General features: G+C 41.9%; 12 protein-coding genes and 1 long non-coding RNA gene across 36 annotated transcripts in view; 5 read left to right on the top strand and 8 right to left on the bottom strand.

Moving 5' to 3' along the window:
• bag6l (BCL2 associated athanogene 6, like) overlaps positions 1-383 on the bottom strand; it is a 17,672-nt gene extending 17,289 nt beyond the window's left edge. Inside the window, exon 1 of one of the 4 annotated variants that reach the window (XM_034705318.1) lies at positions 24-383. The gene's annotated coding sequence lies outside the window, so the exon portion shown is untranslated. The remainder of the gene's footprint in view (positions 1-23) is intronic. The other 3 variants (XM_034705321.1, XM_034705319.1, XM_034705320.1) reach the window with 3 other exon arrangements.
• A 237-nt stretch (positions 384-620) lies between these two features.
• si:ch211-152p11.4 (regulator of G-protein signaling 8) lies at positions 621-11,849 on the top strand. Of its 2 annotated transcripts, none has more exons than XM_034704774.1 (6): positions 621-1,156; positions 2,628-3,122; positions 4,685-4,734; positions 6,278-6,411; positions 10,115-10,281; positions 11,127-11,849. In XM_034704774.1, the coding sequence occupies exons 2-6, from the start codon at positions 2,637-2,639 to the stop codon at positions 11,295-11,297; spliced, it is 1,008 nt and encodes a 335-aa protein (XP_034560665.1). In that variant the 5' UTR covers positions 621-1,156; positions 2,628-2,636; the 3' UTR covers positions 11,298-11,849. The 2 variants fall into 2 exon arrangements, with proteins under 2 accessions (XP_034560665.1, XP_034560664.1); XM_034704773.1 differs by having other exon boundaries at positions 624-1,156; positions 2,587-3,122.
• Positions 11,850-13,562: 1,713 nt separating this feature from the next.
• On the bottom strand, positions 13,563-29,998 carry atat1 (alpha tubulin acetyltransferase 1). Of its 15 annotated transcripts, XM_034704763.1 has the most exons (15): positions 29,440-29,988; positions 28,871-28,903; positions 27,836-27,896; positions 23,623-23,714; positions 23,299-23,356; positions 23,082-23,195; positions 22,625-22,726; positions 20,713-20,758; positions 20,327-20,372; positions 18,827-18,901; positions 17,068-17,266; positions 15,069-15,154; positions 14,929-14,983; positions 14,147-14,193; positions 13,917-14,033 (listed from the first exon to the last, which is right to left on the bottom strand). In XM_034704763.1, exons 1-14 carry the CDS (start codon positions 29,529-29,531, stop codon positions 14,170-14,172), a joined length of 1,083 nt encoding a protein of 360 aa, XP_034560654.1. In that variant the 5' UTR covers positions 29,532-29,988; the 3' UTR covers positions 13,917-14,033; positions 14,147-14,169. The 15 variants fall into 15 exon arrangements, 14 of the variants coding, with proteins under 14 accessions (XP_034560649.1, XP_034560650.1, XP_034560651.1 ...); XM_034704760.1 differs by lacking the exon at positions 14,147-14,193 and having other exon boundaries at positions 13,840-14,033; positions 29,440-29,982; XM_034704764.1 differs by lacking the exon at positions 20,327-20,372 and having other exon boundaries at positions 29,440-29,980.
• Positions 29,999-47,450: 17,452 nt separating this feature from the next.
• On the top strand, positions 47,451-49,656 carry tnfa (tumor necrosis factor a (TNF superfamily, member 2)). Its single transcript, XM_034705149.1, has 4 exons — positions 47,451-47,687; positions 47,804-47,831; positions 47,954-48,010; positions 48,818-49,656. Exons 1-4 carry the CDS (start codon positions 47,538-47,540, stop codon positions 49,291-49,293), a joined length of 711 nt encoding a protein of 236 aa, XP_034561040.1. The 5' UTR covers positions 47,451-47,537; the 3' UTR covers positions 49,294-49,656.
• Positions 49,657-56,310: 6,654 nt separating this feature from the next.
• gabbr1b (gamma-aminobutyric acid (GABA) B receptor, 1b) lies at positions 56,311-178,304 on the bottom strand. Its single transcript, XM_034704070.1, is given in 25 exon segments — positions 56,311-57,408; positions 58,683-58,826; positions 59,303-59,431; positions 62,424-62,551; positions 63,165-63,258; positions 64,683-64,790; positions 65,948-66,064; positions 66,860-66,992; positions 67,530-67,680; positions 73,554-73,631; positions 76,918-76,981; positions 77,073-77,254; positions 77,257-77,317; positions 80,856-81,047; positions 83,921-83,986; positions 86,620-86,721; positions 92,732-92,902; positions 94,470-94,604; positions 104,627-104,787; positions 134,883-134,900; positions 135,109-135,294; positions 135,534-135,672; positions 137,436-137,500; positions 146,051-146,134; positions 177,992-178,304. Coding segments are annotated over 24 exon segments (2,988 nt in total). The 5' UTR covers positions 146,127-146,134; positions 177,992-178,304; the 3' UTR covers positions 56,311-57,120.
• Positions 178,305-185,869: 7,565 nt separating this feature from the next.
• Positions 185,870-201,732, bottom strand: sh3bp5lb (SH3-binding domain protein 5-like, b). The gene is made up of 6 exons (XM_034705766.1): positions 200,952-201,732; positions 200,592-200,654; positions 200,274-200,402; positions 192,636-192,797; positions 191,533-191,706; positions 185,870-190,063 (listed from the first exon to the last, which is right to left on the bottom strand). The coding sequence occupies exons 1-6, from the start codon at positions 201,216-201,218 to the stop codon at positions 189,416-189,418; spliced, it is 1,443 nt and encodes a 480-aa protein (XP_034561657.1). The 5' UTR covers positions 201,219-201,732; the 3' UTR covers positions 185,870-189,415.
• On the top strand, positions 200,780-202,015 carry LOC117828559. The gene is made up of 3 exons (XR_004634432.1): positions 200,780-200,868; positions 201,011-201,750; positions 201,923-202,015. It is a non-coding gene; the product is annotated as an uncharacterized LOC117828559 (long non-coding RNA).
• Positions 202,016-202,728: 713 nt separating this feature from the next.
• Positions 202,729-210,408, bottom strand: gtf2h4 (general transcription factor IIH, polypeptide 4). Its single transcript, XM_034705609.1, has 14 exons — positions 210,273-210,408; positions 209,941-210,059; positions 208,798-208,902; positions 207,472-207,603; positions 207,009-207,194; positions 206,563-206,671; positions 206,137-206,205; positions 205,867-205,950; positions 205,515-205,689; positions 205,253-205,383; positions 204,741-204,788; positions 204,548-204,626; positions 203,499-203,560; positions 202,729-203,008 (listed from the first exon to the last, which is right to left on the bottom strand). Exons 2-14 carry the CDS (start codon positions 210,054-210,056, stop codon positions 202,898-202,900), a joined length of 1,407 nt encoding a protein of 468 aa, XP_034561500.1. The 5' UTR covers positions 210,057-210,059; positions 210,273-210,408; the 3' UTR covers positions 202,729-202,897.
• Positions 210,409-211,111: 703 nt separating this feature from the next.
• polr1h (RNA polymerase I subunit H) lies at positions 211,112-214,151 on the bottom strand. Its single transcript, XM_034704797.1, has 5 exons — positions 213,998-214,151; positions 212,862-212,981; positions 212,171-212,271; positions 211,864-211,973; positions 211,112-211,696 (listed from the first exon to the last, which is right to left on the bottom strand). The coding sequence occupies exons 2-5, from the start codon at positions 212,977-212,979 to the stop codon at positions 211,672-211,674; spliced, it is 354 nt and encodes a 117-aa protein (XP_034560688.1). The 5' UTR covers positions 212,980-212,981; positions 213,998-214,151; the 3' UTR covers positions 211,112-211,671.
• A 5,721-nt stretch (positions 214,152-219,872) lies between these two features.
• mgat1b (alpha-1,3-mannosyl-glycoprotein 2-beta-N-acetylglucosaminyltransferase b) lies at positions 219,873-239,233 on the bottom strand. 3 transcript variants are annotated; one of them, XM_034705104.1, is made up of 4 exons: positions 238,806-239,168; positions 231,852-231,955; positions 228,567-229,777; positions 223,038-224,323 (listed from the first exon to the last, which is right to left on the bottom strand). In XM_034705104.1, the coding sequence occupies exons 3-4, from the start codon at positions 229,422-229,424 to the stop codon at positions 223,622-223,624; spliced, it is 1,560 nt and encodes a 519-aa protein (XP_034560995.1). In that variant the 5' UTR covers positions 229,425-229,777; positions 231,852-231,955; positions 238,806-239,168; the 3' UTR covers positions 223,038-223,621. The 3 variants fall into 3 exon arrangements, with proteins under 3 accessions (XP_034560993.1, XP_034560994.1, XP_034560995.1); XM_034705102.1 differs by lacking the exon at positions 231,852-231,955 and having other exon boundaries at positions 219,873-224,323; positions 238,806-239,233; XM_034705103.1 differs by lacking the exons at positions 231,852-231,955; positions 238,806-239,168 and adding an exon at positions 236,442-236,509 and having other exon boundaries at positions 219,873-224,323.
• Positions 239,234-240,603: 1,370 nt separating this feature from the next.
• On the bottom strand, positions 240,604-261,544 carry vars2 (valyl-tRNA synthetase 2, mitochondrial). 2 transcript variants are annotated; one of them, XM_034705713.1, is made up of 30 exons: positions 261,309-261,544; positions 260,967-261,168; positions 260,806-260,887; positions 260,309-260,409; positions 257,662-257,783; positions 257,500-257,566; positions 257,207-257,304; positions 257,037-257,118; positions 255,639-255,758; positions 254,349-254,457; positions 254,160-254,248; positions 252,720-252,810; positions 252,492-252,619; positions 252,099-252,202; positions 250,472-250,553; positions 250,001-250,077; positions 249,100-249,187; positions 248,272-248,368; positions 247,956-248,026; positions 247,361-247,486; positions 247,173-247,277; positions 246,755-246,823; positions 246,520-246,598; positions 246,214-246,344; positions 245,128-245,280; positions 244,806-245,045; positions 243,858-243,969; positions 243,537-243,739; positions 241,216-241,332; positions 240,604-241,051 (listed from the first exon to the last, which is right to left on the bottom strand). In XM_034705713.1, exons 2-30 carry the CDS (start codon positions 261,153-261,155, stop codon positions 240,974-240,976), a joined length of 3,210 nt encoding a protein of 1,069 aa, XP_034561604.1. In that variant the 5' UTR covers positions 261,156-261,168; positions 261,309-261,544; the 3' UTR covers positions 240,604-240,973. The 2 variants fall into 2 exon arrangements, with proteins under 2 accessions (XP_034561604.1, XP_034561603.1); XM_034705712.1 differs by having other exon boundaries at positions 241,216-241,365; positions 261,309-261,542.
• A 1,639-nt stretch (positions 261,545-263,183) lies between these two features.
• ppp1r11 (protein phosphatase 1, regulatory (inhibitor) subunit 11) lies at positions 263,184-270,417 on the top strand. Of its 3 annotated transcripts, none has more exons than XM_034705711.1 (4): positions 263,184-263,208; positions 263,612-263,718; positions 265,030-265,138; positions 268,229-270,417. In XM_034705711.1, the coding sequence occupies exons 2-4, from the start codon at positions 263,641-263,643 to the stop codon at positions 268,411-268,413; spliced, it is 372 nt and encodes a 123-aa protein (XP_034561602.1). In that variant the 5' UTR covers positions 263,184-263,208; positions 263,612-263,640; the 3' UTR covers positions 268,414-270,417. The 3 variants fall into 3 exon arrangements, with proteins under 3 accessions (XP_034561602.1, XP_034561600.1, XP_034561601.1); XM_034705710.1 differs by lacking the exon at positions 263,184-263,208 and adding an exon at positions 263,220-263,444; XM_034705709.1 differs by having other exon boundaries at positions 263,206-263,718.
• A 4,967-nt stretch (positions 270,418-275,384) lies between these two features.
• LOC117827654 (carbohydrate sulfotransferase 8-like) lies at positions 275,385-284,987 on the top strand. The gene is made up of 3 exons (XM_034704285.1): positions 275,385-275,527; positions 280,085-280,122; positions 282,970-284,987. Exons 1-3 carry the CDS (start codon positions 275,410-275,412, stop codon positions 283,891-283,893), a joined length of 1,080 nt encoding a protein of 359 aa, XP_034560176.1. The 5' UTR covers positions 275,385-275,409; the 3' UTR covers positions 283,894-284,987.
• Positions 284,988-288,358: the final 3,371 nt, after the last annotated feature.

Genomic DNA, 288,358 nt, shown 5'->3' with positions numbered 1-288,358 from the left:
ATTATTGCAGCAGCACTGCTAACCTGCTAACTCACAGCTGACTGCTCTGTTGTTGTTATTAGCTTGTTAGCCAGCTAACGTTAGCTAATCCCAAGTACCGGGGGCTAACAGTGCTCAATATTAAATCTGCCCGGGATATATCGGTGCTAACGTTCAGCGGAGAGCCGGTAAGATTTCCTTTAGAGTCCGTCAGTGAGTCCCACAGCCCAGGCAGGTTAAATGAAAAGGTTAACCCTGGTTAAATGAATGAGCGCATCAGCTAGCATACTAACTAGCTTCATTGACCCAAACACGGCTGAGTGCGACGTCATGAGGTCCAGTGACGTCATGACAGGCGTCTGCTCCGCGCCTGAGCGCTTTTCTGTTTTCATAGCTCTAGAAATCTGTTTTAAAAGTCTTACTTTGACAATAGGAGATTATCATTATTGCAACAATACATATAATATGTACTCTGACCGCACTTTGTAAACAAGTAAACAGAAAAGCACGCAAACAAATCAAATATAGTTGTCTGTATCGATAATAATAATAAACAGTATCAGCAAAATGTTTCATATTATCAGTTGTTGTCAGCAACAGGCGTAGTGTATGTCCCCTTTTTTTCTCCTCACACACACTGAGCGCTTTGTGGACTGAGGCATGTGTCAGTGGGTTGTCGTGTTTTCCAAGACACACCTCAGATTCTGCCCCGGTGTTCTTGTGCGTGTGTGTGTGTGTGTGTGTGTGTGTGTGTGTGTGAGAGAGAGAGAGAGAGAGAGAGAGAGAGAGAGAGAGAGAGAGAGAGAGAGAGAGAGAGCGTGTGTGTGTGTGTGTGTGTGTGTGTGTGTCACTGACATGTTGAGACAAGGTGAAGGTGCGGCAGTTGCAGTCAGTGTGTTTCATGTGACAGGAGCAGAAAGTTTCCCTGCGGCCAGTCAGAGTGTGTTACTGAGAGTGGGCTTTGTGGCTGTTGTTGGATCTGCAGCTGGAGGAAGTTTAAAATAGGAACACTCTGAACTCCGGCAGACTGCAGCAGCAGACCCTCAGGTGGGATTGACCGTCCTTTCTGTGGGATCTGAGTCTTCACTGATTTCAGCACGTCCACATGTCGCTCATGAGCCCCGCAGGAAGTTACCGAGGCGACATGGAGAGGGATTAAAACCTGCAGGAACAACAGGTAAACACAAACTGGCATTAACAATCTCAGCAGAGAGCGTGAGGAGTACTTTTTTTTTTTTTACAGAGTGGTGTTAGTTAAAGTTGAATTCATGAACTCTGTGTCAGCAGGTTTTTAACAGGACACAGCTCCTCGGGAGCTACGCAGACATAGCTTGACCGTCGCTTAGAAAAGTTATGGAAAAACTTTAGGAGTTAGGAGTAGAGATCAGACACTAAACTTTAGAGACTGACTGTCACAGTTATCCTTATCCTAATCTTAGTCTAAAAAAGTTATTAAATTAAACTAACAGGGCTGTGATCAGGACAAAGATGTCAAAACATATGAAAATATTCTAATATTTAAGCTATCCTTTGGTTCAAATAGACCTAACGGGCTTTCTTGGCTGATAAAGTTAAGTTAAATATTCAGGACTAGATTTAACATCTAGATCTGTCTTTGAGATGTCTCTATGTTGTTATATAAAAATATAAAATCCAGATACACACTGATTAGAAATACAAGTTTAATATTGATAATAAACTGTGTTTGTTTAGCATCTGTAGTTACTCAGGGTGTTTTAAAGTGAGGAACACCTGTACCAGGCCCTTTACATGAACATAGAAAGGCCATTACAGTAGTGAAGCAGAGTCAGGGCTATGATAACATATTAGGTTAACCACTCTTCATTAAAACAGGAAAACTTTCACGATGAAGATAAAGTCCCACATGAGTCAGATAAACCTCTCTGAGTAACAACACAACGATCAAAGAGTACACAGGGCGGGTAAATCAAGTTAAATGTGTTTAGAATGTACATAAAGTTAGAAAGAGATAGGATCAATCAGAGTTAGCTGAAGGTTAAAGTGAAGATAAAAGTATTTTTATCGTATGAATCCAACATGATACTCTCAGTTAGTCTGATACATGTGTAACCACCACAGACTGAATCCACCTTTTGTGGACCTGAGGTAAACCAGCAGCAGCCTTTTGTGTGTTTGGTGCTCTGAATCTGTAACTCCTCACACATCTTAAGATGGAGGTCAAACTGTTCCAGGAAATTTCTGAGTCAGGGCAGCTGAATGTGACACCTCAGTTAATGATTTAACCTTTATGTGTGTAAGTGTGTGTGAGTGAGTGTGAGTGAGTGTGAGTGAGTGTGTGTGCATGAATAAATAGAGGTTAAAGGGCATGCCATTATTTTGAAGGTCCTCCTCCTCCTCATCCAGTGGCCATGTGAAGGTTCAGCTCTGACCTGTTCTAAACTTTCACTGATGATTACCTAGATTTGTCTTTCTTCCCAGCAGCACCTTCATCTCTGATCTCTTCCTTTTTCCTCCATCCCTGATCATCTCCTCTCCTCCTCCTCCTCAAACGTGTGCTGCTTCTGGTCCTTTTTCAGTCTCCTCTTTATTACTCACCTTTTCATTTGTCTTATGTCTTTTCTACAGGATCTTAATCTCCTACTCCTCCTCATCTTCTTCCTACTCAGACAGCCATCATGCGCAGGTTTAGCTCTGAGGGATCCCTCCTGGATCTGGACTTTCTCCCCTGGAGGAAGATGGCCCTGAGGGATCAGGATCATAAGAGGAAGCGGGAGTCCTACACGCCTCACCTGGAGGAGGACGAGCTGAATGGGAGGGTGGGCAGGGTGACCCCAACCATCCTGGAGCCCGGAGCCAATGGAGGTGAGGAGGTGAAGAGGGAGCTGAAGAAGGAGCTCAGTATGAGCGTGGAGGAGCTGAGCGAGCTCCGAAAGATGGACCAGAACCACCTGAGGGTGAGCGGGATCAGCGAGGGCTGTAGGGCCTATAGCGATGGGCAGCTGGCCCCTGACCCCAAGGGCAGCACAGAGAGCATGGGGAGGGACGACCTGCCTCCACCCTCCCCCTCCTCCTCCTTCTCAAACCCCTTTAAGTCCCAGCAACGGCACCACCGACCCAAACTGTCTGCTGCCAAACTACACCTGAAGAGTCTGTTTGGACAGGTGAGACACAGAGACAGACTCCGGTCCTAACAGAGTCAGACACTTCATCAGGGCAGTGACTACACATTCTTTATTAGTGACTAGTGTTAATACAGGCACCATATCAGAAAATGATACATCTGACAAAGATCTCACAAAGACAAACTGATTGAATATGTCTCCTACTTAAAGCTCTCTTTCTCTGTAGGGATCCTTTCTGTAATGCTGTCAGACACTTAGAATAACAACCTGAGCCTGTCAGGGAAAAAAACTAGAACCATTAGTGGACACACTTTGATCCATCAGGGATTATGTTGCAGACATTACAGCCTGTTTCCCTGCTACAGGGTGAAGAGGTCTACTGCAGACACTCAGAGAGTTTCTGTCCCTTTGAGTCATTACGAGCCAGAATACATTTAAAAATCATTCAAACAAAACAGAGTGAGTGATATAATATTGTGCCGGTCGCTGCGTCATAAAGATAAGTTAATGTGTGAGGCAGTTTATGCTGAAGAAAGGGGTGAAATACATCTAAAAATCTCAGTCTTACTTTAGTATGACAGATGTTATTTTACTTTAAATAAAAACGTTTCATTCAAACATACTAATACATGATGAAAATAATGTGAGCAAACAACGTACGACCATAGACTGTATAAAATATGGACGTAGTATCCGTGACGTCACCCATCTGTTTCTGAAGAGCTGTTTTGAGGCAAATCGGCGGCGGCAGCCATATTGCTGCTGTGGAGCCAGTGTGACGTAAATAGGCGGAGTTTGAGCCTCCTAGCCAACAGCTGCAGTGTTCCCACAGGCAACTGTGCCTCTCATTGGAAGACTCATAATCTCAATATCTTCGAAATTACCGTGTTAGAAAAAAATTCACCCCCCTCACAGTGTGTGCCGATCGAGAAATGAGCTATCCAGACTACACTCGTCTTTTGTACCAGGCTGTAAACATTTTTATTTCTGCTGTAAAGATCGTCTTTTTCCCATGTGTATGTGACCTCCGGTACTTCTGGAGCCAGCCTCAAGCGGATTCTCGATGAACTGCAGCTTTTAACACTTCCGCAATGGACTCATATTTTTAGACCGGAGGTTGCCGCTTGCATGCGACAGAGGGACAGCTGCAGTACCAGTTGTTAGTTTATTGTGTTAAATAGGGGACGCTGTTCTCTGATTGAATTTTAGTGTATTTAGTGTTTGCTGTGTATTGAAATCGTTTTGTAGTAATAGCAAAGTCATGCTGTTTTGGCATACTTTACATGTAGTGATAATGAATGGTGACAGTTTTGATGATTGGTCATTTGACTAGGGGTGTTTATCACAGCTGTGAATGCTTGTTGATAATGATGGGCAAACCTGAGGAAGCGCCTAGCGTAACCCGTCATTTCAGTGTGCAGCGGTCAAGTTATTATTTTCTGTTTGTTTCTGCAACCAACAGGCACCTGAGTACACCCGTTTTTTGTGCATGGAGAGCCCTGTTTATCATAGATTCTGGATGGCTTTATATAGTTACTATGATATCAATATGTCTCCATGACAAAAGGGACATTCTAGTTAACTCTGCGTTTCTGTTTCAGAGTCCTCACTCCTCAAATTCCAACCTGTTCAACCCAGAACACAAAGACAGGTGAGCAACACTCACCTGCTGTCAGTAACACATTTGTTTTTGTTTGTGTGAAAAGTCTTTGTTTTAGTTTTCATGTGTTTTAGTTTTCATGTGTTTTAGTCCTCATGTGTTTTTAATCTCGTGTTTTAGTCCTCATGTGTTTTAGTCCTCATGTGTTTTAGTCCTCATGTGTTTTTAATCTCGTGTTTTAGTCCTCATGTGTTTTAGTCCTCATGTGTTTTAGTCCTCATGTGTTTTAATCCTCGTGTGTTTTAGTCCTCATGTGTTTTAGTACTCATGTCTTTTACTAATCATGTGTCTTTATTCTTCATGTGTTTCAGTCCTCATGTCTTTTAGTGCTCATGTCTTTTCGTATTTATGTGTCTTTATTCCTCATGTGTTAGTCCTCATGTGTTTTAGTCCTCGTGTTTTAGTCCCCATGTGTTTTAAAACTCATGTGTTTTAGTCCTCATGTGTTTTAGTCCTACTGTGTTTTAGTCCTCATGTGTTTTAGTACTCGTGTGTTTTAGTACTCATGTGTTTTTATTCTACATGTTTTATTTTTCATGAATTTTAGTTTTCATGTGTTTAAGTCCTCGTGTTTTAGTCCTCCTGTGTTTTAGTCCACATGTGTTTTAATCCTTGTGTGTTTTAGTCCTCATGTGTTTTAGTACACATGTCTTTTAGTACTCATGTCTTTTCATATTTATGTGTCTTTATTCTTCATGTGTATTAGTCCTCATGTGTATTAGTCCTCATGTGTTTTAGTCCTCGTGTTTTAGTCCCCATGTGTTTTAAACCTCATGTGTTTTAAAACTCATGTGTTTTAGTCTTCATGTGTTCAGTCTTCATGTGTTTAGTCTTCATGTGTTTAGTCTTCATGTGTTTAAGTCCTCATGTGTTTGAGCCCCCATGTGTTTTTAGTCCTCATGTGTTTTAGTACTCATGTTATTTAGTCCATGTGTTTTTGTATTCACTTATTCTGTTCTCATTTGTCCTGTCCATCTGTGGTTCTGGTCATCACTTGTTCTCCTCTAATGCACTTGTGTCTTCATGTGTCCTGTTACCTACAGTATGTATTTCTGTCCTCATGCATCTCAACCCTATGTGTTATGTACTCATGCAGTTCTTACCTCATTTGATCCTTATGTTTTCCTGGTTCTTATCTGCCTCCAATTATCTTTGCTGGTTCTTATTTGTCCTGTAAGTCTTTGTTTTTGCTCTAGTCTGTCCTTGTCCTCATGTGGTCTGAGTCTTTATCATTTTGATCCAAAGTGTTTTTTATCCCCTTACACTCTGTCCCTCATGTGTACCTTTTACTCGTGAGTTTCTGTCTGTCCTCGTACAACTATTGCTCTATCAAATTCTGTCCTACTACGGTCCTCATGTGTGCACAGCTGATGTGGCCCTGTGTCCTATCCTCATGTGATCTTATGCATCCGGATCCAGTATTTTTCAGTTCAAATGGAGCCCTGTCTTCATGTGTTTTTGTCCTCATGGTTCTCCTGTCCTCCCCCTCTGTCCTCATGCTGTCCTAACTACCTGTGTCCTGTTGTCTCCTCAGTCCTGTGGAGCGTAGGTCCAGGCTGCTCTTCATGCGTCAGTGGAGTCAGGTGGGACACGGTAAGAAGAGGAAGATCAGCACGGAGGAGCTGGAGAAGTGGGCGGAGTCTCTGAACGCCCTGCTGGCCTGTCAGAGTGAGTGTGTCTTTTAGTTCATTCACAGATTGATGATACATTGATCGCACGTGAAAGGGATCCAGGCAGCATGGGAAAACAGGTGAGGGAGGTGTGTAAATATAGCATCAATTCTCTGTAGGAGGAAGTGAGAATATTCAAAGCCTAAGAGGAGAAGCTCTAAGACCATCAGGTCAAATACACTGAAAAGAAAAGCTGAGGTATACTGTAGGTTCAATTAAAGGACAAGTACAGAGAATCTGTTGTATTTAATCACCACATAAAGCAGGTCATGATCTGAGCTGTGAGCTGAAACAAAGCTCTGTTGGAGTGCGTGCGTGCGTGCGTGCGTGCGTGCGTGCGTGCGTGCGTGCGTGCGTGCGTGCGTGCGTGCGTGCGTGCGTGCGTGCGTGCGTGCGTGCGTGCGTGCGTGCGTGCGTGCGTGCGTGCGTCTGTCTGTCTGTCTGTCTGTCTGAGCTCACCTGTGCCTGCAGACATGTTTACCTGTGAGCAGACTTCACTGTTACTGTGTGCTGAGTCATAAAGAGCACAATTCCTTTTGACTGCTGCTGCTATCTATAGAACAGGCAGGCAGGCAGGCAGGCAGGCAGGCAGGCAGGCAGGCAGGCAGGCAGGCAGGCAGGCAGGCAGGCAGGCAGGCAGGCACAGTGTGTATAAAGTCCCTGCTGGTTCAGGTTCAGTGGTTTTTACAGTTGAACCTGTGTGTGTGTGTGTGTGTGTGTGTGTGTGTGTGTGTGTGTGTGTGTGTGTGTGTGTGTGTCTGTGTGTGTGGTTCAGTGTGTGTGGTTCAGTGTGTGTGTGTGTGTGTGTGTGTGTGTGTGTGTGTGTGTGGTTCAGTGTGTGTGTGTGTCGTTCAGTGTGTGTGTCGTTCAGTGTGTGTGTGTGTGTGTGTGTGTGTGTGTGTGTGTGTGTGGTTCAGTGTGTGTGTGTGTGTGTGTGTTTCAGTGTGTGTGTGTGTGTGTGATGACGTCCTAGTGTTGTCTCTGATGTAAACAGCTCAGTCCTGATCATACTCTTTGATATGATGTTCAGGATGTTTCTCATATCACACACTGCTTTGCCACACACACACACACACACACACACACACACACACACACACACACACACACACACACACACACACACACACACACACACACACACACACACACGTTGGAGCATGTTTAAACCCTGCTTTAATAGCATCATTAGGCTGTGTAATTACACAGCTGCTTCTGCTTATCTCACACAGGATGAGAGTTCACGTCTGTAAAGCTATGAAAAATGTGAAAACAAGGCTGTTTCCTCAGCGGGCTGTGAATCATTTCATCCACTGGCCCTGCTGCAGCAGTTTTAGGAATAATTCCTCACGGTTAATTCCAGTCAGTTTAATAACCACATAAAAACTCCTCACCGCAGCTTTGCATTAAACATGCAATGTTGATGTTTAAAATAAAAAGTTATTGTAGTTTAACCCCCTGGTGGCTCTTACACAAACTGCAGTCAGTGTTGTATGATTCTCAGAGTAAATGGATATGAACAGAGATGTGTCAAACACCAGACAGAACACCTCTATTTGGAAGTGTTAGCTTTATCAGTTATCGATGCTAAAATCAGCACTGTTCGTCAGAGTATTAATAACAACATATAACACATTGATTTGCAGGAGAGGGCTTGTGATCTGGATCTCTGATAATCTCTGATCTGGAAATGGTTTTAAATCACAGAGTTCAAAGTAATCAGTGACAGTCATCATGTCTGCTCCGACTGTGAAATACCAAACACACACAACGCCGCTCACAGGAAGTGGGTCCCGCCCTCAGCTGATATGGAAATAAATGAGTACATAGACTCAGAGGGACTCAAGAGGCTGCGTGAAGTGAAATGAAGAGTTAGATTTCTTATATCAAATATTGATTATTGTTATATTTACACACAGAGTCAAACACAAGGCTGAGTGAAGAGCTGTTGATTTGATCCAGCTCCTCTAATGACTGTGTGGTTAGAAGCCAAGTTGTTTTTGCTTATCACAGAAAAATCATTCATATTTAATCCTGTTAAACATGAGTGCAGTCTGAGTGATCATTTGATTAAAATCCATAAAACTTAAACTTTCAGACAGTGAGAAACTAAACTGAGAGATCTGCTTCAAATTAAACATGTTAGATGTAAAAGTATTATTTGTAAAGTCACATGTTAAATTTTTATTTGTAAAGTCACATGTTAAAGTTTTATTTGTAAAGTCACATGTTAAAGTTTTATTTGTAAAGTCACATGTTAAAGTTTTATTTGTAAAGTCACATGTCAAAGTTTAATTTTTAAAAGTTAAATGTTAAAGTTATGATTATAAGGTTAGATATTTACTGGGGATAATTATTAATTTATTTAACAACTCCTACACTCTACTTCATTCACTCTGAAGACATTCCACAATTCAAGCGCTAAATGTTAAATATGATCGTTATCAATGTAGAAACTTTGTTTTGTTTGATCAGTGTAAAGGTTTATAATATTTTGTTCCTGTAATCCAGCCTAATCCAGCCTTCTGCTGGGATCTGAGGGGTACACAACGAAGCCGGATTTGCGGCTATTTACTTAGGTAGTTAACCATGGTTGCTTATGCTGACCTCCTAAGGTCCTAGGCAGGTTATGTTCTCGATCAGAGATCAGTTTGTTGAAAACTCTGCACCCTGACCAATCAGCTTGCTCGATCACAGATCTATGTGAGCTGATCATGAGGGGAGAGAGACGGGCAGGACACTTTGTCTACCTGTATGATTTTATATATAAAATACTGATGACAGTTATTGATTATGTTTCCTGACATCATACTTAAACAGAGTCTAAAACAGGTTAGTCAGGAGAAGTTGTTGTAGGACTACTGCATTAAATATATTAAACTATTAAACTATATTAAACATTAAACTGTGCATGCTTATCACTTTGAATCATGTTCTCATTTTGATTATTCCTTTAACCACAGCTCTCAGTTTGATACCGTCAGGGCTGCAGCTGAAATATTAAGTCTAAAACTGACACACACGACACAAGATTCAATCAGAGAGATGACTGTCAGGGAACAAACAGTTATTATAAAGACCTATTCACTCTGTGCTTTTATCTTATCTCTAAATTCTTCCTTCATGTTTCAAACACAGATGTGTGGATTTAAGTCTGGATTATGTGTTCATCTTCATATTTTTCTAATATCAGAGCTCTGAGTTTGAAAAATATGTCAATGTGTTGACGGCAGATTGTCCATGTCTGAGATTGGTCATATGATGCCTTCTCTGCCCCGTTCATGTGAACGTGCTCAAGGTAACTCTAGATTGACTCGTCATGTTGATGACCAGCTTCGTGTGACAGTTTAGCGTGATCTCCTTTGTCAGGTTCAGTGAAGCCGGATCAGGAAAAGATATCTGGAATATATTCAACTTGCTTCGTAGTATACCCCTCTGGTTGATTGTTCACAGTAGAAGCAATGTAAGTCTCAGACATAAATATCACATACAAGTTACCTACTGTCTGACTCTGATATTCTGTCCGTCTCATTTATCAAACAACACATGTTCATGTATAACGCACATTTACTACCTTCATCCTCCTCTTCTTCATGCTCCTCTGTAGGGGGCGTGTCAGTGTGCTGTTGGTTACAACCTGTAATCAGATGAAAAACAGTAAACACTAACAGCATCCCTCTCTCCCTCTCTCTCCTCTGTAGCGGGCGTGTCGGTGTTTGGAGCGTTCCTGCGCTCAGAGTTCAGCGAGGAGAACCTTCAGTTCTACCTGGCCTGTGAACAATACAAACATTCCTCCAATAACTTCAGTCTGCAGAGGAGAGCAAAAGACATCAGCAGCACCTACATCCAACCAGGAGCTCCCAGAGAGGTAAACACACACACCTGAGTCTTTATATCACCTGTACCGGTTTCATTTATAAAAACAGAGACATCAGCAGCACCTACATCCAACCAGGAGCTCCCTGAGAGGAAAACACACTCGAGGGGGAGATTCACAAAAAATAGATTGCAGCTGTTAAAAGCACCAAGAGTTGTGTGTTATTTTCTCCGCCCCCTGCTCCGTCTCACGTTGTAAATTACAAAGCATATTGCTCGGATGATTTTCAAAAACAGAAACGCCCACAGAGTTCTGCCGCTCTCAGGTGGCTCTTGTTTTGTGTCTGATTGTGGAGGTTAGCAGTCAGCATCTTCATTTTGTGCAGTTCAGAGCTGCTCTCATCCTGACGGAGCTAAATTCTATCCACATATATGATGAGCTGGATGGAGAGGAAGTCCTTACCAGATTATCGTGAAGTCGATTTATAACGGCTGTGACAGTTTACATCGAGCTCACTTACTGTAGCCAACTCATTCAGATTTAAAAACACTCCAACATGCGTAACGGCTCCAGAGTGTATGTGCCGGGTCGAGCTACAGACAGTCCCAGGCTAATGTAACACCTGATTATTATAATTACAGTAATGTCACAGTATTATTAACATACTTTATGTACAGATATGTTATCTCTAGGTCATCCAGAGGGGGAATGGATGTTTTGATCACTGAAAAGTTGAAAGAGTGTGTCGTTTTCACTTCTCTCCTGCTGTACCTCCTTTCTAAATTAATGTACACATTCACGTCCAGCTCATACAACAAACTCGTTCTCTTAGTGAATCTGATTAATGTCAGTATGTTTCAGGTAAACATTTACCTCTCTGTGTGTCTGTGTATCAGGTGAACCTGGACAGTAAGACTCGGGATCTGACCCTGCAGCTGCTGAAGGCCCCCTCCCACACCTCCCTGAACCACGCCCAGAAACGCATCTACTCTCTGCTGGACACTGACTGTTACCCCCGCTTCCTCCAGTCAACCATCTACCTGTCCCTGCTGCACCAGGAGGACTAGATACAGCTGTCTCTGCTGCACCAGGAGGACTAGACACACACCTGTCCCTGCTGAATCAGGACTAGACACACACCTGTCCCTGCTGAATTGGGACTAGACACACACCTGTCCCTGCTGAATCAGGACTAGACACAGACATTTTCCTGATGCAACAGGAGGACTAGACACAGAAGTGTTGCTGCACCAGGAGGACTAGACACAGATCTGTTCCTGCTGCACCAGGAGGACTAGACACACACCTGCCATTGCTACACCAGGAGGACTAGAAACAGACTTGATCCTGCTGAATGAGGAAGAGACAGACCTGTCCCTGCTGTACCAGGACTAGACACAGATCTGTTCCTGCTGCACCAGGAGGAGTAGATACACGCCTGTCCCTGCTACATCAGAAGAGCTAGACACATACCTGATTCTGCTGGATGAGGACTAGACACACCTGTCCCTGCTGTACCAGGACTAGACACAGATCTGTTCTTAGTGCACCAGGAAGACTAGATACACAACTGTCCCTGTTTCACTAGGAGGACTGGATAAAGCTGTCCCTGCTAAATCAGCACTAGACACACCTGTCTCTGCTGCACCAGGAGGACTAGACACAGATCTGTTCTTGCTGCACCAGAAGGAATAGACACACACCTGCCCCTGCTAAACCAGGAGGACTAGCCACAGACCTGTTCCTGCTGCACCAGAAGGAATAGACACACACCTGCCCCTGCTAAACCAGGAGGACTAGCCACAGATCTGTTCTTGCTGCACCAGAAGGAATAGACACACACCTGCCCCTGCTAAACCAGGAGGACTAGACACAGATCTGTTCTTGCTGCACCAGAAGGAATAGACACACACCTGCCCCTGCTAAACCAGGAGGACTCACGCCTGGACTATGCCGGACTTGTTTAAAGATTAACATGAAGTCTGGATTGAGAGAGCTTCAGAACATGACTCCAGATTAATCTAAGATCTCTCACGTCTGTGTCCGGTGTTTCAGTCTCTATGCTAATCTAGCGCTAATGCTAAATTAATCTGACATAGAAGTTGAAGTGAAACTGGTTTCTCTCTGTGATTTATTTATAGCTTCCTCTGAAGGAGCAGAGCTGAACACCGTAGAACTGTCAGTCAGGTTTCTACCTCTCTGAGTGTCAAACTCTGCTGCTCTTATTTAATCATTAACCCTCCTCCTCCTCCTCCTCCTCCTCCTCCTCCTCCTCCTCTTCTTCTTCTTCCTCCTCTGTCAGCTTTAACGCTCCAATAATCCTGGTCTGAATTTCTCTGCTGACAAAAAGAAAAACAGGTTGATCCTGAAGGAGCTCTTAGCCGAAAGGTCAAAGTTCATGGTGATGACGAAGGGGAAACCTGAGCTCAGTGAACTTTCCATCACAGTCTGAGTGAGTCTCATAAACCTGATCAAACAAAGACTGACTGTGTGTCTGAGTATGAACTAAACACTCTGAAACACTCTGTGGTGGAGTGATAATGTGTGTAATAATGCTCTCCTTCAGTGTTTGATGATTGAACTAACAGAGTAAGTCTGTGGTGGAGTGATGATGTGTGTGTCAGCCCTGTCTCTTCTCACTCTCTGTGAATCAGAGCACCTCTGTGGAGTTAAAAGAGGAATAATAAAAAGTGTTTTTGTATCTGATGAGTCTGATTCAGTGTTTCTGTGAAGATTAAGGTATATTAACCTGCTCATGCAAAGGATGCTGGGATACTGCTGGAGATCAGGGCCCTGGCATAAAGAGAACAGGAGCTAAGAGACAATAAAGCTGCATTAAAGCTGAGCAGAAACAATTAGAGAAACCCTGAAGGCAGCAGCACATACATTTAACCCTTTAATGCATGATCAGACCACAGGGTTATACTTATTATATTTTATTAGTGAAGTCAGACAGCCTCTCTTCAGGGTGGCTGGTTTAAAGCAGAAATTCTTTCCTTCCACATGATTTCCTTGTGTAAACATTTGAATCACTTCATGACGATAAAACTCTGAGTCATTTGTAAATGTTGGGCCTCAAACTTTTTATAAAAAGGAACATGAACTCCCTCCCTCCAAACATCCGCAACTCTGACTCTTCACTCATTTAAAAGTCAACTTAACACTGACCTCTTCAAAAAAAGCCTCCAACAAGTGACATCTTCTCCCTCCCCATTTCTGTTTTTTTGTATTTTATTAATTTGATTTACATTTTTCGCACTTCAGATCCATGACAGATTTCAAATCAATCCAGTGTCAGTGTGTGAAAGATAATCAGCTCTGTGAAGCATAAAAACTCTGCATCAGCGATGTGACGTCATGTTTTTATTTCAGTTCTAAATACAATCCTAAACTTTAAATTAAAAAATAAGCAGGCTGAGCAGCTAACAGCAGCTCAGGGTCTGTCTTAGCAGCCCATCAGTGCAGGTAGACCGGTGTTCAGGTAGTGAGTCTCTGAGTCTGGTCCTCCTCTGAGTCTGGGTTCTGTCCTTCGTCACCACGGCCTAGTGTTCCTCAGCTCGTGCTTCTGTTTGACCCACTGAGCGTTAAAACTCGTCTCTACTACAGTAAATGACAACAGCCCTCTGTCTCTGTCCTCCAATGGACATGCGTGAGTGGACAACATAACTCCACCTTGTCCTCCTGCTGGGAGCTGAGGTCTGTCCTTCATCCTGTCCTCTTCCTCAACTGGACCCTGCTGTGTCTCTGTGACGTCCTCTGTGTCGGGCATAGACTGAGGAGGAGGAGGAGAGAGGAGCTGGGACCTGATGAAGGACAGAACAGAGTCAATGTGAGGATGAGGAGGACAAACATTAAGATTATGTCATTAAGCGTCTTGAGTCTGTGTGCTGATTAGACGAGTACTGAAGCCACTGACCTCCTCATTGCTTGAATGGACGTTTAATTCCAGACTAACCAACCGGTCTGACGAAAGAAAACACTCAGGATACTGAGCGCAGTTCAGTTAACACGACTAAACAGGATCTCACAGTCTGGAGGTAAACAAGGTCAAATCAGTTTGCAGAGTGTAGCTAACACTTTACTAGATCAACCTACTGACGAACCACGTCGCACTACGAAATGACATCTGTCACTGTGCTTGTTTACATCCAGGTAGTAGATAATTACAGCATTATGGCAGCAGACATTAACCAGAGCTAAGGCAACAGCTAGTGGAGAGAGGCTTTACTGCAGCTTAGACACAACATGTGGCCTACATCCGGCCTACAATAATAAAAAATATACGTCTGCTCTTCATGCAGAGATCTGTTCAGAGACATAAATCGTCCTCAGATTACCGCTGATGGGAGCCGGGATGTCATTATGCTGGATTGTGTTCCTCCTGCTTTTGCTCTCCATACACAGTTTTTCCTGCAGATACCAAAGTCTGCTGGCACTTGATATGATCGTTTCTACTCAGATTTCTAACAGAAACCAGAACACTCCTTAGAATCTGTGACAGAGACAGTGCGTTCATTCAGATGAAATCAGAGCCTGAATGATCACAGTCATTAAAGCTGTCACAGAAACAGGCTAAGCTCTTCCTAGTAACATGACTTCCTGTCATTCAGTCTGCACACAGAGTCAGACACCCTATTCTCAATAATAGAACTGATGCAGTAGTGTTACCTAGTTATTGGTGTGTGAGCACTGTCTAACCTGCGTGTGTCCGTGTGTCCGGGCGCATGTGCCAGCTCCTCCACAGCTCTCACACCTGAAGAGGCAGAAGGTGCAAACATGTGAGGAAGGAGAGAACACCTGACTGTGCTGTAAGGTGACATATGACATCATCAGCTTACCTGTTAGGTGTGTGTCCTGCTGTCCTACAGGTCTGACGTCCAGGTATCGACTGTACAGGCTGCGTCTCGCTACCAGACCCTGATCGCTACCAGAGAGAGGAGGAGGAGGAGAGGGCAGGAGCAGGGGGAGAAAAAATAGGAGGAAGACAAGTAGGAGGAGGGGGATGTGGGGATGAAGTAACATAAAAGACAGAAAAGAAAAAAAACACAAAAGAAAAATGGTAAAATCATAAGACTCTTAAAAACTGGAGATTAAAAAAAAACTGAGATAAAAATGATAAAACGATGAACTGATGAAGTCAAATATGACTGATGAAGTCATAATATATGTAAACATTGAATTAAAAAACTGACTGTAAATACTGAATGTAAAGTATGAGTGTAAACACTGACTGTAAACACTGACTGTCAACACTGAATGTAAACTATGACTGTAAACACTGAATGTAAACAAAACACTGACTTTAAACTATGACTGTAAACACTGACTTTATACTATGACTGTAAACACTGAATGTAAACACTGAATGTAAACTATGACTGTAAACACTGACTGTAAACACTGACTGTAAACACTGACTTTAAACTATGACTGTAAACACTGAATGTAAACTATGACTGTAAACACTGACTGTAAACACTGACTGTAAACACTGACTGTAAACACTGAATATAAACACTAACTAAACACTAACTGTAAACACCAACTGTAAACGCTAAGTGATAGGTATAGAGCTTTTGTCCGCCTGTTTGGTTCAGAGTGAACCATCTTAAAGAAAAACTCTCTCCCAGGAAACGTTGAACAAACTGACTTTAATGGTTTCTATAAAATCATCAGACAGATGCGTGGTGTTCCTGCTGACCAGATTTAAATTCTCAGCTGCAGTCTGATAATCTAACAGCAGATAATAATCTGTCTCTAATACACTGACATCCTGTGAAGGGATGGGGCTGGAGAAGGACGGCGTCAATGTGAACCCATTTCTGATCTGTTAAGAGAACTGATATCACAGAGAGTTTGAGGACGGAACACAAATAGTCAACCGCACAGGCACATACACATACACACACACACACACACACACACACACACACACACACACACACACACACACACACACACACACACACACACACAGATAATAAAAAGAAGGGATAGGTGATACAAAATGAAGAGAGGGAGGGGAGAAAGAGAGAAAGAGAGTTTATAAACAGAACAAACAGCAGCAAGAGAGGGGGGGGGGGGGGGGCTTTGATAGAAATGTAACCCCCCCACTCCACACACACACACACACACACACACACACACACACACACACAAACACACACACCTTAAAAACAACTTCATTCTTTACACTGTAACTGATAAATACTGCTGTAATAAACTCTGTACACACACATCACAAACACACCCACTCAAACAAATGCTCACACGGGGGTGAAGTCAAGTTTTCTCAGAAGGGGCAGGGTTATGCAAGCTCAGAGGGGTGGGGCGTGTAAGCTTAGAGGGGTTCTGGGAGGCGGAGTCAATCTGTAATGACCATAAACATGTTCAGGGCACGGGGTCATAAACATTTAGAGCGGGTAGAGTTTTGAGCTGTATTGAATTGGCCTTACTATTGATTGTCCTACTCTAAGGATCGTACACAGGTAGGGGGTTATTTTTGAAACTGTTTAATTCTCTGTGTTCTGACCTCCCATTCACATGTAAACAGAGTTTCAGGTCATTGAAAACGGAGGTGTACGAAAACGGCTCAGAAGGTGCAGATTTAAAAACCCTGTTTTATCTGAATTTGAAAACAAAATCTACATTTGTGTGAGTTCTTATCATCAGTAGTGTATTTGAGCTTGTTAGCTTCTCATCTACATCATGAATAGTAGGTTGTTGATGAACATTTATGGTCATAATTTACCCTCTCACTGCTTTGATCAGTGGGTGCAAGGTTATTTGGTTACCTGCTGTAACTTGTTAGAGGGGGCAGAGTCACACTGTTCTTACCTGGTGCGTCTTGCCCTGCAGCGTTCGATGAGGGGGGACTGGGGGCTCTGATTGGCTGACAGCGAGGCGGCTCGAGGAGCGGCCCTGCTGGGGGAGGAGCCCACGCTGAGGGGAGGGGAGTACCGGGAGGATACCGATCGCAGGGGGGAGTGAGGAGGAGCAAACGGCCATGGAGGAACCCTCTGCTCCTGACGCACAGCTGGAGGGTGACACAGGTAAGAATGGACAATGACTACATTCATATAATCATCTAGACTGTCCAGGACAATAATATCATCCAATACAATGACTTCATCTAGATAACCCTGTGCTGCAGGAGAACATTATCTTATAGAATTAGTTTTATTGAAACAGTTAGAAACACTGCAGTGGAGAATATATAAAGTTATTTATATTACATAAACTGTCCAACACTGTACAGTGACTTCATTTATAACATGAGATATACATGATGCTTATGGAAATTCTGCACACTGGATCATATCATGGTAAAAAGCTGCTACGTAAACGTCAGATTTTTTATACAATTTTACAGAAGGAGAAGAAAAAGAAGAAGGGACGACGACTGAGGAAAAGGAGATAAAGAGGAAGAGGAAAAATATACGCAAGAGCAGAGCTGTGTGACTTCTCATAAATGTATACCACACAGTTTGTTTAAGTTTGTGTTCATTAGAAGAACAACCCCAAATCTGTAAGAGTCTGGACATTGTGTAAAAGGTAATGATACAGAGTTTGATAGTTTACATATTATTTACAGTCTTGATTTAATGCAAAATAGAGCAAAGACATCATATCAGAAGTTAAACGGAAAAATGTTGCTTTATGAAAATGATATGCTTATTTGAAATGTGATGCTAGCAACACGTTTCAAACAGTCGGGACAGAGACAACAAAACAGTGAATAAGTTGTGTAATGCTAAAAAACAGCTGGAGGAACATCAACCAACGAGGTTCATGATCAACAGGTTAGTCACATGACTGGGACTAAAAAGGACACTCCAGAGATGCTGAGTCTCTCAGAAGGGAAGATGGGAAGAGGTTCACCACTCTGTGAGAGACTGCGTGAGCAAATAGTTCAACAGTTTGAGAATAATGTTCCTCAGAGTAACATGACAAAGAATGAGTGGATTTCATCATCTACAGTACATAATATCATTAAAAGATTCAATCTGGAGACTTCTCTGTGCAAAAGGGACAAGGACCAAAACCAAGACCTGACCTGATCTTCAGGCACTTCAGCACTGCATTAAAAACAGACTCTGTAGTGGAAATCACAGCATTGGCTCAAAATCACTTCAAAAACCAATGTCTATGAACGTTTGCAGAGTGTTGTTAAAAGAAGAGCTGATGCAAAACAACGGTAAACATGTCCCTGTACAAACTGTTTAAAACGTGTTGCTGACATCAAATTAACAATGGGCATATATTTTATATAAAACCATAAAATGTTTTAGTTTAACATCTGATATGTTGTCATTGCTCTCTTTTCTTCTAAATTAAGACTTTTACTGATTTACAGAACATCAAACTCTGTTTTTATCAGTATTTTACACAACCTCCAGACTCTTATGGGATTGGGGTTGTGTATGTCAGACTGTAAAATGTTAATCTGAACTTAATCCTTCCAGTGTGTTTATCACATTGAGTGTGAATAAGGCAGCTCTCTGCTGCAGGCTTTACTCTCTGAAGTCTCTGTAGATACTGTGTAATGAAGTATTACATAAATAAAACATATAGTATGATCAGACAGACAGTTTACCTTCTCTCTCCATCATAGAATATGGCTTGATCTCTCCTTCCGGCTTTCTGAGGGGAACCTTTCTCAACTGGGCCGCTGTGGAAGAGGACACATTTAGAGACGGAACAGAAACAACATGACAGACCAACATGTTTTTAAATATACTACACTATCAGTTTTTTTTTCCTGCATACTTCATCAGAAAATAAACTGATGAGTTTGGGTCAGAAAATCAACTGATGAACTCAGTTTGATGTATGTAATGATCAAATCATGTTTTTTGTTCAGTAATTTTCTCAGACTGAAGATGGTGTTTTAAAAAATGTTTTTTATTTAACTGTGCTTTTTTAAATGGTTGTTTTTTTAGCTTTGTTTTTGGTTGAATATTTCTGATGCATCATCAGGAGAATCTCAGCGCTGATTGACTACACAGTGTTATACATGCAACTTAAATCCATGTCTGTGCACTGAGTTAAATGTATATGTGCCTCTCTATTGATGCCTCTCTTCTGACACATACTCACCTTCAGCCCCAACTTAAATTTAACGTCACATTTAAACACACCTTCATTCATGTTACCATGTCATTTCTTCTAGCCAACGGGTATCTCCTTTATTTCCATCAGAGACAGGATTTAAAAATAGACACAGGTGACCGTGACAGATACGTGGACAGATTTTAAGAACACAGTCTTGAGTTCATGCTCAGTGACATGTTCCTCTAAAGGATGGAGGTAAATCACTCTACAGTAACTTTCCTGAACTTTCTATACCTTTTTTTCAGATCTGGTGTTAGTCAAGTTTGTGTTTCACAGTTACCTGAAGTGCATCGGAAACTTTTATGTTACAGATTAAGAGTGAATCATTCAAACAGTTTACAGAAAGAGTCAACATGCTTAATTTAAGTTTAGACCCTCAGATAGTTTACTCTGTAAACACAGGTCAAATGTCTCTGCAGAAGTGTTCACTCTCTCTGGTAATAAATAAAGAGGATAACATGCTGACTGTAGAAATGAGAGATGACATGAAACTGTGGAGGGACGTTTGGATGTCAGTTTATGTAGATACCTGGCTTGAGTTGCACATTAAGCATCATGTAGAGGCCACATATTGGCACAGACAGGCTGTCAGTGTTACAGTCACACAGTACCTTTACCTGCTCTCACACACATTCAGAGAGTCTGAGGGCAGGTCAGCTAATAGGCAGGTGTTCTCCTGTCAGTCAGGTGATCTGAGGGAGTCTGTGGGGGTGTGTGGGTGTCTGAGGGGGTCTGAGGGGTCTACAGGGTGTGGTATACTGTCATACTGTGAAACCTGGGATAATCAGTTCGATATATTAACTTAAATATGACATAAATGGTACCGTGCAGGTAGAAGGTGCAGGGGATGGGATGAGGAGATGAGGATAAAATAACAGTTTAATATGGAGCTACTTATGGAAACATTGAGCGTATCTTTATGGGATAAAGGAAGGGTCAGGTGGCCGGGGTGTGTGTGAAAATAAAATAAAGAAGTTCTTACAAATATCCGATCATCCCCTGATCCGTCAGAGGAACGCAGACAGAGCCTGAGAGATTGTGTGAGCACACGTGGAATAAAAAGATGTCAGGATCTGTGAGGGTCTGAATCTTACATCTCTACTGCGGGAGGCCAGCTCAGGAGCAAAATAAAGAATGACTCTGCTTTTTATGGCTACAGCGTTAACATGCTGAATATGTTTCATGACTGAACCAAACTAAAGAATGCAGACAGTGTGGGATTATGAAGCGGCTTTCACCAAAACAAAAGAGTCAGAGCTGATATAGAAATACCATGAATACCAAACACAGCCCACGTTCATACCTCCACCCGGAGAGAGAGGAGCTGACACTAAAACAACAACATAGAGGACAGAGAGGAAGAGTCACCTGATCGGTTCAGGAAGAATCCTTCAAACACCACAAAGTTATTCACCTGTGTACACACACACACAGACACACACACACACAAACACACACAGCAGAAACAGATGAAACGTAAGTGAGATTAAACCAAGACAAAGTTCTCTGGATTATTCATTTTTCAGTACCTGCTCTCTCACTGATCACCCAGCTGTGTTAAATACTTGATTCTGATTGGTCAAAACCTTGTGACAATGATGATTAATGACTTTAGCTGTGAAGATAAATCATTTTCAATAAAGTCCGGCTCCCTGTCTGTAGCTGGTAGCTGGGTCAGGAGCGGGATGATGTGCAGAGAGTAAATGTTAAATGAGAATCTCTTCAGGGTGAGCTGGGTCAGTGTGTTGCACTAGCTTCAAAGAAACACCTGCTCACTATACATTATTACAGGTCAGAGGAGTTCAATCAGCTCAGGTGTCTCATGGTCATTCTGGAGAGACAGTGATCAGACACTCTGTGACCTTTAGGGGTGGGAATGGAAAACCGGATCCAACTTAGAACTGGATCCAATTGATAAATTCCATCGGAACTGTACACCTCAAATGTTATTGATTCTGCTTAACAATTCATTTCTCAGCACAACGTCACGTCACGTCACGTCACGTCACGTCACGTCACGTCACGTCACGTCACGTCACGTCACGTCACGTCACGTCACGTCACGTCACGTCGCGGTACGGTACGTTGCATTACGTTACACACTCTGCGACGCAGAACTCCTTCAACAACGAGGAAACATGGAGAGGAAAAACGTTTTTCCCCTCCAAATATTTTCCTCTAGGCTCCAGGACGTCCAGGGTGCACTCATGTGGCTGAAAATAAACCTATTATTCAGTATGTTCAAGTTGAATATGTTCATGTTCAGTCTTGTGCAGAAATAATTTTGGAAAAATTTAAATGGTTACTTTTGGTGCGGAAGACCGTGTAGAACTACTTTTTTTCCCCTCAAAAAAATGCTCAGGAATCGTTGAGAATTGATAAGGAAGTGGGTTGGTCAGCAAAATCGACAATGGCGTTGACATTGATAAACTCTTAGGAATTCCCACGCCGAGTGACCTTACACCTTAAGTTTATATCTAAGTCTTTGTTTCTGATTTTCTGACATTATTACGGTGGCCCTGAAGGACAAAACTAATTTACAAAAGATGAAACACTTTTACAAAGTTGGAGAAAAACTAAAAATTTTTGGAAACAAACTTACATTTTAGAAAACAAATTTAAAAATCAAAGAACACTTTTACAAGCGGTGAGACAATATTACAAACGGCAGAACACTTTTACCATTTCTGAAACAAATTTACATTTATTTTTAACAGAAAGGGAATGTACCAGATAATGAAAGTGATCCGAGAGTGATTGAGTAAGTTTAGTTTGTTTGGATGGAGAGAAACCAAACAGAGCGACGTTTGGTACTGGTACTCCATTTGGTACTGGTACTCCGTTTGGTTCCGTTTTTGATTTTGTAAATTTTGTTTTTCTTAAATGTAAATTTGTTTTGGCATTGGTGAAAGTGTTTTGCTGATGTAATTTTGTTTTCCAAAATGTAAAAATCTTTTCCAAAATGTAAAAATGTCTTCAACTTTGAAAGTGTTTCATCTTTTGTAAATTTGTTTTGTCCTTCAGAGCCACCATACATTATGCCTAATAAACACTTCAATCATGATCTGATCACCATCCCTTTCATGCACCTTCATCACATCTAAGTCATGCAGAGTCACCAGATAAGATCTTCAAAGCAGTCAAACAAGTAGAGACAGAGTCTAAATATAACCAGAATAAGTGGAGCAATCAGAGGAAGAGATGTTCACATTAAAGCAGACATACAGTTTTCATCACCAGAGAGGACTGTGATGAAGATGATGAAGAGTTCAGACTGTACCTGAGGAACACTCTGAGTCAGACAGTATTGCTTCGCCAGGAAGGACAGGAACTTAGGCGAGGGACGGTCGAACGCCATCAGGATGGGCTCCAAACTCTTATGCTACAAAAGACAGAAAAACATAATCAGAGAAGAGGACAGCTCATAAGTGACAGAAAACAGCCTTCATTTTGTGTTCCTGTCTTCTGTCTTCATGGAGGCCAAGGGGATGAGTAGTTTTATCATTCAGGTATGTTTGCTGGTTTTTGTCTCTAAAACTTGTTAAAGAAGAAAAACAAGCAGAAACAAAGAGGAGGCAATCCCACACACTGATGAGATCTACTTTAACAATCAACCTTTCAGACCCAGGTTACCATCAGACTACCTTACAAACACCCAGCTGCTGAACCATAAACTTCACCTGGCTACATCAGAAGGATTGTCACGCCTCAGAGGGTTCACTTTAGCTGTACTTCACCTGCAGCATGAAATCAAAGAGCTCCAGCCCGTAGCCGTGTCGCTGCAGGTTCTCTGATATGTAGAAATCCAACACACAGAGCGGCTCCGCCTCTATGTGCAGCCCCTGTCTGTCCTGAGAGGTATTACAACAAGCAAAGCATTTAATAAATCAGAGCTATAGGATGACTTAGGGCTGATTCAAAAGATAATAACTCTGAAGGTAAAAGGTGACTCACCAGCAGGAATAACTTCTTATAGCCAACTTTGAGAAATCCAACCACCACTCCTCGTCCTCTGTGTGTGTTGGTGTGTGTGTGTGTGAGGGGAGGGGTAAAGTAAAGTAAAGTTAGTGCGTCAGGCTCTGAACATAGTTTCCATAGTTTCATCATGATCTGAGTGATGTGAGGTGAGCTGTTGTCATGAGCATTAAACACACGTCTGTACTTGTCAGCTGTACAGTACATGCATTATGAGCACAGTGTGACTCAGTGTGTGTGTGTGTGTGTGTGTGTGTGTGTGTGTGTGTGTGTGTGTGTGCGTGTGTGTATGTGTGTGTGTACCCATTGCTCTCTCCGTCTTTGAGCAGGTAGAGCTGATGCCTCTGAGTCTGCAGCTTTGAAGCACTCGTGATTGGAGATGTGAGCTGCTGAGCCTGCAGAGAGAAAGAGAGAGAGGAGGGAGAGAAGGATCACTGTTACACAGAGCTCTTGAAGTCTCAAAACCTGTCCACTAGAGTCTGTCTCCTGCAGTGAGTCAGTCCCCATAGAGTCCCATGTTAAAATGTTACAGCAGAAATAAACATGTTTACAGCCTGGTACAAAAACAGTTTGAGTCTCTACAGCTCATTTCTCTCTTCATGACAACTGTGCAGGCTGAGGTAGGTATAAGGCAAGCGCCAACCTCCGATCTCAAACCATGAAGCCCATACTAAGTGTTATAAACTGCAATACATCGAGAATCCGCTTGAAGCTGGCTGCAGAAACACCGGAAACCACATAGACATGAATGGGAAAAAGACGATCTTTGCAGCATTAATAAACATGTTTACAGCCTGGTTCAAAAAATGGTTTGGCCCTACGTAGCTTATCTCTCTATCGGCACACACTGTACGGGGGTGAATTTTTTTCTAGCACGACGGTTCAGAAGATATTAAGATTACAAGGTTTTACCCAAATAAGGACATGACTGACTGGACTCCCGGTTGGGAACACATAACTTTTGGCTGAGAGGCTCAAACTCAGCTCCTCACTTCACACTATGCCTGGTTGAGTTCCGCATTTCCAATATGGCTGCCGCCGTCGATTGGCTTCAAAACAGCGCTCAGGAACAGATGGGTGACGTCACGGATGATACGTCCATATTTAATACAGTCTATGGTATAAGGGAGGTAGATCTAATTCAGTCCCTGAACTTAACCTCTGGGTCATGTTTGTGGTGCTGAAGCCTTTTGGGGATTTGTGTTTGTGCTCTATTGGACTAACAGAACGACCAAGAAGGCTGAACCCACAGTTTTTACTTTCAGTTATATGCTAACATTATTTACACGTTAGCACTGATTAGCAGTGGGGGGTGTACTGGGGTGTCCTTTTAAGTTACCTGGTTAGTTTTATACACCTGTTTCACAACAGATTCTCTGAGTTTCTTCAGTGACTGAAGAAGTGACTGATACATAGGGCGAGTCTGTTTCTACCTCAAATAACACCTTCGTGTGTGGATGAAAGGCTGGTTATGATCTCCCAGCAGCTCCTCTTGTCCACACCTGGTCCCTCCTGGCTGTCCCTCTCTAATTTTATCTGACTTTAGACAGTTAGTTAAAACAACCCCAGCTTTGTCCCCATCAGATACATGAAGTTAGCTCAGTTTGTATCCATTAAACACACTTTTATCTCAAGCTAAAGCTAACTGTCATCTACAGCAGAGATTCTCCAGTGTACCTCAGTTAGATTCCTCTAAGAGTAAGTCATGAGCCTCCGATCTCAAACCATGAAGCCCATACTAAGTGTTATAAACTGCAATACATCGAGAATCCGCTTGAAGCTGGCTGCAGAAACACCGGAAACCACATAGACATGAATGGGAAAAAGACGATCTTTGCAGCATTAATAAACATGTTTACAGCCTGGTTCAAAAAATGGTTTGGCCCTACGTAGCTTATCTCTCTATCGGCACACACTGTACGGGGGTGAATTTTTTTCTAGCACGACGGTTCAGAAGATATTAAGATTACAAGGTTTTACCCAAATAAGGACATGACTGACTGGACTCCCGGTTGGGAACACATAACTTTTGGCTGAGAGGCTCAAACTCAGCTCCTCACTTCACACTATGCCTGGTTGAGTTCCGCATTTCCAATATGGCTGCCGCCGTCGATTGGCTTCAAAACAGCGCTCAGGAACAGATGGGTGACGTCACGGATGATACGTCCATATTTAATACAGTCTATGGTATAAGGGAGGTAGATCTAATTCAGTCCCTGAACTTAACCTCTGGGTCATGTTTGTGGTGCTGAAGCCTTTTGGGGATTTGTGTTTGTGCTCTATTGGACTAACAGAACGACCAAGAAGGCTGAACCCACAGTTTTTACTTTCAGTTATATGCTAACATTATTTACACGTTAGCACTGATTAGCAGTGGGGGGTGTACTGGGGTGTCCTTTTAAGTTACCTGGTTAGTTTTATACACCTGTTTCACAACAGATTCTCTGAGTTTCTTCAGTGACTGAAGAAGTGACTGATACATAGGGCGAGTCTGTTTCTACCTCAAATAACACCTTCGTGTGTGGATGAAAGGCTGGTTATGATCTCCCAGCAGCTCCTCTTGTCCACACCTGGTCCCTCCTGGCTGTCCCTCTCTAATTTTATCTGACTTTAGACAGTTAGTTAAAACAACCCCAGCTTTGTCCCCATCAGATACATGAAGTTAGCTCAGTTTGTATCCATTAAACACACTTTTATCTCAAGCTAAAGCTAACTGTCATCTACAGCAGAGATTCTCCAGTGTACCTCAGTTAGATTCCTCTAAGAGTAAGTCATGAGCCATGTTCACCTGATCAGGTAGAAAACAGTCTACAGAGAAAGAGTCAGGACTGATCCATCAAGCTCAGAAAGCATAAACCCTGTAACCTTCTCACGGTGTTGTTGACGTTCTCATCTAGACTGTGAGTTCACATGTCAAGCTAAATATGATGACACAGAGTTTCCAGACAGAATGAGCTTGTATTTAATGCACCTACACACACACACACACACACACACACACACACATACACACACAAACACACACGCACACGCACGCACACGCACACGCACACACATACATACACACACACTTTGATGACTCTGCATATTCACAGTTTACCCACAGCCGTCATAGCGCTCCTGTGCTGCCTTTTTCATGAGAATACCTCTCTGTCAAACTCTCTGTTTGTAATTTATGACAGGATGTTAAACTGGTGCTGTGATGGCTCAGGAACACTCAGATGAATTTATGTGAGTCTTCATGGTGACCTAAATCCTTAAATCCAGAGTCAGTCCCACAGGGAGGAGGATTTAGTCCGTAACATTGGAGGAGGCTGAGGGTCGGGCTGCTTAAGGAGCTGATGGAAATCTTTGAAACACAAACCTGATTTATCCAGTGTGAGGTTTACTAAGAAACTCTGAATGTTGGTAAAGAAATAAAGATGGGGGGAGGATGTGTGAGTCAGGAGTAAGTGGCAACCTCTGGTCTAAAAATATGAGTCCAATGCAGAAGTTCTGCAGTTTATCGAGGATCCGCTTGAGGCCGGCTCCGGAAGTAACGGAAACCACATACACACCAATTCAAAAAGACGATCTTTACAGCAGAAATAAACATGTTTACAGCCTGGTACAAAAGACGAGTGTAGTCTGGATAGCTCATTTCTTGATCGGCACACACTGTACGGGTGGGGAATCTTTTTCTGAAGCAGCATTTTCGAAGATATTGAGATTACGAGTCTTCAAATGAGAGGCACAGCTGACTTGACTGACAGGCGGGAGCGCTGTAGCTGTTTGAGCATAATTGCTCAACAGCAGCAATATGGCTCCCGCCAGGTGACGCCACGGATACTACTTCCATATTCTATACAGTCTATGGTCAGGAGCTGATCGGTGACGTTGATTGGAGAACAGCCTGTAAATTATGTGCTGCAAGGTTTGTGCAGAGTTAAAGCTTAAAGAGCCATTGTCAACATGAGAAATGTTCATATTCATACATTTAATCAGAAATGTTGTCTGTAAAACCCTAGTTAAAAACATGTTTAAAGTGTGCTTTATCTCTGCATGTTGTCTTTTTTTATATCGCTTGGACATATTGAATGTATTTATAAAGGAAAAGTGAAGACAGAGTGGGAGTAGGGCAGTGGAGAGAGAGATGGGATAACAGGCAACAAAGGACCTTAGCTGAACTCAAAACCCCAGCAGCTGTGGTTATGGATTAGTCTCAGTCTAAATGGTATTATCTACCACTGTACAACAGAGACGCCCTTTTCCTGTATGACTTGTTAACAATAAAAAAAGAATGATTAGATTTGATATGACTGTTACATCTCAATTTTTTTTAGATGAATTGATATGCAGCAGCACCCAACAAACAGACACAATCTGTACGGATGCATACAGGACAGACATCTGGATGATCAGTAGCAACTAAAACCCCAGTTTTAATGAGACACAGATTAGATCAGTTCCCAACAGAAGTTCCAACAAGAAGAAAAAACAAAGTTTTTAACACACCCCTACAGGTCTGGAGACTCACCTTAGCCGAGGCTCTCCCCAGTTCATCAATGACAGTGGCGATGTGGGCCTGTAGATCTGGACTACAGAGACAAACACAGAGTATGAACAGATCAGATATGACTGACTAAAGCAGAGACAGAGACAGCAGAAAAGACTGTTTCCTGCTTATCTCCCTGCAAAGTCTTCAAGCAGTCTGCGAAAAGTCTGCTTACAGCCTGCAAAGAGTCTGCATACAGTCTGCAAAGAGTCTGCATCCACTCTGCAAAGAGTCTGCATACAGCCTGCAAAGAGTCTGCATACACTCTGCAAAGAGTGCATAAAGGCTGCAAAGAGTCTGCAAAGAGTCTGCAAAGAGTATGCATAGTCTGCACAAAGTGCGCGGTCTGCTTACAGTCTGCATACAGTCTGCTGCATACAGTCTACAAAGAGTCTGAAACAGTCTGCTTACAGTCTACAAAGGTTCTGAATGCAGTCAGCTTACAGTCTGAAACCATCTGAAACCGTCTGCAAACAGTCTGCATACAGTCAACACAGTCTGCATACAGTCTGCACACAATCTGCAAAGAGTCTTCTCTCACCCTATTGGGATTCTAGCCTGCATAGCGTTTATTCCCTCACGTGGTTTAACTCCTTAATGCTGCTTTTTGAACTGTTGACTGAAAAGCATCCTATCACCTGAGGTTGTTGATACTGTGTATCAGCACACCGTGATTATCTCTGTTATTTCACCTGCAGCCCAGAGCCTACGACTGAATCACAACAGTGCTGATACTCAGTATAACACAACTCTCTCTCTCCTGTGATGTTACTTAGAACATGCTTTAGTACTGATGTTACATTTCTATTCACTTCTTATGTAAAAAGGCTACACAACAGTGGAAACATGTAAACCTTCTGAGCATAATTCCACAGCAACCTTTCTGACAAATGTAATGTGTTAATATGTTACAAATACGTTTATTGTTGTCACAATCCATACTCAGACTTTCAGTAAATGTATTTTCCATGGTTACAGAGTGCAGATGTTACAATGTAATATTCTGATTCTTCTCACCTGTCTGATGAAACAGATGTGTGAAGTATTGTTCTATGGAAGGAAATGTTGTTATACTGTTATATTAATGTTATATACATAAACGTTATCTTTTAATTATTACCCAGCTTTCTGACTGATCTTCCGGTTGTGTAAGAAGCTTGATTCTGATTGGTGAAAACCCCTTGACTACGGTTATTAACATTCACTAACATCAGCAACACCAGAGTCTAACTGATCGCATGCATTCATGTCAAAACCATCCACTAAAAAAAGTTCAGACACATTTAACAGGCAGATAAGAATCCATCACCATGGAATGCTAACTAACGTGGAATCACTGGGATTATTTTTTAAACTGTAAACATAAATCATTTTAAATCAATAAAATCCTATTTTAAGCTATGTTTTTGACATAACAACCTGCTAACCCTACATTATCCCTTACATATTAATGTTATATACATACATTTTATCTTTTAAATAATGAATACAGCTACTCTGCATGCCATACCCCTGCCCCCCTTGACACGCCCCTGATGGCAGGTTCAGTGTAACATACAGACAGAAGAATATGATCAGTAACTCACCGTCCTGCTGATTTCCGACCTGCTATAAGGCTCTGATCCAGCACTGAGACCCTCTCAGAGAATAACTGGTTAATATCAAAGGGAAACTCCATAATCTCGCTCACAGATCAGCCAAACACTTCAATATGAGGCTAGCACAGGAGATGCCCTCACAACCAAACACAGAGGCAGGTGCTTAGCTAGGCTAACTTAGCTAGCTAGCAGATCGTTGGCTAAATATCTAAGTAACGCTAAAACCACAGTTAGCATACTGCTATCCCTTCACCATTACACTGTCAAAGATAAATAAGGCTGTGTGTGAAAACAGTGATACAGTATTTACTCTGTCACTGCAGGTCCATTGTGTCTCTGTGCTGGAGTCACTCCCCGGCAACACACACCGTAATGACTCTAAAAGACCGGACCGTCAATCTGAGACACCACCGCTGAGCTACTGTCACGATCAAGAACATATCTCAACATGTTTATTAGTAAAACTATAAAGGTGGACAAATGCTGGACTGGGATTTGTTTTAGGTTTTCATTCATTTCCTAATTTTGAATGAATTGAATTGTCAGTTTCACATTTTGTACGAGGTTTATGGTAAAATAATGAACACTGGAGGCTTTGTCAGAGCGTCTGCTAATGAAGCTGCAGTACCATCAGTACTACTGTTAGTCACCACTACTACTACTACTACTACTGTTACTGTCACCACTACTACTACTACTACTACTGTTACTGTCACTACTACTACTACTACTACTGTTACTGTCACTACTACTACTACTGCTACTACTGTTACTGTCACTACTACTACTACTACTACTGTTACTGTTACTGTCACCACTACTACCACTACTACTACTACTACTACTACTACTACTGTTACTGTCACTACTACTACTACTACTACTACTACTGTTACTGTCACCACTACTACTACTACTACTACTACTACTACTACTATTACTGTCACTACTACTACTACTACTACTACTGTTACTGTCTCTAGTACTACTACTACAACTGTTACTGTCACTACTACTACTACTGTTACTGTCTCTACTACTACTACTACTACTGTTACTGTCACCACTACTACTACTACTACTACTACTGTTACTGTCACCACTACTACTACTACTACTACTGTTACTGTCACCACTACTACTACTACTACTACTGTTACTGTCACCACTACTACTACTATTACTACTACTGTTACTGTCACTACTACTACTACTACTACTAGTAGTACTACTACTACTACTGTTACTGTCACTACTACCACTATTACTATTTCTATTACTACTACTGCTACTGTCACAACTACTACGTCTACTACTACTACTACTACAACTTCTACTACTACTACTATTACTACTACTGTTACTGTCACTAGCACTAATCCTACTATTATTAATAATAATATTAATAATAATAATGTGAAAACCAAAACAGCATTTTCAAGTGTAAACAGATTGATTATTTATTAGTAGATATTTTAATGATTTGCGCTCATTTTATTTTAAATTGTTTTATGTGTTAATTGATTTTCAATCACTTTCACTTAATCACATTACGTTACAGATGTGTTGTTGAAGATGTCTCGCTGGGGAAAACGGAGAGGACCCAAGTGTAGATTTAAATAAAAGGTTTTTATAAACAAATGAAAAAATGGTACAAACGAAACTTACTGAAATATTTAAGAAACTCAATCCAAAAAGTCCAAAATAAAACACAGAGAGCACAAGGAACTAAAAACACAGAGTAATCAACACAGGTGTGGAACACAGGAGTCAGGACACAGGTGAAACTAGTCAAGTTAATCAAAAAGGAGGGGAACACACAAGGGTAAGAAGTAGGCCTAAAACTTAACTGTAAACACAGGAGTCAAGAAGTAAAAAATAAAACAGGAAACACAAGACAAGACTAAGAAACAGTAGAAAATACACAAAGGATTACAACACGAGACATGGATCACTAATAACACAAGGAAGACATAGGATAAGTTATAACTAACACAGAATACACACAGGAAGGAAACAGATGTTAAATCTACAAATTAAAACAGCAAACAAAGATGGATATAACACAAGGAAAAAAAAATCCAACACTAAACAATGTCAACTCACGACACTGAGAGGGTTTGGGACAAACCTGTGACAGCCGGGTGATGTGAAACGTCCAAGAAACACATCAGAGTAGGTCAGTCTAAATGACTGTATATGCCTGTAATTGAATGTGGGTGTGATTAAGTTAGTGAAAGCAACCCAAGAAAAACCTTATCCTGCTATCCATATACAGGTAATACTGGTTCAGGTTCACTGAAATCATTAACACATGAGTGAGTACAATGTGATTAAAGTGTTTGTCAAAAACAACATGAAACACATTTCTAGAATATAAATACAGTGTGTTACATTTCAATGACCAATGTCTATTTGTTTGCATAGATAGATAAATAAAGTGACAACACTGCACGACACCATCAAACATCTCTATCAATAACCCCTCTGTGATGTTCATGAGAATACTGTTCATTGTTTCAGCATGAAGTGCCCTAAAACAGCTCCAGAGTAAATCCTGCACGTACAGCTGTGCACAAATATCTGAAAGCAGCAGAAGGTGAACATCCAGGTGAGTCTGTTCTTGTCTGTCAGAGTCAGCAGGTGTTAAATTATTTCATCTTTTCATTGTGACGTTTTCAGCTCCACCTGCTCTATCTGTAGACAGACTGTGTGATCATTAGGTGGCGCTGTAGGTCTACAATCAGACCTGCAGTGATTTTATACAAACATGACTTCCTTACGCCGGAGATATTCACTTTGCTGATTGAAGTTTATTCAGTATTCATTGTTATCTCTTAATGTGGATTTATGATTACCTTTGATATCTTTATTGTTAAGAACATTTGAGCTGTGTGTTTAGTTTCTGGACGGTTTGGACACCAGGTGAATGTAGATATGTGTGTTGGTAGTGATAGGATGTGCAGACCTATCATGGGGAAGAATAATGTTGTTTAGTTTTTTTAAAGGAGCTAGACATACAGAGTGACATGGCTATTTTTCATCTATGTGGAGTCTTAGGCTGTTTCCAAAACCGCCTACTATACTAGCAGTGTATCTGTCCCCTCCGCCCGTCTCACCACTATGGGGAGCCGAGCGTTCAGACGCTCTGCTCCCCGTCTCTGGAACTCATTGCCACCTCAACTCAGAAACACAGATTCTTTCCCCCATTTCAAATCACAACTCAAAACATATCTGTTCAAAACCACTTACTCCGTCTGACTCCAATTGCACTGTCATTTTGTTATTGTTTCTATTTTTTTTCTTACCCCTTGTTAGTTTATATTGTTTTCATTTCTGACTCTGATTTTGTTTCCTTTAATGTGAATTCGTGTATGTATATATTTCTATCTGTGCGGTGTCCTTGAGTGCCGAGAAAGGCGCCTTTAAATAAAATGTATTATTATTATTATTATTATTAAGTACTGATTTGGCCAAAATTCAGTATGTAGTAAGTAGTATGTGAACAAGAGCAAAATCTGCAGTATGCCAAAACTCCCTGGATGGATTCGGGAAAATTTCACAGCATGCATCGGACCAGTCTGCCTCGCGTACTGTTTCCCACAATGCACAGCGTTTGTTCCGCTTTTTCTTTTTCCTTCTTTCTTGACGGGAGGAAATCCGTTTTCAGTTGCTTTGGAAGTTATCAAATTAATTATAAACCACTTCCTAACTTTTTAAATCATAAGTGATGCTAAAGAAGCAGTTTCTCTATCGGCTTCGCCATTGTTTACTTCCGCATTCCGAAACCGGAAATCCAGTGATGTCTGACCCAGCATACTGCAACACAGATCGAACAGAACAGCCATACTACATACTAAATTCAAAAGCAGTATGTAGTAGGCAATACCTACTGCCTACTACATTAGTAAGTAGTATCTAGCAGGCCGTTTCGGAAACAGCCTTAGTCCTTCAAGGTGACTTCATGCTGTGGGACATGTTGTTTCTCTTGGGCCAAGCTTCAGTAAATGTTCCAGCTTTGTAAATCATCCTCTTTTGGTTGTCCTCCTTCCACTGATGAATGGAGTTTAGAAATTCAACAACAGCCAAAAAATATCAAATTAACCTCAAAGAAACTTCACTCCTTCCTGGAATTTTTTTATCCCTTCAGTTCCTGTGCGCCTCAGAAGTCACTCTGATTTGAAGCTTAATTTTAAAGGTAATACTATCCATCCTGAAGGGCAAAACACAACATTTCAGAAAACACGACATTACAGAAGACACAACAACATTATAGAAAACACGACAATTTTACAGAAAACACAACAACAAATCACAAAACACAATGACATTACAAAAAAACACATCATCAATTCACAAAACATAATAACATGTTGCTTATCCTCAAAACCACATGGCTTCTTCTGGAAGTCAGCTCAGGGTCTGATACTAACATGAACTCTGCTATCTCTCACACAGATCAGGATGGACCTCCACACTGCAGACCCCTGCTATTTAGGTCTTTTTTCATGAGAAATGTCTCTCTGCTACCACCTGCAGGCTGGTGGGTCATCTGTCAGTCAGATGGTCCGAAGTTGATCCCAGGTCCTACTGTTAACATGTTGAAGTGTCCTTTGGTAAGACACTTAATGCTGAACTGCCTCGGTAGCTGTGCCAGCAGCCTCTGCCATCAGTGTATGACTGGGGTGTGAATGGGTGAATGTGACATGAAATTCAAAAGTGCTTTTGGTGTTCAGAGAACTAGAGACAGAGCTGAAAAGACACAGTCCATTTGCCATTTTTAACTGACACAGACAGCAGGGAAGACTGTTTCCTGCATATCTCCCTGCAAAGTCTGCATACGGCCTGTATACAGCCTACAAAGAGTCTGCATACAGCCTGTATACAGCCTGCAAAGAGTCTGCATACAGCCTGCAAAGAGTCTGCATACAATCTGCAAAGAGTCTGCATAAAGTCTGCAAAGAGTCTGCATACAGCCTGCAAATAGTCTGAATAGTCTGCATAAAGCCTGCAAACAGTCTGCATACAGCCTGCAAAGAGTCTGTGACAGTCTGTATAGAGCCTGCAAAGAGTCTGCATACAGCCTGCAAAGAGTCTGAATAAAGTCTGCATACAGCCTGCAAAGAGTCTGAATACAGTCTGCATACAGCCTGCAAAGAGTATGAATACAGTCTGCATACAGCCTGCAAAGAGTCTGAATACAGTCTGCATACATCCTGCAAAGAGTCTGAATGCAGTCTGTATACAGCCTGCAAAGAGGCTTCATACAGCGTGCAAAGAGTCTGCATACAGTCTGCAAAGAGTCTGCATACAGTCTGCAAAGAGTCTGCATACAGCCTGCATACAGCCTGCATACAGGCTACAAAGAGTCTGCACAGTCTTCCAAGAGTCTGCGAAGAGTCTGAAACAGTCTGCTTACAGTCTGCAAAGGTTTTGAATGCAGACAGCTTATAGTCTGAAACTGTCTTCCTAAGTCTGCATACAGTCAACACACAGTCAGCAAAGTCATAATGTCGTTGTGTTCTGTGAATTGTTGTTGTGTTTTTTGTAATGTCGTCATGTTTTCTGAAATATTACTGTGTTTTGCCCTTCAGGATGGATAGTATAAACTTTAAAATAAATCTTCAACTCAGAGTGACTTCAAGACACTTAACCCTGAACTGCCTAGGTAGCTGTGCCAGCAGCCTGTGCCATCAGTGTGTGACTGTGGTGTGAGTGTGACATGAAATGTAAAAGTGCTTTTGTGTGGTCAGAGGACTAGAGACAGAGCTGGATAAACACAGTACATTTACCTTTTATAACTGAAAAACAGGGATGATAGAGGAGCCACACGACCAGTCGTTGACTTAGACACTGTTTATCTTGATGGTTTACAATTATTTTTTTATTTAAAATACATTCTTCAGAATTCAGAGAAGGTCTATTTGCTTGTAGGGCGACACTTAGCTAAACCTACTGCACCAGGTGAGCCTCAGTGTGAGAATTTGTATCAACATGTAAACAGGTCCATCCTACCTCATCACCAATAAATAAATCAATACAATAAAGTAAAGCTGTTAATCTCTCAGCAGAGTTTCTCAAAGTTAAAAACTCAGTGACAGGAAAGCTTAACGTGTTCGAAGGCTCATAATGAAACAGTGTTTAACTGTGTCAGTGGTCTGTGGCTTTAACAGGTTAGGATGACAAACAGTTAGGCTAAAGGGCAGACGCAACACCTCTGGTTTCAGAAAAGGCATCTTTACTTTATATAAATTTATGAACTGCTTGCATTATGTGCTTGATTCTGATTGGTGAAAACACCATGAAACTAGTTGTTGTGTTCCTGCTGTTATGTGGTCCTGCATAACCACACTAAACTCTATTGTCTGAACCTGTGATCCTGATGAAGTCCTGTGGCCTGACCCAGCACGTAGACATGATGCTGTGGCTGACTGATTGTAGATACTGCAAGAACTTCAGTTTGATTTTGTAGATTACACTATAATGTTCTTCTCATTTATATTGGTGTTTACTTTATTTTTTACTGTATACAGTTGCTAAATTCAAAGAGCATTTTTTTCCCTGCAAAATTAATGTAGCCTACTGTGAACAATAATCATTATTTCTACAGCTTCATGTCCTGAGCATTGTGTTATTAATTTTGTTATGCAGTGTGTTATGACTGCTCAGCATTGTTATTAATTTTGATTGACTTGGAGTATGATCTGACAACATTGTTTGGTTTTGCAGGAAGAGTCAGAGGTTTGGTGAACGTAATTTGAAAATTGGGTTTTGTGCTTATAGTGTTGAGAGAACCATGGTGGATGTCAAGAAATGTGTTTTAGAAATTGAGAAATAGTGTAATTGGTTCATTCAGATTGTTTTGCATTAGACACAGACTAAGCAACAAAACTAGAAGAAAAACAGCAAATGAACCGTGAACAAATAAAGAAAGTAGGGCCTAAGAGAGTATCAGAGGTAAATAACAGATTTTTTTGTATTGATTCAAATTTTCAGACTTTAGGTCTGATTTACTGACTGTTTCATAAGTGAGGTAACATATTGCAGTCTAAGCCTATAAAAGTCTAAGCCTATAAAAGTCTAAGCCTATAAAAGTCTAAGCCTAACAGCAGTCTGAGCCAATAGCAGTGTAAGCCTATAGCAGTCTAAGCTTACAGCAGTCTAAGCCTATAACAGCATACCTTAGGGCTGGTCCAAGCCTCAGCCAGCCCTAACTCTAAGCTTTATCAAAAAAGGAAAGTTTGAAGTCTACTCTTAAAAGCAGAGAGGGTCAGTGGCGGAGCCACACAGTTTTGACTTGGGTGGCCAAACTGGGGCACTGACTGTTGAAGGGTAGCCAGGCGTGGAAAACATTAGTGGCTTACCCCAAACCTAGGGGGGTTACTTCCAATAATCACATCTACTTTAACTTCTTTTTATAAAATATTTAAAAAATGTTAAATTTTTGTAGATTTCTAACGTTAACATTAAAAATGTAACTTGACAGAGTATTAACATTTAAATCTGCTGAACTGAACTCTTTAAGGACTCAAAATGAAGGTGATTTTCCAAAGTCAAAGCCTCAACAAAAATAATATTCAAATCCACAGAAACTACTGTCTCTGCAGCTTGCTGAAACGCAATAGCTGATTTGAATGTAAGTAATGCCTCTGACATGGCAAATAGCCAATCATGCTATCCATATACAGGTAATACTGGTTCAGGTTCACTGAAATCATTAACACATGAGTGAGTACAATGCCAATCATGTTTAAGAATTTCAGGGTAGCCACAGGAGAATCAATCTATCTATCTATCTATCTATCTATCTATCTATCTATCTATCTATCTATCTATCTATCTATCTATCTATCTATCTATCTATCTATCTATCTATCTATCTATCTATCTATCTATCTACTGCAAAATGGAATCAAAATAGAAATAATTCCACGTATGTGTGCACTTGTTACAACATGACTGTGAGATTATGATGTTATGTTTTTGTGAATAAAGGAAACACCAGAATTATGAAACCATTGCTGAATTAGGCAACTTAGGATTCCTAAGAACTTTCTATCCTACCTGTCCAGACACGAGCCGGAGGGTCAGGGGAAAAAGGGAGGTGGCAGAGTTTTGTCAAGGCGGTGAACAAGGTATGCTGTGTACGAAACTTGTGGTTTCCTGCCTACCTTTTACAAATGTGTGATTGTGTGTGTATGTGTATGTGTGTGATTACAACACAAAAAATGTCCATATTCATGCAGAAAAATCTTCACACATCAGTCTGACCCACTTTAATGAATCACAGGACTTTAGTTTAATCCATCATGATGTTTTAGTTTAATCTGTCTGGATGTGGACCAATATGTCCAAACAAGTAGAAAATCTTCAGTGAAATACAACCTGTCATGAGACTGAACTCTCCCTGGATTTTCACACTGACTTCTTCCATTATGACTAAAATAGAGCTTCTTATGAAACATCCTCTTACATCTGTCTGTGAACATTGGACTTATTTTTAGATATGACCCAGGAGTTTACGTCGCTAGAGGTGTGAAAATTCCTCAGAGTTTAACAGAAACAAAACTACTGTAACCGCTTTATTTTACCAACCTCAGACTGTAGAGGAAAACATTTTTTTTTTCACTCCTGTTGAAGAATCTTACTGTAAATGCTCTCAGAGGACAGAAGTTTGAGTGTCCCTGTGTCACTGTGTCACTGTGTAAACCCTAACTCTGTTTAAAACATGTCGTCACTTTTAGAGAGACCTCATTCTTTCAAGTTTTCTGTTTTTTGGTTAGATCCAAACATCAACCGTCATAAGAGTTTCTTCAGTCCAATGTACTTTTAACACTATTGAGTAAAGCAAATGTGTTTAACCAATGGATAAACATGACTGTGCTTTGTTTTACCTCAGCTGGGGGTATTTCAGAATTCAGGGACTAACCCTATCCTATCACATCGAATTGTTTTGTTTTATTGTGTTACATTCATTACATTAGAGCTGTATCGTATCATTTCGTATTGTCTCGTTTTGTTTCCTTTTATATCGTATCATATTGTATTGTATCGTATAATTGCGTATCACATCATTTATTTCATACATTTCCTATCGTAACATAAAATTTCATATTGTATCGTATTGTATTGCATCCTATCCTGTTATTTTATATGGTAACATATCGTTTCGTATCATATCATTGCGTAATGCATCATATCGTATCATATCATATCATACCATACCATACCATATCATATCATATCATATCATATCATATCATACCATACCATACCATATCATATCATATCATATCACATCACATCACATCACATCACATCATATCATATCATATCATATCATATCATATCATATCATATCATATCATATCATACCATACCATACCATATCATATCATATCATATCATATCATATCATATCATATCATATCATATCATATCACATCATATCATATCACATCATATCATATCATATCATATCATATCATATCATATAACATATCATATCATATCATATCATATCATATAACATATCATATCATATCATATCATATCATATCATATCATATCATATCATTGCATCGTATCGTATCGTATCATATCCTATTATATCGTATTGTATCTCATCTTATCATATCATTGCGTGATGCATCATATCGTATCGTATCATATCATATCGTATTGTATCACATCTTTCGTATGGTGTCGTTTTACATCGTATCCTAAAGTAATGTATCTTATGGTATGCCATTGTTTCCTATTGTATCTCATCATTTTGCATCGTTTAGTTCTGTATCATATTTAACCATACCTTGTATGGTATCACATGTATTTATGTCTGCTATATATCTATGTTATAAAGGGAATCAATCCATGAAGGGGAGATGTGGGGTTTTCCCCTCTGCCGTCCTCAAACTACCTCTAATCTCTCTGAATCACCAGCTTCCTCCTCCTCACCTCCATCATCAGAATCATCTTCACCATCATCGCCTCTTCATGTGGTTTAGCTGCTGTTTAGTGATGCACAGCTTTTTTCCACTTAAAGGAAAGCAAAGCTGCAGGAAGATGAATGATCACGTAAAAACTGTAGACCGAGTGTAGGCGTGGTTAGTGTTGCTCAGGAAAAGAACACATAGTCAGGAAACAGGTAGTCAACCACACACAGGAAACACAAATTTGTGAGTGAGTAAAAAAGTTAACCTTAAAAAAGTTAAGGTTGATGCAATCTGACAGAGTCAAAGGTGTGAATATATAGGAGTAACTTGAAATTGATCAGACTGAGACAGTAAGCAAACAAGAAGATGTTCTGAAAGTCTTTTTTGTTGTTGTTGTGAATGAACACAACAGGTCTAAATGTTGTGAAATGTTAATCAGTATTAATGATTTGGAAACCTATGAGCTGACCGTAGAGTTAAAATCTTGAACAGGATGTAATCAGTGAGTCAGCAGACTGTCCATATAAGATAAACTCCACATTTAGTCTTTTCTTCTAAATTTAAATTAAAGGGTTTGATGACATATGGTGTCATAATTGGCAACTCTATATAAAGCTTTATAAAACTTTACCGTCATCTCTGCTAGAAAAAACAGAATCCTCACAAATGAAAATCTACATATGGCAGTGTGTTCTTCTTTAACAGTTATTTACATCTGTCTTTTAACACAGAGGGTAGGTCTATCTGGTCTGAGATCAGTCTTAAAGCACTGAGCAGGTTACTGAACTTTGACTTTATCTGCTTTTTGCTGAAACTAAGACACAGACTGTTTTTAGTGTAAGCCAACAGTAAAAAGGGCAGAGAGCATCTAGAAACCTTATTTTACAAACTTTTTTACTCATTAGTGTCTCCACCTCAACTCTCTGCTGTCTGCACCTTACCTCTGCACTGTCTACACCTCCACTCTCTCCTGTCTGCACCTTACCTCTGCACTGTCTACACCTCCACTCTCTCTGCTGTCTGCACCTTACCTCTGCACTGTCTACATCTCCACTCTCTGCACCTTACCTCTGCAGGGTCTACACCTTCACTCTCTACTGTCTGCACCTTTACTCTGCACTGTCTACACCTCCACTCTCTGCTGTCTGCACCTTACCTCTGCACTGTCTACACCTCCACTCTCTACTGTCTACACCCTACTGTCTTCACCTCCACTCTCTGCTGTATGCACCTTTACTCTGTTAATACCCTCTCATTCATGTCACATCTTTATTTTCTGATGGAGAGGGACGTCATGTTTTCTTGTAAGGGGCGCTGTTTGTAAAGCTGAGCACACTGAAAATAACAGTAACAATTTTCTACACTTGACTCTAAAATGTCTTAAAAATGAAGTGAGAATTTTAAAAAGTAACCTTTTTTTCATCACATTTAGAGGAATATATGTGATCATTTTGTAGTGACACATGTTTACAGTTAGTTAAAATCCCTGTATCCCAACATATTAGGTAAATATTTAGCATCACATAGCAACATTTAAAAGTTAGATTTAACATTCAACATTTAGATTTAACATTTAACATTTAGATATATATTTAGCATTTAAAATGAACAGTGATTTTAACCTAAATATATTGTCACAACAAAAATAAAGTGGAAATAGATCTCAAATATTGATCTAAATGTGATAGAAAAGTGACTTTTAAAAATTCACACTTCATTTTTTATGATGTTTTGGAGCTAAATGTGGAGAAATGTTGCTGCTATTTTCAGTGTACACAACTTTACAAACAGTGCCCCATATTCTTGGACTTTTTCTGACACTGAGTTTCGCTGCGTGTTAGAGGAATGTGTGTGATTGTGTACATACATTTCTATAGCAGCTATAAAGAGGAAGCAGATCAGTGGTCTGTTTCAGTCGCACTCTTGGAGAGTTCCTGTGTTGCTGTGAGGATATGTTTGACATTAACACTCTTTGACATTGTAACAGATGTAGAAACAGAGGAAATGTGAAAGCAGGCTGTGGTACTTCAGGGACTTTTTACCAACTTTTATTTTTGAATAAAAATACTCAAATTTCAGTGTGAAAGTGTGTGAGGGGGGTGTAGAGTACAGGGGACAGTTGGTGGAAATGCTGTCTTTTTCACATCCCCCCCGTCGTGATGTTTTCAGGTTCATCCCCCTCCTACTGTTCCCCTACCCCTCACTGGAAAAGCAGATGTAGTCATTCTGATAGGATAATAATATACAGAGTGTTTGTGGCTATCCTCACTTACTTCAAAAGCTTCAGTACAGACCATGACACAACTTCCTCTGACAATACACTGCAAAAACTGTTATTTCTCTGTGTGTGTGTGTGTGTGTGTCTGTCTGTCTGTGTGTGTGTCTGTGTGTGTGTGTGTGTGTGTGTTGGCATTATATACTCTCTCTCTCTCTCTCTCTCTCTCTCTCTCTCTCTCTGTCTCTCTCGCTCTCTCTCTCTCTCTCTCTCTCTCTCTGTCTCTCTCACACTCTCACTCTATTCAATTCAATTCTATTAAATTTTATTCAATTCAATTCAGAAATGCTTTATTGTCATGAAAGTCAGGACAATATTGCCTAAGCATAAACAACATAACACATCAGACAACATTATATACACCAATAATTTACAGGCAAACAGTCGCTTGTATAATCAGCAAATCATAACTGTAAAAAAAATTAATTAACCCTCCTGTTATGTTGCGTGTCAAATTGACCCTTTTTAAAGTCTATTTTAGGCAATATATGCCTTCCAAACCAGCTAAACGCAGCATAAAAATCTGGGCAGCATGTGACAGAAGAGGCGTCGTGTTGATTTATCAACATCACTTCAAAATTGAAAATAAAATAAACAAAAATCTATGCCATGTAAACCTATTGTATATATATTAAGGGTTTTCCAAAGTACATTAAACAAGTTTTAACATAACTCTTAATGAAAACGAGTGAGTGACCCTCATTGAACCATAATCTGTGAGAATCAAAAAACAACAATGGACCAAATCTTGATTTAAATGGTTAGTAATGGAGTAAAACATTTGATTAAAACAAATGTGTATTGGGATTTTTTGGGGTTCTGACACTTTTGGGTAATTGAATATGCCCCAGGATCATTATTGCTGTTCCAGAGAAATGAACATAACAGGAGGGTTAATAAGAAAGAGAAAAAAAATTAAAACCAGTAAACCTTTGTGTGTGTATTTGTGTGAGTGCACGTGTGTGTGTTTGTGTGCGTGCATGCGTGTGTGTGTATGTTTGTTTGTGTGTTTGTGTGTGTGTGTGTGTGTCTGTCCGAAGATAATTCAAATTTCAGAAAACGGCAACATAAATCAACAGTTAATAACATATGTCAGACAGTAATGATGTGATAGATGAATCAGGAGGTAGAGTGTGGGCTGTGAGGAGAACACCTGTAAGGTGGTGCGATGGCTGTCCGTCAGGCTGTGACAGAGATGGACATATTTCACTGCGTCTCTGCAGCTGACTCACATTTCTCCCAGCACATGTTGCATTTTAGTTTGTTCAAAGAGAGAATCAAAGTTACACGTTTTATTTTTTATCTTTGAGAAGTACTCTTCTCTGATACCTTCATACCTGCTGAAGTGTAGCAGGAAGTATGTATCTGTCTCCACCTGTCTGTGTGGACAGAGCTGTCACTGTCTCTGTCTACCTGTGTCTGTAGCCAGGCTGGGTTGGCTGAGTCTGTACATGGGTAAAGTCTTTCTCAGTGTGTGATCAGTCACAGTGCTCAGGTAGTCGGCCACCGTCTACTTTTGTTTAGAGCTGGATAACACTGCAGTCTGCTCTGAGATTCTGTGGGACACGTCCAATCATAACTCTCTCTCTCTCTCTCTCTCTCTCTCTCTCTCTCTCTCTCTCTCTCTCTCTCTCTCTCTCCCTCTTTCTTTCTCCTTTGTTGTTTTATTAACTCGGCCCCTTACACTCTTCTTATATGTACAGCTAGATGTTTTAGATTTTAACCTGTAGTGTCTCAGATTAGATTGATCGATCCTCATTGATCCGAGTCAATCTGTGACTAACACACACACTCACATACACACTAACTCCCGTCTAATCATCCTTGTTATTCAGCAGAGATGTTACTGTGGTGTTTGTGTAGGTGGTTATCATGGTTACTGTGTGTAAAGCTGTGATGATATTCAGTCTCAGCCCCACCCCCCCACACACACGCACACACACACACATACACACACACACACACACACACACACACACACCTAAACACACACACACACACACACACACACCTAAACACACACACACACACACACACACACACACACACACACACACACACACACACACACGTCATCTTTAGCTTTGATAAGGTCATTTTTCAGGCAACTAAAAAAAAGCCCTTCTGCTCTCTCTCTCTGTCCATCTCTCTCTCAGCTCTTTATTTCACACATAAGTTTATCACCTTTCTGTTTATATTGTTTCCACACTGACGCTGATCCAGACTCTGAGATATACCATTCATGGTTGTTGTAAAGCAGAACTGTATGAGCTGCTCTAACTTCTATTTTTAACTAAAGAGAAGTGACATCTACAGTGACTCGTCAGAAACTCCTTTGTTCACCGAGTATCACAGTGTTACATCAAACTGTGTGTGTATGTTTGTATGTGTATATGTGTGTGTGAATGTATGAATAAGTGAATGAGGTGTATTGCCCACCTGTTTCCATCAGACTGACCCACATAGAGACAGCCGCTCACCACAACACACAAACATACACGCAAACACATAACCTGTGATGTCAAAGAGCCAAAGTGTGAAACTTTAGGTTTAAATGACACAAATGGTTGCATGCGGGTAGAAAGGCTGTATGCTTGTATGTGATTCTGTATAATGAACTGTGAGGATAAACAAAGGTTGCGTTCAGAGACACAAACAGCCTCAGAGAGAATCATTATAATCATCAGGACAGACAAACTCACAGCCTAAAACTGACACATCCTGCAGAAACTACAGCAGGTCAACTCAGTCTTTATTGAAGGGAGAGCATAGTCAAGGGGTACAGTGGCTCATCTCTCAAGCACAAGGTTGGAGGTTTGATCCGAGCTCCTGCAGTCATACATCATACAAGTGTCCCTGAATTGCTCCCAATGGCGTATCCAGCCATGTGTGAGTGTATGTGAATGGGGTTCAGGTTCAGGTTACTGTATTTGTACCCGTAGGAAATGTTGTTTTGCAACCAGTGAGCTGTTAGGTCAATACAGAATTACAAGACAGACCAAACTACTTAATGTGCTAAACATACTAAAAAATCCTAAAACTAATACAACAATGAAAATTATAAAATCGATAGACATGATGAAATGATAAAAGTGCTAAAGGTTCCATTTAGAAGGCATATCAGAAAACAATCAACCAACCAAAACTTTAAAATGACATGAATAAATAAGAAAATCTGGACATAAGTCTCAAAATTGGAGTTTGAGTCTGTGTGAGAAAGGAAATGCTATGGCTTGTTCAGCTCAGTAACAGCAACAGGAACAAAGCTTGTTTTGGTACCTCTTTTTCCTGCACCTTGGGACTTAAAACCGTTATCCAGAGTGAAGAAGCTGGAAATCACTGTGCAGAGGTTGTGAGGCATCATTTAAAATAGAGGTCGCTATCTGCTGTACCTGTTTAGTGTACAGGGATGCTTCATATGCCTGTGGCTCACCAGTCAACTTGCTTGACCATTTAACAATCTGGTTTATTGAATTTCTTTCCTTTAGAGAGATTTGGCAAAACCATGACACTAGAGAAAAGGACAGAATAGACTTAACAACCGCAGGATAAAACATGGTCATAATAGTTCTATCAGTGTGAAAGAATGCTAGTTTCCTCAAACAATGCAAACGCTGGTGAGCCTGTTTACACGGTTTGCCTCAAAGTTGAATTTCATGTCAATGACGGTCCCAGGGTATTTATAGGTTTGCACAGACTCGATAGGCTGACCCTTGATTAGAGTCACTTCACTCATGTAATAATTCCTTCTAAAATCAATGAGCATATTTTGGTTTTAGATACATTGGTCAATGACAGGACTGTGGCTGGTTTCATTATCATAGAGCAGACTAACAATGACAGAATCATCAGCATACTTTATAATGGATCTGTTTTCATGTCTGCTCTGACATATATTAGTGTAGAGGATGAACAGTAGAGGTGACAGCATACACTCTTGTGAAGAAACTGTAGAGGAGAGGTTAGTTAGTATTGATGGGCGCTTTACAAAGATGGACCCTTATATGGAAATGTGTTGTCACAGTCCGCACAGAGCATTCATAGAAAGCATAAATACACAACATCTACACCACCTGACTGTGCACATCTACCCACACATCCCGCAAGAACCAACACATATAAGCACAACAGCTGTCGGGGTGTTCGCTCAGGAGTGGGGCGGCATGATGCCAGAAAATGAGGACAACCTCATCGTGTTCTCGTCACACACCTGCTTCACCTCAGCCCTGCATGAGCCAAAAAACTACAGCCTCAGATGATGCCTGCCAGCAGGTGTAGCAGCACTCAGATGCAGTTCACTGCCGCTGGCTGGTTCATTAAACCTTTTGACTGCGGTGTGTAGAATGATGAAATGGAGGCTTGTTTGTCTGTTTATGCTGCCATTTAATATCCGAACAGGAACAGAATAAGTACTGGTCAGTCTTACAGTTTGCATGTTATGGTAGCTCATGCAGCACATTACAAAGAGACGGCAAGCAATATTAGCACCAAAGCTAGCTAGCTCGATAATGAATGTACAGCGTTGTTATCAGATTATTATAAATTAGCATTTACAAATTAGAGTTAACCCAGCTGAGACTTATTTCAACAACAGCTACATGAATCGCAGAGCATTCAGAGTACATGATGTGTGAATACAGATATTAATACACTCATTTTGTACATAGTGTCGTGCTCTGCAACTCTACTAGTGTATTTACTAGTATGTTTCTCATATACTGGCAAAGCATAAAAGCTGCCCGTCGAGTATATAATGCATCTGAGAGGGGCCAGAATTTAAGTAAAAACATAATCCCACTCTAGAGCAAGTGGAATAGTTTATATAGATTATAAAACCTGTTCCACTGGCACACCTGACTCTCACGGGGAAAGAGAACAAACACTCTGATAATTTGCCCAAAACACCCACGAACAATGAAATGAACACCCTTTTTGGGCCCTGTGCCTCACTTAGCGCTCAGACTGTGCGCCAGACAACCAGCAACATATGATCAGATACACCCTAATTCAGTTTGAAACATGCACTTCAGGCTATTTACAGTTTAAAATCTGATATTCTCTGTGATAGGCTCAGATGGTGGAAAGAAATCTACATTTCACATTAAGCAATTTAATTATTATGCTTTGTTCATTTATATGATTTAGTTAAAAGACATCGATTCACAAAGAAATGTAAGCAGGAGTCAGCTGAGGTGCTGTAAAACTATAATGAAAACACAAATCTCAGATAGCAATGAGTGAAAGTGCTCTTTCAGTTTCCGCTCTTTAAAAATCATCAGGCTGTTTGGGGGAATTTCTCACCATGGGTTTAAGCTCAGAAATAAAACTAGCTTTGAACTGAGAGACAGAGTGAAAATACAACTTTATTTATTTGCTTGTTTGTTTATTTTTGTTAAAATGATGATCATTGAAAAGCAGGACAGAGGAGAGAACAGTCATGATAAGCTGTTTGTTGCTGGTTTCATTATTTCATCTGAGCTGTTCAGGGTGGAAATACTCTCTGTTGTTAGTAATTATGATAAATAAACAATGTCATATTAAAGTATTTATTAGCCATGATCAGTGTCCAGGTAGATCAAACTTTAAAAAGAGTTTAGCATGTGTTTAATTGATTGATGTGTATGTGTGTGTGTATGTGTGTGTGTGTGTGTGTGTGTGTGTGTGTGTGTGTGGGTAGGAGTGTGTGGTCGGGGGCTCCATCACTCACTGAGTGACATCAGCGGAGTTTCCCTCCACAGAGAGTTTTAAAAGAGCCGTTAGCTGAGAGAGTGTCAGACAGATAGAAGGAACACACGCTCTCACACACACTCTCACACACTCCCTCACACACCCTCAGTTTGATCTATCAGGAGGAAGTTTTTTGTGTTTGAACAGTCATGGACAGTGAGTGTAAGGTTCAGATGGACTCAGACTCAGACAGCAGGAAACACAGAGCGAGCTGCTCCGTCACCTCGGCTCTGCTCGCCTTCACGCTCTGCCTCGCTGTTGCTGCTGCTGCCCTCCTCCTGTTCTCCACACACCAACAGGTGAGAACACAGATCTCTGACAGCTCAGTCTGTGCATTATTCTAATAACTCCTCAGAGGGCTCACCTGACCTGACCATCCTCTCACTGTGTCTTTATTCTGCTCCTCTTCAAACAGAAACCAGGACGAGATGAGGACAGTTTTGGTGAGAATCTTTTTTGACTCCGCTCCTTAACACTCTCTAGAGTCTAAAGACTCATATTAAGACCCCCATTATAGACTTTAGACTGTTACTGACTTAATAACTCTGTGTTTTCTTCTCTGCAGACCTTCGTCACACGCTGAGGCAGATTTCAAACGTGAGAGCAGCCATTCATTTAGAAGGTAAGAGTCAGAGCATGCTAAGAATCACTGTGGTGCAGACGATCAAAATATGTATGAGGATGGAGGACAGATTGTAGACTGAAACTCAGTGTAGATTCTGAACTTTGCGTTTCTTAATGACTTTGATATTCCTGGTCTTGGATCCAGTTTCTCAGAGTTATAGGTCTGGACTAGAGTAAGGGTTCTTGATCCTTTAAAAGTTCTGCAGCTTCTTGATTCAGCTCCAGCTTCTTAAGAGCTTCTTTAGAGAGTTATACTGTTTAAAAACCATCAGTGCAGTCCTAGCTTCTTATGTTGGCACTCTGGATACCAGAACAGGTCTAGGACCTCATGCAGGTCAGGATTCAGTCAGGACATGTCATAAAGCTTCTTGAAGCTCTGACAGAGAGCTGAAGTTTCGAGGTAAACTTGTGGACGGCCTTGCTGACGTTCTTCGGGGAGTCCTTTTGTCTCTTGAGTAGTTTGAAGTTGTCCTGAAGGAGTATTCAATCTCTCTGGGTTCTGGAGGGAGTCTGTGGTTTTAAAAAAAAAAAAATCTCTAAGCCCGCTGAATCTCTTTTAGAGACTCAAGAATGTTTGCATATTCTTAAGGGTTAGACCTGAGTATTAGATATTTGAGACAGCTCTGGATGAAATCAGCAGCATCAAAACCACAAACAGCTGTTTTTATCTGAAATGATAAAACACAGAGACTAAAGTTTCACTCTGAGAATATGTGTCACACCATAACCTGTAAACAAATCTGTATTTCACTCAAAGTGTCAATGATTTCTGATCTTCATCTCCTCTCTTCATTTTCTTCATCAGGACACCACAACCCTAAAAGGAAGACCTCAGTGGAGTGGAGTACTAATGTGGACCAGTCACACTCTCAGGGAGATTTTCAACTTGACAAAAACGAGATTGTGATTCCTCACAGCGGGCTCTACTTCGTGTACAGTCAGGCGTCTTTCAGGGTCAGCTGCAGTATCTCAGATGATGAAGACCCCTCTCAGAGGCCTCTGGTCCACCTGAGCCACACCGTGAGGCGCTGGAGCAGCTCCTACAGCAATGACGACAACAAGAAGACTTACGAGACCATCCTGCACTCGGTCCGCACTGCCTGCCAGAAGACCAACAGCAGCGACCCAGATCAGGAAGGCAGCTGGTTCTCAGCGGTCTACATGGGTGCAGTGTTTAACCTGAACCAGGGGGACAGACTGAAGACGGTGATGGAGGAGAGGATGCTGCAAGACCTTGAGGACAGCCCAGGGAAAACCTTCTTCGGAGTGTTTGCTCTGTGAGGAGGATAGGATAGGATGGATGTGAATTGACCTGGGTCAGGACTGGGTCAAGACTGATCCACTGTGAGACCTGATGAATGTTAAAGAAGTTTATTCTGCACTAGAATCTTAAACCTGACTTTATTACAGAGTCATTAACAGTTAGCCTGCAGCGCAGAGCTCCATGTCTCCATGAAGACCTCTATGGGTCCGTATGTTACAGTACTGTGTACTGTGTACTGTGTACTGTGTACTGTCTACTGTCTACTGTCTACTGTGTGCCATGTACTGTGTTCTACTACTGCCAGTGCCTTCTGCTGTACTGTATGAATGTATTAATGTACTTGGCCTGAAGCCTGTTTACTGTGAGCCACAAGATTTATCTATTACTAAGATCATACATATTTAAAACATTATTTATTACTTTATTTATTCATTATTATTTTTATATTTATGAGTGTGTGTTTTCCTAATATTTGTCTTATTTATGTATTTATGTATGTATTTATTTATTTATTTATAATTTATTGAAGTATTCAGCCAGCTGTTGTTTTATCTTATTGACACCTGCAGGTGATGTTATGGTGTCGGTGCTGCTGTGAACATGTTTGAATAAAGACAGTTTGAAAGTATTCCTGTGGGAGACACTGTTGATAATAATGATGAACCACTCCAACATAATGACAGTGACTGTATGCTGTATGCTACACAAAAGCATCCATATCTAAAAATATTAAATCTATTCATTACAAATTTTTGCTGGTGTGGTTTATGAATTCAGCAGTGTTGTTTTGTCTGGAGCAGTATGTCAGGTATGCACAAAAAGAAAGATCTGATGGGGATCAGGTGTTAGGAACAGGTGAAGGCTGGATGGAGAGGGTGGGAGGATTTGTGCACTCAGGTGAGATGGGAACACCTTCAGGACAACTAGACATGGAAAGAATAACAGCGACTGACACACTCACACTGCACAACAAAAACAGACATGCTGTGACAGCAGAATGGTTGGCAGGCGTCTCAGCCAATCAGGAAGCTGTGTCAGTTTCTGCGTACTCACTTTTTCCTCTGACTCTCCAATCATCTGCTCTGTCAGAGGCTCTTTGACCAAATATGGATATCCTTTGGTGTTGTGCCATAAAGTAAGACTTGATATGAGTTGTTTTAAATTCCTGCTGATTCATGGAGCTGTGTTTATTCTGATCAGGTGGGCGGATTGTAAAATATAATAAACTCATGCTGCTTTATTGGTGACGGCTTTCCTCCATGAAACATTAAATATGCTGACTCTGACAGTTTGTTACAGCTGCTGGTTATTTAATGGTGGATATGCAGCGCTTCCATTTGGATTGTTTCCATGATCCAGGAGATAATTATAGCATTTGTGTTGCATCACAAACCATGACCTGTGTTTGTTGGCTCTGTTCTCATTTTTGGTTTTATAGAATTTAGAGGAAGTTTCCACTAGAGCAACACTTCCTCTTCAGATACTCTCAGAGAGAGAAAGGGTGAGGGTGAGGGTGAAGGAGGAGGAGGAGAAGGGGAACACCCCTGTCCTCTGGGACTCCCCCTGGTTCCTCCTTTGGCCACCCACTGAGCTCCACGTGCCCTCAGAGGAAGATCAGGGAATAAACCAGCCTTTCAGTTTCAGCTCTCCTGATCACTACCTCAGTTTCTGTTCTTGAGTTAAAATAATCTCTTTAGTGTTACAACTCTCTTCTGACGGAAATGTTTTGATTTTCATAAACGTCAAAAACATGAACAATAAACAAGTGATAAAAAGAGGAGCAATGAGCCCTTACATGCTCTGCATGTCAGATTAGGAAGTGAGTATTTAATCTGTCCACGTGTGAGGACGTGTTTATCTATTTCAGGTGAGACTTTTAGTGTTCTGAAGATATTTATTAAGAACTACAACAGCTGTTTGAGAACTCACCTCCATCATTTTATTATCAAAGAAATTAATATGACTCTTACCATGCTGTCAGATTAACCACTAATCTCATATTAGCTCTTTTAATCATGTATTATCTTATTTTATCTAATCTCTTCTGATCAAACATCAACTTGCCTCACTTCACCTCACATCATCTTCTCTCATTCAAACATGTATTACCCAATCTCATCTTATCTTATCGAACATTTTCCATCTCATCCTGTCTTTTCTGATCTTATCCTATCATATATGAAAATGCCTAATCTCATCTAGCTTCATTTTATAATACATTATCTCTCCATAATTAATCTCAGATAAAATTGATTATTCACCTTATGTTATTTTTCCTCATCTCATCCTGTGAAACATTTACTGATCCTGTTTCACCTAATTTAATCTCATTTTATTTTATTCATTCTTATCTTATCTTATCTTATCTGACTTCATCACAATCCATTTTATTTCAATATGAAATATTCTTTAACTTATTGATTCGTAGTTTCTCATATTTTCCTATCTAGTCCTTTCACACATTATTAAACCTGAGCTCATCTAATTTTTTAGTAATAGCTTATCTCACCTTAATTAATGATTTCTTATTTCATACTACTTTACATGATCTTATCTAATATATTCTCATCTCACCTTTGCTATCAAACATGATCTTATTCCATCTTATCTGAGATAAAAAATATTTATTTCAGCTTATTTATTTGATCTTTCCTCAACCTATCAAACACTATCTCATTTCATTTTAAACTTATCTTATGTAATCTTATTTTATTTTATCTTATCACATCTGGTTTTATCTGAATATCATTTTTACTCATTTAATCTTATATGATATCACATTGCCAAATTTTTCCTCTCATCCTAACATACTTTAGCTCATGTCATTTACCCTTTTTAATTAATATATTCTCTATCACTCTATTCATGTATCATGCATGTTTAAATGAAACAGTAAGATGCTATAGAGGATGTTCTTGCAGGTTTCCTTTCACAAGTGATCACAACTCCTGAAATGAAAAAGATGTATGTTTCGTTTTCACACGAGATGAGATGATATACTGTATGAAGAAGAAGACTGAGTTCTGTCCCTCATCAACACCAAACAACAGCCTGGTTCCTAAACTACATGTCTTTGCACTTTATTACAGTAGAGCTGGGTCAGCTGGTTGAGGTCAACATACTTTATAACATATAAACATGTATTTCCTAATGCCACTGTACTTTATACCATAACATGTTCGAAGCAGCGATACCGACCACATTATGAATGATTCAGAACGGGGTTAACCAGTGTGACTTGTTAGTATGAAAACTATAACCATGGTGTCGCAGCACTGTGTTAACTGCAGTGCAAACATGCAGCACCTCCTGACCACAGCCTGAGGAAACACAGCGAGGCCGACACTCATCTGCTCCTTCCCTCATAGAAAGACTCATTCCATAATGTTACAGTTAGTCAGTGATTTTACCTTTCCATTAGCTTATAAGTGCGAACAATGATCGTATTCACTCAATAAAGCTGAAAGCCTATAAAGCACACAGGTCTGAAGGCAGTGCTGCCTGCTAACATTAGCAGCACGCTCACAAAGACTTTGTATCATTGGAGTTTAGCTGACACTGATGAGAACACGTTAAAAAAGTTGACATGATGGTGGCGCTACATAAAGACTCAGAGAGACTCACTCTCTCTCTCTCTCTATCACTGTCTCTCACTCTCTCTCTCTCTTTCTCACTCTCTCTCTCTCTCTCTCTCTCTCTCTCTCTCACACACACACACACACACACACACACACACACACACTACATACAAGGACTCTACCTCAGCTGCTTTTCGCACATTATTATTTGCATATTATCTTGAATACTGTCTGCACCTCAATATCATTTGCACTATCTATTTTCATTTTCATTGTCTATTTTTAAACTGTCACTGCACTACCTGCACTGTGTACATAGGATGTTTTTATAGAACTGTATTTCATTTTATTGTATTTTATATTTAAATTTTAGATATTTAAAAGCTGGAAGAGAGAAACAGCATCTCTTTTTCCTGTATGTCTCGTATATACAGTGAAAATTGACAATAAAAACCTTTGAATCTTGAATCTGCATTCTCTCTAATGTCCAGTAGGGGCGAGAACCAGGTGAGTTCATGGTCTCAATCTCTAATTTCATGTCTTCTTAGACATAGCATGATGTTCATGTAGTAGATGATGGTCTCATTTAGAGTCACACAGACCAGGAAACAGGGGAGGAGTTAGACAGGGGACACCTGGGACTGACAGGTCACTTTCATGCACCTTGAAGATGCGTAACTTGTTTAGTATTTGGTTGGACTCACGGACTCTCTAAGGTGAAAGCTGTTCACCTGTCAGTGATTGCATTTTAAAGCCTTCAAATCAGCATCTAAGCTGATATCAGTGTGAAGAACTATGCACCATGCTAACTAAGCAGGCGCTGGTGACTTGAGGCTTGTCACTCCTGTCCTCCTATAGTGTTTGACAGTCAGGCAGGTTAGAGTTAGAGAAACTTTCATTCACATTAAAGATGAACAAAACCAACAGGTTAAGAAAACATGTAGTTTTATTATCACTCTGATGTTACAGCATATAGAAATATATATTAATACTGTACCACATGAAATACAGCCTGTTAAAGAAACGTCAATGCCTGGTTATTTACACGCTCATTATGTACATTCAGATTCATGTCAGCATCACCTGCACCTGAACACACCTCACAGATTATTACATTATCATTATCATTATCATTATCACAGACACAGACACACAGACACAGACAAACACACACACACACACACACACACACACACACACACACACACACACACACACACACACACACACACACACACACACAGAGACAGATATTTACACTCAGGGTTTCTACATTTATCCCCATGCTATTCTTGTTGATCCATTCAGAGTGACTGAACAGAACCAGGCAGATAAAACCAACCACGCTACAACACAGACTGAGTTAAGACCAGTTCAAGAACGTATCTCATTTGTCAGTCAGTGACAGCGAAGCAGTGTCTGTGAGTGTGTATTTAACATGTAAAGCACATGTAACATGAGAATCAAATCTTGCATCGTGACTGACAGTAAGGTTTCCACAGAGGAGCAGGGATGGTTATCTCTCAGAAGTCAAGCACGTGCTGTCATTTCACCTCCTGCATCAAAAATGTGTCACTGTAACTAACTCAGGAAGTTTTCCTGTTTGTCAGACCGAAAAGCAGAAGAGTGAACACGAGACCAGCAGAGACATGCTGAGGAGGGGAAATGTGATGTTTGTTGGCTTTGTTCTGAAGAAAGGAACAAGGGAAACAGAAACCCTGTATTTATTGAATCACAGAAAGTAGCTGGGTCTCTGTTAGACCAAACACTTTCAGAGGGAAAATCCAAAAGAATGCCCAGGTGAAATTGCTGTGCATGTTCTGAATACTTCACATCCTATCTTCATTTATATGCTCAGAGGTTGAGTGGTTGGAAATTTTACATCCACCTGGGTTAGTTTGAGCTGTGGAGTACCCCCGGGATCAATACATAGCCCCCTTTAAAACACATATGATATTGTTTGACCAGATTTTAAATGACCATGTATCACTATGCTGATGATACTCAGATCTACTGTAACATATTATGGTGCATACTGGTAAATCAGTCAAACTGTCATCCTGCCTGATGATTTCCACTGTGTTAAGTCCATAACACGGTCTCTGCGCAGCTATGTAGCACTGTACATAACCATCTATTTCACCATGAGGAGTTAGCAACCCTGCTAGCTAACAAAACAGTAGCTGATCCAGCTCATGGTAACTCTGAGAGCTGTGAGGTACAAACCCACTGCTCATGACCAATCCACACAAACTCACCACAACACACCGCTGCCCTCTGCTGGCCACTTATCCTACACTGAAAAGTGTTTTCAATCACACCAGCACTCTGCAGGGTTTCTTTATTTCACTGTATACCACTGTTTACTGTCAGTGCAGGACTATGACCCGCTGAGGGGGACCAGTATCCAATGGCACCACCAGCCTGTATCAAGCATATATTAGGTAAGTATCAAACAAGTGAATACTGTCAAACAGTAGAACACCTCACTCTGCATTCTATACAGGCGTCTTACGGTACTCCTGCTTTTCAGAGGTTGTATTCCGTCTATGGGGTGAGTGGGATAATGACTGTTTATAAAAGAGTTATCCTCTGATAAAGAGAACACTGATGTGACTGCATGTCCAAACTAAAGTCAGAAATGTTGTGATTATTCAGCAGAAAAAAAGTTATATTGGTCTATTGTTAAACGGTTCATTTCATGTAGTTAAACTAAAAGACACTTTTGGCACATTTTAAATCAGACACTTCTATAAGGATGTATAACATGATATCTTGTAGGTTAATCAGGTTAACTGGCTGTTTTTCCCATCACTTGAGTCTTGCCCTCTACCCAGTTGATTCTCTTGTCATCAGGTGATGGAGGCCTTCAGAGAGGAGGCTGCCTCTCAGATGATGATGTTTCTGTCTCTTTGTGTTGGTTTATCTTTCAGTCACTCTTTGTGTAATCACTCACAGTAGTTTTTTGTGTCCCTTATTGAAACCCCATGGCTGAAACTCATCACAGTTGATCTCTGTGTTTCAGTTGGCTCAGTTTGTAGTTGGTGTTGACAGTACATATCAATACCTTTAAATTCATGTATTTTTATTATTTACTGACATTCCAGTCTCTAAACCTTTGATACAAAATCACGGACAAATCCACACTACTGCTGCAGATCTCAGCTACCACTAATGTTTCCAGTGTTTTTATCTAAACATCTGAAACATGCAGAAACGTAGTTTAACGTTTTACGTAGTTCAACTTTAATGCACAAAACTTCTTCTCACATCTACTTCAGAAGACAGGAGCGGAACTGGCCCATCAAAACCTGTCAAACGCACATGTATGAGCCCTGTTTCTGCACACACACACACACACACACACACACACACACACACACACAAACACACACACACACACACACACACCACACACACACACACACACACACACACACAAACATACTCACAAACATAAACACACACACACATAGTACAATGAGTCAGCAGTCTCTTTGAACAGAGACGGTGTAAAATCAAACATTAGAGGAGCTAACATGACTCAGCATATTATTCATTTGTAGTGATTTTGAGCAGGTGTGTCCAGGTGTGTCCTCCTGTTTTCTTCACAGCACAGATTCTAACATCTATCTAACACATGTGGAGGTGTGAGTTACAGAGAGATGAACCACACACAACCTGCTAGAGGAGCTACCTGTCCTCAGACTACATGGCACACAACACCTGATGACTGCAGCTCACTCGGAGGGGTCCCATGAAGTCTTATTAACAACATGTGTGATCATGACTGTCTCTGAGGACACACACTGATCAGCTCAGAAAAAATCCACACAGGAGGACAGGTCAAGTCCTCACTCAAGGTCTCCTGTCTTCTGGTCTATGCTGAGCTACAGAGACAGGTCTGCAGTCAGAAGACACTCTTTCCTTCTGACTGTAGTCCTGAAGACTGTCCTCCTGTCTGCACTGTCCTCCTGAAGACTGTCATCCTGAGGACCATCATCCTGAGGACCATCATCCAGAGGACCGTCATCCTGAAGACCGTCACCCTGAAGACCTGAAGACTATCATCCTATCTCCACTGTACCCTTGTCTGCACCATCAACCTGCAGACCACCCTCCTGTCTGTGCCCCCCATCCCCCTTCTTTTTATTCTTCTCCCCCCCTTCCCATCTCCCCCCCCTTCCTATTTCTCCTTCTTTTCCTCCTCCATGCCCCTCTTCCTCTTCTTCCTCCTCCACCTCCTACTCCTCCTACTCCTCCTCCTCACTTGTAGAGCAGCTGCAGCCGGCTTGTGTGGCAGTTGTTCCTGCTGATCTTGCTGTCGGGCTGGTAGAGACTGGATGAGTTGGCAAAGGACGCAGAGACCGGGTGTGGGTCTAGAGTAGGGGCGGGGTAGCCTGGGGGTGGGGCCAGTGAGCGTGGGTCGCTGTGGATAACACTTAGGGGGGGCGTGCTGTGGTTCTGGTTGGAGACAGTGGAGGCTCGTCTCCTGGACCTGAGGGCCTGTCGCTCTGACAGCTGGTTCCTCAGCTCTGAAACTCGCTCCTCTTTCTGAGGGGACGGACAGAGATACAGACTCATCATCATCACATCCTCTGAATTCAGAACTACAGCACAGGCTATTTTTTACTTCATGCTAACATTTGTTTTACAATGAGATCACATGACCCAGACATGAAGGTTTGGTCTCTGACGTATCTCCCTGATCCTCAGAAAACTAAACCCGGTGTAATGTCATAAGAATCTATAATCTATAATAATGCTTGATTGTTTGAAACATTCCTATTTGTAAACCCACAAAGTCTTATTGCATATGTCTTGATTGATTTGTATTTAATGCAGAGAACATTTGCATGCTGAGATGATGCTGAAATATCCACATCAGGATGCAGGTTTATACAAAGTTCAGGATTATTCAGGTCTGTCTGCAGGACAACAAGAACACAACTTTGAATGGAGTTTGGTTTGGTTATATGTAACTTGTAAGGCATTGTAGAGAATCTCAGAACAGACTAATGAGGAATAAAACCTGCATGATAATGGACTTGACATGAATTTGCATATTTGATGTCTAACTGAAAGTGATGCACAGAGCCCACAGGCCCTCAAACGTCAGAGAGACTCCGTGCTGCTTGTCTGAAAAGCTGCATGTCCTGGCCTCAGTTTGCAAAGTTTTACTTTCCTTCACTTCATTTCACAGTGAGAGGAATCAACAGTAGCAAACCAAATCCTCCCCTCCTCCGAAATACTCCTGTATGGTTATCAGGTTACTGTTCACCATCCATCTCCTTTAGTTTTAGTCTGTGAACTAGTTTCTCTGGCTGTTTTTTAAAACCATCTTCTACATATTATCTACAAATGTACAGCATACTGTATACTGCGTTTGAAGGTAGTATGTAGTATGACTGTTCTGTTGGATCTGGTCTGTAGTATGCTGGGTCAGGCGTCGCTGCATTTCAAGCTTCAGAAAGCGGAAGTAAAGCTGAGAGCGAAAACTGCCTCTCTAGTATCCACTTATAATTTAAAAAGTTAAGATGTGTTTCATATGGAATTTAATAATTTTTACAGCACCTAAAAACTGAGTGCCCCCTGTCATATACAGAAAAAAAGAAGAAGCTGATCGTTAGTGCTGTGCGGAGAGTGGTCCGATGCATACTGAGAAATTTTCCAGAACCAGTACGACATCCGGGTAGTTTTGGCATACTGCAGATTTTTCTCTTGTTCATATACTGCATACTATATACTGTGAGATGAGGCTGTCAGCTCTGAGCTGGTCCCAGGCTACACATGCGAGGAAACAGAGCAGGTAGAGTATCCAGGCGTACCTCCTGTATGATCTTCTGCAGCTCCTTGTTCTCTCTCTCCAGCTGTCTGGACTTCTCTTCATCGTTGTTGTTGGTGGACGAGCCGGTCTTCATCGTCTCCTGAGCGTCAGACTGCCACTCGCCCCGCGTGATCAGACGCCTCATCTACAGATAACACACATGATGGCATCACTGCATGTCAGGAATATTACCCCTCACCTGTAAAATATCACCTCCAATCATACACATGTTCACGGGTTAGTGAGCTCAGCAGGACTCCTCTTCCTGCTGTTGACTCTGTCCTCACACTGACAGCTGCAGGGCTTACTCTGTACTGTTATTAAAGATATTTATGTACTACACTGAGACAGGACCAAATACATCATCATATATCATGTACAGGTGCATACAGGAAGATTAAATACAAAGATATATTTGACTTTTTAAATCTGAGCCATGCTTTTAATATTTTGGGCTCTAAGTGATGAACAGGTATAAAAACTCTCTGGAGGTTTGACCTCATGTAGTGATGGACCTTCTCTGATTTATGACAGCGGCTCACACACTGTTGATGTGAGTTTAACTACTGCTGTAATCTACAGGAAGGAGACCATGACGATGATGAAGAGCTCTGTTTTTACCTTGGGGACGAACAGGACCACCAGCGTGATGTAGACGGAAAAGACGATAGCGAGGGAGGCGAAGGCGAAAGAGGCATCCTGCTGCGAGGATAAGATCATGGTGACGGGGGCTGTGATCATACACAGAACCTGAGAGGTGAGACACACACACACAAACAGACAATCAGTCCAGTGTAAGGAAGCCTCAGCTGAGTGACAACAACGCCCTCTGGTGTCCTTCCTTTGTAATGCATGGATATCTTTCAAACTCTACTCTTTGGGTGAACAGCACCTTCTTCAGTAAATCTATCGCTCTATTTTAACAAGAGCACAGTTTTCTCTCAGAGCTACTGCTCCAATAAACAGAAAACAGATGACTCTGTTATCAGATAACTCTGGATCAAAGGAGAGTTTCAGCCTTAATCATGCTGTGTTTAATCTGGCTTTAATCTGGGGTTTTAATCCAGGGTTATTCCTGCAAGTCTGTGAGAAGCCACAGACTCATCGATTCCAGTGTGTGTTCGAATGGTTCCACAGCACAGGTTTCCTTTCTGTCACATCCTCATATTTTATTTACACAGAGTGAGAGAGAGAGAGAGAGAGAGAGAGAGAGAGAGAGAGAGAGAGAGAGAGAGAGAGAGAGAGAGAGAGAGAGAGAGAGAGAGAGAGAGAGAGAGAGAGAGAGAGGTACATGGGTATCGATCAGCTGTCAGTCATCTCTGAGCTCAGACAGAAAATCTCATCACACTGTTGATGGAAACAGTAGGAGCTGTGTTATAAGGCACACACACACACACACACACACACACACACACACACTCTGAGGCGATCAGTGTTATTGATCTGTGTGGGTCTGTTTACTGTCAGTCTGATCTGAAGGATGCGTCATGAACTCAAACACAGAGGTCAGTCCTCCGTCCTCAGGTTTCTAATCTGTCGGTTGATTCAGACGCTCTGATGCTGCAGAGCTACCTGAAACACATGAAGCCATCAGACGGATTTAAGAGTGCAAACACATGGGAGTCAGGTGTTAAGAAAATGATCTTACAATCAGTGACCTGCTCTACCAGCCGAGCTTAAGCAGCCTAACTTCTGCAGTTTAACCCTTTATCTGAAACAACTTCTGTAAAGAACAGATGTGTCTGTAATTACCGATGTAACACCACAGAATGTGCCAACATTTCTGATTTAATATCTGTAAGAGGTCATCTTGAAGTTGGTAAAGCTTGGGCTGTAGCGCTGGCCACACTTGTGACAATGCGGATTCTGAGTCAGTCATCACACACAAGCTGGTTCAGCTAGTATTCATCCACAGGTTACACAGGTGTGTTTCTGAGTGTTCTGATGACCATCTGAGTGCTAAGGGGGGAAACCTATCTACATGTGTGGCTCACTACAGTACAAACTAAACAGCAGAAAGTCTGCCTAGGTGAGATCATCAAAGCTGAGGTCCTGCCTGTAACATAAACATGATGATGAACACAGTTTGATGGAGAAACAGCGTCTCTGTTCAAACGCTGTGTTCACATCTACTGCTGCAACCAGAATACCACTCTGTATCCACAACATGAGGACAAGAGCTAACAGTGTTAGCATGAGCAACACACAGGGTCAGCTCATCACACACACACACACACACACACACACACACACGCACATTGATCAGAGGATGGTGGATTATCCTTAGAAATAAATTAAAATGGCAACGAAAATCACAAAAATCAGCTGAGAGGACATTCTCCTGATTAAAAAGACCCTCTGTGTGTGTGTGTGTGTGTGTGTGTGTGTGTGTGTGTGTGTGTGTGTGTGCGTGTATGTGTGTGTGCATTAGAGACTCTCTTGCCTTTAAATTGCAGAGAGGAATATTTAGGATTATAGTCTGAGATTTGGTTGCTGTTCTGACTGTGAGGCTGTCATACACACACACACACACACACACACACACACACACACACACACACACACACACACACACACACACACACACACACACACACAGCCAGCTGATCTGATGACAGGTCATATAAAGAGTGGGCTGTTGGAGCAGGTGGTTTATATTTGTTGCACTCAAAACAGTCTCACAGTTTGAGCTGTTTCCATAGTAGCAGTAAACCCTGTAGTCTGCTAAATGTACGCTTGTTTCTCTGATGCTCAGGTGAAACAAGGTGAGAAGGTTATCCTGAGTCAGAGCGGGCACCTGGCTGTCTCTGTGTCGTCTCTGTCAGAGCCTGAGACATTTTCTCCTCCATGGGTCAGTCCTTAAAATCTGCCCTGTCCCCTCAACTCTGTCAGAGCCCAAAGCTCATCTCTGTAACCTCTCCTGACTTTAATCTGCTGTTTTTATCTCTTTACGTTTCCGCGTCTGGAAATAAACCAACATCAAATTAACCAAAAGTCTTTCAGAGGGTTGAGCAGATCCCACAGTGTAACGATGACAGCAGAGTGACAGAGAGTTATAAAGTTACTTTGGGTTTCTAAAGTCAGTCTGATGATTGAGGAGTTTTTTTTCAGCTGGAGAAAGGAACGAAGAGGAAAATCCCCATAGTGATAAGAGGGTCTAAATAAACTGAGAGTACGCCTGTGAGGAGCAGGAATGAGCCTGATGGTATGTCTCTGCTCACAAACTTTACAGGACGACTGGTGGTAAAACATGAGCAGCTCCTCTGTTACTCAAAATCACTGCAGCTCTGTATGTATGTGTAAGAGAGTTTGTGTGTGTGCGTGTGTGCGTGTGTGTGTGTGTGTGTGTGTGTGTGTGTGTGTGTGTGTGTGTGTGTGTGTGTGTGTGCGTGTGTGTGTGTGTGTGTGTGTGTGTGTGTGTGTGTGTGTGTGTGTGTAAGAGAGAGAGAGAGAGCATGTGCCTCCATCATTAGTCAGGTTAGGAGTCAGTCTGCAGAGTCAGAGCCAGCTGTGTCCTCGTTACAACATACACAACGTCTGAAGGTGAGTGACGCTAACAAGGGGCCGGGCTTCTTCAGAGAGCTAAGGTGGAGGAGGAGGAGGAGGAGAAGGAGGAAGAGAGATAGAGGTCAGACAGTCCTGCAGGATTCGAGGTAAAAGATTGAAAGCACACACACACACACACACACACACACACACACACACACACACACAGACACACAGATGAGGATGATGGACTCACAGCCACGTTGTAGATGGCCATGCCCACCGCTCGGTGGTCGTTGATCTTCTCAGTGGAGATGGATTTGGTCTCGTAGGCGAGGAAGATCCCAAGTAGCAGCAGCAAACCTTTATAACCATAAACCACACCTGAGGGGACAAGATGGCTGCTGTGAGGACAGGTACAGGTGTTTGTATGAAGCTCAGCCTGCAGTGTCTCCTGATGTCCTTTGTCATGTCCTTATGATTACTGACATGAAACTGTTTCCAGCTGCTGGACTGATCAGTATCTGAAACTGACCTTATTGGACACATTTCTGATTCTGTTGTTGGTATCAGCCTGAGGAGTAAACTGTCCCCCTGACACTGCAGGAGGCGCTTATACACACTCTGTGTGATTGTTCATGGGAAAACGTCCCTTTGTATCGAAGGTTGAGCAGACGGACTGTGAACATATCAGTGACCTGAGCAAACGTCTGTGCAGTAAAGTCATTGGCGAACAGCTGAAAGTTTGTTTCTGACCTCTGCAACAGCAGCTTACTGAATGACATCAGCTCAGTCACTTCAGTTAGAGATTTAAAAAAAAGGTTATCAGCCCAAGAAGAGACGTCTAACGTGCACCTTTTTGTTAAGTGTATCTGTAAGATTCAGACGTCCAGAGAGATTTCTCTGTTGCATGCAAACATAGAGATCTGACACTGCTGGAGCCGGCTGGAACAGGTGTTCTACACAGGTGATATCAGAGCAGATGTGTGTGACTCACCCAGCCAGGTGTTCATCTTCTGGGAGCTGCAGTGTTCGAGCAGAGGCTGAATCAGGACGTCTAGGTCTCCTTTAGGGGCCTCTCTGGTGAACTTCTGCTCCAGACACACACAGACACACAAACACACACGGGTGAAGAACAGGAAACAGTTTAATAAGCTGACATCTTTAGTTAATATGATGTGTATTTTCTTAATTTCTTCTTAAAGGTCAATATGATGATATTTTATCTGTTAACATGTCCTTGTCGTCTTTTCATGTTCTAGGTTTTGAACTCAGTTGTAGAAATGTCACATATTCAGCCTTACCCATGCAGTGATCTGAGAGGGCAGGACTGTTGTGATAATGAAGTGTGCTCTTATTGGCTGCCTGAATGTTGTCTGAGGGGGGAGGGTATAGAGCTGTGTTGGTGGATGCAGAAGCGGAAAAACACCAAAGAAAACATGGCAAGCGCTCCAGAAGAACCTGTGCTATAGTACACTGCACAAATGATCCAGACTCTGACCTGAATAGGAGGAGACTTTGAAAAGTAGCAGCTGCATTTACATCAGCACTTCTCTGGGTGGTATGTTAAAGTTTGCGAGCTGTTCCTACTTTCTTGCCTTTCGGGTGTAACTTTTTGAGGAAGGTCCTCGTTGTTGAGGCAGTCTGAGGTGAAGTGGTCGGCTCAAATAGACAAATTATCACCAGCTGTAGCCGCATGTTGTTGAAAATAAAAAGCAGCCATTTTTTTCTTTGGTCTTCCAGTGCTGGGACAGAATGTAGACACTCAAAGCTGTTTGGCTCTAACCTTTGACCTCTTAACTCGGCAACACCAAAAAAAAACCCCACCACAATAGCAAAGAAGGAAGAGGGATCGCTATAAGATTGGGGAGGGTTTTGAATGCATACCTATGCAGATTACTTCTGTCATTACACTATCACAGGAGCCAATCAAACCTGTATCCCATTATATGGACCATTTAAACATGGTGGAGGTTAAGTTGGTAACTGTTTAGTCCTTCTTTTTTTAGAGTTGAGTGGCACTTTGTGTGGTATTTTAATAGTTTAATCAATAGTGGGCCGGAAATATAACCAGTATGAAACTAAAAATTAAATTTATTTAGAAACAAATAAACTGCTCCTCTACAAGGCTTTTCTCATACCCAGAGACCTCATATCCCACTTTTGAGACAGATTTATAAACAAATGAGGACTGAGTCCAGTTTAGAAGTATAATATACTAAAGAATACAGCATTAAATGTCCTTATAGTAATCCCATTTTGTTCATGTATCCATGTATCATGAAAATGTGTATCAGAGGTTTATAAAATAAAAATAAATAAACCACTCTAATTACAAGACTTGATTTTGATACTGTCACTAAAATCTTCCATCGTTTTTACTAAAACTTGAATAATTACCTGTTAATTAAGTTACTTTTTTAGTTTTTACAGACTCACACTGACTCACTGATCATATCACCAGAGAAAAGATACATTTATCAACAGTATCTAACTTTCACTTAAAAACACAGACCTCCACGGTGATGTGCAGAGGATCCACGATCTGCCAGATCATCAGAGACACAACATCGATCCCCAGCAGGACTCCCACTGTGGCGTACAGTTTCCAAGGCTCCAGGTGCTGGGAGACAGGTAAGAAGTTAACAAGATCAGCAAACATGAAACAATAAAAACTACAGTAATAATGCTGTCTCTGTCTGTGACTGTGTAAGACTGTGAGAGCTTCTCTGTTCAGAGACCCTTCAATGTACATCTGAGGATAACACACAGGGAGGAGGGGATGATGAGAAAGAGACAAGTTCACTCTCTGAGGATTGTTTCTGTGACTAAAGCAGTGATCACTTCACCCTTAGCAAAGTCTGACCATCTCACCTGAGTTTGACCATCTCACCTGAGTCCGACTGTCTCACCTGAGTCCTAGTGTCTCACCTGAGTTTGACCATCTCACCTGAGTCCGACTGTCTCACCTGAGTTTGACCATCTCACCTGAGTCCGACTGTCTCACCTGAGTTTGACCATCTCACCTGAGTCTGGCCATCTCACCTGAGTCTGACCATTTAACCTAAGTCTGACTGTCTCACCTGAGTCCGACCATCTCACCTGAGTCTGACCATCTCACCTGAGTCTGACCATCTTACCTGAATTTGACCATCTCACCTGACTGTCACATTGAGTTAAACTGACCACGTGACAGACACACCAGGAGTCTGATTTCTGTTTAACTCTATAAGTATATACAGTAGAATGAACAGGGGGTCACACAGGCATTAAAACAAGTCTCACACGGCTACCAGAAAACCTACAGACATGTGATGGTACCACATAGAGTCCAGAGTTGGTGTTTATATAAGGTTACATATCAGACTGGTATACATACAACAGGTGGAAGTGCTACCATGTTTACATTTTTCACAGGAGTCAGGTAAAAATAAACAACATTAATAAATGTAGTCTGTAGAGGGGATCTTTTCTCCCTAGAGAACAAATATCAAAATATAATCTGAATCTCTGCATCTCTGCAGGAGGGAAGACTGACGGACTCCTAACATCCAGGACTGACACAGGAAAGGCTGGGGAGCCAGGAGACTCCAGGGACAGTTAAAAAGTTCAAGGTGGTCGATGATATAACAAGTTAAAGAGAGAAAGCAACAGAGGAGAAGTGAAGCAGCGTTTGGGGAATAGATGCTGTCTGCTTTTAAAGAAGACGATCTTTAAACTGAGCCTGAAACCTTCAAGCACTGATGGACTTGACTATCCTCTAACTCCCCGTCCCCTTACCTTCCTCCTGTCCTTCTTTTCCTCCTTCTTGGTGAAGACGGTGTGAACCCACCAGATCTTCGTGAACATGCTGCCGTACGCCAGACTGAAGCCCAGCCCAAGCAGCCACAGACGAAACTGATCAAGAGAGAGAGATAGAGAGAGAGAGAGAGAGAGAGAGAGAGAGAGAGAGAGAGAGAGAGAGAGAGAGAGAGGGGGGGTTTCTAACTATCATTCATCATCACAGGGGTTAGGGAATGTAAAACGGACACAGTATCATAGATGTTTCTGCAGCAGGAACATTCAACAGGGAGCAGGATACCTTTGGGGGAACCCTGATTTCACAGAGAGGGTGTGTTTGAACCCTGAGTGAGTGTCTGCTCAGAGGAAACAGCAAATTATATTTAACACACTTAATAATCTGAGGAGGAAACGTGCTGCAGAGTTTATCTTCTGATGTTGTGCACCATCACCTGTTAAACAGACTCATCACTGTGAACTGGGTTTGGTTATTTTAGGTCTCACATGACTATTTTGTACTCTCTCTGAACCTGCAGACAACATGAAACTGCGTCTTCTTTTGATTTCTAATCCCAAGATTAAACTGTGTTTCAGGCACAATTTACAGTAAACACAGACTGATTGTGTACCTTAGATCTGTGTCTGTCTCAGATTTTATAAGTTTTAAATGAAGTTTTAGTGTTTGAAACAGTCTTTCTGAGTTTACCCGACAGATGACAGAAAACTGGATCTGATCTGAAGTTTTATAAGTTTCACATGAAACCTTTGTAGAGTATTTTTGTGACAGGGCTGCACAGTGAGACGGTTCCTGGTTCAATCCCCAGCTGAGCCTCTGGCAGACGGCAGGGGAACTAAGTTTGGTTTGAGTCTTTACAGATTTTAAATAAAACAGTTGCGTTTTCACTTTCGTACCTGGCAGACGACAGGGAACTGCGTTTTGTGGACATGCAGGCCGTCGATGCCCAGAGGAAAGACAGCAGCTAAAGCCATCATACAGCCCACTGCTGTCATGTTGTTCAGGTACGGCTGAGAGTTCTGGATGTACCTGCAGCACAAACAACAGCAACACATTTATACCTCCAGAGATTAACATCGGGAGAGGACTTGTAGCCCTAAGTTCACAGAGTGGTTTAAACTCAGGACAGAAGGATTCAGACTACTGATGGACAGGACTTGTAAGCCTTAAACACTTAGACTATATGTGCAGATAAATCTGTAATGTGAGAGATGTTAGAGTGGTGAGTTCATTTTTCACCACGCTGCATTTAGTGTGTCTTTAAACCCTATGGGGGTTTTCATCATTTCTCCTCTCTGTCCTGTTACCATCAGAGTTTGAATCAGGATCATCTGTACCACCTTTTCTAGTCAGCATGCTCCACACAAGAATCTGTTCTGCTGTGGACTGAATGTGTGCATTTGTTAGCAGAAAGGATGTGACGTCAGTCCTGTGGCGCTAACAGCCAGGTCTCTTTTGTACATACCTTGGCTGTACCAGCACAACATATCAGCACCCATTAAGGTGGACTTTTGTCCTTGAATCTCACAGTAGGCTGAGATGAAGGCCTGTTGTCGGTGGTGTTACCTGACGTTGCTGTTGTAGATGTTGAAGGTGAGGCAGATGATCCCCAGTAGGATCCCAAACCCAGCAAACACTGACACCGTCACAAAGAGCTTCTGAGACAGATACCGAAACTCCTCGATGACCACCGTCTGGTCTGCAGGGGGGCCGGAGCCTGAACACACACCAACACACACACACGCAGGAGGAGGATTAAAAACACTCGGGAGATGATTGAGAAACTTTGAAAATGATCAACAGTCAGTGTTTCCTCTGACTGCTCGTTCAACCGTGTCAGTCCTCAGGTCTGTGTTTTCTCTCTCTCTCTCTCTCTCTCTCTCTCTCTCTCTCTCTCTCTCTCTCTCTCTGCATCAGCCATTGAACTTCCTCTTAATTTCTTTATAAATCACAGTCTGTCAGTGTTAAACCAGGTACACCGAACACCTGAGCTCCAGCACTGACAGAGGCTTAGGCTCCGGATGGAGATGAACAACAGACATGATTCATGGTCCTCTCTGATATTATGAAGCACGAGGTGTTTCAGAGAGGACTCGCCTGAGGAGACAGACTGATGTATGGTTATAATACCTGCAACTCCAACTTTCTCTATGACCACATCTCCAGCAGGTCGATGGTTACAGAGAGGGATCCATTACAGAACAAATATCCTCCTCCAAACACACTTAGACTGTGTGTGCAGGCTGTCACCTCACACACTCAGCTGCTAAAGTGATGCAACCTCACTCACATTTACAACGAGTATGTGTGTGTTTGAATGTTGAATGTCGAGAGCAGCGTGTTGCCATGGAGTCTGCAGGTCAGAATAGAAACAGGAGCAGTTTTTGGTGTGTGTGTGTGTGTGTGTGTGTGTGTGTGTGTGTGTATACTTGTGTGTGTGTGATGCTCAGGAAGACTTTGAGGATGTTGTTTCTCAGGCTTATTGTCACAGCAGCTATTTTTATTCATGTCAGTTTCAGAGAGAACAAACAGAGAGCAGACAGCAGGAGGAGAAGAGACGTTAAAACAGTGCTTCAGGAACATCAAGTGTTTGTGTGTGCATGCGTGCGTGCATGCGTTTGAGTGTGTGTGTGTGTGTGTGTGTGTGTGTGTGTGTGTGTGTGTGTGTGTGTGTGTGTGTGTGAGAGAGAGTCACTGCTGTTAATGCATAAAACAAGGCTGCACAGTTAAATGGTTCCTGTTTCGATCCACGGCTGAGCAGAGCTGTGTGTGTATTGAGGTGTAACCTGGAGTCCATAGCCTGTAGAGTCCAGGAAGTGACCAACACCTTTACCTCCAAACTTTATAACCTCATTTCAGCCTTCCTGCTGGCAGACCTTTAATTTAACATCAATCAGCATCCTTTCACTGCTTCTGATGTTACCACCACTAACAACAACAGTGACAACAGTAAACAGGAAGCATAAAGTCAGAGTGACGGCAGACATAGAGGACAAACTTGTTGATTTGTGGCCACGACACAAGTGTTTCTACATAGACCACAATCACACTGACAAGGAGAGGAGCTGAGCAGAAGTCACTACAGTAATGAATGAACCAGGAAGCTAAGCAGCTAGCAACACCTGGCCTCCAGCTCGTCGTCCACCATGTTTGCTTCCTCTGACTGTGAGAGATGTCAGATCTCCAGCTCAGACAGTTTTGACCGTGAATGAATCTGTTAGTTTGTGCTGTGCTCTGTTGCTCTCCACACTATGAAACTAAACTGTTCTGTCAGTACCTGCTGTCGTGATGCTCTCTCACATGTTAACACCTGTTAGGACGGGTCTTTGTTGTGTCTGATGCTCACTCCTTCTTTTGTTCAGTATACAGCAACAGCAGCCCAACATTCAGGATGTCATGTGATATGCATGTAATGTAATATGTGTGATGAGCGATGAACACACCTGTGCTGTGTGCTTCTGAACATACACGTTATGTCTGAATGAGCCAGATCTGTGAGTGTTTGAGGACCAGGTCCCTGCTGTCACAGTTTGTCCTACAGAGCCACACTGACGTGAGGTCACAGGATTACAGGTGTGTGTATCTCACTGCTGAGTGGCAGGTTCACAGGTACATCACAGACTTCACCTGACATGTCTTTCACCTGTTCTCAGCAGCAGCTTTGTTCAGCAGCACAGCCACAGGTTCATAACTCACAGAGATTACACACCGAGTGGAGAGGAGGTGTGAATATCTGCTGCAGGCTGTGTGTGTGTGTGTGTGTGTGTGTGTGTGTGTGTGTGTGTGTGTGTGTGTGTGTGTGTGTGTGTTAGCCAGGTGTGTGTGTGAGCGCCTATCCTTCGGGAGATGTGTTCTCTAACACTAACACCTTCCCTGCCCTTGATGGTGGAATCGGGACAGCATGTTACCATGGCGACTGGCTCCAAAATGGTTACCACGGCAATGTGAGAGAGAGAGAGGGGGGCTGCGATGCAGCAGTGGTTGTCATGGAGATGGAGGAGGAGAGAATGGGTGAAGATGAGAAATAAGAAGGTGAGAGAGAAGAGAACTCGTCTCAGGTCAATGAGGTGAGGACCAGCAGGGGGCGCTCTGCAGAACATCCTGAGACAAAACAACAAACAAACAAGTGCAGACAGACACGCTCAGACCAGACAGGCTGCACACTGAGACGTACAACTGAGAGTGTGACAGGCACACTGCAGATCACCATAAACTCTGAAGTAATTATTTTAAACCTCAGAAACAAACAAAAAAACAAGCAAACTGAGGTTTAATATTTAATATTAATAATATTAATATAAAAACAACAATAGGTCTGTTTTTATGAAGGTCTGAGATTTATTAAGAGAGCATGAGAATAAGCTGTTCACAGTGATTGAAGCACTGTGGGCTCTGATTGGGATGGATCTAATATGGTTTATTAAGGACAGTCTGAAGATCACATATAGAAAGTTTAGTTTCCATTAAAAGAATGAAAAATGGGAGGAGTCTGGATTAGTTATTTTAAATAAAGAAGAAATTAAGGACTTTATCGAATTGTTAATCAAATTGTGTGATTATTTCTGCTATGATAGGAAACATTTTGGAGATGTAAAGCTGTATCACTGGTTTGCAGTGGTGGACAAAGTACACAGCTTCATTACTTTAGTCAAGGTATAGATATTCCAGGTCAAATATTACTTCAATACAAGTGGAAGTTGCTCTGTCAAATTATTACTTTAGTTAAAGTACTGAAGTAGCTCCTTTTAAAATTGTCAAAAAGTATTCAAAGTACTTTTTAAAATTTCTCTGAACGACAAAACATAAATGCTGTCAAGACTACACAGGAGTTCATTCTGTTACAGCATGTTTATTTAGAAACCATTACTTCAAATCTTTTAAAAACTATACCATTGAATAAAAACAGACACTAAGTTACTCCAAGCACAGACAACTTAGTTTGAAATGTTCATCTGGAATAAAAAACAAATGTTATGTAGCTCAACACGCTTTCTCAGGTTGGACAGTGAATGTTTGTTTGTTTGGGCAGAGTGGGAAACAAAGAGAACATTTCAAAAGATACGTATCATTCTTCATTTCACAAAGCTCTAACACGGGCTGAAGATATGGACATGAGTGCTCAGGTGGAGAATTATAGCCATCATTACCACCTCTAAATGAACTGCCTGATCTGAGTGAAATTCACTCTGTGTTTGCTCCACGTTCAACCGTGTAGACGCACGATATACAGGTACGACTAAACCACTGAGACAAACAGAACTACACAAACACATTTTACTGTCTAAGGGGTCAGATTTCAAAAAAGAGAAGGAAATTCATGAGCTGACTTCAAAGCTAAAGTAGTGAGTAACTAGAGCACTGATAGAAATGTACTGGAGTCAAAAGTACAATAATTGTCTTCTGAATGTAGTGGAGTAAAAGTAATAAGTTCCCCAAAAAATAATACTCAAGAAAAGTAAAGATACTTAAAAAATGTACTTAAGTACTGTACTCAAGTAAATTTACTTTTTTACTGTCCACCACTGCTTGTTGTAAATGTAAGGTTGTTTTTACTTTAATGCCAGCATCAAGACAAGCAACCCACAGAGTTAGTCAGAGACTCCTTTCATGGGACTGGACTGACATGTTTATTGTTTTTATCAAATTAGATTATTATTAAAATAAATCAGAAGAAAAGGGACTATCAGTTTAAAAAACCCTTCATCTTGCCCGTCTTAAAGCAAACACTCCTCTCTTCCAGCCAGCAAGCCCAAGCCCCCCTGGGTCTCTGTGACAGACATAATGTCAGTTAAACATGTGTTGAACTGGACCCAGAGCTGTGACACGCCAACACGCTGCAGACAAACTGTCCTCATAACCTTCAGATTCAGAGTCTGTCGGGGCACAGTCCTAGATATTTTTGGTGTCCACTGCTGGGGAGGACAAATGTGTACAGAGCTCACAGGGAGGGACGGGGCGGACAACCTGAGTCCATCTGTGACAGGGAGGGGGGACTGACTTCTTCTGCAGGGTCACTCTTTAACTGTCTGACAGAGGGGACAGGGACACTCACGCTACTTTTCCTGCAGCAGTACAGATAGTGCTGTCCTGTGTCCTATGTCCTAAAGGATACACCAAGGAGTCAGCTTTTCTGTCAGTTATTCCTCAAACATTAAAGCTGAAACCAGCCCAGATGTAAAATAAATGCACTTAAAGGGACAGTTAATTTTTTAAAGTGTAGCTGTATGAGGTTCTTGTCAATAAAATTTGATTGGTTAGGATTCAGCTTTCCTGGTTTTCTGATTAAACTTTTGAAAATTGAAGAAAGTGGTTAGTAGTGTCGATCAGTGAGGCAGCAATTCTGATTCAGAAAGGTCCTGAAGTTCTGTTGTTATCAAGTCCCACTCCTGACAGCAGGAGCTCTCTGGGTACATGGGCTCACAGTTTACGTTTAGGTGTCCTCTTGTGTCCACAGCAAACGGCATGTCTTTTTTGGGTTGGTTGGATTTCTGTAGTATTTGTACTTTATCCTGTCCTGCTCTGCAGTGCGTCGCTGACTTTCAAACTGAGTCCAGCTGGTCTGCAGTCAAACTGACCGCGGGGTGGAAATCAAAAATGGAGGTCAGCACTTCCTGCTCCTCTCTGTGCTCCTGTCATGGCAGAGGGGGGGGGGGGGGGGGGATTTGGACGACCTTGCTGCATGTTCAGTCTGCTATAAAATCTATTTTGTGTCACAGCTGGCAGATTTTCAGCTCACAGCGTTTCAGATCAGCCTGACGTCAAACTCAGCCAGGAGAAAACACGAATCGACTGAGTCCAGCTGAGAGGTTAGAAACAGCTAGTTCACACAGGAGCTCTGTGGAGGGAGAGTATCTTCCAGCAGTGTGCAAGACGCTTTCACTGTGATGAAATTAAAGCAATGAGACAGAAACTATACCTAAAGGTTCTTTAAAAACCAGCATCCAAACACTGAATGTAACCAGTCAATGGTTCACAGAAGGATAGAGTGATTTCTAATTTCTTCTCATTTTAAAGCTAACACTGATTCCTCTCTGTGATGGAGTCTGTGAGAAAGAGTAGGGATGTGTACTCTCAGCTGCCTGCAGGCTTCTTCTGTTGAGCACATCAGTGCTGCAGGCCAGATTAACGGATGTGTATGCTAAATAGTGATGGTAAGGCTAACATGAGAGGGAAACAACATGAGCTTTAAACAGCTTGCACACACACACACACACACACACACACACACACACACACACACACACACACACACACACACACACACACACACACACACACACACACACACACACATACACTTATACACTTTACTGAATTCAATCATCAGAGTGAAGGTGATGAGGACCAATCTACCCGTTCACCTGTGCTGTTTTCTACCTGCTCTGCTCTGATGTTTTTAATCAGAGAGAGAGGCTGTGTCACTGTGAGCAGTTAGCTCTGCATGCTAATCACACCTGACACAATGACTGATGAACACTTACAGAGGGGAAGGAGGAGGAGGAGGAGAGGGGGATAGAGAGATGAGAGGGGGAAAGAGGAGAGGAACAGACACTGATGATGAAGAGTAAACCAAAGAGGAGGAGGACTCACCAATCCACTTGTCGTTTCCGTACCAGGACAGGTTTCCTTTGCTGCTGTCGTAGTACCCGATCTTCTTATAGCTCCCCCCTGTGGCACACACGCACGCACACAAACACACATACAGAGGGGGGGAGGATGCAAATCATCTCATTTTAATCCTGTTTCATTTTTTCACACAGACATATTTATTGTCAAAGTGTTTCATACTAAACATGCTCAAAGTTTCAGAGTAAGCATATTTCTGAGTAATCACTGTCTTCAGAGCTCAGTCTGCATTTGACAGACACACAGACACACACACAGAAAATCAGTTTGTTTCAGATATTTTGAGCCTTTCTTTTGAGCACTGTCAGATCTCCTTGCCCTGTGTAGGGTTTGAAATAAAGTCTTCTCTCTGCACAGACACAGCTCTCAGTTCCGCCTGCTCTTAATGAGCATTCAGCTTTGGTCCACTTTAAATATAAATGTTATTTTCTGACATTCATGTCTTTTTTTGTCCTTTGGGACGTCCTGACAGTCTGATGCCCTGCTAGCCTGTCCTCTCGCTCTGAGCACCAATTCACTTTATGAGACATTTCATTAATGAAATCCAGCCCGGGGCGTCCCTGCAGGCTGCTTTTATGAAAAAAAAAACCTATCCATCTGAGAGAGAGAGTTAGCTGCAGCACACCCTGAGGGTTCTGTGATAACGTTTTAATACCAGCGAGCAGCAGCACACAGGCTGAGCCAAAGGGCATCGAACAACAAGACTCTGAATCCACTTTGCACAATCGTCCAATGGTTAATAAGAATCCTGCAGCCACAGAGCAGGAGAGACCGCTTACTCTGCTCTGAAGACCAGGACCAGGGAGAGGATGATCCAGTGAGAGTCTATCAGCCCTGGTGGAGGGTTTGAACACAATAATAATCATCAAACTAATACGAGCTCTCTCATGTTTACAGAAAAGGTCAAATAAATAATATATTGATTATCAGTGTATATTAGATGAGGGGGCGGAGCCTTTGCAGAGCATGCATGAGTGTTGATGTCTCCTGAGGATGAATCAGAGAAACTCTGTTCAATGTGAACAAGATTTTCACAAGGTCTACAAAATTAATTGGGATGAATTTTCAGCACCACACACATCCAAAGACTCTCCTGAAGGTGAACTGGATTTTACAGGATCAGAGAAAGCCATGTCTGTTCTTGAGGTCAGAGAAAACGTTTAAAGTGTTTGTCCTGGCTGAACTGTGATACACCTGCTATGCTTGAGGTGAAAATTTGACATACTATTATTCGTGTGTGTGTTTGTGTGTGTGTATTTTGTGTATTATGCTACTGCAGAGCAGAGTTAAGGCTGGGTTTGGGAGCTGTTTGAGTGGCGTTACTGTTAACAGTATCAGCCTTGGTGAGGTTTAAATTAGTCTGTCTTATATGTCTATTTCTGAGCTTGGACTCAGCCACAGGCTTGTCCAGGTTCAGCATGGCTCCAATTATCATCAGACACACTGCAGATCATCACTGACCACAAAGACAACCAGAAACACAGTAAATGTTTAATCAGAGCGCAGACAGGCAGAGATCTGAGACACAGACTGAGGGGAGACAGGCTCAGAGATTAAAGGAAGGGGAACACACAAAGACTCACACCTGTGCTCATACCACACACTCTTTGTGATACTGTATGATAACACAGTGATGCAACCAAACATGAAAACGCTCCATTCTGCATGTTCATTCAGAGTAAAGCTTTGTTTGGAGCCAAAGAGGAGAGGTTTTCAGCTCTCACCACTCACAGAGTTTGACCACAGCATCCTCTGAGTTTAATCATGTTGGTTTATCACAACCTAAGAACATCAGTAAACCAACCCCCATCCTGTCTGTGTCCATCTCATCACCTGAAATCTCCCTCAGCTTGGTAAATTTCCACTCCTCCTCTATGAACTGTGTCTGGATGAACTCTCCTGCTGCATCCAGCTACTTGAGGCTGACCAGAGTCCAGTTTTATGACCTGTTAGCTAGAATCAGTGCCAGGATTTCTCTGATGGACACCCACTACCAGAGTTCTGTACCAGCTGAATGGGACCTGTCCACTAGTCTCCACTGAGTCTTAGTGTCACTGTATCTACAAGTCAGACTAAAGTAAGCTGACATCTGTCTGACTACAGCACTGCAAATACAAAATAAACAGGTGTTACTGTGATTTAATGACAACAAACATGTTACTGTGATTTAATGACAATAAACAGATGTTAGTGTGATTTAATGACAATAAACATGTTAGTATGATTTAATGAGAATAAAAATGTTACTGTTATTTAATAACAATAAACATGTTACTATGATTTAATGAGAATAAACATGTTACTGTGATTTCATTACAATAAACATGTTTCTGTGATTTAATGACAATAAATATGTCTCTGTTATTTAATGAGAATAAACATGTTAGTGTTATTTAATGAGAATAAACATGTTAGTGTTATTTAATGACAATAAACATGCCACTGTTATTTAATAACAATAAACATGTTACTATGATTTAATGACAATAAACAAGTCACTGTGATTTAATGACAATAAACATGTTAGTGTTATTTAATGACAATAAACATGTTAGTGTTATTTAATGACAATAAACATGTTAGTGTTATTTAATGACAATAAAAATGTTAGTGTTATTTAATGACAATAAACATGTTAGTGTTATTTTATGACAATAAACATGTTAGTGTTATTTAATGACAATAAACATGTTAGTGTTATTTTATGACAATAAACATGTTAGTGTTATTTAATGACAATAAACATGTTAGTGTTATTTAATGACAATAAACATGTTAGTGTTATTTAATAACAATAAACATGTTACTGTGATTTAATGACAGTAAACATGTTTCTGTTATTTAATGACAATAAACATGTCTCTGTTATTTAATGACAATAAACTGAGGTTACTATGATTTAATGACAATAAACATGTCTCTGTTATTTAATGACAATAAACTGAGGTTACTATGATTTAATGACAATAAACATGTTAGTGATTTAATGACAGGTAACAGATGTTACTGTGATTAAATGACAGTAAAACATGTGACTGTGTTGTCATTTAACAGGCTGAAAGGATGCAGAAATAATCACATCAGGATGCTGATTTTAATAATGTCTCATATTATAATTTATCAGTTATTACTCTTGGATGAGAAGAGAAGAGTTTTTGGTTCTTTGGTTCAATAGGTTCTGATGCAGCCTAAAGGAGAATCTCTACACTGAAAGGCTTCATGGATAGAGTCTCAACACTTCCACCTCAGACTTAACTTTCAGCTCATTCAAACACCCTGGTTATTAAATTACTGTTTTGCAGTAATATGAACGTGTTCTGCTGTGTACCTTGGAGCTGTTCAATCAGAGTCCAAGCCATCCTTGACCCCTGAGCGTCAAACACAACGTGACCCTGAAAGAAAGAGGGACAGTTTTAATATTTAAACATCTCGATCTCTGATATTACCATAAAGAACTCCTGCGCCTTCTCCTTCTGGACTCACCGAGACCCCCTCGAAGGAGCTTGTGTTGAGTGCTCTGTAGATCTCTGCTGTGATTCCTCGGTTGTTATAGTTGAAGTCTTCCAGCCGGAGGCCCTTGGCCCTCAGGGGCCCCACTGTCTTATTGAGGGCCAGAGCCAGAGCCCACACAGCGTCATAGGCGAGAGGGGCCTCCTGGAAGCCCCGGTCTCCTCCGCATTCTTCCCCCCAAGTTTAGACATCAGCTGGCCCAGAAACTCCTGAGCGGTCTGAGAGGAGAGATGAGGAGGTTTAAAGACTACAAAACTTTACTCCTCTCACACAGACTGTCTGGGGTTTAAAGGGTTACAAACACTTCCTCTCTGCTGGATCAGTTTGTTCTCACTCTGGGAACAGAAAATGGCTAAAATTGACTCTTATGTGATCAAAGAGTAGAAAATGTAGGAGTCACCTGTCTGTGTTACTGACCCTCTTCATTTGCATCTTTGGTTTTGTTATTAGTTTGATCCCTGGATCAGGTGTGATCAAGTGTTTTCAGTCACAGCTCCTCCTCTCTCTCCTCATGTTCATCCCTCCTAAATCAAACCTCCCAATGCAGCTTTATTTCTTGGATTTTGACTCAGCATGAGTGCTCCCTCTTTAAATCTTTCCTGCTGGTCCTTACACTTTTTCTTGTTGAGTTGGTTGGAACTGGATCAGAGAAAGGGACTTCCTTTGGGACCTGCAGCTTATAAAAAGATCCTGCACAGTTTGGCTTTGTATTCTACACCCAGACTGTGTTGACACAATGAGAAGCTGCCTGTTTCAGTCTCATGGTGCGCACACCCTGTATGAAGTTCCTCCAGGCTGTTACCTACATGATGGAGTAGAGTGCAACTTGACAGTGTAACCTGTTGCATTCATTTAAAAGGCTTCATCTGTAAAAAAACAAAACAATTTATCCATATTGGCTGTATTCAGAATGATGTTTAAAGTTTACTTTTGATCTTTTATACAGAGGGCAGAACAACGAATGGCACAGGAAACAGGGACAGAGAGAGAGTGGAGAATGAAACCAAAGGGCTGCAGGTTGGGAGGGAACCTAAGCCACCTGGTTTGAGGACTCCAGCCTCTGTACATGGGGCACACCATTCAACCAGTAGACCAAAGCAGTGCCCCCTCTGATGATGATTTTAACCGGGCTGAAGAAATGTAGAAAAGTAAGATGAATGTAAGTGACCATAGAGGGTCGGAATAACAGCTCTGATGGAAACACGAACACAGCCTAATTTACTGTTATCAGCTGCATCAGGGGAACATGTTCAACCTGAAAACTGGAGCACACCGTCTGCAGAACAAACCCTGATCTGATACTGGCATCAGTTATGTCACTACGGTCACATGACCAATGAAACCAGTCAGACTGATGAGACTGATGGACAGAGACCTCATAGATATCACTCAGGCTCATGTGAAATCATTTTAGTAACACTAATGTCCATGCTGGACATTATTTTTCCACTTTGGCCTTCTGCCTGCAGGCTGACGTGATCCCTCTGTCAGCTGAGAGTGACGTGCACGCTGCAGTCAGCTGAGAGTGACGTGCATGCTGCAGTAAGCTGACAGTTCACACTCCCTTTGAACTGTTTCCTGTTGTAGCTGTTACATTACAAACAGTGGAGATCTGACAGTAGATATGACCTGTGCTCAGCTTACAGGAGTGATATCAGAGAACCTGCAGGAAGACACAACACTATTTTAGAACTGCAGGACCTTATTCACCTGTCTGAAGGGTTATTGATTTAATACTACCATATCACCCAAAAATAAGAGAGGGTGGATCTTATGAGAGTAATAATAACTGCCTCATCACACCAGCTGAGGCCAGCATTAGTGCTGAAACAGAAAAGTGTGTGTTAGTATTCAGGGATCAGATGAGAGTTTGTTCCTCACTCCATCAGATATCAGAGACAGTGAGACTGTTGAATAGTGAGCAGGCTGAAGATGAACACAGTCAGAGAGACTTGATCACACTCTGATAATAAACTCTCTCTGCACAGCCCAGTGTTTCTCAGTGTTTGGACAAAGACTAAATCTAAGCTGGGCTGTCTTGCTTTTTAACTAATCCTCTGCTATGTACTTTACTTCAGAAGAACAGCCTCCATATCTGTGAACACTGAGGGCCTCATTTACAAATGGACTGCACTTTTGCACCTGCCAAACGTGGGTGAATGAGACAAAAGACTGTCTAACTCAAAGGATTAAATGCTCCGCAACTGCTCTGCAGTGCAAACAGTATCACTGGTGCCGTATGCACACATTTAAATTATCTGTTATGTGTTGATTGGGGGCAAAATAGGCCTCCGCTGTGCAAATGGGCCTCTTCCCTAAAAACATCTCATACACTGACACAAACGCTAACAGCCACACACAGGTTTACCGTCTGCTGAGAGCTGGTGGGAACTGTGCTAGAATGCTTATAAAGGGGCGTCAAGATGAAACTCTCCAGTGATCAAAACGACAGTTCACCTCTGGCTGACCTAAAATAATATACTTGAGCGTGTAATCTGTTAGTATCACTGTGATTTATCTATTTTTGTTATAATCAGGAGTTCAATCAGCCTGGAACTGTCTGACCCCTGCTCATAGGCACACTTTCCAATGTGTGGAGACAGTGTCACAGAGGAAGCTTTGTTGTTATGAATGAGTGTATCACATCTTTCATGACTCATCGCAGTAAACAGGTAAGAAACGCCTCCTCTCCTTCGAGGGGATCATCTGATGTGAGCTCTGTCAGAATAAGAGGGAGAGGAGAGGGGAGATGCTGACGGCTCATCTCCACAATAGGACCCAAAACAAGATCAAACAGCACAGAGCTGCAGGACTTTATGTTTGGGTTTGAATATCATCAGTACAGTATGCTTTGTGAACAGGACCTGGAGGCGGAGCAGGTGGTGGGGGCAAATGAGGCTCAATTGTTGTTGCTATCAGCTTCTGCTTAGTGAATTCAACTTTCAGTGTCCAGCAGAATTACACGCTCATGATGGAAATAATAAGCTGGTAAGAATACACAGAACCTAGGACTATTATATTCAGGTGACTAGGAGTTACTTGTTTCATGATATCTGGTCTCCTGATGCATATTTGTTAACTCTGAATCTATCATGCTGTGTGAAAAACTGTCTCTGCTTTGGGTTTGATCACATCATGATGGGTTTTGAGTCAGACACACTGAAGGTAGTACACATGCTTGATTCCAAGAGACCACCTCAGAGTATCTTAAAGGTAAAATACTGACTCCTTTTGTAGTCCTCAAACCCAGAAGCACGTCCCCTGGAGCAGACTCATGTCTCAGTTCTGAGGGTTAAACACTGTTTTATATGAAGTCAGCCTGGGTTACTGTTAGATTTCATGAAAACAAACAAGGCACAAACAGTTTTGTGATAAGAGATAATATATTGTGAGAGATCCTGTGCTACAGTGAGGATCATAACAAAGAAGCAGAGGTGGATCTAAGACGATCTGCATTCAGTAAAATTATCCTAACTGGAGGAGGCTGAGAGTAAATCTCTTCACAGGTTATAACAGCATGCACACAGCCACAGAAGATCCTGACTCAGCAAAATGTTGTATAATCTCAGTAAACACAGCAGCACTTGAATGCAGATATTCTGCAGCTTTAGCTAAATATAAAACCTGCATCCAGGCCTTCATCGTAAACTCCCAGCAGCCTTTGCAGCTGCAGATTATTCTGTGCAGCACTGATAAGACAGGTTGTTATAGCCCACATAATAATACAATCATCAGAATAAGACACCGCTGACTCACCAGGTTGGAGGCTCCTCGCACCGTCTCTGGGTTGAGCATGACGATCTCAGTGGTCACATGACCCTCCACGGCCTCTGTCATCTGCTCCACCGTGCAGTTAATGGATGGGTCTTTGATCTTAAACCAGTTATCTGAGTACCAGCCAATCAGGAACCACACAAACTTCTTCCCATACAGCTTCTCCTTATACACCTGCAGAGAGACAGCAAGAGTAATCTGACACGTGCAGGGCTTTTATTTTGAAATTATATAGTTATTTGGGTTTAAATAGACAGAAACTCAAAGCTGTAAGTTGTGTCTTTATGGGACACCAACTTTAGGACACAGCTCAGATTTATAATGTGTTTCTGTGTACAATGTGTGTCCATAGCATTGAAACTGGCCCTCTTTCAAATCTGATTTGCCACCCCAGGTGCCACCCTGAAATCCTAAGCTTTGACTGGCTATTTTCCTTGTCAGAGGCGGGACTTATGTAAGTATAGACTGTTTGGGATGTGTTAGCTTGTTGGCAGTAGCTTTCTTTGTATTTAACTGCAGCACATTTTCTTTGCTAGTGCTTTCAGTTGTGACTTTGGACAAATATCTTCTTTTTTATTCCTTAAAGAATCTGGCTTAGAAGATTTATGTCACTACTCTGTTGTGTTTCTTTATAAAGTCCAAAAAATATTCAAAGGAATATGACAGCTGTATGATACTGTAAAGATAGTTCAACCAGGACCGCTTCTGTCAAAGAGAATTAATTATTTCAATGCAATTAGTTATGTTTGGTTGCATGGCTCTGTTCTGGGAGCTCCCTGTCCTTCCACATGCATATGTGGAATGCCTAAGCCGGTGAGGAGAGCACACCACCCCTCTCTTTCATGTGTATACATGAACAGCCAAGGCAGGAAGAGCAGCAGCAAAGACCCAAGGGTATAGAACAGAGCGGGCATCAGTGACAATATACAGTATATCAAACTGGTAAAACCAGACACAGCAGAAAGGAGGAGCTGGGATGGAGGTGGGTTAAAAAATTGGTTTGCAGGGGAAGCAGCAAATGTAGGCAGGCTAAAGACGTAGAATGCCTATTTTGTTGTTTGCCCATTGGATGCGTAGATGTAATCAGCTGACATGTAAGCTGATAGGGGCTGACCTTAAGAGCAGCTGATGGAGCTGTGAGCCGAGCTTGACTTTGTGGCCTGCCTGAAAAAAAGCTTAACTTAATTTGTTTAAGTAGATAGTAAAGACAGAGAGGGTAAATTGTATAATTTGTTGTGCACACACAAACCCCGGCCAATCCTGCCTATGTTAGTGCCACAGCTGTACAACCACAGTCACAAAAAGTCTGGACACGCCCCTGGTTAGGTGTCAGACCAGACAACTGGTATCAAACTGAAGAAAAAGCCTTGTTGACATTTTCCACAGCAGAGACTCACAGAGAACCACTGTTTCAGACAGCGGTAGGAGAGAGCTTGTCATAAAACACGCCTTACATGAGTACAGGAAAGACTGGTAAAGAAAGAAGGGGTATCACTTTGTCAACAGGAGGTGCCAAAACCAACACAAACACAAAGTTCATCTTAGGAGCATGAACGTTAAACACACATTTGACCCGTGTAGACATCCAAACAAGAAACCAACACAAACTTAAGTGTTGGACCTCTCCTGATGTGTGAGCCAAGTTTTGTGTTTTCAAGCACATTCAGACCGTCAAAAAATTAAATCCACAATGATATGAAGGAGCAATATTTTAGTTAAATCCAAGTAGCTCTGCTCTGGTACTAAGGCCGAAAATCCTTCCCCCCATCCACTGGTCAGAGAAGTGTCCCTGATTACAACACATTCAATACCAAGAAGGCTAACGTTTGTGTTGTGTGATGAAGACATTAAAGCTAGGGTTGGTAGTCTTGGAAAACCAGCATGAATTTGAATGTAGCATTTCCTCAGAACTCCATCTAACCCCTGCCCCCCTCCCTCGGAGCTCCTCCAAAACAACGCCCCCCCCCCCGCTCACATGCACGAGCGCCGCTGACTTGCGACCATATGATGGTGACTGATTCAAAACCGGTCCTCACCAAAACATTATCATAGTGAAAGTTAAAAACACCAACAAACATGGCTGCTGTTAGTACTCACAACTCTCATGTAGCATTATCCAGTTGTACCAGTGACACGATATCAGGAGAAAAGTTCTAACACATATAAAACTGTAACAGCTCTACTGTTTGTTAAACGTGTTCAGTGTAGATGTTCTTAATTCCTACAGTGTTGACAGTTAGTGAAGGCATCAGGAGAGGTGTAGAGTGTGCAAGCGGGAGAGAGGAGAGACAAGAGAAGTTCTTCATTCATTCAAACATTGATTGTTGCTTTGTTGGTTGGCGTGATCACGGCCGACAGTGACCGGTAAGTAAAGCTCAACATGTTCACGAATCGGCTCGTCATCCCTACAGCGTCCGGACGGACGCTACAGTACATCTATATTTTCTGTAGGACTTACTGAATGTCATTAGTTCTTTTGCTTGTCAGAGCCCCTGTGGTGAGAGCTTTTTAGACTCTGATCCGGACTACAGTCCTGAGCAAAGCACCTCATCGGGTCAGAGGGGACAGGCCCGAGGTCGAGCGAGAGGGGCAGTCAGTAGAGTCAGGGGAAGCAGAGGCAGGGGACGGGGAGTGCACACCAGGGAAATGTACACGCAGGAGGCGGGCAGAACGGCAGGATGGGATTTGAATGGTTTAAAATTTTGGCACCCAAAAAACGGTGATTGGTTGGTGTTTTCCCAGGTTTACTCTGGCTGTAGATAGCAGCTTTTGTTCACTCTTTTTTAAGAACACATTATGTATTGATTGCCATCAGGACATAAAGATCATTTTAACCAATATAACAAAAAGTGTATCTAAATCTGATTACCAACCCCAGCTTTAACAGCAGAGCAGACCGCTTACCTCACAGCTTAATGTCTGGATTAAACCTGAGTTTCGACTAAAGCTCAGCTTTGAAACCTAACTTAAGACTGTATTTAATCTCTTTGTGAAGTGTCTTTGGTATTTAAATAGATATCTTTCATGGAGGAATTGGGTCACGTTACCTCACAGAAGACTTTGCGGGCCTCGGTCTCGTAGAACAGACCCACAATGATCCTGGCGTCTTGGCGCTGAGGAATGGAAAGAAAAATGGAGTCAGTCACAGTGTGAGGATGAAAAGAGCGAGTTGAAGCCCCCCCGGTGAGGAGAGTGAACCAAAGACTTCCTCTGCTCGGGGGTACATTCAGACTGTTACCATGGTTTCCCCCCGCTACCGCCAATTAATCCTGAACAGCAGAACTAGGCCATGATGGAGGAGCGGGTCATTATACAGCAGGAGGGAAGAAGGTCAGGCTGATACAGGTGGAGAAAGGAGAGTGTTCAGTATCTCAGTGCTCTCATTAAAACTGCAGGCTGACATTTATACTATAAAACAAACCACAGACACCAGATCACACTCGGGTCTGCAGAAACAAATCCTCAGTGTGCAAACGCACAGATCTGTGTTTTAAAGCAGCGATACAGGTACAGGCCAAACTGTCTCCTGATGCTTCAACCAATCACAGTACAGAGATATGTGATGTAACAGAAGGCTGCTAAGCTAGGCTACTATTTCAAACACTCTGTTCACATGGCTTCTAGTTTCACATAAAACATAATTCTGTACAAAAAAAATATCTCGAAGTGTCTGGACTGATTTTCACAGGTACTGACGAGATCCAGGAAAAGAGAGCACACTCTCCTGTATGTGCTTCAGGTGTGTGGAGGATGACAGGACATTAGTTTGACTAACTTCACAGTTTAAAGCATAATGTTAGGGCTATTTTCGGCACTGAGACCAAAAAAGCATGAACCAAAAATAGTTCAAGTCCACCTGTCTGTGTGTAGATAAATAGTATTCCCTGATGTAGGTAAAAAAGGTCAGATATTTCACAAATGTTCTCAGAAACTGAAATATACCACACAGCCTCAGCAACACAACACAACACAACACAACACAACAAACTAAGCTTCAACTGGAAGGGTGTCTCAGGCCTGTATGATGATAAACTTGACACTCAGGGAAGATTTTTACTGTAAATACTGACACACCAGAGCTTTTCGGGTTGTTCATTGCTTTAGTGTTTGTATCAACAGAGCTTATAACATTCCTAAATATGCTAATATATTTTATTTATATTAAAATCCTTCTTCTGACCTACAAAGCTCATAATGGTCAGACACCTTTATATCTTAAAGAACTCATAGTGCTCTATTTCCCCTCTAGAACACTACGCTTCCAGCATGCAGGCCAGCTCGTCACACCTAAGGTCTCTCAAAGTAGTATGGGAAGTAGAGCCTTCAGTTATCAGACTCCCCTCCTTTGGAATCATTTACCAGTCAGGGTCCACGAGGCAGACACCCTCTCTACTTTTAAGAGTAGGCTTCAAACTTTCCTTTTTAATAAATCTTACATTGAGGGCTGGCTTAGGCTTGGACTAGCTCTTAGTTACAATGCCAGAGGCTTAGACTGCTAGGGGCTTAGGCTGCTATAGGCTTAGACTACAATAGGCTAAGATTGCTATAGGCTTAGACTACCTTAGGCTCAGACTGCTATAAGCTCATACTGCTGTAGGCTCAGACTGTTATATGCTTAGACTGATATAGGCTCCGACTGCTGTAGGTTTAGACTGATACAGCTTTGAAACTGCTTTAGGCTTAGACTTAGACTGCTATAGGTATACAGTCAGGGTCCGGGAGAAAGACACCCTCTCCACTTTTAAGAGTAGGCTTAAAACTTTCCTTTTTGATAAAGCTTATAGTTAGAGCTGGCTCAGGCTTGGACCAGCTTTTGTTATGCTGCTATAGGCCTAGACTGCCGGGGGAACTGGCGCACTGACACACTGGGATCCTAGCTCACCCCCTTCCCCCCAACCCCTTCATCACTTACTTTAACTCTGCCTGTCCCATTAAAGTTACTAACCATAGACCTTTCTGGAGTCCCTGAGCTCCATTGTCTTGTAGATTCTTCTGAGCTGCCGTCGACGTCCTCCTGCTGCGGACGTTCTGGACTCCAGCTGATACGGACGTGCTGGACTCCAGCGGCAACAGCTTCTACTACTCGTCTCATCACTATCACCTCTCTCTTACTCCCCTCTATCTGTCTTTCCAGACCCAACTCGGTCGAGGCATGATGGCTGTCTAACATGAGTCTGGTTCTGCCTGAGGTTTCTGCCTGTTAAAAGGAAGCTTTTCCTCGCCACTGTAACTAGCTAAATACTGATGTGCAATGCTCATGATGGATTAAGGTGGGGTCAGACTGAGTCTTACCCTGTCTTGAAGTTGGGTCTCTGTTCATAATTTGACATAGAGTGGTCTAGACCTCCTATGTTGGTAAAAGCGTCTTGAGATAATGTTTGTTGTGATTTGGCGCTATACAAATAAAGATTGATTGATTGATAGGAATAGTCTACTTAAGGCTTGGAATGTTACAGGCTTACACTACTGGGTCTCTATAGATATCTGTAACTAGTGAGTCTGGCTCTGTTGGAGGTTTCTGCCTGTCAAAGGAAGTGTTTCCTTCTCATGGTGGATCAATGTTTGCTCTCTATAAATAAAGAGCACGCTCTGTACTTGCTGTTAATTCATTTTTTCATCAGATGATTCTTCTCTGATTTGGAGCTTTGTAAATATAAACTGATGGGTTGTAGTATTTGTTTTTGGGTCCCGTCTGATCAGTGTTTTTCTTCTTACTGTGTGTAAGAACAGTCTGGGTATCAAGTACCTTGAGGTTTTTGACAGCTACAGCAGGGTCTGTGAGGAAACTCTGACGAACGCTGATCTCAATCCCCGCCTCCTTCACCCTCTCCTCCAGATCATCCAGAGTCTGTCAGACAGACAAAACACACATTTATGAGGTACAGAAGTTAGAGACACGGATACCAAAATGGAAACAATAAAGAAATAGTAAGGAGGAAGATGAGTTAGAGGTTCAGATAAATTTCAATATATGTAGGTGATGATGCCAACAAACTTGAGAGAAAGACCTGAAACTGTGGTACTGAGATTCTGTGAGTAGTTTAGGTCTTGGAAACTTAACAGCAGGCTGATAACTGTGTTTAACCAGGGTTCCCACTCTTTTCCAGAGATCATTTTCCAGGACATTTCCAGGACATTTCCAGTGATGATCAAGCTGGTATGACAGTCTAAATCTAGTTCCTAATTTAGTTCCTAAATAGTCTAATATGTTCCTCTCAGTGGAAGTCTACATTGAAAGACATGTAGTCTATGGCTATCAATGAAATCATCTCTTACATACTTAAAAAGCACTTACAGCACTTCACTTTATTAGTGCAACCAAGTAACAATGATGGCAACATCTCAGCTTTCTCTTTTCTCAAAAAATATAAAATGAGCTAAATAAAAAACAAAAGAGCCTGCAAAGGAATCAGGAAGCTGCCTTACTGAAATAATTAAATAATAATAATGATCAGAGGATCAGTGCTTTAATGACCTAAATAGAACTGAATGACAAAAATGGCCACAAATGTTTCTCAACTCAACTCAGACTCAAAATATACCTGCTTAATCCTGATATTCATCCTGCTAAGTGGTCGATATAAAACAAAGCAAATGTCACGTTTTTTTGTTTGAGTTACCGTAAACTCTGAAAAAATCGCACCGCTGTAAAGACACACTCTGTCTTCTGCATGGCGATGTCTATTATGATCAGTGATGTCTACAACGTGGAGTTTCTGTGCAGCTGTGTCGCTCTTTTTGTTCCGTTTGTTTTAACTATCGGGAGTTTGCACTCCTGCTAGCTAGAGCAGGGGTTCTCAAACTTTTTGCAGCCAGGGACCCCTTACAGGTGAGAAAATTGTCCAAGGCCCCCTCATAATTGTAACACAGATTAAGCACATTAGTGATGTGTCATGATCAAAAGCTGCGGCTCTGAGAGCCGATGCTTTATAGTGAATCAAAAGAGCCGGCTCGCATCGAGAGAGAGACGGCTCACAGTTTTTTCCTTTCGCTGCTTAGCTCTCAAAGTGCTCAGCCCCAGCTCTGCTCACAGCAGAACTTTGTTTTGATTGGTCAGCATGGTGGCCATGTGGCCAATCACGGCTGTGTGTCCTGGCTACATCTGTTCCTTCAGAGAGAGTCTTCTTGAAGACAGGGCAAATACTAACTGAGAGGAGAAATCTGATCAGCCCATCCAAGCTGAGGCATCTGATTTTTCTCAATGCCAACCTGAGGAAATTAATAATGTTTGCTTGAGTTTGGTTCTGTTACTTTTTGCTTGAGTTTGGTTCTGGTTCTGTTTGCTTTAGTTTGGTTCTGGTTCTGTTTGCTCCAGTTTGGTTCTGGTTCTGTTTGCTTGAGTTTGGTTCTGGTTCTGGTTCTGTTTGCTTGGGTTCGGTTTTGGTTCGGTTCGGTTCTGGTACGGTTCTGGTGCGGTTCTAGAACAGTCCTGGTTCGGTTAGGTTCCGGTTCGGTTCTGGTTCGGTTTTGGTAAGGTTCTGGTACGGTTCTGGTACAGTTCTAGTACGGTTCTGGTACGTCCCTGGTTCGGTTCTGTTCGGGTTCGGTTCTGGTTCGGTTCTGGTAGGGTTCTGGTAAGGTTCTGGTACGGTTCTGGTTCGGTTCAGTTTGGTTCTGGTTCAGGTCTGGTTCGGTTCTGGTTGGGTTTGCTTGAGTTTGGTTCTGGTTCTGTTTGCTTGAGTTTGGTTCTGGTTCTGTTTGCTCCAGTTTGGTTCTGGTTCTGTTTGCTTGAGTTGGTTCTGGTTCTGTTTGCTTGAGTTTGGTTCTGGTTCTGGTTCTGTTTGCTTGGGTTCGGTTTTGGTTCGGTTCGGTTCTGGTACGGTTCTGGTGCGGTTCTAGAACAGTCATGGTTCGGTTCGGTTCCGGTCCGGTTCTGGTTCGGTTTTGGTAAGGTTCTGGTACGGTTCTGGTACAGTTCTAGTACGGTTCTGGTACGGCCCTGGTTCGGTTCTGTTCGGGTTCGGTTCTGGTTCGGTTCTGGTAGGGTTCTGGTAAGGTTCTGGTACGGTTCTGGTTCGGTTCTGGTTCGGTTCTGGTTCGGTTCAGTTTGGTTCTGGTTCAGGTCTGGTTCGGTTCTGGTTGGGTTTGCTTGAGTTTGGTTCTGGTTCTGTTTGCTTGAGTTTGGTTCTGGTTCTGTTTGCTCCAGTTTGGTTCTGGTTCTGTTTGCTTGAGTTGGTTCTGGTTCTGTTTGCTTGAGTTTGGTTCTGGTTCTGGTTCTGTTTGCTTGGGTTCGGTTTTGGTTCGGTTCGGTTCTGGTGCGGTTCTGGTACGGTTCTAGTACGATCCTGGTTGTGTTCGGTTCTGGTTCGGTTCTGGTTCGGTTTTGGTAAGGTTTTGGTAAGGTTCCGGTACGGTTCTGTTCGGGTTTGGTTCTGGTTGGGTTCTGGTAGGGTTTTGGTAAGGTTCGGGTTTGGTTCTGGTTGGGTTCAGTTTGGTTCTGGTTCAGTTCTTGTATGGTTCTGAGTCGGTTCTGGTTCAGGTCTGGTTCGGTTCTGGTTGGGTTTGCTTGAGTTTGGTTCTGGTTCTGTTTGCTTAAGTTAAGTTCTGGTTCTAACCCTAACCCTAATCACAACCCTAACCTTAACCCTAATCACAACCCTAACCCTAATCCTAATCACAACCCTAACCCTAATCACAACCCTAACCCTAATCACAACCCTAACCCTAACCCTAATCCTAACCCTAACCCTAACCCTAATCCTAACCCTAACCCTAACCCTAACCCTAACCCTAATCCTAACCCTAACCCTAATCACAACCCTAACCGTAATCACAACCCTAACCCTAATCACAACCCTTACCCTAACCCTAATCACAACCCTCACCCTAATCACAACCCTAACCCTAACCCTAATCACAACCCTAACCCTAATCACAACCTTAACCCTAATCACAACCCTAACCCTAACCCTAACCCTAAATACAACCCTAACCCTAACCCTAATCACAACCCTAACCTTAACCCTAATCCTAACCCTAACCCTATCCCTAACCCTAACCCTAATCCTAACCCTAACCCTAACCCTAATCCTAACCCTAACCCTAATCACAACCCTAACCCTAATCACAACCCTAACCCTAACCCTAATCCTAACCCTAACCCTATCCCTAACCCTAACCCTAATCCTAACCCTAACCCTAACCCTAATCCTAACCCTAACCCTAATCACAACCCTAACCCTAATCACAACCCTAACCCTAATCACAACCCTAACCCTAATCACAACCCTCACCCTAATCACAACCCTAACCCTAACCCTAACCCTAACCCTAATCACAACCCTAACCCTAACCCTAATCACAACCCTAACCCCAATCACAACCCTAACCCTAACCCTAATCACAACCCTTACCCTAACCCTAATCACAACCCTAACCCTAATCACAACCTTAACCCTAATCACAACCTTAACCCTAATCACAACCTTAACCCTAATCACAACCCTAACCCTAACCCTAACCCTAATCACAACCCTAACCTTAACCCTAATCACAACCCTAACCCTAACCCTAACCCCAACCCTAACCCTAATCACAACCCTAAACCTAATCACAACCCTAACCCTAAGCCTAATCACAACCCTAACCCTAATCCTAACCCTAACCCTAATCCTAACCTTAACCCTAATCACAACCCTAACCCTAATCACAACCCTAACCTTAACCCTAATCACAACCCTAACCCTAATCACAACCCTCACCCTAATCACAACCCTAACCCTAACCCTAATCACACCCCTAACCCTAATCACAACCCTAACCCTAATCACAACCTTAACCCTAATCACAACCCTAACCCTAACCCTAACCCTAATCACAACCCTAACCCTAACCCTAATCACAACCCTAACCTTAACCCTAATCACAACCCTAACCCTAACCCTAACCCCAACCCTAACCCTAATCACAACCCTAACCCTAATCACAACCCTAACCCTAAGCCTAATCACAACCCTAACCCTAATCCTAACCCTAACCCTAACCCTAATCCTAACCTTAACCCTAATCACAACCCTAACCCTAATCACAACCCTAACCTTAACCCTAATCACAACCCTAACCCTAATCACAACCCTAACCCTAATCACAACCCTCACCCTAATCACAACCCTAACCCTAACCCTAATCACAACCCTAACCCTAATCACAACCCTAACCCTAATCACAACCTTAACCCTAATCACAACCCTAACCCTAACCCTAACCCTAATCACAACCCTAACCCTAACCCTAATCACAACCCTAACCCTAACCCTAACCCTAACCCTAAGCCTAATCACAACCCTAACCCTAACCCTAATCATATTCCTAACCCTAGGATCAGGGTGAGGATGGTTTTGTAACAGAATAAATGCACAAAATTGGGCGAGTATAAAGCTTCTCATAAAAACACTGTACCTAAAAGGGTTTTCAACACAAAAACCATCAGTTTTTGCAAAGTTAAGGTTAAATATACGGCTACAAAAGATCCTAAATTAAGAGCCGTTCAGGAGTCGAAAGAGCCGGCTCTTCTTTGGGAGTCAAGTTAAAAGAGCCGGCTCTCTGAAAGGAGCTGAACTTCCCATCACTAAAGCACATGCTTACTACCATTTGCACTCTTAGTTTCCCTTGGAACTATTTATATTGTAAAACGTATCAATGTAAATACTTCAGACCTGTACCATAGTGATAAACAGATAACACTTCAATTTGAATCAAGTATATACCACTTGTATACTTTAAAAAGTAATTGATCTTAAACGCTTTCAGAAAATTAACAGTAGCAAGACTCACATATCCCTTGGAGCCACCAAATGGTATCATAACAATGGTGTATGCTGTTTTGTAATGACACAGCACAATTTTATAATTTATTAGAAATGTATTCAAATTATTTCACGGACCCCCACGCTATGGTTCGCGGACCCCCAGGGGTCCCAGGACCCCACTTTGAGAACAATTGAGCTAGAGTACGGTAATTGAGCTCTCAGCCTGCAGAGAAAGTTGTGAGGCACAGACCCCCAAGCTCTCTGCCCGACTCCACTGGACACACTATAACTTAACTATAAGACTCTTTGAATCAAAAGAGCACTCTACAAGGTTCGTGTACCATAAAACTAGACAATATACCCCCGTTTTCTGTGAATGCATGATTATGAAGTGAAGGAGAAAAGATGTGAAAAAAAGTTGTGCAGTGTTGCTGTCTTTTCCAGCACAGCGTGCACTCAGCTTTCAATGAATGGGGATGTGTTTTGTTAATAGGGTCAGGTCGTACGCAGCCATGTTGGAATAATTTTCCAGGACTATATGTGATTTTCCAGGACATTTAACTTTTTCTCCCATTTTCCAGGTGTTTTCCAGTACTGGAAAACTGGTCAACTGTTTTCCAGGTTTTCCAGGTTTTCCAGGATGCGTGGGAACCCTGTTAACCCTCACTTAGTGTCTTTGTATGTTTAGCATACAGGTGTGATGTGGGCGTGGCTCTCCTTTGCTCTACCCTCTGCTCAGTTTCTCTAGTTTTCCATGTAAGCATTAGTCTGTAGATTTAACTGTTGTAGATTAAAAACCAGAGATGCATTTATTTCTACGTAGGAACACTCTGAATACCAGAGTCAGGTTGTCAACAACAGTGTCTTATCTCTGCTGTGAACGTTTTTAGCACAGTGTCAACAGGCAGAGTGGAAATGTTTCTGTGCATTAATTTGATATGACGTGTGATCAGGCTGTCCCTGGCATTGCTCCTGTCGTTCAGCGTTAGTAACCATTGTTATGGTGTTTTGACCAATCAGAATCAAGTATTTAACACAGCCAGGTAACTAAACCTGTTAATGTACCTTTAAAATGACAGTAGATTGTATGTGGCTTAAACCATGACTCACAGATATAAAGACCTCAGTGGTCTGCTGGATGGTAGCGATCTTGGTCCATTTCCACTTCTGGAAGAGCTGGACTCGTGTCGGGTTGTGCAGAGTGGCCGACGGGTGCGTTCTGAAGAAGGTGGGAAACCGCTGACGGTTTGACAGAGCAGGAGAGCTGGAGCCGTACGACAACTGAGACGACGGAGAGGAACAGAGACGTACAGTTAGAGGTTTGCAGGATAACTTAGACCATCAAGAGTTTTATTTTACAACATCAAACTTCTGACTCTCCGAAAGTAAGAAAATGAAAGAGCACGAAGGAAATTCAACATTCAGCAGAACCCCTGCTGCTTTCTTTATTAAACTACACACTGTATTCACATTCCACAGTCCCATCTCAATAAAATATACTCCATATAATCTGAACCTGTAGTTTTATTGATTATAGTTCATTGATAATCATATTATTATTCTCAGAACAACATTTCTATGCTCCATAACAGATACTTCCTTTCATTAAAAACACATGTTTTTACTTTACAGACTTTTTGTTATTAATTAATTGAATGTAATATCGAAGCTGCTTTTTTCTTATTTTACTTTTATGCTCTTCACTCACGTCTGACTGAGTTTTAGATGGAGCTGTTGAGCCCATTTAAACACCTATTAGCATTGTTTAACATCTATTTGTCCAGAGTTTTATGTTATCCAAGGCCTTAATCAAGACTTTACAAAGTTATCAAGTCTTTCCTCTGACTGGATCAGACAGGTTTATAAAGAGAAGCTGCAGGGCTCTGTGAGGACAGGTTAGAGATTAATCTGTTATAATAAAGCTGAAACTCATGCATGAGCAGCTGAATGAATCTGACTCTCACAGAGTATTCTGAGTTTGAAACTCTCACAGTAACACTCTCAGCTCTGTATCTTAAAGCGTGGACTGTTGTCTTTGTGTCTCTGTTTGTGTTAGCTGCTCTCTGCATGTCTCATAGAGGTTTAACCATACTCTGTAACCTGTCTGCAGTTCCAGTGTCATCACCTGTTGGTTCATGAAGAGGTGTTATGAAGCTCAAAGATGGAAGTCGCCATGTTGGAAATGCTGACTCAAACTACTTCTAATTTAGAAAAATACAAAGAGTTGGAGCTGAGGACATAATCTAGCCACCTAGCTAACAGCTGCAACACACCCACCTGTCAGTCAAAGAGGCCACGCCCCTAATTCTACCTCCCTTTAACCCTTAATCTAATGTAAACAGGTGAGTTGTATAAATTCAGCCCGTACAGTTGTCATGAATAGAGAAATGAGCTAAATAGACCAAACTGTTTTTGTTTTTGGCTGTAAACATGTTTAATTCTGCTGTAACATTTTAACATGGGGCTCTATGGGGACTGACTCACTGCTGGAGACAGACTCTAGTAGACACTCAGGGAACTGCAGATTTTGGATTAATTTTTTGACTATAGAGGTTTCTGCTTGGTGCCTCTGTGAACCTGATCAGGACCACACACTTGTTCACAGTCCCTACACTTAGTTTGCTTTGTAGTGTTAGTATAACCAAACTGCCATCATTACATGAGTTTGTGATGAGCTTGAAATCTGATCGTGTGGCTTACTCTCTTTAGGTTAGCTGAAAGCAGGGAGATATCTCTGAAACATTGACAGGCAGAGGAACCTTTGATCACTGTGTCTTCTTCTCTCAGTAAATGAAAGTACATTTTAGCATGATATCTTTGTTGTTTAAGATCCAAGAAGTTTTCTCACCACAATAAGGTTCCACATGCGAGCAGCTTCAGCGACCAGTGTGGACACAGAGCTGCAGCCCGGCATCAACACAATCTTTATGGGCTCCGTGTACAGAAGGTCATACAGCAGCTTGGTGGCCTCGCCAGGATCACACTGAAGATACAGGGAGAGAGAAAACACTGTGAGACACACACACACCAAGGACAGAGACAAGACTAGGAACAACCTGAGGACACGGACAAAGAATAAAACCATTGGGATCAGACTGAAGAAAGTGAGAGAGAGAGATGGATCAGATGCTCACTGAGTGCAGAGAGGACAGATAATTTGCAGCAGGGGAGCAGCCATCAATGAGGGACAGTTTGATCTCTTTTTTATCAGGTTAAAGAGGTGTGTTTGTGCACTGTGGTCAGAGGCTGCTCAATAGATACTCATCCATCATGCTGGGGTTACCTTTAATGTGTTTAGCACCCTCTGCAGGTACGGAGTCCTTCCACTGAGAAGGTTGGATATGCAGTTTTTATTCTCCAGGTCTGAGTTTTCTATAACGTTGACTTTGGCCTGTTTTGCAGCATGTATCAGTTGTACTTATTCTGGATTATACAGGTGAATCTCAATAAATTAAAATGTCTCTAAAAAGTTTATTTTCATAATTCAATTAAAAAATGTAAACATTATTCTATTCTGTTTTCAAAATTGGAGGGTGTCCATGATTGTCTTCTGGACCACTGTCAGGTAAGCCGTCTTCCCCATGATTGTGGTTACATGCTCTGAACTAGACTTAGAGATACACGTTGCTGTAACTGTTTGAATAGTGATTAACTCAAACTTGAAATGAAATATCAAACATTTTATTTTGTATGTAATAAGTCAAGAACAAATGAGATTTCCACTTCAATACCTGATGGAAGATATCGAACTATTTGATGATATTCTAATGTTAGAGATGCATTTGTATGTAAATGTATTTTTCATTTATGTTGTTTCTGAATTTTCAATCCTTTTCTCTAAGAGGGAATACTTTGTCTAGTTGCAGTATATGTGGCCTTATCGGCCACCCAGGCTACAAGTGGCAGCTATAAATCAATAGTTCATAAATTAAAAAAAACAAATAAACAAAGTATAAATAAGTGCTTGCATGACAAGTAGAAACAAACACGGCTCACAGGAAGATAGAGGCAAACAGATAGTTAAAACATCCTCATCTACATAAAAGTGTTTACTGATCCAATGAACACCTGCTCTCTGTTTTTACCTGTGACTAATAAAACAACTTAACCACAAACCCATTTGAGCACGTGTCACATACGAGCACACAGAGCTGAGGCTCAGCCAGCAGACAGAGGTGTGTGTGTGTGGGGGTGTGTGTGTGTGTGTGTGGGGGGGGGGGGCAGGTGAGTCACGTTCCAAGGTCACCTGTGTGTCTGCTGTTTGAGGCAGAGACACATTTATCAGAGAGAGAGGAGGGAGAAACATTTACCCAGCAGTCACACTCATTTATCCTGATCCACAGTTTACACACACACACACACACACACACACACACACACACACACACACACACGCACGCACGCACGCACGCACACAAAGACACGACACAAACAAACACACACACATAGACACACACACAAAAGTGTCTTTACAGATGATAGTCAATGAGAAATCAATAAGCTCTTTAAATGATAATGTGTGTGTGTGTGGGGGGGGGGGGGGGCTTTAATCATGGATGGAGTGGGACTTTGTGTTCATTCTAATCATGTAAGTGACATTAGTCTCTGTGTCATGTAACTGCACACGCACACACACACCAACACACACACACACACACACACACACACACACACACACACACACACACACACACACACACACACAGTCAGAACATGTATTGTTCTATGCTGTTCTCCTCATGTCTTTTCAGGTTTCAGAAGCATGAGTCATGATGCAGAGCTTCAACCAACATGGATTCAAGCTGATAAACCTTGTAACCTGCACAGGTGGTTCCAAATGACACACACTGAGAGCACTGGGTCCCAAAGACTACCAGCTCAAAGTGTGTCTAGTAACACAGCAGTCTCTCAAACAGTCCAACAATCCCGGCGTACACATCTCTGCCTGGACAGCAGCTCAGAAAACAGCTTCTTTCTTTAGTGAGTGCCGTGATCTGCCAGGGCCCAACACTATAGAGCCCATCCATCCTTGTTCTAGTCAACGCTGCATCGAACTCACGCCAAGATGAGCAAATCAGATCGACCTGGACAGGAAGTCAAACACAAGTGCAGCATATACCATCCTGTCAATACAAAAACAAAGTAGTATATCAGATGGTATAGATAGAAATACCTGCAGATGAAGATATTTTGTTAACCACTACAAAACCACATATCTGTGATCCATATGGAACACCGCTGGACTTTAGCTGTAAGCTTCGTCTGCAGGTCACATCAAACAAAGTAGAACTTATTTATAAATATTAAACACATTTGAAACTCTAATAAAATGAGAGGGAGATGCTGCAGCACGTTTCACATTAAACCTCAGATTCTCACACAGCCTCAGTTTCCTGATGAAGAACGCGTCTAGCATCTTCTCTGTTAGGATGTAAACTTGGAACCAAAATGTCTCCTAGCAACCAGCTCCTCCATCTCTCTCAGCTTCCTGTGTGTGAGGAAGAAACCTGCTCATCCTCCTCTTCCTCAGTCACACATAGTTACTGTTTGTAAAGGGAGGGGACGCTGTGGTCCTGATCTATTGATTAACCTCTGCACTCAGGGGAAATCACACAAACATTCAAATAAGACCCTGTAGCTGCTTCATCGGACCCTCCTCCTCCTCTCCAACTGTCTGAGACTAGCCTTCATCATCACCCTCACTGCAGCAGGACAAACATGTGACTCTGTTTCAGCTGAGCTCTTCACAGACTGACATCACAGCCCCTAATTATACACAACTTTAAGGCACAACATATGTCTGATAAATCATCACGTGATAATGGGAATATTCTAAAACAACAATAACAATTGTTTTATGTACTTATTAACGAGCTGACACATTCACAGTAGGTGGTGTGTGATTCATCATTAGAAACAGAGAATAAGAACTAGTACAGCAACAAGCTGATGAGAGGGTGAAAATGGACCCACCTGTGTGGATGTTTTTCACTGTTTCAGAGATAAACATGATTAAACTTGAAAAACATGCTGCAAGTATTCAGAGAGGAGGAAAGAAATCCTAAAGTTTCACGCAACAAATCATTTAGTCACCTAAAAAGTCGTCATCATAATCATTTCAGCAGCTAATGGTGTAATCGGGACAGTATCCTGAGTCTCTGCTGCTCTGCAGACATATCCCTACCTGTCCTGTATGAGGTGATCTCTACACACTCACAACACAGATCCACAACATGTCAGGGACATAAGTTTGATCAAGGGCAGTTGGACCTCTGAAGTTAATCCAGTGAGTATGCTGAGTCTGACTGCCCAGTGCCTGGATGAAGACTTTAACATGAAGAAGACATTAAAGCAGCACAGGAGGGCTCGGGCTCACAGTCACACAATAAATGACAACTGAAGAGTAAGAGCTGACAAATCGTTTGTGTGTGGTAACAACAGTGACTTCAGTTAGAGCTGGTGAGTATACAATATTAATTTATATGCATCTGTGATCCCCAAACCTCAGCCTGTCTCACCCTCAGTGTGCAAAAACTACACCTGAGGCTTTTACGTGACCTATGTTGGCAGCGCTCTCTCTCTCTCTCTCTCTCTCTCTCTCTCTCTCTCTCTCTCTCTCTATTGATCAGCTGTCAGTGTGTCCATCCCCTCACTCCAACATAACCAGGTTACAGGTTGACAACGGTCAACATCCTTGTTTGGTGCCTCATGTGGTGGGAGGGGCTTTGCAGAGTAATGAGTGAGGCAGCAGAGGGAGAAGCAGAAGGCTTTGTCTGTAATATTCATATAGTTAACTGTTACTATAACCAGGAGAGTTGCATATAAACTCAGCCTGTACAGATGTCATGAAAAGAGAAATGAGCTATAGAGACCAAACAGTTTTTGTACCAGGCTGTAAACATGTTAATTTATGCTGTAAAGTTGGACACTTTAACATGGGGATCTATGGGGACTGACTCACTGCAGGCGACAGACTCTAGTGGACACACAGGGAACTGCAGTCCAGTCTGTCAACTCACGGTGTATTGATCAAAACTTTATTTCAACAAGAAAACATTGAGTTTGGCATCCAGGCTCTGACCTCATCCATCCCTGCTGATTTAATTTACATGCAGAAATAAAGGAGAACCCCTTTTAATTGCAGCCTTTAGCTTAAATAGACCACCTGATTGGGAGGATATACTTTGTGAGGTGATCGTGAGAACGCTGCATGGCGTATGTGAAGTCAGTGTTTGAGTTGCCTGCCTCAATGAGCTTGGAAGCCTCACTCCCTTTTTTGGATGTTCACCATTTTCCTTTTTATTTAACACCAGAGGTAGCTGCTTGTTTTTGTTCCTGATAAAGCAGTCTTAATATTAGCTTCAGCAGCACAGCCTGTGATTTTGCTGGCCTGAGATAAGCTGGAGATGATCTGAGCATGCTCAGTGTGACCAGCTGGTCTGAGATCAGAGCTCTGCAGAACGTTGAGGTCTGTGATCAATGAGTCTTCATCCTTTGTCTCTCTGAGCTCACGCTGACTCTGTGATCATCCATCTGCCCTGTGTGTATGAGAGTGAGTGTGTGTTTGGTTATGACTGTGTGTGTGTGTGTGTGTGTGTGTGTGTGTGTGTGTGTGTGTGTGTGTGTGTGTGTGTGTAAGAGAATGTGCGTGTGTGTATGTGTGTGTGTTTGTGTGTGAGAGTGTGAAACATACAAGCTGAACCATCTCTCCTTCTCCAGAGCCAGTTTTTGTTTGAACTGTTGTAGTCTTGGTAACTGTTGTCATGCCAACCTCTATCCCCCCCCCCCCAAATCTGCATGCATGCACGCATGCACACGCAAACACAAACACAAATACACACACACACACACACACACACACACACCCACCAGAGTTGGCTTGTTAAGAGAGGATCCAGGGAAGCTTAAACCAATCAGAGCAATTCTTCTAAAAAGCAACTGCCTGTCACTGTGTGTGTGTGTGTGTGTGTGTGTGTGTGTGTGTGTGTGTGTGTGTGTGTGTGTGTGCGTGTGTGCACTTGCGCACGCGCGCGCGTGTGTGTGTGTATCAGGTGAGAGGAGATAAATAAAGACACAAACATCTCTGACGCAGTGTTTAGAGACAATAATCTCAGATAGAAAAACAAAATCCCAGTGTCGTGTTACTAGTTATAAATAAAGTTTTTACAGTTTGACGGTTTGTAGGTGAGGACATACATACATCCGACCACTCTAACTTTCTGTGATCCCTGTGCTATGTAATAACCCCTAGATCAGGTGACACTGAGCGTAAACTTTAAAGGACTTGTTTTAAGGAGTCTCAGACAGATGGCTCAGATGAAACGTGTCTGCTCTGTATGTTGGACTCGCACTGCGTCTCTGTCCTCTCTGTTTGTCTACAGTCTGGTGTCCTGTCTCGTGTTTCGTCTTGTAATCACAGACTGATTATGAGGTCCATGTAACAGCTGATGGGGATAATGAGTCTTTAATCAGAGTCTGTGAAGTGTTCACTGTGTCTCAGCTCCAGCTGTGATCCAAGTGCTTCCCTGTGTCTCTGTTCATTTGTCTCCTCCCTATCTGTCTTTGTGTTAGTGTACCTGTGACTATGTAGAGTGTGGCAGCAGCAATCAGACACCTGCAAAATTAAAGGACAGCCTTCTCTCACCTTCACAGCTTCAGAAAAAATAGACACATCCTGTCTCACAGTGATGCAGAAAACCAGTCCATGCATTTGTTTCCTCTAGGTTGGATAATTGTGATCACAGCTCTTAATGGTCAGGAGCCTTTGTATCTTAAAGAATTCAAAGTGCCCTATTGCACCTCTAGAAAGCTACGCTCACAGTATGTGGGCCGGCTCATCGTACCTAAGATCTCTAAAAGTAATATGGGTGGTAGAGCCTTCAGTTATGAGGCACCTCTCCTTTGGAGAGACCTGTTTCAGTGTTTACAGCTCTGTGAGGATTCAAACCAGGATATTGGTGTAAACAGTGGATCTGGATTCAAAATGTGAGGCTCAAATATTAAACAAGAAACACTGACAGGATCTAGATCTGGTTCCTTTTCTTAGAAAATTAGTAAAGTGAGTCTTCTGTCATTTTCCCCTGTGCTAAATAAAAAACATACAGTGATATTAAGTCTTTGTGTGTGTGTGTGTGTGTGTGTGTGTGTGTGTGTGTGTGTGTGTGTGTGTGTGTGTGTGTGTGTGTGTGTGTGTGTGTGTGTGTGTGTGTGTGTGTGTGTGTGAAAATCAAAGTTTTTTTCACAGTAACAGCATAGATATGTTCAGATATGATGTAACAGATATGTTCAGAGCTGTTTCTGCACTCAGGTTTGTGAAGCAGCTCTGGTTCGTACAGAGAACAACTCAAAGAGAATAATCTGAAGAGCTAACTCATAAAACCTGATCAAAGTGACTCTAAGAATGAAAAAGCCTGAGTCTGACTGATTTCCCTCAAGATCACTTTTAAAAGGACAAAATAAGACAATTTAAAGAACCAAAAGTGGTTGTGATTTTCCATGAGCAGCAGCATAAAATGAAGGAACATAATCACATGTTAATATTTTCATTGTTACTAAAGAGACTATGTTTTAGCTTGATATAAAACAGGCTCAGAGGGCATGTTGTTGATCTTTGGCTGTTTGTTCTGCCATTTACAAACTGAAACATCAGACAGAACACTACAGAGGCTGATTAGGCTAACCTGTGAGCAACAGTCCAAACGATCTCCATGAGGTTAACATGTGCTGCTAACTCAAACACATGTTAACATCCTAAACAAACAGCAATGGAAACGCACTTCAAATAAAAAAAAGGAAACAACATGCTGCAGAAAGCCAGACAGCTGCAGGAACGGCAAACAAGCTGCAGATATTTAAACGATGCAGATCCAGACTCTCACACAAATCAAGATTTGCAGTCTTTAGCACTTCCTCAGTGGCTTCATTTTTTAATGGAGAAAATCACTTTACTAATAAACTGTCCCACTGAGTGCCTTCTGTGTGTGTGTATGTGTGTATGTGTGTGTGTGTGTGTGTGTGTGTGTGTGTGTGTGTGTGTGTGTGTGTGTGTGTGTGTGTGTGTGTGTGCGTGCGTGCGTGCGTGCATGTATGCGTATGTGTGTGTGTGTGTGTGTGTGATTGCATCTCTTATGTATATTCAGTGTGTCTTCATTCTTCAGTTTGTTTTGGACTCTGCATGTGTTTATGAATGAGCTTTATTTCTGAATTTGCAGCATGTTTCTCAAGATGAAGATCATTCTGGAGATCAGCTAGCCTTGTAAGTCAACGTAGTTCATCACAGTGGACTGAAACACATGCTAATTTTGTTATCATTCATCTGAGTGTCAACCTGCGTTCTGTCTCTGGTCATATTTGTTCATTTCTGCTGCTCTGTTCCACCTGAGCACACCTCAGGTTCAGGTGATGTGCTGCTTTCATAACATTTACACACAGAAAGAGGAAAAGCAGTCAAACCCCTAAGGTTAGCGGGCCAGCAGAGAGCTATTATCAGCTGTTCTTATGCAAACAAACACACACACACACACACACACACACACACACACACACACACACACACACACACACACACACACACACACACACACACACACACACACACACACACACACATGTACAGCAGGTAGAACATTTCTCTCAAGCGACGACTCATTTTATGACCCCACCACTGCTGTTAGAGCAACACACGGAGGACACACTGTGCGTGTATGTGTGTGTGCGTGTATGTGTGTGTGCGTGTATGTGTGTACGTGTGTGTGTGTGTGTGTGTGTGTACCACAGATAAAGTCAAACAGGACAGATATGTGAATATGATTTACTGAGGTGAATCTAAAAAAGGAAATGGTTATCATGTATTTTTTAAAGTAGTCCTCAGTTTTAGCTTCGTTGCTGTAACTTGTGCCTTTGTCGTTTACTGATGAATCAGTCCTCACGTCTTAAAGATCAGCGGAGAGTCTGTGAAGTGAACACTGCATAGCTTCTTTTAATGTGTTTGTTGTTTGTTGTTTGTTATGAGTCATAATGTGATGACCGTAAAATGTGGTGTCGTCCGCTGAGAGTCCAGGTCAGACCAGCTTCAAACCTTTTAACCGCTGTAACTCTCACGTCACTCCCTTCTGTCAAACTGAAGCACTTTGCCATCTGATCGATACATTCACTGCCCGGTCCACCTCACTCTCTCCTGTCAATAATGATGAACGGTTCCTCTGACGTGTTGATACACACTGTCTTTTGTCATTTGTTTTCTGGGTTTGTGTGATGTCGACTTTGCATCATTGATGTATTTGCGGCAGGTTTGCTGATTCAGCTTTTAGCAGCACATCTGTGTTTTGGACTTTAGTATTGGTTTATGATTCTGCATTGTTTTATGTAGCACAGTGTAAGGAAGACTGCTTCCTCTTCATTCATTCATTAGTCATTATTTATTCACGTATGGCTCTGTCCCTCTCTGTCACCTCCTGCTCTGGAGATCAGCTAATTACAGGCATGAAGTCTTTCAAGCATTAAACCAACCGGATTTAGCCCAAGCTTCAGTCGACCAATCATCCTGCTGCTGCCTAAAATTGAAATCTGTCTCCTCTGCTCTGCTTTCAGTCTCTTCAATCTTTGCAGCCCTCCTTTACCTCAGTCACCTTCAACCCATCTCATCAGTGTCCAGCTCCTCAGCTCAACTTGCATCCTTCCTTCTCCTCCCCCACCACCACCACCACCAGGGTCTAGACTCCACAGGGATGGATCATATTCTGCTCTCACTCACACCACCTCTTTGAGTACATGAGGACGACACGACAGAGTCATACTGCCAAAGACATTACACACTTCAAATATTTTCTGAACTAACTGTTCTCTCATGAAGAAGTCTCTCCTGATTGAACTGGATTTGTGTTCTGACTTTGAATTGTTTATTGCACTTGCAGCAAACATTAGCTGTTTCAGCTTTTGGCATCCATTGTTCTCTTTGCGTGCTGTTGCATTTATTTTGTACATTTGCATGTGTTATTGTATGTTGAAATGTTTCTGTGTTTGCAGCACACTCCTCCTCATGAAAACTGTCTCAGGTCTGCTTCAGAAATAGATCTCATCAGCCAACTTCCAAACACACTCAGAGTCAAGGGTGAAACATGTTTAGCATTCTTACAAATGAGGTACGAAGGTTGACCTGTAATCTGCTGTTGACTTAGACTTCAACATGCACGCTAAAGTTTGATATGTAAAAAAACAGAACATGTAAAACACATGTACATAAACACCTGCTCGTTGTTCACATGTGTAGTTTTTTAAATGTAAACTAAAATGTGAAAAAAAGATTATATCACATAAATTGATTTAATATTTTTCACATGAAAAAATATTTCCTCAGAATAAATTTCACATTTTTAATGTGAAAAACAAACTTCATGTGAATCCAGATCTAAAAACGTGGAAACAGAATGTAAAAGTTTGACTCTGCACATGAGAATTTCACACTTTCACACTTTAACACATAAACACATATGAAGTGCTCTTTGAACTTATTGTCTAACATATTAAATGAAATGACCCTGACTGGATCTTTAACCTCAGCAGTGTTACATGTGAAAAATGCTCGTTGGTGAGGTGTGTGAATGTGTTATTTGTATTTCACGTGTGTCCTCTTCACATGGTTTGCACAGGTGACAGTTTCATTGGGGAACTCAAGGGCTCATTACAGCCTGATCGCTGAAGCATTATTTATAGAGGTCAGAGACACAGCTCTTCTTAAAGACTTCCTTTACTTCATCGCACCAAACCAACATGACTCTGGTTTTTATTTGCCTTCATTATTCATCACATTAAGTGGCTTGGCAGTGATGTAACTGATGCTAATAAACTGTTTGATGAATGTTTCATTGCATGTTGGTGTCATATTTAAGAGTGGTTCAGATTCATGATGCTGCACGCGGAGTCTCAGGAGACGAATCAAAGTAGTCCTGACCAGCATGAACAAAGTGAGTGTTGGAGCTGTAATGAGTCTGTCTGTTAGTCACTCACCATGCTGTCATAGTGGATCAGCTCCAGCTCGTAGTCCGGCAGGATGTCGCTCCTCTTGTTGACCAGGTCCAGAGCCATCTGAGCGGCGGGGAGGCAGGCCTGTCCCCCCGGCCAGCCCCCGCTCATGGGGAACAGAGCTCCGATGTAGAGCTTCTTCTTTCCTAGAGCGGGGCAGGAGCAGAGGAAGAGGAGGACAGAGAGGGTCAGAGAGCAGCGCAGGAGTCCGGGCATCGCTGCTGGAGGATCAGATACGGTCTGCTACTTCCTCAAACCAGGACGGTTTAGATCTGAGTCTGTGGAGGTCTCTGTGTGAGGTCAGGAGCTTTCAGTTCCCATGGGATGCAGAAGCAGATTTACCTCACAGATGGGAACACGTTTACAAAACGGGTTTACATTTAAAGTAATCAGTTTGTCCGTCTGTGTAGCATAAAAACATCTAAGAGTCCAATTAAACCAGCCTGCTGCTCCGCTTGGACTGAATGAATATTCAGAACAACTTCATAAACCTTCAACTTGCATTTTAATCAGCAAGAAGCTCCTTCAGAGAAATCAATCAGCAGCAGAGAGGTGATAAAATAGATCCTTCACAGCAGCCGGCTGCAGCTCAAATTAAATAATAAGTCAGGTTTAAAGCTCTGTGCGCTGTCCAAGGTCCTGAAACTACACTCACAGATCCATCAGCTTCAGCCTGAGAGATAACAACACCTCCTCTCTTCTTCTCTGCATGAAACATGAAGAAAAATCCACAGTGAGCTCATGAGGAGACACACAGAGCTTTATTCTGCCCTGATCCTCTCTTCTTTATCTATCCGCCTACACACAACACAGAACACAACATGCTGTCCACAAACACTGCAGCTAACTGCATATATCTGTCTCCAATAATCCAATAAATTCAAACAGGAGAGCGCTTCATTTAAGAGCAAGGTCGATCTGCGTGTTGCTGGAATGCGGTGAAGCCCCTCCGGAGGGGAGACGGAGACTGAGGCAGACTGCAGCAGAGAGAGAGAGAGAGAGAGAGAGAGAGACAGGAGGAGGAGGAGGAGGAGGAGGGAGGGAGGTTCAGTCTCTCTCTTTCACAAACCACTTTGAATTTGCGATCCCTTAACACAGCCCCGCTCATTTATCTTTCCCCCGCCTGCTCCATCGACAACAAGCTCCCCCCACCCCCCTCCATTGTTCATCCTCCCCCAGCCAGCACAGAGAAATGTTGATTAACCGTCAAACTAACTTCACCTTGTGGTCCGGTCGTCTCTCTCGTCCTCTCACCTTCACATTTTCAATTATAATTCTTCTGAACAGAGAGAGAGGACTCCTCATTAAACCTTACTGGAAACTGTCCACTGACAGTCATCCATTCCTGTCCAATCAGAGCAGAGCGGGATTAACTCAGAACCAACCAGTCAGGAACTTCTGCTGCAGAAGAACAAAATCTAATGTTCCCTACCTTCAGTATCGAAAATGAAGCCAGTGTGGAAATGCAAGGACTGCAGTTCGCTGGGTGTCCACTAGAGTATGTGTCCTGCAGTGAGTCAGTCTCCATAGAGCCCATGTTAAAATGTTACAGCAGAATTAAACATGTTTACAGCCTGGTACAAAAACTGTTTGAGTCTCTATAGCTCATTTCTCGATTCATGACTTCTGTAAGGGCTACATTTATTTACAACTCACCTGTTTACATTACATCGAGAATTAAAGTGAGGTGAAGTTAGGGGTGTGGCCTCTGTGACTGACAGATGGGAGTTGCCTCATGTTTGCTAGGTGTGGCCTGAGCTAATTCAGTCCCTGAACTTAAAGGCTGAGTCATATTTGTCAGGTTTGAAGCATGTGCGAAGCCTGGTGTTGAAGCCACATATGTGATTCTCTACGATAAAGATGGACAGAGGGGTGAACACTCCATTAGGGTCCTCTCACAGCTTTCGGCAGTCGGGCCCTAATATTAAAGCAGTCTAAACCAGGCCAGACTGAAATCAGAACACCCATCAAAAGACAGAGCTTCAGGGCAAAAGAAAAGAACCACCTTTAAGACATAATATCCAGAGTTTGAGCTGTGTGTATTACCTGAGAAATAACTGCCCACAGTTCATCAAGTTACCTTCAGTTTATCACCTTTGGGCGGTCTGAGAGGTGATGACATGTTCAAAACTTCCTCTGGTATATATTCAATACAGATATCATGGTGCTGGGGTCCTGGATGTTTGGTGCCTGATATTTAACCGTTGTGTGTGTGTGTGTGTGTGTGTGTGTGTGTGTGTGTGTGTGTGTGTGTGTGTGATTGTGTGTGTGTGTGTGGGGGGGAGGGTGTTCTGTCTGTCTGTCTGTCTGTCTGTCTGAGGACCTGAGGGAGCTCAGTGTTCCTTTGTGAAGTCGATCGGATGAATGGATATCCAGAGCTCTGCAGGCAGTTCCTTAGGGGAGGAGAAGTTGGTATTCTTATAATTTATGCCCCAGATCCTCTGACGTCCAGAGATAGAAACATCCAGAGTTATGGGCAGTGGCATTTAAGATACTCTGTAAGATTACGTTCCTCATTAAATGGACCGAAAGCAACTCTGCTGACTTCACCTAGAAACCATCATCAAAGTCACATTACTCTCAGGACCCTCTGCACTGAGAGAAAACTACACACCTCTGCATTCTGAATGGTGTCTTCTTAAAGCTGTGGTCAACCCACGTCTGAAACTTATCAACTGTTCTGTTAGAAAGTCCATGAGTGAGGGATTTCTTCTGTTTGCTGTCCCTTAGATTGAGAGGCTGGTTTGAGTCAGAGCTCAGATGTTTTTAAATTATGAGATCAATCTGTAAATATCATCAACCCTGAACACTGAGACTGCCAAACAGTCTCCACGGCATGTGTTTACACCATGTACCTAGCCTCAACTTAAGCTGGAGGTATACTTATTTAACATTATTACCCAGGTTTCTTACTGATCTTCCAGTTGTGTATAATGCTTGATTCTGATTGGTCAAAACCCCTTTACAAAGGTTATTAACTTTCACTCACATGAGCAATGCCAGAGGCAAACTGATCACACGTCATGTCAAATCAATCTGCAGAAAAGAGTTCCGGCACATTTTGCTTCTGCTTGTTGACACCACAGACCATAAGGTTAGGTAAAACTATTCGCTTCAAAACAATGTGGCTAAAACGTTAGTTTCGCTCAGCATGCTAAATCATCAGGCTACGGACATTTTCATATTTGATCCTGTCCAGCAATATTCGCAACGAGCGGAGCAGGTGAGAGCAAATTTAAGTTACTCTACAAAGAAACTTAAACAATGAGCGGTGGCGATGCTAGCACCAGGGTTAAAAGTAGTGACATTTGCCTCGTTTATTTTTAGAGGTGCGTCAACTGCAGAGCTCAGAGAAGAAGGAGAGCTGAATGAGGACAGTTTAATATTAAATCGAAATTTGTATCTTAAGTTATTAGCCAGGTAATAAGCAGGTTATGTATGATCTCACCCTGTCTGGATTCTATTTCCTATTCATCCCTGCTAACCATACATAATCCCTTACTTGTGCGCTATGCATCTTACTGGAGGATACCTCTAGAGGACTCACCAGAGAGCTCAGGCCGTAAGCAACTATCATATAGGATGTAAACAGGAGACATGGTGGAGGTTCCTGTTATGTTGATTCTGTCTCTCAGGGGCCCAGTAAACATTAAATAGCCAGTTCAGGTGTCTGAAGACCGATCCACACTCAGTTTCTCTTGTTCCTATTTCATTTTGAAGGTTTCAACATGTTGACTTCTAAAATTACATTCTTCTGTATCCAGATATTTCAACAGCCATGTCTGTTTCTGTGCAGAGACAAAGACACATCACATTGATGTGGATAACATGGTTGATCAGCTTGTCTTTAAATCTTTCTGTCATTGTTGTCCCTGCTGCTGTGTGACCGTCATCCCCCCCGGGCTCTACACTGCCCCCTACTGTAGAGGCTGCATTTTGTGTCTGCATCTTGCACAGCGGACACACCAATCAGACACAGAAAATGCAGGGTGGCCATCATGTGCAGGCATAAGAGGTTATTTTATTATTTGGTTGAAAGCAAGTGTGTTTCACGCCTCACCCTGTACCTGTGGCCACGCCCCTAAAACAAGCTGTGCAGAGGTCGTCCAACACACTGCTCTGTGTGCAGGACTCTGCTGCTGGATTTAAACAAGCAGAGAGCATGAAGACGTCTCCCTCCTCTGACTCCCTGATGGCTTTAGAAGACATGTTAAAATATTTTTAGTGTACCGCATGGATGAGCTCAGACCTCCTGACCTCTGACAGAGAGGAGAAACCACCTCACCTCTCTGTGAGGATTGCATTAAATACAGAATATTTTAAAATGAGCCCCAGCATCCTGAACAGGTGGAGGTTACACTTGTAAAGTAAACAGGCTGCAGCTACCTGTAAAGGTTGTTTTTCTGTCCCGCTTATATTTGAGCTCAAACTTTGACTCTGTTTTTGTTCCTTTTCATAACGAGCAGCTACAGCCGTTTAATTTAGCGAACAACACTCAGAGATGTCATTAAGCTGTAATGAATCATTCTGTCTCTCCCCCTCATCCTCCCACATCCACACGTTCCTCTCAGCCTTCCATTTTATCTGTGTGTGTGTGTGTGTGTGTGTGTGTGTGTGTATGTGTGTGTGTGTGTGTGTGTGTGTGCGTGTGTGTGTGTCTGTGTGTGTCTGTGTGTGTGTCTCTGTGTGTGAGAGAGAGTTAAATGTGTATGTATCAGTGAGTATATCTTTAATAATGTATCAGCACAGTGATGAGCTGACACCAATCCTTCTCTCGTCTTGCTCATTATTTTCACGTTGCTGATTTTTCTTTATCTCATGCATCCCTTTCTCTCTTTCCCTCTCACTCTGCTCCCTCGTCTCCTTTGTCTCCCTCCCTCCCTCCCTCCCTCCCCTCTCCTCCTGACCGGCTCTCTCGGTGGGTTGATGTGGATCTATATCTGTTTCTCCATCTCTGTGGGATTATCCGTGCAGAGAGAACAGAGGCGTGTTTCTGAGCCTCCCACGTCCCTGCAGCTTTCTGTTTTTATCACCAAACTGTGCCGTCATCCTCGGCTTGTTAGACCAGTCTTTATTTATATGGTTCCTCCTGATCTGTGTGGAGCGTTTCCTCTGAGTAAATGTGAAAAACAGTGTGAGCAGAGCTGATAACTGACTCTGACTTGATAAATAATGAGCTCATTCTGTGAAAGAGACCTCTCAGGATGCAGAGTGTGAAACCGAGCTGAGTATAATTAAAGATTGTACAGAGTCCACTCATCTAATCCTGTTCATGTTTGACTGCCATGCACGAGTCAAGGTCATGTATGTCCTTTAAAGTGTAGAACATATGAACAAGACATGACGTCAAGAACATGAGAGCATGCTCATACTGAGAGCCAAATTATCATGTTAAAGAGAACCCTCTGATACACAACCTCGTCACCATGAGGGCTGAGGGTTGAGGCAACAATATGTATACAATCATTCATCCAATATTATATTTATCATGAAAGGAAAAAAACTGTCAACTTGAAAAAGATAAAACTGAGAGGTATTTTTTAGGTTACTAAAAATAATTACTAACAAGCCCTTTATTTGTCTACCTCATGTGTCAGAGTCCTTTACTTTCATTGTAAATATCACTAAAGGCTGAAGAACACTTAATAAAGTAGCTTCATGCAGGAAAAAAAACAGCTTTTAACTCACGACAGCATGAAAGGCTGTGAGTTGAGCAGCCTGTGAAAACATCAGCTCTGTTGTTACCTTGCACCAACCCTCAGCGTTGAAAATGAAACCAGTGCAGAAATGCAAATGACTGCAGTTCCCTGAGTGTCCACTAGAGTCTGTCTTCAGCAGTGAGTCTGTCCCCATAGAGCCCCATGTTAAAATGTCCAACTTTACAGCAGAAACAAACATGTTTACAGCCTGGTGCAAAAACAGTTGGGTTGGAGAAATGAGCTATAGAGAGCTTATTCCTCTACTCATGACAAATGTACTAGCTGAATTTATATACAACTCATCTGTTATGATATTATTATAGGTAAGGGTTGGGAGGGTTGTAGCTGTTAGCCGGGGTGCTAAAAATCTGTTTTAGCTTCACCTCTTTACCTGTATCTAGGTTGACCAGCAGTTAGTTGGATTCAGCATTTCCAACATGGTGACCTCCATCTTTGTGCTTCATAACACCTCTTCATAGAACAACAGGTGAGGACACCGACTGCAGATAGGTTCATACAAACTTTTTTTGTGTGTCTGAGTTTATCCTGTTACATGCTTTTAAACAACATTCTTCACATACCATCTCCAGGGTGACTATAGTTCATCAAGTAATGAACAGAGCAGTTTCACATTTAAACTACTGAGCTAGCACAGCATTACTTCAGTTTTTAAGTCAGGATTCCTTCCCTGCGTATTTTGTAATTTTGTACTAAATTCTTCTCATCTTGTTTCTGTTTTAACCCCTAACATCTGACGGCCACAACTCTTCAACAGTTCACAGTTACAGTTCAAATGAACCAGGATCTTAACAGTGCCTGTGATACGACGTCAGCAGTAAGAGAGCAGCTGCCTGAAGTTTTAAAGTTCAGTGTGAGAGTTAAAGCTGCAGACTGTGACTGTGATTTAATATTGAGGCAGAAGAAGCTCAGTCTGTAAGGACTTGGCTTTCAGACTGGAGGGTTGTTGTTTCAAGCACTGATACGGGATATGGAATTTGGGCCAGTAGCTGGAGAGGTGCTAGTTCCCTTCCTGGACCCCGCTGAGGTGCTCTTGAGCAAGGAACCAAACCCCCAACTGCTCAGGGCATTCATCTGTGTGCAGCCCCCTAACTCCAGCTTTTCTCCATCTGTGCATGTCCACAGGATCCTGTTAGTGCATGCTCATAGGATGCTGTTAGTGCATGCTCATAGGATCCTGTTAGTGCATGCTCACAGGATCCTGTTACTGCATGTGCGTGTGTTTCAGCCTGTGCATGTGCATAAAATGTTTAATAACAGAGTGTAGAAAGTGAGTTCCCTTGAAACACAGCTTGAATCTTTTTCTTTTCACTCTTTACTCTTGATATAAAACCAAAACAAATACCCAAACTGAAGCAGTCTTATTCTTAAGGCACCAAAGCTGCTCGGCTGAGTTCAAGAACAGACCGCGGTTTGTGTTGGAAACATCAATATTGACATCTAGAGTCACATGGGACACGGACAGCTGGTTCAAAGAGGGAGAGAGAGCTCTCCGACAGAAAGCCCTAAAGACTGCTCATACCCACTCCCTCCACACAGTGCAGACTGACATGAAAAGACACTTGCAGCACAAAATAAATCATCAAAATTCTGAGGTTTGATGGAGCGAACCGACATGAGGTAAAAAGAAAAAACACACCATGAAACTATACAGAACTTTTGTAAACAGCTAAAGCTAACTGAGACGGATCCACGATGTCAGTAAAGGTGATCTTGACTCATTAAAACAAAGAGTGAACAGTTTTTGACTCTTCACCTCCTCATTAGTGTGGATCTGATGGTGATCCTCCTGCTCTGCTTCATCTTCTGACACTGTGAATAATGTTGAGTTATAATAAGGTATCTACCTGTCTCAGATCTATGAGACAGAGAGGCAGACTCTTCACCTTCTCTGTGTGTTCCTCCTCTTCCTCAGTGTCTTCCTCTCTGTTTCTCTCTTTTTTCCTCCACTTCCTCAGTCTCTTCCCCTATGTCTCTTTCTGTGTCCCTCCTCTTCATGAGTCTCTTCCTCTCTGTCCCTCCTCTTCCTCAATGTCTTCCTCTCTGTCTCTCTCTCCCTCCTCTTCCACAGTCTCTTCCTTTCTCTCTCCTTCCCTCCTCTTCCTCAGTCTCTTCCTCTCTTTCTTTGTCCCTCCTCTTCATTAGTCTCTTCCTCTCTGTCCCTCCTCTTCCTGAATGTCTTCCTCTCTTTCTCTCTCCCTCCTCTTCTTCAGTCTCTTCCTCTCTTTCTTTGTCCCTCCTCTTCCTCAGTGTCTTCCTCTCTGTTACTCTTCTCTTACTTGTATGTTTCTATATTTGCCCAAGTACTAAAGCCCTGCGGGGAGGCTTCAGAGCAGAACTACATGTGACATGTTAGAATTATTTACGCTGCTGCTGCTGCTCCAGATTCCCTCTCTGCAGCTGCTCTCCTCTAACATGTTCTCTAACATACACTGAGAGCAGGTATGGAAACACTCAGAACTGCACAGGTCCAGCTCTAATCTATGACTGGACAGCTGAATGAGTCAAGACCAGGTCTAAAGAATCCAAGTCAAGAGCAGGACTATGAGCTGAACTGAGTCCAGACCAGGGAGCCTGCGATGACCTGATGGGAGGCTGAAGGGTCAAAAACTGACCCATGAGCTGCTTTTCACTCCCAACATTCACATCAGATTTCTGTTCCCTGTTTGCCTCTTTCTCAAATCCTCTTCTTCAATTTCCTACAAACTCTCAGGAGCTCGGCTCCCCGTCATTTTCTAAAGTTTCTTGCTCACACACATCCCTCACAGCGTGAAGTCTTCCCTGTCAGATGAGGAGGTGATGGGCTGGGCGAGAGCCTCAGGAGACAGGATGTAATATCAAAAATAGCAGTGAAAGCCTCAGTGTAGTGTTTACTACATGATGGAGGACGAACAGCAGAGACCTTCACTCTGATGGCAGTTTAAATTTATGACAGTAATAATGGAAACAGACGATGTGCAGACATCTTCCCTGTTCTCCTTAAAATTATTCTCCTCCTTCAGCCTTCTGCCCAGTCTAGCCAGCTAGCTGTAGCTCAGCTATGCTCCATGGGGCTGCTATTGTTTGCTATGAATAATTATGTATAAGCTATAGCTGCTAAGTTCACCCACCTCTCCACAGGTGAACAGTGCACCAGTATGAACAGGAACTCTGCACCAGTCTGCTGGATGTTTTTCAGTTCACACTCGACATATTTTGAAGCATTGAGTTCATGTTTACAAAAGTAATCGAGCTACACCACAGTGTTTGCTTCATGTTGTCATCCTTTGTTCTCCTCCTAACTGCACTGTTCCCTTACTGTGTGTTAGGACCGGGACATAGAGAGCCTTATAAAGCTCATTGTCAGTAACACCAACAGCCAGTAACACAGATGACTCTTTACCCTGTTTACAGACCTACAGACCTGTATGAGGTTAGTAAAAGTGGACAGCCTCATAGTCTGTTTCAGAGTGTTTGTATTCCTCACACAGAGGAAATCTCTCCCTGCTGTCTTTCAGAGCGTCAGCCCGTCATGGTCGGCTGACTGAGGACACATTGGCATTCATTCATGGCCCTGCAGAGCTCAGAGCTCAGAGAGCAGTGACAGAAAAGATGACAGACAGAACAAAAAGAAGAAGCTTCACTGGTCGGAGGCTCAGGCTGGACTTCACTCTGGTTACTACATCAGGGGGACTCTTAAACTTTACTGCATTTCACATATGTTTATGTATGTTACCAGCTCTTAAAATTCAGCTTCTTTGTCCCCCTGTGGACAAAGAAGAACAATCCATTTCTTTGCTGTTTCTGTTAATTTGTGAGTAGGGTCTGTGTCCTGGTCTAGCTTGTGTCCTGGTTCTGTTGTGGACTGTGAGAGCTGAATGCTGTCTCTGATATCTATGGGCCGTGTGTGGTGCTCAGTGTGAGCCTGTAGGCCAGCTCTAAAATAAAGCAGCGGCTCACAGGGATGAGGAGAGGAAGAGATGAGATAGGAAGATCCGGAGGCTCCAGATTCAGTCCCACTCTGATACCAGATCTGACTTTAGAGCTAATCTCAGTCAGTGTTCGCCTTCAGCGGGAGAAGACCACCTGCTGCGTACACAGAGTAAAATCTCATTCTATTCAAACACTGTGTTCATAAAAATATCCAGCACTAAACAATTGATCTAAATAAATGTGACTCTAACCGACAGGACGTCTCACAGCTTAGAATGCGATTTTTTTTGTCCTCTTCAGAGCTCAGAGTGTCTCTCCTCTGGCAGCACAGCCCCCTTTTTAACATTTCACACCATCTGCATCATATCAGATAAAAAATGATCTGATCTGTACTCAAACCTCCTTCCTCTCCTTCTGCATGTGACTGCAGGCATCTTGGAGAGCAGATCTTTACCCTAGGCCTGAATCGATTCTTCCCGCACTGTGATTGGTCACACAGATCAGCATGTTTGGCAGCGCCATTCGCTCCATCACTGCAGGGCAACACATTTGGCTCAACAGGCTGCCAAGATCTCTGCAGGCGGAGGGAAGGCTCTAAAAACGACCTCGGAGCTGAACACAACAGAGACCGATCCTCTCCACCAACAACAACAACAACATGTCACTAGAGGAGGACAGAGGAACAGATTAACAACATGAAAACTGATCCTTTGTCAGAGGAGGAGATTAAATAGTCCTGTACATCTACAATACATTGTGATGGATATTAAGTTTGTAAAAATCTAACAATCTGTAAATAAAAATTATGCATGTGGACCGTACAGTCCCGGCATTTTTCACTTGGCTCCCTTTTAGGTACACTGTTTTTGTGAATTTATTATGTTACAAAACCATTCTTACTTCTGTTTAGTATTTTAATCAAACTTTTTTTATTGCACAAATTAAAAACAAAACTGCAACCATATCCACAGAACGGAACCAGAACCAAATCAAGTAAACAGAACCAGAACCAAACTCAAGCAAACAGAACCAGAACCAAACTCAAGCAAACAGAACCAGAACCCACTCAAGTGAACATAAACAGAACCAGAACCAAACTAAAGCAAACAGAACCAGAACCAAACTCAAGAAAACAGAACCAGAACCAGAACCAAACTCAAGCAAACAGAACCAGAACCAAATCAAGTAAACAGAACCAAATCAAGTAAACAGAACCAGAACCAAACACAAACAAACAGAACCAGAACCAAACTAAAGCAAACAGAACCAGAACCAACTCAAGTAAACAGAACCAGAACCGAAACCAAACTCAAGCAAACAGAACCAGAACCAACTCAAGTAAACAGAACCAGAACCAACTCAGGCAAACAGAACCAGAACCAAACTCAAGCAAACAGAACCAGAACCAAACTCGAGCAAACAGAATCAGAACCAAACTCAAGCAAACATTTTTAATGTCCTCAGGTTGGCATTGAGAAAAATCAGATGCCTCAGCTTGGATGGGCTGATCTGATTTCTCCTCTAAATTAATAATTTGCCATGTATTCAAGAAGACTCTTGGAAGGAACAGATGAAGCCACGATACACATCCTCCCCTCTTAAAACCTATATCCTATATCCTCACATGTGATTGGCCGCATGGCCGCCATGCTGACCAATCAAAACAAAGTTCTGCTGTGAGCAGAGCTTGGGCTGTGCACTGTGAGAGCTAAGCAGCGAAAGGAAAAAACTGTTTCACTATAAAGCATCGGCTCTCAAAGCCGCAGCTTTTGATCATGACACATCTCTACAGTGAATGCAGCACGAGATGACGCGACATCTCACCAAAGACAGGTGAACAAAAATATTTTATCTGAACATTTAAGGAAAAATATTTAAAGTCTTATGTTTTATTTATATATCTTATACTTCAAACATTTTTTACCCATATCACATATATATGTTTTGGCATTTCTTAAAACTGAATTGTCTGTTAACTAGATTTTTAAGGAGGGGGGGTTATCCTGTTGAGGGGGATGGGCGCCCCCTTATCAAAGCAGGAATACACCCTCATTTTATATGTGCACAATTCAACTCAAAAAGACATCCAGAAAACAGAACAATCATTATAACAAAAATATCAAGCTTTGACCAAAGTATATGTTTTTAACGTTTTTAATGCAAGCCACCAGCACAAAAAAAAAGATATACTAGTTACAATCCTGACGGGGCGACAGTGTCAGAGTTTGAATGGGTACGAGTGACCCAGGGAGACAATTTTTCTGCCACATGCGTTTTATGTCCGGCGAAAGTCTCCGTGAAATATGAAGGGAATAAAGCATTGGAAATCCACGCAAAAACATAAAGCATAAAGCTGTGGTATCAAACAAACAAAAACAGGCAGCCATTGCAACTTTTTTGACCAAAAATGGTTCACCAGAAGAAGACAAGATTGCAGGGGCAGAGCTTACCAGTGTCCTATGTCCGAATTTTATGTTAATTTGGTCAGTCTGAATCATAGACTGTATAAAATATGGACATAGTATCCTTGACGTCACCCATCTGTTCCTGAGCACTGTTTTGAAGCCAATCGACGGTGGCAGCCATATTGGAAATGCGGAACTCAACCAGGCAGAGTGTGACGTAGTGTGAGCCACATAGCCAAAAGCTATGTGTTCCCGACCGGGAGTCACGTCAGTCATGTCCTTATTTGGGCAAAAACTCGTAATATTAATATCTTCTGATCCGTCACATTAGAAAAAAATTCACCCCCCGTACAGTGTGTGCTGATAGAGGGATTAGCTTCGTAGGGCAAAGCCGTTTTTTGAACCGGGCTGTAAACATGTTAATTAATGCCAGTGTTTCTGCAGCCAGCCTCAAGCAGATTCTCGATGTATTGCAGTTTATAACACTTCCCCATGGGCTTCATGGTTTGAGACCGGAGGTTCCTGCTTGGTCTGAACTGGTTAATAGCGGCCGAGCTCTCCGCCCCAAACAATTGGTTGAGTGTCCCTTTTTTTCACATATCCCAGGTGGCAACCCTATACATGATGCACAGCCTTCCTTAACAGGTGATGCTGTGTTACCTTATGAGCTTGCCATGCTAATGTTTAGGTTCAGCGACCAGAAGTGAGGAGTTAGGCCTCTTGTAGAGCGAGGTTATGCTTGTTGTTTAAATGAACTGTTTTGTTCTGTTTCTGTGAGATACTTTTGTGTCTCTGCAGATGTTGAACTATTAAACACTGAGCTTTATTATGTGTGGAAGCTCATTTAGGCTTTATTTACCTCTTAGTTTCACAGTGCAGGACGTAAGAGGAACAAATTATTGCACACATCAGAGTTCGTCTGTGTTTTAATGATGCTAACAACTGCTACAGTGACAAACAAAGAAAGAGTGATAGCTGCAGAGGTGTCTGTGCCTGCTTCTGTCACCCTTGGATTACAGATGCTGCACAAGTAATAAAGCTCCAATGAAAGCTATGATGATGTTTCAAAGTCAATGATGAGGCTCCACAGCTGTTTGACACATGCAGATGTTTTGTTTCTGACTTTGCAATGTTCATGTTTTTGCAGCATGTTTCTTTCATAAATGAAATATGTTGGCCCTAGCTCTAATCTATGACTGGACAGCTGAATGTGAGTCAAGACCAGGTCTAAAGAATCCAAGTCAAGAGCAGGACAGTGAGCTGAACTGAGTCCAGACCAGGGAGCCTGTGATGACCCCTGATGGGAGGCTGAAGGGTCAAAAACGGACCCATGAGCTGCTTTTCACTCCCAACATTCACATCAGATTTCTGTTCCCTGTTTGCCTCTTTCTCAAATCCTCTTCTTCAATTTCCTACAAACTCTCAGGAACTCGGTTCCCCGTCATTTTCTAAAGTTTCTTGCTCACACACATAAATGAAATATGTTGGCCTTCCTTTAACCCATTCAACATGAGCACTGGATGAACCCCCCTCCTTACCCTGTCCTCTGCTCCACATGTCCTGCTCTGATCATTCCTGAACGTATATTCCAAGCCTGTCATCTCTCTACTCTGAACAAGCTTCATCATTTCATATTCATCTTTCTCATTTCATCAGAGCACAAATCGATTTATCAGCTCACCGTGGAGCGCTGTCTCCACACATTTCCCAATCTGACTCTAAATTACATTCATTCAGTATCTCAGGACACAGGAGAAATCAGCAGCAGCTCTCAGAGGAGAGAAGAGCATGTGATAGAGGAGAATAGGAGCCTGAGCTGCTGTGTGATGTCATCAGTCAGCTGATTATCACTGAGGTCTTAAACAGTAACTCAGACTCTACAGAATCACCTCAACACCCCACACCTGCTGTTCAAACCGTCTGTCCCTCCAAACCCTGATTAGCTCCCTCTGTTTCTCCTCTCCCTTCATCCTCATCTCCTCCTCCCTCCTGCTCTAATCAGCTCACACATTCATAATTAAAGACATTCCAACACAGCTCCCCCAGGAGTCAGATCCATTTTAAAAAGCAGGAGCTGATTCAATAAATCCAGACATTAAAGACCTGAGATCCGGCTGGGAGTTCATTGACTGTTTCTTCATAACACCAGATATACCAGCCAGAAATGGATCCACATGATGACATAGATGTTGTAGAAGGTGCTGTTCAAAATAATCAAATTATAAAAGGGTGGAAACAATTTGGGCTGACATGACTGTAAGAAAGGTAAGGGAGGGATGAGAGTGGAAAACAGACACAGATTCAAAGAAAGAGAGAAGATCAAGAGATCATGTGAGAGTGATTTCAAACTGGTAAATCCACAGTATGATGTTCACAACACCATGGAGGACTGAGCAGCAGAGACACCATGATGACAGTTTTTAGAACTGAGCACTTGGTCCTTCTTTCTGTCATGGCTTGTCCTGCGCTATTTGTTTGTTATTGTTAGAGGAGGCGGACTCACTCACTGCTGACCAGGTCTTTCTACAGGTACAGGTAAAGTCACCTTGAACCTTGAGCTGTTACATTTCAATGCTGCATGTAAACTGACGGATGTGCAGACATCTTCTCTGTTCTCGTCTTTAAAATGATTCTCCTTCTTCAACCTCACATGTTTTTATTCTTCAGGGTTCACAGATTCTTCAGAGTTCACAATTCCAGGGAATTTCCTATCAATGTTATGCTGATGACATTCAATTGTATATCTCTTTTAAGCCTGTTGACACTGGATAGCTGTCCACTTTGCTCAGCTGTCTGTCTGCCATACAGGACTGGATGAGTGACAACTTCTTGCAGTTAAACACAAAACAAACTGAGGTCCTCATTATTGCCTCAGACAGCAATGCAGCTAGGGTCACCAATTACTTGGGCTCTCTCTCTACCACTGTAAAAAAAAGTCTTTTAGAAATCTCTGTGTTACTTTTGATCATCAAATGCTCTTCGACCAACACATTAAATCAATAACCCGGTCATGCTTCTTTCACCTTAGACACTTGGCTAAAATTAAATCCATCATCTCACTCACAGAATTAGAAATGCTTGTTCATGTCTGTATTTCCTCACAGCTTGACTACTGCAATTCTCTCTTCACCAGCCTCAATAAATCCTCTCTTCACCAACTACAATTAATTCAAAACGCTGCTGCAAGACTGTTAACCAGGTCCATTAAAGCATCCCACATTCTCCTTACACTGGCTGCCAATCAAATTCAGAATACAGTTTAAGATCTTCATATTAACACACAAAGCAATCCATCATCAAGCTCCCTCTTATACCTCAGACCTACCTCAGACCTACTCCACCCTTACATCCCCAGTAGACCCCTCAGATCCTCAGACCAGGGTCTGCTTGCTGTGCCTCCTGTCAGGCTTAAAACTAAGGGTGACCATGCCTTTGAGCATGTGGCTCCAACTCTTTGGAACAGTCTTCTGCCCCAAGTGCACTGTGCTGATTCAACTGAGACTCTTAAAAAACAGCTTAAAACACATTTGTTTCTTATGGCTTTCTACCTTCTGTCGTAATTTGATGTCATTTTGTCTGCTTTCTTTATTATCTTATTTATTGCTCATTGAATTGTATTGTCTTGTCTACATTGATTCTCTGTAAAGCACTTTGTGACTATGTCTATGAAAGGTGCTATACTAAATAAAGTTTACTTACTTACAGAGTCATATGACATAAACATCGTCATCCTGTCCCCTCGCTCATAGTGAATTTTCCTGAATACTTCCTGCAGTATTCTCACATCGGCTCGCTCTGAATCGGCGGAGACATTATTTTAGAGAGAATGAAAGGAGAATGCCCGGTCCAGGTGAAATTCAAATGTTTACACCCGGCATATTTTACATGTGTGAAAACATCTGTGAGGTAAACTTGCTGTGATTGTTCTGTATAAATGCTGTTTGCAGAACAAAAAACCCTGCATCTATCCCAGCAACCACAGTTAGGTTGAAATATAGCTGGAACATTTTAGGCTGAGAGGTCTGATGGGAATGTTTTCAAGGTCTTTCTTTCAGTCTGGCCTCTTTCAACCCTGATAACAGTCTGACTTCAGCTCATGCCTTCTATCGTTCAGTCCAAACACTCCAGAGCTGAACCTTTAACTTGTTTTCAGCCTCCACTGCTCTGACACTCACATAGTTCAGTGAAATCAAAGTCAGGAGTTCATCCATGCGATTCATTGTGAGCTAGGGGAGGAGGGGTCAGGCAGCAGGAGTGGAACTCAATCTGACTCCTCTATATGACAGTCCCTGTCTCAGGTTTGTCTCTCTGCAGTTTGTGTCTTTGAGGGTTTGTCTCTCTGCAGATTTGCCTTTCTGCAGTTTGTCTAACTGAGGGTTTGTCTCTCTGCAGTTTGTCTCTCTGAGGGTTTGTCTCTCTGCAGATTTGCCTTTCTGCAGTTTGTCTCACTGAGGGTTTGTCTCTCTGCAGTTTGTCTCTGCAGATTTCTCTCTGAGGGTTTGTCTCTCTGCAGATTTTTCTTTCTTTAGTTTGTCTCACTGAGGGTTTGTCTCTCTGCAGATTGTCTCTCTGAGGGTTTGTCTCTCTGCAGATTTGCCTTTCTTTAGTTTGTCTCACTGAGGGTTTGTCTCTCTGAGGGTTTGTCTCTCTGCAGATTTGTCTTTCTTTAGTTTGTCTCACTGAGGGTTTGTCTCTCTGCAGATTGTCTCACTGAGGGTTTGTCTCTCTGCAGTTTGTCTCTCTGAGGGTTTGTCTCTCTGCAGATTTGCCTTTCTGCAGTTTGTCTAACTGAGGGTTTGTATCTCTGAGGGTTTGTCTCTCTGCAGATTTGCCTTTCTGCAGTTTGTCTCACTGAGGGTTTGTCTCTCTGCAGTTTGTCTCTGCAGATTTCTCTCTGAGGGGTTATCTCTCTGCAGATTTGTCTTTCTTCAGTTTGTCTCTCTGAGGGTTTGTCACTCTGCAGTTTGTTTCTCTGAGGGTTTGTCACTCTGCAGTTTGTTTCTCTGAGGGTTTGTCACTCTGCAGTTTGTTTCTCTGAGGGTTTGTCACTCTGCAGTTTGTTTCTCTGAGGGTTTGTCTCTCTACAGTTTGTCTCCCTGAGGGTTTGTCTTTCTGCAGATTTGTCTTTCTTCAGTTTGTATCTCTGAGGGTTTGTTTCTCTGCAGGATTGTCTCACTGAGGGTTTGTTTCTCTGCAGGATTGTCTCACTGAGAGTTTGTATCTGCAGTTTGTCTCACTGATGGTTTGTTTCTCTGCCGTTTGTCTCACTGAGGGTTTGTCTCTGTAGTTTGTCTCACTGAGGGTTTGTCTCTGCAGTATGTCACTCTGCAGTTGGTCTCTCTGCATTCTTGACTGCATTCTTGACTCTGCAGTTTTGTCTTTCTGCAGTTTTTTCTCACTGAAGGTTTGTCTCTCTGCAGTTTGTCTCTCTGAGGGTTTGTCTCTGCGCAGTTTGTCTCTTTGCAGGCTTTACCCTCTGTGGTTCATCTCTCTGTGGGTTTGTCTCTGCAGTTTAATGTCTTCCTAACCTTGTGTCTCCATCATTGTTTCTCTGCAGGTTGTTTGCAGCCTTGTCTCTTTGTAGCTTGATATGTTTTTGTTGCCTTGACTCTTTAGATTGACATCTGTTAAAAGCCCTGTGTCTTTGCAGCCTAATTCTCCTGTAGCTTTGTCTCTGCATTCTGCCTTCTTTCAGTTTCTCCATCCATCATTTGTTTTCCTCTCTGTAGCTTTGTCCCTTTATAGCCATTCTTTTTGTAACCTTGTCTCTTAAACATATGTTTGTTTTTGTAGCTTTTCCTCTCCTCAGTTGTGTCTCTTTGCAGCTGATCTCTGGTCAATAAGCATCAACAAAGATTTTGAATAACTCTTTATCAACAGTTCATCTCAGTCTCAATACGTGTCTCCTTTTCAAACCCATGTGTTGCTCATTCTGCTCCTCTTTCTGTTTCTATCCATCCCTCATCCCTCATCTCTCTCTTTCACCCTCTCACCCTTTCCCATTTCCTCCTGCTCCTAGCCTGTCTCCTCTCTCTGGTTTTCCCTCCCTCTTCAGTGTAATAACATTAATGTGATGTGCTGCCCGTCCATAAAACACTCTCTAATCTCTCTGGCTGTCTGTGGGTACGCGGCTCAACCTGTTCAGCTATTTCTGGCTCTTCTATTTCCCCTGGTTACACACACTGTGACTGATATCTCTGCTCCACTGCAGCAGCTTCAGAGATTCCATTCAGATACCAAAGAAACGGCACCAGTGGCTCCTTAAACAGAGAATAACTTAACATTTCAGCTTCTGGCTTTATTTTGGTAATGCTGTTAAAATGTAAATTCAGAAACATGATCTGGCTGCTGGCTACAGACACCTTGATCTCTGGTGATCTTCCTCTACACACTATGCACACTCTTCTCTTATAAATGTCTGGATGGCCTGTCTGAAGTTTTTTCTGTAGTTGGTGTTCAGGTCTCTTCAGATGAGTCTGCTTTGCTTCTATTAAGCCAGCTTTCCCTTTCACTGTGGCCATGATGTCGGAATGTGTTTTCCAGGTAACTACAATCTGGCTGATTAAAGTGAGGATGATTTAACTCCTTTTAGAGGCTGGAAATGTTCCTGTAAATATGACCTGAGGTAATGTTGGATGTGCTCTGAGGGATAGAATCACAAAATGATTGTGCAGCTTTTATGCTGCTAAACCTGTACACGAGACAAAGAGACAACATCTTATCCACAAAGCACGAACTGCACCAAACAAACAGAGTCTCTGAACTCCAGTGCTGTTTGTATTTAAATGTGTTGTAGTGGATTTATTTGGGGCTAAATGTATCCTTAGATGCCAACAAACCTCACTGCAAAAGAACGCCTAATTCAGTATCACTGGTGTTAACAGCCACAGACAGAGTGACATTTTTACTGTCAGCTGAGAGCTGGCGGTAGCTGTAGCACAGTGTTTATAAAGGATGTCATGATGATAAAAACTTCCAGAGATCAGGACACTAATTATACTCTGATGATTGAAAAATAATACCTGTAAATAAAGTGTTAGTCATACTTTTACATTACTGTAACTTTCATAACCAAGAGTTAAATCTGTCTTGTGGCTGTCCCAGACTCAGCCCCAGCACATAAAGGCACACTTCCACCTGTGCAGAGACGTCTCGAGAGGGTCAGGCCATGGCATATTTTTTTCACTTGATCAAGCTGCAGATGAACTCCAGGGAGAAGACTTTGTTATGGACAGAGACACCAGGATCACATCTCTCATGAATCAACTTCACAGTAGACTGGTAAGAAGTGTCCCCTCCCCATCCAGTCCATCATCTATGGTTCAGCTCAGTGAGAACGCACTTTTCAGCTCTGTGCAGCTGAGAGTGGAGAGGCTGACGGCTCATCTGCACAATCAGACGCAAAACAAGAGCAAACTGAGAAACTTTATGGGCCTTCACTCTTTAAACTTTAATGCATTCATTCTTTCATTCATGCTTTGTGAATCAGAATGAGCAGAGAGGAGGTAAACAATGCACAATTATTGGTGCTATGTGTGGTCGTAACCCATTCTTAGTGAATTCAGCTCTGTAAATTAGCAATGAACTCTTAAATTGACTCGTGGAAAATATTGTACATTGACCAGTCATCTCTGATTATCGTCAAGCACCTTCCCTGCTCTTTGTCTCTCTCAGCATTGAAAACACTCATCCTGAAACAGCTTGATCAGGGTCATTAGCCCAACGCCGAGAGGCCTCCTTCCTGGGATGGTTGTGCTGCTCTCACTGGTGTCTGTGTTGGCTGGTCTGACCGGTGATGCTGTGGGCACTGATCATCTCAAGGTCGACTGCATCATCTTATCTAATCGAATCGAATCTGATGTAATTCAGCAGTGGAGACAGAAAATATGTTAAAGGTTAATCTAACCCCTCTGCCTTTTTTACCTGATGCTGATGTTGGGGTGAGTATTTTGAGATTCAGCTCTTCTTCTGATACCAAATGTTGTTTTCATGTATTTCCTCATCTTTTCCTCTAAACTGAATTTATCAGTTTCTTTGGTTCCGCAGCTTCTATGAGTCAGTTTTTGAAAGGGTTAAATTTTTTTTTCTCTTGTAGTCACTGGATCCAAAATAACAGTTAAACATCCACTAACAAAGTGTATGACGTTCCATACAGATGACGTTTTAAATCAAAAAGACAAACACCTCTTTTGTCAGTGTGATGAAGAGTATATTTGGAAGCACTTAAATCTCTCACACACAAAAAAACAGCTGTCTGCGGCACATACTGTGTGTGGATTGTACAACAAAGGCTGTAGTCAAATTAGCATCAGAGAGAAAAACATGCTCTTTGTTCAAACTGACAGAATCTGAACAGCTCTGCTGTAAATATTCACACACACAGTCATTTCTCCCTCACACCAGCTTCCACATTAACGCCTGATTTAACTCACTAAACACCAGCCCATTATGTCTTCCTTCAGGGCCGAGTTAACCTGCAGTCTGTTCATACTGTTCACAGCGAGGGCAGGACCTGGACCTTTGGATTCAGCTCACATCTCAGCTCTGTGCCCTCAGGCGAAGCACTTAACCCTCCTGACCCCCCAGGCCTCAGGTAGTGGAGGAGAGAGACGACTGACAGGCTGATAAATCACAGCTTTAATAACAGCATAGTAAGGGACAGCATAGAGACACAGAGCTGCGTGAGACCGGATGCTCAGGTCAGTCTGAACATGAGGACTCTACGTGATAATGAGACTCTGAGGTAGGAGGCTGTCACAGGCTGTGTTGTACAAGCAGGATGTGGTCATTTTACTCAAAGTTTTCAAATCTAACTGTACAGATAAAAGACAGAGAGTTAAACTGCTCTCTCTTTCCTCAGCACTGTGTAGATAACAGGAGTGTTCTATCAGGGAGCTCTGTAAATATTGTGATTAGTCTCATACAGTAATTATTAAAGCTGGGGTTGGTAGTCTCGGAAAACTAGCATGAATTTGAATGTAGCATTTCCCCATGACTCCGTCTAACCCCTCCCCTCCTCCCTCGGAGCTCCTTCAAAACGACACCCCCCTCCCACTCACATGCACGAGCGCCGCTGACTTGCGACCATATGATCGTGACTGATTCAAAAACGGTCCTCACCAAAACATTATCATAGTGAAAGTTAAAAACACAAACAAACATGGCTGCTGTTAGTACTCACAACTGTCATGCTAGCATTATCCAGTTGTACCAGTGACACGATATCAGGAGAAAAGTTATAATACGTATAAAACTGTAACAGCTCTACTGTTTGTTAAACGTGTTCAGTGAAGATGTTCTTAATTCCTACAGTGTTGACAGTTAGTGAAGGCATCAGGTAGGGTGTGCGAGCGGGAGAGAGGAGAGACAAGAAGGGAAGTTCTTCATTCATTCAAACATGGATTGTTGCTTTGTTGGTTGACGTGGTCACTGCCGACAGTGACCGGTTATTAAAGCTTAACGTGCTCACGAATCGGCTCGTCATCCCTACAGCGTCCGGACGGACGCTACAGTACATATACATTTTCTGTAGGACTTACTGAATGTCATTAATTTTTCTGCTTGTCAGAGCCCCTGTGGTAAGAGCTTTTTAGACTCTGATCCGGACTACAGTCCTGAGCAAAGCACCTCATCGGGTCAGACGGGACAGGACCGAGGTCGAGCAGAGGGGCAGTCAGTAGAGTCAGGGGAAGCAGAGGCAGGAGACGGGGACGGGGAGTTCACGCCAGGGAAATGAACGCGCAGGAGGATGGCAGAACGCCAGGACGGAATTTGAATGGTTTAAAATTTTGGCACCCAAAAAAGGCTGATTGGTTGGTGTTTTCCCAGGTTTACTCCGGCTGTAGATAGCAGCTTTTCTTTGCTCGTTTTTAAGAACACATTATGTATTGATTGCCATCAGGACATAAAGATCATTTTAACCAGTATAACCAAAAGTGTATCTAAATCTGACTACCAACCCCAGCTTTAAGTCAATTAAGTTATATCATCATAGTAATAAATCTGGTGGTTGGGTTAGCTTCAGATATCTGAGGATGTTCTTCGACAGTTCTCATGTCACTGTAAAAATGTTCTTTAAACTTTGTGAAGACTTGGTGAAACTTTGATAAACACATTATATCACTCTCTAAAACCACCAAGCTGCAGGTTTCTCTCTGGACACTCATTTCAGGTAGTAAGTACACCTGAGGGTCTAAGCCAAGGTGAAGACAGTGGCCTACTGTGTGTCCTATTAGCATCCAAGGTACATGCAGCAGATGGCTGCTGATGTCATCATAGAGGGACGAGCCCTCTGATTGGACAGCAGCAGATGTTCAGAGGACACAGAGTGTTTCAGTTCGGTGATGGAGGATGTTTTTACGGTGCAACACTGTGAGCTCACACACTCAGACTCACATTATTTAAGTGTGTATCAGTGTACTGTTGAAAGCTGTGGTGACCTCTGACCTCTGCTGTCATTAGCAAGGTGTTACAGCTTCATGAATAATTCACAGAGTTTTAATAAGATGGCAGTAACCACCAGAGCCTCCTGTCATCTGTTCTAACTCTCCTGTATCTAACACCCTGTATGGACACACAACATGAGTGGATCTTCATCACTTCACTGCTCTGAGATAACAGCCTCTCAGTCTGTCTGTGTAAATACAGTCAGAATCAGCCTCATCACATGTACCCTGTTTACAGCAACAAACAGAGAAAGAGCTAACAAAGAGCTAACCAGGCTAAGACCAAGCAAAGACACATGTGAGTCTGCTGATAACTGCATGATGCTAAAACGGACACATGCATGTAAACTCACATCACCAATCACTGGAGCTTCACGTGTTACCAGACTGTTAAATGTCCTGTTATAAGCTGTAATGGAAGAAGAGCCAGCACAGTGTTAACAACCTCACATTTAAAGGCTGTCATTGAAAGTTAAGATAATACAAACCAGTAACAACACAACGTTTTACTCTATGACTTACAGAAGACTTCAGTGAAGTTAAACATTCACACATGAGTCTCATGATTTTAAATGTCTGGCCACACCTTCTTGATGTGACAGAGATTGTTTGGTACATTTCCGTGGAACAGCTTTTGCAACATAGCCTTTCTCTGGAGACCAAGAGAAACCTCAACCTCAGGTCTCAAACGATGAAGCCCATGTAGAAGTGTTATAAACTGCAATTCATCGAGAATCCGCTCTAGGCTGGCTGCAGAAACACTGGAAACCACATAGACGTGAATGGGAAAAAGACGATCTTTGCAGCATTAAAAAACATGTTTACAGCCTGGTACAAAAAACGGCTTGGCCCTACGAAGCTAATCTCTCTAATGGCACATACTGTACGGGGTGAATTTTTTTCTAATGTGACGGATCAGAAGATATTAAGATTCCGAGTTTTTGCCCAAATAAGGACATGACTGACGTGACTCCCGGTCGGGAACACATAGCTATTGGCTATTTTGGTCAGTCTGCTTGATGTTTCCTGTTCACCTCATTTCTTAGTGTTTGGGTTGTTCTTAGTGAAGGACCCCTCAGCTGTTATTGTGTATAGCAAACACACACGATGAGTACAAAAACCATGACTGCTTAAAGTAAAGCAGTTTCATCATTTTCAAAAGCCTGTTCGACTGACTGTAAAACCAGAAAATAAAGCAGCAGGATCTGTGTGTTTATTTTTACAAAGACTTTTAATGGATACAGACCAAAAAACAATGAACACTGTTAGAATAAAAAGATAATATGTCAAGTTTCTCTGGATTTTATTCCACATAACCTCCCGCTCACTATACATTCTTGGACACTCAGTCTGTAGTTCAATATTTTACTTCTCACAGTGTATAATGACAGTAAATATGCATCAGCTTATTACTGTTAGATACATTTATCCAAACATTTAGTAAAACATTAGTTTTAATTGTTTCATAGCTTCATAGAGTCCAGTATTTAACGAACCCTAAATCAAAATAAATTAAACCAAAATCAAATAGTGATCCCACACAGCACAGATTCCAGCACATATGTTCGCTCTTTAAGGAGAAAGGACAGAAAAACCAAGGAGGATGATAAAATTGATTTTTAAAGGTGAGGGCACCATATGTCCCTCCTCCCATCCTCCTCCAATCCCCTGAGGAAGTGACCCCTCGTTAATGATATATGTGTAGTAAGGTAAATCTGGGTGAAATAGCTGCAGTTTGGCTTTAATTAAGTGTCATGACATTTCATCTGCAAGTGGTTAAAGAAAATCTATCCAAAGAAACATTTTTCATCCTACAGTCATTAAAGAGGCATGTATCTATAATCTGACATATAATCTGACATATAATCTGAAATAAAAGCTGAAATAAAAACTGAAACATAAACTGAAATATGATCTGAAATATAATCTGACATTTAATCTGGAATATTCTTTATATATAACAGTCTAACTCTGTCTCAGTATCCCTAATTGTATGTTCTATACTTGAATGTTGTAAGAGGTCGTTGTTCAGATAAAGGTGTTAATTGAAAACTATATAATTGCCTATTCTTTTATTTCTGCAAAGCACAGACACACACACACACACACACACACACACACACACACACACACATATACACACACACACACACACACACACACACACACACACACACACACACACACACACACACACACACACACACACACACACACACACAGACATGCTGACCTTTGTCAGTATGTGTCAGGTAGGAGGTGGAGGCATTCAGAGACAGAGTAATTCTTAATTAAAAGATGCTAATGTGCTCAGCTTCCTACAGGTCTGAACATCAGAGTTAAACCCTGGATTAAAAGCACACACACACACACACACACACACACACACACACACACACACACACACACACACACACACACACACACACACACACACACACACACACACACCTATCAATACCTGAGAACTGTTGCCCGATCAGCTGACGGCTAGTCCACTCTGACCTTTGTGTCAAGCATTCACTGAGCTGTCTATCTTCATCATCACCTCTGTAGCGACAACAAGTTGATTCACCTGCAGCACACCTGAGCAGCATGATTACTGACTGACTGGGAAGGCACCATGAAGAGCAACACAACAACCAATTATGCAGACTGTATGTTTTTGAACAAACTACTTGTCTGCTTTTTATTCCTGATGAGCACTGTGAGGTCAATTATTATTTCATATAAAGTATTTAAATAAAGGAGTGACCGTACCTCACAGAGCACAGGTTGGTTTATCAGCCAGCTAGTTATTGAGTTACTGTGGCATTATTAATGTTACGTTTAGATCTATACACAAACAAAAGTACCTCTGTTCCTATTTAAAGTGACCCAGTCCTCAGAACAATCACATCTCTGTAGACTGCTGTTTCCCCATCTAACACCGCTGCAGGTTGGATCGTTTAGATACAGCCAGATATTTGACCACCAGGCAAAAGCTGTAGTTTAATGGTCACTATAATGACTCAGGATTGAGGGTTAAGTCTGCTCTGAGGCTCGTCTCCAGCCTTTTCCTTCACTTCCTCCTCTCCAGCTGTATCAACACATGCACTGACCTCCTGAAAACTTCCAGAGTACGCAGACAACCAAACTTTCACCCAGACTTCATCCAGCCTGCTCCTACTAAAATGACCACAAAAGTCAGGATGAGCTGATGATGCAGGTCATCTTTAGGAAACGTGAGGGTGATGACATAGAGCAACACGTAACAGGAAGAATTAAAACGTGAGGCTGAAGAAGGAGAATCATTATATAGATGAGAACAGTGAAGATGCCTGAACATCATCTGTTTGCATGTAACGTAGATAAAAATGAAAACTGTCATCACAGTGTAGCTCTCTGATGCATCATTGTGTTGTAAACATTACACTGTGGATTTACCAGACTGGTTTGAATGTCATGGCCTGACTCCTCAGACTCATCTCCCCTTCACCCCTTCATCTGACAGGAAGACTTAAAGATGTGAGGATATGTGTTTACAATAAACTCTGGAAAACGATGGGGGCAGAGCTCCGGAAAGATTTAAGATGTGTTCATGCAAGTCTGTCTGAGGACAGAGACAGATGGTTAGAGAGAGGAGGAGAGAAACAGACTGATAGAAAGAGGAAGACAGAGACAAAGAAATAGAAAGAGGAGATGAGGATGGAGAGATAGAAAAGAGGAGGACAGAGGCAGAGAAATAGAAAGAGAAGGACAGACAGATAGAAAGAGGAGCTCGGAGACAAAGAAATAAAAAGAGGAGCAGAGAGTTAGAAAGTGGAGGAAAAAAATACAGAAATAGAGACAGAGAAAAAGAAATTCAGAGAGGAGGACAGAGATGTATCGATAGAAAGAGGAGGACGGTACAGGAGGACAGAGATGGAGAAACAGAAAGGGGAGGACAGAGATAGAGAAGTATAGAGAGGACAGAGACAAATAAATTCAGAGAGGAGAACACAGACGGAGAGATAGAAAAGAGGAGGATGGAGGCGGAGAAATAGAAAGAGAGGAACTAAAAGATAGAAAGAGGAGATTGGAGACAAAGAAATAGAAAGAGGAGGACAGAGATGGAGAGATAGACTGTTGAGGAAAGAAATGGAGAAATAGAGAGAGGACAGAGAAAAATAAATTGAGAGAGGAGGACAGAGACAGATGGATAGAAAGAAGAGGACTGAGAAAGAAATAGAAAAAGAGGATAGAGATGGAGAGATAGAAAGAGGAGGACAGAGACAGAGAAATAGAAAAAGGAGGACAAAAATGGAGAGATAGAAAGTGGAGAACAGAAACGGAGAAATAGAGAGAGGACAGAGAAAAATAATTTGAGAGAGGGGGACAGAGACAGATCGATAGAAAGAACAGGACAGAGACAAAGAAATAGAAAAAAGAGGAAGGAGACACAGAGATAGAAAGAGGAGGACAGCGACAAAGAAATAACAGGAGAAATAGAGAGAGGAGGACAGAGACAAGGAAAGACAGAGGAGGACGGAGAAGGAGCAAACATCATCTCTGGGAGCCTGGCAGTAGAGAGGACTCAGCTGGGTGTGTTTTTCTTTAATGAAAGCTCACACAGTCTGTCCTTCCTCATTCAAACATCCACTAAACACAACACTATGAGATAGCAGGAACATAAACCTCCTCCTCCTCCTTCCCTCCCTCCCCCCTTACCTCCTCTCCACTCTTGTCTCCCCCTCCCTCCCTCCCTCCCTGTTTAATCAGACTCCACCTGTGTACCTGCAGCTCTCAGACAGCCCGTCCTCTGACAGCTCATCCATCACAGCCCAGAGCCAGGACTATGACGTCAGAGAGGAGACGCTCACGTCCTTAGGCATCCGCAGCTCACAGAGACACGGAGACACGAAGACTCCACGAAAGGTAATGTGTGTGAGAGAAATCACACCTGACTGGAGCTTCTGTTATACATCATGATCATATCACACTCTAATACTGAGGCTGTCTTAGGACAGGGCCACACTGCCACCTAGTGTCCTCTGGATCACTGACTATAATCTCTGCCACACACCCTAACATCGGGGTTAGTAGTTTTAGTGATTTGAAGGATCCAAAGAGGTATAATCTCACCTTCACTTTAACACCTGTCTGATTTATAACAGGTGACACCTGTCTCTATCATCTTAAGTGCTGGCTGCACTCAGAAAGCTTATGTACGGCACAGTTAACATGACTGGATTATCTGGTTTCATTCTGTGCCATAACAAGAAAGAAACTTTGAACCCGCTCAAACATCAGACTGTGATTTGTTCCTTTTCTCACACTGTCAGGCAACATTGCCCCCGCAGTCAGGAATCAGACTGGATATTTTTTGATACTTTGGGGTCTTGAGAAAGTTTCCGGGACAGACACCTGTAGAACATCAGAAAATGCCCTCTCTGGTGACCATAAGTACTGCCACATCAGTGCTTTAACCTTATCACATATGTTTGGTTGGTATGCAAGGTTTGAGAATTCTCTTCAATTCTTAATCTTTCTTTAAATTGAAATACCAGGGTGTTAAAACACTGTTTCAATCCTGTTACATCCAGGCTATTTTCTGCCCAGGTTGCCCACCTTGAATTAGTTTACAGCCCTCCTTTATTTTAGAACCAGGCCTGTGCAGATACCTCATGACCGCAGAGACCTGGAGAGAGACTGAAAACAAAGGAGCTCACACAATGCTGGTAGAGGAAGACCTTCACTAGTCAAAGGCTCCTTTCAAAATTGCCTGCTACATACTACCCATAAATGCAGTATACAGTAGATACTGCATACTGCGTTTGAATGTAATATGTGGTATGACTGTTCTGTTGGATCTGTTCTGCAGGATGCTGGGCCAGGTGCCGCTGGATTCCCGGTTTCGGAAAGCGGAAGTAAACAACGGCCAATTGTCTTAATTCAAAAAGTGAAGAAGTGGTTTATGTGGAACTCAATAACTTTCACATCACCTAAAACTGAGTGCCCCTCATCATATAGAATAAAGTAGAAGTAGAACGTTAGAGCTGTGCATTGTGGGAAACATTAGGCGTGGGAGACTGGAGACTGAATAAGCACGACATCCGGATAGTTTTGGCGTACTGCAGATTTTGCTGATTTTCACATGCTGCATACTATATACTGAATTTTGGCCAAATAAGTACGTACTGCTAGTATAGTAGGCGGTTTGGAAAACAGCAATAGTGTTCTGGTGCCTCATCAATAAGTTGGCCCTACCCCTCACACAGCCTGAGCACACCCCTGCTGCTGATGCACTCTGGATGGGTGAGATAAAGCTCCTGAGATCTGGACCTGAGTGACATCAGAGACAGTTACAGCTGCTTCTACAGAGACACTCTGACTCTATCAGCTGTGCTGTTAGCTTGTGGCTAACTTCACACTGTATTTTAAAGTGTATCAGAGCCTTTAAATAAACACAAACAGCTAACATGGCTCATTGCTGCCAGAGTTCAAGCTCCACCAAACATCAGCATGGGTACTTAAAATTAAAAATGTCATCTCACATGTTGTCCTGTAGATGTCATGAAATGGTCTGTATCTCACTAAGCTCATAACCCCCTTCATTAGAATATGTTTATAACAATGTCCGGGAGTCACCTGGGTCACCTCTGCAGGTGAGAAAACCTTGAGTCTGGATAAATCCAGGAGATTCAGGAAAATCCCTGTTTCATGTCTCAGTGCAATGTGTCTTTGTTTATGATATTAATATCGTAAATAATAATACATCTACAACAAGGTGACATACAGGAACTCTGAGTCGGTATTTAAAGGCAGGAAAGAAAAAGTCAAGCACAAAGATACATGTTATAATGTGAAATGTTTGACACTGAGATGTGATCTGGTATCTTAACTATATGATCATATCTGTCTGTAAACAGAGGATCTTCACAAGATAATATAATATCTTCTATTCAAAGAGTTAATGATGATCCAAGCCCTGGATGATCTTTAATCAAAGCTCTGTCATCACAGGTTTAAACCTGCCTCCCTGTCTTCACCTGTCTGTACAAACCTCTGTGAAGTGATGTCATAAATTGAACAACATCGCCCCCATGAGATCACTCAGAGGTACTGTCACTGTACCAGTGTCAGGATGTTTATTTTGAGGGGTCTTGCCTAACATGTCAGATCTCTTTACTCTCTAAAATCATGTTTTATAGTCAGCACAGCTCAAACATTCAGACATTCATCCTCTCTGATCCATGACACTGTATAAAGTTATGACTCTCCACAGACACCTGTGAAGCAGCAGCAGTAATGTTATAGACCTACATGATGTTCAGACTGAAGCCCCACATGATGCACAGGGTCAACAGGAGCTCTACTGCCGACTCATGTGACACGCTTTGTTTCCATCTAACCTCCAACGTCTGATTCATCCAGAGACAGAAAGACCTCAGCACGCATCAGGAGCAACATTCATGACCACAGCATATAGAGTGTTATACTTCTCATCCTGTTTGTGATAAACACTTTGAGACAACCACAGAAAGTTCATGTTTCTAGTGACCCTGTTTGCAGCAGCGTATAGTTTAGCTTCAGTGTTCCAACTCAAACCAAAGCATGAATCAGGGTTTACATGCTGGCCCTGCAGGCACACAGCAGAGAGAACAACCTGCTTGTTCCTCTGACATACTGAGAAAACTTATATCACATCAGCCAGCTGCTGAATTAAAGACATGACAAACAGGTTTCAGATGCAGTCGCAGCAGTTTACTGTTCTGTGCATGATAAACAGAAAAGTTCTTACCTCTGTAGAGCCGATCGTCTGTGTGCACAAAGAGGAGAAAACAGAGTCAGATATGTGCTCACATTTATTCTCTGATACTACATAGACAGAAACATCACTCTCTCCTCTCTCTGAATAAAGACATACAACTCCAAAATAAACTAAACATATGACTGTGGTGTTTAAATGTGTCATCATCAGTTTAAAATGACGTCATGCTTCATGCAACAGCAGTCATGAGACTTACAGTGACACACAGGTTTAGGCCTGTCCCACTTCCCCATCTTGTTGCACTGAGAGGAGTTTCGTCCCATCAGGATGAAACCGGGCAGACAGCTGTAGCGCAGCACCGTGCCCTCCACAGGGGGCCCCGGGGGCCTTGGGGATACCCGGCCGTTCTCTAAAGACGTCCACATACGAGGACACAACAACACTGAGACAGAGAGACAGAGAGACAGAGAGACAGAGAGACAGAGACAGAGAGACAGAGAGAGAGGGACAGAGACAGAGAGTCTAGTTATTTAGTTAAGGACAACCCTAACCCTACCCCTGGCCTCCCTAACCCTATAATTTTCTCTTTTCAATAAAAAAGTCATACAAAATCAAGGAGACTAATTAAGTGGGAGAAATTGTGTGTGTGTGTGTGTGTGTGTGTGTGTGTATCTCCCTCACAGCATCTGCTCCTCTGGCTCAGGTCAGTCCACGTGCCGTTGGGCAAACACTTTCTGACCTTCGGACCCACGATCATCCTGTGTCCTCTACAGATATACTCGATCTCATAATCCACAGGGAGCACCTGAACACTGCGGATCTACACACACACGCACACACACACGCACACACACACACACACACACACACACGCACACACACACACACACACACACACACACACACACACACACACACACACACACACGCACACACACACACACACATGCTATATAAGGGAAGTAGAAGCAGTTGTGATCAGGCAACAGTTTTTGCATGTGAACATTTACAGGATGTGTTCGTCTGTCAGTTAGAAATAAAACCATCATTTAAAAATGAAACGTGTGTCAATTAAATTAAAGATTGAAATTAACATCCGAACATTTTTGAAGAGAGTTTATCTCAAATATCTACTTTGCTTTAGGGGAGACCGGGGGCAACCATAAACATTTTTAAATTTTCCCTTGTAACTCACAGATTACTTGAAACAAACCTGTTGTCTTTTATAGAAGAAACAAGCATACGTGCACTAACTAATGAACAGGCCTCTGAATTTTAGAAAGCAGAGGGAAAATACTGCACAACCAAAAAATATCTTACAACCTAATATCTTTACACCTAAACCCACGTTTCTGCTTCAGACCTCTGTTGTGTGAAGTGATCCCGCTCTCTTTCAGCAGAGAGAGAACTCAACTGAGCATGTGCAGAGTCAGTGTCATAACTATAAATTGTTTAGATTAGATTAGATTAGATTAGATTAGATTAGATTAGATTAGATTAGATTAGATTAGATTAGAACTTGTATTTGTTCACAATGTGGAATATTGCCTTCGGGCTTCACAGACAAACAGACAATACAACATTTTTAGACAAGAACAGAAAAAGCGCTTTGGATTCTTCCTGGTGATGGCAAGCAGAATTCCTTTAAGGAGCTAGTATAAAATATGAAGAATAAAAAAACCCTGGACAGGGGACAGGCGGATCCCACAGTTTTCTATATATTTGTTTGAGTTTGCTAAAATTGAAATTCAAAAGTTAGGTTGATTTTGCAATCTGAGAATTTAATAATTGAACTGGAACAAAAGGGTTCTTGTAAATATTCTTTGTGGCTCGTGGCAGTCTGAATTGCCGACCTCTCACTTAATGGAACCTGTCGTTGCCCAATAATTTTGCTGGCTGTATTAACCACTCTTGTAAATTTACCTTTTGACATCCAAGTGCCCATACCATGAAACCACCTTAGAAAATAAAATACTTTCTTCAAGATTCTTATACACCATTTCAAGAATCTTTTGACTGACACCAAAGTCATTTAGCTTCCTGAGCAGGTGTAGCCTCTGCATCGCTGTTTTAAAAACATAATCTGTGTTGTCTGTGAATTTCAGGTAGCTGTCAATGTCAGTGCATAAATATTTAAAACAACTGACCTTTTCCACAGGTTGTCCCATGATTGTAAGGGGTTAGAGAAACTGAGTGCCTTATAATTGCCCCCGTCTCCCCTACACTGGATCATGTTGTAGAGACGTTGGCTGGCTCTGACCTCAGTCCTCCAGGTTTACCTGCTGTCCTGATAAAAGTCAGTCTGATCTTTTAATCATGTCAGACTCCTCAACAGAGCTGACTGTGCTATCATCCAAACCATTACACTCCTTCTCACTGTGAACTACAATAACTGACCAACCATGGCTGACACAGCTGACTATTTAATCCACAATAATCTGAGAATATGGCTCTGATGTTTTATTTCACCCAAAGCTCCACTGGTACACGTTTTATTTGTCCTGAGGTTGAGCGTTTCTGTATAGAGTCTGTATATATCCTTCTGTGTGCAAATGTAAACGCTGTGTTAACAGGTGTTCTCACCTGTTCCTGTGTCAGTCCCCTGTACCTGATCCCTCCATCTCTAGGAGGACGGATGATCACACAACCTGAAACAATACACAGACAACATCAGGGAGGGCAGATACATTAAAGTCAACACATTCAAAATTAACCTCTAGTGTTGAAGAGGTGAAGGCAACCCTGATAACATGCTCGAAATGCCCCTGATTGGGGGGTAGTACTTTTCAAAGGTCCCAGGACTTTGGGGGGCAGGGCCTGCAATGCTGAACGTGTCTGATTGGTAGATTACCTGCAGTGTTTTATTGCACTCGCCATCCACAATAAAATCACACAAATCTGTGATTCACTTGATTTCTCTCTTTCATTTGTTTTTATTTGTTCTCTTTTTTTGTATGTGTGTGAACTTCAGAAAATAAGAAGCTGTGATTCACTTGATTTAATAGTTTTGTTGCAGTAGTCTTCTCTCAGCCCACCGTGAATGCACCTCTCCTGGTGCTATGGTTTTAAAAGTGACCCTGTAAACTAGAGACCTTCAGCTGAACGTGTCAGTGTTTGTGGAGTTTACACAGCTGTTGAAAGACAGAGGGAGTTCCTGGGTTCAGTTTAGTTTTTATTAATATTTCAAAATATCTTCATCAGATATTTAATGATCATCTAAAGACGTTTATGAGGGATCCATCTGGCTGAAAGTCTGCAGTTAACTTTTAAAATAATTTAGAAAAAAATTTAAAGCTGTGTTGAAACATCTTTGCTACTCGCGCTTATCTCCTCTCACGTGTTGATTCAGTGATTCCATCTGTGATGAAATATAGCACCATCTAAAACAGCGCCAGCTGAGTCTCTTCATGCTAACATGCTAACTGTTGTGTTGCTCATAATGATACCTGCCTGTCCGTCTGCTTCTATGATGTCATCTGTGATGAATGGCATTTGTCTTTGTTTTACTGCCCTCTACTGTTCCGGTGGTGTAGTGCAATTACTTTTTTTTTCTCAATACGCCACTGGCCTGATTTGCACAATCTAACAATCTTTATTTATACAGTCTATGAATCTACCCGGGACTTCAGTCAAAACGCAGACAACAATGGGGGCACAGGAACCTTTTAGTTCTGGGAAAAGTAAGGTTGAAATGCACCTTTTAACTCATTCCCTGTTCATGACAACTGTATGGGATGAATTGATTTACAACTCACATGTCTTAACTCTAGAACACTAATGTATCAGTTAGTAACACCATCACGAACATTGGGTATATTTTACCAGATATAATATACTGGATAAAAAGTACTTCACATCAAAATAGATCATAGTACAACAATACATTGCAAATTGAAGTACTCCTCTTTTATTTCCCAGTATAAAACATCTCATAAAATGCAAAAAAGTATCATGGTGGGACCAAGCGAGCCGGATGCGACCCTGCTGGTGAGGCTTTCAGCAGTGTGACTGCCCCCTGGTGGCTGGCTGCAATATAGGTCAAAAAATCCGTCAGTCAAACATAAAAAATAAATACACGTCGTACGAATGTTTCTCACATCCGTATGCTGTGGTGATATGTAGTTAGTATTTGACTGTTTTACTTCCATGTTTCCTTTGGTTCACAGCCACCGTGGAGTGAAACTTCAAAGGACACACAGCGTCTTGTGACGTTACGCTGTAGGGCGGAGCTTATTACAGTGGCTTCGCAGGCTCTGGCTGCACAATGGCGGCGCCCAGGAGGGGGATTTTTTGGCTTCAGAACCGTACAACGGGAAGAGGCGGAGCAATGCTGTCCATTTTTATTTACAGTCAATGGGTGGGACCCTATAAAAATGCTCAAAAATTAGTAAAAAATTAGGGAGTCTTTTTTCTTTTTAATCCAGGGACAGTAGAAGGGAAACAGGCCTACTTTGGGTGGCATCAGATAGCAGCGCAAAGCTACCCAGGGACCCATGCAACTCAGACAGCAGCAACATAATGAAAATCACATACCCACATAATGAAAATCACATACCCACAATTGCATGGGTGAAAATCACCCAACATTAGTGTTCTAGGACTAATTAGATTAAGGATTAAAATGAAGTAGAATTAGGGGCATAGCCTCTTTGAGGGACAGGTAATTGTCTTGTAGCTGTTATCCAGGTGGCTAGGCTCCTCAGCTCCACCTCTTTGTCTGTTTCTAGATTAGCAGTAGTTTGAGTCAGTATTTCCAACATGGTGACCTCCATCTTTGGGCTTCATGACACCTCTTTAGTGACAATGGGTGATCACATTGAGGGCCTTTTTAAAACTGCCCCCTACACTCTCTCACTGCACACTGCCCCTGTGTTTGCATGTTTGCGTGTAGGATCCGCCTCCTTTCTAAACCTCTGAGTGGAGTGAGAGGGAGCTATCAGACCCTCAAACACTGATGCTGACTCACTGACCAGGTGTAACACTGCTTATTGTGCTCTGTTAATAAAAGACCTGTGTTGTAACCTGAGCAGAGAAAAGCTGCTTTTATCTAGATAAAAATAACACAATCACACTGATGTTAACTAAACACTTGCAGTATATATTCAGGATCTGATGGCATAATGTGCTCATCAGACTGAAAACAACAGGATGTCTAAAAGATGCCCCTATAGAAGATGAGGAGTATTTCTCATGCTGTGGAGGAATTGTTTTAAGCATATTAAATGGTTATTTGTGCAAACTGTTTTTTATCAGTGTGACATGTAACCATGGTTACACAAAGGTCCTGTTACGTGAGTGAGGAGAGTCTGTCCTAAAGTTTGTACCTGATCCCTCCACTTTGATAGAGGAGCATGTATGAGACAGGGTATGAAGGTGGACATGTATGACAGGGTTTTTAAGTGTTCAGGCCATCAGTGTGTCACAGGCTTTTTTTTCTAACGCAACGGTTCAGAAGATATTAAGATTCTGAGTTTTTGCCCAAATAAGGACATGACTGACATGACTCCCGGTCGGGAATACATAGCTGTTGGCTAGGAGGCTCAAACTCCACCCCTTTACATCACACTCTGCCTGGTTGAGTTCCGCGTTTCCAATATGGCTGCCGCCGTCGATTGGCTTCCAAACAGCTCTCAGGAGCAGATGGGCGACGCCACGGATACTATGTCCATATTTTATACAGTCCATGTGAACAACGTGAGCTTGGACTGAAGGATGACCTGATTGGAATATGCAAGATAAAGGTCAAAGCTCATTGTGTACTCCCAGAAAAGTTTGACTTTAACTTCGGAAGAGATAAGCTAACTTTTACAAGGTTCAATACAAACATCTGGATATAAAACATGAAAGGATATAGCTTTTTTCTTAACTTCAGTAATGACCTTTAAGGATGACTCAGGATAAACATGTCTATATCTACTGAGTTACAGTATTTAAGTGATTAAAAATGATGAAAAGCAAGCATCCACTCATAGACCATAATCAGCTGATCTTTGTTTCAGGAAGTGTAGAGGCTCTCCTCGTGGTTGTTTCAGGTCTCCACCACTCGAGGGCGCCATCTGCTCTGTAATCAGCTCAGCCTGCAGGACCAGCATCCTTGCTCTTGCTCCACCTCAGTGGTTTTGCTCCTGCAGACAGCGTCTCAGTGAGTTTGTGCTGCTGCTGCTGCCAACAGAGCTCATTTGTCGTCTGAGCGAGTGTTTCACACGAACAGATTCAGTCTTCACGGGACGAGAGGGGCGTTAATGGAGCCAGCTGAGCCTGACCGGCGGGACAGACACATTTACATGAAGAGGGTGTGTGATGCTCTCAGAGAATAAAGATCTGATGTTTGGAAAACGGCTAAGGGACAGGAATTTAAACCCTTGTCTCGATGATTTCTGTTTCTGAGGTTGTGTTTGTATTTATCCAGGGAAGTTTGAAGCCGTGCAGGATGAAAGGTGTTCACTTCGTCTGAGGTGACATATACATTCAGTGATGACAATAAACCATAAAAGGTCAACTTTCAATCAACCTATCTTTAAATCTGTGAGAATAAGAGCAGCTGGTTATAAGTAACAGTTATTTATTTTATAAAAGCAGGACCTTATCTTAAATACTCTGATGATACTTTAATGTCCTTTCATTCTTTCTCTTAATAGAAATGTGACACTTCAAGACTTCACATCCTCAGATTCTTCTCCAGATTCTGCTTTAGATGGGGACTTTTCTAAATGTATGAAGAATAAATGAGTTTTAATTTGAGTTATCATACTCAGATATCCACTCAGCTACATTAATTAATTAATTAATTAATTATTTCATTCATTCATTCATTCATTCATTCATTCATTCATTCATTCATTCATTCATTCATTCAGTGACTCATTCCCCCATGATGCACTGCAGTACGTCACAGGAAGTCATTCCTGCCTGTAGCTATCAAACTATGACTCTTGTAAGAGTGTCACACACTCTGTCACCTTCGTCTCATTTCCACCCTCACACATATAATTTATTTTCAAAAGTGCAGTCTGATTCCAAATGGTCCAACACGAAGAACAAACAAAGAACTGGACTGTTGCTCAGTGGTTCAGTGTCCTTTTTTCAGATTTAAGTACATGTAGCATTTCATTTGTAAATCAAGGTCCTGGAGTCTGGATGAAGAGGGGAGAGCTACAGATTCAGTCCAGTGTGAAGTTTCTGCAGTCTGTGATGGTTTGGGGTGCCATGTCATCTGCTGGCGTTGGTCCACTGTGTTTTATCAAGTCCAAAGTCAACACAGCGTCTACCAGGAGATCTGCTGACAAGCTTCATGGTGATGCTGATTTCCTTTCCCCGTAGGACTTAGCACCTGCCCACAGCGCCAAAACTGCCACCAGATGGTGTATTGGCCATGATGTAACTGTGCTCAATCGGCCACCTCACCTGACCTGAGCCCTGTAGAGACTCTGTGGGATATTTGTCAAGAAAACACCTGACCCACAAATACAGACCAGCTGAAGGCCGCTATCAAAGTAACCTGAGCTTCAATAACACCTCAGCAGAGCTACAGGCTGATCAACTCCATGACACAACACACTGCTGTAATTCACGGCAAAGGAGCCCCAACCAAGTACGGAGTGCATACATGAACATACTATCAGAAGTCAGAAATGTCTGTATTTTTTATTTCTTTTTGAATGATCTGAGGAAATATTCTAATAATCTGAGATGACAGGTTTCTGAATTGAGTGAGCTAAAAGCCCAAATCGTCCAAATTCAAACAAAGAAATGGCTTCAAAGAATTCACTTTCACTATGTCGCTAACATAAGAATATATGAAAGTTTACCTTTTTAATTAAATTATGGAAACATTTTCAAGATATTCAGATTTATTAAGATGATTTATTTAGCAACTCTGAAAATAATTTAAAGAAGAGAGAATCCTTTAATGAAGGGACTACAGAATGACAGGAAGTCTGAAGTGTTTTCTTTCACTGCTCCTTTATTTTTAGCTCCTGTGTGGACCTTTATATCATTTCAACATGGGGATCTATGGGTATGGACTCACTTCTGGCGACAGCCTCTAGTGGACACTGGAGGAACTGCAGTTTGTGGGACCTCAGTGTTGGCTTTATTTCTCAGTCTGGGAGGTCTCTGCTGGGTCTGCCTCTTTCATGCTCTATAAGACGATTCCTGCATACAAGTAGAGCGTGCTCAAACCTGATTGGTCAACAGACCTCAGACTTCAAACCAAAACACTGCTGACAACCAACACCCAGACCCTGTGATACACACTCTGTATTCCCCTGCAGTACAGGGTCTGTAGGACTTATACTGACACACACGTGCACACACGCACACATCTGTAAACCTGAGCAGCCTTTAATAACGACAGACCACACGCACACACACACACACACACACACACACACACACACACACACACACGAACAGAGGCAGGAGAATGTAACAAAGTCTTTGATGAAGATGTCAGCTCAGCTTTGATGTAGATGGAGAGTGGCCTCACAAACACACGTGCACACACACACACACACACACACATACTACACACTACAACTGCGCTGTAGTCCATTGCACACATGAGGTGATGGAGTCCTCCTCTGTGTGGGTATTTCACAGTGAAAGCTTCATTTGGTGGACAAACATCACAGGTGTGAGTCTCACTCTATACCCCCCCACACACACACACACACACACACACACACACACACACACACACACACACACATATACACACGCACAGAAGAATATATCTGCAGCGCTGAGTCCTCCCAGGTTCACTCTGAGTGTAAAACCCTAATTACTAAACAGGCAGCACATCTCTCAGCAGAGTCCAGGAAAGACCAGCAGACGTGACTCCACTACCAAACAACCCCCCTCCTCTGCCCCCCCACCGCGCAGCACAAAGAGGAAATGACAGCTGTGTAATCTGTGGACAGGTTTATGTCTGTGTTTCAGAGATGTGACATCTGCCTGGGAGCATTAGTGTCAGAGCGTGAGCACCGTATAAAAGCTTGGTAATAATCATGCCGAGTTTACAGCAAACATTCATCAGAGCTCTCCGCTCCCCTGGCTCTTTAGATGTGCAGATCAGTCTGACTGCCAAAGACACTGTTAGAGAAGGAAATGGAGCCTGTCTGCTCTGAGCAGCAGCTTCATGTTGGAGCTGACTGATAAGACTGAGGGGAGAGACAGAGGACACACAGACCTGCAGAGCCTGAACCCAACACACCTCCATGCAAAGGTTCCTGTGTATCACCTGGACGAACTGTGGACTTAGGAGGTATGACTGACTGTCAACAGTGTTTCAAACACAAACCATGAGTTAGCAGATGCAGTACTGAGTCCAGGACTCAGATCAAGTCCAACTCCACTTGGACACGCACTGATGACTTGGACTTGGAATCAGGCTCAGGAAGTCAGACTCTGAGGATGGAGAGGAGCACTCAGACTTTTTTATTGATATGGACTACTTTCTCCTGTTTGTTATTTGTTTAATATAAAATGAATTTTTCTTCCCTGATTGGTCAGGCACTCATCATGTGACCCTTTATAGGAGAAGAGTTTTAACCCTTTGAGCTCCCAGCAGAGCTTGTGACAGTGCTCTGCTGGGAGCTCTGCCTTTTTACTCTCACATTTTAGCATCCAGACATTGCTTAGCTAACATTTAAAGGGACAGTTCAGGTTTTTAAAGTTATATTTGTTGGGCTTCTAGATCTTTATTTGGAGAGGACAGGATAGTAGATAGAGGAGGAAACTGAGAGAGAGCAGGGAATGAATTGCGGGAAAGGGGATGCAGGCTGGAATTGAACCCATGACACCCGCTATATGGACGCATGACTTAACCATTAAACCAAGCCCGCGCCCAGTTCAGGTTTATAAAGTGTGGTGGTATGAGGTTCTTGTCAATAGAAGGTGTCTTACCCACAGGAGATCCAAGTCAGCTCGGTCCCTTTGTTGAGAAACAAGCAGGAAAAACAAGAACAGAAGCTAGACTATCAGACAGGGTCAGCTCCGCCACGTACTGTATCTCATTAGAGGTTGAATTGCAGACCCCACGTACACAGACAGTAGTATTGATGTTGGTGGCCCTGTGCCATGCCCAGCTCTCTCTTCACAGCTTCCTGTCATTCCACTGTTCCTCCATCTAAATGTTCACACCAGGAGCTCGGATGATCATCTTCAAGAAACTCTGACCCAAACACTAGCGTAGGTGTAAGTGGGGTTATATTTCATCATCTCCCAGATCTTCACTTCACTGTCAGGAAGCCTCGTTGTTTTGGTGTTCACAGAAGAATCACATACATGTTGTGAGATGTCTGAGCACATATGTGTTCTCCTGATCAGCTGCTCAGAGATGTAGGCTTCAAAGAGACAGGAACACAACCAAACTGCATACTCAGGGCATCAAAGCTCATGTTAAACATGTTTCTGTGAGCCTGAGGCTACACTCACCGACATTATGAAGCTGTGTGGCTCTCTCTTTAAGCTCCTCTCTTATTCCACCTTAGTGTATTATCAATCCAGGTATTTTGCAGGTAAGTGCACATACACATTGATCATTTCAACAGCTGTTACTTTAGTCCCTCTAACATTCATGTTCATCTGTTTCAGGTTAGCTTGCCCAAAAACATGATGCTTAGAGTCCAGATTAATCCTTAATCCATCTGATCTAGACTCATTTTAATCCCTCTGAGACACTGGCAAATTCATCAGCCCACCTGTGGATTTGTTTTTAGGACAACTCAGGTACAAGAGTAACATCCACACAGACGTTCTCACACACTGTTCACACTTCAAACCCTGAGCCTGATGTCACAGGTGAACTGCGGCCATGTGAGTGTGGTCTATCAGGTCAAATATTTCAAAGGACCCTTCTTCTCTCTGATTGGCTCTTCCTTACACACCTCTGAAGCAGACACACATCTGAGCAAGAGCCAATCAGAGTTCTGCGTAAGGTCCCTGAGACATTTCTGTGCGTGTCTGTGCGCATGTGTGCGCATGTGTGTGTGTGTGCTTGCGTGCGTACATGCGTAGGTGCGTGTGTGTGTGTGTATGTGACAGTATGAACCTCTGACAGTATCCTCCTACATGCCACTGTACATGTAGAAAGATTACACTGAGAAAACAAACATGCACACTGAGCTCATTATTATCTGTTTACAATGTAAAAAACAACACACACACACACACACACACACACACAGGGTCATTACCAGCTGATGTATTATACGCTGACACGCTGAGGAAAGGCACCACAGCGAGGAAGAGGAGGAGAACAGAGAGCTCCATCACTGTACCTGAAAAACAAAAGAGAGAACAAACATCAGAGGAGGAGAGAGACGAGGGGCAGAGAGAGGGAGAGACAGGAGAAACATTAGAGGAGGAGAAGGAGAAGGAGAGAGAGAGGAGCTGCAGAGACACAGCATGGAAGCGCAAACAGACCATCCTCCATGCTGCAACTTGGTTCCCAGGTGTTTGAAGTCTTTCAGTATGTTCACATCACCTGAGAATCAGCCACATGTGGATGAAATGAAGGTCTTTGTTCTTTGTCCCATACCATTACTTATGCTGAACTCTTTAAGGACTCAAACTGAATATGTTTGTCCATAGTCACCATTTACAGCACCAACAGAAGAAGGTTCCACATTGAAAATTAAAGACGCTTCAAGCTTTTAAACACAATCCAAATACAAGTCCTGCCTCTGACAAGACAATAGCCAATCGTGGTTTAGGATTTCAGGATGGCCACTGGGGTGTCCAACCAGATTTCAGAGATGGTCATGGCCACCTCTCGTCTCAGCAATTGTATCAAACCCACTCATAAGACTAATCTCAGTCCTCCCTGAAACCTAAACCCTAAGACCTGAGACCTGACCCCTTCTTGACTTAACTGACATCACCTGTGAAGTGATGGAGGGCATGAGGCTGTAGGAGCTCAAAACTGGATAACTAGCAATGGGACAGCACTTAGCAACTTCTCACGTAACCTGCATGATGTCACGTAGCTCACCTTAGAGGCATAAGGAAATTTTATTGCACAATTTTTACTTTCCTCAAAACTTAGGGACGGACTGACATAGACAAGTGATCCAGGCTCTTACCGTACTGACTACTTAACCACACAATTTAAAATAAATAAATATATAACTATGAATAAATAAATTATACTGTATATACACATATGTGTGAAGATACTTATTAAGGCTGTTTCTATATTATCACTTACAGGCAAACTTTCTTGAAACGCCTCATTGGTTGCACCTTCCATGATTCTTGTGTACCATCTTTCTTTGCAGTGTTCATTTACCCTTCCACGCTCCCATGTTTCCACTGGGAATCCCGTGTTTCATGTCACAATGCTATGAACTATAAGTAATTCCTTCAAGCTTAGTCTGCAAAAATGCCCACTTATTCAAAGGGGGCAAAAAGGACTCAAAATGTCTGTGAGAAATTCCACACAATTGAAGATTTGACAGCGAGACAGCCCTAAGGCCTCAAAGTCAGTGAGTGTGTTAGTGTGGACATTGAGATTGGGCTTCACTGTCCATCATCATCTCTGTCGATCACTCATCAACATGCAATAGTTTGTTCGTATGGGTTATCATCACATTTATACAAGTACTGAATCATCCACAGCGTGATAAAAATGGCCACATTGAAACAAACGAGCTGAACATATTGTTTCATGTGCCAGTGATTTTCTTATAAATGGGAACATTTTTCAGAAAGAAAGTCTGTCCTGAATACACATACTGGATGTTTAGAGGACAACAGAATAAAGACCTTTAAACTAGATTGTTAACATGGTAGCTTGTTGTCAAAACATTTCAAAGACATCCACTGCAGCAGGACAGCCCAGTTAGTCTGGGTCAGGCTCATCACCCAGCCTGTACAGAACCTGTGAGCTTTCTTCAGTGGGACACGTTAATAAAACTGCTCCATGATAAATCCAAAGATTACCTTTAATCAGCTCATGAATCCTGTTATAGCTCGTTATTACACACAGGCTTGGAGCATTAAGAATACGTTAATTGAGGATTGTGGAGCCCGCTGCCCCAAACTGCAGTGTGGCTGTGAGAGAACAGGCACATCAGTTTATTGGAAAACCATCAGCCTCCACAGAGGTGCATTAGCCCGCAACGCTCACAGGGACTCAAAGGTCCCACTTCATCCTGCTGTTTGAGGAGGCGTAATCGCTGCACAATTGAAAAGGGACGTTCATTTATTCTGACCGACTGTAGAGGCCTGATAGAGCTGAAGCTTTTTCTGCTCTCTACATCTTTTATATTAAAACACAAACGTTGGACATGCTCAGAGCAGATAGCAGCAGCAGAGACAGACGGATGAGTGTGATATCAGGCTGCTGAAACCTGCATGTTAATGATCCAAACACTCTGCAACACTGCTGCTGCTCTGACTGCAGAAACACTGAGGCTACAAGCTTCACTCATTCACGCATTTAATGCTCCGTTTCTGCCTCAGTCTAATGTGAAACAACGACATTTATATTCCACTTCCTCTCACTGGAAACTAGAGAATATGGAGCTACATTCTGGTGCATGCAGCAGCAAAATAACACAACATGTAGCTCCGACTAACTGACTATGACCAGAGTCAAACAGCTGCCTTTGTGTCTGCATGTCCTGAGGGAGAGTGAAATGTCTGTTAGAGAGCGAGGAGCTCTGATTCTCAGCTCAGCTGCAGAGAACAAACCTCAGACAGAGAGGTTCACTGCAGCCTCTCTGCTGTCATCAAAAACAGGATTCAAGCCATCAGGACTTAAAATAAATGAATAAACTAATACAGGCTTCAATACTGCTTGACCAACTGTTTCATTAAGTAATAAAACAATCATTCCTGAGGCCTCTGTAGTACCCTCTACTGGTTGTGATGTACAGTACATGTGATAACATGAAGTCCTGGACGAAACAAGTAACATGAATTTGCACATCTAGACCACTAGGAGTTCGGAATCGAAAACACAATGGGCTAGCCAAGACTAAGTTGCTTGTAGCACATGGCTCCTAACACTACTGGGAGTAGAAGTAATGTAGTACTGTAGTAGTAGTTATAATTATACTGGACCAGAATCAGAGGATATCAGGCTTGAATAGGAGGCAGAAGAGACTGTTTGCAAGATTCAATGACCACACGAGACCAGAGATTATGAACTGGTACCTTGCATTTTTAGTTGAAAATGATCAAAATCAAACAAATAAACAAAAGTTCTCTATTCAGTTCAATTAAAAAACAAATGATTTATTTTGTCACTCTTTTTCTTGGTTATAAACCACTGAGTTATTTTAACTGCTTTCTATCTGAGTGGGTGCACCCTTATAGTTCTGACTAACTCTCAATATTTTTATCCAACAGTATGGTAAGTAACAACATTCAACAGAATACCTTCTTTAATATTATCACTCCACAGATCGTTCCAACCTTTCAACAGTTCACTATTTCAGCATTAAAAAAAATCCCCATAAACATAATAGTACACCATGTGAATAATATCACTATTCAGTCCATGCACTTAAATCAGTGACGGTAATGACTCAGTCCTTCCAAAGGCACGGGGAATGTGTTCGAAGAAGAAAGAAGGGGGTAAAGTGTCTTTTCCAAGTCAAGTCAAAAAAAGGTAAAGTCAAAATCTGGGGTTCAGGCTGTGCAAGTGGGCAGGGGCTGAGTGCTAGAGTGGTGCTGGTTATGATGTTTACCCTACCGCTGTGGCAGGAGAGAGGAAAGGCTCACAGTTTTTGCTCCTCGACTCAGGGATCTTCAATCCAGGGATCTAGAGGTCTCTTCTGGGTTAGCTCGCCATCAATTTTAAATCATCTCAGAAAACCTGACCTGCATGCATTGACATGGCCAGAAATGTTAATTAATCATTTGCCTTTCTGATTTATCAGGAATTATTAATCCCTTTAACTTCCATAAAAATATATACATACATTAGTATAATGAAAACTGTTGATAAACATATTTTAAATGAATTTCTGTGTGAAGGGAAACCAAATTTCTATTTTCTTTATGTTATCCACTTTAAATTAAAGCAAAACACTGTTACATGAATAATAACCCATACAGCATTAACTGAAAACAATATTTGCATGTCTTCTGTTCTTTTTAAATCAGATTTACTATATCATGAAAAGAAATACTTGACAAAACAAACGTATGTGGCTTCAATATCAAACTGTTCAGTAGCTATACCAGCCAGTGAAAACATTGAGCAATTAAACACTCTTTATGACACGTTTTTTTTATATCATATTATTTCCAAATGAGTTGTCAAACAGCGTTACTTTAGTGAGCTATACAATTGTAGCTAGCTTAACCTCGTGTTGCAGAATTTAGCTTTTTACTTTTAACATTTAGGTTTAGTTTTAATATTAAGATTTAGATATAACATTTATATTTATATTTAGCATTTGGATTTAACAATTATTTTAACTTAATATATTTTTCACAACAACATTGAATGTGAAGAAGATCACAAATATTCCTCTAAATGTTGTAAAAAGTTACTTAAAAATTCACTCTACATTTTTATGACGTTTTGGAGCTAAATTAGTGCTGTTAGTGTTTTACAAACAGAGCAGGTCTAGACCGCACTCTGTTATATGATTAACAAAGACCCAACATCAAGACAGGATAAGATCCAGTCCCATCTTACAGACAGGACTCAGTCTGATCTCATCTTAATCCACCATGAGCATTGCACCTTGCAGTGTTTCAGAAGTTACAGCGGTGAGGAAAACCTCCTTTAACATGCAGAAACATCAAACAGAACCAGACTCATGTTAGAGAGACATCTGTTGAGATCATGTTGGGGTTGGAAAGAGGGATAGAGGAGATGAAAAGAGAGAGAAAGATAATAGTGATGGGACGAATAGTAGTAGCTGTTGCAGCAGGAGTCGAGCACTTTCGCATCAGCTGGAGTCTGGAACATCCACAGAAGCAGGACGTCTAGAGCAGCAGGACGTCTACAGCAGCGACTCAGAGGAACCTACGAGACAAGGGAGCTTAGGGACTCAGCTGTCCTCTCTAACGAAGGCAAAGATACTTAGAAAGGAAACCACTAACAGTCTGCTGCAACACGGTCCAATCAGATGATTTTACATAAGTCTCATTTTTGGGTGAGACCAGTGATGGACTGTAAGATTTCAAGGGAGGGCTATGTCACTGCTGGCCACCCCTCTGGATATGCCCCTGATAAATTAATCATGTTTATCTGCACTATGATGTTTAAAAAATAAGACTTGATTTACATTAAGAAACAGCTGCACTGATGCCAATATTAACCCAGATAACATGACCAGTACATTTCTGCAGCCCTGACCTGTGTTCATCCTCACATTCAGTGAGACATTGAAAACCAGCACCAGAGATGATCCTGATTTATCAAATTTAAACTAATCTGGTCAGATTATTATTAAACTGGATTAATAATCAGACCAGATTATAGTCCAGTTTAATTTAATCGCTAAAAAAAATTCAGTCAGACATCTCACGTTTACTTCAGATAGAGTTTATAGCAGCATACAGTATTGTGTTTGGCGTGTGGGCTCCGAACTTCATTACTCCATGTACATTATTTAAATGCAGACATTTAGGAGTAATGAGATAGGACCTAACCCCTCAGGGCCCGCAGGTGGATGCTAGGGAGGAGGTGGGTATGAAACTTTCACACAGCACTGAGCAGGACAGCAGGGGCACTGGCAAAACAGAGGCAGAGACAGGGAGACTTGCAGCTTAAATAGGCCGCCGAATGAGGATGTTGAGATCAGCTGATAGAGAGGTGATGACTTGTCAGTATGAATGAGCGCAGCTCGAGTTGTCTGCCTGAACTAGCTTGCAGGCGGCGCTCCATTAATCGCACTCTGCTCCTGCATTTAGTAATAGTTAAACACACATCAGGTCCAGGTGACACAGAGCAGAAGGGTCCTCACCCTCACCCTCTCTCTCTCTCTCTCTCTCTCTCTCTCTCTCTCTCTCTCTCTCTCTCTGAGAAAAGGAAGCTGGATGCTGGCTAATTCTGTTACCTAGCAACCATTCACACACTCTGGGCTGTGTGTAGATGCTCGTCCACGTTTAACCGCTGATGATGGTTTGTCTCCTCTGGTTACCATCACAGCACTATGCGTGCGTGTGCATCTGTACTGGACACACACGCTGATGATCACAGGGTTATAATCCATCACACACTCACAAACACACACACTCGTCCCCCACTTCAGACAGTCTGAAGTGATGTCTTCTGTTTTCCTCCTCTTAGGAGAAATTCAGTCAAAAAGAAAAGCAGTCGTCAGTACAGAGGCCGACGACAGAGAGAGAGAGAGAGAGAGAGAGAGAGAGACAGAGAGAGAGAGAGAGAGAGAAAGAGAGAGAGAGAGAGAGAGAGACGAGCTGCAACTTCAGAAACATATAAAACATGTAAAATACCACAACAACAGAAACTCACTGCTACTAAAATCATGCTGCACGCGAAGATCAATAACACAAAATCAAAAACACACAACACCAGGAACAACAGATAAGAAAAATGCTGAATATCCAGGAGTCACAAGGGAAGTGCTCCAGACCTGCAGGGTGCACTCAAAGGAACACTTTATTCTAAACATGAAAGAGTGATGGAAAAGGTGCACACTATGACAACAGGGAGTAACGTTAGGATGAAGAACAGCCAGTAGCTGTCTTCTGCTGTCGTTTGTTTTTGTTTGTTTGTCCTTGTTGTTGTGGCATTGTTTATGTTCCAGTTGTTTGCTGTTAATGCAGTAATATAACCTTCATTCATCACATTCTGCTGTTTGCAGCAGGTCTCTGATGTTATTTATTATTTATTTATTCTTCTGCATGTGTTTTGAATTTTCATCATTACTGAATGCGCAGTATGTACCTCTCAATGTGTGGATATGGGACTCCACACCTCACTCTTATATACTCACAATTGTCACTATTTACTCAATCACATTCATTTACTTAATCATATTATATCATATTAATTTTACTCATATAGCCAAATATACTAATCATCACGAGTGTTTAGATACAAATATAGCGTGTACTGAAACCATGCAGCTTGGCACCACGGAGAACTGAGACCTGTACAGTATTGAGGCCTCGGTCACCCTGAACATCTGAGAGAGTGGAAAAGTACTGAGAACCAAAGAACGCCATGACTGCATGTCTGGATAGCGGAAAACCATAACAACAAGAAGGACCTGAAGGTCGTAGTCACAACGACATATCAAAAGTAAGACGTAATGTAGCCAAAAACAGGTACCAGGGCCTTGGGAGAATTCCATGCATCAGCAGACATAGGTTCAGTATCCCAGAAATTAAGGGGGGCATTAGGCAGACCACACGTAGCTGATGTGCATTGGTGAATGATGAGAGAACGTTATCCTTGAGGGCAGACAGGAATGTGTGTGCGCTAACTTTCACGTTTCAGGACAACTTCTCAGGCCTTGAGGAGTATGATGGGAGTCAGAACGAGGAGGACGTGGACGCGCCTCGGGCCAATGAGGGGGAGGCAACGCCCTCAAATTATGCACAATTCAAATTCATCCTATGTGTTAATAAATACTGGGTCAGGGAAAAAGTAGTCAGTTCAGACTTCGCGAACTGAACAGCACTGTTGTTGATCAGGGACACGATAGTCAGACCCAGAGCTCTGTACACTTTGCAATTTCTACTGGTGTTTAGAATAAAGCTGATTTTTGAAACTTCAATACCTCCTCCTATTTTCTTCATCAAACGAACACGCGAGGACCAGGCATTCAGAGAGGTCCTCCAACAAATGTTAACTGTATGGGCTGTTGCAGGCAGAATGCTCCTGCTGGCCACCGTACATCAGAGAAAATGTGCAGCTGACAAGTCAGGATAAATGTCAGAGTCCTTCATACCTCCATCACAGTGACCAAACCTGTCACCATGTCTACTTTAGTCTACATGAGGTTTACCTCACTGCGGACTGACTCAGACAGATCTGTCAAAGTTTCACCCTGTAAAAAGTTTATCTGCTAAATTAAGACAAACTCTAAGACAGTCTTGATGGAGTTTAGCTCTCAGTGAGGACTGTCCAGCTTTGTTTTACAGGGTGGTTAACAAACTGGCAGCTTGCTGAAGGACCAAAAAACAGTTTCTGAGGGTTTCCACATCTGTGGTTGGAGTGGGTATTTTCTGCCTTTCAGCCACAAGGGGGCAGTACTGAGAAAAATAAAAGTAATAGCCTTCACTCCACACACACATCAGTGTGCCTTTGCCACACCCTGTCACTGGTTCACTGATTGTCCCCTCCGTGGATCTCTTTTGGTAGTTACTGACCAAGCAGAAATCTCCAGCCTTAAAATATGAAGCCAATGCGGAAGTGTTAAAAACTGCAGTTCCTCAAGTATCCACTTGAGGCTGGCTGCAGAAGCCCTGGAGGCCACATACACACAAATTCAAAAAGGTCAATCTTTACAGCAGAAATGGTCACAACCTGTATGGTCACAAACTGGTTCAAAAAACGCTTAAGGTCGGAATAGTTCATTACTCTATCGGCACACACCGTACAGGGGTGACTTTTTTATAAATCAGTAGTTTTGAAGATATAAAACTCTTAAGTTTTGCCTGACTTGACTGACAGGCAAGCACCCAATAGCTTTTAGCAAAGAGGCTAAAGTCCGACTCTGCCTCTTGAAGTCACTCTGCATCACACTAGATCAACCAAAGTTAGGATGTGTCAGCATTTCCATTATTGCGACCGCCAACGATAAAGGCTTCATGGTCCCCGTCAAAGTCGCTAACAACCTTGCACCCGCACATTTTTCTGCTCCAACATAACAACTCCAAGGATGACACGTTCATCTGCTGCCTGACATATCACACCCACTGACAGGTGACACTGTATACAGAGCTCTTGGAACAACTGTTACCAATTGAGCTAAACCAATAGCCTTTATTTTTTTCTTAGGGCCAGGTACATAACATAGAACTCAAAGTGTTTGGGGGAAAAAGTTGTTAGAACAAAAAACAAATGTTCTTAAAGTTTGATAATCCCAGGTCAAACCAGACAGACGCTCTGCTTCATGTGAGACATGTGCATGACTGCAGGCTGGAAAACTGTTTCATGCAGGAAGAACTTCGATCCTTCCTTCTTTAATGTTGATTCATTTGCTTATGACTATTTTCAAAGTAAAACACCTCATGCACAAGTTTGTCAAAGTAAAACATCTGCATCAGGTGTACAGAGAGTTTTGATAGTAAATGACACTTCCTCCAAAGAAGAGGAAGAAAGGTGTGTTTTTGTCTTCCACTCATGGAGCTGATGCTGAGGAAACAATGCTGAATGTACAATGTAAGTTATTAATAACGCTTGTAATTTGACTCCCCCTCAGAGTTTCAAAGTGACCAAGCGTCATGTGCTGGCTAATCTCTAATTTAAGTCAAACAGCTTTCATTTGAAAATTCAAAGTATCCTGGAACCTGCAGAACTGTCATTTCTGTGAGGTTAGACTGAACAGTCAGAGAGTGTTCAGTGAGAGGAGTGGAGCGTTGTCTGTTCTCTCCATCAGCAGCCTCTCTGATGGACACACACAGTCTTTAAATATTCAGAGACGGAAACAGCTCTCCTTCTTCCTTATCACCACACTTTTATCTGCAGCCTGTTGAAACAGCTCCATCCTCTCTCTGCAGATAAATCCCTGGATTCTCAGAATAAAAACACTGAACGTCTATCCTCATTATCCCAGAACCATCAGGGACGTCTGAGTTCAGGCTGCTGGACGTGACCAGACACGAGGAAACTGAGAGAATCGGCCTCTGTGTGAATCAGAGTCTGCACATTAACCCAACCGTATCGTGCTTTCTCACCGTCCTCCCACGGCAGAGACCAGAAACTCAAATCCTGCAAAAAACCATCTTCATCACAGTGCATTATATGACCAAATAAGTTATCTCAACCTTTGACCTCCCTGCAGCTCGCTCTCTTCCTTTGAACAGTTTGAAATCCCCTGACTGAGCTGATCCTCTGAACCGGCAGACAGAGCGCTTTGTAACTCGACAGGAGAGCTAATGTAATTTTCTCTGCTTCAATCTGATAGTGAGGAGATGAAAGAAACCTCCTGCAACCACCGTATGCAAAAAAGAGAGAGAGAGGGGAGGATGAGGAGGAGGTGAAGATGTAAGATGATGGAATAATAACTCTGAGCTGTACTGAGAATAAATGAGAGGGTGTCCCACTGCAGGGGAGGACGAGGAAGTGGAGGAGGAAGACTAAGAGAAGGAGGAGGATAATGAGTGTTTGTTGTAGTTTGGTGAAGGTAAGACAACACTTCTGACATCCTCCATTCATCTGTTTCTGCTGCAGCCACACCACTCTCTTGTGATTGGTTAACCTCCTCTGGAGTGTGGTGTAGACGTGTTTGTGTGGCTGACTAGCTGGGACACGTGCAGTGGAATCATGGGGATATCAGGGCCCAACTGGCAATGACACACCAATCAGAAGAGAGTACCTGCTAACCAACCCTTCAGATTCTTGGCCAGCCATGGATCAGTGTGCAGCTCTGACTAAATAAGCTCACCTCTTTGCCTCTGCTTTTAACATTTTAAATATTGAAGATTGCTGCCCAGCATGTGTGAACCTCCGGTTGAGGAGGTGGGCTTTATGACCTATACTGCAGCTCAGGTGAGCACATGTGAGCTACTATCTTCCATTTTTTTAAACAGTAAATGGTCGTAACATCATCAAAGAGAGAGAGGACGCCAAATGGGAATGGGATGGGATGGGAATGCAAACACAAACAACTGTGTGCGTGTGTGTGTGTGTGTGTGTGTGTGTGTGTGTGTGTGTGTGTGTGTGTGTGTGTGTGTGTGTGTGTGTACTCAGGTTTTATAATCAAAACTGCTCTGCTTAAAGTTGCCAATGACATCCTGCTCTTCTTCGACTCTTGCTCCCTTAACATCCTCCTCCTCCTCAACCTAAGTGCAATTTTGACGTGTAAATCTGACGTCATGACGGCCCGAGTGACTGGAAAAACAAAAGGATGCTTTGTTGGTTCGCGAGTTGAACCAGCTCTGAACCAGCGCGAGCACCAGCCTGGTCGAAAAGCGGCAAGACAGACTACATTACATCTCCATCAATAACTGCAAATCCTATACCACCCCCGTCACACATGGCGTCCCCCAAGGGTCGTGCTTAGTCCCCTCCTGTTCATCCTCAACAATGTACACCGCCATGGACTACACTTCCACTGCTTGGCTGATGATACCCAGCTTTACATCTCCACCAAAACCATCACTCCTGCCTTCTTTCCAGCCTCACAAACTGCCTCATTGATATAAAAAACATGATGAACAATAAATCCATCAAACGTAACTGCAACAAATCTGAAATAATTCTCATCTGCCCCAAATCCCCCCTGGAGACTCCGGACTTCTTGCTAAACATTGATAACCACACAGTCCCACCCTCCCCAGTACATGTTCCTGTTTTATATTATTTCATTCCAGTTATCTTACTGTCTTACGTTAAATCTTTTTGTTTCTTTCTCTCTCTAACTCTTCTCTTACACACACCTGATACCAAATACAACCCTCTACCTGCAACACCAAACATTCCAACATGAGAATCAACACGTGAAAAACGTGACTTTGTTAAACTGAACCTCTATTCACTTCCTGTTTTTACAGCCGTTTTAGACAAAGCCTTACAGTTTTTCTCAGTCGCTTTGGTACATTTCTCGAATCATCCTCGACATTTGCAAAACAGTGAGTGCATTTCTCAAAACAATTCGTGCAAATAGCAAAACACCATGGATTACATGCAAAAGCCAGAATCTTGCTCAAAATCCTTAGTTCATCTCTCAAAAGTAAATATCTGTGTCAATGAACATGTCAGTGCCATCAGAATGACAAGTCCTCGTGTCATTGTGTATGGATAAGACAGTCAAATTACTTAGTCATGTTGTCAATATAACAGTGTACTCTGGAGGGACGTTCTGATGTAAACTATGGCTAAAGTTTTGATGACAGTTATTGTAAATTGTAAGTTACACCTTAGTGTATTGTGGCTCTTATCTCATCAGGAACGCGCATATATCCTCTGCCTCTTCCTCTGTTTTGCCTCCCAACTCCTCCACCATGCAGCCTCACTCCTCTTCTTCTTCTTCTTCTTCTTCTCTCTGGCTGTTGACCCAGTCAAATTCCTTGTCCTTCCATTGTCAGACATTGTAACATTGTTTTGTGCTCCAGCTATATATATACTTGCCAGTTCATGGTTCATGAAATGCACCTTTGAGCTATTTCAGAAAACTGGTTGATCATTGGTTGATCTAATGCTTCACACATTTCCCTTCATTAGAGAAAGTCAAGAGTCACCTGGGAGCAATTTACCAATTCAGGACATATTTAGAAAAAAAAAAGTCTGATTGAAATGTACAGAAATATGACCGACATATTCTGACAACATGTTCAACCATTTTGCATGTGAAGACTGATGCGATGAACTAATGCCTAAATGTTGTGGAGGGTGAGACTATTCAACAGAGACCCATTATAATACATTTTGATCAACATGACATAAGCACTTGATAATGTAGGAAACAGCAGAGAATTGTACATAATCATTTGCATGGATGTACCAAAGCATTTGCGACATGTCTAAAGAAATGAGAAACTGCTTTTTTGATGTACACAAGTGACGCAATGATGTGAAGATTGAACAAGTAGTTTTGAGAATTTCAATTCTGATCTGAGAAATGTACCAAAGCGACTGTGAAAAACTGTAATAATAATCTGTTTTTACATCAGAGAGTGTCCACCCCCAGACTCGTCTCACATCACCCACACATCACTGTCACTGTATTCTGTCAGCTCTGTCTCTTTATAGCCTCTGTTTGTTGACACATACAAAAATACATAAATAAAGAGATACGAGATGGATGGGTGGATGGATGGATGGATGGATGGATGGATGGATGGATGGATGGATGGATGGATAGATAGATAGATAGATAGATAGATAGATAGATAGATAGATAGATAGATAGATAGATAGATAGATAGATAGATAGATAGATAGATAGATAGATAGATAGATAGATAGATAGATAGATAGATAGATAGAGACTTTTCAAACATGAAGGCTGAATGCTCAGCTTCACACCTCAGCCCTGAGCTCTGCAGTCAGCATCTTCCTGATGTACATCACCGCTTTAGAACTCTGAGGCAGGAGAGGAGGACTCGATACCGACAATAGTTCATCGTCTTTGATAGTTTTTATACATGGCCTAAAGAGGCGCCTCGAACCGTGACTTCTGTGGTCAAAGATTTTACATAAATGCAGGAAGAGCACAGCAACATGATGGATATGTGTAAGAGTCATAGAGGAGAAGATGGAGACTGCATCAGGGAGACATGCTACAGTTAGCCTGCTTGCACTGTTAGCGAGCGAAAGGAAAATGTTAGCCAATAGAACTGAAGAAGCCTTTCCGAGGAGAAGTGAAATGTCTTCAAGATTTTCTACCAGTCCAGTTGCCTTACAGATCTAGCTTTGAATTACCATTACCTGGATTACTGAGAACCTTCACAGACACGTTAGCCAATAGAGTGACTTAACTGCTGAGTCAAAGCGGTTTGGTCAGCCTGATGAACAGCTGGGAAGCGGGTGTTTTTGGTTTTATCAAACAGGAGAGGTTGGGAGGTGAGAGAGGGTCAATGTGCCTCAGCAGGTGATGTTGGTACTGAACCTGTCTGTAGAGGACTGTCTTTTTACAGTTGCACACACTCTTCCAGGTTAGATAGTGCCGCAAGTGTGACTGTTTCTGTGACTTTCAGGCCAGCACCGATTATTTAGTGAAGCTGTCTGAGTGAGGAGAATCAAGTCTTTAGAGTGAGTGGTTTTTGTTCCTGACTGCAGCCACCTCTTCAACGTGTCATGGGTCCTCTCTGTGAGCTAACATGCTGTGGGGAGTACTCTCTCTTACAGAGCCTGGCTATGTCTCACACAGCTCTCCTGAGCCCTTAAGATTCAGCTTGAGGACTTTAAATACCCCAGAGTGTGACCAGGTCTCTGAGGAAGTGGAGGCCAGGTCACTCTCACACACACACCTCTGATCTAAAACACAGAGTGAGGATGACAGACGAGCCTCCTCAGAGAGAAAATCACCACTCTATGTGCCCCAGGACACAACCTTCATCCTGACTGCAGAAATATCTGACACCTGAGGGGACGGGGGGGTGAAGGAAGATCAGTTCTTCAGGGACACAGTTATTGTAACGTAATGTGATGTATATTTACTGACTACATAAAAATGAACAATCTCTTCACCAGGACATACTTTAGTTTAGTAAATGCTCTGGTTTCTGTTTGTAGTCTGAACAGTATTGACCAATCAGGTATCAGCAGGCTTCCGTTTCTGCAGGAAAACCGTCTGTATGGAGAGCAAAAGCAGGAGAAACACAATCCAGCGTAAAGGCATTCTGGCTCCCATCGTTGGTAATTTAAGGATGATTTATTTTCCTCTATGAACAGATATCTGCATGAAGATGAAGAACAGCTAACAATCTGTTCTAGATCAAACATTTACACAGAGACACAAATCTGCTTGATGCTGTTTAGATTTCCTGACTTATTGAAATGCATCAAAAACGATGGATCCCACCTCCATTCAAAAACATTGTAAAAGTTTTTTGTTTTTTTCCTCTTTGACTAATATGCATTATGATGCTAATTCAGCAAACTTTAAACCCCTTAATTACAAGAAATTACTATTTACAGTGAAACTGAGACTCACCACAAACAGATAAACAGGCGCCTCTCTTGGGGATATAATGAGCAAAGTACCGACAGAATTTATTTAGCAGACATTTGGAGGGAGAATTTATCTTCTCTTTTATCTGAACACAGTCGCTACTCAGGTTGTTTATCAGACTGTAAACAATGCAGCACACAGAGAAGGAGTGTTGTCTGAAAGTCGTTAACTGAGAAGTTGGTCATCATTCCTGTAGAGTACATCGTCAACTGACAATAGTGGCTGTGAGATTTCATCAGTGTATTCAGTAAAAAGTGTGACAGAGATGTTTTCACTCCATAAAGACATTACCAGCTCTGATGCGTTCACTAAACTCTCCTGCAGATGATCAGCTGGAGGATGAAATTAAGCACGCTGCATGCTCAGACAGCTTCTCTGAAACCGTTGCTTCATCATAATACAGATTAACATGTTACTGATGTTCTGATAATGTCTGGCATGTGCAGGAATAACAGACTGTGCAGTATTAAAGGAAAACAGTGAATGCTGTTGGTGTAGAGAGGTGTTTTGTTTACAGCAGAGGCAGCACATGTGGAGAGAATCTATCCCTGAAAGCTGTATTTATTGTGGTGAGACACAGAGGAAGCTGCTGGCAGTCATTAGCAGGACATGCCTCATTTTAAGTGTTATTTTGTGAGTTGACTGACAAACTGCATACATCTCAACACGAATCCATTTTATTTACTGCTTACAGTGCCTACAACACTCTGACTGTTCATCAACAACAACCATCAATGTCAGCCTTTCTTTATGTGTCAACCTTGACTGCTGTTCATGTTTGGAAAACAAACATAAATTCAATCAACTGTCTCATGGTCACGTTACAAGTCTTTGACGTGGCTCCACAACATCCAGAGTCGTCCTAAACCTCTGAGGGTCTGATTCATAAAGGTGGTGCCGGCATCAGCCATGCCTCTTCCAAATGAGTCAACGTAAAAGTCCAAAGACACCCATCCAAACCCTCCCTGCTGAACAGCCTCAGTCAGGACAGAAGACATTTAAATGTCACTGTCCTGGACCTACAAGCATGTTTGGTGTGAGATAATCTCATTTCATCAGCGTTTTATCAGCGAATCCTCGAGGCACTACACTGCTCCTCCTCCAATCCTGAAAACACACTGACAAACTATTTTAGCACTCAATTCAAGGTCCATGGTTAGGTCACCTTTCACTGAGTCTAGCGTTTCTGTGCCACTAAAAAAGAAAACCTCCCCGACCAATCACTGAGAGGAAAATTGACAAAGAGGTGTGGCTTACATATGCTACACAGCACCTGGTGTGTGAAATATAAACTTTGTTGCGGGTTTTGAAGTGAAACTGGTCGGGTTGTTGTTGGTGGCAAACTCATATTTCACAAACTAATATCATAGATTGAATTATGAGCAAGGGTTTCTGCCCCCCACCCTCCATTCGCCTTTAAGCCCCCTCATGGGATTCGTTCTGACTCTGACATAAAAACTGAACTGGGGTCAATTTCGTTAACAAAAATCAAGACGATAAATGTTCATCATCATACTTTTTCTCCATGAGACTGCTGGGAGTTAATCAGCTCATCATCAGTGTGTGGAGAGACCTGAGCTCTGTCAGGATGAGAGCTCACAGCTCTGTGCAGCATAGAGAGGAGAAGCTGACAGCTCATCTCCACACTCGGACACAAAACAAGAGCAAACTGGATAGAGCTGCAGAACCTCATGGACGTGTTTGTGTTTGTACTTCATTAGAGTGATTTAGACCATGAGATGGATTTATTGGTGCTGTCAGCAGCCACAATCCACTCTTTGTGAGTTCAGCCAGTGTGGACCTGGACTTCTAACATGTTCTGTAGGTGCAATCAGGACAAAGCCTTGAAGTCAGGGAATCGGCTGATGGCGCTGCTTTCACCTTGTGAGAGTACGCTGTCCGGCTGAAAACTTCTGACATACAGAAATTCATCCGAGCGGTTATGAGCAGCTGATCAGGTCGTGATTAGCCCTGTGCCCCCCTGTGCACTGAAACAACTTGTGATGGAGCTGAACTTCATCCTGACCCTAAAATCAGTGACTCAAAGATTCAAGTCAGAAATGACCTCCTCTCACTCAGCGTTCACTCAGATTTGCTCTCTTGTTCATTTGTATGAATAGAGGAACAGTTCAAAGAGATGAAAGATGAAAGATGTGAGTCCTTAAGAATACAGGTCCGCTTTGCAGCTGCACTTCATGAAATCCTCTGACCTGAATACTGCAGATTCTGACAACATGTACGCATCATGCGTTTCGTCAGAGAAGCAGCAGCAGTATCAGCACAGCAGATAAATGAGAGTGTTAATCGGAGGATAAATAACCATGTGTCAAAGATTAGAGGCTGGAATAATTACACACTGTCAGAGGTTGATTAAGATCCATTATCTTAAAGACACATTTTCAAGCCAATTAGTGAAGAGATTAATCCAATTAATATATGAATGATGTTATTAATCCTCTCATGCTCTGATCTGTTACTCTGTGAGCTTATCAGTCCTTTAGCCCACTGTGTGTACAAATAAACATTTTCTCCACACCCCAGAGAGACATGACGCTGTGCTCGTGTTTCAGAGCTCGGTCCTGGCTGTGTGTCAGCTTCCTGTCTCTCATCTGAGCTCAACAAGCTCTCAACCTTCACAAGACTCTGGACAGACCAGAAGAAACCAGAAATACACTCACAGAAATCAGCCCTGTTCGAGGACACGTGTAAAAGTCCACACACACACACACACACACACACACACGCACAAACAGCTGTATACTGAGCTGGAGAGAAAGTGTGACATTGTTTTCACTGGAAGGCATCCTGTTTTTGTTATTTTTTACCCCAAACTACTACCTCTACATTTCTTTTCCCTCCATAATCATGCCAGTGAGCGTCACTGCATCTACTCAGCCATCTGTCACCTTTAGCTGCACACAAGCTGAACGAGGCACAGATCAGGTGTTTGGCACAGATTAGATTTGGTTCTGAATATTAACTGATCACTCGTCTGATCTGCTGCAGAAATGACACATTACATTCAGACTCTGCAGCACAATGGCACAGTGTGTACAAGTGCATGATAATAATAGAACCCTGCTGCTCATAGACGGCCTTTTTATCACTGAACATATCAAATATGTTCAGTTAGGTTTGTAGGAGAAACCAAACACCCAGCCAGCAGGAGGAAGTTCGTCCAGGAAAATTATAGTATGAGTATTTTAGACGACGTAAGCCTCTTTTACACATGCACTCTTTATATTTCCAGCAATTTTCAGCAGCTGCACCCCCAAAATGCTCCAAAGTTTCTTGTTCACACACGTCCCTCACATTGTGACGTTTTCCCTGTCAGACGAGGGGGTAGCTGGTGGAGTTTCAGGAGTCAGGATACAACATCAGTCTGACAGACTCAGTGTGATGTTTACAGCATGATGGACGATGAATCAGCAGAGACCTACACTATGATGACAGTTTTTACATTTATATCAGCGCTACGTGGAAACAGACGATGTGCAGGCATCTTCACTGTTCTCCAAAAATGATTCTCCTTCCACAACCTCACCTTTTTATTCATCCCGTCACACATCACTCTTCAGGGTTCACACCCTTGCATTGAATTTTCCTGAATGTTTCCTTCTGTGTTCTCACAGCAACTCACCCTGACTTCTTGCAGAAATTTGCCTCAGGGGGCAGGCAGGAAAAAGTGCAGGTGAAGCAGGTGTTAAATTTCAGCCATTTGTATTCAGACGTGAGTTTTGTGCACGTGTAAACACACCTGCAGAGCGACACCTAATTGATCCTTATATATCTACACTGAAAGAAGACAGAGAGACTTATGATCATACCCACATTTGAATGACTATCTTTCATCACGTCTTTACGCTGTAGGAGACACTGGGAGATAATGGTACCTAATGTATATGCTTCAGATGGACTTGTTGAAGCTGATAAAAGCACTGAGGAGAAATGCTCCAACCCACAAACTCGCCAACACACCTCTGAGGCTCCTGCAGCACTGTGTGCACCGGATTATCAGACTAGAGGAGGAACGGTGAGAGGAAACGTAACAAACACTAACACAAGAGCCATTGAACTTTCCATAACCTTGAGTGTCCGCTTCAAACCCACACAAGAATCTGTTCAGCTGTGGGCTGGACCCACCTGAGGGAGTGATGACACTTTAGCAACAAAGTGAATGTGGGTTTGTTAGAGGAAGGGGCAGGGTAGCAGCACCACAGCTGAGTCCAGACTCTAGGTGGATGTTTTGTTCAACAAGAGGATGGGGAGAAATGTCGTCCTTCAATATGAACAGTCAGACAGAAACAGTTTCCCTCTCTCCAAAAAAAAATTTTGTTTTCCTGACAGATCTGTTTTCACAGTTTATGGAAAACCTCCTCTGACTGAGGGTCTGGGGATCTGACTTAGGCTCTCTGGCTCCAGGTCTGACTGTGACGATGCCTCATGGTGAACCTCTCTGCTGGAAACAGAATCGTCTCCTGTGTGAGCTCAGCTTGGATTGTGTTGATGGTTTAATCCCGTGTTCTGGGATTATATCTGGAGCTGCAGATTAGTCTGAATCCAGACGACTTTATCTCCACGGTGTGTTCAAGTCGCGTCTACAGGTACGTGAGGAGATAAACTCTAACCTGCTGACCTCCTGACCTCCCCCTCCTTCCCTCACCTCTGTCTTTCTCTGCTCTCTGTGGGAGTCAGATTAGAGAGAGAGGTGGGGCCACAGAGAAGCACAGCAGCAGTGATGTGTTTATGGTCACTCTCTCCTTGTTGTCGTCCCACAGCTGCAGAGCGAGCTGATTTATCATGGTGTTATCACTAACTGTAGACTCTGTTAGTTTATTGTCTGACGCTCAGAGATTCCCACGTCAAGAGGATTGACCCTGAGCTCAGATAATAACACACAAATCAGACTGTGCATCAGAGACCCTAAACACACTGGACGACGGTTAATTTTCATAGAAGTCATGATAAATGAAGGGGTAGAGGTGTTTTGGCTAAATACTGCTGTGTGCAGAGGTTTAGATTCTGTTTTTACAAAATATCATACATGAGACGTCAGCAGCTTTTAAAACCTCTGACATGACAGTGAACGCCTCACAACATTAAAGGCCAGTCCATTATTTCTTCATGTGCATTTGATATCTCACCTGTGTGACTGAAGATGGTTATTATCTCTCCTTGTTAAATTCAGATCTGTCAAAATTTCATGACAACGATAATCAATTGTCAACAACGAAGGTGAGAGTCAACCTGATCATACGTCGTAACAAACTTGAGGAACAAAGACAGTGTGGAGTCACACCTTACGTAAACTTTTCTAATTAACCCAGCTGACTGACTCACTGTGTCATTTCTAATGATGTTCAAAGTCATGTTTTATCTACGTCACAGCCCCATGACAGAAACTTCAGATTAAAGGAAGCCTTACCTTAGCCCTCTTCTGCATGTGATTCTGCATTACACGTAGTCCACAAACATCCCATATTTTTAATGAAATCTAAAAAACTCCCATACTGGAGAGGAAACTCTTATAGCCTGTTGACACTGTAGCTAAAATGTCATTTTTCATCTCAGGCTGTTTGTCGGAGTAGGAAAGGGTCAAAGCTTCATTTGGTCTGACTCTGTTATAACAGCTTTTGTAACCAGACCTTGACGTGTTTCCACTACACACTTCCTGCGGTTTTCCTCTACATTTATGAAATGCTGTGACGTTCCTGTAATAAAACATACATCAGTGAAACAGGCAGAATGTTTGGCAAACTAAAAAGTGAAAACAGAAAAGAATGTGAGATAGAAACATCGGTAGTGTGCAAATGTGTAACAAATCAGAAAGCTGACCAACAAAAACTTCAGCCATCAGCCATCAGCCACCTCAGACCACTAGAAGAGAGAAAATCACACAAAGGACCAGGAAAAGGCAGAGGTAACCCCTTGGTGAGCAACAGACACCAGCACTGGATAAAGGAGGAAGAGGGTAAACCGGGATGGGGGGGGGCTACATGCTGTCACATACCTAGGTTTAGGTTATAAACTGTAGGTTAAATGGGTTTTGTTTTGCAGATGCCCCCTAGTTTTGTCGTACGATGACAGTAAAGACATCATTTGTGTTCTACAAATTAACTTTACTTTAAGTTTTTAAAGTGCATTAATCTGTGACACTATGTTTTAAGTCTTTCTGTCTTAATAAATGTGTCAGCACAGCAAAGGTAACTGTGATAGTCTGTGATTTACCAGCACCAGTCTTTCTTCTGTTTAATCAAACTGTCGTTTAAACCTCAGCAGTATTATATTTTTACACTGAGCAGCCTCAGTGGTGACATATTTAACAGCCTCAGTCATTTTCATTACGTTCATAACAAGCTCCACAGAGATTCAGATCAGAGCTGACTCTGTAAGAACCAGAACCTCTGCTGTTGCACCTCTCCCGTCACCTGCTTCACAGAAAACCTGCCTGCAGCCTTCATGAGTAACATGGTCACATATGCAACTGATCTCTGCTGCTGTCCTCCTCCTATATACAGTATGATCATTACAGACCTATAGGTGAGACTTTTTACCTTCTGATTCATCCCTCATCCTCGATCCAGCCTGCAGAAACAGTCAACCACAGCAGCTCTTACAGGAGATGGCAACCTTTAAACACTGATGCAACTGCTGAACAAAGGACATGCAAAGGTAAAGGAAGCGATAAAACACCTCCAAGGCCAGAATTATCTCTCCTGTTGCTGCATTATTAACAGTACAATCAGTGGCTATGGAAGTAACCGTGTGTTCAGATCAAAAGAGAAAAGACATTCTCCCCTCTAGATGACTCTGTAATTTACTGGTTCATCACAATCCCAGAGGAGCGCCTGCTCATCTGATTGCAGTGAGTCTCAGTTTCACTGTAATCAGCAGGTTCCACAGAGGCTTCACTCTGGCATACTTCAGCTGTATGAACCTGAAAAAGAAGATTTTCTTGTAATCAACAGGTCTTAATTTTGCTGAAATAACAACATCATGATTCAGATTAGACAAAAGTCGAAAGTCAGGCTTCTTCAGGTCTGTCCTCATGAGGAGGAGAAAACTTTTCAAATGTTTGTTTGTTGAATCGAGGTGGGATTCTTCATTTCTAATGCATTCCAGGAAGTCAGGAAATCGAAACGCTGATTGCATTTAGTGACATATCAAGCAGATTTGTGTCTCAGCGTAAATGTGTGATCTAGAACAGATTGTTAGCTGCTTTTCATGCAGTTATTTGTATATAGAGAGAAATAAATCCTCCTCAGTGTTCCTCCTGCTTTTGCTCTCCTTACAGTCTGTTTTTCCTGCAGACACAAAAGCCTGCTGACATCAGATTGGTCAATACTACTCTAACTACAAACAGGAACCAGCACACTGCTCAGACTAAAATCCAGATTTGACTTATTTTCATGGTTTTTAAACAGAGATTAGTGTAATTAAGCTTCACTTGAGATCCACCTGACACCTGATCCCTGCTCTGTCCAGCTGTCATGTTTCCCTCCTCACAGAGAAGATACCATCATCAGGGTCCAGCACATCAGACAGCCAGCCTAAAATCTAAATTGAATCTCCCTGCAGTCAGATTTCATCCTGCTCCCCTCAGTCTGAATCACGGACAGACTGGAGCACCATTTTCTGTTATCACTGAGCTCTGCTACAGAGTCTGACACAGTCACCTGCACTCCCCTGGAATGACCTGATGATGTGTGTGACTGTTTCTAATCCTTTAAAGCACTCCTGGTTGATTGATGTGTGTGTGGTGATTATAACAGGTGTGAATACCTGTTAGTTTCCCTGCAGCGTGTTTCCTCTGCTATAAGCTGAGGCATTTCAGAGAGTTTATGCACAGTAGGATCATTTTCTCCTCTGAATCTGAACTCTGCTGTCTATCAGCATTACAGGCTCTAAACCATCAACAAGCACAGAGACTAAGAGAAAGCATGGAGAGGGAAGATCCCTGTTTAATCACTGCTAGCTCTACTACAGAGCAAACACTGTAGTCCTCATTGTTAACTAAGACTTTTACACTGTTAACTAATATTAAGTTAACTTACCTGTAAAGAGACACACCTTCAATCCAAACACCATGATGGTTAAAGTAAAGTACATTCAGGTTCCTCTCTCTGCTGACACAGACCGAGCTGCTACAGTGTGTCAGACTCTAGCGGCAAAAACTACTGCTATCTGTCTCTTCACTATCATCTCTCTCTCTTCATCTCCTCTATCCTTCTTTCCAACCCCAACTTGGTGGAGTCAGTCTAACATGAGTCTGGTTCTGCTCAAAGTTTCTGCCTGTTAAAGGAAGTAAGTCTGCTATAACTAGCTAAATATTGCAAAGTGCTCTGCTCATGGTGGATTCAGATAAGATCAGACTCAGTCTTTTCCTGTTTTGATTTTGAGTCTGTTAATAATTTAACATAGTGTACGGTCTGGACCTGCTATGTTTGTAAAAGTGTCTTGAGCTAACTTTTGTTGTGATTTAGCGCTATATACGCAACCTGTGGGTGATTGCTTTTCTTTTTCTTTCTTTCCCTCTTATTGTGCATGAAATCTGCTTTACAAGAAAGGGGTAGGAATAGGAACAACATAAAGAATGGAAAGACAAACAACTAATAAGAAATAATAATATTTCTAAAAAATAAATAGATTCATATATATACATAGATAAATAAATAAATAAATAAATAAATAATGATAGTATTTCAAAAATCAACAAAAATGGTGGGTTGAGAGAGCATGGAGCCAGGCCGCAGCGGATTGGAGACGGACCGGACACAGATCTGTTGGAAGTCCGATGTGAATCTTAAAAAGTTTGAAGGTGACCTGTCTTGACTTCGAGCACTCTGGCGTAAATGTATCCTCATAAATGTGATTCATGGTGACAAACTAACTCACCAAACATAATGTAGGCCTGTGGGGTTTTTAATGACACATCCACAGTGCATTATGGGTAATTAAATCAGTCCAGTGTGTTTGACTAAACATGCCTGAATCAGATGAATAATTTCAGCCTTTATGTAAATGAACAAACTCAACCATAAAGATGATTTTAAAGTCTGATTTAATAAAGAGGTTTATCATTGGTCATTGATCAGTGTGAGAGAAACAAACTGGATGAACATCTGCCTGTTTCATATTGATCTACTGATATCTGCTCTGTTTCAGCTTTAAATCAAAATGTGACTGTGTGTATGATTCATGGTTTATAGTCTGAAGTGTGTCTGTTAATAACTCCTTCATGTCCTGCCTGTTTAACGTGTTCATGTTTGAGATCAGGCTGATGTTAATGTGCTGCAGTCTGAGTTACCTGCTCACTGTTTAGACCTTTCTCCTTTCTTTAAGCTGCTCTGGGTGTTTAAATATTAACAGTGTGAAATGAGAGGACATCAGTTTGTGGTCAGGGCCATCTCTGAACTCTCAAACGGCTGAAAACAGACACAGACAGACTATTATACAGAGGACCGACCCTGACAGTCACACACACACACACACACACACACACACACACACACACACACACACACACACACACACACACACACACACACGTACACTATGTTTTCTCAGCTCCTTATTCATATGAGCTGTGATCAACCGGAAGGAGCAGAGGATGAAATGAGACACATCATGTGTGGAACAATACCACATGATGAGCCAGCTCTGTCACACATGATGGAGGGCTGGAACGTGTCCCAGCATGCACTCTTGATTTTCTGATCACCTCTAATAACAGGAGATGAAGAGAGACAGGATGTGAGTGTGAGGTGTTTATCTGTGTCACTATCAAAGAGTAAAAACAGGGTCATGTTCTCTCTTTGACCCTGTGAACAATCCCTGCTGGGTTTACACAAAGACTTCTGATTATCACGGGTTATTTTGTGTTTATAAAGAAGGATATCTGTGATGGTTTCTGTGCTCTGGAGGAAGAGGAACCTCCTTCAGTCTAACAGGGACTGTAAAGTGTATCGTGTGATATAAATGAGAAGTTTATAGTGTTAGATGTATCCTGATGAAGAGGAGCCCTGAAGCTAACAGCAGGTTTATTATTTCAACTTCATAAAAAGTAGATTAACGTGCGTTAAATCACATATTAATGTTTTTTATCTTCCTTTAAAACAGACTGAAGTTAATCCTGACGTATCGGAATGAGTTCCAAAGGCAAATCAGAGCATCAGAGCGAGGACTGATTATTTCTATATTCATATTTAATGTGTGTTAGCGTTGTCAGCCAGTCAATGTAATTTCTACATCTAGTCTTCAGATGCCGATGCCATCATTTTAAGTTGCATTGTAGTACAACTTGAAGTTTCAGCCAATAAAAAATCATCACGTCAGTCATTACGGATACTCAAAACGTTCTCTCTGTTTAAACTTGCTCAGTTAGCTGATCAGAGTCTGATATCAAGTGTTTGAATCTGCAACATTTCACTGTCTGAACACTGACTGTATGATATCTGGTTCCCATATGGAAGTTACTATGGATAATTTAGCCAAGACTCTCTCACAATGCAATGCTGCTATCAATATTGTGCATGAACACACTCATAATTTGGTGAACTGTGAACTTTTACGACAGCTGAACTCAGGTTTAAACCCAGAAAGGGAACTCTGCTTAGCTTCATGCAAGCAGATCAGATGTAGTTAGCGGTAACTGGGAAGCCAGCTGTTTTGAACATTTGAAGGAGACTGATGAACAAATCAGGACAGATCCTAACAGGCTGAGAACCGGAATGGTTTAGGTGTAGTTTTTTGAGAATGGGGAACCGAGGCACAGGAGGCTCCACTGGGAGTTTAGAAGCAGATAAATTAATGAAAGTGAACTAGTTCATTTTAGTCTGTGTGAACTCAAATTTGAGCTTCATCATTTTTAGTGTGAACTTGAAGACTGGCTGCTGTGACAGCCCTGCTGATCTGCTCAGGTAAGGAAAGGTGATACAGAGGACTCCAGGTCAAGGAACTAAAACCGTCTTTCTTTGGACCATAAGGCTGTATTTATTTTACTGGACTTCAAATAAAAATGAAATACAAACACATGAACCAAGCAGATTGATGAATGATGGACACACATGTCTCATTAAATCTTGTATGACACTTTACGATGTCCCCTACCTGTACCTGTGGTGACAGGTGAGCTGAAGAGACATTCAGTTCACTACGCTCTGAACTGCACCTTCATCTCTGATGATTTAGAGTTGATCAAACTTGATCTGACATCTTACTAAATATGCTCTCTGATATAAAACCAAGCAAGGATAAATCCAGACTCTGACGCTGAGCAGGTAAAGCTAACAGCAGCGAAAAAAGCAAACCTCAAATATGAAACTGATGTCACCCTGTTAGCTGGTTGTGTCCTCCTCTCTGGCTCAAACCAAGAAACAAATCATCACTGAAAATGGAGACAGAGAGTTTGTACCAGCAGTGCACTTGTTGCAGTTAGGTGATCTAACTTAAGTCGTATCCCCGAACAGAGCTGACTATTTCATCTTGTCTTTCGTCATCATCACATTATTGAGCACATTTTTCCTTGTCTCATTTCAGGAAAAATGGTGTCAATGAATACTTCTGTACATTTTTGTCAACACATTGACCGCTGATGTCAGACTCAGAGATGAACATCTCGCTGTAGAAACAAACTGTGTTTAAAGATTCACAGAGTGAGTCTTCTTGAGAGTGAAGAAGAATATGCAAAGCTTTGTCAACAGGGGGCGCTGAAATCAAGGCAACATAACAGTACATCTCAGGAGCTGTAAATACAACAATTTAAACCTTATCAAAGTAGTAATCTTTAAAAATCAGCTCCTCACTACATCTTCTTCAGCAGGCAGACTGTCAGGAGGAGCTGCAGAGACTTACAAACTCAGCTTCCTAATCAGACACAAACACAGAACAGGCAAAAACTAAAAACTGTTGTTGTTGTTCAGGAGGTCATAAGATGAGAATATGTTTCAGTGTGTCAAGTTTGTAGCCGCGCTTGAGCGGGACAGCAGGGGGAACCTGTCAGCTTAAATAGACCTCCTGATTGGAGGATGCTTTGTCTTGACTGTAATAACGCCGCAAATTGAAATTAGTGCAGCTCAAGTTGCCTGCCTGTTAGCTCACAGGTGTGGCTGCTTATGAAGGTTACCAGTTTTGCATAATTAGGGGCGTGGTCGACTTGATTGACAGGCAGGCATCCTTTAGGTCTTTGCCGTGTTAGTTCAACAGAAAGTTAGATTGAGTCAGCATTTCCAATATGGTGACCGCTGACAATGGGCTTCAAAACTCTGCTTCAAAAACACATCAGTGACGTCACAGACTACATCCATGTTTTATACAGCCAATATTGAACTTGTCATTTTTGAGCTAACTAACTTAAAGTAAGATTTTTTTTCTAGCCTGTCAGGTTGGGGTGACTTGCAATAAGTCCCATGGTTGTTAATTCCTTTTCAAGGTGTGTAGAATTATTCTGTTATTTATGATGTCACATGATGTGGTCCTAATTTCAGGTCCTACAGGTGAGTCAGCTGTTAGCACTAGCAGAATGTGGGCCCCCCATCAAACACCTACCAGCAGCCACAAACCTTTCCTATCAGAAACCCTGGTTTCAAACATTGCTTTAAGTAATCCTCGGGGTTTGCTGGTGTGAGATGTAAACTCAGAACAACATGTTTACAAACTGCAGGTACGTTATAACCAACAGGGAAGGAGATGCTCTGTGAAGTCAGTATATCTTTCTTCTACAGGGGGAAACTCTGAGGCTGCAGATGAGAATAGTACTCAGCTGTGTGTCTAAGTGTAACAGAGAAAAGTCCAGACCTCCTGTATGATCCATAAAACTCCTCACAAACACTCTCTCTCTCTCTCTCTCTCTCTCTCTCTCTCTCTCTCTCTCTCTCTCTCTCTCTCTCTCTCTCTCTCTCAGCTCACAGATTATCTGCTCGGAGTGAAGCAGCTGCTCTGTGTGGTGCAGGACAGCAGCCAAGGTGTTTGATTTCTGCTGCAGAGACCTTTCCAGAGGCTCCCCATCACACCTCAGTGTCAGGTTTGATCCCTGCAAGAACACCTGTCCTTGAGCAAGACACTGACACACACACACACACACACACACACACACACACACACACACACACACACACACACACACACACACACACACACACACACACACACAAACACACCTCCCCCCAACCTGCTGCCTTATAACTCTGTGTGACTGAGGATGAGCCGGCCAACACACAACACAGACACAGAGAGAAACATGGAAATGAGACACAAATATATGCAAACTAAAAATGCTCCAAACACTTCCAAATATACAGGACACACACACTCAAACATACACACACACACACACACACACACACACACACACACACACACACACACACACACACACACACACACACACAGCTGATTTGTAGGCAACGAGCTGTACTGGATCGTTCTGTCTCTATGACAGCTGACATTAGAGACGAGCTTCAGCAACACGGACAGAGACACACTGCTGAAACATGAAGCCAATCTCTGCAGAGCAGGTCAGCTCTTTGGAAACCCTGAGACATGGTTTTATGCTCTGGTTATCAAGTGATTAATAAATACAAATATTTTGGGATTTGAAATATATATTGATATTTCTCCATTAGACCACTTCATTCTGCTGTAATGTCTGCTCAGCTTAGACTCATGATGTTTCCTTCAGTGTCACACTACTCTGTATGAGCTGTCTCTGAATCCACTGGTTCATTACTGATCACACAACCTTAAAGCTGGGGTTGGTAGTCTGATTTAGATACACTTTTTTCATACTGGTTAAAATGATCTTTATGTCCTGATGGCAATCAATACATAATGCGTTCTTAAAAAAGAGTGAAAAAGCTGCTATCTACAGCCAGAGTAAACCTGGGAAAACAACAACCAATCACCGTTTTTGGGTCCCAAAATTTTAAACCAATCAAATCCCGTCCTGCCGTTCTACCCACCTACTGCACATACATTTCCCTGGCGTGCACTCCCCGTCCCCTGCCGCTGCTTCCCCTGACTCTATTTACTGCCCCTCTGGCTTGACCTCAGACCTGTCCCCTCTGACCTGTCCCCTCTGACCCGATGAGGTGCTTTGCTCAGGACTGTAGTCCGGATCAGAGTCTAAAAAGCTCTCACCACAGGGCTCTGACAAGCAAAAGAATTAATGACATCTAGTAAGTCCTACAGAAAATGTATATGTATCATAGCGTCCGTCCGGACGCTGTAGTGATGACGAGCTGATTCGTGAACACGTTGAGCTTCACTAACCGGTCACTGTTGGCCGTGAACACGCCAACCAACAAAGCAACAATCAATGTTTGAATGAATGAAAAACTTTTCCTCTTGTCTCTTCTCTCCCGCTTGCACACTCTACACCTCAGTCTCCTGATGCCTTCACTAACCGTCAACACTGTAGGAATTAAGAACATCTACACTGAACACGTTTAACAAACAGTAGAGTTGTTACAGTATTATATGTGTTAGAACTTTTCTCCTGATATCGTGTCACCAGTACAGCTGGATAATGCTAGTATAAGAATTGTGAGTACTAACAGCAGTCATGTTTGTTTGTGTTTTTAACTTTCACTATGATAATGTTTTGGTGAGGACCGGTTTTGAATCAGTCACCATCATATGGTCATGAATCAGCAGTGCTCGTGAGTCGTGCATGTTAGCGGAGGGGCGTCATTTTGCAGGAGTTCCGAGGGGAGGAGGGGAGGGGTTAGACAGAGTCCTGAAGACATGTTACATTCAAATTCATGCTAGTTTTCCGAGACTACCAACCCCAGCTTTAAGCCCCAAAATTAACTTACAGAGCAGCATAAATGTGTCTATTACTATGAATCTATAATTACTGTGGCACTGACTCTCTCCTCCTTACATAGTGTTCAAGGTTTTTACAAACATAGATCAACAACAGGATCCTCTCTATCAATGCAACATCCAAGATAATAAAGATCAACATCAAAATGCTTTGTGGTATCAGATAGTAAAAAGTTGAACATTTAAAATGTTAGCAGCAATGTTTTCAAACAGAATGTCTTTAAAAGATTCTTAAAAACAAAGTTTGGTTATTGTGTTTGCACAAAATCACAGAGCCAGCACAGGTTGTTAAAGCTTAACACACAAGAGCAGGAAGCATAATTCATAGTAATAAACACATTTCAGTGCAGATATCTGCTGGCTCTCATCCGACCAGAACCAGAATCCATAAGAAGTTCACTCCCAGTGAGTAAAACTCAAGAGATAACCTCCAGTGTAGAAACATGAAGCCTAGGCTGGAAAACTGCAGTTCCCTGAGTGTCCACTAGAGTCTGTATCCAGCAGTGAGTCAGTCCCCATAGAGCCCCATGTTAAAATGTTACAGCAGAAATAAACATGTTTACAGCCTGGTACAAAAACTGTTAGGTCGCTGTAGATAATTTCTCTATTCATGACAACTGTGCAGCCTGAATTTATACAACTCACCTGTTTACATTAGATTCAGGATTAAAGGGAGGTACAATTAGGGGCGGGGCCTCTTTGACTGATAGGTTGTGTTGTAGCCAAGCGGCAACCTCCAGCCTAAAATATGGAACCAGGATGAGGTGTTTGGTTGTTTGACATGACCAGAATTCACTGGTGTAATCCATATTTACCATCTCTGACCCAGAGATCTGTGTGTGTGTGTGTGTGTGTGTGTGTGTGTGTGTGTGTGTGTGTGTGTGTGTCTGTGTGTGTGTGTGTGTGTGTGTGTGTGTGTGTGTGTGTGTGTGTGTGTGTGTGTGTGTGTTGCAGATGTGCTGCATGAGTTTGTTTTAGAATCAAGCAAAATATAAGAACTAGTGCTAGCTTTCGTTAACTGTGACACCTGTTAGTTAATATTCCTGTCCTCACCTGTAACTCTGTCTGTGTGACTCTGTGTGTGCAGTTTTATTTACAGTCTATGGTGTGCATGCTGTACTTGTGTGTGACTAACTTTAATTTATACTCAAAGATCAGACAGGGCAGCAGATTTTCATTGTACAAAGGCGATCTGTACAATAACATTTTAAACATCATCATTTTAGTTCAGAAAATATTTCCTTTTAATAAGCTTGAATTGCAAATTTTGCCCGTTTTTACTTAAAGCTGCTGTGAGGAACTTTTGATTTATATCAATTTTGGCGCCCCATTGTGGACAAAGTGATACCTCTTATCTCTTCTTCTGTACATGCAAAAGTATTTTTTATCAAAAACCTCACCCTGCTGTCTTTTAACAGCCAGATGTATTACTCAATGTGATTATTTGCCATGAAAACAGATGAGAAGGGGTGTTTTTAAAGCCAAATGTCAATCATGTGGTCTGACACCTACCCCCTCTGAGTAGTTTATGGAATTAAAAATGATAACAGAGAAGGTATCAGTGTTGTTGTTTATGGTTTTGTTTGCTTTTGAAGGTCATAAAGAGGCATCAATGTTGGTTTCAGTCTGTTTCTCAGCTGGTGAAAAACTCCTCATAGTGCCTTTAAAACACACTGTTCAAATTAAAAACCAGTGAACACTGATGAGTAATGAAATAGTGGATGACTAATCGAACAGTCGTGGTACAGCTGGTGGTTTCTTTAAAGGTAAAAACTAATGTATGCTCTGAAGAGAGGATGGAAAGAATGTTTAATTAAGAAAATATGTATTACTTCATCCTCTCCTCTGTTTAAGAGAGCACAGCTGCTCCATTTAACCTGCACACACACTGACCGATAAAGTACAAAATCAGCTGAATATGAGCAGTGTGAGGATTACTCCTCTGGCGCTTTATCAATCTGTATGTATAACACAGTCATTTTCAGGTGTATCACTGCCTCACTGTACCCCGCCACACTGACCGAATAAGAGCTGGCAGTCACTGTAAACACACACACACACACACACACACACGCCTGCAGACCTGATGACAGGGAGATAAATGCACTCACTGTGCATCAGCTGCACCTCCTAGACTCATCCCCTGAGACGATCACACACGGGCTGCGCGTGCGTGACAGCGCGGGTAAAGCGAGCGCGCGTGAAATGATGTCCATCAGCAACGGAAATTTTTCTGTTTTAATTTCACAGAAAATCTTGGATGAGATTTTTGCATGAATGAAAACATGCCACACATCGGGATGTCAGCATGACCCGCTCTGTGAGCTCACAAGTTAACATGTTTGTATGATCAGTTTCATTTCATGCTGTGTGTGTGTGTGTGCGTGTGTGTGTGCGTGTGCGTGTGTGTGTGAGTGTGTGCGCGCGCGCGCATGTGAGTGTGTGTGTGTGTGGTGCTGTCAGGTGGAAACATAAAACCAACAGCTCTAACATCAAAGTTGACCATGAAGCTCAGACTGAGTCAGTCATACTCACTCAGACAGACGCTGCTGGGTCCGCAGGTCCACGCACTGCTGCTGCTGGTCCTGCTGCTGGTGGTGCAGAGGATGAAGAGGCTCCACAGGCTGCAGCACACACTCTGATCCCGGACTCTGTTATCCTGGACCCGGTCAGTCCTCTCAGAGTCCCCAGAGAATGCACTCAGTCCGGATCCGTAAAGCCTCACACACTGACGGGGGCAGAGCTGCTGCTGAAAACGGTACTCTCTCAAACACACACACACATGGACAATATGATTCACACACTCACTAACGGTGGAGCCCCCTCCCTCACTCTCCGGTGACGTCACAAGAAGATGCTGCATTCACTTTCTGTGGGAAAAAATCTGCATCAACAAAAACTTACGAGTTTCAGTCGCTGAATTTGATAAGTGGATGTATCCTCCTCCTGCATCCTCTCCAATGTCCAGCAGGGGGCGACTCATCTGGTCGTCAAATCAGTCTGATTGTATAGCAGTCTGTAAGACAATGGTCCTCCTCCTCCTAAGCTTATTTATTAAATGATGGTATTTTATAATGAGTTAACGATTTATTATTAATAAAGCTATGAATCTATATGATCAACATCGACTGAAGCAACACAGAACATACAAGAGACAATGGGAGCTACTTTAAAAATGTGGAAACACATAGATAAGTCGTGAACAGCTGTGCTCTGTGAAGCTGCTTAGTGTGGACGTGGACACGATAAAACGACCATGGCAAATTACATAAACTATCATTGCTAACAATTTGTCCAGCAAAATTTCTCCTCTGAGACGGTCATAATCACATTTAATCAAGACAAACACATCTGCACACCATCAGTGGGCTGGGAACCCTGACTGAGGTAAACCTGAAGCAGGAAACAACAAGGACACCACTGAGGATGATGGAAAGTTCATCAGGTGTTCAGTTTTAAAGTGTAGAGTAAAATGACACCTGCTCTTGTTTGCGGAAAATTAAATATTGAACCACAATTAATCGACTGTCTGTTGATAATTTTCACGATGTGTACTGAGCCATCCTCACTGGTCTGTGGTTTCAATTTTCAAGCTTAGATTAAGTTTTGCTGCCTCAAAACTTTCTCCATCTTGATTTTTGAAGCCAAAAAGTTGTCATGGCAGCTAGCCTGCTCGTCAATCACAGCTATCTGTCCCATTGATAGCAAATTAACAAAAAAAATCGTACATAAAACAAAGTCAAAATCAAATGCAGATTATCCAATTAAGTACTCAAGAGATTAACACAAAGAAAAACTAGGACAAATCCACAGAGAGCACCGGGAAGACGCAATGAACCAACAAAAACAACAAGTAGAGGAGATAACAGGGAAACTGAATATACACAGGGCAATCACACACAGGTGAGACACAAAACACAAGTGAAACTAATGAGGAGCAATCACACAGCAGGGAAACACAGGGAGTAAAACTAGACAGGGAGTGAAAGAAAGTGCTGCTCATGAAATAACACAAGAAAGTGCGATTGAAGAGCACAAGGAAAATTGAGAGTACTGTGGAAGATTCAGCGCCATCAAGTGGCGAGGTACAGTTCTTCCTCTTGAGTGGTCTTTAGAGGTGGCCATGTTTACCACATGTTGACCACATTAAAACCGGTGTCTCACGGAGAGATATCGCAGGTCTTTTCTTCCTGCAGTGGTCAGACTATATAACCAATATATATAGATATGTTGTAAGAAATGCTTAGTTTTTACCTCTTTAATTCCAATTGCTAACAACTTTTTAATAATTGATACTTTATAGGCTCTTGTTTGCTTTATATTTTGTTTGCACTGTCTACTCTGTTACTGTGACACTTGAATTTCCCCGTTGTGGGACGAGTAAAGGACTATCTTATCTTATCTTATCTTATCTTATCTTATCTTATCTTATCTTATCTTATCTTATCTTATCTTATGTTCTTGAAACACAACATACGACAGAGCTGGGTCCATCTTTCTAACGCTGTGTGCACTGGACAGGTGTGGACCAGAAGGCCTTACAATACTCTCTGTGAGTATATCTAAATCAAGCTGCTGATAGCTGATCCTATTCACCTTTTTCCGTCAGACCTTTGAGCACTCTGAGTCTGGTAACCTGCCTCAGTCCTGCAAGAAACTGTGTATGACCCCTTCACTCATTCACTCATCTCCAGTGATCAAAACGCTGTGCCTCACCTCAGCTTGACTGATCCAAGTTAAAAGTTCATGTTTGTTGTCTGTTTAAGTTTTATTGAAGCTGAAGAAAATATTTTGAATTCAAATATGTTAACATATCTTTATAACTCTGATCAAATATATGAATGAGCTACACCTCATAAGCTGACTCTTCCAATAACCACTTTCCTGAATCTTCTCTTCCGAGCGCACAGAAAGCGTTCTGATTTCCCACACACCTGAAAGCAGCAGAGCAGTGCCTCTCTCTGCAGTCTGTGTAATGAGGAGAATCTGAGCTCTGATTGGTTGATGGCGAGACAGACTCCTCCCCCTACCCGGTTATACAAATATCACAGCCCACCCATAGCTGAGCAGTCAGCTCTGTGACCTGCCAGGAGAGAGGAGGACTCTGACAGACAACCTGCTGCTGCACACTGTCACCAGCTGACCTGCTCAGCTGCAGAGGTTCAGAGTCGCACAGGTGGAAGACTCTTCTGTGACAATCTAGTTCAGCTCATAGACTGTATAAAAAGATGGATAGCTCCATACAGTGAGGCCAAAACGTTCAGCACCCCCCCTGCTGACTGTGTGCAGTATATGTCATAAAGCCTGCCTCCTCCATGCTAACAGATGGAACATGGGTCAAACTCTAAAATCTGAATACAGGTCAAGTAAATGTTTGTCAAACATGGTTTTAGTTCTTATCATGCTGATTTATTTCACAGTGTTCATCATTCTGATTTGTTTGGTCTAAATAAGTTATTTGATTATATAAAAAGAGGGGTTTTGTACAGACTACATGTGTGTGACAGTGTGCATGAAGTGGATCAAATGTTGCACAACACTTCTTTCATCATGTGTAATTATAAAAGGATTATTTTCCTCTCTAGTGCAGCTGCAGATCTACAGTCTGAATTGAGAGAGGAGAGATTAAACCGTCTCACCTGTGGATATCAGCAGTCTGAGTGTTTTGGTGCTTTCAGTAGCAGGTGGGTAAACTGCAGCTGTTCTCTAAGTGCAGCTGTGATAAACTGTAACAGAGGTGTTTGCACTGTTAGCACCATCTCATTCAATATTTAAGAGCACATCTTTGAACAAGAGCTCCCAGTTTTCTCTCTGTCAGCGCAGGGCATCTGTGTTTCTGCAGCTTTCTGCCTGTCTGCACATGTTAGTGAGACTGTTTGACCTGTGAGAGCTCATGTCTGCAGAACACACAGCCTAAGACTGATGATGTGTCCTGTTGTGTCCTGAGTGGGAGGCTGTGATGGGTCATTAGTCACTCACACACTAACCGGTTTGGATAAGTAGCCTTGGCCATACTCGTGGTGTAGACGTTCACTCATGCCTGAGTGAAAAATACAAAGGTAAAGATCTGACAGAAGTTCAGAGCAGTTAAAGCTCTGTAGGAGATAAATGTGGAAGAGGGGATAAGAAGAGAGTTGTGTTGGTCTATTTCAACCCAAGACAGACATCAGGTTGAATTTTACACATCAGAGCAACATTTTCTCTGCAGGACACGGAGAGGCTGAAGAGTTGAGGTAGAGGTCATAGAGGAGCAGAGATGTCACTTAAGGTGAGATCACTGAAAACAAAAAAAGTATCCAAGATTAAAAATAAAGATTCCACTCAGTTATCAGTTGAGCTTTTATTTGAGAGTAAAAAGATGTCTGCAGTAATCACAGGAGTTGTGACATTTTGGCTTAGCTGAAGCTTAAAGTTGGTTAAAGGAGAACACTGTAATGTTCCTGTGTTCATCTTCCACATCTCGTGACAGGTGGACTTATATCTCTCTATCCTTCTGACTTGTTCTTGAAATGTTCATCAGTTTCTCAACTTTGTCATTTCATCTTCAATATATTATTATTTAAAGCTCCTGTGAGGATATTTCAGTCTGTGTTGGTTTTGGCGCCCCCTGTGGACAAAGCGATGCGACTCCCCCCAGTCCTGATCTTGTCCTGTTCATGTGCAAGAGGTGTTTCAGAGTAAAAGTCTCTAACAGTCAGACGATCCTTCTCTGCGAATCTTTAAACAGAGTTTTTGCAGCGAGCTGGAGTTTCAACTCTTTTATCTTATAGGACATGTATTTTACATTCAGCATATCAGATTGTATCACTGTGAGTCTATTCAGCACTGGGCACATTGAAAACACAAAGAAATGGAAACATGAATCACAATACATTGACTGTCTTTGGCAGTCTGGATCTTCCAGAGACTTTGTTTAAAGTTACAGAAGCTTTACTTATTTACCGGTGACCACAGGAAGCCTTCACCTCGGAAATGGAGAAGAAAAGAAGAAAAGAGAAGAAAAGATTTTCCTTTGACAACACTCGACCCATTTTTTTTTTAAATCTCAGAGATACCCTGGTGTTTAAAATACTGAGAAAATACAGAAAATAAAGACAAGAGCAGTAGCTCCTGTGTCCTGTGAGGTGAAACTCCTGTTATCATCAGTGCAGTGTGGTGTGAGTGTAGAGAGTGATGTAAAACTCATCTTCATCTTTAACTAAAAACTCTCTCTCTCTGTAGGGATCCTTTCTGTAATGTTGTCAGACACTTAGAGTAACAATCTGAGCCTGTCAGGAACAAAAACAAGAACTTTAAGTGGGTACACTTTGATCCATCAAGGATTATGCTGCAGACATATATGTATGTTAGAATGTTTAACATTTATATATTTCCAGTCTGAGTGTCAGGGGCACAGTAACTTCATTTTTGTCATCAGATGTCACTGGGTGATAGGCAAGACAGGGTGACTGTAGTAATCAAGGTCCTTCTCCCTGCTCCTGTCTTTATCTGTATGTTGTGACAGACTTAGTGTCTCCAGTCTAGAGGACCGTTCTTCTTCCCAATTGTGTTGTTACTTCTTTTCCAAATATGAGTATCTAACTTTAGTGTCATCTTTGGGGATAAATACCACGCCTGAAGGATTGTCTGACAGAATTGACTTGGCATTGCACTTCCCTCTCCTGCCTGTGTATTATGTTATTTCTCCTCGATCGAGTTCTACATAAAATATTTCAACTAAAGCCATCAGAGTCTCCTGAGTCTTCTGTGTCCAGTGTCCAGTTTATTGATGAATTTCACCAGAACAACAATATAACATGTCTTTATACCTGACTCTAAAAGACCCCTGATATGTAAAGATAGGGTCCAGGTTTAAAAACATCTCTCAGAGCTCTTTTAGCTCCTCTTTAAAATAACAAACATCAGCCTGTTTTCTTTTGAACTCTCAGCTTCAGTCTGTGTCTCTGTCCATAGTACTGAAGCTGTCATGAAGACAGAACAGCTCATTGCAGCAGACACTTTCTGTACCTGCTAGTCTTAAAAATCTCCAAAAATGTAAATGTGAAGAACCAGATTAAGAGTACCAGAGTTACTCTTTAAAGATTGAGTCAGTCAGTCTGTCAGCAGAGGAAAGATTACTATTTAAATATGAGACAGACAGAAAGTGTTTAAATGAACAAACACACCTCTCCACCGTTTACAGTTCTGGATGAAGATCAGCAGCTGCTCGTCTTCAGTTCTGTGTGCTCTGTTTTTCATTCTTCATGCTGCAGTTATAACAGGATTATAAAAGCATCACTTCATTATCACACACCGCTGCAGCCTGTCGAGGAGGGAGAATCCTGACAGAGGGCGTCCTCACTGCTCTTCATCCCCTCAGCTGTCATCATCTCATCACTGTCAGAGTGACAGCCTCCTCCTCCTCCATCATGTGTCACCTTCACCCTCTACAACTCTGAGATTATACACCGTGCACGATTTATCCTGTCTCAGCAGGCACCCTCTGTATCTCTGCTTCACTCCATCACCATCAATTATCACTCTCTGCTCTCTCTGCTCAGCTCTGCACATCCATCTCTGCAGGCTGCTGCATTCATTTATCTTTAACCCTCTCTCCTCTAAACTTCACTCTCTGAAATCCATGTTGAGCTCTTCATTGACATCCACCAGAGAAGTTTCTGCACATCATCATGTCTGCACTGATCTAAAGCTGAAACAAAGAACGATCTCAGGTAGAGGATGTGGAAATCCTCTCTCCGGGCTGCAGGATGAAACATGCACACAGTCTAAATGCTAAGCTAACCATGCACTGACATTCAGCTTCAGATATTTCACACATGAGATCTCCATCTGAACACCTTTCCTCATGGGGGAGAAGCAGTGAGGGATATTTCTCAGACAGTTCTCTGCTGGTTAACATTCAGATATCACACTGAGCGCTTTCTCAAACTCCATCAGACTGATGAAAGTTTGACTCAGTCAGCTGCTGAGGAAAGGTTTTAGGATAAATAAAAGTTTATCTGCAGCATTTTAGTGCTGTACATTAACCTACCTTACTTCCTCTCTGCATTGTCTCTTTCTCACATCAGTATTTTATTAATGATTTAACATTCTGATGGAGTGATGATATCAAAACATTTATGACCAGGCCGACAGCACACTCTGAGCACATCCCTGCCACAGACTGGTATTTTTTCAGCAGTAATGCAAGTGATGTACTGGACTGTCGAGGTAAAGAGGGAGCTGAACCTGATGGAAAAGCTTAGAACTACCTGTCGTTCTAATCCTCACCTACGGTCACAAGCTTTGAGTAGTGACTGAGAGAATGAGATTGCAGATACAATAGGCGGAAACCAGTTTACACCAAAGGGTGTCTGAGCTCAGCCTGCTCAGGTGGTTCAAGCACCTGATTAGGATCCTCCTGGATGCCTACCTTTTGGCCTTTGGAGGACCCCAGGGAAGACCAAGACCATGGACCGTGGATGGATAGATGGATGGATGATGGATTGATGGATACATTTTGTTTATTTTGGATACAGCTAAAGAGATACAGGAAAAGAGGGAAGTAAAGAGAGAGTGGGTGGTGCAGCACAGGATTATGCCTGGGACTCAAACCAGTGACTAGTGGAAGTGGTCTACAGCCTCAGTGCATGGGGCACACACTGACTGCTGAACCAAACCAAAGTTTTTCATCAGTCTGAAGCCAGACAGGCCCCACCGGTGAATCCCAGGCCAAAAGATGGTCAAAAAGCTTATGCTTTTTATGTTTCCCCTTTTTAATTCATAGGGGTTTGTCAAAACCCTCTTAGAGTTTGTAGAGCTGCTACTTGTTGTACAAAAAGTCACCTGAGGTGGATCTAATTAGATTGATTCCTTTTGGAGGAGTGGTGCAGACCCAGGGCTCACAGGAGGAGACATCTGGGTCTGCACAACCTGACTCAAGATAAGCAAAAGGCACTGGGCGGATGGATGGATGGATGGATAATAGAGGAATGGACTGATGGATGGACGGACGGATGGATGGATGGATGGATGGATGGATGGATGGATGGATGGATGGATGGATGGATGGACATTATGATTGGTCAGTAGGTCTATGTTAAGTGGACTCTCAGGTAAATCAGCCATCTTAAAAAGGCTTTCATGCTGTATGCAGCAGTTACGCTCTTTAAAACCAGATCAATATCTTATCAGTTGCGAGTCTCACTTCAGACCACAGAGAGTTAAAACCAGACACATGAAGGTTCCTCAAAGATGTCTTTACTCTTTATGTGAGCTGTCATCAGGTTATTCTCTTTGGCTTTAATGTTTAAAAGTGAGGAGTTCAGATGATACTGGTCTGTCTGTAAGCTCCTGGAGTATGGTTACCCTAGCTTAGCATTAAGACTAGAACCAGCTAACCTAGCTCTGCCAAAGTAAACAAAAACACAAAGATAACACATTTTAACACATTTCTCTTTTAATTCATCCACAAAGTCAAGTTCAAACAGCTCAGCTCATTAACAGCAGGAGTTACACACTGGAATTATCTTCCACCTGAAACTCTGGACTCACACATGTATAAATATCTCACACATCACTTTTAGAAAACATCATCCATCCTCAGAGTGAGACACTTCCTGCAGAGTCCACCTTTAATACAATCATTATGACTGCAGCATACAGTTAGCTCTCTAGATGAACTTATTTTATAAACTCTGGATCCTCTGTTAAATAACTTTACACCTCCGTCAGTGTTACAGTAGATATCTGACACTCTCCTCTATGATTCGTTAACGCTGGGATCTTTTTTGGCTGAACAAACTTGATCAGGACTCTTAGGCACTTTAAATAAATCACCAGCTTATCAAACACTTTGATCATATTTAGGCATTAACTGGTTTATGGCTTTCTGTGAAGGACGAACAGGCCTCCAGTTTCATGTCAGTCAGCTGTTTTAGAAAGTTTGAATGATCTGATAATCATCTATCAAACAATTGTTTTTTTGTCTTGAATGCATAAAATAATCTAACTTTTGTTATCTCTTCAGATGAAACAGTTGAATATGTCTGGGTTCAAATAGTATGAACGTTTGTGACACATTTCAGAGGAAAGATTTCTGAGATGAAGCAGCTGATTCAGTATATTTATATCTATTTAAGAACCTTTAAAGTGGAGTTTGTACCATCATGACTGCAAACACACTCAAAGGACTGTCACATAAATTATTACCATCATTAAAGTATATTTAACATCCTGGTCCATTTCCAACCTGCTCCTGCTCAGCTGTGACTGGTCTGCTCTTCTTCTTGTGCTACAGACAGTGCTGAGAGGACAGTAAAGCATAGAGTCAGAGCGCCCTCTGCTGCACAAACTACATGATGACACCATTTATAAATCCCTCATAGCATTGTTTGTAGTAACTGTTCTGTGAAACTGTTTTTAAATCAGCACATTAAATAACTACACCCAGACAAACATCATGATGGACTCATGTAATCAGACTGAATCATGGATCAAGCTGTAAAATGTCTCTATGACAGCGCTCCTCTCTCATTGGACAGCCTTTAATATCAGTCTGAGGACAGGAGATGTCTGTACTGTCAGCTGCTGTCTGCCATATTGTTGTCAGGTAACCGCAGCTCACCTGGACGCTGACGGCCCTCAGAGATGAGCTGATATTTGTCTGTTAATAAGGACGGGACTGTATGTAAGAGAGTTCAAATCCATGCATGTAGAAGACGAGACAAATCAGTGAGATGAGCTACGAACAGCGATCCCTTTTAAAAAGCAGAGGGCACTGTCTGCCCTCAACTTCTGTTGTTGGACATCATCACATCTTTCTGTTGTTGGCTGAATAGAGGTATGCAGACATGGAGGCAGCAGGTGGAGATTTTACAGCTGATGCTCCGCCAGTGTTTCCCTCACACAGATGATACCTGGATGGCCTAACGAAGGAGATTAGACCTCCATCTAACATTTTTATTTTCTCCATAACATATGATCGACATCAATTATAAGCTAGCGGTCGATCTCTCTCTCTTTTTTGAAGTTATATTTTTGGGGCTTCTGCATCTTCATTAGAGAGGGGAGGACAGTGGACAGAGCTATAAACTGGGAGAGAGAGTGGGGGAATGGCAGGCTGGAATCAAACCTGGGCCAACAGCTTCATGGGCACGTGATTTAACCATTAGACCAAAGAGAGAGACGTAGAGACGTAACAGACAACGTTACAACATTGTAATGTCTCAAAAGGGGGCGCTAATACATCTGACATTTGTAACTGTTGATCCATCTTTCTGCTGTTTTCATTCACTCCTCTGACTTTAACACCTGCAGGAAGTACTTTTGTGCCCTTTCAAAATAAAGCACATTTGTTATCAAACAGTATTAGGTAATCTAAGCATGAAGCACTTAAAAAAATGTCTAAATTAAAGTATCACTGATAACAGCTTTAGGAGTCAGTCTCCTCTCTAAAGTGTGATCATGAGCTGAGTTACTTACACCTCAAATAAATCATCCTGAACCCAGCATCATGAGTTATATTGAATCATGAGTTGGCTGTTCTGTCACCTCCTGTCACCTGTTAAACTGGGATCATATTTATCACATCAGGGTCTGGGATGCTCCAGTAACAGCCTGAACCTTTCAGTCTCACCAGGAGTACATTTGGACGGACTGCCGTGAAGCCAGAGGCCGAGGTGTGACAGATCGGTCCTGTGTAAAGCTAAACATCCTCAGTGTCTGCGTTTCATCCTCCAACCAGTAAACTGGATCAATAAGAAGCTTTGTTTTTATGTAAAGGTCATTAAAGTCATTAAAGTTAAAGTAATCTCTGCTGCTCCTCACCTCCTCCATCAAACTGGGCTTAAATAATATCATAAATACATATTTACATTTAATCATACACAGCTGGAGACAACAGTCCCTCTTTATAAGGCAACGGGGGAGTAGCTTTTGGCCTCGTTATTTTTAAATAAAGTTTTTTTTTATAGAGATAAAATTAAAGGACAGTAACTTTAAACTTTCCCCCTCCATCCTGATGAAGAGCTGAATAAACTCTCTTTATTTAAATGTCCTAACCTGTGGTGTCATCACAGATCTTTGTATGTGATCAATAAATATCTCTGTTGTATTCTTTGCTGCCCTCGATACTGCACACCCACCGAGAGAGGGTTATTCTGACAGATTATCTGTTAGTGAGCAGAAACACAGGAAACATGTTGATTTTCTGCAGATCAGTGGAGAGGTGAGTCAGGGACTGAGGAGGAGAGCTGAACTCTGGTTGTCCTTGTGACCGCAGTTGTGAAATCATGTTTTTGACACTAAGCTGCAGAGTTCATGATGTTATTTCAGTCTAAACATTTGACATCTCATCATGTGAACATGTTAACAGAGGGTTGTTTCCAGTAAAGCATGTGAAATGTTTCCAGTTCAAACAAACGTGATGAATGTACAGCTGAGATGATGACCCTGCAGGTGGACATGGATTATGTTACGTCTAGAAGAAAGAGTGTGCACGTAAAGTTCACTGTATGTCCTCTGTGACGTCTGCAGGAGTCACTGCAGCTCGGTCCAGCTGCTGCTGAGTGAGGCTGATACACTGATGGACTCTGCAGGGACGAGCATGAATTAAACATAAACCTATGTTTGCTCCGTTTCTAAGGAGACACTGTTTCATGCACTTTAACAGTTTTGGCAGCAGACCTCACTCTGCAGTGTGAGTGTGTGAGTGTGTGTGTGTGTGTGTGTGTGTGTGTGTGTGTGTGTGTGTGTGTGTGTGTGTGTATGTGTATGTGTTTGGTGTGTTAGTTTGGTGTGTGTGTGTGTGTGTGTGTGTGTGTGTGTGTGTGTGTGTGTGTGTGTGTGTGTGTGTCCTCTGTTTATATCCATCATGTACAGACTCATCAGTCCTATCAGTATGTGCCTGATCTACCTGCAGACCCTCCTCATAGCCCTGTATCCTTCACAGGACAGCATCTTCATCACCTCCTCCTCCTCTCATAGACTCACACTCCTGTGATGTTGCTTAGTGAAGCTCTCCTGCTTCTCCTTACTATCCCCTCCCCCTTCCTCCTCCTCCTCCTTTCCCTTCTGTGGGGGCGTGTTGTCCCTCAGAGGGCCCTCCCCTCTCACCACCTCCCTGCTGACTGGTCTCTCATTGAGCTTCCTGTCTCGCTCTGACTCCTCCCCCAGCGCACTCCCTCCTCCGTCGCTCAGCTCCCCCAGGTGCTCCACTGAGTCACACTTCTCCAGATCGGAGGCGATGGTCTGCAGGCTGATGACGGATATGCAGTCTGACCCTGCCTGCTCCACCTCCAGACGCTCCCTCTGGCCCCACCCGCTCTCCCTGTGACGCTCCACCCACAGTCGAGTCTTCTCTCCGTCCGCCCAGGCACTCTCTATCCCACCGACCCCCTCCACGCAGCTGCTGACCTGCACGGCACTCGTCGCTCTGACCTCAGCCTCGGCTCCTACAGGGGAGCTCCTCCCCCCGCAGATGGCAGGGCGCCCCCTGCTGGCTCTGACCCGCCCCCTCTGAGCGTGGATCTGCTCACTGATCTGCTCCAGGTTCCTCAGAGCCACAGAGTAACGTGTCTTCACCTTTGATACCTGTTCCTCCAGCTGAACCACTTTAGCCTTGTGCTCCTGAAGGACATAAATGTTTTCATTAGTTTGTCTGAGCAAACATCTCGAAGGAGAATCAAAGAGTTTAAAAGTCAACATTAAACATGTTTTAGGTTTAAAGACCAGCAGTTAGTCAATGTTCTCCAGAACTAAAGATCCTCTGAGGTGTTTCCTTTACATCAGCTGATGTTTAGAAGCTGTTTAAGCTTTTATCATGTGCAGTGTTGTGCGTGAACAAGCTCATATTTTGGTGAACTGAACCGCTCAGTTTGCAGCTCATGAACGGGAACGTTGTTCACTTTGGAGGCAGAGAACGACTGCTCACTTTCCGGCAGCATTCGAGGACTAACGAGAGTCACAGACAGTTACCGACTGCTGTGTTTACTGAAGCTGAAGTCAGGTTTATGGCGCCCGACAGGCATTCAGCATGGTTTATGTGTCTATTAATCCAGATGTAGTGAGCAGTACCTGTGAAGCAGCTGTTTGAACATTTGAAGGAGTTTTATGAATGAATCAGGACAGACCCCAACAGGCTGGTCTGGTTTTAGAGAGGTGTAACTTTTTGAGAATGAGGAATAGTTCACTTTAGTGTTTGTTTGTTTGTTTTTTTGTTCAGTGTTTCTTTTCCCTTAGCTCTTCTATTTTAGGGGATGTTCCCTGTATGTTGATGCGTTAAAGTCGGATCCTTTAGCCCAATATTCAGCTGACAGGTTGTAGAGTCAGATGTGTGTTTCTAAGTTTTCATAGCTGCAGACATGGCGTAAAATCAACTTTTTACGTCATCTGGCATTGGCTAGTGACCTCCAGAAATTTACCAACCAAAAATATTTTTCACCGGCCATTAAAAAAAAATCATGCCTTATTTGATTTAAAATAATTACCATACGTTTTTATTATGAAAATCCAACTTAAGCATCACTTAAAGAATACAGTTGCTATTTTATTAGGTCATACTTCATTTCAAGGTGACTGCTGCATCATCATGGATTAGAAATGGGTGTTAATTGTACGCCCTGGCTGCAGATGTTCTTGGCTTTTACACTTAATATATGTCACTATAGTAGAATACAGAAGTTCATGTATTTCAGTAGATGTCAGTGATTGAGGACTGGGGACTGAAGTGTAGGAGGCTCTACTGAAAAAGATTATAGATGCAGTTAAAAATAAAAGAACTTGAAATAGTTCATGTTTTGGACCATGAACTTAGTTCAAAATACATTTTTAAAAAGAACTATGAACATGATCTAGATCATTTTAGACTGTATGAACTAAACTTTGAACTAGTTCAGTTCTTTCTGTGAACTTGCACAACACTGATCATGTGCAGCCTCTGAGCCACAAGCATCTTCATGTGAGCTACACTAAATCATATCCACAACAACGCTCACATTCAGAGACTGGAGCTACAATCAGACACAGGGGAAGTGAGTAAGTGAAAGGTCACATGATCACACGTCGTGTATCAGGAACACATTCCTGCTCGCACTGACCTCCAGGATGTGGTTGAACTGAGCCTTGAGCTCAAAGTAGGGTTTGGATTTGAGGATGACCTTCTTCAGGGTCTTCTGCAGAGTCTGGACTCGAGCCTCAGCATCCTGACAGAGCTGAGTGACACGCTGGTGCTCCCGTTCACTGCGGAGACGCTCCTCCTCTGCCTCGTTCACCTGAGCAGGACAGGTAACAACAACACATTATCTTCTGCCTCTAACGCCCCATACCACTGATTCAGACAGTTTTAAACACGTTATAAAAACAACGTTTTTATAGTGATGCTAATACTCGATGCTGAATCTCTCCAGAGATAGAGCAGGAGGAGACAACGCTAGGATTGTGAGATTAATAAAATATATCACAAAATATCATCAATATCAAACATGAAATATTTGATTCAAAGCAGCTGTGGGGTCTTTAGTGCCCCCATACAAAGTATGTAGTATGAAGTCTCATTTAGAGCAGGGGTTCCCAAAGTGGGGGTCGGGACCCTCTTGGGGGTCATGAGACACTAGTTGGGGGTCGCGAGATATGTTCCAGAAGATTTTTTTTTTTTCAACTAATCAAAAATTAGATATGTTACACATTGTTGTAAAAATATCGAAACAATTGTAGTAACAAAGAAATAAAACCTTGCAAATACATTTTTTCCTTTAGTTTTCTGCCTTTCTTTGTTGCCAGATGACTCCTAAGGTTAGGGTTAGTTAGTTAGTTAGTTAGTTAGTTAGTTAGTTAGTTAGTTAGATAGATAGATAGATAACAAAAGAATCAGTAGCACAGGAAACACAGCTGCATGAGCATGTAGTCTGTATCTGGATCGGGTTAAGATAGATCACCTGATCCTGGACAGAAAAAAAAGAGGAGATTTTCAAATATGGACTATTCAGATCCAGATTAAAAGTTTTGGAGCAGAATATTGACATGTAAGATTCAACGCTCCTGCCAACAGTGGCTCTGACATCATCACTTTATACAGTAGACACACGTGTTGCTCAGGTGTTCTCAGATGAGCACTGAGGTCAAGCTGAGGTGAAACAACATGTCTTTAAACATGTAGCAATCTCACTGACGAAGTCACACGAGTTGAACCCTGCCTGTGTACCTTAGCAGTAGCATGGTTGAGCATCTCCTGCCACGTTGGATCCATGGTGTTCCTGTCTGCCAACAGACCCTGCTCTGCTACATAGACCATCTCTCGAGCTGCAGTGTGCATGGACACAGCTCTCTCATACCGCAGAGCCGCCTTCTGGGTCTCCTGCTGGGCCTGGAAAAAAAAACACATAAACTGACACGTCACAAACAGAACTAAAACTGGTCTAAAGACAGCACACAGAGAGGAGCAGGATCTGCCTAGGACAGGCTGACACCCAGAGCTCATTATTTACACATAAAAGAAAGACAAGTCCTGATAAAGTGATATGGTTCAGAATAAGGTTGTAAATACAAAAGAGAATCTCTGAAGTTGATTTAATGTCTGCCTGGTGCTCACTGCTGTCTGTCTCAATTGATCATCTTTTTGGCAATAACCAAAATTTTTCAAACTTTGTGAACTCTGGAGAACTGTTTCAAGAACTCTGTGAGAAATGTGCTGTCTGCTGACACAGCAGCAGCAGCATCCTTTACAGATGTAAATTCAGTCATTTTAACATCTGTGAATCCAAAATCAGGTGATGAGAGAGTTTGTTGAGTCAGGCTGTTTGTTCACATATTCTAACATTCTTCAGGTGAATGTGTGTGTGTGTGTGCGTGTGCGTGTGCGTGTGCGTGTGTGTGTGTGTGTGTGTGTGTGTTAATCCTGATAGAGCAGCAGACAGAGTTTTAGAGGAAGCTGTTAAAGTCAAGGTCACTGCTCAGGTGTGTTCTCCGTCTCAGCGTGAGCGAGCAGCGGGACGCTCTGCTGGATGATGACAAGGAGACGAGGTCGCTCTGACAGATTAATGACTACAGATCTCTGATGAAGACATTTTATCAGATGGAGACTCTGCATGAAAAGATCCTCACACGTTTCACTAAAACACTCAACACATTTCTCTGACTGATTAGCATGTTTATATCCACAGAGGACATCGTCCATAGTCCAGATTAATAATCCAATATTCCTTTTATTGGAACCAATCAGACCTTTGCTCTCTCCCTCCTCACAGTCTTCATTAGTTTAATTACATTTTGAAATGAGTCCTCAGTGTGTTGATTAAACATGACTGACTCTAATGACCCAGACCATCAAGGGTTAAAGATTTGATCCATCAATAAAAGAGTCATTAGAGAAATCCTTCAGTCCAGATATCACTGCTTATAATAACCCTGAATTCTCTGAGTCATCCTCCGCTGCCTTCACGGAGATCTTTTAAGGTTAGGATGAGATTTTTAGACTAATCCTAAAATCTGAACAGCCTAAATGTAAAGGTTACGAAAGCCATAATCTTAATAACTGATAAAAGTATTGAAATTATGTTGTAAATAGAAAAACAAAGAACCTGGTAGTGTGTTTTTGCTGATCCAAATCATTTCTGAATGCAGAAACATAAACTTAATATTTCTCCACACTTCAGATGTTATTTGTTTCTCATTTTTATGAACAGAGTACAAAGATGTCTCTATAAATAAAGTGCCTACATTGTTTTTTTTGCCATTTGAGGACATCTTCTGAGTATCTTCAGATTCTTGATAGCATTTCTCTTTGACCCAAAGGCTAGATTTCTAAATCATGTTCTTGTTTTAATGGTTTTTATTTAAGACTGATTTGAAATGTGTTACACAATCACTGATCTACTGCAGGCAGATAGAGGCCTCCCAGCCCCGGCATGACCAACATTTTACACGCAACTTAACTTTGTGGCATCATCAACAACTGCACATAGATCATGATTCAAAGACTGAAGGCAGGATGAAAAATAGTTTCTTTAACGGGGTGCTGGTGTAACGTAGATGACCAACTCATTGGGCTGTCGGCAAGAACAGAGGACCATGAGGCGAGCTTTCTAGTCCAAAAGATATCTATTAGAATTGATCCAACTGGTTTGTAGATCAAATACCCAGTTGCTCAATTGTGGAGATGTAGGATCTACAGCCAGCAGCCAGTTTCATCTTCCTCTGAAAAAACTGACACAGGTGAGCTGGCTGTCCTTATCGGCTCCAGAGCTCCTCCCACTCAGGCAGCAGGTGAGCAGGCAAGGGAGAGTCAGAAAGTAGTGGGGATTTCTGCAGGGAGAGCATGAAGGAAATCCTCCTTTCTCAGGGTTCCCACTCTTTTCCAGAGATCATTTTCCAGGACATTTCCAGGACATTTTCATTGATGATCAAGCTGGTATGACAGTCTAAATTTAGTTCCTAATTTAGTTCCTAAATAGTCTAATATGTTCCTCTCAGTGGAAGTCTACATTGAAAGACATGTAGTCTAGGAGTTTCTGTGCAGCTGTGTCGCTCTTTTTGTTGCGTTTGTTTTCACTATCGAGAGTTTGCACTGCTACTAGCTAGAGCAGGGGTTCTCAAACTTTTTGGAGCCAGGGACCCCTTACAGGTGAGAAAATTGTCCAAGGCCCCCTTATAATTGTAACACAGATTAAGCACATTAGTGATGTGTCATGATCAACAGCTGCGCCTCTGAGAGCCGATGCTTTATAGTGAATCAGAAGAGCCGGCTCGCATCGAGAGAGAGCCGGCTCCCAGTTTTTCCCATTCGCTGCTTAGTTCTCTCAGTGTTCAGCCCAAGCTCTGCTCACACCAGAACTTTGTTTTGATTGGTCAGCATGGCGGCCATGCGGCCAATCACGTGAGGATATAGGATACAGATGATGGAGGGGAGGCTGTGTATCGTGGCTTCATCTGTTCCTTCAGAGAGAGTCTTCTCAAAGACATGGCAAATACTCACTGAGAGGAGAAATCGGATCAGCCCTTCCTAGCTGAGGTATCGGATTTTCCTCAATGTTCTGTTACTTTTTGCTTGAGTTTGGTTCTGGTTCTGTTTGCTTGAGTTCAGTTCTGATTCGGTGCAGTTCTGGTACGGTTCTGGTACGGTTTGATTCTGTTCTAGTTCGGTTCTGATACGGTTCTGGTATGGTTCTGGTTTGGTTCAGTTCTGGTTCGGTTCTGGTTCGGTTCTGGTTCGGTTCTGGTATGGTTCTGGTTCGGTTCAGTTCTGGGTCGGTTCTGGTTCGGTTCAGGTTCGGTTCTGGTTCAGTTCTGGTTCGGGTCTGGTTTGGTTCTGGTTGCGTTTGCTTGGGTTTGGTTCTGTTTCTGTTTGCTCGAATTCGGTTCTGGTTTGGTACGGTTCTGTTACGGTTCTAGTACGGTTCTGGTACGGTTCTGTTCTAGTTCGGTTCTGTCCTAATTCGGTTCTGTCCTAGTTCGGTTCTGGTACGGTTCTGGTATGGTTCTGGTTCGGTTCGGTTCTGGTTCAGTTCTGGTTCGGTTCTGGTTCGGTTCTGGTTCGGTTCTGGTTCAGGTCTGGTTCGGTCCTGGTTGGGTTTGCTTGGGTTCGGTTCTGGTTCTGTTTGCTTGAGTTTGGTTATGGTTCTGTTTGCGTGAGGTTGGTTCTGGTTGTGTTTGCTTAAGTTTAGTTCTGGTTCGGTACGGTTCTGGTTCAGTTCTGGTACAATTCTGGTAAGGTTCGATTCTGTTCTAGTTCGGTTCTGGTACGGTTCTGTTGTGGTTCTGGTTCGGTTCTGGTTCGGTTCTGGTTCAGTTCTGGTTCGGTTCTGGTTCGGTTATGGTTGGGATTGCTTGGGTTTGGTTCTGTTTCTGTGTACTTGAATTCTGTTCTGGTAAGGTTTCTGGTACTTTTCTGGTATGGTTCTGGTAAGGTTCGGTTCTAGTTCGGTTCTAGTTTGGTTCTAGTTCAGGTCTGGTTCGGTTCGGGTTGGGTTTGCTTGGGTTTGGTTCTGGTTCTGTTTGCTTAAGTTTAGTTCTGGTTCTAACCCTAACCCTAGCCCTAATCATATCCATAACCCTAATCCTAACCCTAACCCTAACCATAACCCTAATTCTAACCATAACCCTAACCCTAACCCTAACCCTAATCCTAACCCTAATCCTAACCCTAACCCTAACCCTAATACTAGCCCTAACCCTAACCCTAATCCTAACCCTATCCGTAATCCTAATCCTAACCCTAATCCTATCCCTAATCCTAACCCTAATCCTAACCCTAATCCTAACCCTGATCCTAACCCTAACCCTAACCCTAATCCTAACCCTAATCCTAACCCTAACCCTAACCCTAATCCTATCCCTAACCCTAACCCTAACCCTAATCCCAACCCTAACCCTAATCCTAACCCTAATCCTATCCCTAACCCTAACCCCGATCCTAACCCTAACCCTAACCCTTATCCTAATCCTAACCCTAATCCTAATCCTAACCCTAACCCTAATCCTAACCCTAATCCTATCCCTAACCCTAACCCCGATCCTAACCCTAACCCTAACCCTGATCCTAACCCTAACGCTAACCCTAATCCTAACCCTAACCCTAATCCTAACTCTAATCCTAACCCTAATCCTAACCCTAACCCTAACCCTAATTCTAACCATAACCCTAATTCTAACCATAACCCTAACCCTAACCCTAATTCTAACCCTAACCCTAATACTAACCCTAACCCTAACCCTAATCCTAACCCTATCCCTAATCCTAACCCTAATCCTAACCCTAACCCTAATCCTAACCCTAACCCTAATTCTAACCCTAACCCTAATTCTAACCCTAACCCTAACCCTAACCCTAATCCTAACCCTAACCCTAACCCTAATCCTAACCCTAATCCTAACCCAACCCTAACCCTAACCCTAATCCTAAACCTAATTCTAACCCTAACCCTAACCCTAATCCTAACCCTAATCCTAACCCAACCATAACCCTAACCCTAACCCTAATCCTAACCCTAACCCTAATCCTAACCCTACCATTTGCACTCTTAGTTTCCCTTGGAACTATTTGTATTGTAAAACGTATCAATGTAAATACTTCAGACCTGTACCATAGTGATAAACAGATAACACTTCAATTTGAATCAAGTAAATACCACCTGTATCCTTTAAAACAGAAGGTCACTCAACATGACAGCATTTATACTTTTCAAGTAATTGATCTTAAACGCCTTCAGAAAATGAACAGTAGCAAGACTCACATATCCCTTCGAGCCACCAAATGGTATCATAACAATGGTGTATGTTGTTTTGTAATGACAGCACAATTTTATAATTTATTAGAAATGTATTCAAATTATTTCACGGACCCCCATGCTATGGTTCACGGACCCCCAGGGGTCCCAGGACCCCACTTTGAGAACAACTGAGCTAGAGTACGGTAATTGAGCTCTCAGCCTGCAGAGAAAGTTGTGAGGCACAGACCCCCAAGCTCTCTGCTCGACTCGGCTGGTCACACTATAACTTAAATATAAGACTCTTTGAATCAAAAGAGCACTCTACAAGGTTCATGTACCATAAAACTAAACAATATACCCCCGTTTTCTGTGAATGCATGATTATGAAGTGAAGGAGAAAAGATGTGAAAAAAGTTGTGCAGTGTCGCTGTCTTTTCCAGCACAGCGTGCACTCAACTTTCAATGAATGGGGATGTGTTTTGTTAATAGGGTCAGGTCGCACGCAGCCATGTTGGAATAATTTTCCAGGACTATATGTGATTTTCCAGGACATTTTACTTTTTCTCCCATTTTCCAGGTGTTTTCCAGTGCTGGAAAACTGGTCAACTGTTTTCCAGGTTTTCCAGGACGCGTGGGAACCCTGCTCTCTACTATCACTGATCCAATTCAGGAACATTTATCGGGAGTGGTTCTCGTCCGTCCTATAATAACTGAACAATACTTATGAATCTACTCAAATGGTTTCTAACCCAACACCAAATCTCAGAGTGAACAACTGAGTGAAACAAATCTCAGGATCAGCACCTTGGACAGCGCCTGTGACGCTCGGTGCACAGAGGTTTACTCTGACACCTATCTGTACTGAATGATGGCTTTAAAGCTGGGGTTGGTTGTCAGATTTAGATCCACTTTTTGTCATACTGTTTAAAATGATCTTAATGTCCCGATGGCAATCAATAAATAATGTGTTCTTAAAAAAGAGTGGAAAAAAGTGCTATCTACAGTCGAAGTAAACCTGGGAAAACACCAACCAATCCCTGCCATCAGGAGCCAAATTATGAAACCAATCAAATCCCGTCCTGCCGTTCTGCCCGCCTCCTGCGCGTACATATCAGGTTTGTTTGTGTTTTTAACTTTCACTGTGATAATGTTTTGGTGTTTTCTTACCGCTGAGTGAGACATATGTTGACGTAGTGCCCGTAAAGTTTTACATCATATTTTGTCATTTTGGTCGTTTGAAAATGTACGTATATCACTTTTAATCAAACTATGTTTTAAAGTCCAAAAATACACTTACTTCTCACTGCCTGAGAAGTAAGGGCTGGTGTGGCTGGCATTGGGATCACTGGTGCTGAACATTCCTTGTTCACATCATACCTCACCTACCGCCAACAATTTGTGCAATTAAGGAACCACAAGTCTGGGTGTTCGGGTGTTTCACTGGGTGTCCCCCAGGGGTCAGTCTTGGGTCCAATTCTTCTCATCATTTACCTCCTCCCACTGGGCACACTCCTCTGTCACCATGGGGTCCATTTTCACTGCTATGCCGATGACACACAGATCTACATCTCCTCCAAACCCACCACTACCGTCCATCCAACCTCCCTCATCATCTGCCTTGAAGACATCTGGAGCTGGATGAGCAGGAACTTCCTGAGGCTTAACGGCAAGAAAACCGAGGCCCTGCTCATCTGCTCCAAATCCACCCTCACCAAATCACAATACACCCCAGCTTTGCCCATCATCGTCGATGGATTCCCTGTACCCTTCTCCCCACAAGTCAAGAGCCTCGGCCCTGTCATTCTGGACAGCACCCTCTCATTTGCACCTCATATTCAAAACATCACGGGCCGGACTGTATTCTTCCACCTGAGCAACATCTCCAGACTCCGCCCATCACTGTCTCAGTCCACCACCCAAATCCTGGTTCATTCATTTGTCACATCCTGCATCAACTACTGCAACGCCCTCATCACTGGACTCCCCACCAAACTCATCAACAGACTGCAACTCATTCAGAACTCGGCCGCCCGGATCATCACCCACACCAAATCATCTGACCACATCACTCCTGTTCTCATCCAACTTCACTGGCTCCATGTACAATACCGCATCCACTACAAAAACCTTCTCCTCACCTATAAAGCTCTCCACAACCTGGCCCACGCTTACCTCTGCGACCTCCTTCATGAATACACTCCCTCCCGCTCCCTCTGCTCAACCTCTGCTGGACTGCTAACCACCCCATTGTCACGCCTCAGTACCATCGGTGCCCAAGCCTTCAGCTGCTCAGCACCCAGACTCTGGAACTCCCTCCCCCCACACATGAGATGGTCAGACTCCATCACATCATTCAAATCCCAACTCAAAACTCATCTGCTCAAATTAGCACATTCCCTCTAACTGGAGACTCTGCACTTCCCTTGTTTTTATTTTTGATCTTCTGTTTTAATGATGAATGCCTTACTCTGTGTAAGGTGACCTGGGGTGAGTTGAAAGGCGCCACCAAATAAAATGTATTATTATTATTCATTATTATTCTTGGCATTTAAGTCTCATTTCTTAGAGATAGAGATTATTTTTGATACTGATCTGTATAAAGACACTGATGACTCATCTTCAGCTACAACACTCACTTCTTTGGCCAGTCTGCGAGCTTCGTAGTACGGCCTCGCTTTTTCGATGCAGGCGCCAAGCTGAGAGCCCTGACCATTCAGTTTCCGGGCAGAGTCAGTCAAAATCCTCCTGTAGCTGGACCGGGCATCCTGTGGGGAGTGCACACACACATGCAAACACACACACATAAACACATAAACAGAGAGAGAGAGAGAGAGAGAGAGAGAGAGAGAGAGAGAGAGAGAGAGAGAGAGAGAGAGAGGACAAATCAAACTATGTTCAGTGAGCCCTAAGATGACACAGGCTGAGTACAGTAAGTCCACAAACAGCGGTCTCACATCCAGCTGAAGCTCCAGCTTGTTGATCTCATCACTGGCCTGGTTCAGGTGCTCCAGCTCCTCCTGTTAACAAAGAGGATATAATATCTATAATTAAATGCACAGTACAAAGAACAGGGCTGAAAAAATCATGAAAATGCAGCACAAACAGGGTGTTCAGTGAGAGGGCATCAGCAGCCCAGAGATGCAGGGAGAGGCAGCTCATGCTGGGTACCAGTCTGTGCCAGGAGCAGACAAGTACCGTCATGTGTGTTTATATTCATTACAGCTTCACTTGGTAAGAGTGTACTTGTATAAAACTGGATTATATTTAATACAATCACACAGACTTCATTTGAGTAATAAAGATGTTATTTGTACCTGTATTCTGGGGTCCAGCTCCTCCTCATGTTTAACACCATCCTCTTCCTCCTCTCCAGCTTTAACCTGACTCCCAGCATCTTCATCACCCTCCCTCTGCGCTTTCACCTCCTCCTCCTCGGTGTCTCCTTCCACTCCTCTCCGCTTCTGCATCCCCGTGCTTCCCGCTTCACCCTTCGCCTCCTCCCCCGGAGTCTCCTCCCGCAGACCGGCCGGGTTAGGGACCCCCGCAGCGGTCGGACTTTCACGCGAGGTCCCCGGCTCCATGTGCGGCCTGGAGTTTCCCGATGTTTTTTGGCGTTAACCCCCCCGGCTTTAGGAGCCCGGTGTCCGCGTTTACACTGCGGTGAAACGGACTGAATCCAGACCACTAAACAGAGAAAGCATGTTCGGCTCAGGCACAAACAACATCATGTGGCCGATGCTAACTCGAGCCAGCATGGAGCTCGCCTGTTCCTCCCGCTGCTCATGATGCCAACACCGACTGTGGTACTCAGCCCTGCCCGGCTTTGTTTTATATCGAATTATCAGTCTATTCATACTCATATATCCTTTCTTTATCTGTAATGTATCCAGTAATAAATGTAGCCCGCGTGACCAGTGTTACACATGTTATAATTAAAGAGGAGAGGAGGAGATGAATGATCTTTAATCACATGATCTATCCTTATAATCCAGTTTGGCCGTCTTTCCATTGGCATTTAATACAAATAAGGGTAAAACCATAGGGTAAAACTGGAGTGAAGCGTTCTTTCTTTCTTTCTTTCTTTCTTTCGTTTATAGAACGATTTTTAAAACGGTAAGTATCTAAACAAATTGAATCATTATTCCTTACTAAAAATGTTTAAAGTTAAACTTGAAGTATCAATGCATAAAAAATAAATATTTTTCACATTTCAAACTCATTCTTGTAATTGTGACATTTTTTAATTCTTTATTTGACATTTTTTGCTTTCTCCTTCCAAACCCAGTTTAATGGGATCAAGCGGCATGCAACCTCCGGTCTCAAACTATGAAGCCCATGAGGGCGTGCTTGATTAAAACATACAAAAGAAGATAAGGACCACATGGGAATTAAAAATAAAAACATGAAACACTTGGTCAGAAACTCTGAATCTTTGGTTTATTTTGCAAAATAATTCATATTAATAGATTTTGAAACAATAAAATGCAAGTTTTTGAAAATAAGACACTTTATATTCATTAATTCAGGCAGTCTATTCAAAGCATACTTAGTCCTTATCTGTAAAAACACTATGTCCAACAAAGAGTAAAGCATTAAACCTGTTTTATTCCTCAGTATATTTCAATATCAGTATTTGTGTGCCTTTGTTCTGTTGGGATTAATCTGTAAGTTTGTTTATTTAATTCATAATGGAAATTAGCATAACGGGGAATATTGTACGTTTTGATCAGGATCATTTACGCTGATTATGTCTGCTCTCCGATGACACCAAGAGTCACAAACCAAATATGTCTTAACCTGTTACATGAATCCATCAGGGATTATGTTGCAGCCTGTTTACCTGCTGCAGGATGAAGAGGTCTCCTGCAGACACTCAGAGACTCTCTGTACCTGTGAGTCATTTAAACCCCCAAATATGTTAAAATAAGAGTAAAGTTTAAAATAATAGACATAACCTCTGAATAACAGAACATTATAATCCAAATCCATTTCTAGAAGTCAGTCTATATAGATTTAATAAAGGTGTATTTCTATCTCGGCTTATCTGTAATCCAGCTTCTTAAAGACAAGAGAAGAATGAGCAGACATTAGTTTCTTTCTTGTCATCATTTAATCCAGAACACATTCACATTTTATGAACATACAAAATAATTAAATCATCTCCTTTTTCTTACTGAACTGAACAGCTGATCTGTGATGTCAGAGGACACCTGTCCTCAGGTGTGACATTACTGCCCCTCCCTCCCTCGTCGTCCCTGTGTTATGTGTGAGTCTTCTGTCGTTTCCAGAACCTCTTGACCTCACTGTGACCCTGAGGACTCACCACCATTACCCTGTGAGCCACGTCCTGCCACACCAGGCAGCCCAGACCCTGAATACAGCAGCAGCAACAACAACAACAACATGTTACACAGCAGCAGGGGGAACAGACAACATATCCATATAGTCATCTGACAGCAGCTGCTGTTCATGCTTCATTTATTGACTGAACATAGAGATGGAGGGAGGGCTTTATAACCAATAATGCAGCCAGTCACCATGGGGAGCGCTAAGTATTTTAGCTTCACTCTTTGGGGAGCTGCAATGCTGTTCATCTTTTTGTTCAGTCTGTTGTTGAAAAGTCTCATTTACATTATTTCTCCTGTATTTACAGGTTAGTGCATTAAAAATGAATAAATAAATAAGTTGACATATCACGATATCCAGGGTGTAACCACACACTCTTTGTGCAGTGGGAGAAATGTTAAATATGTCTTCATTGAAATGGAATATGAGTGTTAATAAACTGATCATATAAAACGTGTTAATCTTGAAAATAAATGGTTATTATTAAGTAAAGAAGAAATGAGAGTAAATCTGACCTGAGCTCTGTCTCGCAGCACCTCAAAGTCTGCCTGGGACAGGAACTGGTTATACAGCACACCTGCAGGAGACACACAAACACACATACACACACTCAGTCAGATGAGACATGAAGGTCAGTACTCCTCCTCTCTAATACACAGTACAACAGCTCAGACAGCAGCAGATACAGCTCAGCTCCACTGACTGAACCATGTCAGCAAAACCAACACCTGTCTGTCAGAGAGTTCAAAAAGGACACATCAGAACAGGCTGACAGGTCCTGACACACGCACACGCACACGCACACGCACACACAGTGAACTGATCCTTAATTTTTCAGCACAGTTTTTAAATCAAGTCTGACCCCAATTCCCAAAAAAATGTCTTTAACAGGTCTGTAAATCATTTGAGGTCTATATTTAACTTAAAATAAAGACAACAAATTATAATTTAAATTAGATGTCAGCAACACATTTCAAACAGTTGGTACAGGGGCATGTTTCAGTTGGGTTGCATCATCTCTTGTTTTAATGACACTCTGTAAAGGTTTGTGAACCCAGGAGACCAGTTTCTGGAGTTTAAAATGAAATGTTGTCCCATTCTTAATGATAGAGGATCCCAGCTACTCAACAGTTCAGGGTCCTCTTTGTTGGATTTTCTGTGTCATGATGATCCAAATTTTTTCAACCGGTGATAAGTCAGGACTGCAGGTAGGTCAGTTTAGCACCTGAACTCTACAGAGCCATGCTGTTGTAATACGTGCAGAATGTGGTTTTGCATTGTCTTGCTGAATTATGTAAGGTCTTCCCCTAAAGAGTTATTGTCTGGGTGGCAGCATATGTTGCTCCAAAACCTGTATTCATAGTTTGGCGTTAATGGAGCCTTCACAGATGTGGGAGCTTCTTATGTAAGACACTTATGATCCCCATACCATCAGGGATAATGGCTTTGATCTGTGTGCTGATAACAAGCTGGGTGGTCCCAGACTGCCTAAAGAAGGATTAATACAAATGTTTGATGTCAAAATCTTTTCGTCAAAGACACAATGAACGTGAATCTGTCTCACCCTCAGTGAACTGTAGTCTGTCTCTCTCCAGCTCCCACAGTCGGATCTGATCTGTGATGGTGGGAGGAAGGACCGTAGACTGAGACACAGAGAGAGAGAGAGAGAGAGAGAGAACGATAAAGAAACCCTTACAGCAAAATGTGAGAGCGTGTTTATGGTCAGGGTGTGAGGAGAACAGACAGGTTTGATGTACCTGTTTAAGCATGACAGGGTGAGCTCTGGTCCTCAGAAAGTGGATTATCTGGGAGGTGAAACAAAGATTAATGTAACATAATCAGGTAGATTATAGATCATATTTTATACTTAGTATCTCACGTAAATCACCTTAAAGAACTGAAACATAAAGTCAATAAAACATGAGAACAAGCTGATAATCTGGGATTCGTGTTTTATTTACAAGAAGAAGTCTCAATGATGTTTCATGAAATCACTGATTCACAGGACTCTCATCTTTAAATAAACTTGATGAGGACCTGCAGGCATAAATGACAGAAAACTGAAGTCTTCACTGTAATCATCCTCACTGGGGGAAATTTAAGCAAACAGGGAATAAACATTTTTGAGTGATTCACAGATTTACGTCACGACAGGAGAGTTCAGCTGTTAGTTTTTGTTCTGTTGTACAAACACAGTGCAGTGTGAGGTATTTAAGGGTCTATTATGGTATCATACAGAACTCTGTGTGTGTGTGTGGGCATGGAATACCTGTTGTGCAGTGATCCCGTTTGCGATGGCTTGTTGCACGGATTCTCTGGTGACCTGAGCCACGACTACGTTAGGAAACCGATACAACATCTCACTGAACAGAGCCACCAGAGCAATCTGAAGCTCCGAGTCTAAGGGAAAGAGAGAGATGAGCGGTGAGAAGAGGTCAGTACAGGGTCTCTGCATCCTTCCTGAAATATTATCTCAGGTGTTTTTTATCAGGTTAACTTGCAGCACAGGAGCTTCCACAGTTCAGACATACTCGTGTAGGCGTAGATGCGATAATTCGTCTCCACTACAATGAAGCCAGCGTCTCCTGTACCAGGAGTGGAAGGCAGGGAGGAGGAGGAGGTGGAGGAGGATGCAGAGGAGGAGCTGGTGACTCCTGCAGCCAGAGTGATGGCCAGTCTGGTCGGGTAGTATCGCCTGGATTTCCTCTGATAACAGGAGACACAGACAACACATTATTACTACTCAGTTTCTGTGTTCAGGCTTGTCGTTCGCTCTGACTGTGAGGCTGCTGCAGCATCAGCACAGTCCCCTCCTGTCTGAAGGAGGGATGTGAGTGCTGCTGACATCTCTCTCAGTGGTTTTCCCTCTCCTCAGTGCCTCACCTTTCTCTGGAAGACAAGTCCAAACTCCCTCAGGTGCTGCAGGAAGGTGAGTAAAGACTCACTCATTCCTTCCACGGAGTAATCCTGAGACACAAAGAGAGTGATCGATCAATAACAACAGAGACCCAAACCTAACAGACAGTGATGCTGTTATTTTACTGCACAAACACACACGCACACACGCACACACACGCGCGCACACACACACACATACATACACACACACACACACACACACACACACACACAGCCAAACAAAGGATAACTCACTCTGCCCAGCGTGGAGAAGCTGAGCTGGAACAAGAAAGACAAAATCTCCACCAGGTCCATCCCTCTGGACTGAAAGAGAGAAGAAAGCCTGAAGTCCTCAGCACCTGAGCAGTTTTTAAATGACCTAAACATGTTGAAAGTACCTGCACAAGTCAATGTTCCTGACATGTTTAAGGTACCTGGACAGTTTTAGGCACGAGGGAAGTTTTAGGCAGCTGTGAAGTTCATTGAGGTTCTTGTGCAGTTTTAAAGCAGCCGAGCATGTGTACAGTTCCTAAGCAGTTTTGAGTACCTGTTCAGTTTAAGAGGAACTGGAACAGTTTTAAAGTACCTGAGCAATTTTGAAGTATCTTAAAAGCCTTTTAGAACTACAGCAGTTCTGAGAAGTCTGAGCAGTTTTGAGGCACCAGAACTGTTTTTCAATACCTGGGCAGTTTTGAGGTACTGCAGGGTGAAGTACCACAGCTGAGAGGCCGTGTCCAGTAGGAGGAACTGGAAACCAGCTGACGTGATGTAGGGAGCCTCTCCTGCCTCACTGAAACCACAGAAGAAGAAAGAATGAACAGGTAAGGACAGGGCAGGCTGCGGGAGGGGTTAGATTATCATTACTGTGTTACATGAACCTGAACACTGTCACCTGAATCTTAAAGTGACATCTGACAAAGATGTCACACTATTTGTTTATGTTTGGTTTGTAAACAAACATCTTTGACAGTAAGAGTTAAAAACCCAACAGATATAAAGCATTTGATGATACTCCATCACAGGAAGCAGATTGTGATGTGAGCACATGTGGACTGATTTCTGAGACAGAGTGTTGGTGGTCAGAGACGTGTCATTGTGGTCATTTTTCACCGTCAGCTCCACTTTACCTTTTCATGAGTCCTGCCTGAACCAGCAGCTGAGCGAGGTCCTGGCTGACAGCAGCAGAGGGAGAACCCACCATGAATTGCAGGATCACCTCCCAGCGCTCCATCGCATAGCGGTCCAGACTTTCGATGTCCCGAGCGTGGCGGTCCGGACCCAGAGAGGCTCCCTCATCTGCCCAAGCTTTGCCCCTGTGTCAACGTAGCAGAGGAAACTTTTACTTCAATGACCTAGTGAGGGATAGAGCTAAGCATGTCAAAATAAAAGCCTAAAAATCACACAAGGAGTAAAAGGAGTCGGTTTAGACTCTCAAAGTGACATCACATCTCCTTGCTGGAGTTATCTCTGCAGCGGACTGTCCACTTCCTGTCTGTGTGGCTCAGTACCCACACTGAGCAGCTGTGTGCTCAGAGGCTGTTCGTCCCTGTGTCATAAACAGTGCAGAAAAAGATACAGAGAGTGACGTACCCGCCGAGCAGAGCAATCCTCAGGTTCTCTTTAAACACTGGATTCAGGATGTAGCCCTGCAGACCGCCCTGCAGCTGCTGACTGTGCCACAGACGGAGTCCTGCTAACACTGACACACACTCATCGTGATCCCTGCAGACACACACACACACACACACACACACGCACACACGCACACACACACACACACACACACACACACACACACTCACACACACACATACAGAGTAAGCTGGTGACAGATGTGTCTTTCCGCTCTCCTCATAGAGATGGTGTATCACTCTCACCATGATTACTTTGGCCTGAATGATGTTTGAGAGCAGTTTGCTTCAGAGAAACTTACTCACACATCCCATCATACAATCAGTCAGAGTGATCTCCAGCGGAGTGAACAGTCTCAGGAACAAACACAGAGATTCAAACAGCAGCAAGACTCAAACACAATGTAGTAAACAAAGAACAATCTCATTTCAAAGAGTATTCAAATGAACTGGAACTTTCCCAAAACATACACAGTCACCTCTTATTTTTCATATCCAATGTTAATTTTAAAACTTCCATTCCAAACAGCTCATCCATTTCACCAAATTAGCATTTCTTGAGCAACTTATTTTACTTATTGTTGTTGTTATCGCTTTTTGAAAGCAGACGTTCATAAACACCAAACAAACACTCTGTAAACCAACTACATGAGGTCATGGGTTAATATTAAATAAATAATATTAAATAATAAAGTGCCAAACAGTCTGTATCCAAACAACAAAGTTAACAGTAGCAGCTCTTTCTTTGTCCTGACATCATACCACATTATCCCTACGACACTCATGTACTTGTGTTATTACACTATACTGTATGTGATAACAATAATAATATTGATAATAACAATAACCACAATATTAATATTAATAACCATTCTAATAGTAATAATGATAATAATAATAGCAGGTATAACTTTTAAAGCTGGTGTCCTGGACTACAATCTGGGATTCAATAATCTGTCATTTCATCTGGACCGTTGAATACATAATTCAGGTTCTGCTTTTACTGGTTGAAACACCTGCAGGAAATTACCTGACTGCACTGAAATATTTATCTGAGGAAGTGATCTGTGTAAAGAAGTCTCAGAAACTAAATTCACCATGAGAAACATCTCATGTGGATTAAGAGTGTAATCACAAAGGATGCACTGATGTATCAACCCATAATCCTGATGATGGATGTCAGCCTATCAGTATGAGTCCAGACTTTATCAATCCACAGGGATCACAGTGATTCACTACGTCACTCTTTCTACAGGTTTAATGAAGGCACGAGGTCTGGACTCACTTCTGACTGTCCTTCTTCACCCACAGAGCCACCGCTGCCTGAGGGAGAGGCTGCTCCACGAACAGCATCCGCATCACATAGTTCTTAGCCAGAGAGGGGAGCTCCCTGTAACACATCAACATCATCATCATCATCATCATCAACATCATCATCATCATCATCATCACATCGTTCCAGTGGTGGACAGTAACAAAGTAAATTTACTCGAGTACAGTACTTAAGTAAATTTTTTGAGTATCTGTACTTTACTTGAGTATTATTTTTTGGGGAACTTATTACTTTTACTCCACTACATTCAGAAGACAATTATTTTACTTTTGACTCCAGTACATTTCTATCAGTGCTCTAGTTACTCACTATTTTTGCTTTGAAGTCAGCTCATGAATTTCCTTCTCTTTTCTGAAATCTGATCCCACAGACAGTAAAATGTGTTTGTGTAGTTCTGTTTGTCTCAGTGGTTTAGTCGTACGTGTATATCGTGCATCTCCACAGTTGAACGTGGAGCAAACACAGAGCAGATTTCACTCAGATCAGACAGTTCATTCAGAGGTGGTAATGATGGCTATAATTCTCCACCTGAGCACCCATGTCCATTTCTTCAGCCCGTGTTAGAGCTTTGTGAAATGAAGAATGATATGTGTCGTTTGAAATGTTCTCCTTGTTTCTCACTCTGCACAAACATACAAACATTCACTGTCCAACCTGAGATAGGGCGTTGAGCTACATAACATTTGTTTCATTACAGATGAACATTTCAAACTAAGTTGTCTGTGCTTGGAGTAACTTAGTTGCTGTTTTATTCCATGGTATAGTTTTAAGAGATTTCAAGTAATGGTTTCTAAATAAACATGATGTAACAGAATGTACTCCTGTGTATTCTTGAATGTTATCATGCTTTGTGAAAATACAACGTTTTGATATATTTTAAAAAGTACTGAACACTTCAGTATTTTTTAAAAGCAAGTACTCCAGTACTTTAACTCAAGTAATAATTTGACAGAGAAACTGTCACTTGTATTGGAGTAATATTTGACATGGAGGATCTATACTTTGGCTTAAGTAATGAAGCTGTGTACTTGGTCCACCACTGATCCCAAGTCCTCCTCCACATAAAAAGGTCCACCCGTGTTGTTACTGTCTCACCTGTAGACAGCCAGACACGTCGCTGGGTGGTTGAACAGTCTGTCCAGGATGTCAGGGCTCAGCTCTCTCAGGTATTCATGGAGGTTCTTACACTGCAGCTGCACGCGCAGCTTCATGGTCTGTGAAAGACAGAGGGGAGTCCGTGAACGCACCACGAGACACGTTAAAAATCTTTAACAAGCCACAAAAAAAAATGAAATCTTTAATTTGCTATATAACACATTTATCATAAATGTGCAGGTAATGTGTTAGAGTCATGAGTCCATCACAAAGCAGCTACAGGAGGCAGAGATCTCTAAAGTAAGTCGTCTTTATAACAGCAGATTATTTACCGTGAGGGTAGATTCAAAGTTTCTACGGATTCCTCAAAAGTTTGATGTTATAAATCCAAACATCTACATTGTTGTCATCCGGCACATCTCTGTCCCTGAGAGGCCATGTTTCATATCACGTGATCCTGAACAAGTCTCCTCATTGGTCGTCGACTTCTTCAGGTTTCTCAGTAGCAGTCATTGAACAAGCTGAACGCAGCAGCGCCGCCTGCTGGATGAGGCTGATCCTGGTACATCTACAGTATCGTTTCTTTATGATTGCTGTCTGTTAGAAATAAACTGAAAAATAAAGCAGGTTGGAAAATGTAATAATAACACGCATTATAAAGAAAGCTATTAACTCATAACAAAAACAGACTGAAGCGGGTTCAGAATCAAATAAATATCTCCAGGCACAGATTTATTCAATCACATCATGAAACCTGCAGGTAAAACACAAAGCAGGTAAAAATCAGCAAAGATAATGTCCACATATAAAAAATGTGGTTAAAGGTAATAACCTCAATATGAACAAATAACAATGTATGCAGATGAAAGTGTCATTAACATTAATGGGGTACAAATACAGACCGACAATGCTTTGTAAGGCAATATTCAGCATGGATACACAAACATGTTCTCTTTTTGCTTTCTGATCATATTTTGAATACAAATGTCTTAAACTGTTACGGTTCGTAAACAAACTTTGACTTATTTACTACAAAATAACAGCTTGAGTGAGCCGGTTTGGGCTGTTTGGGTATTAAAGCATCTTAGAAGTCTTCAAATGACTATCAATGTGTTTTATAATCTCACCTGTGAACTGAAGAAACTGACTGTGTCGAAAAGACAAGAACAAATATTTTTGATATATTCATCTTTAATATTTCAAAAACACCACATGTAAATGACACACTGTCTCATGTGTTAGTTGAGATTTTACACAGTTTGTATTTTGTACATTTAATGTTCACACACAATACAGTCTTACATTCAAACACAGCTCCAGATTGTCTCACTGTGTTTCTGCTGTGATGTGTTCAAAGGCTGATTTTTAAATATGAGACAACATGACTTAAAATACTTACATTAACATTTTAGCTCATAACATTACATTTTGTTTTCTTGTTGTTTACGTCTCTAGAGACATAAACAACGTGCACTCAGCTTCAACCTTACAACAGCTTTCTTCTTCAGTATAAACATTAACACGTGATTAATGAGCAGAACATTTCTATTGAAGTAAAACCGACCATAACTCTGACACTGAGGAAAAACAACTAAACTGACCTTGTTCATTAAGAACTTATAAACATTTGATGACTCTGATCGAGGGACAGATATTCTTTAGATCAGGCTCCAAATACTCTCCTCATCATCAAACAGATCCAAACAAACACAGGAGAGATGAAGAATCTTCTCAGGAGTCTTCTTTCTCCTGATACCTGAAACAAAAATAACAATAATACATTTTATTTAAAGGCCTTTCAGAGCACTCAAGGTCACCGTACAGGGCAGAGTAAAAAAAACGAGTTTGATAATACATCACATGATCAGAAAAAGATCCCACTGCAGCTCTTACTGTAACACACACAGTGGTAATGTTGGTTACCTGCAGTGTATACAGGTGAAGAAGACCGTCTGTCCTTCATCAGCCGATCTCATCTGCCTGGTGTGATAAATCATCCCCTCTTTGTTACAGCGAGAGCAGCGTCTGTCGATCTACAGAGAGCAGGAATCCTCATTATTACACACAGACACACAAACAGACAGACAGACAGACAGACAGACAGACAGACAGACAGACAGACAGACAGACAGACACACACACACGCACACACGCACACACGCACGCACACACACACACACGCACACACGCACACACGCACACACACACGCAGCAGTGAGTGTGTTCTCACCACAGGTCCTTTCAGCTCCGAGTCCACATCGTCCTCCAGAGACACAGACTGCTCCACAGGGTTAAAGATGACTGTGGAGCGGACCTCCTGACCTGAGAACTCTGGACCAAAACACACACAAGCACACACAGAGACACACACATACAGTTCAAACAGCTGTTTAATTTAATTTGGTTTTTCTTTGATTGTTACCTTAAAAAAGGGTTACATAATGCTGTGAGATGCAAGCAAAAACAAAACACCCAAACAACATGATAAGAGACCAAGAGGATGTAAATGAAATAAATCAAAAACACAGTTTAAGGACATAAAATAAAAATTTAAGCATTTAAAAAAACAAAAGGTAAAGAAAAACAGACATCAATAGAGATCAAAATATTAGAGATGAAAAGTCTTCATAGATTCAAGAGATTAAAAGAAATTTAAAAGATAGAAGCATTAATATGAGATGAAAATAATTAATTGCATCAACGCTATCGAAGACATTAAATCAACTAAATGAGATAACAGCAGTCCAAGGTTTAAAAACAACATAAAGAAAAAATACAATAGTATATTAATACTAGATGAAGTATCTATAGAGATTAAAGAAATATGAAAAGATGGAAGCAGTTAAAAGAAATAAAAGCAATAAAAAGAAACAAAAGACATAAAGCAATTAAAGGATAAGACTGCATAAGATAAAACCTACCTGATACAGGGATGGAGAAGGAGCAGCGAGGGCAGCGCACCACGTCCTGAACTCCTGGGAGAGGGAGGATGTTTCCACACTCAGAACAGAAGTTTGGATCACCGGAAAAACATGACATCTCTGTGTGCAGAAAAAAAAACAGAGTCAGGAGGCAAGGTTATTTATAGAGCATCATTTGCACACAGATTCTAATTCATTCATTGCATGTGTGATTCAGCCTTCAGGATAAAAGTGGACCCACCCCTTTTGACTGTATCCTAACCTGAAGAAGACCATGGAGGTCAGGACAGGTCATGTTTTTCTCGTTTGTTAGTGTTTTCAGGATGAATACCCTGTTAACATGAAGGTATTTTAAACGCATCCTTGGCTCTGACAAGTGTCTGTAGATGCTCTTTAAGAATATACCACTGAGCACCTGCTGTCCTGATTTTTCCATCTTTCCATTAAGAAATATGACGATGCTTCTGAAAGGAACTTAGACTGTCTATGTGGTGACTTCAGAGGTAACTAGAATGAAAATACTGGTGACTGATGGACAGCAACTGAGGCACAGTATTTAGTTAATTCAGAAAAACAGAGAAGATTTGAATCATCATGAATTCAAGATAATTCAAGATAAGCTTTAATTCATAGATAAAACAGAGAAAATAATTGTCTCAAGTGAAAGTTATACACTTCTTTAACTTTGCCATACATCTTTATTGTTATTTGCATCACTGCTTCTTTTGTTTGAATCTATTAAAGTTCATTTGTCTTTATATTCAAACGTTAACCTTTTTATATGAATAATAGTCTCTCTGAAGACTGTCAGCATCCCCCACTTCAGTCGTTCAACAAACATAACTTGTCTTGACATTGTAAACATCCTTAAATTTAAAAAGTATAATGTCGGAATAGTAGAGCTACAGGTTTGTATCCATTAACAGTCTGCCTGCCAGTGTGCCATATGACAAATTATTTTTGATGTAACATTACAGTTTAGGTTAAAACATGAGCTTCAGTGTTTTTCTGATTTTAAAGCATACAAGTTTCTTAGAACAACCTTTAAACCACAGCCTATCCATGCTTTAAACCCGTTAAATCATCCTTCTGATCGTTTAGTACAGCAGGCTCACGTTAACTGATCAAATGCTTACCTTAATGTTTCTAGATAACTCAAATAAACAGAAACAACCCGCAGATTTCAGCCACCGTCCGTGATCGTTGTGTTGTTGATGAAAGAGCATGCACACCACACTGCGCGGTCCTCAGCGTCGCGAGCTGTGATGTCATAAATGTGCGACTGAGGTCCCGCTTTACTTTGAACCTATGCTTAGAACCAGCTTTAAACTTTATATACTTCTGTGAACTCCTACCATCATAGACATATAAAGAGTTTTATATTTTTACGTCTTTACCCTTCATATGTCTATGTCTGACTTCTTTGTTGATTGATTTTTTAAATATATATCTTTGATGATACATGTGTCAAAAGGGGTAGCAAGTTATCACATTCAATTATGATTTAATTCAATTATGATTTAAAGTGTCTACACTTTTTTGGAATCAGGGTTGTACATGATGTCCTTTTGTGTTGAAGTCTGTTTTATTTAATGACTAATGATATTTGTGACACAAATTAGGTATGGGTTCTTATTGCATCAATGGATTGAAGTTTTATACACCTAATTTTCATTGGCCTGTCACAGCATAAACATCCAGGTGTTCGAGTACCATGAAAACAAAGGGCAGGTATGTATATGGAATGTAAGTTAATCAGTTACTATATTAAGAAACTATGTCAAGTGTCAAACCTGTACTCGCCACTTCATTTTGTAGAACTAATACAACAGCCCTGAGATAAATATTAACCTCTAGGCATTTATATAGTGAGGTGTTCATCCATACTAAGCCTATATAAATTAAAAGACCACCTGTGTTTAACCAGTATATGTCTATACAGTACAAATCCGTTGTAGCTTTAATCTAGATGTACTGAGGAAACTGTCAAGTGTAAATACCAATGGGTGGACAGGTTGACATAAAACCGAAAGGGTTAAACGAACGTACAAAGGTAGAGAGAAATACTATTAAAGCACGTCTTCTTGTCAATCTCACCCGCATCCTGCTGGTCAAAGCCTGAGCCAGCTCTAACCATACGCTTCATCAAAAGGAAAGTTTTATATATAAAAGAAACAATGATAATAATAAATATAATCTGAATTTTAAAAGCTGAAAATACAACCCGAGTTCCTACAAAGTTGTGAGGCTGTGTGAAATGTTGATAAAACAGAATCTGATGTTAAAACCTCTTGGGCTATGATTTTGAATTCTCTTTTCTGACTTTTTACTTTTAGGTAACATTGACTTAAAGTTACCTAAAAGTGATAGATACCTCTTGAAAATCTTTATGGTGTTGAGCAAAAAGGCAATAACAAGGCGATGGCTCGGTAATCAGTGGATAGACACTGTGATAATACAAATACAATACATGGAGCAAATGACTTACAAACTAAGACTGCAGAGGGACAGATATGAGACTTTATGGGAAAATGGAACAAATATCTCACACAAAGAGGTGATAACCTATCTTACATTTGATATTGATTGATCTCTGTAAATAATGTTGCTATTGCTGTAGTTTCTGGCAACGCACATGAATCCCCCATGTATAAATTACATTAAACTGTAGCTACTTCCTTTAAATTATTTGTTATTGTTATTTTTACTTTTATCAGTGTTGTTTTTGTTATTATTTTACATGTATCTATCTTATTTTTGTTTTCTTACTCTGAGTTTTTACACTCTTCTTTCCATCCCTTATGTCAAGATGGTGCAACAGAGCTGTTTTGTATCCTGTATACTTAAAAAATATTAGACAAAGTAAAAAAGAAAGTATTTACAAAAAATGAAAAAAAAAAAACTGAATTTGATGGTTTATAAATCATTTAAAGTCTGGAAACAGATACCAGTGTATTTAACCTCTGAGTGTTCTGAGAAAACACAAGCTCTCATATTATTCTCAGGATGACCTTCAGAGGATATCAGACTCACTCCTTCAGTGAAACCGTCCAGGGGTCACTTGACTCCAGGGCGTGCTACATTTCCCACCATTCGTCCCTCTGTCAGTGAGAAACAGCTCCTTTAACGTTTTTGTGAAACAGGACGTAGATCATGAATCAACAGGATGACCGGAAACACAGAGAACTGCTGATCACAGCTCCTTTTTTCAACATGTCAGTGTTTTTCTGTTTCTTTATCTCTCTGAACAGCTCCTGCTCACCTCCTCCTCACTGACCCCTCAGAAAGACAGTTCACTGACAGCAGCTCGCCCCATGTACCACATGTTCTACTACTGCTGTCTTCTTCCTTTTAAAGTCAGGGTAGTATTATATTAAAATGCAAAAGTAACAGTTTGGGAGGGTACGTTTCATTTCCAGAGAAGCAGTTTGAGCAGATTATCACAACATTAGCTTCATGTTTATGCTCCCTTTCAGTCAGCAGAGGTTTCTCCTTTTATTCTAACTGGCTGAAACATCTCCACAGCTTCACAGGGAAACTTTTTCAATAGATTCTCAAAGAGGGGGTTGCAAGAGGCCTTCCAAAATTCAAATACCATTTTTAAATAATTCAAAATATCATTTTAAATTATCAACTATTGTACAAATACATATCAAACAGTTCTTCAACTTAAAATGAAGCCATGCAAATCAAAAATTTCATCAGTTTTCTGCTTTTCTTTGTTGCCACACAACCCCTGAGGTGACGTGCACAAATACAGTAGGTAGACTCGGTATCTCAGCGCAGTTAGTTGAAGTATGTCAGGTTTTAGGTCAGTGTGAAACTCACAGACATCCTATCATCTGCTCACCAAACGTATGTTCATTCCCTGCTGAAGTCTAAACATGAAGATTACTTCTATTCTGCTTCTACCATTTTTTATTAATTAATGTAAAACAGTATGGTGGTTGTTATTTTCCTCTGTGTTGTTTGTGGTGGAAATCTGGAAATGATAGACTCAAACAACAACGGTTTGTCTTTGTGAGCTTTATTCCGGCCTTCAGTAAGCTTTGCAAAGCGGTCAGATGGCAGAGTGATCTAACAACCGAGACAAGGTCTGCTCAACTGACCCAGAGTGAAGATACAACACGTTACTTATCCTCTTCAGAGAATAATATTAACACATCATTAAGCATCTTCAAAGAACTGTGAGACAAACAAGAGAGTTTCTTATCACCTCTTGCTTCCTGGTCACCTTCCTGACTTCTCACCTTATGGTCTGCTCCTCAGCCATGGGAACAGATAACAATAAGCAAATCACAGGAGGTTTGGTATGTGTGAATGTTTCTAGCTTCTGATCAAAGCAAGAACAACATACTATCATGTCTGTATTTTTACCACCACATGTTCTAATATCTGCTGCTTTTGGATTGGCTTATTGGTGCTTACAAGCAGCTGTGAGCCAACCTCCAGGGGCAGCAGGGTCTAGGAACTCCCAACTTAGCAGATGCTAACAGCTCACTTCTGTCCAGCTCTGCTCTCTCATCCTAACATGCTCAATTTGGATTTAACCTTCCTCTTGTGTTAGGGTCGGCACCGACCCGTTTTAGTTTTTAAATGCATAAAATAACCACATAAATTTGTTTTATTGCATCAAGGCTTTTTGACTTTGTCAGGAAGCTCTATTTAAACAAAATAAAACAGCTTTTTTTCACTTAATTATAAAATGCCCTGGTTGAAATTATAACCTTTGTGTTGTTAGGGTCGGTTTCGACACGGTCATAAAAATAAGATGAAAAAGCAACAATTAGAACCAAAACTGAAATCCTAAGTGCACTGTCAGTCAACACACTGACAGCGAGCTCCTCTCCCAATTATGTGAGCTTTAGGGGATTCTCATTTTGCATTGTTTTCCAGTATACCTGCACAAAAACAAAACAAACAAAGATGGGTATATCCAGACATGTGGCGTCAATTCACTCATTTGAGTGGTCATTTTGGGGAGCTTGCCTATGTTCCCACAGCCCTATGTTCTGACATTTAGGCATCTATAAGCTCTGCTTCAGCTGAAACCCTTTTCAATCAGCCTATTTTATTTTTTCTTGTAATGATTGAGATTGTGACGATTTCTGCTGCTGAAATAAAATTACTCATTCATTCATTCATTTATTATGAAGTGCTTGCAAAACCATTTGTGAGAGGATAGGGGTTAAAATGAAGGGAAATGTGGGAACATAGGGATGACCCCCATTGGACTTGCAGAGTGCACATCTCCAATTTGCAGCATGCAAAAATGAGAAGAAGATTTTCAGTGAGCCAAGTTGTGGATAATATTTTTGGTTAAAATGAGGGAGAAAACACAGAACAGTATGAGGATGAGCAGGTTTCTGAGGAGGAAGACAATGTGGAGTATCATCCAGAAGACACAGACACATCTGATGAGTCTGATTAGGAGGTCACTGGAGGTGAAGCTGCTCTCCCTGAAAGATTCAAGTCCAAAGGTGGTAAGATCTTTTGGAGCTCAGTACCTCATGATGTACATGGCAAGGCAGCTGCTGCACATGTCATCTAAAAAGAGTCATCATATATGACAAACCTTTAAGGAAGAAAAGTCCATGGCGACATGTGGAAGGTCATTGATGAGGAATACCTGGATGCTTATATTACTTTTTTTGCCTTTTTCTTGAAGTAATTATGTATGGGTCGAAACTGACCCGTAACACCATAGATGTTACTATAGTTAATAATATTGAAATGAAAAATAAATAAAACACATTTATTTCAGAGATGTGTTCTAATACCCTTCAGTAATAGTCAGGTAACACAACAACCTTTACTTTAATTATATAATTCTCTTGAGGTTCAGTTTACCATTTTTTAAAATTGAAATCGAGGGGTATACTGACCAAAAAAGGCAGAGAGGCCCACACCAAAAATATTAAAACCAAAATGTTCATGGATAAGGAAGCCTAACAAGGTAACCAAGAGATGAGAAACCAATTGGCTGATAGTAAATTGTTTTTAGTGTATTTTACAGCTGATTTAAGACACGGGTCGAAACCGACCCGTTAACACAAGAGATGGTAACAGAAATCTAACACAATAGGAAGGTTAAAAGAGCCAAGATCATGATGACAAATGCAAACCTTGATGCTTCAAAACAGAAGTCAACAAAACACTGGGTCACAGCTCATTGGTTGTAAGCTCCTTGTACACCGTGTAGTGTGCTCACTGCTGCCACTGGTGGAAAAGAGGAGTATTACAGAAATATGAATAAATGATCAAATGGTACGTTTATGTCCCTCCTTCTGTTCTTTCAGTGCTCTGGTCAGTTTGTGGAAAATAAAGGAAATCCTCCCTGGTTCATGCTGACCTTTATCACTTCAGACCACATGTTTTCAGTCATTTTGCATCTGGTGTCACTGATCTCCAATTTACTGGTTTGTTTTTACCCTAAGAGGCTGCTGAAACTGTAAAATCATGTTTTCTTTTTCATTCTGGCAGACACATCAAGTCCTCAAGCTACCTGGGATCAACAAATCACTAGCACTGAAACATCTTTCAGTTTTTCCAAAAGACTTTATTAGCAGTCGACTGTTTTTGGTCAGAGATTTAGCACAAATCTATTTTAGCCAAAATCAGAGTCTCAATAAAACCCCAGTTAGCATGAAGCGTGGATACACTGTGTTAACCAAGCTTTTGTTAAACTAAACTGATAACTGATAACTGTTTGTTCACCCCAATCTCATCTCATCTCATGATCAAATATGATGGAAAACAAGGTTTTAGGACTCTTAAAGTGTCTGGATAAATATGTTTTTTGTTTGCCTGAAGGTCTATGATCAAAACTTGGTTAATAAATGTATTTTCTGAACGTTACTGTGGAGGAGTTTTGCATCCTTCAACTGAGATCTAACCAAGCTGTTCTTCAGAGACTTGAACCTCGTAGGACTCATTGCTCACCTTTAAACTCCAGATTTAAGACATGAACAGAAACCTGAGCATCAATGAAAAAGAGACTCAGAGCGTGTGGACAAATATCAAAATAGTCGATTTTATTTATACTGTATTAAAGTTATAAACACATCAGGCAGTGGTTGAACTCATCACCATACAGACGTGGGAGCCGATCAGTCTCATTGATAATCTCCCAGAGCTGATTACAGTACAGTGATAATCTTTCTCTGCCTTCCTCAGTGGTTCTTCAACAAACCGAAGCCGACCAAACACATGTTTGGATGTCATGGTTACATCATAAAATCATCAGTAAAATGTAAGAGTCATTCAGGTTTCAATCTCAACTGCAGCTAAAAAAAACAAAAAAACACATTAGAACTTCAAGTTCAGGACTTAAAACATCTGAGACAGTTTAATCCTTCATTACAAACATCTCAAACCAAGAGAGAGCGAGAGAGAGAGTCTTAAACCTGTGACCCTCTGAGTTTCCTTCAGCGTTAGCAGTTTAAATTAAACAACAAATATAACATCAACAAAAACATGAAATCATTTCAGGCCTTCCAAGTCCAGCTTAAGCAGCAGATCGACCTTAAACCCCTCAGCATGTTTCAAACAAAGAGATCCAGGAGAATCGTCTGTCCAGATATATAAATTTTACACTACATAAAAACTGACGTTTCTCTAAAGTTTGTTTTACTGCACACGTCTGTCACCTTCTGAATTTAGTGAAAACCATGAAAAAGTTTGACCCCAATGTACGAGTCATCTGAAAACTCACTGAGACAAGCTGTTCACCTCAGAGTGAGATCATAAAACAGGAGAGTTCAAAAGTCACTGACAGAAAATGAGGACTTCACTTTAGTTTCTAACAAGATTTATGATTCATCATAATTTTTTGTAAAATACAAAAAAGTTAAAAGATTTTAAAAAATAGTAAAAATGTCAAAAATAGTCAGAAATCATTGATGAAATGTCAAAAAATAAAATTTTAAATAAAAAAGATGAAATGTAAGAAGAATCAAAATTTGTAACGTTTAACAACAAGTAAAAATTTAAATGTCATGAATAAAGTAGATATGTTGTTGATAGGATGGAAATGTTACAAATAAATCTGAAATACTAGAAAATGAGTCAAATGGTCAAAGTTTATCAAAATGTTGGACTGTGGCAATAAATGAGAAATGTTGAGATCAAAGGTAACTGAGGTTCAAATATTTGAAATAACATCAAAAGGTCAAAATGTTAAGAACAAAATGAACGGAGGTGTTTAATTTAGGACAGATTTAAAATGTTAAGAGTTCACCTGAAATCCCCAGAATTAATCTGAAATGTGGAAAATAAATATTAGATGTCCGGAGTAAAGTAAAGACTTTTAGAAATCAAGTCAAATTTTGGAAATAAGATGCAAGAAGGACAAAGATGAAATGTTTTATAAAATAATGTTAAAATGTTAGGAATAAATGTGAAATGTCAATTAAAGATGATGTTTCGGTAATGAAATAGAAATATTAACTTTGTTGAAATGCTATGTAGAAGTCAGATGATAAACACTGAGGTTAAAGTGAAAATGTTAGAAACAAAGTTTTAACCTTGAAAACAAGATCTGATCAAAATTTAGAAAATATAGTTAAAACGTTCAGAACAAAGACTCAGATAAAAAAGATGTATAAATGTTGATGAAGAGATGAAATGTTAAAGATGAAATGAAAATTGTAAGTGAAATGTTAAAATACACAAAGTTTTGTAGTATTGAGAAGTTGAACTGTGTGAACTTGAACTTGAGTGAAGTTAATCTCAAATTATAAAGACTCTTCCTCTGATTTATTTTCTCTGACCGCTCTCTTGTTCTCAAAGTCTGACTTCATTTCAACAGGAAGAGATGTTCTTCATCTTTATTTTAAGCTCCGCCTCCTGTAATCTGTAAACATGTGAACCTGATCTGTTCTTCATGTTCAACACACTGAGGCTGTAACACCGTCACATCATCTCTGCTGTATTCAGTCTCATCTCCACTCACTGATCCAGAAGCAGCTGATCTTTAAACATCTCAATCTGCTCCTCATCACACACACACACACACACACACACACACACACACACACACACACACACACACACACACACACACACACACACACACACACACACACACACACACACACACACACACACACACACACACACACACACACACACACACAGAATCATCAAGTTAAAACCACTCATGTTTTGGCAACTTCAAACTAAGATTTCCGAAGTTTCAGACAGAAGCGTGGTCCTCTAGTGAAACATTATCTGCTGTTGGAGCAGTTCTGATCCAGATCCATCCTTATACGCATCACGGTGTGTCTCTACCTTCCAGAGTATCAACATCTGTGTTTGAGGAGCTCACACTGCAGATGGTACACAGAGAGGGGTGAGACAGGTCCTCAGTAATCTGTAGCTTCAAGTCTTCTTCACTACAGCACGATGTTCATTTAGTAAATGATGATCCCATTTAGAGTTTGAACACAAGGAAGCAGGGGAGGAGTTAGACAGGCATGTTTGTTTTGATTGGTTGGTTTTAAATTGTGTTTTTGTTTTAAACTATCCTCATTGTGGTTTAAATGTCACAGTAAGTTTGTGAGAATGAATTCCTCTGTGGATCTGACTCCAGAGGAAGAAACAAGATCAGGGTTTGTTTTCTAATCTAGTGTCCAAGTGGTGATATTTGTTCTGACCTGAAGTTTGTGTGATATGACTAATTGATTAATTGATTATCATTATGAAGCAGCTGAATTTGTGAGCATATCTCCTGACCCCTGGACTCTCAGAGGCCTTGAGTCTTATCAGCCAACCAAGGATCTGATCAGCTGTTGCATCCGTTTGGACTCACTGCTCTGTGCTTCTCGTTGAGTGCAAGGGGAAATGTTGGCTGTACTTCTGTGTTTTGTGTTTAACCAGATGGCATATTAGCTGGATGCTAGAACCTGCTGACTAGCCCAGCAGGCTACAGATACATCACAAGTTTCTGAGCTCTGATTGGTTGTAACATCTAGAGACATTTTCAGTCTGCGTCCATCAAAACAAACAGAATGTGTTGTGTGATGTCTGAGTATGACTGACATCCTCTCTGTGAGCCTCTCTCTGACAGACGTGTGGATGTGATACGTAGTTAGCTGGTCCTGGATCAGGCTACTGTAGTTAGTTAGGTTGGAGTCTCCGTCCTTGAAGCAGAAGCTGTAATTGTAACCATCAGGCTTCATGTAATGACCCTGTTTATCACTTAAAAGCTGCTTTCTCTCCCTCTGCACACAACTCTCTGCTTCTGATTACTCCTACAGATCCAAACAGAAACATCAGATGTGAACAGTTGGATCAATAACAATAGGTTCTTTCAGAATCATTGCAAAATCTTTCCCCACATTTGAACCATCAGACTATCTGTCTCCAAGTGGATGGGATGAAGATCCACACTGACACACACTGACACTTCTCCCTCTGTGGGTGATTGGAGTTATTTTCTGCTCCCAGCCTCCACCTCTGAGTGTGACGCTGGATACACAGAGTGAAGACCAAACAAAGAGGGCCCAGAAAACAAGGCACGGTGCCATCAACTGTTCATGTCCTTCTGTGAAAGTCTGGACTCTGTGAGTCCATGCTGATCCTGAACCAGCACCCTGATCCAGAAGCTCACTCACTAACAGGCCGTCTCTCTGTGCTGCCGATTCCTTCATGACTCCCAGTGTCAGCTGATATTCTTTGGTCTGAGAGGGCGTTCCTCTGAGTACAGCTCTCTCCCTCTTCCACACGTCACATTGTCTGATCCGGTTTGTACCCAGCTCTCAGCTCCAGCTAACGTCATAATGAGTCCAGCCCTCAGGGGGAGCCAGGAACACCCTGCGACCGCGGTACAGGAAGCTGACCACACCCCTGTAACCTGTGCGAGGAACTCCAGACTTCAAGTCGTCCATGACACCCAGGTTTCGGGCAAAGACTTTAAAACTGTCGCGGCTCGAGTACTGGACCCTGAATGGTCCAGGACCCTTTAAGCTGCCCCCCTGTTGCAGGTCTTCAATCTTCACCAAGGGGGCGCTGTAAGTCTCCTGGATGAACAGGACCTGGTACTTGTCTTTCAGTAAATAAGATAAATCCAGTTTGGTGAAAGGCACAAACTCCGTGTTGAGTTTAATGTAGCGCAGGTACTGGTCGAAGAACTGACCTAAACTCACGCCTTTACGGCCGAACGTGATCGTCCGCGAGATCTCGGGCCGGATGCAGGAGCGGTCTTTACGCTGCTCCGGTTGACGCATCCAGTCATCCCAGAAGGCCGAGGGCCATTTGGGCTCCAGCTCGTCCCACATGTCCTTCAGCAGCATCCAGCCCAGCCCGGGGAAGAAGTCTGTCCTGTGCAGGAGCTGGGCTTTGGAGGGATCCACCAACGCGTCTCTACCGTTATCGTTCCAGGCAGAGACACACCACAGGGAGGGGTCTGAGCGCAGGATCGGATACAGGGCCCGGAAATACTCAAAGAAGTCTGGCGCCACCTGGAGGAGGGAGATAACTAGAGTGAGATCTGATCCAAACATAACAACACAAACCAGGAGAAGAGCATTTAGAAAACCTTTACTCTTTAGTCTAAAGGATACAGTTAAAAGACCAGATCAAAGCGTTTGAGCTGCTGAAAGCTGTCACAGCACAAACAATCTGAGAGTAAGGTAACCCAGGTAAACCACCACATCCTCTCTGGTCGCCAGCAGGTCAGACTCCCAGAGGATGCAGGGTAATCTGAACCTGATGGGAAGATGTGGTTCAGTTTTGTTTTGGGGTAATTCAATCTGTGTGTCACTTAGTCCTGGATTAACCTTTAGTCTGAGTCAGCAGACTGTAAAAGGCCGGTTCACATGTAATCCGGGTTTATTCTAAATTTGTGACAGATTAAACAAACGGTCAATAAGCTCAGTCTGTTTCCACTTTTAAATACCCAGTTTATCTGACTGGATGACCTCTTGTTTGTGAGGCTGGATATCCAGTAATCACAGGACTGAGGGTTCATGAGGACTCTACAGTTTTGAGAAGAACAGGTCTTTTCACCTCACACTTCACACACACTCGTGGACTTTGTTTTGACCCGTGACTGGTGATGGGCATTTTGTATTTATACGTGTGCCTCTGCTCGCAGCCTTCACAGTCTGTACAGAGTGTATCATAGAGCACCGAGGCTCAGTACAGCCTCTTCTCTTCTCACTGTTAGATTAATATCCTCAGATGATTTAGACTTTAAACGCTGACTCAGACTTCTGTATACTTCATTAAGCCCTCCTGCTCTGAAGTCCCAGCTTCCTCTCCTTCTTTCAGTCCTGAAGGACGGTAATCTCAACCTTTGCTCTCTGGATTATTGATCCAAAATGTGTTGATCCAAAAGTCTGAGCTGAAAGAAACCAGAAAGCTTTCTGAATGAACTACATGTTCAAGTTTTCTGCTTTCATATTGAATCTACTGTATTGGTCCAAATGTAAGACGATGCTGATGAAAATATTTCAGCTCAGTGACAGCTGTCTCTGCTGCAGTGATAACAATTATCTTCAACTCAGCATCCTAACTCTGCCTCAGTTGTTGAATAACGCCGCCTACTACTGAGTGTCCTTGTTCTTGACGATCACCATGTCTCTCCATCTTTCATCCCCCTGCTGCTGTAGTTGTGAGTGACAGCTAGCCTCAGTCATGAGGGGTACACTCGCTTTACAGTTAACTAAAGTAATTTTGCTCTTGTTCACATACTACAGGGTCAGAGAGTCACTTACTGCTGATAGGAGCCTCATACAACCACAAATTATAAAAACATGACTTTCCCTTTAAGTAACTGTGTAATATGTATTCTGATTATTCAGTGAATAGTTTCTATAGTCAATGACTAGTCAGCTGTTAAAACAGTCATGATCCTTCTTTGTTCTCTGAGCTCAGGGAGGAACAGCTCCCTCTGAGCGGTCTGTCAGAAACATGTTTATGTGTGGTCCTGAAGGAATCAGGGTTGAAAACATCAACTCTCATTGCAACATCGCTGGTTTGAGGCCAGCTGGGAACATTTGGTTCATGCCATGCTCCATCTGCCCCTCTCCCCTCACGTCCAGTCATCTGTTCACTGCTGACTTTAAAAATGCATCAAAACTTCACAGGAATGAAACGTGAGTTTAAAAAAGACGAGTTTGAATATGAGGGTCCACTGCTGGGCCTCTGGATCAGCCACAGGTCAGCTTTTATAGACAGGCAGAGCTGTTCTCTGAGCTGTCAGCAGTACAGAAAAGAGGAAGCCACTTTAGAGCAGTTATGTAAGTAAATCCAGATTTTCTGCTCACTGCTGAAATTATAGCTGATTTACAGAGAACAGTTTCTCCCTCCAGCTGCTGCCTCAAGTCAAAATGAGTTGGAGTTTCCTGTTCTTGTTTCCTGCTGCTCAGGCACTTTTTACACCTGAATGTTCACTTCTACATCTTCACTGTGTGGAAGCAGCATAAATAATCTCATTATCAGATAAATCTCAGCACACTGGGATTACAGCTCAGAATATCTGACAGTGTTTGCTCTTTCATGGTGTTGCTCAGTGTTTCAGCTGTGACTGAAGCAATGCTTCATGCCTGAGCTGCTGCTGCTGCTCTTCCACAGGAATCTCATCTGTACTGAAGATTATTTAAAGACAAATATGGAACCAGAGGGAGCAGCTCCATCATCATTAACCCACATCTGAATGGGAGCCACATGTAATTAGACTGTTACCGCAGAGAGGCAGTCTGAGCTGCTCCACGCAGACTGAGCCACCAGCAGGAGCATCATTATGAGAGCTTCAACCCTCAGACTTTACTTTAGCGTTCCTACTCCTCTAGAGGGCCCAGATTTAGCACACACGTCTGCTCTCTGTGGAAACGTGCACAAATGAGTGTATGAGAAAATAACTAATGACAGACAGACTGACAGACAGACTGACTGACTGACTGACTGACTGACTGACTGACTGACTGACTGACTGACATACATACATGCTGTTTGAATCCCTTCCTCAGTGTAAAACATCATTCAGCTGTATTTTACAGTCAACTGGGACAAAAAGAAACATTCTTATATCATTATGACGATCACTTCAAGAGATTTAAGCTTTAAGTGTTATATCAGATCTGTTAGCCTCAGCTGTGTGTCCTCCTGCTCTTTATGGGACCATGCTGGATCGTATTTCTATTAAATTAGAAACAGCCAGTTACATCACCTTTTTATAGAAAACAAACTCGAATGGCTAAAACAGCAAGTTACCCTCACAGAAACATAAGTTTCTGATCCAGTGATGACTTCTTAAGTGCTGTGTCACACAAACGTTGGGTTGGATTTTAATTCCACATCATCAGTTACAAAACAGCTCGGAGAAACTGACTGTTGGGGAGAGAGGTAGAGCAGCAGCTCCTGTGTCCTGTGAGATTGAAACTCCTGTTATCATCAGTGCAGTGTGGTGTATGTGTAGAGAGCATAGACTGTATAATAAATGGACGTAGTATCAGTGACGTCACCCATCTGTTTCTGAAGCCCTGTTTTGAAGCCTATCGTCGGTGGGAGCCATGTTGGAAATGCTGAACTCAACCTAACTTCTGTTGAGCTAGTGTGAGGTAAAGGGGCGGGCTTTACAGTGCTTGCGTCTGTCAGTCAAGTCAACTGCACCTATAATTATGACTCATAATCTTAATATCTTCGAAACTGTGGTGTTCTGAAAAAATTCAACCCCTGTACAGTGTGTGCCGATCGAGAAACAAGCTACTCAGACTACACTCGTCTTTTGCACCAGGCTGTAACATGTTTATTTCTGCTGTAAAGATCGTCTTTTTTGAATTGGTGTGTATGTGGTTTCCGGTACTTCCGGAGCCAGCCTCAAATGGACGCTCATGGAACTGCAGTTTTTAACACTTCCATGTTAACCGCCCATTGGCTTCAATTCTCACAACTGAGGTTGCCCCTTGGTAAAGAGTGATGTAACAGCTGTTTGTGGTTAAAAATCATCTTCCTCTTAAATCTCTGTAGAGATCATGTCTGTAATGTTGTCAGACACTTATAATAACAATCTGAGCCTGTCAGGGACAAAAACAAGAACTGTTCTGACACCAAGATCCATCAAGGATTATGCTAAAGACATTACAGCCTGTTTACCTGCTGCAGACATTCAGAGACTTTTAGACCCCAGACTATGTCAAAACAAGGCTCAGGTTTATAATTTATAATTTTGTTATCCCTCGTAGCATTTAGGCAGAGATGCATCTCTGTACTGATGAAATTATCTTGCATGCATACTGATGTGGGGTTTGGATTTGACTTTTTGGCAGCAGTAACCCCGTTTATGTTCAAACTTTAGGGAAGAGCTCTCCTCTTTGTTTCCAATGTTTTATTTGTCCTCCCACCGACAGAACATATCTGTCTAATAAATAATAAAGATGCTAAATGGAGGTCTGATATCCTTTGTTGGGCTGTCCAGGTATTGTCTATGAGGGAAACACTGGAGGTGCATTACCTTTAAACTCTTAACCTGCTGCCTCCATGTCTGTTCACCTCTGATCAGCTACAGATGGAGAGACGTAATGACATCAAATAAGAGGAGTGAAGGGCTGACAGTGCCTTCTGCTGTTATAACGTAATACCTAAATTCTTTTTCATCTCAGTGATTTGAATGATTCTTCTTGTGTACAGACCTTCACCTGTCTAACCAGGTACTCTTACACCTCTGATCACATGTGAGTCATATGAGTAAAGATCACTAACCTCCAGGTCGTCCTCCACGATGACCACGTTGGAGTGAGAGAACCTGTTGAACACCTGGTTCAGCGCCCAGCGGTAATGTCGGGCGATCTTGTAGTAACCCTGGAACTTCCTGTGCTCGGGTCGGACTCTGATGTCAGACACGTCCGGCTGGCGGATGTGAGTCAACTGCTCTCCATACGAGCCAATCACACGAGCCGTCTCTCCGTGGCCGCAATCCTGGCTGACGATGATTGGGAAAAGCTCTGGGGAGGGGCGGTACTGGATGAGTTTGTCCAGGCTGCGTTTGACCGTCACTCTGTCGCAGGCGATGACCAGGATAGGAATGATGACTTCTGGGCTGGAGGAGGACAGTTTGTTGGTCTTTAGCTCCTCCTTTAGTTCAGTGGCATGCTGCTGCTCCACCTTAGACACAGCTGCTGTGGGAGCAGGTTTCTGTGTCTGTCTCACCTCCATCTGGTCCTTGACCTTGACGCCATCTTTGACAGGAGGTGGATGTTTGTGATCCTGCTGGACCACTTCATGTTTGACGTCTTTCTTCTCCTCTGTGTCTCTCTTCCCGACATCTCTCTGTCGAGCCCATACCGCCCTGTGACCCTCGATCTGCTTCAGCAGCTTTTTTTGCGTCTCCAGCTGAACCTCGACCTCCTCTGCCAGCCGGATAACCTCGCCAGCCAGGTTGACCTGACCTCCTTTCCCCCTGCCCATCCCCCACTCCTCCTTCCCAACGGGCTCAGCTCCTCCACCCTCCCCGAGGCGGCCGCTGGGGGGGCGACCCCACAGATACAGCAGAAGAAGAGCGTTCCATGCTACGAACAGGAAACCACCGCATAGTATCAGAGAGCTTTTCTTACGAACCATGGCCCAAAGACAGGAGGAGAGGGAGGGGAGGAAAAGGCTGTAAGGAAGGGAACAAGTGAAGGAGGCAGAGAGAGGATCCTACAGACGCCCAGGCATGCAGGGACTCTGTCACATTGTCATTATTTCAAACCCCAGAGTCATCCTGTGTGTGGTCAGGAGGGTGTCAGGAGGACCATTATCCCCTCTGTAATGACTTTACATGATCCTGATGAGGAATGCATGCAGTCCATGAAACACCACGCTGAGACCGAGAGGACGAACAGGAGGAGGAAGATAAAAGAAGAAGCAGAGGAAAGCTGGGGTCACTCGGGGCTGAGATGTTGCTCTGTGGTTGTTATCATTCAGCCATTGCCCTGAAAACAGAACAAACAAACAGTCAATAGGATGAAGCTGGGATAATACCCGGCAGACATAAACTGATCATCACAGTGAGAATGAAATTGGTAACACTCTTAACAGCATCGTCACGCTGTAATGTCAGACATGTTGTGTCCGATCTGCATAACAACCATCAGATAGAGAGGATGGCCGAACACCAGAAGAAGCTCAACACAGGGTCTCTAGAGCGATCATGTTGAAACAAACAAAGGTCTGAGGACAGGTAGGTCTGCTGATATAACTCACTGCTGAGGAAGAGAACTGAGAATTTGCGTTGTCCTCCGAAGACGAGGAAACTGTTACCATAACCAGAAAGGGAACATGATCTTAGTCACGTGACAGAAGTTTGGGTGTGGACTGCTACGGTCTGCAAAACATGCCATAACTGGCAGCTACCATAAAGTTTAGTGTATGAGACTAGGGCTGGGCGATAATTCGATAACGATAATTATCGTGATATAATTTTTCTCAAAAGAAATATAACAAATGTTTAATAGAAATTCGGTATAATTAAACCTGTTATTACACCTCCAAACCACTGGAAAGAGAGGGGGCGCTAATGAGCCTTAAACGCTAGTTGCACCCAACATTCGACAAAAGGAGAAGACTGCATTGAACAGCCAATCATGTTGCAGGGTGAGAGGTAGGCGGGGCTTAAAGACGTTTGGAGCAGAATGTAAAAATAGCTTAGACGAGCGACGGCGACACTGAAGAAAACTCAAAACCTAGCAGCTCAAAGCAGAGTCGTTAGTCTGACACTGTGTCGACTCTGCTTTAACTATTAACTTAATACACTTCATTAAATATAATTTCAGGATGAGGGTAAAGGAAGAGCACAGAGACAACTTCTGCTGTGAACACGTTTAATGTCCACCACGACCGTAGTACAACTGAACACTAAATAACCATGATGCATTCATTGTACTGTGGGTGCGACAACATCACTCTGCCTGTAATTCTTAGTAATCTTAAAAGGGAGAGCACAACTCAAAACAATACTCTACTAAACTCATAGACTGTACACAATTTGATATTTCTTTGCTTTAAATGTAAATGAAATTATGCAAATAACCTCAACCTGAGAAAAATAAGAATCTACAAACTAAAATTTCACAAAAATCTCATCTTACATTAAAGACCTGCTTCCTGAGCTTGACTCCTGTACAGGTAGCTAACAGGTATGCTAACTCCTCACAGTGAAAGCAGTTGATACTACAGAGCTACACAGCTGCCCAGAGACTGAACATTGTGGACTGACTCAGACGAAATCCTCAAACAGGAATACGGTTTAGACCTTTTACCCAGAAAAAGACTGTCTCAGTTACCTGTGTGACTAGTATTCTGGATTCAACATTTTCTTCTCTTAAATAAAAAGAAGACAAACCTTTTGATTAATAAACTCTATTAAAGCGGATGAGCAGTCTGTTTCCAGGCCTCCATCATCACAACAAAGATTCTATTCAAACTGGCAGCACCAAATAAAAACATGTCCTGAAAAATACCAGCTTACAGTAATGTAATAAATGAAGGTGATCATATTTTTCACTGAATCACTCGGTGCTAGTTTACAGTCAGGCATGTGATCAGCTGGTCGGTCTTTAAGTCTGTCAGCTCAGTCTACAGGCTCTCCCTCTGCTCCGATGCTTCACTTCTCATTGACTCTCTACTTATAACGGCTTGTTTAAACCTCCTGTCTTCACTTCTTATCCTCTCTGTTTGAGCGGTTTCTTCTTCAACCGCTGCAGGGTTGTAGTTTGCTCCGGGTACAGAAAAGGACCTTATTAAAGGAAAGCAAATATTCAAATGTCAGCAGCTTACAGCAGCTGTCAGCTGACACATGATGGTGAACCAGCATGTCAGGACAATCTATCATCTGTAACATTGAACACACAACAACGCCCAACATTATGAGGAAGTTAAATATCAGACCGGCTCTGCAGCTCGCTCTGTTCACGCTGCAGTCAGGTTTTAACTGAACAAACAGGGAATTTTTCCATCTAAGAGGCCAAATCTATAAAATGTAAAAACCCATGACTTTATGAGACTTACTCAGGAGGGCCAAACTCATTCTGAGAATGAGGGATACACGTGGAGAGGCTGAGGGTCTGTACCCTGAACAGACGTCCTGGGGGACTCTTTATCTGATGTTCTGTCTGTGAACCAGAGACACACATGAACTCAGAGACATAAGCCTTTTATTACTAAAGAACAGGACAGCAGCTGCTGCTTATGATTCATGTTCCTCCTCTGAAACCAACAACAGGAGATAAATGCTGTTTCTCTTTGTGCCCAGTAGCTCAGAGGAAAAGTTGACCTGATATAGAACCAGAACTTACTCACTGAATGTGCTGCCTGTTGGTACAATTGTTGCTGAGAGGAAACTCTGAGAGCAGGGTAATAACTCAGTAAATATGGGATTACTCAGCAGTCCACAGAATCCAGATGACCAAATTAGGACACACAGATGTGGTTGTAAAAGATGTAGTGACTACAGAGGAGCTTCTAACTGCAGAGGTATTGTAGTCAGAAGTTCATATCAGGATAGACCAGAACCAAAGCCAGAATCCAAACACTTAAGACCAAAACTTTAAGTTTAACTACACCATGACTCTGATGCATCTGTAAGCCAGAGGTCCAGTCAGTTTGAGCTAAAACAAATCAGTCTAACAAAGCTGGTTTAAGCCACTGATAGATATTCATATATCAAATTTTCTCCAGTTGACGTCTGAAAATATCACTCTCGACTCCAGGAAACACAAATGGTTCAGACTCAGGTACATGTGAGATATCCGGCTCTCCTAGCAGGCACAAACAGATGGACCGTCTGAAAACATCACGCCTCCTGACAGAGCTGTGGTCAGTGAAGAGCAGAAAAAGAGAGAATCTAAAGCAGCTTTCATTGTTTTCACACCGCCTCGATCACCGAATGGAAATAAAACCTCTACAGCACCCGTATCTATCCAACAACAGCCTCTGACATCCAAACTGCTCAGTATGTTTGATACCACGTCCATACGAAGGCACAGTGGAGGAAATGTTTTTATTCTTTTGTCCAGCTAACTTTGACAGCAGCTAGCTAATGCAAATTTGTGACATGGCACGGTGATTCTATATATTCTTTTATGACCACAGCTAGCTCATGCTAACTACAAGAAGCTGAGTGATGTTTACACAGCTAGCTGATGATTACTACAACAACAAGCACAGCTAGCTAACGTCTACAGCCCTTAATGTTTATTAAAAGTACCAAACATAAATTAAGCCATATAACAATAACAACAGCTTGCTAACTTACACAGATACTTACAAAAATTTTAACTAAATACTAAAGCTACCAAGCTTTAATGAAGCTAACTAACACAAATTACAGCTGCCTTATATCTACTGCAGCAAGCTAGTGTTAATAAAATTAGCTAACCCTCTTAAACATAAACATGCAGATGCTGCTTTCTGGCTTGTGAGATATGCCTGCACGGCCATCTTGGAAAGGGGTTAATACATGTCTGATGTATGTGAAAAAACAAACGACTTTAAAACTTCTTCAGCAAGTTAGAACTGTTTTAACTTAGGATGAACCTCCTGCCATTATAGACTATCATTCATTAGGAGGTGCGGCTCCCCCTCTCCAATATGGCTGCTGTGTTGATGTGTTGCTCCTATGGACAGCAGTGGCTGACTAGAGCTACCAAACATTGAGAAGCTAGCTTACTCTAGTCTAAACACAACTTGGTGTATCCTACAAGTACAAAACATTAGCTAGAGTTTGGTTACTAACGAACTAAAAACATGTCAGGATGTTTGAAGGACAGTAAATTAATTAATTAGCCACTCTGAATATAATGTACCACAACTTCCACGGAGGCACCTGACACCACTGAGCCTTGCCACTCGTCTTAGAGCTGTGTAATACTCTCAGCATAATGAAACCATTCATACAGTCAGTCCAATATTTGAACTTGTCAGGAAAAACAGGCCACAGTACAAACATTTAAATGCTCACACAGACATCGGGTCTGTACTTTGAATCACAGTGCAATCATTGTTGCAAAATTACTTTTAACATTGACATATCTCAAAAGTCTGAGTTCATCACCACGGACCATAAAAAAACATATTCTGTTAACAGTCATTGATCTTTCAGTTTAGTTTGTCATTTCACCTGCAGGAGGGAGGTCTGGATATAATGTTCATGCTTTAACACCATGTTGACCACCGTGCCGTCAGAAGCAGCTAAACTAGCTATCAGCTACCCTCAGATACACCTGTGATCATTTAGTGGTGGAAAAAAAAAGACTTTTGGGGATTTTGACCCAACAAAGGTAACTAATCTGCAACAGTCCAAACCACCAGTTGAAACATGCTGCAGAAAATCAAACAACTGTATTAATGGGAAAACCTGCTGAAGATACAATAAATTAAGCAAAATCAAAAACACATTTCATCATATCTTAACTTATTGTACTAATGCATAGTGTACTGTATCGTATTGAATCATATCGTATAGTGTCGGATCGTATCTTATTGAATTGTAATGTATATATCATTTGGTGCCCAGGCAGTGTTTCTGCAGTAGGTTTATTTATTTGCTGTGCACTCCTTAAATGTGTGTTTCTTAATTTGCATGACTTCTCCGAATGGAAATCATTAAGCAGCTCGGATGTCTTTATCTGTAATTCTGGATTCAGTTTGGACTTGATACAAACACAGGTGTTGTGTGAAACATGAGGAGCAGCAGATAGAAAAATAAACTGTGATTCAGAGCTTATGAGCAAGCTTTAAGATTTTTTTTTTTTTTTTTACATTTTAAATCATTATCAAATAACTGAGTAATGTAATCCTGGATTCAGATTTCTCATATCGAACAGACCTACTACAGAGTCGAAGCAGAGTTTAGATTCTTTCTGATGTTATAATGATGGAGGATGAAGGAGGCCACTCCTCCTCCTCCTCAGCATTAGTGAAGCTTAAACCTATTACTGCTGATAAATATAGAAGCACAGTAATCCTGTAAAGATGGAGGGAGTGTGATCAGCGATTAGCTACAGGAGAAGAAAACCTCAAACATGCAACAAATTAACATGTCACACCTTAAAACCATAAAACACTCATCAACACACACTAACACACGCTCTCACAGGCTCACACATACTCAGCCGGTGTTTGAACTTAGAGAGCAGTCACATGACTGTGGTTCAGGTCAGGTCAGGGGTCTGTGGTCCGATCAGAATCCAACACTCTGATCCTCTTATTCAGTTTTTTAAAGTACAGCTTGTCTCAAACATGTCAAAGTTTCAGAGAAATGTCCCCGCGTGTAAAAACAGATCACGATACGAGGCTTTATTCATTTCTAGTTTGAGACTCCTCAGGGAATATAAAATCTGTTAGACACAGACCTTAAACTTTAATCCTTGAACACAGTTTTCACATTCATTCACAAAAGCTCCTGCATGATCACAAAGATATCTGCTTCGTCCTGAATAATCCATCGATTTAATGAAATGTTTCATGTTAGGAAAAAAAAAGAAATACTTCAATCATAGCTTTGTTACTTCTTGTTTTACGTCGTTTCAGAACTCAAATATATTCAGTCTGCACATTTTATATGAAACAGAGATAAAACACTCGATGTGAGGGGCTGAGAGAAAACAAAATGTTGTCTGACCTCTTTGATGAATATAATTTTACATCTTCACAGTTTGTGTACTTCTCTTTAAATTGTTGTCATCATCAGAAGTATAATAAATGAGGTTTTACATTTAACTTGTTTTCTACTGTTGTATATTTTTGTAGTTCATTTTTAGTACATATCATATTTTTTGTCGTAATCATATATCTTCTTCAGATTGGGAGATATTAGACCCAACTTTCTTAACCAAGTATTTCTGATTCTGATGAACTGTTTGTTCATAAAACGTTAGAATAAACAGCTGCAGATTAATTTTCTGTTTATCTGAGACAAACCATCGATAACAGTCTAGATATGTTTACAGATTTCATACACGCTTCATTCTCTAGAATATTCTTCCAAATGTGTTTATAATTGACTGTTAATTACTCTGAATATCAGACTACAGCATGACAGCTTATTGCTTTCTCTTCTTCATTATAATGTTCTTCATTTTTATGAACCAGAACACAGAGAGGTGAGATGGTTATGCACCTCATACTGACTCTCGAAACTCGATTATTACCTGTAGCTGATTTAAACTTAAGAGTGCTGTTCACAGACCCAGCTTTGTCTTCCGAGATAAGAAGTGCTTCAAACTAAACACACTAAACAAACTATGAAACAAAACACTGTTAAAACAAGTTATCCTAAGAATTAACTACACTAAACTTCATGAGATGTTAGAATATGAAAAAGTGAGGGTAATGAGAGAATCAGACGTACACAGCATGCAAGTGCTCTCTACAGATTAAGAAGCTCCTTTTTAAAAGAGGACAAAGAGGTCAGTCTGTGCTCCTAAAGCATTTTAACAAAACTATCCTGAAAGAAACAACAACCGCACCATAAACTACGTCCTTCAGTGACCAGAGAGTCTGAATCTTCATGCAACAGATCAGTCAGAGCAGAGGTCATGGGTAAAGGTGAGGGAGACACACAGGTAGAGTCCTGGATAGAAAGTAAAGAGAAGTTACCTGAGCTGAGAGCTGCACAGATCTGTCCTCTCTCTGTTCTTTCTAAGTAAAGTTAAGCAGAGCGAAGAGGATGGTCAGAGGGAGGGGGAGGAGGAGGAGGAGGAGGAAGAGGAGGAGGAGGGGTAGAGGGAGGGAAGAGTCTCCCACCCCTCCCTCCTCCTGTCCACGACATGGAGCAGGATGGATCATCCATCACAAACATCAGACACAGTAGCATCCTGCCAACAGATCACATGACTGAACTATGAAGGTTCAGAGTACTGGTTTGGTGAGCTAATGCTACATGCTATTGTTTACTTTCAGCTTAGTGCATATAATGCTGACATTAGCATGGCAGCTGTTTGGTTTAAAATCTGGATTACCACCAATGTGACAACAACCACAAAAACAACAAGTTTAACAGCATACTGAAAACAGATTACCATTAAAGTCTGAGTAACAATCAAAGGTAGTGACGTATGAAATCACATGTACAGTCTTTAGGGATGTGAGCGTGTTATTTACTGCTACCTTTTCTGTGAACAGAAATCAGAGTGATAATATAATATGGCGCAAAATAATAAACAAAGACGAACATCTCTCCCTTAGATTTAGAAACACGATGGAGAAAAATTTAGTTGGCTTTTGACTCAAACTGTTGCTTGTACTGATTTTACCTCAGTGTTTAACAGCAGGTCGTTGAACCCACAGTGTTGAGCGTTTAATGGTCACTGACTTTTTCCAGGTAGCAGACTGAGGATTTCAGTGTTGATGGCGTATTTAGAACAGTATCCTGAGTCCCTGCTACTCTGCAGACTTATCCCTACCTGCCCTGTATGATGTGATCTCTACACACATTCACAGTCTGATCCACAGCAACGTCAGGGACCGGAGTTTGATCACGGACAGATGTACTTCTGACGTTAGTCCAGTGAGTGTGCCGTGTCTGACAGCCCAATGCCTGGATGAAGACTTTAACACGAAGAAGACATTAAAGCAACACAGGAGGGCTTGGGCTCACAGTCACACAATAAATGACAACTGAAGAGTAAGAGCTGATCTTATCGATGTCGACCATCAAGAGCAGGTTATTTTTGGTTAAAGGTACAGGCTTATAATAAAGCCAAGTTGTACTTCTCTAATAATATGAAAGAGAAAATATCCTTACACTGACTGACATATATCCTTTATAGTTTGTATTTTTTTGGTCAGGTATTTTTTTTTATTTATATTTCACACTTTTTCAGATCCTTTAGATAGGGTCTCACCCCACAAGTGTCCAATATTACAAACAACTGAACAGAAACTACACAAAACTTATTAACAAGAAAAAAAAATAAACTACACTAAAATGTATTATTAAGAAATAATTAAATAAACTTCACTAAAACGTATCATTCAAAAAAGAAAAAAATAAGCTACACTAAAGCGTATTAAATATAAACTACACTCACTAATACTTATCATTAAATATAAATAAATAAACTACACTAAAACTTATCATTAAAAACTAATTAAATAAAATAAATTACAAAGTATCATTAAAAAATAAATAAATAAACTACACTACCGAACCAGCATTGAAGACAGCGTCAAACTAAACGAGATTAAATCTAAATAAAATAAAACAGGTCAAGTTTATATTAAACCTTCATCTTAACTTTATCAACATTCTAAATTAATCTGCTGTAAATGCGAAACTGTGGGGAGCCACTGAAGTCAAAAAGAGTATCCTTTTAATAAAATACCCTTATTACCTGTTCGCACGAGATCATTATATTTTTTCTCAATATAAACAATAAATATTTAGGACTTTAGGGGCTCTGTATAAATCTGGCTGTACTACATGATATAAACGTTGTGTTGTCTTACAAATTAAAAAGTTTTGCTGTATATTATTCCTTAAATCCTGCCTCTGCTGGGATCAGAATAATCCAGATTTATTGGATCAAGTTTCTCAATCCAACACAAAGTTTTCAAAAACACATTCTGATCCAGACTAAAGCTACATTATGAGCTCTAATCTGGTTTCAGATAATTTTGTCATTTTGTTCTGAAACATGCTTTCTGCAGATGTATCTATGAAGACAGATGAACTCAGACCACAGCGCCTTTCACAGCCGGTGATTTACCGACTGACCCGTTAACTCGGTAAACCGTGTACGGGCCCGGACTGTCCGATGGTTTCATGTTTAAATAATAGAAATGATAAATTCAGCCCAGTCTGTGTCCTGTCAGCTCCCCTGTGATCACAGCTTATCAGGGTAACAGAATGCTAAGCTAACAGCTGGCGTGCTGTAAGCTAGCAGGCTAACTCAGTCACAGTGAAGGTGTTTCATTGATAACCTGCCCGGAGCTGGAGCAGCAGGAGCGGCTCACACTCACCTCTCACAGCCGGGCCTGGACGTCTCCGCGCGGCTTCATCTCAAACCGAAGGAGGCTCCACCAGGCTGCAGCTAGCTAACAGGCTAGTCGAGCCACCCTGTGTTCCCCTCAGTGTCACATTCACAGCACATCTCTGTGCTCAGTAGCTCCTCTGCAGCCTGAACTTCTGCCTCTGGTTCCCCTCATCCCCCCCGGCTCTGCTCTGTATCCGGCCCCAGGGGCAGCTGTTGATAGCGGTCTAACCTCCAGAGTGTGCTCCGATAACGGTTCACTCGCAGCCTGCAGCCGGCTCCTGTATCCACAGACCCCCTGCTTTCCTCTGCCCCCCGCCCCTGCAGGGCCGGGAACAGAAGGGTGTCCAGAGGTGGCATGGGCCCGTCTGTAATCCAGTTGGCTATCCCCTTATTCTAATCAGTGATTGGCTACTTGCCTTGTTAGAGGCGGGACTTATATTGAGATCAACTTTAGGCTGCTAAAATAATCAAGCAGCAGACAGCATTCAGTGAGAAAAATGAAGCTAATTTGCTAGTGCAAAAAAACCTGCAGCTCCTCAGGTGTCCACTAGAGGCTGTCTACAAAAGTGAGTCAATCCCATAGACCAGGGGTTCCCATACTTTTCATCCCATGACCCCCAAAATAGAGGCGCCAAAGATTCGTGAACCCCACTGTCCTTAAAAGTGATCTAATGTGGCCTCATTTAGCTGGTCTGCAGAAAATTAGCCTACCTGTATGAGCCCATATCTGTGTTTCCTGTGCCGTTATGGATTAATCTACTACTACTGATGCTTTTGATAATTAACTGTTCACTAACCCTAAAGTTAGGGGTGGCAAAAAGAAAGGCAGAAAACTCATTACATTTTCAATGTTCAAGGTTTTATTTCAAGTTTAGCTACTATTTTTTTCAATATTCTTTATAATGGGTAAAATGTACTATTTCTAGATAACTTAAAAAAAAAAAAAAAAAAATTCTGGAAGACATCTCATGACCCCCCATTTGTGTCTTGCGACCCCCCAGGGGGTCCCAACCCACACTTTGGGAACCCCTGCCATAGACTGCATAAAATATGGGCGTAGTATCCCTGACTTCACCCATCTGTTTCTGAAGCTTGTTTTGAGGCCAATCGTCGGCGGGAGACATATTGCTGCTGTCGAGCGATTGTTAGAAAAAAGTTCACCCTCTGTACAGTGTGTGCCGATTGAGAAATGAGCTATTCAGACTAAACTCGTCTTTTGAACCAGGCTGTAAATATATTTATTTCTTCTGTAAAGATTGTCTTTTTTGAATTGGTGTGCATGTGGTTTCCGGTACTTCTGGAGCCAGCCACAAGCGGATCCTTGATGAACTGCAGTTTTTAGCACTTCCGCATTGGACTCATATTTTTAGACCGGAGGTTGCTGCTTGGTCAATCCCCATAGAGCCCCATGTTCACTGATTACCCCTTCATTGAAAGATTTTTTTGGGGTAATGCTTTTCTTTTGATTAAGGCTAAGAGTTAAGCATAACTAAGAATAATTAGGGGCACAGTCTCAATGACTGACGGGTTGGTGTGTTGTAGATGTTAGCCGTTTTATTTATTCTATATTTGTATATTTGCATGTTGTACTCTCCCTCTCTTTTACATGTAGCGTCCCTGTAGAGTGATTAGAAGTCTGTCCATCTTACTGAACAGAAGTTATTTGAATATGTTGGACTGGAGTGTTTTTCATCACCTCACATTAACTATCATTGTTTTGGTTTCCTGTTTGCTGTTTGTGTTCACACATTAATGTCCACTTGACAGAAGCACAATGAGCTGAATGTTTCCTCATACACAGGCTGTGTTTACACTTTATTCACACTGATTCAATAAAAATCATTCTGCTTTCTTTAGAGTTAAAGATAAAAAAAAAACCATTCCAATAAAAACAGACATGAAGGGCTGTAAACAAAGATAACAGCCGTGTAGATACTTTCCATTCAACAACAAAACTCCCATCATGCCCTCTGAAGTCCGTTTCCATGGATACCTGCAGACCTCAACAGCCTCACCTGCAGGTAAGTGCTGCAATATGACAGTCTGACAGCACTGTAGTCCACATATATATTAAACATCCTCTCTGTCACTGAAGCAGTGCAGAGACAGTGACGTCCATAAAGTCCTCACACAGTCTGTAACGTCTGTCCGCAGTCATTTAGCTCTCTCAGTCTCCTGCAAGGCTCTCAGCTGCTCCTCTAGAGTCTTCATCTCCTGCTGCAGGGCCGACACCTGAACACAGCACAAAGGGTTAAAGCACAAACATCTACACAAAACGTGCAAGTGTGGCACAAAATCCAGAAAGGTATGATCTGTTTTCCCTCAAAGAAGCATGGTGAAAACAGATCTAATACAACATTTTAACAACTTCAAATAACCCCACGCATGACACTCACCTTGCTCTCTGTCTGCTGTCTGACGTGAGCAGGGACTTTGGTCTGGTAGTCTGGAGACCGGACTCTGTTCAGGGTCTCCTCCAGCTTCAGGACCAGTTTGTCTCTGCGCTGAGAAAGCTGCAGCATCTGTTTGTTAAAGTTTACTCCACTCTGAGAGACATCATCAGGAAATACAGAGAGTTAGAAATCACTGCCATAAAACCCACAACAGGAAACACATAAACATACTGATCTGGGAAATGAGGCAACACTTCCATTCAAATGTCACATTCAGTGTCTCATAATCATGGTACAGTTATTTTAAGAGTACACGCTAAAGTAAAGGTTACTTCAAGACTTTACTTAGCACTGATTAGCAGCTATCTGCATCTGTGCTCACCATATCTGGACTGTTAACCTTTTTACCGTCTGACTTAAGGTCCCTGTATAATAAATAATGAATAATGAATCAGCTTTGATTACAGACTGTTCAGCTTTGATAAACTAACTCCTTGCTCCTCTCTGGCTCCACTCTTTTGTTTTCATTAACCCTTATTTAACCAGGGGGAAAAAACTCATGGATTTGAAATCTCCTTTTCAGTATTTTTCTGACTGAGACTGACAGCAGCACAGTTTCTCACTATGAGCAGCCATACAACAAACAGAGTACAAGATACATGACTGTGGTACATTGAAATACATGGAATAATTCAAACAGCAGGTATAAATCTGAATGGACCTCAATCAAATATATCAGGCAGAACATCTACAGTCTGAAGTGTCTTCCTCTGTGTCGAGTAACACCTTAAACCAACAGTTCAATAAGTTTCAGCTCTTTATGTAGTTTGTTCTGAGTGAAGAGTTCAGATCTGACAGTAAAAAGTTCCTGGGACTAAAGATTGTTAGTTCCTGTGCTCCTCAGTGTGAAGGAGGTTAAAAGGAATGAATGAAGGAGGACCTCAAATAGACGGATAAACAGGATTACACCTGAGCTTTAGTCTATCTTTGTAATACACAGTAACTTCTAGCTCTAAATACTGTTGCAGCCATAGACTGTATAAATAATGGATGAAGTATCCGTGACACGACCCATCTGTTTCTAAAGCACTGTTTTGAAGCCAATCATCGGCGGGTGCCATATTGGTAACGCTGAACGCAACATAACTTCTGTTGAGCTAGTGTGAGGTAAAGAGGCGGGCTTTGGGCCTCTTTGCTAACAGCTACAGTGTTCCTGCCTGTCAGTCAAGTCAGCCATGTCCTTATTTGGGCAAAAATAGTAATCTTAATATCTTCTGCACTGCCATGTTATAAAAAAATTCATCCTCGTACAGTGTGTGCTGATAGAGAAACTAGCTCTTCAGACCTAAGCTGTTTTTTTAACCAGGCTGTAAACATGTTTATTTCTGCTGCAAAGATTGTCTGAATGAGTGTGTATGTGGTTTCCGGTGTTTCTGCAGCCAGCCTCAAGCGGACGCTCCATGAACTGCAATTTATAACTCTTCCGCATGGGCTTCAATTTTTGAGACCATAGATTGCCACTTGGTTGACCGTCATACATCTAAACCTGAGGTTTCAACTCAACGGGACAAAAGCTAAAGTCACAGTGGCTCCATCCACTTCATTACACAACATGCTAGATTTAAACACTGGCAGTAAAGAAGCATTTGAACACATCATGCACTCACAAACACATCTCCTTCTATACAACCTGTGACCTGTCGGTTAAATGATCAGCTCTGAGTGAGAGATGTTTATGTCTCATGCTGGGAACATCACACCTGTCTGACCACATGTTTGAAGACTTTCACTGAATGTGTTTGTTTGACTGAGCGGCAGAAGCTCTTTAAGATGCAGTAACACGAGTGTTTGTAGCTCAAACTGACAACTATACATAAAGAGGATGATCTCAGGGTGCAAATATCTGATCTTAACTTTGTAGATCTAAGGTGAAGGGTTAATCTAGTAAAGGTCAGATCAGTGATGAATGAGTTAACTTGATGGGTCAATATAACATCCCTGCACACCTAAGCTAAAATTCTATGCCCGACTAGAATATTTGCAGCTTGTAACACAGCTCTTTATAGATGATTTCACACATGTATCAAACTCCCGAAAATCTCTTTTAATCATCAGGTAAAAGTCGGTGGGCGGGGTCATGGCGTTCAAATGTCTAATCACACCCAGTGTTGGTAGGAAGACAGCCTACACATTCCACAGAGAATACTGCAGCCTATTTTTTATGTCCCATCCTGAGACCTCCCATCTGTCTTTAGGACTGCATGTTTAAAAAGGGGATGGAGAGAAGTATTTTAGGGTTGCAGCTGCATCAAACTGATCCTCACCTGTACATGGAGGTGTAGCTGACAGGTGTGGTCCACCACACTGACCAGGCTGCCTTCAGGTGGTGGGATGGAGCTGCCAGAAGAGCAGCCGTCTGTATTATCAGGACAGTAAATATGGAGGCTGGAGATCCGACTCAAAGTCTGAACAGCTGATTCAAAGTGGAGGAGGACTCGGGCCTGGCTTTGTGAACACACTGCCCACACTGAGACACAGCATGGACACACACAGGTTACCTCATCATGCATTTAATCATGAATTCATGTATTTATTTCTGAATGGAGACAGACACTGCAAACATTTCACACAGCTCTATGACTCACTGTCAGGTTTCTCTTTGGTCAGTCCACACTGAGCCCGCAGTGAGCGGACCTCTCTGATCACGTCCTGCACCAGCATGAAGTCTCTTTCCTCTTCAGGGAAACACCAGTGAGCCTGACAGGAGGCAGAGGTCAGAGAGCAAACACGCGTCAGCTAAAACACAGGGAAGAGGACAACTCTGCCAAAGATAACGCCACGTCTTTTAGGAGTGAAAACAAGCAGGCTTTTTCACAAAGGAGGAAACCAAGGGAGTAAAAACATGCTACTTACATACTCTCATTTATCACAGAACTTCCTGCTTTTTAATATTTGAATACATTATTGTTGCCCTGCGTTGTATTTATTAAATAACCTGGGAGTGGAATCCAGTCTGACCTCATATCAGGGTCGTTTAGAGGAGAGGTTTCCAGCCTTTGTTCCACAGAGCTTTTACTCAAACGTTAAGGAAGGGTGACTGTCAGGTTGATTCAGCACCAAACAGATCAAAAAGGATTTATTGATTGAAACTGACTTGCTGGATAAGATACCTTAATGTCCAGCATGTGGACGCATCTTCTGACATGATACTGAATTATGAATTCAATCAATCAAAGGCAAAGCCATCACTGTGCAAACATGTTCAAACAGATTAAACATCTGTGAGTATGAATATATTTAAATCAACAGAAAACTTAACAAACACTTAAACTGTAACGAGGATACAGGATCTAATAAGCTAACTACATAAGTTAAACTCTGCTCACCTTTACGTCAGTGAAAGAGCAGCAGATATTTTAATATCTGAACAAACTGAACCTCTGCATGCACAGCTTCTATCAGGGGAAAACCTGCTCCACTTTTTGACTTTGTGAGGTTTTTAGCAGTAGAGTATCTTATGATAGATTGTAAAAATACTGCGCGTTGTGTCTGTTTGGAGGTGTGGTGTCGGTGCTAACAAGGTGTGGTCGTACCAGTCGGTCTGCGCGAGGGTACGGCTGCAGACTCAGGCTGCTCTGAGCTGCAGCTCCGCCTCTGAATGGCTGCAGCCTCTGCCACAGCTCCTCAGTGATGAAAGGCATGAAGGGAGACAGCAGGGCAAGAGATGAGGACACGCAGTGATACAGGATGCTGACGGCTGCACGCCTCGCCTTCACCTCGTCCTCACACATATTCCCTCCACCCCGCTGAGCCAGCAAAGGCTTCACACACTCCTGAGGGACAGAGAGCACAGGAGTGTTAATGACAGCACAATGTTCCCATGATGCTCTGGGACAGTCTGCTCCTCGTCCTCACCATGTAGACGTCACACAGGCTGTGCAGCCAGAAGGAGTGCAGAGCAGACGTCACAGCGTGCAGCTCGTAGGATTCAAAGGCCTGCTCCACCTGCAGCACAGTGCTGTAGAGTCGGGAGCAGATCCAGCGGTCCACACTGCTCACAGGAGACGTCTGGACAAAAGAAGGAGGAGAAACTGTGAGAGCTAGAGAAATATTTATCAAGTTCCAAAGCTACACTGCAAAAACAACAACATGCTTTATGAGTGCTCAGGTTGAATCCGAGCTTCAGTGGTACTTCATCATCGTCTCATTGTGGTTTGGTCTTCTGTTTTATGATTCTGTTCTCATTGAAAGGATTCCTGTTCATACATTGATCCTCTTTGTGCTAGTTCACTAACTCACTTCATAACTCCACACAAGCAGACCATTTAACTCCTGTTGTTTCTTCTTGTTCCTGGTCTTACACTGTGAGTATCTCAGAGTAAGTTGAATAAGGTATCTTGTATTTATCAAAGTTTCTAAAGTCTGCGCTCTCTACTTAAATCATCTGGTTGTGATTTTTTCGTTCTGTTTTCAGCCTCAAAGCAAAAACAAAACAAAGAAAAGGGTACAGATCAGCTCAGCCTTACCTTACTCTCAAGTAGCATCTCAGGATGAATGTTGAAGTGTTTCTGTGCTCACAGTCTCTTTATAGTTTGGGACTGACCTACAGTAGTAAGTGACTTTAATAACTCCTCACAAACTCTGAAGATCTTCTGCAGCAGGTTTACTAAACACAAAACCAAAACAAGGAGTTCTTTTAAACTCAGCTGTAAAGCTAACAACTTCCCTCTACAACTGAGAGATGCAAACCCAGAGACCAGTTTGAATAAATAAATCAGGACGTATTCAATCAGCTATCACTTCTTCTTTGTTTTCATATATGTAATCATATATCTGATTATTTGCACTGCCCCCTGCAGTATTTGCACCTTATTTGTCACTTAACTGCTCTTCACTCTGAACACCCAGCCCTGAGTGAAGGGAGCTGTTTCAAAATATTTTTTCTACAATCAGTTCATAGAAACAGCAAAACCATGCAGCCAGCTCGTTCGGGTGTTGTACCTCCTCCAGTGTTCCCACCAGTGCTGCGTTGTTCTCCAGAACTCCCAGAGTGAACCTGAGCGTCTGCCACATTTTATTACAGAAATGTCTACAGCTCAGAACCTGAGAGACCGACAGGCTGATGGCGTCACCTGAGGACGAGGAGGAAGATCAAAGAGTCAGACACACAAACTGAGGGGACAGAAACTGTTTTGAGTTTCATCGAAGTCACTGCTGCTCTGTCTTAAAACTCAGCCTTTTTATCTTATCTTAAAGAGTCAATCCTGCATCACACACTCTCAGCAAGCAGAGAGGAAGTTTACTCACCCTGCATCCTGTGAGAGCACAGAGCAAACCTCAGAGCATCTGTCCCACACTGAGGGATCCCCCCGGGGAAGTCTTTCCTCTGTGGGAGGCAGAGAGAGGAGGGACGCAGTGAGCATGCTCAGACTGACAGCAAGAGTGAGAGAAGAAGAGAGAGAGAGAGAGAGAGAGAGAGAGAGAGAGAGAGAGAGAGAGAGAGAGACACACACAAACAGGAGGAAGAGAGAGAGGGGCTCACCTGTGCTTCAATCGCAACCAGCTGCTCCCTGGGGTCCAGGTTTCCCTCGTTTACCTTCTCCTGGAGTCTCTGAAGGAGGATGAGGAAGATAGGAGAGATGAATTACAATGAGGTGAAGAAGAAATCACAGATGAAGGTGAAGAAAAAGTAAAAAAAATAATAAGATTAAGGAAACCAGAAATAAAAGACAAAAACATGGAGGGAGGAGGGGAAAGAGTGAGCAGCAGAAAAAAGAAACAAAGTAGAGGAAAACTGAAGGAAAAGAGAAGGTAGAAGCAAAATATAGAAAAGAAGAAAAATATATCAAAGAAAGGAAGAAGACGAAGTACAGTGAAAGAAAAGAAATAAAGAGAGGAAGAAAAAGACGCATGGAGGGGAGAGATGTCTGAGTGTTGATTCAGACACTCGCACTCCCTACCTCCAGAGAGACCCCATGAATGACGTCTAACGGGTCGATGACGTTTCCCAGAGATTTGCTCATCTTCCTGCCGTGTTTGTCTCTCACCATAGCGTGAAGGAGAACCTGAGGCATCATGGGAGCAGGAGGTAAGTCTGTAACCATGACTCAGCAGTACTGTTTGAATAATCTCTGTGTTTCGTGTGTACCTGTCTGAAGGGCAGCTCTCCGGTCAGCTCCGTGCCAAGCATCACCATCCTCGCCACCCAGAAGAAGATGAGGTCACTTCCTGTCTCCAGGATGGAGTTGGGGTAGAAGTGCTGGAGGTCAGGGGTCTATGGGAAAGGAGGGGTGAGTTCTTAAATTAGCTGCTGGGTTTATTTATTTGTCTCTTTTGTGTTGCTTTTGATTTGCTTTCCTTTTTATATTTCATCACTTCTTTTTGTGAAGCACTTTGTAACCTTGTTCAGAAAAGTACTGTTTGTATAAAGTTATAATTATCATTTAAAATACACAGTGATGTTTATGGACCCTATCATACACCTGGTGCAAAGCGTCTTGGCATGCAGCACAAGTGTCATTGTCATTTTCTACCCGATGCAGTCCTCCTGCCTAATTTTTCTTTTATGTTTAGCAAACAAATGTTAGTTATCAATACACTCTTGTCTGATACTGTAGGCGTGTCCCTGATTGTCTCAGCAGCACAGAAGGACTGTTTCAGTGGATATAACATCAATCCATGCATTGACATAACTCATACAGTGAACTGTGAGTGTTTTAGATGCACAATTGACAGAGGAGTACCTGGTCAGGCCAGCCAAGCATTGCGAAGGGAAACAACCCGGAGGAGAACCATGTGTCCAAGACGTCCGGGTCTGAAACACAGAGGGAGCACATAGATATACAGTCATTAATAAACAAGATCTATATTAAATACATAAGAGCAAAAAACTAGGCCATATGAAATGCTACCTAAGCACACTATCAGAACATATCTGAAAGGGGAATTAAAAGTAAACTACAGGTGGACAGCTAGCTCCCATTTATTCAGACTATAAATTGGCTGCTAGTTATCTTTTTCACAATTAGCTGTTTATGATCACACAGTATGGTGCCTCACCCTGAGTCAAAGTGATGTCTTCTGGTTTCACTCCATATTTAACAGCAGCTCTGTGACGGGCTTCATCCTCACTGCGTCCCCAAACCCACTGCTCTTCCTGAAACACACAACACACTTAAATTAAACACAATATGTGGAATACATCCACCACTTAATCCTCTAATCCAGCCAATCATTCATTTTCTACTGTTCAGGACTGACTGGATTAAAAAGTTAGAACACCCATCTAGTTTTAAAGCCATTAACACAGTTTTCAAATGTAGTTTCCTCTTATGGAACTACATTTTTGAACCTTCATATATGAACCCCAGTATTTACTTTCTTACCTAACATTTCCGCTCCCTCTTATCTTCTGTTGTCCATTTTTAAAACCAAGCTTAAATTGAGTATATATTTTTTTTAAATCAATGAAGATCAAGGGTTAAATAATAAAATGTGTTGCGTCTGAAGAGTTTTCAGTTGAATTTATGAAGCCTGGTTATATGAGGCTGTCTTTAGTGACACAGCATCAAGCAGATGTGTGTCACATTGTAAATGTTTGATCTAGAACAGATTGTAAGCTCCTCTTCATGCAGATATCTGTTCATAGAGAGAAATAAACCCTTTAGATTATCAACTATGGGAGCCGAGATGTCTTTAGGCTGGATTGTATTCCTCCTGCTTGTGCTCTCAATACAGACTGTTTTTCCTGCAGACAATAAAAGCCTGCCGACACCTGATTGGTCAATACCACTAGGACGACTCTCATACTAAAATCCTGACCCCCAAGTAAATTGAGATTACAGTAGTAACATTATTATAACAGTTGAATTTATCCACAGGTCTGACCTGTTGTCTGTCTGTAGAATCAGGAAGCTGCACTTGGTAAGCCGGTATCTGATGACCCCACCACAGTTGCCTGGAAACGCACCAATCACTGTTCGGGTAACAGACAAACATTGTTCGAATCAAACAGGAGCTCTTTCATCGTCACACTGCTGTCATCTCACTCACATGTCACACTGATAGCACACACAAGCATTGTTCATCCTCACACCACTGTTCGAGCCACACATTGTACTATAAAAAGGATGGATGACACGACAGCTCCCTGAAAGCGAAGCCAAAAACGTTTAGAGGTCCCCCTGCTGACTGTCTGCAATATAGGTCATAAACCCCGCCTCCTCCACGTTAACAGATAGGACATGGGTCAATCTACAAAATAAAAAAAAGGTCAAATAAATGTTTGTCAGACATGGTTTGTGTCATTATAGTTGGTTATTATCATGCAAATTTATGTCACATTGTTCTAATGACTAGTTTAATTTGAATTAGTTGTGTGCACCGGATTATCAGAGTAGAGGAGGATTGGTGAGAGGAAATGTAACACACACTAACACAAGAGTCATTGAACTTTCTATAACTGTGAGTGTCTGCTTCAAACCCACACAAGAACCTGTTCTGCTGTGAACTGGACCCACCTGAGGGAGGGAGCGACGACACTTTAGCAAGAAAGTAAATGTGAATTTGGTTGGAGAAAGTGGTGAGATTTCAATGACGCAGCTCAACCAGCTGATCTCTACTGCACAGACCCTGGCCCCAAGTTATGTCTCAAGCATGATGTGTGAGCAATGTTTTGGCTTCATTTTGCACGAAAAAGGTGAAAATGTGTCATCCATTTTGACATACTATCAATGCTCCAAACACATAAAAGACTGTCAAGGTCAGGAGTCAAAGGTCAGGAACGTACTTGATGTTGGACAGCCAGTTCTTCCAGGTCTTTGTGTAGAGGTGAGGAATGATTTCCAGCTGGCCCTCGTCCACAGCCTGAAAGAGAAACAAACAATCACTGAACTACTTTAATATTCTAGCTCCTCAGTCTTTGAGGCCCTTGTAAGGCTCTTTTAGTTTGGGCTGAATTTGGTTCCCCCTGTGGCCAAAGCTGTATATTACCTCTATTCTCTCCTGTATATTAGTAAGAGATGTTGTCTGAGGAAAAATCTCCTCTAACTGGCAACACTGACACACATTAAATATAACACCACCCTCTGACAGCACTAGCACACATTAAATATAACACTACCCTCTGACAGCACTAGCACACATTAAATATAACCGCATCCTCTGACAGCACTAGCACACATTAAAATAATTCATATAGAAACATCAGGATTAATCTCAGTCTGTTCTTAACCAGTTAAAAAATTCTCCTCCAGCTCACCTGTACAGCTTTTCTAGCCATTTCATCACAGCGGACAAACCACTGCTTCTTCAGGAGAGGTTCGATGACGTCTCCTGAGCGACTGTGTAACAGGCACGAAAATAAGTAAATTAAAAATAAGAAAACTTTACGATGTAAACTCTATTTTTATGTCAGGAGGAAAAGAAAAGCAATAAAAAGCAATCCTGGACACTGATGGTACATCTAGTTCTGCAAATATTTGACACATTTAGGTTATCACATGATGCAGAGTTGCACTGAGTGTTTACACCCCATGCCTCTCGCACTGCTGCAATACCGTCATGCCACATAAAATCACACACTGGGACGCCATTTTTATGCTTTGGGGGGGTTCAAAAAGGACAAAGGCGTAGTGACATCAAGAGTCCTGCCCCTTACTGATTTTAATTGGACAGGTCAGAGAGAGAAATGACGTTGACAAGCACAGCGGGTGATCCAAAAGTTAAACTATTTTTGACTGATGGTGTGAACCCACTGAGAGTGAACAGGTGAAGTGAAATTAACTGTTAGAGCGCCGTGGGCACAGAAACAAACACAAGCTGATGCCAAGGGTGTTTTTGTACACAAGAGAACACAGGTGCCGTTAGTGGACATAGGCCCTCAAAGTTTCATTACATGAATGTATAAATACTAGGGGTGCAACAATACGTGTATCTGTATCGAGCCGTTCGATACAGTGGTAACGGTTCGGTACGCCCTATGAACCGAACTATACGCAATTTTAGATTTATTTAATCAACTTCTGACGAGGCGCTCTGAGCTGAAAGTTCAGAGGATCTGCGCTCGACCTCTCCGGGCTGCATTGTTGAGCGCAGGTCCACTGAACTGAGCGCTCCTCCCACATTCATTCAGTCCAAGCTGGTCACGTTTGTTTTAACTGTTCTCCATCTGGGAATATATATTTCACCATACGATGGTCTGCTGGGTTCATATGTTCATGTATGTGTTTGTGAGTGCACGCCCGCACGAGAGGGAAGCACGGGTGTCCGCCGGGTCCCGCCCCCCCTTGGAAGTCAAAGCAGAATTGATTCATGGTTCCCTCTCTCATAGATCAGATCTATACCCTGTTCTTTTATTTAAAAGACTAAATATCCTTATGTTATTTATCTTATTTACATGACAGGATGCCATTTCTGTCTCTACATGGTAGCGCGTTCACAATTCTCCTCTGCTCTCTATCGCGCACGGTAGATGCGCATGCAGACAGACAGACAAACAGACAGACACACACACACACACACTCAACCCCCCCCCCCCCCCCCCCCCCCCCCCCCCCCCCCCTCCCCCCCCATGCACAGCAGAACATGTGTCAGGTATAGCTGCCCCTGATACATTTAATTGGATTTCAAAATGGTGCTTTTGAGCTGAAACAAATGTTGGTAATTTCAATAAACTACAAGTTAAAAAAAAAGGCATGGAAATGTCTCTTTTTCTATATCGAAAACGTATCGAAACGTGACAGAAACGTATCGAACCGAACCAAACCGTGGATTTTGTGTATCGTTGCACCCCTAATAAATACATAAATGTTATGACAAAGACAGAAGGGCACGAACAGACTGTCAGATGAGTGTGTGTGAGTGTTGGTGTGTGTTGGTGTGTGTACCTGCAGAAAGGTAAAGTCATGGCATGGCTCTTCTTTCCTCTGAACAGCTTCTTCTCCACCAGAGCGTCAATAACCTGCAGTCTGGCATCAAAACGCTTTACTCCCTTTCAACAGACACAAATGATCCCTTCAAATCAGACCTACCTTCACTATCTATTCATCAGATAGAAGTGTACATAGTGTGTATATATCTGTAATATTTGCCATATTTTATTTTATTTTTATTTTATTCTATTTTATCATTTCCATTATTATTGTTATTGTATTTTTAACTATGTTCGTACATTGTTGTATTAACAAAAGAATTTCTCCCAATGGGGGATCAAATAAAGTATATTTTATATCTTATCTACAGTTTAACACAACTACACACTAAGTTTAAACACAGGGTACCTGCAGCCAGTGTCCACAGGGGGGCGTCATGGTGCCATCTCCTGCGATCACAGTGAGGCGAGGTAGTGCGTGTCTCTGAGACAGCAGGAAGTCAGTGTGGTCGTGAGCAGGAGTCACTTTCACTGCACCTGAACAACACAAACACATACAAACACACCCACAGACTGGTCACATGACAGGAGGGGGCACTCACTGAGCATATGCTGGAACAGTTTGTGTTGCTGTCACCTGTTCCCAGCTCCATGTCCACCATAGAGTCAGTGATGACGGGCAGCAGTCTGTGAGTGAACGGGTGTCTGAGCTGTTTCCCGTGAAGAGTCTGAAACAGCAAGAGTAAAAGAGATCAGCTTGACCTAAGAGGTCCCATCTTGACCGAGCGGGCGGACGAGCTTCAGCAGGTTTCAGGTATCGTTAAAAGATGCTGTGTTTGAGATGTTTTAGATATACAGCCAGAGAGGACAGATCAACACAGCTCATTTCGTTCATCTCTAAATGCTACGTTAGATGGAAAAACAACAACATACAGCTTGTGCCCTGCAGCCTGTGATGGTCTCTGTCTCGCCCCCCCTGTGCAGATGTGGATGAACACTGCACACTTAGAGGTTAATTTTGTTGTCTCTTTTTTATCATTGGGTAGTGGACTTTTAATGGTACCAAAAGTAAGAACAAAGACTCACAGTGAGGCAGCTTTTTATCATCACGGCCCACATCTGTGGAACACCCTACCTGAAGATCTGAGGGCTGCACAAAGCATCAACATTTTTAAAAGCAAACTCAAGAATGACCTTTTTAGTCTTTCTTTTAACTGAGTTTTATTCTTATGACAGTTTTATTTTACCTTACTTTATTTATTTATTATCTTAATCAAATTGTAGTCACTTTTTTAAGTATAGCATCTATAGAAATCTAGCAATTTTGTTGTATAATGTACAATGAGGAGAAAGATATATTCTATTCTATTCTTTACTGGTTTCATATTTTAGTGTTTCATTATCTTAGTAATTTATTTTTATTTTGGTGAGCTTAATTTCCTGTGTTCAGTTTTAACATCTTATTTTACCTCCAGTTTTTCCTCAGTTCATTCAGCAACTTATTTTTTATTTTTCATTTATTTATCTGTATTATTATTAATATTATTATTGTTTTTGCATATATTGTGTACTTAACCTTAGGATTGTGAGGTGGGTTTAGGGGCGGGGCTGGGGGGGTCTTTTTATTTATTTTTTTATACTTTTGAATGTATTCTATTTTAAGTTGTTTGTCATTGTATTAAAAGGCTTTATAAATAAAGTCTGATTGATTGATAATTCAGATGTTTGCTTTCTTCTCGTTTCCTCTCTTTTTAATCAGCTGACTGCCTCACATATGTATCTATTTGTATTTTAGGAGTCAAAAACTCTGGACTAAACCAGATGACTGTATATAAAGTCATGTAAAATAACATGAATTAATTCACATACATCAATGAGATGATATTCTGCTAATAAGTTTGAATAAAAACTACAAGTGTGTGTTTTAAACATTTAGAGCAGGATTTAAATTTGGGGTTTTTTCACACTGTGGTAATTTCACTCCAATATTTCTTCCACCACTGATGAAGTCATATCCCGCTCCCTGATCCACACGTCCACTTAAACATCAACACACCCATCATTCACTCATACTCACCTGATATCGAGGGTCGTCGGGGTGAACAGCGACAGCAACGTCACCCAGCATTGTCTCAGGACGGGTGGTGGACACACAAACCTCTCCATCTATCACACAAAGGATAACAGTGATCATTTCACAATATATAAAAACAAAAAAATCGACCCAGACAGAAGATTTAGCATGTCTCAGACTGACTAAACTCACCCTGTCCCTCCAGAGGATAAGCAAACGTCACCATCGTCCCAAACTCCACTTTGTTCTCATAACCAGGAACAGACAGCAGAGTGTGTCCACTCAGCTCCTGAGAGTCCACCTGAAAGGAAACACACCACAGTTCACACACACATTCATACAACTGTACAATTTTTATTCATACACCAACATGATCCCAAAAACAACAACAGGTGAAAAGAGAGGAGAAAATTAAGGAGAAAACCTCCACAGAACAGAGCCAGGATTTATAACCGGCCTCAGATCTCTCCTACAAATACCTTCACTCACGGGTCAAGTTACTGCAGTTATTACACAGCAACATATGTTAACTGTTTAAGTTCTCTGATACTGCATTTTCGATACTGCCATTCCGTCACAGATAAACATACTCGGGCGGTATCGTGCTGAAAACTCTGGACTCATTGACATACCGATATGAAATTAATCCAGATGCAGAGCATATCCAAACAGAGCCCATGAGCTGACTCACTGTTAGGGTTACAGTGATCTAAATGAGTCATTCTTAGTGGTATATTGAATTAAGGTCTCATATGTCATAGTATATTTTTTGGTGTATCTTCATATCAGTAGTGTCTGGTAGTTTTATGACGCTGCATGTAAATTTAATTTCTCTGAATGTGTACCAAGACCAAGTGGCAACTTCTGTCCGCAAGAATTGAAGCCAATGCGGTAGTGTTAAAAACTGCAGTTTCCCAAGTGTCTGCTTGAGGCTGGCTCTGGAAGTACTGGAAACCACATACACAAAAATACAAAAAAGATGATCTTTACAGCAGTAATAAACGTGTTTACAGCCTGGTACAAAAAACGAGTGTAGTCTGGATAGCTCATTTCTTGATTGGCACACACTGTACAGGGGGGGATTTTTTTTCATAATGCGGCAATTTCAAAGATATTAAGATCACAAGTTTTCCATTATAAGAGGCACAGCTGACTTGATTGACAGGCAGGAACACTGTAGCTGTTGGCGAGGAGGCTCAAAGCCCGCCTCTTTACCTCACACTAGCTTGATAGAAGTTAGATTGAGTTCAGCACCAATATGGTTCTCGCTGATGACTGGCTTTAAAGCAGCGCTTCAGAAGCAGATGGACACTACGTTCATACAGTCTATGGTAAAGACCCAATGAAGAACAGGAGTTTAAAATCAGTGAAGCGTTTTCATCTCTGTGTAACCTGTCAGTTTACTGCACTTTGTTAATTCACATCATCTATCAAACAGAATAAATTCATATTCAAATGTTGAACACTGAGGTGCAGTCTCACCTCGATGTCAGAGATGGCTGACTCCAGAGAACAGCTCCAGTTCACCAAACCTTCAGATCGATAAATGAGCCCAGAGTCACAGAGACGCACGAAGGCTTCGGTCACAGCTCGGCTGAAACTCTGAAACCACATTTAAAACAACACAGCACACGTTTCTGTACACTTCCACATCAAGAGCACAGTGTGAAGAAAGAAAAGGTTGTATTCACCCACAGCACTGTGCTGTGGAGGCTAACTGACTATGATTCACAGTATTCAGGCAGATTTATAACTGTTCATTCAAAGCACGTTTGAAACTTCTACAAGGTACTTTAACAAGAACACATCTAGATCTGTGCCATCGATCTCATAGCCAAATATAAAGTGTTCAGCCTTTCTTCATAACAACAGGACAACAACAACGACAGCCCGGCATGTTGCTGAAGGGATAACAAAACACACCTGTTCAATCAGAACTGAGGAGCAGCGATGATTGTGAGCAGGATTCTTTTAATACTACACATCAAGATAAAGATTGTTTACTAAATGACTTTCTGTGGTTGTGCAGATGAAACACAGGATAATTATGAAATGATATTTAGGTTGATTTATATACATATATAAATATATATATTTTTTTGCATTTTATTAACGTTTGTTTTCGTGTCTTTTTGTGTCTTTCACATGTTTGAAATAAACACCATCAAAAAAAATCAGGTTATAGTGACTTTTCACGTGATGCCCAACACAAACTTCCACAAATGTATTCTGTTCTTTTAAGTTCCCTTCTATTCCATTCCGTTACATTCCATATAGTTCTATGCTATTAAATGCTATGCTAGTATGTTCCATTCCCTTCCTTTCAATGTTTTTCTTCTATTCAACTCCACTCCATTCAATTCTATCTTATGTGATTCCATTCCAATGTGTTCCATTCCCTTTTAATCAATTTGATTATGTGTGTTCGATTCAACTCTATTCCACTCTATCTCTCCGGTCCATTCTATGTCTATCTCTGTCATTCACATACCAACGACACTGACGCTGAGTGATGATAAAAACTGTGAGTCAGTGTTTTCAGGTTATGTTGAGTGAACCTGTGTAGATCTTCAGGTGTCCTTCAGAACAGAAGCTTCACAGTCAGCTGCTTATTAGTGTTGTTCTAAATAAAACCTCAGAGTAATGTAAACCTGTGACGGTCCTACAGCCTCCAAGTTCTCATTCTACAGTTTTAATCACAGGTTCTTCTTTTTCATACTTTATCTTCGCATTTGAACTAATTCATATAATCAAACAGCAGACATGTGAAACCCTTCTGACTCTTCTTATGTGTACAGACTGATCTTACAATACTTGAATTTCTATGATGGAGCATCATGAGAAGAATGTTTTTAAACAGGTATTTCTACAGAGCCTTACAGGATCCAGAGTGAAACAGGCCCTGCTCCAGTCCAGAGATGCTCCCAGCTTCTTCAGCTGCTGGTAGATCTCATCTCCTTTCCTGAAACACACACACACATTACACACTGGGTCAGTGTGTGAACTGGGTAAACAGAGAAGGAGTAGTGACGTGAGAAGGAAGCACTCACTCGTTCTTCCATCTCCACATCTCCTGCAGAAACTCCTCTCTGCTGAAGTCCTTTCTGCTCCTCCCTCGCTCCCTCAGCAGCTTCCTCTCCACTACACTCTACACACACGCACACACACACACACAGGTTATCAAACATGTCTCACAGAGTGTATATGGTATGAGGATTCTGTGTCCTTCCTCTTGATTCGACCTGCTTTAAAAGTGCCCAACAACTTAACCTTTAGATGGAGATGTTTAAAACCTGAGAAATCAAGAGCCGGTCTTCTAGTAGAGAAGAAAAAGTTGTCGTACCTGAGTGGCGATACCTGCATGGTCACATCCAGGTACCCAGAGGACTCTGTATCCCTGCATCCTCCTCCTGAAGGAGAACAAACACATACAGTTAATGACTGCTCCCCAAGCGCACAGTCTGACTCAGTCTGCTGTCTTTAGTGTGTTGTTGTGTTCAGGTACCATCGAACCAGAGCGTCCTCCACGGCCACAGTCAGAGCGTGACCGAGGTGAAGCGTCCCCGTCACGTTCGGAGGAGGGATACACAGAGAGAAGGTCCGGTCCACCGCCTGAGGTAAATGCTCCTGATGGACGAGGCAACAAAGAGACAAACTCATCACATAACAAGAAGAAACTTTTTCACGACATGATGCTGCTGCTGTGACACGTTTGACCTCATGTCAGTGTTCACATTAAGAGATTAGCATCATAACAGTCACTGCTCTCTTATTACACTGAGTTTATAATAACATGGAAACATCTTTTTAGGTTGATGATGGTTTCACATCAAAGCAATGATACTCGTGTGATTTGTTCTTTTCTTGTTCTGCAGCACTAAGCTTCTAGATCGTTGTGACCTAATGTCACATTACTCCTCTTTTTAAAACTGCACTGGTTACCTCAGTCATTTTAATTGTTATTAAAGCTCTTAACAGCCTTGCTCCTCCATACTTCACTGATATCCTGTCATTTTATGTTCCACCACGAATGCTGAGGATCCTCAAATGCTTCCATTTTAAATGTTCCTCATCTCTCACAAGCGCCGGCCAGAGAGCTTTCTGTTTTTATGCACCAAAGCTGTGGAACTCTCTGCCCCTGGACATCAAAACAGCGAGCTCTCTGGGTGTTTTTAAAAGTTAACTTAAGACTCTATGGCGTCCAACATTCTCCAAGCTGCCATAGAAAGACTCCACACAGACCACCAGAGTGCCCTCTTCCTGATCTTTGGGGACTTCAACCATGCATTTATTTTCTACATAGCTTATTTTGTCTTCTGTGCATACTTAAGTTATCATTATTTTCATTGTATTTGTATTTATATCTTATTAATTACTTTTTTCTATTAATATTATTTGATATTCTTACTTATTGTGTATGGGAGCAACTGTAATGAGTGAATTTCCCCCCCTGGGATCAATAAAGTATTTCTGATTCTAATTCTGATTAATATGGCTTTTAACTTTGATTAATTTCCTTTTAGCCCTGGACTGCATTAGTACTTGTATTACTTTTATAACCATTGTTTTAACATCATTATTTATTTTTATTTGTATTCTATCTAATTCTACCTTCTTCCTTTTTATTATTTTATTTTTCTGGTATTTATTTAATTTTATTTAATTGATTGACTTACTTTTAATTTATTTTATTTCATTTTTGTTTTTAAAGTATTTAATATCACATTCCTCTATCATGTTTTAGTCTTGTATCATTTTATCTGTTGTTTTGTTTTCTGTCTCTGTTCTTTTTTGAAGCACTTTGGGCTGCATGCTTGAATTTATGAGAGGTGCTATATGAATAAAAAAGAGTTGAGTTGAGGGGTCTGAGTGACCTCGACAATCCAGCGTCAGTGCAGCAGCAGGTCCCGTAACTAAAAGGAGGAATCTGTGTCTTTGGTGTGTGTTCAGGCTATCAAAGAGTGTACGTTTGACTTTAGCACATCTCATCCACCCATTAAACTAAGTTACTTTTCTAAGGAATGCCCGTTCCCGCATGATTGTCTTGCTCCATGTATTTTATGTCCATGGACACTTTCTCAAAGACTGTCATATCATGTCCTTATGTAGCTTTTAGTCATTTTTAATAGTATGGTGCTATTTGTACTTTTCTTTTCTTCTCTTTTTTGTTTGTTTGTTTGTTTGTGTTTTGGTTTCTCCTCTACCTTCTTATTCTGATCTTACTTTACCCTATTTTATCTTTGTTTAATCTTGATCTTTTTAGGGAGCCTTTTTAACATCTGGCAGGGAACTACGGATGTAAACTAGCCTTTTGGCTAACTGGCATATTTACAGAAGTGTTAATTAATATGCATGGTCCTTTTAAATAATAAATAATAAATTAAAAAAAAAAAAATGTCATTCACCCACTATCTCCCAGTTTCCTACCCTATCCACTGTCCTCTTCTCTATAAATAAAAGTGTAAAAGCCCAAAAATATCACATGAAAATAATAATATTAATTAGAACCTCATACATAACATTAATAACAGGATAACAACAATGTGCATGAAATCTAAAATGACTTGTCAGCCTCAGAGGCTCACCTCTTCATGCTGGTGTTATGAGACAAACAGCAGCTGTACAGGCTGTGCCCGTCTCTGATGCACGTCCACAGTTAGAAGATGATACAGACCTCAATGTGACTCTTTTCTTTTACTTTACTAACAGCTTAGAGGAGGAGAGGTGTAGCTCAGATCTGATGTGTCCATCTCTGTGTAATTGGAGAACTGAATTATGAACCACATCCAGGTGAGTGAGGAGCTTACTCCTTCAAGTTCAGTTCAACTTCAGCTATGATTAAAAGACTAAGTCACTTTGTTTTGATACATTTAAATTATTCATGGTTTGACGTCATTCCGTTGTTTGACTGAATGTTAATGTTGACACTTAACTGATTACTGTATGAGGTGTCAGAATAGTGTTCACGGTGTCTATTTTTTAAAGAACATAGACTCCAGGTGACGATAAAGCTGCAGGAGGGATCAGGTATTCTAATGTATAGCTCCAAAAACATACGTGAAAGAAGCCAAATAAATAGAAGAGGAGAGGTCAAAGTGTTTTTCTCTCTGAAGGCTATAACTCTAGACTATATTTAAGAGGGATTTCCTCACATGTTGCTCTGGTCTGAAGAATCCTTCTCTCTCCCACCACTGATACCAGCTGGACTCCACATAGTCTGGACTATAGGCTGATGGGAATGGCCCGCTGGTGTCTGCAGAGAGACAAACAACAGGTAGACAGGTTGGCCCTGGAAGAGTCCGAAACTAGAACTAGGGACCAGGAGTGGGGCAATATTGATAAAGCAACATATCTTCACTGACATGTGGGATACAATCATCATACCACTGACGCCAAATACAGATACTTTCATTAACAAATAAATCAGCTTCAAACAGATTTCCCTCCCTTTAACTCACTGCATCACGACTTTGACTCCCCACAGTGGCGCTCAAGACATAATCGTTACCTCTGAGGCTCGTTTTGTTTTCTTCAGGTAATCAGATATGCTGCTGTATCGCTATATCATTGTCTTCTAATTCATCAGTAATCACAGAGTCGATGTATCATGATGACCCCCCCCCCCCTCAGGTGTCAGGGCTGTAGTCACCTTTCTTGGTCCCAGGAGGAGTTAAAACGTTGTACTCTATCTTCTGCTTCTCACTCCAACTCCCTGAGTTATTTTCAGCAGTCTGGGACAAAGACATGAGATGATTTCTTTCTGATTTCACTTAGAACAGTTAGTCTTTCCTGAAGCTTATTCATACTTACACTGTGCTGCCCTGTCAGGATGGCCTCATCCCTCTGTCTCCTCCGCCTCTTTTTCTCTGCTTGGGGCCGAGGAGAGGAGTGAGATGAGGAGGAGGATGAGGAGGAAGGTTTCCCTGGGTTCCCAGTGCAGAGCCTGGTAACTCCTCTCTCTGTAAGCCTCACACTCAGGACCCGACCTGCCCTCCACATTATCAGTGACACACTAATAACACCACAAACATGCAGGGAGACACGTGTTAAAACCCCCTGCTAATAAAGAGACACCTGCTGATGATTTAGCGGCACGAGGACTAAGTTTATCCACCATGACAGGTGATGCTTCATACAGGTGAGTTCACTTACCGAACATGCCAGCTACGACCTTTAGGCTAGCTGAGATACTTCTTTACTGAAAACCCGGGAAAGTTCATCATTAAAATATGTTAATGTAATGCAAATACTTCCTTTTCGTACTCTGTAGTAATATTTTTTAAAATACACATGTACTCATTTGTTATTTTATAATCAGCATGAAGACGCTGTTTCCGGACGGACGCAACCTTTACCGACAACCGGAAGAACACATAGTCCGTCTATAAAATGATTCCCCAGGACACTTCCGCTGTCAAGGTGAAACGATACCGCATCCTGTCTATTTTTCAAATTCAAAGATAAAAGGAAACTAGAACACCTTACAGAGGCTGACCTAGAAACACAATTGTACACCACACAGCTCCGCGGTGTTGGATAACAGACGGGTTAAAATTAAATATTTATATTACTGTGACAGGATTGACAAAGGTATTAAAATTCACTTATGGATTCAGAAGGTAATCTTCTCAATGGATTCATTTCTTAAGTAAAAGTAAACATGGTGAAAGACATGTTGCTTTGAATGGAGGATCATTCTGCCAGTAAAGACAAATACATACACTTGACCTCGATTAAAAAATAAAAATCCTTAATGATAAGCCAGTATTAAGCTAAGAGATAGAAAGTCATAATTATGACTTTTTCTCCCAGCCCATTGATATGTTGTTCAAACGTTCATTTACTTATATAGATGGTTTCAACAATAAAGGAAAATAATTAAACAAATACAGTTATAAGAAGTGCACTGAACTCTAAACATTTCCTCTTCCATTAAAAGGAAAAAAACTAGATACATAATATCCTAATAAAGGTGTTAAAAGAACTGTATACCTCACTTTCCTCATTTTACATGAAGATAAGAAAACTCCTGTCAAGGTGATAAATGATGTTTAACACTATACAGAGTTTCTTAGACAAAGATTTAATAATAACAAAAGCCATATTGTGTTTTATAATTCTGATATAGAAACTGTAGAATATATGTTTCTTTAACATACAAATATATAAGATCTTTTGGGTGCTAGCTTTAGAATGTGATTTCTTTAATCGGTTTAACGTCACAACATTTACAATTTAATGATATAAAATGTACTGATATAAAGTTAAAACATTTAAAGTAGGATAATAAGAAAAGATGATGTGCAGTAGTCTGATTATAGGACCAAACAATACATCCATAAATATACATTTACGAAGGCCAGAATACTGATACTAATCTTTATAAATTAGTTAACAAACTTACAGAAAATACTACAGACAAGTGTTGGAGATTTATGTATGATTAAATCCCTGTCTGTATTTATTTTTCCACTCATTTCAATTTTCACCTTTTGTTTCTTTGATGTTGTCTGTTCTTTTCCAACTCATACTCAATGGTCTCTGTGTGATTACTCAGTTTCTAATCGTAATGGCTTTACTATTATTCGTAAAGATATCAAAAAGGCAGAACAGTATTCAGTATAAAAGTTGTATATGTTTCCAATTAACTGAACTTTTCATGAATAACATTATTTCACAAGGCAAGGTTTGGTATTATTTAGGCTACTGCTATAGTTTTTTGTTTTTGTCTTTCTGAACACTCAATATCTTAATCTTTATCTAAATAGAAGAATACAAAGACAATGATGATTAAGAAAGTACGGGGATGTTAATGAAATAATAGACGTATAAATTAACTGTATCTTAAAGCAAAAATAAATTGATGAGCACAGACCTTAAAATTTGAGCTTGTATAAAACCATTTTAAACGAGATATTTCACTTTTACACTATCGCTTTTAAGCTGAAAAGATTGAACTTCCTGTTTAAATCGAATTTGCTCATGTTGCATTCAATTGCACCTCGGACGGTCCAGTTTCCTCACTTCCTCTCAACGCGTTCCACCGACTACGGTGTGTTCACGAGCTTTACGTAGTAATATAAAAACAACATGGACGCTACATTGATATACGTCGTATAACCGTGTAACCCATAAGTAGTAGGTCACTTAATATCCGGAGAAACTAGCGGTTACCACCGAGTTGATGTTCCGGCTTTAGGGACTGTTTGAGTACATTTTCTACGGTCTAATTCTCATTTCTTCGATTGTTTCTCGTCACGTGAACGCAGAGGGATTCTACTGCTTGATGTGAGCTAGCCACATCCCACCTTGGAGATCAACAGCCCGCACTGTTGTAGCCTTTAATATTAAGAGTTTATGATTTAAAGAACAAGCTTTGGTCAGTGTAGCTGTCTATAAGTTACAGTTCGGTCACTGTTTATCACTGACTGAGGTTCTTTTACATCTGGAGCTAGCTAACGGCAGCGTTAGCACAGCCGCAGGTATGGCGGAGGTTCCCGGGACATCGAGTGAGACGATAACGGAGACCGTTCAGACCGGCACGCCGCCGCCGCCCCAGCAGGTAACCCGTGATGAAGAGGGGCAGCCCGTGGTGATGACTATACTGGTTGGATAACGAGTAGTAACAGATATGCTGAGTAATATTAAACCAGTAAGGCCTTTCTGCTGGAACACAGTGTTCATGTTATCGCACCGACGGTGTTAGAATGTGATGGTCAGATAAATGAAGCTCCATCAGGTCTGATGTGTTATTAAACACGACCCTTCATGAGCAGAGCTCGTTTGGACGCAACATTTACAGTGGCGTGTCCAGTTGGGTGGCCAAGGGTGGCATGGCTCCCCTCGACAGCTGGTTGGCCACCCCAGGTGCCAGCTCCAAATCTCAGGCTATGATTGACTAGTTGCCTTTGTAAGGCGGGACAAAGTGTTTGGGCGCTGGTTTGACCTAGTGGTCAAATCGTGCACCTCAAGTGCAGGAGCTGTAGTCCTCAAGCAGGCAGCACAGGTTCAAATCCAGTCTACAGCCCCTTTCCTGCACGACACTCCCCAGTCTGTCTCCTTGGGTCCTGCTGTATCTACTGTCCTCTCCAATAAAGGCATTTAAAACTCCCAAATACAACTTATAAACATTAACTTCTTGGACTTCCCTACAGCCATAGATTGTAAGAAAAGATGGACAACATGACAACTCCCCAAAAATGAAGTCAACCCTCTCCATGTTAGCAGATGAGACATGCTATAAAATCCAAACACAGGTCAAATAAATGTTTGTCTAACATGGTTTCTGTCATTATAGTTTTTTCTTGTCATGCTGATTTATGTCTGTTCATTTTTCTGACTATTTCAGTTTGAATTAGTTGAATGCCATAAAAAGGGCTTTATTGATTGATGATTGACAGCTCTGTTGACCAATAAGGCTCCTGCAGCGCTGTGTGTGCTAGATTATCAGAGGAGAGGAGTCTGCTTGAAACCCACACAAGAATCTCTTCTGCTGTGGACTGGACCCACCTGAGCGACTGATAACGCTTTAGCAACAAGGTAGATGTGGGTTTGGTTGGAGGAAGTGGCAGGACTTCAATGATGCAGCTCAACCAGTTGGATTCTGCTGGGCGTGTATTTGCTCCAAAAGATGTCACCAGCTCAATATGTTTCTGTTTGGGGCTGAATAATTCCCCTGTGGGACAAACTGATTTGTTTTCACAGGGAGTGAAAAAATGTGCATAGTGGAAGTCCATTTGATAATATTGATTTCGAAAAAGTGCATGTTTATTAGTCACATTTTTCCAGGTGTATTTCACCCTAATGCCCCTGGGAAGATCTGCCTTGTCTCCATGATTATCTCACAGCAGTGTCTCTGTCCCATGTCTCTCAGGAGGGACGCAGCCTGACCATCAAACTGAGGAAGAGGAAGACGGAGAAGAAGGTGGAGTGGTCAAGTGACACTGTTGACAACGAACACCTTGGGAGAAGATCCTCAAAGTGTGAGTTCATCTCTGTCGGGTGAAATCATGATGTGTGTCTTGTCTGAAATCTGCCTCTAAGTAATGTTTTGGGTATTGCACATGTGTATGGTCCTTTAACCCACACTGAACTCCACGCTGCTTCTCCTTTAAACATCATGGGGATTGTGTGGTCAGACTTAAACTGACATTTGGAGCTGTAATAAGTCACCATGTCTTCCACTACTTCAAAGTAAACAATCATGATCATGGCATGAAATAATTTTAAACATTCAGACTGAATCTATCTCAACACATCCTGCAGTCAGTAAAACTCTGCTGTAAGTGAAGATCCTCTGCAGATAAAAGCCGGTATTTCTTCACTCTGATGTTTACATGTACCTACAAATTAGGGATGCACATTTCCAGCCAAAATACTATTCAATAATCATTAGCATCTATTTGATGATTATTCGCTTAATCACCCCCAACACACACACACACACACACACGCACACACACACACACACACACACACACACACACACACACACACACACACACACACACATCTGTCTAGTAGCAGGCACTGACAGCGTCTGTCTCGATCTTTGTCTCTGTGTTTCTGTGATGCGGCGTGGAGTGTATGTTTACATTTAATAGCCTTGTTCAGTCTCTGGAAATACATGTAATATTCAAAGTAACTATTTGATTTTTAATAAGTGAATGAATATTCGAAAATCTTTGCCCATCCCTACTACAAATGTAATCAGACCAGCTGTGTGACATGCACAAAACAGATGTTATTCCCACTCCATGCCCCTCCTCTCCTCTGGTCTGAGCACAAATATCATTTTTCATTTGATCATCTCTCTGTCCTGAAGATGGATGCGTAGTTGTTGCTGTTATTTTTGCTCTTATTGAAGCAACAGCTTGATTTAAACCATGTCTTATTCCAACTGAGTGCAGAGAGGAGGAGAGGAGCCCATGTAAGCTTTTGTTGTACCACTAACATTACTGATGCCGCTCCTCCAAAGACACTCTGCTCTATGTATTATGGACTTTATGACAAGTCGGTGTTGCATACCTTCCATCTAATTGTCAAATTCCAAAGTCTCCGATCCGTCACGGCACTGGATCTGATAGGTTTCTATTCTAGTCAATGTGTTAACTTCCACTGGATCCGCCCTGTTGTGTTCCGGCTGCGTCTCTGATCCAGCATGCCTGAGCCCTCTGGATCAGATACTATTGTCGCCGGATGCCGGAGCACAACACATCAATCTCAACGGAGCAGATCGAGCGGGACAGGAAGTCAGGCACCAAAACAAAATGTAAAAATCTGGTTAATTTTCAGAATAAAACACTCTGTGTTATCACCAGATCGTATTTCACTTAACTACAACAGCAAACCGTCATGATGAGCGGAGCCAGGCCTGGAGTCAACAGGTCAGAGGTTTTCAGAGGACCAGAAAGACAACATGGATGAGCAGAGGAGGAGGAGAATCCTTGATTCAGTAATTACTGCGGGAAAACCTTGGTCTCATGACTCCAGCTGTCTGGCGGTCCTCCTCTGTGCTACGTTCCAAAAACACAATCAGTGAGTGTTGACAGACAAGAGAGCACGGAGCTGGACCGCAGCGGATCGGAAATGGACCAGACATGGATCTGGTGGAAGTCCTGTGTAAGTGTTGTATTATGTTGACTTCTATCAGTGCTTCGACTGAAAACAAACTCTCTGCTGTTGCCCAGTTTGACTCTGTAGCTGGAAGACAGAGACACCATTTACACGGGACAGTTTTGATTTTGATGATTTTAAAAGGTTTAAACTACCACTCTGCACCTGATGGACATTTCATCCGGTTTGGGGCCTGTTTGTTCAGGTACTCAGGTGTTTATATGGAGCACTTATGTTCTGTTTGGGTTTTAAACGGAATAATCTGAATATTATGCTCCATATAAACACAGCTAGTGGTTTGTGTGCAAGCTAATCCTGCACAAGATTTCATGGCAAAGATCGGGGATGTAATGATGCAACCAGCTCACAATAACATTCACAATGCTGGGCGCAGGATGCCATTCTGTTGCTGATTTTGAGAAACGTCTTAAAGGGAAGAGACTGAAGTCATTTAAAGGAGAGAATTCAGAAGTTTTCAGATCAAGTAAATTTAAAATGTATATTATGCCAGAATAACAACATACGAGCAACTCAAATAATGTGGAAACTCAAAATCTGCATGCATAGGAACAAAGGCACGTGGGGGTGCTGTAATTGATAAATGTTTCTACAGACTGAATAAAGTAACTGAGACATACATGACTTGTGTCAGCCTGCTCACTGAGGGGTTCAAACTGAGTCAATATTGATGCAGAGGTCTAAAGATGTGGATCCGGTTCACATTAAATGGTCTGCAAAAATGTCAATGAACTTCGGTAACATCTCAAATGTTTTTGTAGTCATTCATCATCGTTTGAGTCGGTCATTGTCTGTACTCGTGTTCACAGAGTCTGTGCAAATTGAAATAATAAACCTCTCATGCACGACTCTGTCTCATCAAATCCAGAAGCATGGACTATTTTTAGCACACGCTCCATTTACTTTCTATTCTGAACACCAGGAGTCTTTGAAGAAGGTGTCTGCCTGGGTTTGAGATCTCAGGGATCATTACTAACCCTGAGTGTTGACTTGAAGGCTTCTGTATTTATCCCACTGTTTTTAACAATAGGATGAGTTTTTAACCCTGAGTGTTGTCTTGCAGGCTGATGTATTTTGAGGATGAGTTTTTATCCCTGAGTGTTGTCTGGCAAGCTGCTGTATTTTGAGGATGAGTTTTTAACCCTGAGTGTTGTCTGGCAGGCTGCTGTATTTTGAGGATGAGTTTTAACCCTGAATGTTGTCTTGCAGGCTGCTGTATGAGGATGTTTTTAACACAGAGTGTTTTCTTGCAGGTTGCTGTATTTTGAGGAAGAGTTTTTGACCCTGTGTGTTGTCTTGCAGGCTGCTGTATGAGGATTTTTTAACACAGAGTGTTTCCTTGCAGGTTGCTGTATTTTGAGGAAGAGTTTTTGACCCTGTGTGTTGTCTTGGAGGCTGCTGTATGAGGAGATTTTTTAACACTGAGTGTTTTCTTGCAGGCTGCTGTATCTATGAGAAGCCCCGACAGTTTGGAGAGTCGTCCTCTGAGAGCGAGGGAGAGGATGATGACGAAGGCTGCGGCAGTGCTCACTGCATCCTTGGTCACGGCAGGAGAGACCACGGACAGAGGGGGGGCCGGGGGGCCACAGGGCCCCCCAACTCTGGAGGGGCTCACACACACTAATGAGGCTGACAGAGGGGGGGTGAGGGGTTTGTCACACATCATTCAAACTGCACTCTGTCTTTAGTTTAGCTCCATCAGTGGTGGTAGGGGGGGGGGGGCAGCCCGTATGCTTCGTTCAGTGACCAGTTAAAAAGTCAGAAAGTCCAACTGCTGCTCTGAAACAACCTGAGTCATTCAGTTAACAGCAGAGAGCATGCTCAGTGTCTAACCAGCTAAAAGATCACGTGTAACATGAGTGAAGACGACACGCTCAGGTTAAAAATTCTTCACAGTCTACTGAAGGAGAAGAGCTGTGATTAATACAGACTTTCTGCATGTTTTAGTTCTGTCATCACACATACCACAAATCCTTCCAAAAAGTTAAAAAGGAATCATCAGCTTTCCTAATTTTAGGACTTTGGTCGTAAATGCAGTTTGTGTCAAGCCTAAGTCTCATTTTGGTGCCCAGATATGTATATTAGTAACATGTACCACTTTAGGTAGAGGAGTTCACATTTACTTATTTTACTGACCAACATTAATATATGGATGTAAAACACAAATTAAAAGAGTGCCACATCTTCATGTTATTCTCAAGTGTGGTATTAATGTAGATGTTAGTTATGAAATAAACAGACTTCAAACATGTCATGACATTTTCAGGTCACCTGCTTGTGACCTGTCAATCCTGGCTAGTCCCGCCTTAACTCTTCCCCTGCTTCCTGGTCTCTGGGACTCTAAATTGGACCATAATTTACTAAATGAGAGATTGCGAACATAAACTCATTTGGATAGTGTTTACTGGGGGAATAAATCAGCTGAGAAGGAGGACAATTTTCTCATGGACTGCTTTACAATCAGACAAACAGGGCCGTCCTCTTCTGGAAATTAAAATGATGCAGGTTTGAGGCACTACAGGAGAATATGTTTGCTTCTTATAGACAGTCTGTGCTTATGAAGGAGCTGAGACATGCAGAAACAGCAGGTAGATGCTGATACATTTTCATTAAATTAGATTATTTCAAACCTTTTCCCCTCCCAGCAGCTGAATACTGGTTGATATTGTTTCAAACATAATCAGAGGTTAAACATAATTGCTGACAGTTTCACAGGAAGCAGTCAGCTGCCCCTGTAACAGTCTGGAGCTCTGTGGTAAATGTTGATCAGCAGTAATGTAAAGTGATTGGTCATAAATGAGTTAAAAGCATCCTGAGTGCAGAGCTTAGAGACTCCATCAGTGTAACCCAAACAGACTCCTTGTTGTGCAGCGTGTTTGACTTTCTGACTGTGAAGCGTCTGAGCAGCTCACAGAGAGAAACATGAGACAATGACAGTGTTTTTATGACTTTATTTATTCTCTGGTCTTAAATCTGCTGATTCTTGATGTGCAGTCTTAGTGAGACAGACGATCTCACTTTAAGTAATATAACTGATTTAATTAAGCAGACACATGATTGACTTTGTTCTCTGACTGACAGAAGGATGCTGTTTTTTGTAGTTTACATTTGCTTGGTTGATTTTTATCTGAAAGTTTCCTCTGGACAATCCTGCACATCTTTCAGTGTTTTTAATGAGAGACATCAGAGCGGAGGAGAGAGAAGCTCCACAAAGGATGAATAAGGACAGTTCTTATTTTAATTTTTGCAACATTTCACTTAAATAATAACAGTTAGATTCTCTGACAATTGTGTGAAGATGCAGCTTTAAGTATCAGACTGTACATAGAGTGTGTAACAGGATCACGCTAACATGGCGGACAGGACAGGTCGGGTGAGATGAGGTGAAGGTGAAGGTGCATGCCTGCAGTGACTCACCTGTCGCAGCCTCCACCCTCCTCCTCAACCTGAGACATGTCTCACAGCAGTGTGTGTAACTCAGCTCATTATCCAACACTTTGTGTATTATTATCTACACACATTGTTACATATGTACATCGTTCTTGTAATGCACCTTTCTGTATATACTGTTGAACATAATGAGAGCAGATTTAACGTGAAATAAAGTTTTCAACTGTGATTAAACTGACTTTGACATGTGTGGTGTGTATTGACTCAGGCCACGCCAGAACAAACCCTGCTCTCTGCCGCCCCCTACTGGAAGAACACTCAGCCTGAAGCCAAAAGTCTGGGTGTTTAGGACAAGAGAAACCTCCACTTTCAACTTTCACTTACAGTCCTGTTTTTACTATCCATAACCCCAAAGTCTGATCTGGTTCGTTTTATTATTTATATGGAAAAGGTACATTTTAATTTCTGTATGTTTGTGATATGTTAAGTGAAATATTTGAAGCCTTTCTTGGTATAATTGTGATGATTTTGGCTTATCCCTGACAAAAATCTCAAATCAGTATCAGATTGTCTCAGATTATTAGAACAGTTCCTAAAATCAATCAAAAAAAGGATAAAAAAAAACAGACATGTTTTTTGTATATTCATTTATACTCTCAGTTCTTGGTTGGGGCTCTTTGACGATGACTCACTTGAAGATGACTCACTGCATCAGTGTGACAGGGTGAGGAGGTGATCAGCAGGTAGCTCTACCTAAAGTATCTCAAAATAGTATGGAACATAGAGCCTTCAGTTATAGGGTATCTCTCCTTTGGAATCATCTACCAGCCAGGGTCCAGGAGGCAGACACCCTCTCTACTTTTAAGTTTGGGCTTTCAACTTTCTTTTTTGATAAAGCTTAGTTATGGCTGGTTTAGGTTTGGATCTACTCTTATTTATGCTGCTATAGACTTAGACTGCAGGGGAAGTTGACACACTGGTGGCAGCAACATGCTGTGGGGATGCTTTTCTTCAGCAGGAACAGGGAAGCTGTCAGAGTTGATAGGAAGATGGATGGAGCTAAATACAGGGCCATCCTGGAAGAAAACCAGTTAGAGGCTCCAAAAGACTTGAGACTGGGGCGGAGGTTCCCCTTCCAGCAGGACAACAAACCTACACATATAGCCAGAGCTACAATGGAAAGGTTTAGATAAAAGCATATTCATGTGTTTGAATGGCCCAGTCAAAAATGGCAAAAATGTTGGCTCTAGATGTGCAAAGGTGGGAGAGACAAACTCCAAAACACTTGCAGCTCTAACTGAAGCGAAAGGTGGTTCAACAAAGTATTGACTCAGGGGGGTGAATACATATGCACGCCACACTTTTCAGATTTTTATTTGTAAAAAATCTTTAACAACATGTATCATTTTCCTTCCACTTCATAATTCTGCGCTACTTTGTGTTTGTCTATGACAAAATGTGTAAATGTTCAAGGGGTCGAATACTTTTGCAAGGCACTTTAGATCTTCCTTAGCTCCCTTGTGTTGTAGGTGGCTGATGTAGGTGGCCTGCTGCTGACGACATGCCAGACTCCATTGGCTATGGACGTACCAGACTCCATCTGTTACAACTGCTAACATCCGTCTCACCACTATCATCTCTCTCTCTCTACATCTCCCTGTAGCCCTCTTTCCAATACCAATACAGTCTCAGCAGATAGCTGTCTAACATGAATCTGGTTCTGCTCGAGGTTTCTGCCTGTTGAAGGAAGTTTGTCCTTGCCGCTGTAACTTGCTAAATACTGCACGTGGTGGATTAAGATGAGATCAGACTGAGTCCTGTCTGTAAGATTGAACTGGATCTTATCCTGTCTTGGTGTTGGGTTTTTGTTAATAATAGAACAAAGAGTACGGTCTAGACCTGCTTTGTTTGTAAGGCTTCTTGAGATAACATTTGTTGTGATTTGGCGCTATATAAATAAAGATTGATTGATTGATTGATTGAAGCGCTTCGATAGTGGTCTTCAGCTGGTTTGTATTTTTGGGTCGGTGTTTCTCTTGACAGATTTCCCACAGAGTCTCTACAGGGCTCAGGTCAGGTGAGCTGGCCGATTAAGCACAGTGATGTCATTGTCAGTAAACCATATGGTGGTAGTTTTGGCGCTGAGGGCAGGTGCTAAGTCCTGATTGAAAAGGAAATCAGCATCTCCATAAAGCTTGTCAGCAGATGAAGCATGAAGTGCTCTGAAATCTCCTGGTAGCCGCTGTGTTGACTTTGGACACACTGGACCAACACCAGCAGATGGCATGGCACCCCAAACCATCATTGACTGTAGAAACTTCCCACTGGACATCAAACACCTTGGATTCTGTTCTACTGAGCAACAGTGTTTTGGTATTTTTCTCTTTAGCCTTGGTAAAACTCTTCTGATGTTGTCTCTGGTTCAGGAGTGTCTCTGATGCTCTTGATGCTCTGACACCAGCTTCAGTCCACTCCTTATGAAGCTCTCCAAAGGTCTTGAACTGAGTCATTTATTGAAGAATATGCACCCATGTATTCATGACTGAGCTTGTACATTTTGAAAATTCAACAAAGTTTAGAGATACTTTTTGAAACTAGTTTGAATACTTTGAATACTGAAGGATTTTTAAAACAAGAACTCCAGTATTTTAACTCCAGGAATAATCTGACTGAGCTACTTTCCCTTGTATGAAATAATGTTTGACCTAGAGGATCTGACCCTGGGAATCATGTTTTGTACTTTGTTCATCACTGAATTTAGCTAACTGTGAGTTAACATTGCTACACCAGGAGATAAATGTATGGTCAAACAAGCAAAGCATCATGTGGTGAGCCAGCTAGTAAATATAATTACAGCAGTGTTTGATGTAACATTCAGAGGCTCTCTCCAATATAGCGTGGATAAGTAGGTTCATGCTTGTTTGTTCTTTTAGCACTCACCCTTTCTTGTTTTTTTAATATATTGACTTTCCCCATCCATCTGATGTCTGTCCCCACCCACACCTGTCCCCGCCCACACCTGTCCCTGCCCCATTCATCATCCCCCAGGCAATGTTGGATCTCTGCAGGGTCAGTCTCCTGCCGTGTGTGTGCTCCTCTGTAGTAAAACACACCGATGCACCGACCGGATATTTCACCAGACAAACACATGTGTGCAGGTCTACTATTTACAACTGACAGCATCCACGTGGGTCTGAGAACAAGTGAGTGATTGTTATTTCTAAACTTTATTATTATTTCACTTTGGTACGTTTTTATTTTTTACTTTTACGACTTCCAATACTTCTACTACTTCTGCTACCACAATTACTTCTACTCCCTATGCTATTTATACTATTTCCACAACTTCTACCACTTCTACAACTTCTACTTCCACTACTTCTGCTACTTCACATGTTTAAGACCCTCCTTCTGATACTGCTCTTGGTAATTTTTAGGCCTTTTACAAGTTTCACTTTGTTCAGCGTTGATTGAGTCTTCTTACTTTCAGCAGGGCATATAAATATTTCAGCAGGTTAACACAATTTTCTCTTTCCCTTCACATTTCCACATGTTCAGCTGTGTTTCACAGCTTTCAGCCTTCAGCTTCAGTATTTCAACGCATTTGCTGTAAGGAAATGCAACTTTTCTAGTTATCATTCTTATTCATTTATTTTATTTCTGTAGGCAATTTGTTACTTGTTTTTCCTTGTTTGAATGGGATTTAAAGTTTTAAATTCTCATGTTAACATGTGAGAGGAGTGAGCTGTAGGAAACACAGGAGAACTACAGACCCGTGCGCTCATATTAAAGAAACATGACATTGTGATATCCTGATTTTCTCTGATTTAATCAGCAGTTTCATTTTAATGGTAGGAGGGGCACTGTTGGCCTAATGGTCTAAGCACCCCACATACAGAGACCATAGTCCTCGTTGCAGAGGTTGCCGGTTCGACTCATATTCAAAGAAGTAATGAGGGCAGGAGAGTCCTCCTGATGGAGTCTTGACACTGTTGGTGGTGGTGGTTTTGGAGGCATTCAGGATGAGTGAAGTGTTTTGAAGTGTCACACAAATAAAGCATGGCAACAGCAGAAAAATTAATGAATTGAGGTTGTGGCAATATCTGGTTGGTTTAGCACTTGAGTAAACATCCACTGTCAACTGATCAACGATGCAGAAAGGGAGGTAGAGAGAGAGAGAAATGGAGGGAGTCATCTAAACCAATAATGACATGATGATTGATTGAATATGGAGCAATCACTCTGCTTGGGTTTAATTCAATGTAAACATACTCTCACCTCAGGTAACAGCTAACTAACCTCCCCCTGGTCTTTGTGCAGCTACGCAAGGCAGAAACTTAAGCATCAGGGGCATCAGGCTCAGTACTAGTATCCTAGCAATCCTCCTGAAACTACAGTCATACAGCCAAACAAAGCTCCACCAACTTTCCTCTGATGGCTTGGAGAGGCATAAAGATGGATTAACTGTAAGCTATTTCATCACAATTAAAAGAAGTAAATGCTTGAACAATTTCACTGTGTTTACTGAATATATTGATAAATGAGTTTCACTTTTTAAAATTGAACTACTGAAATAATTTAACTATTTTTATTGAAATGCACCTTGGACCTGTTGTCACCTTTCCATTAGTCAGTACTTCATTATGGCAGTTTCTTTTAAGGTCTTTGTTTGTTGATTATTTTTGCATATTTGGCAGATTGTCTGTAGTTTGTCCACGGCTTGTAGGATCTTGCTATGGATTTTTTTCTACTCTAGTGTTAGTGTGTCATGTTAGTAGTATGGTCAGTATTTCCAATATGGCGACCATCATTCTATCTGCCCACAGGAATAGCAGGCACTGAATACTGTTGTTTCTATTGTCAAACAAGTTAAACTTTGGGGGTACCGTTAAACTCTCTACTTTATGATCATCATGTGGTCAGGTGACCGACGGCAGCTTTTAGAGAAACTGTGTCTGTGTCATCTTATATTAATAATGATAGAGTAAATAGAAACATTAGGAAAAACAGTAGATCTTCTTATTCTGTGTTGTGAGTTTGTATGAAAACAATGGACATGAAAATAACCTGCAGATGAGTCTCTAATGGAATCATAAAGTCCAATTTGAATTGATTTATGGCCCCTCCTTTGATGTCTTACTCTACATGTGGAGATATTTCATGATAGATTTCCACTATCTGTGTCTCCTGCCTCAGGTTGTTGTTGGGTGTTGGTGCACTTGTGTGTGTGATGATGATGCCTAGCTCCCGCTTCATCCTCTTTTTCCTCATTCTGCTGGGAGCTGGATCTCTGCCAATGCTGCGCCACCTGAGTGACTTCAGCGACAACCCCCAGAAGCTGATTCCAGGTCAGTGATGTCATCAAGCGGCAACCTCTGGTCTTAAAATGTGAAGCCCATGCACAAGTGCTAAAAACTGGAGTCCATGGAGCGTCCGCTTGGGGCTGGCTGCAGAAACACAGGAAACCACATAGACACCCATTCAACGAAGACGATCTTTGCAGCAATAATAAACATGTTTACAGCCTGGTTCAAATAACGGTCTAGGTCTGAATAGCTCATTTCTCTATCGGCACACACTGTATGAGTATTTTCAAATATATTAAATTTACGATTCTTGCCAAAATAAGGACATGGCTGACTTGATTGACAGGTGGGCATCCTGTAGCTGTTAGTGAAAAGGCTAAAGGCCCGCCTCTTTACCTCACACTGGCTTGGGCACAGTTAGGTTGTGTTCAACATTTCCAATATGGCACCCGCCAACGATAGGCTTCAAAACAGAGCTTCAGGAACAGATAGGACACGTCACGGATAGTACGTCCATTTATAATGCATTCTACGAGTAGTACTAGTTCTTGTGTGTATAGTTTTTTGTCATTTCCTGTGAGTTGTGGCCACCATGACTGTCATCTTCAGATTCAGGTAAACCCAGCAACAATATTCCTCTTGTTCCCATTTTTGAAGTGTCCCAGGTTGAGGCTTCTTCATCATGTTTGAACAGATTGTCACTGCTCTGTGCTGGCTGACAGTTGTGTGGGCACTATCACTACAACATAGGCTAACAAGTAAGGCCATAGAGAAGTTCTCCCCTCATCCGGATGGTGATTTTCTTAGTTATGTCAAAGTTAAGAGTGTTATCTTGAGTGCTTACAGGCTTGTACCTGGGGCGTATACACAAACAATGCTAGTTATGAGCAAAGTCACTGACTTTAGCTCTCTACAGAATTTGATGTTGGAGGCATTTCAAAACTTTGTCCCAGAGGTAGCTAGGGTGTACCCAAACGGACAGAAGTTCACCAGTTTACATGAAGCTTCTGTCCTGGCAGAAGAGTTTGCCATGACACAAGAACACATCACTGTGGGTAAGAGTAAAACCTCTACACTCAAGCCTCTATGTCTGAAGTCAGATAGGAAGTGTTTCTACTGCCATAAGTGCAGACATCTGCTGGTCCGACAAAAGCCAAAGGGGGTGACTGTGAACTACATAGTTTGTTATACTGACTCTCTCACAGGAAATTTGGAAAGGTCGTTACCTGCTGGTGACCTTAAGAACTGTGCTCCAGGTAAGACTGAAGATGTGTCAAAGCCCATGCCTCCTCCTGAGGTGTCTCAGGAGGATCTCGTGGCGAGATTAGAGTTTGTCCTCCACCCCTGCCATACTAAAGAGGCCCAGGAGGCTAAGAAGGAAAAGGTGGCTTCCCTCTGCAAAGTGGCAACCAACTTGGACTGCGCCGGATTTGTGTGTGATGTTGGTTTATCAGTATTTAATATTTGTCAATAGGGCGATGTCTTGTGTTTCTTTTAGAGCTGGTCACATGTTGCATCACATCTGCTCCATCTTCTTACGAGTGGTCAAGCTGAAACACTTGTGTTGTTTCGCTCCTTCCGCACTTTACTTGATGTCTGTCACATTAGTGTGTTACATGTTAGTGTGGCTGGTATGTTTACTTTCACTTGGTGGCAAGTTTAGCAATAAACTTGTGACAAACATTAGCGATACTTCTCAATGATGATTACAAGAGAGTGATATCAAGAACATTAACAGGATGTTTGAAGTTTAAAGAGGATTTCACATTTCTCTCTCCCTGTGTGTGTGTGTGTGTGTGTGTGTGTGTGTGTGTGTGTGTGTGTGTGTGTGTGTGTGTTTGTGTGTGTGTGTGTGTGTGTGTGTGTGTGTGTGTGTGTGTGTAAAGCAGGATGTGTTCGGTTGTTGCGAAATGTGACGTACCCGAAGGTAAATGTCACATCTTTCTACTGCTGTCATTATGAGGTCAGACAGCGGCCAAGTCAAATTGACTGTGTGTGTTTTTGTGCTTCCTGATTGATAAGATAGTTGTTTGTGTGCTGCAGGTGGGAGGGCAAAAAAAGGATTACAGAAAGCAATAGATCATATGTGTGAATTTTGTGAGAAATGGAAGTTAAAAATTAATAGTGATAAAACTAAGGTCACAGTTTTTGGTTGTCGGAAAGCGGATGTTAGCAAATTTATGAATGCGATGGAGAAATGTTAGAGATTGTACATTACTTCAAATACCTTGGTGTCACCATGAATTACAACGGGGCAATTAAAAGCGCTGTTACGGAGCCGCATAAGCAAGCTTCCCACGCAATGTTTTCCATGTTTAGTAAATGCAGAAAGTTTGACCTGCCTGTAGACGCCACATTAGATTTATTTGACAAGCTTGTTATGCCGGTTATGTTGTATGCATGTGAAGTGTGGGGGTTTGAAAATATAGATCTACTGGAGAAGTTATACACCTTAAATTTCTGAAGTATACCTTAAAAGTTAAAATGACAACCTGCAATAACATGGTGTATGGTGAGCTGGGAAGATACCCACTCTGTATTGCAGTTAACAAAATAATTATTGGCTGGGGGAGGTTGATCACAGGTAAAGAAAGTAAGTTAAACCATATTGTGTATAATTATCTGCTTAACCTGCACAACACAGGTGCCTATGCATCACCATGGGTTTTAAAGGTAAAACAGATACTGGATGACTGTGGCCTTTCTTACCTCTGGATCACACAGCAGTGTAACATTAACTGGCTTAGACAAACTGTTGAACAGAGGCTTAAAGATCAGTTTCTGGTGAACTGGATAAAATGACATCATCTGATTTATATGTACAATTTAAACGAAATGTAAAACTAGAAAAATATTTGTTATTTGAAAACCAGAAGTATAACCAGGCTATCTGTAATTTTAGAACGAATAACACTAGGATCCCTAAGGTCACTGGAAGGTATAAAGGCCTGGATAGTGTTGGAGGACCTCTCTGAATGCCTGGTCCTCGCGTGTTCGTTTGATGAAGAAAATAGGAGGAGGTATTGAAGTTTAAAAAATCAGCTTTATTCTAAACACCAGTAGAAATTGCAAAGTGTACAGAGCTCTGGGTCTGACTATCGTGTCCCTGATCAACAACAGTGCTGTTCAGTTCGCGAAGTCTGAACTAACTACTTTTTCCCTGACCCAGTATTTATTAACACATAGGATGAATTTGAATTGTGCATGATTTGAGGGCGTTGCCTCCCCCTCATTGGCCCGAGGCGCGTCCACGTCATCCTCGTTCTGACTCCCATCATACTCCTCCAGGCCTGAGAAGTTGTCCTGAAACGTGAAAGTTAGCGCACACACATTCCTGTCTACCCTCAAGGATAACGTTCTCTCATCATTCACCAATGCACATCAGCTACGTGTGGTCTGCCACCTGCCCCCCTTAATTTCTGGGATACTGAACCTATGTCTGCTGATGCATGGAATTCTCCCAAGGCCCTGGTTCCTGTTTTTGGCTACATTACGTCTTACTTTAAATATGTCGTTGTGACTACGACCTTCAGGTCCTTCTTGTTGTTATGGTTTTCCGCTATCCAGACATGCAGTCATGGCGTTCTTTGGTTCTCAGTACTTTTCCACTCTCTCAGATGTTCAGGGTGACCGAGGCCTCAATACTGTACAGGTCTCAGTTCTCCGTGGTGCCAAGCTGCATGGTTTCAGTACACGCTATATTTGTATCTAAACACTCGTGATGATTAGTATATTTGGCTATATGAGTAAAATTAATATGATATAATATGATTAAGTAAATGAATGCGATTGAGTAAATAGTGACAATTGTGAGTATATAAGAGTGAGGTGTGGAGTCCCATATCCACAATAGAAAACAGAGGATTTGTAATCTCTGTAATGATAATCATGTGGGTGATGAGTACCATATTTTGTTTGAATGCAGGAACACAAGCATTCTGAATAATAGAGAGAGGTTCCTACTCAGGTATCATTTCCAACGTTCCTCTATGTTTAAATTAATTCTACTTTTGCAATCAGATAAGCAGAAAGTTATCTGTAAATAAGAAGCTTTTCTGAAGAATAACCTTCCTTTGTTTAAGTAAGAGCTGCTGTACTTCAACCATGCCGTGTGCCATCATTATATTGTTTTGTTATTTGTAATTTATGTTCTGCGGCTCCATACCATGTGATCATGGTCTGAGCATCAAATTAAATTGAAAAAAGAAAAATGAAAAAAGGAACATGGAAAGTAAATGTTGCATGATCAAATATGAAAAATGACCGGCATTTGCCACTGAACTACCAGCATATGATGTGGCCGAATTGTTGCATGTTGCTTGTTTGTTTTCGGTCTTGCTGTCCTGTGAGGTAAACTTCTATCATTGTCAGTCTAGTCTGGTGTGTGGTTAAAATATCATCTTCCTCTTAACTCAAAACTCTATCTCTGTGGGGATCCTTTCTGTAATGTTGACAGACTATGAGAATAACAGCCTGAGTCTGTCAGGGACAAAAACAAGAACTGTTAGTTGACCCACTTTGATCCATTAAGGACTATGTTGCTGACATAAACAGCTGCCAATGGAGTCATGTAAACTTCCACTTTGTGTTTCTCCGTAGGTGTAAAGGAGAAACCAGCTATGGAGGGGGGGAACGAGGTAAAGCAAACAGACACTCTCTGTAAACTACTGTACTAAAACACACTGTGAACACAACTGTACTAAAACACACTGTGAACACGACCGTACTAAAACACACTGTGAACACGACTGTACTAAAACACACTGTGAACACAACTGTACTAAAACACATTGTGAACATGACTGTACTAAAACACACTGTGAACACGACTGTACTAAAACACACTCTGTACGCGACTGTACTAAAACACACGTGGCTCAGTCGGTAGAGTCGGTCGTCTATCAATCGGAAGGTTGGCGGTTCGATCCCAGCTCCGGCAGTCACATGCCGAAGTGTCCTTGAGCAAGACGCTGAACCCTGAATTGCTCCCTCTGTTGTTCAGAGGTGTGTGGATATGTACGAATGAGATTAGCTAACACTGATGGTCCCTTACTGTAGCAGTGAGTGAATTTGTATGAATGGGTGAATGTGACGAGTAGTGTAAAAGCGCTTTGAGTGGTCAGAAAGACTAGAAAAGCGCTATATAAGTACAAGTCCATTTACCATTTACACTCTATACACGACTGTACTAAAACACACCTTTCAGAGTGATAAAATAATCCCACCTCTGGTTGACCTATAAATTAGATATCTGTACATGAAGTCTTTGATATTTAGTGGTCTGTAGCCATTTTGCTTGCCTTTTTATTTTTTACATAAGTTGAAGTTATATCACATCTGCCAAGAATGGTGACTTCAGTAAACTGGTAAGATGTCTGTCTCCCCATCCAGCTCTTCATCTGACAGATCTGAGCTCTGTCAGGATGAGAGTTCACAACACAGCTCTGTGCACTAGAGACTGGAGATATGATGGTTCATTTCCACAATCAGACACATAACAAGAGCAAACTGTACAGAGCTGCAGAATTTTGTGGCTGTGTTTGAATTCTGAATATCATCAGTGCAGTTTGTTTTTTTAATCAGATCTTGAGACGGGCAGATAGTGGGGCCAATGAGGCACAATTCATAGAGCAATTAGCTGCCAAAATCTTGTCTTAGCCTCCATTCTGTTTACAACTCTACTGATACAAACTATACAAACTGCATGTACAACAGAACTAATATGCACTCTGAATATGACAATAATAACACGCACTCGTGCATTTTAAATGCTCTGTACACAACTATACTGATGATATATACTGAAAAAATGAAACCAAATTTAACCCCACACCTTGTTCACTTTCATTTCATGAATAAAAATAATATATTTTATTTATGTTGCACTTTTCAAAATACTCAAACTTTACAAAAATCCCATTAAAAAGAGTGATGAAAATATTAAAGAGAACCACATTAAAACAATGGTTAAAAATGGAATTTGGTTAATGAGGGCTTTGATGGTCAGGAGACGGACCTTGAACTGGATGAGTTGTAGAACTGGGAGCCAGTGGAGGTACTGGAGGACAGGGGTCAGGTGGTCATTGGAGCAGGAATGAGTGACCAGGTTAAAAGCAGAGTTCTGGTTGTGCTGGGGTTTATTGAGGACTTTGGATGATGAACCATAACAGAATGCTATTGGAGAAGTTGTTTCTTGATTGCATGAGTGCCCTGACCTTGCAGCAGAGAAGGAGGGTGATGGGTGGAGACGGGCAATGCTTTTGTGGTGGAAGAAGGCAGTTCTGGTGATGTTATTGACATGGTGTTCACAGTTTACACACTGGCACCACCAGGTAACATGGGATCTCTCCTGCTCACTCGTTAGAACAGAACTTTATCCCCTCTCTTCTTCGGTACGTTGGGTCTGCATCTGGAGTTCTTCCTCTGTAAACTCTGGTTCATAGAGAAATCCGCTTATGTCCACTGTAAACGGCATGTCATCGTCGCTGTCAGAATCACTCATTTCTGCACTTTGTAGTTTTTGTTCCTAAAAGTGTCCGCTAAAAATGCTACGTGCTTGTTGATCCAAACAACTGATCGGCGTGTATCCGTGCTCATGCAGCGGAAGAACATCGGTCTGCGAGGTGCATCCAAAAATAGTGCCAAAACAAAGGGGGTTTCTGACGGCAAACTGAATAGCTCCATTTTTTCTACTGGTGCATGCATTTGCACCGTGATGAGTTCCTGGACCATATTTTCTCAACTTTAGCGAAATTACGTGAAATAGGAGGCCCCATCAGCAGAGAAAATAGCCCAGCTTACCTGCCGGTCCTCTGGGAATTTTCTCATCAAAGGGGAAGAGCTCACCGGCACTCATTGTGGCTAACAGGAGCAATAGTGTACTGTAACTCATACGACCCCACTTCAAAAAAACTGAAGTATCACTTTAAGTGGTGACATGTTCCACAACAAGTTTTGACAGAAAGGAGAGATATGAGTTGGGCCAAAAATACTTCATAAGTCAGGGTTATATTTTTAAGGAGGATGGAGGTGACAGCAGCAAGTCTGAGAGCTTAAGGATCTAATCAAAGCATTATCTCGAGAATGACTAAGACAGGATAAAGGAGGGAATTTCTGATGCAGAGCTTCAACTTTAAATAAAGTTACCATGATAAGTTTAACAGAGGAAGCACAGGAAGAAACTTGAACACAAGAGTTCTCGCTTAACGTTTAATACTTACTCCTGCTTTTCCAAATCTCACTGAACTGACATAAAACTGAGACCATGCAAGAATGAAAGTTAAATCTCTGTGTGCAGGACGCATTCAATAACCTACTTCAGCACAGAGACATGTCATGTTAGCTGTTATAAACAAAGAGGTGTTCTAATGATAGGACTCTTGTTTTAGAAGGTGAAGGCTTGAAACATTAAGATCTTTTCATCTAAAAAGTGGGATCATGTTTGTCTCCAAAGTCAGAGTTGAAGAGTCTCTCTTTCCCTGTAGGAGGACATGTTGGACTCCAAACCACCTGTCAACAAACTTCTGGAGATCACAGGCTCCAGGGCTCCTGATGGATGGATGGAGGAAAAGCAGCAACAGGCGATGATTCAGGATATGCGGCACCGTCGTCTGTCCGTTGTCTGCTCTGAATACGAGCCCAACATCTTGAAGAAGGTTCCCTCGAAGAAAGATGTGCATCAGATCTATGGGGTGGACCGGTCCAAGCTGTTGTATTGTGAGGTGCCCAAAGTTGGCTGCTCTAACTGGAAGCGGGTGCTGATGGTCCTGGCAGGCGTAGCCACCTCTGTATTTGACATCCCTCATGTAGTAGTTCATAGGGAAAGCTCAAAGCTGCATCTGGGTAGAAACAAACCAGAGGAAATCACTGAGAAGCTGAGCAACTACACCAAAGTGCTGTTTGTTAGAGAGCCCTTTGAGCGCCTGGTGTCTGCATTTCGGGACAAGTTAGAGAATCCAGAGAAAGCCTTCCACCACAGGTATGGAAGAAACATCATCTCCAGGTACCGCGCCAACGCGTCGCAAACTGCCCTACAAACAGGCGATGGTGTCACCTTCAGGGAGTTTGCGCAATACCTGGTGGACCCAAAGCGTCCAGTGAGGATAAACATCCACTGGCAAGCGGTGAGTAGGCTGTGTCACCCTTGCCTGCTTAACTACAACTTCATCGGCAAGTTTGAGAACGCAAATTACGAGGCCAACTTCCTGCTGCGAAGCATCGGAGCTCCACCAGACGTCAGATACCCAGACTATAAGGACAGGAACCCGCAGGACGAGAGGACGTCCTCCTCAATCATGAAGAAATATTTCTCCCAACTGAATGCCACAGAGAGACAGAGAGTCTATGACTTCTATCGCATGGACTACCTGATGTTTAACTACTCCAAACCCCTTCCAGATCTGCACTGAGAAAGGGGCAGGAAATAATAACTAAGGATTTTTGCCATGCTTTTTGTTCTTTTTCCTGTGTTTTTTCTTTCTGAGGTTGGGCGTGTCTTCCAGGTGCTGGAGCTTCCAGCAGGCACATCTGGTTCTCATCAATTAATCACCTGCTGCAGTATTTAGACCCTCGCTCTTCTCCTCCTCACTGCCAGATGACTCCCGCCTTCATGCGGTACAGTCGGTCCCTATAGTAGCCTAGTTTGTTTAGTGATTTATTGAAAGTGCACTTGTGGTTCTGCGTGACTTACTTTTTTGTTCTTTAAGTGTCTCCAGTCTCCTAGCTCCAGTGCCTCTCCACCCAGCCTCTCACCACCGTAAGCTCCCCTACCAGTCCCACCAGGGCCTTCACCTTGCCTTTCCCTCCTGGGTGGCTTTTTCAGTGGATTTACGTATTTTAGCATCAGAGAGTGGGTGGGACGAGTTAGCGCTTATGGGAGTTTTTACCAAGGGTCTTTCTGAGAAGCTTAAGTTTTGGTAAGCTACCCGGGATGAACCTGGTTCTCTCAATGGTTTAATTTCTTTAGCCATTAAGATTGACAACAGGCTTAGAGAGAGACAAAGGGAGAGAGTTAGAACGGCCTGCAGGTTAGCTCTGCTTCCCAGCCTAGCCTGTCTCCTCTGTTTCCCAGTGCACCTTCTTTAACACCTGAAGACTCTCTGGCTCCCCCTATTGCTCTAGAAGAGCCCATGCAATTGGGCAAAGCCCACCTGACCCCAAGTGAGTGCCATAGGCGTCTGTGCCATAACCTATGTATTGACTGTGGACAGGCTGGTCACCTCCTAGCATCCTGTCCCTCTACACCAAAAGAGGGGGCTCATTAAGGATGGAGAGTGCCCTGGTGAGCCAAACTTCCACAACTTCCAGATCTCAGTCACGTGTCACCTTACCTGCATCTGTCCAGTGGTCAACCCAATTTGTCCCGTTAAAGGTGTTGGTGGATTCAGGAGCTGATTATATTATTGTCGGGCTTTTATATTTGTACAGCACTTTGTTGTGTCTATTTTGATATGTACCATGTAAGTAAAATGTATTATTACTATGATAAAATGTAATAATTTGATTCTGGTATTTATACCTACAACCTTAGGGATGAATATTTAGTTCAACCTGGCTCTCATTATATAGTAGTAGTAGTAGTGTTGTATTCACTCGTCAAACATAACACAATATTTTTTACAGTGCAGACACTTTCAATAAAGCACAAGTAATGTATCAAGTGATGACTGAAAAGGCATAGGCAGAAGCATAATGCTTATTCAAGCCTAGCCTACATTTTCTCAAGTAAAGCTACCAGCTTCCCAAGTGTAAAAACAAAACAAATGGATCTCCACACCGCTACACAGTAACACATGTAGAGAACAATCCATGAGCAATATATAATATGTAAGGCCTTATAGTTTAATATATGTCTAGATTTATACAGAATTGCAATGGACTTGAAATTTTTTCCTTCTGAATTCTGAAAATGTGGACAGAAATACATCATAGGCTTGATTTGGATCATCAACATACACCTCATCCCAATTATGATTTAGGAGATCCATCCTTAAGGCTTCAATTCGCTCTGGTGTTTTTAATCTCACTAGTTTATACTTATGTGTAGTTCGGTCTTCTGAACATTTGAAATTAAGATCATGTAATATCACGAAAACAGGGAGATGATCACTAACATCACTAATAAGAAAACCACTTTTTGCTCGATGACGAGCATTTGTAAAAATGTTATCAATAAGTGTGGCACTTTCTTTGGTTATCTGACTAGGTTTGTTAATCAGGGACCAGAGACCCAGGCTAAGTGTTACATTACAAAACTCAGATATCACAGAGGGCACTGCCATCTACAGCAAAGCTGAAAAGTTGATACAGTAGAGGGGTGATCTGAATCACAAAATGTCTCTATTTTATTCTGAACTTTACTCAAACAACAAATGCAACAACCAAATTCTCATGAAAATGGGAAGAAATGGAGTCTGCTTTTTGTTTGTTTGTTTCCTTTTTTTTGCTAATCTTACTTTCTTACATATGTCATGTCTTTTTGAGTCAAAGGTCTGTTATTTTGTTTGTGTTAAATGTGTCTAGATTCATACAGAATTGCTATTGACTTTAACATTTTTCCCTTTATATATTCAATATGTTGTTTCCATGTTAACTTATGATCAATCACAACTCCCAGAAATTTGCTTTCAAAAACTCTTTCAATATTGACATTACAGATTTTTAACATAATACCCACCTTAATTTCTTTGATTTCCAAACACCATAAATTTACTTTTCTTAATAATAAGAGACAATTCATTCACATCAAACCAAGTTTTGAGAATTTCAAGCGCTCTTGATCTTTCATCGTCCTCCAACTCCCATCTATAAAGAATGCTGAAAAGTGATGTTGGATATGTCATCCCTCATGTAGAACTAGGCACCGTTATTATTCTTATTATGATTATTATTGTTGTTGTTGTTGTTGTTTAATCTATTTATAATTAGTTTTTATTTTCTGTGCTTGGGTGAAGGGGTGACGGTAAATATCTTTGTCTGAAAACCTGCTGTGTACACAAAGTGAGCCTTGATTTTGTTGTTTCTTTCTGAAAATGATAAAACAATAAAAACATATATTGGAAAAAAACCCTCAGATGTCAGGTTATGTTCATTCCATTTAATCAAATCAATGTTGAAATCCCCACAAACAATATGTTGTTTCTAATCACACACCTTTCACAAAATATTGGCAGTAATATTCATAAAAACATCAGTACAAGAGCCAGGCATTCTGTATATGCAACTCAAGAGTACAATCCTATGTTTAGTTGAGTGGATTTCAATTGTAAAACTCTCCACAAAGTCAGCTAACCCTGAAGTTACCTCGACAACCGTAAATCCTGCTTCATAGTATTAGAAATAAAATTAAGAACCTCTGAAACAGTTTAGCCCCCCCTCAATGTGCTGTCTCAGACTAAAATGTGAACTTTTCCAAACACTGATAGTTTAATACTGACTTGGATGTTTGTTGTTTATCTTGACCGCAGATTGGGTGGGGCTCATCAAAGATGTAAGAACAACAGGTTTACACTGGTGCAGCTTTCAAAATGCATGCGTGTCTGTCTCTGTCTGCATATGTCCGTGTCTCAAAGTGGTCTGGAAGCTCTGCTCAACATTCATGGAGAAGCTATAAGGATACGATATTACATGTTTGTGTGTGTGTGTGTGTGTGTGTGTGTGTGTGTTTGTGTTTTTGGGTGCTTGTTTGAGCATGTGTGGTTGTTGTCTGAAAGCGCTGATCTGCATTCAAGGAAAGGTAAGATTTCTTGATTGTGTGTGTGTGTGTGTGTGTTTGAATGTGTGTGTGCACTGAAAGCAACGAATAGTTATGATAAAAGAACGTTTGAAAACGTGGACGAGAGAGGAGTGAGGGGGACGTCAGGCATAAGCTTTTTTCACTTTCACCAGACCTGAGGGGGGGATTCTGTTAGAATGCAATGGGACACCTGGAGCTAGCACCAACTCCATGGCCAGCATGTGCAGTTATGTGTCACTATAATAATAATTTCTCAATTTGAATTAACTAAAGCCCAGTGTGTGCAAATATTAAGCAGACCAACACAAAGGTAAGTTTAAATAATGTATTGCAAAATAATAGTTAAACCTGGGTTACTATGTGTATGCAGACGCAGCTCTCACTTTGGTCATACAGGGATCAGATAGTTCGAAGTAGCATACCCATACTCCCCTCACAAGACACGATAGTTGGCCTTTTCAAAGTCCCTAAAACAGATGTAGACTGGATGGGCTAACTCCCATGCCCCATGTTCCTTCCACCGCCAGATGATACTCCCACTCCGGGGCCTGAAGTTCTCCTCCTGAGCTAAGCCCTGCTTCCCCTTCATGTGCTGCCAACTGAAAGTCCTTCTCAATAGCCTCCCTGTACTCCTCCCACACCCGGATTTTTGCTTCGACAAACACCAAAGTTGCGGCCCTTCTAGCCACTCGTTATCTGTTAGCTGCTTCCAGAGACCCCTGGTCTAGCCAAGTCCAAAAGGCCTGCTTCTTCATCCTGGCGGCTTCTTTTCATCCGAAGGTTGCTGCCACCCCCCCTACAGTGTGTGCCAATCGAGAAATTAGCTATCCAGACTACACTGTGTTTTGTACCAGGCTGTAAACTTGTTTATTTCTGCTGTAAAGATCAGAATTTGAATTGGTGTGTATGTGGAGTTCTGGAGCCAGCCTCAAGCTGATCCTCAATGAACTGCAGTTTTTAACACTTCCGCATTAGACTCATATTTTTAGACCGGAGGTTGCCGCTTGGTTGACCCCAGCAGTGACATGTGAGGACCTCTGCAGACAAAACTTGGCTGGAGGAGTCATCACTGCACCAACTGGAAACACTGCCTCCAAGTGACCAAGAGCAGGGTGGTTTGTGAGGTCTGAATGATCAGT

This window comes from Notolabrus celidotus, chromosome 16 (genome assembly GCF_009762535.1).
Source record: "Notolabrus celidotus isolate fNotCel1 chromosome 16, fNotCel1.pri, whole genome shotgun sequence".
Lineage (NCBI taxonomy): Eukaryota > Metazoa > Chordata > Actinopteri > Labriformes > Labridae > Notolabrus > Notolabrus celidotus.
This window is presented reverse-complemented; position numbering and strand designations above follow the sequence as displayed.

Bases quoted from the DNA above. Each gene is read 5' to 3' on its own strand.
- si:ch211-152p11.4 (XM_034704774.1), top strand. From the start codon at position 2,637: ATGCGCAGGTTTAGCTCTGAGGGATCCCTCCTGGATCTGGACTTTCTC. The intron at 3,123-4,684 runs GTGAGACACAGA...TTTCTGTTTCAG, and splicing joins TGAAGAGTCTGTTTGGACAG to AGTCCTCACTCCTCAAATTC. The intron at 10,282-11,126 runs GTAAACACACAC...TCTGTGTATCAG, and splicing joins AACCAGGAGCTCCCAGAGAG to GTGAACCTGGACAGTAAGAC.
- atat1 (XM_034704758.1), bottom strand. From the start codon at position 29,531: ATGGAGTTTCCCTTTGATATTAACCAGTTATTCTCTGAGAGGGTCTCA. The intron at 22,727-23,081 runs GTGAAGTACAGC...TGTCTTTTGTAG, and splicing joins TCTTTGATTTCATGCTGCAG to CATAAGAGTTTGGAGCCCAT. The intron at 18,902-20,712 runs GTGACTCTTCCT...CCTCTTCCACAG, and splicing joins ATTCTTCCTGAACCGATCAG to CGGCCCAGTTGAGAAAGGTT.
- tnfa (XM_034705149.1), top strand. From the start codon at position 47,538: ATGGACAGTGAGTGTAAGGTTCAGATGGACTCAGACTCAGACAGCAGG. The intron at 47,688-47,803 runs GTGAGAACACAG...CTCTTCAAACAG, and splicing joins TGTTCTCCACACACCAACAG to AAACCAGGACGAGATGAGGA. The intron at 47,832-47,953 runs GTGAGAATCTTT...TCTTCTCTGCAG, and splicing joins ACGAGATGAGGACAGTTTTG to ACCTTCGTCACACGCTGAGG.
- sh3bp5lb (XM_034705766.1), bottom strand. From the start codon at position 201,218: ATGGAGCCGGGGACCTCGCGTGAAAGTCCGACCGCTGCGGGGGTCCCT. The intron at 200,403-200,591 runs GTGAGACCGCTG...CACTCCCCACAG, and splicing joins AGCTGGAGCTTCAGCTGGAT to GATGCCCGGTCCAGCTACAG. The intron at 192,798-200,273 runs GTGAGTGTTGTA...TTTTTTTTCCAG, and splicing joins CTCGCAGACTGGCCAAAGAA to GCCCAGCAGGAGACCCAGAA.
- gtf2h4 (XM_034705609.1), bottom strand. From the start codon at position 210,056: ATGAAGCTGCGCGTGCAGCTGCAGTGTAAGAACCTCCATGAATACCTG. The intron at 205,951-206,136 runs GTGAGTTATCCT...TTTGTGTCTCAG, and splicing joins GCTTCTCCACGCTGGGCAGA to GATTACTCCGTGGAAGGAAT. The intron at 205,384-205,514 runs GTATGTCTGAAC...TCTTTCCCTTAG, and splicing joins TCGCATCTACGCCTACACGA to ACTCGGAGCTTCAGATTGCT.
- polr1h (XM_034704797.1), bottom strand. From the start codon at position 212,979: ATGTCATGTTTTTCCGGTGATCCAAACTTCTGTTCTGAGTGTGGAAAC. The intron at 211,974-212,170 runs GTGAGAACACAC...TGCTCTCTGTAG, and splicing joins CGGAGCTGAAAGGACCTGTG to ATCGACAGACGCTGCTCTCG. The intron at 211,697-211,863 runs GTAACCAACATT...TTTTTGTTTCAG, and splicing joins TTCACCTGTATACACTGCAG to GTATCAGGAGAAAGAAGACT.
- mgat1b (XM_034705102.1), bottom strand. From the start codon at position 229,424: ATGGTTCGTAAGAAAAGCTCTCTGATACTATGCGGTGGTTTCCTGTTC. The intron at 224,324-228,566 runs GTTAGTGATCTT...TCCCTCCTCCAG, and splicing joins TCGTGGAGGACGACCTGGAG to GTGGCGCCAGACTTCTTTGA.
- vars2 (XM_034705712.1), bottom strand. From the start codon at position 261,155: ATGTGGAGGGCAGGTCGGGTCCTGAGTGTGAGGCTTACAGAGAGAGGA. The intron at 249,188-250,000 runs GTACGTTCCTGA...TTACCCGAACAG, and splicing joins AACTGGCTGTCCAACATCAA to TGATTGGTGCGTTTCCAGGC. The intron at 248,027-248,271 runs GTGAGGCACCAT...TCTGTGTTTCAG, and splicing joins AGACATCACTTTGACTCAGG to ACCCGGACGTCTTGGACACA.
- ppp1r11 (XM_034705711.1), top strand. From the start codon at position 263,641: ATGGCGGAGGTTCCCGGGACATCGAGTGAGACGATAACGGAGACCGTT. The intron at 263,719-265,029 runs GTAACCCGTGAT...CATGTCTCTCAG, and splicing joins CGCCGCCGCCGCCCCAGCAG to GAGGGACGCAGCCTGACCAT. The intron at 265,139-268,228 runs GTGAGTTCATCT...GTTTTCTTGCAG, and splicing joins TGGGAGAAGATCCTCAAAGT to GCTGCTGTATCTATGAGAAG.
- LOC117827654 (XM_034704285.1), top strand. From the start codon at position 275,410: ATGATGATGCCTAGCTCCCGCTTCATCCTCTTTTTCCTCATTCTGCTG. The intron at 275,528-280,084 runs GTCAGTGATGTC...GTTTCTCCGTAG, and splicing joins CCCCCAGAAGCTGATTCCAG to GTGTAAAGGAGAAACCAGCT. The intron at 280,123-282,969 runs GTAAAGCAAACA...CTTTCCCTGTAG, and splicing joins CTATGGAGGGGGGGAACGAG to GAGGACATGTTGGACTCCAA.